Source organism: Thalassophryne amazonica, chromosome 10 (assembly GCF_902500255.1).
Source record: "Thalassophryne amazonica chromosome 10, fThaAma1.1, whole genome shotgun sequence".
Taxonomy (NCBI): Eukaryota; Metazoa; Chordata; class Actinopteri; order Batrachoidiformes; family Batrachoididae; genus Thalassophryne; species Thalassophryne amazonica.
In genome coordinates this window covers 117,375,370-117,600,322 of record NC_047112.1, presented here as the reverse complement: position 1 = coordinate 117,600,322, position 224,953 = coordinate 117,375,370, and the positions used below count along the sequence as shown (strand labels likewise).

At 43.7% G+C, this 224,953-nt stretch overlaps 1 protein-coding gene and 1 long non-coding RNA gene across 2 annotated transcripts; one reads left to right on the top strand and one right to left on the bottom strand.

Moving 5' to 3' along the window:
• Window positions 1-79,828: 79,828 nt before the first annotated feature.
• Window positions 79,829-201,558, bottom strand: si:ch211-129c21.1 (uncharacterized protein LOC563087 homolog). The gene is given in 12 exon segments (XM_034180754.1): window positions 79,829-80,664; window positions 80,777-80,996; window positions 97,172-97,287; window positions 136,019-136,241; window positions 136,312-136,468; window positions 159,356-159,528; window positions 160,273-160,424; window positions 160,670-160,780; window positions 187,472-187,571; window positions 194,077-194,175; window positions 194,343-194,405; window positions 199,904-201,558. Coding segments are annotated over 12 exon segments (2,268 nt in total). The 5' UTR covers window positions 200,063-201,558; the 3' UTR covers window positions 79,829-79,969.
• LOC117519404 lies at window positions 122,071-136,089 on the top strand. The gene is made up of 3 exons (XR_004563279.1): window positions 122,071-122,082; window positions 135,596-135,599; window positions 136,004-136,089. It is a non-coding gene; the product is annotated as an uncharacterized LOC117519404 (long non-coding RNA).
• Window positions 201,559-224,953: the final 23,395 nt, after the last annotated feature.

The window sequence follows — 224,953 nt, the reverse complement described above, 5'->3', positions numbered from 1 at the left end:
ACAAGGTGATAATCGGTGGATTGCAGCTGACGCTTAGAATGACGCATGCGAAGGCAGGGCGGACCAATTTTTAGGGGGACCGTTCGGTCGGCAATACCAGCGCCGCCCACCTGCAGCTAGAACCCTGCTCACACATTACAGTAACAAATCACAAATCGTGTAAGGTTTGAGGTATTTAGCCATTTATACTTGTTTCTGTAATTCTGGTTGCTTCACTGATCAGAGGAAGATTAATTTTTTCAATTTCAATTTCAATTTATTTTCTTTTATATAGCGCCAAATCACAACAGATTTGCCTCAAGGTGCTTCACACAAGTAAAGTCTAACCTTACCAACCCCAGAGCAACAGTGATAAGAAAAAACTCCCTCTGAGGAAAGAAAACCTCAAGCCGACCAGACTCAAAGGGGTGACCCTCTGCTTTGGCCATGCTACAAACATAAATTACAGAACAATTCACAAAACGAATATTCAGGAAATGCTGTTGGTGCACAGGACAGGAGGATCGCCAAAACAAATACCACACCCATCTCTGGATGGAGCTGCACCTTAAACAGAGAGAAAAACCAGAATCAAGCATCAGAAAGACAAGAAATACAGTATAATTTATCAGCATTAAATCAACAAGAAAACAGAAGAAATACTAAGGTGAACGCCGGCCGCTAACCCTAAGCTTCACTAAAGACCCAGAATTTAGGTAAAGTTGAGGGCCGCAGCCCGCTCCAATTACTAATAAAATGAATTAAAAGAGTAAAAAGCGTAAAACAAACTATACCAGTATGCTAGCTATACGAAAGGGGAAATAAGTGCGTCTTAAATCTGGACTTGAAAATCTCCACAGAATCTGCTGTTCTATTGATGCAGGGAGATCATTCCACAGAACAGGGGCACGATAAGAGAAAGCTCTGTGACCCGCAGACTTCTTATTCACCTTAGGGACACAAAGTAGTCCTGCACCCTGAGAACGCAAAGCCCAGGCCGGTACGTACTGGCCCGGGCTTTCCCTACCTAGCTGACCTAATTAATTAGGTCAGCTAGGTAAGGAGGTGCTGTCCGTGAACAATTTTACAGACTAGAAACAGAACATAAATCTGGGGACAGGAAGCCAGTGAAGAGATGCCAAAAGGGTGGTAATGTGGTCAAACTTCTGCTTCGTGTCCAAAACTCTGCCATTTGGATTGGATTGATTAAACCAGAAAATAGTACATTGCAGTAGTCCAATCTAGAAGAGATTGAAATCAGGGTCTCAGCTTCAGCCATAGACAGGATGGGACAAATCTTCGCAATATTTCACAGGTGGAAGAAAGCAGTCCTCGTAATTTTCTAATGTGGAGGCCAAAGGACAATGTAGGATCAAAAATTACCACAAGGTTCCTCACTTCGTCAGTGTGATGGTATGCACACACGAGCCTTGGCTGAGCGTTAACTGGTCAAATTGATGTTGATGTCTCACTGGACCAAGAACCTCATTTCAGTCTTATCAGAGTTTGAAAGTAGGAAGTTTCTAGAGATCCAACTTCTCACTGCTGCAAGGCAATCTTCTAAGGATTTTATGTGAACAAGATTACCAGCAGTTATTGGCATGTATAACTGAGTATCATCTGCATAGCAGTGAAAAGTAATCCCAAAAGCGCCACAATATGTGGCCAAGGGTGTTATATAAGGGGCCTAAGACAGACCCCTGTGGAACCCCAAATGTCATGTCACTAAGGATAGATGTAGTTATTGTACAAAACACAGTGAGAATGACAGGTCAGGTATGATGTCAACCATGCAAGGGCACTCCCAGTAATCCCCAAACGATTCTCCAGCCAATCAAGTAGAATATGATGATCCACGGTATAAAATGCAGCACTGAGATCTAACAGCACCAGAACCGTAGTGCTGCTTGCAGTGGCTCAAAAAGATTAACGGGGTTACTGCCTTTGCAGTTGCCTTCAAAACTAGAAGGATGTACAGAAAAGCGTACACATATGACCAGGGAACAAAGGTTAACCAACAGAGGTGTCATATCTCTGCGGGGAAGCCAAAATAATCTATTTAATAACAGCCAAGTGCCTCTGTGCGCGTGTGTGTTTGCGTGCGTGCAGCTTTGATCATGCAAAAACTGCTAAGAGTTGACATTTGTTGTTTGGTATGCTTATGTATTTTGGATCAAGGATGAACAAAGTTAGAGAAATATTTTTTTGAGCCTACTAGTCATGACCAATAGCACCAACATGTATTGTGGTGTTATGTGTTAGGGGAGGTGATGGTCTAGTGGTTAAGCGTTGGGCTTCACACTAGAGGATTCCTGGTTCAAATCCCAGCCTGAACGGAAAATCACTAAGGGCCCTTGGGCAAGGTCGTTAATCCCCTAGTTGCTCCCAGTGTGGTAGTGAGCACCTTGCATGGCAGCAGCCTCACATCGGGGTGAATGTGAGGCATTATTGTAAAGCGCTTTGATTGTCTGATGCAGATGGAAAAGTGCAATATAAATGCAGCCCATTTACCATTTTATTTTGTTTGAGCTCCACTCTGTTTTTTTTTGTCTAAAATCAGAAGCACCTGCATGCAGTAAAGACAAACACCTGTAGGGCTGCAACAAACGATTATTAGGAACATCAATGAATCTGATGGGGTTTCGACACGATTAATTGGATTAGCGGGGAATTTTTTTAAAATGTGCCAGGGAAACAATTTTTCTCTCCTTCCATCACTTTATTTAACAACAGAACAATATTTGAAAACTTAAAATACTTGAAAATCAACAAATCATCAAATGTCCCTTGGCTGTTGAAATATAAAATAATAAAGAATAAAACAGTTTACAAAAATAATTATTGCAAATGGCATTGCTTTATCAAAGTGCTGAGTTGGCATAAAACAACATTGAAACATATAAATGTTATAAAATATATGGTGAAAAAAGAGGTATTTTTGTTGCTGCAAATGAGCAATTAGCATAACCAGTTAACCATAAAACCTAAATCAAAAACTGTAGCCGACTCATTATATGTGCAACATTCTCTGTATAACTTGTAAACTATGTGGTCATTTCACAATGACACATGTGACTCATGTCTCTTTCTCTAAAATTGTATTGTAGCATTATTAGTTATTATTACTATTATTATTATATAAAAATATTATAATTTGTAATACATCTGACTCTTTTACGACAACAAATGCTGAGCCATTAATTATTACACAGAAAACAAATGCACAAACATGCTGAAATGGCAGCAGCTTAATGCTAACTCTAACACTGAAAATGCCATAGACATACTAATGTGTTAGCATCGGCGTTAGCATAAAATACATCTATCAACTGTTTCAGAAGACCATAACAGGTCAGTTTGACATAAAAAAAGGTAAATATTCCTCACAGACATATGCTCTTTAGGGTTTTAGTGGGGAAAAATTAAGATAAAGCGAAATAAAACAAATGAAACCAACGAAGGAGCAGCTCGAAGCACTCCTTCATTGGTTCAAGATTCAAAGCAAAGCTCGGTTGATTATATGGAAGAAACGAAACATTTGCAGTTAAAGTTATTTAGCAACTAATCGATTACTAAATTAGTTGACAACTATTTAATAATCGATTTTAATCGATTAACTTGATTAAGTTGTTTCAGCTCTAAACACCTGTGTATGTGTGTGTGTGTGTAACATCGATCAAGGACATGTTGGAGCGGACCTTTTACAGCAGTATCACACAACTGTAAACCCAAAACATCAACATGAAACCGTTTAACAATTTACCTCGGTCACACCCTGCGCGTCTGTTGATGAGAGAGGGAAAGATGATGGGAGTCAGTTCAGTTCTCAGATTGACCTTGCCTTTAATAGAGAGAGTAACAATAAGAGATTCTCTGGGTTCACGCTTAGTTTGCCCTAGCAATCAGGCTCTAAGTAGGAACCCTGTCTACCTCTTTCTGAACCCATATATACTATCTGAGTTTCTGTCTAAACATTGTGTCACTACGCTAAGATATTGTATTCTTTCTTGATTGGTCCACTTATTGTCCTGCACCAAGTACAGTCTTCTGTGCTTCCACACGGTGTCCTTCAGGATAATTACCTAAAAAGGAGTTGTTTTGTGCATTCAACCATGTCTCATTCTAGCCGGGGAATGTCTGACCCGATTATCAGTTCCCCACAGTCTGTCTACACAGTTTCAAACACACTCAGCAGGTGCACAGTAGTTACATAATAATAGCATTTACTGGCAGTTACAAAAGATTACTTTAGCTTATGCTAATATAATGCAAATGCAATGCAAACCAGATAATACACAACAAACAGTGGCTAATACAAGAAAACAGTACACCATATTAATAAAACGCATAAGTAGTCGACACATAAACTAGAAACATACAACCCCTGGCAAAAATGATGGAATCACCGGCCTCGGAGGATGTTCATTCAGTTGTTTAATTTTGTAGAAAAAAAAGCAGATCACAGACATGACACAAAACTAAAGTCATTTCAAATGGCAACTTTCTGGCTTTAAGAAACACTGTAAGAAATCAAGAAAAAAAAATTGTGGCAGTCAGTAACGGTTACTTTTTTAGACCAAGCAGAGGGAAAAAAATATGGAATCACTCAATTCTGAGGAATAAATTATGGAATCACCCTGTAAATTTTCATCCCCAAAACTAACACCTGCATCAAATCAGATCTGCTCGTTAGTCTGCATCTAAAAAGGAGTGATCACACCTTGGAGAGCTGTTACACCAAGTGGACTGACATGAATCATGGCTCCAACACGAGAGATGTCAATTGGACTCATACGCCTTTTAGTCCAGTAAATCTATTAAAAATAAGGGGTCAACCCACCACTAACTGCAACAGAATTTATTTCTTCACTAATGAGATTCCTCAAGAATAACATACTAAAAGTCCCCTAAAATGCAAGTAGTGTATTTCTTCACTAATGAGATTCCTCAAGAATAACATACTAAAAGTCCCCTAAAATGCAAGTAGTGGAACAATACCTCATTCACTGGAATCTGAACATATGTACAGGGACAAAACTGATGTATTTTGTGGGTGTATGCTCCATATATACGCCGTCCCTTCAGTACAGTTAAGCTCTTAATGTATGAATAACTGACAAAGAACTGATCTTGTCATGCACTTGGATAATTTAATCAATCAATCAATCAATCAATTTTTTTATATAGCGCCAAATCACAACAAACAGTTGCCCCAAGGCGCTTTTATTGTAAGGCAAGGCCATACAATAATTATGTAAAACCCCAACGGTCAAAACGACCCCCTGTGAGCAAGCACTTGGCTACAGTGGGAAGGAAATTTACCAATGGATAAAAGACAAAATTAAAATTTTATTCAGGTTTCATGACATTTTACTTTGGTATATTGATAAATGGGTACACAATGTATTTCCTTATATACTTTCTAAATACTTGCACTGATGTATAGGGGTCAAGTTCTGCAACATATATCAACACTTCTAGTGGCATGTTTGGCACTTCCTGGCATGGAATAGGGCTTTGTGTGACACTGGACATGAAGAATGAAGCCTCAATGTGTGGTATTTCTTAAATAGACCTATTTACAAAGTACCACATAGAGTATACCTGAATATGCTCACTTTTAATACCACAGAAACCATATTAACTATTCCCTTCCTTACTCCTGACAGACACCCTCTCTACTTTTAAGATTAGGCTTAAAACTTTCCTTTTTGCTAAAGCTTATAGTTAGGGCTGGATCAGGTGACCCTGAACCATCCCTTAGTTATGCTGCTATAGACTTAGACTGCTGGGGGGTTCCCATGATGCACTGTTTCTTTCTCTTTTTGCTCTGTATGCACCACTCTGCATTTAATCATTAGTGATTGATCTCTGCTCCCCCCCCCACAGCATGTCTTTTTCCTGGTTCTCTCCCTCAGCCCCAACCAGTCCCAGCAGAAGACTGCCCCTCCCTGAGCCTGGTTCTGCTGGAGGTTTCTTCCTGTTAAAAGGGAGTTTTTCCTTCCCACTGTCGCCAAGTGCTTGCTCACAGGGGTCGTTTTGACCTTTGGGGTTTTTCTGTAATTATTGTATGGCCTTGCCTTACAATATAAAGCGCCTTGGGGCAACTGTTTGTTGTGATTTGGCGCTATATAAATAAAATTGATTTGATTCGATTTGATTTACTTGTGAATATGTTGTCAAGTAAAGTCTGAAGAGACTTGGGAAGAAAAGAGGTTGTTTGATCCAAGGAATCCATTTCTTTGCATTCAGGGTAACTGTCAGTCTCTTGACTATATGTCATTCTTGATTAGTTAGGCTGGAGTTTTGAGGTCACATGTCCTGACAGGTGTGAGAATGAAATCCTTCTTATTGCCATCATAAATATCTCCTGTTCCATAAAAAAGACATTTTCCCTGTATGGCTTGTCCTCTCCTCAGATGCTTCATTTATTCTTTTGAGGTTATGAGCCTCAATGCTGGACTGCCTATAATGTTCTTTGCAACATTCAATATGCACATTCTTGCCTCACTGGCTTTCTGAATGGTTTCACATCCTTTTTTTTTTGTAGGTTTTGCACAAGCTTGACTTTCTGTCACAGGTTTATTGCAGATTGGTCACTGCAGCTCATTCAGCTTTATTCAATCTGAAACAAAAAAAGACCATTACACCTCCGCCACACGTGCAAAATACTATTATTTAACTGGAGTGGATTAGTTCAGCCAGAAAGAACTGCAATATTATAATGATTTCACAGCCATTTTAAAATGTGATAATTGAGGCCCTAGCTCAGACATTGAACTGTGTTGCTTGGCCCCAAAAATGTCACTTACACCGCAATTGTCCCTCTAGATGGCCCTGTTGCAGAGATATGGATAAAGTGATCATTTAGGCAGACATTTAAATAATATTATGTTAATTAGGGCCCCAATTTAGATGCTTGAAAATGGCTGTATTGTGTTTGTTAGTCTCCAAAATGTCATTTTAGACCCCAAGATTGTCCCTCTAGGTGTCCTTATTGTAGAATTATGAACGTTTTGATCATTTCAGTGACCATTTTTAAATATGTTAATTAGGGCCTTGTCAGAAAGATTTAAGAATGGTTCCATTGTATTCCTTGGCCTCAAAAATGTCAATTTAGACCCCAAGATTGTCATTCTAATTGTACTAGGGGCAAAGTTATATCATTTTATAGTTATGGCAGCCATTTTATATACAAGAAAATTTAGCACTGTTCCACTGCTTGGATTGTTGGGGACCTTTAGTATGTCATTAGTCGACCATTCTGCACTCATGGTGAAAAAGTTAATTCTGTTGTAATTAGTGGTGGGTCATTTCATATTTTTACGTGACTATTTCCAGCAGGGGGCAGTAAATCATCTTTATATTAAAAACGTGAGTGTAAGTGCATATAATTGCAAATACATTAAAATACATTAATGTACAACCCCAATTCCAATGAAGTTGGGACGTTGTGTAAAATGTAAATATACAATGAACAGAATACAATGATTTGCAAATCCTCTTCAACATACAACCCCTGGCAAAAATGATGGAATCACCGGCCTCGGAGGATGTTCATTCAGTTGTTTAATTTTGTAGAAAAAAAGCAGATCACAGACATGACACAAAACTAAAGTCATTTCAAATGGCAACTTTCTGGCTTTAAGAAACACTATAAGAAATCAGGAAAAAAAATTGTGGCAGTCAGTAACGGTTACTTTTTTAGACCAAGCAGAGGGAAAAAAATATGGAATCACTCAATTCTGAGGAATAAATTATGGAATCACCCTGTAAATTTTCATCCCCAAAACTAACACCTGCATCAAATCAGATCTGCTCGTTAGTCTGCATCTAAAAAGGAGTGATCACACCTTGGAGAGCTGTTACACCAAGTGGACTGACATGAATCATGGCTCTAACACATATTCAATTCAATACACCACAAAGACAAGATATTTAATGTTCAAACTAATAAACTTTTTTTTATCAGTTTATCAAACGTATTGCAGGCATCCATTTCAAAATGAGCAAATATTTGCATAAAAACAATAAAGTTTATCAGTTTGAACATTAAATATCTTGTCTCTGTGGTGTATTCAATTGAATATAAGTTGAAGAGGATTTGAAAATCACTGGATTCTGTTTTTATTTACATTTTACACAACGTCACAACTTCACTGGAATTGGGGTTGTACATTTTACATTATATCTCAAACAAACCTACCCCAATCACTCTGAAGTCAGGTGCAGACTGGCACTCACTATCACCTAACAAAGTTTGATCCGGTGTCACCAACCGAACGGTTCCCCATAAAAATCAGTCTGGCTATGGCATGAGATCAGTGCCAAAACCACACTCGCGTAAAAAATGCATTCGGGCCTATTATATTATTTCACATGCATAGATATTAACTGCGGGTGCGCAAATTATCTCTGCGTGCGAGGAAACGGCTCCTCGAGCGAGGGAAAAGGTAACTTATGGCACTATGGGGGTTGGGTTTTTGGCACCATGGGGGAGGAAACCAGGACGGCCACTGCTGTGAGTGGCTGTCTCTGGAGAGCGAGTTTTGATTGACAGCCCTCCTCTCTGACGCGGACGTCAGTCAGACATAATGGAATTAATCGATTATCGCCTCGTTTCTGCTTAAAACTTCACTCCAGTCATCATTTACCTCAGCGACAGACATATCTTTACAACAATCATTTCCACATAAATTCAGCATTATTTCATAATAAATTACAGAAAGTCCTAAAAATCACCTGAGATTAATGAAACCTGGCGCACCTGAGGCTGATTCTACAGCCAAACCAAAGGGAATAACGTGCTTATTATCCATCAGATGGCAAAGTAAAACCTCTTAAATCATGTGCAAACCATGACACCACCACCTCAGCATCTCTTTTTAAAAATAATTTATTTATTTATGAATCAAATCCAAACAAAACAAGTCCTGTACAAAATACTGAAATATCTGCATACATGAAAATAAAAATACAAGAATGTAAGGGGCTTATTGTATGTTATTTACAAATAAAAAAAGAAAAGAAAATATAGGGCAACCAAACATTTACAAATCAAATTTGAATAGAATAGAAACTTTCTTGTCATTTGCACATACACAGTGAGGAAATAAGTATTTGAACACCCTGCGGTTTTGCAAGTTCTCCCACTTAGAAATCATGGAGGGGTCTGACATTTCATCTTAGATGCATGTCCACTGTGAGAGACATAATCTAAAAAAAAATCTGGAAATCATAATGTATGATTTTCTAATAATTTATTTGTATGTTACTGCTGCAAATAAGTATTTGATCACCAACCAACCAGCAAGAATTCTGTCTCATACAGACCTGTAATTTTTCTTTAAGAAGCCCTCTTATTCTGAACTCTTTACCTGTATTAATTGCACCTGTTTGAACTTGTTACCTGTATAAAAGACACCTGTTCACACAATCACACTCCAACCTGTCCACCATAGCCAAGACCAAAGAGCTGTCTAAGGGACACCAGGGACAAAACTGTAGACCTGCACAAGGCTGGGATGGACTACAGGACACCAGACAAGCAGCTTGGTAGAAGACAACAACTGTTATGATTATTTATTAGAAAGTGGAAGAAACACAAGATGACTGTAAATCTCCCTCAGTCTGGGATTCCATGCAAGATCTCACTTTGTGGGGTAAGGATGATTCTGAGAAAGCTCAGAACTACACAGGAGGACCTGGTCAATGACCTGAAGAGACCTGGGACCACAGTCACAAAGATTACATTAGTAACACATGATGCTGTCATGTTTAAAATCCTGCAGGCAGCAAGGTCCCCCTGCTCAAGCCAGCACATGTCCAGGCCCGTTTGAAGTTCACCAGTGACCATCTGGATGATCCAGAGGAGGCATGGGAGAAGGTCATGTGGTCAGATGAGACCAGAATAGAGCTTTTTGGAATCAACTCCACTTACCATATTAGAGGATGAGAACCCCAAGAAAACCATCCCAACCGTGAAGCATGGGAGTGGAAACATCATACTCTGAGGGTGCTCTTCTGCAAAGGGGACAGGACGACTGCACCATATTGAAGGGAGGATGGATGGGGTCATGTATTGCGAGATTTTGGCAAACAACCTCCTTCCCTCAGTAAGAGCATTGAAGATGGGTCATGGCTGGGTCTTTCAGCATGACAATGACCCCAAACACACAGCCAGTGCAACTAAGGAGGGGCTCCGTAAGAAGCATTTCATGGTCCTGGAGTGGCCTGGCCAGTCTCCAGACCTGAACTCAATAGAAAATCTTTGGAGGGAGCTGAAATTCCAAACATGAAAGATCCAGAGAAGATCTGTATGGAGGAGTGGACCAAAATCCCTGCTGCAGTGTGTGAAAACCTGGTGAAAAACTACAGGAAACATTTGACCTCTGTAATTGCAAACAAAGGCTACTGTACCAAATATTAACACTGAATTTCATAGGTGTTCAAATACTTATTTGCAGCAGTAACATACAAATAAATTATTAAAAAAAAAATCATACATTGTGATTTCCAATGTTTATTTTTTTTAGATTATGTCTCTCACAGTGGACATGCACCTAAGATGAAAATTTCAGACCCCTCCATGATTTCTAAGTGGGAGAACTTGCAAAATCGCAGGGTGTTCAAATACTTATTTTCCTCACTGTATACATACAACAAAACTTGTCCTATGCATTTAACCTATCCTAATTCATTGCGCACGTGACATTTCAGAGCGTCAATAGCGATTCACCGATTATCGCCTGGTTTCTGTTTAAAATGGCCTAGTTTCTGCTTAAGACTGTTTTTTAATGATTTAAGAGGTTTTAATTTGTCATTTAGTCGTTAATAATCACATTATTCCCTTGATGCTTTGGGTGTAGAGAGTCAGACTCAGAGTCAGTCTAAGATACATGTGCAGTGAAGGCACAGTGAAGGCAGAGCGGACCAATTTTTAATGGGGACCATTTGGTCGGCGACACCGGACCTGATCTGGACTGCTGATTTTGTAGACATCTGAATTTATATTGAAAAGCCCATTTGGTATGCATTTTGCATTATATCTTAAGCAAAGTGCCTCAATCGCTCTCATTTTTCTCTTATGGATTTACATACACCACCAAAATCGGATGGAGGTTCCAATTTTATGCCTATCTTCAAGTTATCAGTCGGAACCAAGTGCCAACAAGCAATGACAAATTGTGTATAGCAGAGATAACCAATATTCTGTGAAAGTTATCTGATAAAGAATTAAGAAACAGAAAAGTAAAAAAAAAAAAAGAAATGAAAAAAAAAAACAAAACAAAAAACCTGACAACACCACAAAAAAAACTTAGATTCAAGTGCATGAACTAAACAGACATTCCTGACATTTGATCACAAATATTTTAGCTTATGAAAAACCACGTCTATGACCTTGATAGGGATGGGTACTTATAAGATTTTATCGATTCCGCTTATCGATCCGATTCCTTATCGATACCTCTTGTGAATTTTCTGTGTACTAAAAATAGGCTTTACAGGTTTTCCATGTCAACAACATTTTAAATTGGTCACTGGATCCTTGATCTCTGGACATAATGAAGCTGTGTATCGCTGCTTCATTGGTTCAAGGTTCAAAGCAAAGCCGCGCTGCAGAAAAGTTGATTACAGACCCGCTGCAGGGTCTGTAATCAATGTAGAGAAATGATCATTTTCCTGACAAACACTCTCAAAAACAACAGCCACTGTGAAGGATCGATAAGGGAATCATTAAGCAAAAAGGTCATTGATGTCAGTAGATTGAATCATTCCTTAACGACAGCCGAAAGGAAGCGATTCCCGATACCCAACCCTAGACCTTGAAAATTTTTTCCAAGGTAAAAGTTTGTGGAATTGGAAACTTGTGTAGGCAGAGTAGTCCATGGGCTGGGTGGGCTCACCTCGCCCCCCCCCCCCCCCCCCCCAAAAGTGATGAAAGTTGATGTAGGTTGTAGTATTAGATCTATATTTTCATATTTTCCATGTTGCCACTGAAAATATAGGGACTCAATGGCAGTCCTGGGGTATTATTTGTGGGCGTGGCTCCAAATTTTCCTTCAGTCAGTTTTGGGGTAAGGGAAATCTAAATTGACATAACCTTTGAATGGGTTGTCACAGGAAAGTGTATGACCCATCAAAATGTTTTTCTTGGGCCAGTCTAATGTTTGAAATCATCAATATGCAAATTATGTCCATATTTAGGTCAACAGAGGTCAAAGGTCAAGAAATTTAGGGAATGCCTAAAATCTGGAAGTTGGGCCTGTAAATGTTCCCTGAAGTTACCAAATAGGAAAGTATTCACCTAGGACCCCCATAAAACCTCTAACATCCCTTTACATGTTTGAACCCACCAATGTTTAATTATTTTCTAAAATAAAGACTCAGTGTTTTACACAAAAGGGACAATTTTAGAAAACTCAAAATTATCAGAGATTTCAACACAGTAAAGGTCTCACTGCTTATGAACCAAGTATGCCACAACAAATAACTCTCAGCATGAGATATGCTATAAACAAAAATACTGTATACAGATGCAAGCAAGGTGTATGTATAGGAGTACACACATGGGTTTGTATGAGCTCACCTTAATACCTGCAGATCTTTGTATTTACAATGTAGGCTATTGGGTTGTGTTGTTTTATAAAAGAATTAAACAGTATCAGTGTTGAACTTAAATAGTGTAGAAAAAAACAGGTCAATTCTCCAAGTGTATAATGAGTACATCCTTAGACGACCAAGTTTCACCAATTAATGGTGCCATTCTTGCTTATTTCAGGTAGCCTGACATCAGCAGAATTCCAAAAAGAAAGACCAGCACCCAGCAGCAATGACATCTGTATCATTCATAACAATAAGGCAAACACAACTGACTTTGTACGCTTCTCAAATCTACCAAATGCCCAGGAATGATTAGAAAAAATACTCAAGTCAGGGATAAGAGACTAGCTCAGCCGCCTGGGTCGGTACATTGGCATGATGCCATTTGTGGCCAAATTCCCGAGCAGCTTGGGAAAAATCACAGTTACCATTGTGAATGCCACTCGAGTTTCACCAATCATCTTAACTGCCTGAAGCCGACTAATGCTACTGATGAAGAACGGCCAACAAGACAGAGTCGTCGCAGTTCAACTGAAGGTTCATATTTAGCAGAACTGCATCTTCTGTAAAAACTCTGTGCGAAAGAAAGTCCTCGTCAATGGGTCTTGGACCACGGAAGGTTTGTCGCACTTTGCCCATGGTGGTGGGGACTCAATACTCCCTCTGGCAGAGCAAAGAGGCGATGAAGAACTCGCCACCCGTATTCAAGGTTATGATCTTTTTGCCGCAGAGGCACGCTATCATAACCATTGTCGCAAGAAATACGTTGATAGATCCACATGGCAGAGCACTGATGAAGGCGCCAAGCAGGAAGTCAAAGACCGTGAAAGGACTCATGAACTTTGTTTCTTGAAAATATGTGATGTGGTTGATCAGAGAATAATCATTGGCCATGAAGTAATGAAAATGACTGACCTTAGAGACACGTACATTGAACAGTTGTCAGAGACACCATTTGCCAATCCAAACTATCGAACAGAGACACTAAAAATGAGGTTGGAAAAGCGTGAAATATATTCAGAAATACTTAGTATTGTTTCCCTTGATAGAATGGGTGGGAGGCTGCAGTCTGCTTTGGTATTCAGCAATGATCTTGATCTTGCTACTGCTGTTTGGAATAGTTATTGCTTGCATAGGCCTAGCTCAGATCAAATTGATGATGTTGCTCTTCTACTACACCAAATAATCAAGGATGCATTTCTGAAAGCTGGTGACATGCCATGGCCACCCACTGCTGGGTATCTACAACCTTAGAAAGCCCAGTGCCTGAGAGTTTGCAGAAGTTCCTTTGCCGTCTGACTTGTGGTAAAAGCTTGTTGCCATTGTTGGAGAAGACAGAGGGGCTTGTAGCTTCCCTTGGTCAAGACATCTGCCGTGCATTGACAAGAGGAGAATGGAAGTTACAAAAACATGTTTTGGTGTGCATGACTCCGCAGTGCTCAACTCAATACTCTCATGAACAGACTTGGGCATGCAGAGAGTTATTCTTTCTCTCTTGAACTGGAGACCACTCTTGCCACTGCTCTAGAAGAGGCTTCTAGTGTCCTTACTCCCCACATAGTGCGCAAGTTCAACATTGATACTGTTTAATTCTAATATTTATAAAACAACACAACCCAATAGCCTACATTGTAAATACAAAGATCTGCAGGTATTAAGGTGAGCTCATACAAACCCATGTGTGTACTCCTATACATACACCTTGTTTGCATCTGTATACAGTATTTTTGTTTATAGCATATCTCATGCTGAGAGTTATTTGTTGTGGCATACTTTGTTCATAAGCAGTGAGACCTTTACTGTGTTGAAATCTCTGATAATTTTGAGTTTTCTAAAATTGTCCCCTTTTGTGTAAAACACTGAGTCTTTATTTTAGAAAATAATTAAACATTGGTGGGTTAAAACATGTAAAGGGATGTTAGAGGTTTTATGGGGTCCTAGGTGAATACTTTCCTATTTGGTAACTTCAGGGAACATTTACAGGCCCAACTTCCAGATTTTAGGCATTCCCTAAATTTCTTGACCTTTTGACCTCTGTTGACCTAAATATGGACATAATTTGCATATTGATGATTTCAAACATTAGACTGGCCCAAGAAAAACATTATGATGGGTCATACACTTTCCTGTGACAACCCATTCAAAGGTTATGTCAATTTAGATTTCCCTTACCCCAAAACTGACTGAAGGAAAATTTAGAGCCACGCCCACAAATAATACCCCAGGACTGCCATTGAGTCCCTATATTTTCGGTGGCAACATGGAAAATATGAAAATACAGATCTAATACTACAACCTACATCAACTTTCATCACTTTGGGGGGGGTTGCAAGGTGAGCCCACCCAGCCCATGGACTAGAGGTTTGTGCTCCACAGGTGTAGTGCTCTAGTTACTAAGGAAGAAGACATATACAATAGCTGAAACTGGTATTTTCCTGCAGTAAAAAAAGGTGTCCAAATTTAAACGAACAAACTCACAACTTTCCTGAAATGCGTTACTATACCATACCAACTTTATTTCTGAAGCACCTTAAAACAGCCAGCGCTGACACAAGGTGCTATAAACTACAAACATAATACAAATTAAAACACAATATCATAAAAAGAACCACAAAATAAAACTAAAATGCAATTTAAAAATTACCAAATTTAAGCCCCAGTCACACAGCACTAATGAAGGACACCGAAGCCAAAACGAAACAAGAAATCTGGACTTACATTGACTTTCGGAGACATCGTTTAACCGTCATCCAGCTTGTTCCTGTTGCTGATGTTTTGTCAGAATTTTCAAACTGTGAATGAATCCTGACGACAACCTCAATTCATCCATATTCTGTTTTACTTGCCGTATAGTTGGCATTCCATTGGATTGTCATCCAACTTTGTCCAACCCAGGGCTGTGAAATGAAAATTGTGAAATCCGAGGAAAATTTACAGGGGGTCAAATCAGGGTCTAGGGCCTATGGGGCCCCAGAAACCAAATTAATTTTGTATCTAATGATACATTTTCAGCATCCCCTGAGAGAAAAAAAAAAATCTCAAAAGAAGTGCATATTAAAATGATCCTAGACTCAATCTTTCACTTAAACTGTCAATGTTAATGATGAAATAACAGAATATGACATGAAAGAAGGACCTGGAATGATTTTCCTTTTAACTGTAAACCAAATTATGCATTAACTCAGAACAATTAAACTACATGAAATTCATGAAGACTGAAAAGACTGTTACAGCATTTCAAAAACCACAGCTAAAGCTTGGAGAATATTTTAAAAATCAGGCTAAAATATCAATAACATACATTATAGTATAAAGTCATACGTGTAAATTCCTGTAAATCCACAGTCTTTTTCCCATGAAAAAGGTCTACATTAATAAAACTAATTTACATTCTTGTGTAAATTCATGTAAATCCACTCAAAGCCACAATGTCTATTCTCAAATAAAAGAAAGTCTTGATTAATAATAAAAAAGTCACATCATCTTGTCTAAAATCGAGTTTGAACAGCACAATGCTTATTTTCCAGGGAGAGAAAAATTCTCACCGTGTTTCCTGATATCACAGTTCACTTTTCCCATTTATCTTTCAGGTGTGTTGATGAAGCCAGCGACAATTCCATGGATTCTCGTCCTTGTCAAACTGTTTCAAACTGTCTTTCTCACCATCTTCTCTCTGTGTGACGTCGGTCCGTGACACACACATGCTGCACAATTCTTCTTTTAAAAACTTGAGAGCTCTAAACGTTTGCGATGTTCACATGCTACATTTTGCTTAAGCGTCTTACACGAGCCACACAGCGTCGCCACAGCAACCAACCAGTCCCATTTTACGACAACTGTCATAACAGCTACGCTTTGAGTGGCATTTTTCCTCCGTGAAGTTCTGCGGATCCGAGGACACTGATTTGTATCTGTAACACACAGATCAGTGTCTGCGGACTTATAAAACCTGCACGATGTCACAAAAAAAGAAACATGTTGCGACATTTCAAATTGTTTTTGGAAATCATGGACGTCGTGTCCTCTGGACAAAAGAGGAAAAAGTCCATCCAGATTGTTAGACATGTCCACGTCAGGTATAAACTCCAGACCTCTCCACTTCACTATATATCCACCACGCGTCCTTCCATAGGGATTACATGGCAACCTGTCGCCTTCGCTGCATTATATTCGGATCCAAAAGCTGGAAATCCGGCTCAGGCTGGAAGAATACCAGGCCTGGAAAAAAACCCCAGACTTTTTTAGTCTCGCACTTACAATGCAACTTCCCACCCCTGCCAATGTATGGATGTAGACACACCCAATTAATGATTTGTACAGTGACCAAGAGAGCTCATCGTGCTGCAACTTCAGAACACAAAACATCAGTTTGACAACACATATTCTGCAAATTCTCACAACCAAATAAAAACACACTACATGTTTCCAGGGCACACAAAAAAGTGACGTATCCACAGCTCCATGGCTTTTGAATTTTTTTTTTTTTTTTTTTGGGGGGGGGGGGACGGCATCCAATTTCATGTGGACAAGTTTAGTTTGTAACATTAGATAAGACTAGTGCAGTGCCTGTAGGAATTTTGTATTCCTTTAGAAAATTGGGAGCTTAAGTAGATTTCTCATGGATGGTCGTATGAGGCTGTGTTTGAAGGTAGGATGCACAAAGAGGTATACTTATATTATTATTTGAATATAGTAATTAATATTGTTTTTTAAAAAAAAGTTTTATTATTAATTATATGAAATAAAAGGATTCCTATTAAGCAGGTTATTGGAAGAGAGTCAGACAAAATTAAACAGAACATTTAGAATATTTGAAACAGCAAATCTTCAGCAAACCCGCTCTTGAACACAGTTTATTTAAACTTAAACTCACAGCAAATACAAGATTTTAATCAGCTTATGTACTTACTGAAACGCTGTACAAATTGTGGGGAAATTTAAGATTTTAATCAGCTTATGTACTTACTGAAACGCTGTAGAAATTGTAGGAAAATATAAGATTTTAATCAGCTTATGTACTTACTGAAACGCTGTAGAAATTGTGGGAAAATATAAGATTTTAATCAGCTTATGTACTTACTGAAACGTTGTGCAAATTGTGGGAAAATATAAGATTTTAATCAGCTTATGTACTTACTGAAACGTTGTACAAATTGTGGGAAAACATAAGATTTTAATCAGCTTATGTACTTACTGAAACGTTGTACAAATTGTGGGAAAATATAAGATTTTAATCAGCTTATGTACTTACTGAAACGTTGTACAAATTGTGGGAAAACATAAGATTTTAATCAGCTTATGTACTTACTGAAACGTTGTACAAATTGTGGGAAAATATAAGATTTTAATCAGCTTATGTACTTACTGAAATGTGCAAATTGTGGGAAAATATAAGATTTTAATCAGCTTATGTACTTACTGAAACGTTGTACAAATTGTGGGAAAATATAAGATTTTAATCAGCTTATGTACTTACTGAAACGTTGTGCAAATTGTGGGAAAATATAAGATTTTAATCATCTTATGTACTTACTGAAACGTGGTGCAAATTGTGGGAAAATATAAGATTTTAATCAGCTTATGTACTTACTGAAACGTTGTGCAAATTGTGGGAAAATATAAGATTTTAATCAGCTTATGTACTTACTGAAACGTTGTACAAATTGTGGGAAAATATAAGATTTTAATCAGCTTATGTACTTACTGAAACTCTGTACAAATTGTGGGAAAATATAAGATTTTAATCAGCTTATGTACTTACTGAAACTCTGTACAAATTGTGGGAAAATATAAGATTTTAATCAGCTTATGTACTTACTGAAACTCTGTACAAATTGTGGGAAAATATAAGATTTTAATCAGCTTATGTACTTACTGAAACTCTGTACAAATTGTGGGAAAATATAAGATTTTAATCAGCTTATGTACTTACTGAAACGTACAACTTGTGGGAAAATATAAGATTTTAATCAGCTTATGTACTTACTGAAACGTGGTACAAATTGTGGGAAATTTGTTGGTGTTAGCATAAAACAGATTTTAGCTAACGTCTTCTCAGTGCTGTCAAGTAAAACTTAGTCGCAAGGAACACTGACAGCATGGGATGCTGGCATTAAAGGTTTCATTGTGAAAAGCAGCGAGGAACATGAACTATCTGATGTTTTTTTAACAATGCTACCAGTAACATCAGCAAGCCACGCCATCTTCGAAGTACAAATGTTACAATGTTAATCAAAATAAAGGTTTTGAAAATTAATTCCCAAAATTTTCATAATAAAGGATGCACACCATTGTGCGATGCCCAAGCCATTTCCGAAAGCTGAGGCCGATCTGACAAATAGAGATATACGTGAGCTACATACTCGCACTCACACAGACGCTTACTGCTTTATAGATAGATGTGAAGCTAAAGTTGCAGGAAATGGGTTCCAGTAGTATAAAAAAGGCAAAATGCTGGAGCTTCTCTGACTGATCCAGACCCACCGCACCTGACCTCTAACACCATCCTGCTCTAATGTTCTGAGGAGAACCCTGAAATGGCTGACATTTTGTCCACATGCATTTATTCATGATGCAGCGTGTGCACGTCTCAAAGGCTGCAGAAAAGTGACCGCAATGCCAACCTTGGTCACAACAACTGTGCAGCAACAATTACCTGCAACAGGTAACGTCTGGCTGTTAATGGTAAATTCATCCCAAATGTGTGTGTGAGACTGGGTGCTTTGTTTTTTGTTTCTATCTCACCATATTTTTCATTTCTACTTCACTGCACCAGGATAGAAATGTGAGTGAGGCTCAAACATTCTTTCTCTGTAAATAGCAGGAAACGTGCATGTTTTTGTGCATGCGGCCTCTGGACAATGAGAAGACAAGCTTACATCCTCTCCAGTAAAGTGAATGGACTTCATTTAGTCACAAAAAAGACTTTACTCACAGAAGAACCATCACAGAAAACTGAATTAATGTCACAACTTGACATACACCTTGGATAAAAGTGTTCTAACCAAGGTTTCCTAACTGCAGACATTTTATGCTAACAAATGTGTTTGATTATAATGTCAACTTTTTTTTCATAGAAAGTTAATTAAAAATAAATTTTATTTCAGGTTTTACTCATGGATATGTTTTTCATAGCTCGCGAACATGACGGCATCTGTACACTGTATGGACGACTCCATCAGGCTTCTGAAACTGATGTAATTACCTTTAATAGCTTCTAACTGGGACAGACTGGCGTCCTGTCCTGGGTGTAACCCACCGTGCGCTCTATGACTGCTGGGATAGGCTCCAGCCCCCCGCGACCCATTATTGGACTAAGCAGTTGAAGGTGAGTGTGTGTGTGTGTGCTTCTAACTGGCTAATCACAATAATTAGCTACCTGTGCCTGTAACCGGGGACAGGCACTTATCATTTCACTTATCAGGTCACATAAACTCTACATTGGTGGTCACTGTAGATTTTTGGTGGCCCAAATGTCAACTGATTTAAACACATTTCAGAAAAGGCTGTTCCACAGTTTCTTTCTTTGCTTAACTTGATACTTCAATTATTCTAACTAAATGTCACAGTTCTTGTTGTTGGAATAAATGTCTGTTCATAACAACATGACTGAAATTATTTTTCATTTAATACTGTTCTGGGAAAATTAGCTAAACACTGTGAGTCTGAGCAAAAAAACAGAAGCAAGAGTGGACTTCTGCTGTTTATCAGTGTAGCCGGGGACGGAGCTGTGACTCACCCGGTGTGAGTGTTGCGCTGAGAGCCCGAGCAGAGAAAGACAGCAGCCGCCGGCCGCCGGGTAAATAGTCACTCCCTGTGTAGAGCGGACTGTGTGTTTTTAAAAATAGACAAACACACTGCTTCACTTTAAATGCACAGTCAGTCTATTTCAGATGATCAATGTGGACCGTCTTTCTCTTAAAAGGCTTTATTTTACTCTGTGTGTCGCATTGGAACGCAGTAGCTATTGTTGCTAATTTGGTTAGCTGTTATGCTCTAGTCTTCTGGTTTTTTTTTCTGGGGACGTTGCAGCGCCACACACAGGTCTGGCATATGTACTACAATGTTAAACAAAGCTTTGAGGCACAGAATTTGCCTCAAACATTTTTTGTAATCAAATTATTCGAGTTACTCGACTAATCGTTTCAGTCCTACTTGAGGCCCTGTCACACCTTGAAGATTTAGTCTGTGTATGCCGACCGTATTAAAAACACCACACGTCTAATTAAAATAATGCAGCTGTCACACCTTGATGATACACCGACAGCCCCGTTTCCATCCAGTGGTTCGGGTCGGTACTGCACGGTGTGGTGTGTGTCAGAAACAAAGTAATTTAACATTATTTTATTTTTTATCTAGGTGGACCATTTTCATTGTGTACAGAATGCTGATGAGTGGACTGGCCGTGGTTAAACACTGCCGTGAATGAATGGAGTGTTGTCTCTTTAACCCTCGGGGGTCGACGAGGGTTTTCGTATGTATCTTTTGAGCCGTAGAAGCTACCAACTTGCTTTTTTTTTTTTTTGCAAAATGTAAAGTTGAGATTTAAAGCTTTCAGTGCATGTCTCCGGTTTCCAGTTTGGCCCTCCCCAACCTGTGTTTCTAAAGCTCTGAAAATGCCTGTCCAACAGCAGCGTGCACCTTACGCATGTGACGCGTGGTTCTCCAATCAGAGCGCAAATAGTCATGACAAAGGTTGTTTGTGAACAAGAGAATGATCTGAGTCACTCGGCTGACATTCTTTACAGCTATAAATGCGATCAAATCATGAAAACAACGAGCCTATATAAAAGTATATCATGTGCAATTACGCACTAGGGTGGAGCTTAAATGGCCAAAAAAATTAAAATTGGGATTTTCTGAAGTCTCACCCTCTAAATGTTTTTCTCCTTATCTAAAAACATTGGGAAAAAGTTTCAGCCTCTTACTGTTATATTTAGAGGTAGCTCAATGGCCTAAAAAAAACGCAAGATATTTTTATAATACAGCAAAAATTTAAGGTTAACAGCCAGTTACCTTGTATGGCAATTATAATATTTAAACTCAAATATTTTTTTAATTATAAGTAAACACTAAACAGTATAGTTCACATCTACAATAGTAACATTAAGAGTCTTTTTGCAGAATCCACACTGTAAAAATCTACACAGATGGACTTGGCAGTCTTGTCAGTGTCTCTTTCTTGCTGTCAGGATAAGCCCGCCTGTGCTGCTCAACCATTTGCAATAAAAACTGAAGCTGTGACTCATCTTTGGTTATAAGACCACTGAGTTCTTGAATGAGAGCCACCCCATGCTCTGCACAGTCATTCACCACACTCAAGGCACGAACTATCTCTGCTGCTTGCTGGTAGTCCTCCTGTGACTCCCACAAGTCTGGGTCCACAGTCAGAAATGCATGTGGTATTTCCATCTGTTCAAACAAGGTCATGGACTTTGCCGAGAAGAAATCTTCAAAATTCTTTTCCATGAATGTTTGCAGGTCCACAGTTACACGTTGGTATGATCCTGCTGAACCGCCTCACATTTTATGGCATTTACCATCTATCTCTTGGTTGCTGAAGTTACCCTGCTGTCAAAAAAGGCTAATCCAACTAGCTGAGGTAACAGGTACATAAGTGATTGGATAACTTGAGCGACGCAGCCTTTGATATCGCTGGATTGATTTCAGCATAAGCAAGAAGTGATTTCAGCAGTAGAAAGTCACTATAAGGTGCACTTGCTGCTAGAGGAGCCATAGTCCACGCCTTCAGGTATACACGTGCCGCAAACACGCACACATCTTGTAGACCCTTCTCCTTTTTCTTTGTGAGATGAAACTGGGCTCAAAACATCCAGATCTTCAGGCTGTCAATTACCTTTGAGAGCCAGTGAGCATGATGCATGGCTCCAGGTACCATGAATCGGACTCCTCTCGCTGGTACAGATCCTAGAAAGATAACAACCAGCTCCAGGAACTCCCTGTAGTCATCCCTTGGTTGACTTTCTGCCAGATATCTGTTTGCAAACTCAATGGTGCTATCCCTGATGTCTTGCACTGACCAGGATACAGTATCATCCACCATTCCTGTTTCATATTTCTCCTGATCAACAAATTCCAAGAATTGCTGGAATCTTCTGAAGAGAGGAACTTCTGGGGATGATTTAACTCCAAGACAAACTTGAAACGTGGCACCGATGATCAGTTCCATTATATGATGTCTGCATGCTAGCGACAGTACCTCCTTGCCGAGTTTTTGCTCCAAGAGAACGCAAGCCCCAGCATACTGCCCAGTGTTTGAGCTGGTTGTATCAAAGCTCATTGCCCGAACACTGCTTGTTGTACCCCATTCCTCCAGTGCTGTGTGGACAGCTGTTGCTTGAGCCTCACCACTTCCACTTGCTAGTTTTGCAACTGTCAGCAGCTGGGAAACTCCTTTGCCAGAAACAATCACCGGGAGCCGATCAACTTGTTCTTTGGTTGTTCGATCAGCAATGAGCTTCCCATCCCAGTGAACTACCAGTGGCACAGGCACAGTGCATTGAAGCGCAGCCTTTAATGTTGCTGATTGCTGAGACCTGTGTTTCATTCTCTCTCTGCGAACTGAGTCACGATTCACTGCAAGGTCTTGGATGTTATGACCTAGGCTTTTTGCAGTTTCTGTAATGACAAACATCACTTTCCGATCTGAAGTCTTTGTTCTGTCCAAAGCAGCTGCAAGCTGTGATGATATAACACTCTTTGTACCCCTTTTTCTTTTTGCAGGGGTGCAACTTCCAACACTTTCATCATCCTTAGCATCTCTGTCCAGACTGTAACTTGTTTCTTCTGTTTCTTCCTCACTGCTGCTAGTACTAAGTGCTAATACTGCTGCTTCACTTTGCCTCTTTTGCAAGGCTTCTGCTCTTTGTTGCCTAGCAAGCATTTGTTCCCGTCTAGCTGCTGACCGCTTTTCCTTTGCAGCTAATTTTGCATCAGTACCAGCCATTGATCCCCTTCTTCCCTTTTCACGCTGAGCCAGTAGAAACTCCTTATCTTCAGCAATTGTTATCATACTAAGAGCGTTAGCATGAGCAATGTCAAAGAGATCATCTAGTCTGGAAACAAATTCAGCTTCCTTTGACTGTTGCGTCACCGACTTCCTGCCTTTATTCTTTTTAAGCAAACGCCATTCTTCAAATAATCGTTCTAATTTAGTTTTACACTTCTGTACATCACTTATTGGTATTCTTGCTTTGTGCCAAAATTTTGCTATCTCTTCTACTGTAGCAGCTGATGACTGTCTGATAGTTTCACACATTTCCACATGATGATGTAAAAAGAAACCAACAGCCATGCGCAGAGACAGCAGTTTGCTGCCAGTTAATTCAGTCACAGTACTGCCAAGAAGATAGACTTGTGTTTGAGATCTAGTTGTTGCTGCCATGTCTCACTATATGTACTGAACATTAAAAACCACAACAAAACTAATTACCGTGAACAAGAGTTAATAGTACATGTATTGTTTTGCTACTGCAGTCAGTCAACTGTTTGCACTGTTTAGTGGTCACAACACAAATTGTAGAATTCATATCAGGACGCAAATGATGTCAGTACAGTCTGATAATGCCTGGCCTTGCTTAGAAATTAAAGATATCAGCAGGAAGCAGACTCATTGCCCAGAATGGTTCAACATCACACTTTTAGGCAAGACAAGCATGCACAGAAGAATGTACTTGACACAGCTGATGATGTCAGTAGAAATTATATAGTATATAAACAACAAGCTTGTTAAACATGTTAAAACAAACATACAATATACATGTCTCAGAATCTCAGTGTTGCATCATTTCTGATGTCAGCAACTTTTTGCCTTTGATATGTGATGAAGTTATGGGTCACACTGTTCAGCAGTTTACAGAATACTACAGTGTAAATATTACATTGGTACATTATCAATTCTGTATGAAAAGCTTGTATAAGCTGATTTCTGGAAAACTTCAATGCAGTTGAGCTATCAGTAAATGTTCACCAAAGAAGCTGATATTTTGACTGATTTTTTTTTCATATATAGGAACAAAACTAGGGGGTAAGAAAGTGATATTTACAAACTTTAAAAATAAGCTCCACCCTATTACGCACGTGCACTGCACAAACAAGAGCTATACTACAGAACGGCACAAACACAGTACAGTGACGGAAATGATGCCACGAACCAGAAACGGCTCTGGACTCGGTTGCTATGATAAAATAAGGAAGCGTCTCCATGAGCCCCGGTGCCTTTATACGCAGAGCTGCGCGCAACCATCTGATATACTTTTTCTGGGAAGAAGCAAGAATGGCAAAGAAAACTTTCACCGTCCAGGAAACTTTGCAGCAGATTTTTGACAACAGCGATGTCGAGTCAGGTTCATCAGGTGAGGAGAGTTTTTACCCTGAAGAGGAGCTGGACTATCTCGTGCCTTTGGATTCAGGTGAGGAGTGAGAATCCAAATTATTGTAGGTAATAAGAAGTGCAGTAAAACTATTATATCTGTAGTAAATTGTGATAAACAGCAGTGCATGGTGTTCTTTTGAGTGTATGTTTTTTTCTGTTGGAGAATATGCAGTTTTCTTCTCAGCAATATAAACAATATGAACATGTGCATCTATGCACTTGTTATGTGAACAGACTCTGTGAAACTCACATTTGAGTGATTCTACACTAGTATGCACACATATACTGTAATCTAGGTGTACTAAGTGTAAAATCTCAGATTGTAGTTTTACTTTCGGAGTTTGTTCCTTCCTTGTTCCAGCTCCTTTGTTCCTGTCTGTCCCACTTTTTCACACCTTTGGCCTGGGGGGGGGTTACCTAGGTGTGGCCCCTGGGAGATGAAGTCCATAAATTTTGCTGACTTGTCTTTGTGAGATTACAGTGTAAATGCTACATTGTTATAATAATAGTATAATGAGAGGTATTACAAGATACATAAAGTAACTTATTTCTCTTCTGTTTTAGTGATGAGCCTCTAGAATCTCCACCTACATCTCCTGTCCAGCCTGAAGAAACCCCCACCCCTCCTCCTCCTTCTGTCAGGACGAGTGACTTTTTTTTTAATTTATTGAAAAATATATATTTTTACTTATTCCAGAAATTCAAAATTTTGCACATTGGTCAAGACCTCCAAGATCATACGAGGTCTGTTAGAAAACTAGCCGACCTTTTTATTTTTTTTAAAAACTATATGGATTTGAATCATGTGCGCTTGCATCAGCCAAGCTTGATCCTTCGTGCGCATGCGTGAGTTTTTTCACGCCTGTCGGTTGCATCATTTGCCTGTGGGCAGGCTTTGAGTAAGCACTGGCCCACCCCCCGCGTCGGATTTTCATCGTCAGGAAAATGGCTGAGCAATTGAAGCAGTGCTGAATCAAATTTTTCCAGAAACTGTGAGAGACAGCCAGCTGGAAACCATTCGGAAGATTCAGACGGCTTTCGGTGAAGATACTCTAGGCGTCACACAGATTAAGGATCATTAGAGCTGGACATCAGCACTTTTGCAGCACATTCCACTGTTACAGGAGATTTTGTAATGAAAGACGTGTGGAGGAATTCACGTGTCGGGACGGAGCCGCTCATGGTGCATAACAAAAAGCACGTCCGTGATGGAAACCATTCAGAAGATTCAGACGGCTTTCGGTGGCTTTTCAGTCGAGTGAGTATCCGAGAAATTGTGTAACAGCTGGGCATGTCACAACTTGTCCTGTGAGACTTCCAACACGGACGTGCTTTTTGTTGTGCGCCATGAGCGGCTCCGTCCCGACGCGCGAATTCCTCCGCACGTCTTTCATTACAAAATCTCCTGTAACAGTGGAATGTGCCGCAAAAGTGCTGATGTCCACCTCTTCCACAATTTCTCTGGTAGTCAGACGACATCCCGGATCAACACAGCCTTCACTTTGGAAATGATCTGGTCGTTTCAGCCTGTCGATGGCCGCTCGGAGCGCCCTGCGCCGCTGTGGGCCGTCTTTAATCCGGTTGTAATGATCCTTAATCTGTGTGACGCCCAGAATATCTTCACCGAAAGCCGTCTGAATCTTCCGAATGGTTTCCACCTGGCTGTCTCTCACAGTTTCTGGAAAAATTTGATTCAGCACTGCTCCAATCGCTCAGCCATTTTCCTGACAATGAAAATCCGACGCGGGGGGTGGACCAGTGCTCACTCAAAGCCTGCCCACAGGCTAATGACGCAACCGACAGGCGTGAAAAACTCACGCATGCGCACGAAGGTTCAAGCTTGGCTGATGCAATCGCACATGATTCAAATCTATACAGTTTTAAAAAAAATAAAAAGGTCGGATTGTTGCCTTGGGGCAATGAACAGGGCGGCGGCATAGAGAAACAACTCCCCGACTAAAAGTTCCAAAACCCCTGAAGATCTTACTTCTCCGAATTTTTGAAAAAGGCCAGTGTTAAACTTTACTAAGGGGATCAATATTATGACTAGGGGAAAAGCAAAGAAAATTGAAGGCAACGCAAGAACCGATGTTGACCAAGCTGAAACACGACCGGAGCTAACGGCTAACATGCAGCTAGCAGCGGGTGAACCAGCGGATAAAGAGCTTGGGGAAGAAAATATGACCGAGCTACAAACAGTGCTACGTGAGATAAAGGACTTTAGGAGAGAACACGCATTCAAAGAGCTGAAAGAGGATATTGTAATGACGAACGTGCGTGTTGAAGAAGCCAAGCAGCGCATAATGGAGTCTGAGGAGCGCATTCAAAACATGGAAGACGCCACTCTGAAGCTGCTGGAGATGCAAAAGCAGTTCATGGAGAGGCTGACGGACCAAGAGGGGAGGTTGAGACGTGAGAATATTAGGATCCATAATGTGAAAGAGGAGGCTGAAAACAGAGCTACATCAATAACCGCATTTGTCGAGCGTCTCCTCAAAGAGAATTTGGAGCTGGAACCTTCACTGGAACTACAGATAGAAAGGGCTCACCGCACTGTGGCTGCCAAGCCACCAGAAAATGCTCCTCCGAGATCAACAGTGGTGAAGCTGCTAAGTTACATGTGCAAGGAGGCGATTATCAAGGCGGCATGGCAGAAGAAAGGGTTCATGTATGAGGGAAGGAAGATAATCATCGATCACGATTATGCTCCGGAGGTTCTGAGGCAGCGCAAAGAATATGCGGAGGCAAAAAGGGTGCTCAAGGAAAGAAAAACACGCTTTCAAATGCCATTTCCTGCAAAACTCTGGGTATTTTACGATGGAGGAACGGGGATTTATAATACAGCGGAGGAGGCGACCAAGGATATGGCAGCGAGGAGGTATGAGGTGACAGTAGTGACACCAGCAGAAAATGGGTTTGAAAGAATGAAGCGTCAAACCTAGAGGGCGGGCCGAACACCGAGTGGAAAACGTCAGGAGGAGGCAAGACCAGAATTTCTGAAGAAACTGGATGCTTTCAGGAGATCCCCTCAGAGACAGGATGAGTGACTTGTGTATTCTGGTTAAAAGTATAAAGGTGGGGAGTAATGTTTATTATAAATCTCAGGGAGAGTAAGAAATAGTCGGGACTGTGCTCTCTCGAGCTGCCGGGAGAGGCATGTTTGGGTTCTACGACAAGGGGGCCCTCTGGTGGTGTAAATCCAGAGGCTATCCCTCTGAGCCTTTTCAGGGCTCAAATAGAGTCAATGAAGAGACCCCATTTCTGGAAGTTACTTTAACTTCATTTTTCATTTTAAAGGTGAACTTTGTTCAAGTTAAGGTTATTATGTTCTTTGTTCAGTGTTGTCGTTACTGTAGCAGGGGGAATAACTATAAACTTAGAAGTATTAAAGATGGCTTTGCAAAATAACTTTATTAAAATCTTCATACAATGTAAATGGGCTACTTAACCCAATTAAAAGAGGTAAAATTCTAAGTAAATTGAAAAAAGAGGGAGCGGGAGTGGCATTTTTGCAAGACTAGAGGGGATATTAATCAGCTTTTTAAACGTATATGCTGCTCCCGGATCTGACTGGATATTTTATAGAAAACTATTTGATTTAATGACATCTGAGGGAGAGGGAATATTAGTTGCAGGGGGAGATTTAAACCAGAGGTTGGAACCACAGTGGGATACCTCCACGGGAGGCCCTCCAAAAAGTGGGACAGCTAAAAAGATGACAGACTTAATGGGAGAGGTAGGTATCATAGACGTCTGGAGAGAATTACACCCCACAACCAAAGATTACACATTTTATTCCTCTCCGCACAATAACTACTCTAGAAATGATTATTTTATGATGTATAGCAAGGCTAGATATAGAATAGACAACTGTGAAATCGGAGTGAGGGATTTATCGGATCATTGCCCAGTTTATGTGAATCTGCTTTTGACACCTGAGAAAAAGAGAACTCTTTGGAGGCTTAATGCCAACGTATTGAAAGGAGGAATAAAAGAAGAACTAAAACTAGAAATTCAAAGATACTTGAAGGAAAATGATAATGGAGAGGTGTTCCCGCCTGTCCTCTGGGATGCTTGCAAGGCTGTGTTAAGAGGGAAGATAATTGCCAAAACAGCTTTTTTGAAAAGGCAAAAACAAAGGAAACTCGAAATATTGCAATCAGAATTTAAAAAAAAATGGAACATGATCCCAAACAAATTTCTACCAGTGAATTATATCAAGAATTGCAGAAGAAAAAGGCTCAAATAAATGAGATTTATTCTGAAGAAATACAAAAAAAATGTTATTTACAAAACAAAGATATTATGAAATTGGCGGAAAATCAACTAAATTATTGGCTTACAAATTAAAAAAGAGGAGGCAAAAAGAAGCATCTACAAAATTACGAATCCTCAAACTAAAGAAGTAAAATTTAAAACCAAGGACATTCAAAAGTGTTTTGAAGCATATTATACAAATTTATACTCAAACTCAACAACTGATAATATAATAGAAATAGACAAGTTTTTAGATAAACTACAGAGGAGCAAAATCGGGGCCTTGTATCAGAAATCACAGAACGAGAGATTGATGCAGCAATTTCAAAATTAAACAAATCCCCGGGGGCAGACAGGTACACCTCAGAATGGTACAAGGCTTTTAGAGAATTATTGATTCCAGTTTTACAAAAAACATTTAACTGGGTGCTACAAAAGGGAGAAATACCATGCTCATGGCGAGAGGCAATTATATCAGTGATCCTAAAAGAAGGCAAGGATGAGCTGGAATGTTCAAATTATAGACCGATTAGTGTTCTCAATCAAGATTACAGAATATTTACAGCAATTTTGGCCCGTTGCTTGGAAAAGATTCTGCCCGATATCATACAGTTGGACCAAAAGGGGTTTTATTAAAGAAAGGCAAACTCTAGATCAGGGGTAGGCAACCTGTTCCAGAAAGAGCCATGAGGGTGCAGGTTTTCTTTGCAGCCACTGACTCCACCAGGTGATTTCACTGATTAACTGATTCCATCTGCTCAAAGTGATATTAATCAGTAAAATCACCTGGTGGAGTCAGTGGCTGCAAAGAAAACCTGCACCCTCATGGCTCTTTCTGGAACAGGTTGCCTACCCCTGTTCTAGATAATATTAGACGGACGTTACATGTGATGCAGCATATAAATGATGGGGACTTTGAGGCAATTAGCATGGGGATGGATGCAGAGAAAGCATTTGACTTGGTTAGGTGGGAATTTTTATACAGGGTGTTGCAAAAATTCAACTTCCATGAAACATTAATTAGGACAATAAAAGATTTGTATTCTACACCAACAGCTAAAATCAAAGTGAATGGGGGGGGGTAACTAATGATATTAAACTACAAAGAGGTTGTAGGCAGGGCTGTTCGGCGAGCCCTTTATTATTTGCAATATTTCACGGCCGATTCACTGATGAAGCGAGACAAAGGAACACCTCCGTTTCGGAGTGTTAGAGGACAAGTTTGGACATGCCTAGCTCGGCTTTCAGTGCTTACCAGTCCAGTGAGTATAAGAGAACTTGTGGAGAGCTAAACATGTCAACAGGAGAACTGATTCATGTCCTCAGAACTGGTCCATGTTAACAGTCTGATGAGAACAGTTCTCCAACCCTCCTATTTCCTGTTGATGTCACAGTGACAGCCACTAAGCCCACTCAGTCACATGATTACTACACCAAAACCACTTGTCACTGCTTTGAAAATGTTTACATTTCTTTGTAACTGATCAGATGGATTGTTTTCGTCCTCAAAGGGGCGTGGTCCTCGACCTCACGTGCTCCTGTAAGATGACGTGCTATTATAATCTATTATAATTATAAAATCTATAAAACTATAAAATTATATAATCTATTAAAATTATACCTACTGAATAAAATCAGCCAAATGCCTTATATCTCCTTTTTCGGCCCGTCCTTCAGGGACATACCGAAGGACACACGCTGGACTTGTAATTTGTTCTCTATTTTCACATGTTCCACATTCCGCCCGGCAGATGGCTCGATGTTTTCGCACGACGCTTCAATAAAACGAAGCTTGAACGAGAAACACTCCGCCAGTGTTTCGCGTCTCATCACCGTCACCGCGTCAGTTCTGTCAGTGAGCGGCGACGTAACGAACAGAAAAAAACAAAACAGTAAATTATCTGAAAGAGTTATCAGCATTACCGGATAACGTTTATCTGCCCGCTTTCAGCGTCCGCTTCTTTTCTTCTTCTACTACATTAAACGGCGGTGTCACTCAACAAGACGTCTTTATAAGCGCGCCCCCTTTTGGTCTGGAATAATAACTTAAAAGTCTTGCAAACAGTGAAATTTCAATTTCTATTTCTTTATTTCTTTATTTGTTAAAAGTCAGCCCTGTTACTACTTCTTTGGATTACAGCTGCAACACGCACACTGAGGTTTGTGATGGCATTGCCACACGTCTCAAGAGGGATTCTCCGACTTTGTTATTTTGGAAATTGTACAAATTTTTAAAAAGTGGTAACATTTTATTGTCCCACCCTGTATACAACAAAAATTATACAGTATAGTAAAATAATAAATATAAGGCTTACCCATGGATAACAAAGGTCTTCAAAAGTCTTGTAAAAAGAAAAATATGCCATACAGAGAATTCATTAAAAGTAATTAAAGAGAGGCAGAGATTAAATATAAGGACTATAAAAATACAACCCCAATTCCAATGAAGTTGGGACATTGTGTAAAATGTAAATAAAAACAGAATACAATATATTTGTTAGTTCTACAGCAGCGGGTCTTTCACCACTCGTACCAGAGGCACCCGAGCTCTCTGGTGATCCTGTGAATGTTGTGAAAGTGTAGTGACACGGACCCACAACAGGGGGCGCAAATGAACGGTCAATAGATGAGCCAAAAAGTAACAATTTAATGTTGTGAAACGTGCACAACGAATATACAGACAATCTCAGAATATGATTACAGTCAAATTACAAAGGTGACGTGTGGGCAGGCTCGAGGATAGAAGACGTCTGTCCTGAGAAGAGCCGGAACCACACGATTTCTGCCACCACCGAACCTGGTGAATACTGGAGCCGCCAAGTCCCGAATTCCCAGGTGATCACCGTCTCCGACTGTCGGATCTGGTACTGCTGGCGAGAACAAAGACAGTCAAGTGTGGGTGTGTGTACACCCAGTAACAACAACGGTGGGAATGCCACCTCCACCTCTCACTCAATATGTGATGAGTACCGCAGTGATTCCGCAGGGGAAAAGAGTGCCGTCCTGCACTCACTCAGCTCCCGCAGACAGAGGAACCGGTACTCCTGCAAACACTCACAATATACAGATATATTGTAACACAAAACGGCTGAGGATATTACCTTCAATGAAGTACGATATCTCGGCGATGAGGTGGAGATGACGTCTGGGTTTTATGGAGTGAGGTGATGAAGAATGAGTGACAGCTGTCAGGAAGTAATGAGTAACAGCTGTCACTCCCGGCTGTGTCCGTGGCGGCAGCGCCCTCTCGTGCCTGAAGCCCGCACTTCAGGCAGGGCGCCCTCTGGTGGTGGGCCAGCAGTACATCCTCTTCTGGCGGCCCACACAACAGTGAAGACATTTTATCTGTACGAAACTCAGTCAGTACACAACACCGGAGGCATTTTATCTTTACGTAGGCTGCCATGAAGCTCCGCTCTGGCCCGTAATACAGCTCAGAGTGTGGGAGGGCTCCGTCTCTTTTTATTAATTCACACCAGTGCTGTAACCTTGCACATAACTAAATAGTGCCAAGTAACAGGTGGTAGACATCGCACTCAACACCCCCACTCGATGGTGCCACTCACTTTTGTCATAGTGCAAGTTTCCAAACATAAAAGAACAAAACTTTTCAATCTTGGCTCTTGTGGCAGATTTTGTGAACACATCTGCAACCACATTCTCTGTCGGACAATACACACAATTTTACCCTGCAATACATTGGACCTTATGAAGTGATACTTAATACTCCTCAAATATAGTTGTCACTCTCTCAAAACTTCCATGTCTTTTAATAGTTGAGTTAGATAGAGCGCTTCTTGAATAGTAGTGGCCAAAGCTACATATTCCGCTTCACATGTTGACGGTGCAACCGTCTGTTGCTTCTTTTTTTTCCATGCAACAATAGCACCATCCTGACATAGACTAAAGCAACAGCCCGTAGTGCTCCTTCTGTCCTCAGCATCATTTGCCCAGTCTGTGTCAGAGTGTCCCATCAGCTCTAGTTTAGTGTGACACTTGATATAACACAACTCATAGTTCTTAGTCCCTTGTAAATATCTGTACACGTGCTTTAAAGCAGTCATGTGTTTCTCTCTGGGATTGGACAAATACTGAGACAATCTACTGACAATCCAACTGATATCAGGCCGAGTACAGGTCATGATGTAGATGAGGCTGCCCAACATGTACCTCTGTACTTTCTTTGATCAGTTTGGTCCCCTTCTGGAGTTTGATTACATTTGTTTTCATGAGGAGTGGCTCTGGCCTTACACTCAGCCATGCCAAACCGTTCCAGTATTTTCTTGTTGTATCTGGACTGATTTGTTTTGATCGTACCCTCTTGTTGTGTGAAATCAATCCCAATAAAATGAGTGATGTGTCCAAGATTTTTCACTTTGAACGTACTTTTTAGTTCCCCTTTGGCACCACTTAAACACAATTCATTGCTTGCAGCCACAACTAAATCATCGACCCACACTAACAATATCACTTTTTTTGTGGTATTGTATCACTTCCTGTTCCGGAGCACAGCGGTGTTTTTCTGTATCTGTTAGCTGTTTAATCTGCGCAGTTAGATTGATCTAGTTATCTAGATTACGATTTGTTTCCCAGTGTAATCTTTACGTGCCTTAACTAAAGCACTCCTTCTGCTGAATCACCTCTAAATTATTTACACATTATTCACTTTGCATGTTTTTAGGAATCCGCTAGCTTAGCGTAGCTACTAGCTCTTAGCCGATTTAGCATGGCGGCTTCTCCTGTCTCTCCCGTACTTTTCTGCTCTGGGTGTGAAATGTTTAGTTATTCCTCGGCCTCCTTTAGCAGTAACGGTACTTGTAATAAGTGTAGCTTATTCGTAGCTTTGGAGGCCAGGCTGGGCGAATTGGAGACTCGGCTCCGCACCGTGGAAAATTCTACAGCTAGCCAGGCCCCTGTAGTCGGTGTGGACCAAGGTAGCTTAGCCGCCGTTAGTTACCCCCTGGCAGATCCCGAGCAGCCGGGAAAGCAGGCCGACTGGGTGACTGTGAGGAGGAAGCGTAGCCCTAAACAGAAGCCCCGTGTACACCGCCAACCCGTTCACATCTCTAACCGTTTTTCCCCACTCGACAACACACCCGCCGAGGATCAAACTCTGGTTATTGGCGACTCTGTTTTGCGAAATGTGAAGTTAGCGACACCAGCAACCATAGTCAATTGTCTTCCGGGGGCCAGAGCAGGCGACATTGAAGGAAATTTGAAACTGCTGGCTAAGGCTAAGCGTAAATTTGGTAAGATTGTAATTCACGTCGGCAGTAATGACACCCGGTTACGCCAATCGGAGGTCACTAAAATTAACATTAAATCGGTGTGTAACTTTGCAAAAACAATGTCGGACTCTGTAGTTTTCTCTGGGCCCCTCCCCAATCGGACCGGGAGTGACATGTTTAGCCGCATGTTCTCCTTGAATTGCTGGCTGTCTGAGTGGTGTCCAAAAAATGAGGTGGGCTTCATAGATAATTGGCAAAGCTTCTGGGGAAAACCTGGTCTTGTTAGGAGAGACGGCATCCATCCCACTTTGGATGGAGCAGCTCTCATTTCTAGAAATCTGGCCAATTTTCTTAAATCCTCCAAACCGTGACTATCCAGGGTTGGGACCAGGAAGCAGAGTTGTAGTCTTACACACCTCTCTGCAGCTTCTCTCCCCCTGCCATCCCCTCATTACCCCATCCCCGTAGAGACGGTGCCTGCTCCCAGACCACCAATAACCAGCAAAAATCTATTTAAGCATAAAAATTCAAAAAGAAAAAATAATATAGCACCTTCAACTGCACCACAGACTAAAACAGTTAAATGTGGTCTATTAAACATTAGGTCTCTCTCTTCTAAGTCCCTGTTGGTAAATGATATAATAATTGATCAACATATTGATTTATTCTGCCTAACAGAAACCTGGTTACAGCAGGATGAATATGTTAGTTTAAATGAGTCAACACCCCCGAGTCACACTAACTGTCAGAATGCTCGTAGCACGGGCCGGGGCGGAGGATTAGCAGCAATCTTCCATTCCAGCTTATTAATTAATCAAAAACCCAGACAGAGCTTTAATTCATTTGAAAGCTTGTCTCTTAGTCTTGTCCATCCAAATTGGAAGTCCCAAAAACCAGTTTTATTTGTTATTATCTATCGTCCACCTGGTCATTACTGTGAGTTTCTCTGTGAATTTTCAGACCTTTTGTCTGACTTAGTGCTTAGCTCAGATAAGATAATTATAGTGGGCGATTTTAACATCCACACAGATGCTGAGAATGACAGCCTCAACACTGCATTTAATCTATTATTAGACTCTATTGGCTTTGCTCAAAAAGTAAATGAGTCCACCCACCACTTTAATCATATCTTAGATCTTGTTCTGACTTATGGTATGGAAATAGAAGACTTAACAGTATTCCCTGAAAACTCCCTTCTGTCTGATCATTTCTTAATAACATTTACATTTACTCTGATGGACTACCCAGCAGTGGGGAATAAGTTTCATTACACTAGAAGTCTTTCAGAAAGCGCTGTAACTAGGTTTAAGGATATGATTCCTTCTTTATGTTCTCTAATGCCATATACCAACACAGTGCAGAGTAGCTACCTAAACTCTGTAAGGGAGATAGAGTATCTCGTCAATAGTTTTACATCCTCATTGAAGACAACTTTGGATGCTGTAGCTCCTCTGAAAAAGAGAGCTTTAAATCAGAAGTGTCTGACTCCGTGGTATAACTCACAAACTCGTAGCTTAAAGCAGATAACCCGTAAGTTGGAGAGGAAATGGCGTCTCACTAATTTAGAAGATCTTCACTTAGCCTGGAAAAAGAGTCTGTTGCTCTATAAAAAAGCCCTCCGTAAAGCTAGGACATCTTTCTACTCATCACTAATTGAAGAAAATAAGAACAACCCCAGGTTTCTTTTCAGCACTGTAGCCAGGCTGACAAAGAGTCAGAGCTCTATTGAGCTGAGTATTCCATTAATTTTAACTAGTAATGACTTCATGACTTTCTTTGCTAGCAAAATTTTAACTATTAGAGAAAAAATTACTCATAACCATCCCAAAGACGTATCGTTATTTTTGGCTGCTTTCAGTGATGCCGGTATTTGGTTAGACTCTTTCTCTCCGATTGTTCTGTCTGAGTTATTTTCATTAGTTACTTCATCCAAACCATCAACATGTTTATTAGACCCCATTCCTACCAGGCTGCTCAAGGAAGCCCTACCATTATTTAATGCTTCGATCTTAAATATGATCAATCTATCTTTGTTAGTTGGCTATGTACCACAGGCTTTTAAGGTGGCAGTAATTAAACCATTACTTAAAAAGCCATCACTTGACCCAGCTATCTTAGCTAATTATAGGCCAATCTCCAACCTTCCTTTTCTCTCAAAAATTCTTGAAAGGGTAGTTGTAAAACAGCTAACTGATCATCTGCAGAGGAATGGTCTATTTGAAGAGTTTCAGTCAGGTTTTAGAATTCATCATAGTACAGAAACAGCATTAGTGAAGGTTACAAATGATCTTCTTATGGCCTCGGACAGTGGACTCATCTCTGTGCTTGTTCTGTTAGACCTCAGTGCTGCTTTTGATACTGTTGACCATAAAATTTTATTACAGAGATTAGAGCATGCCATAGGTATTAAAGGCACTGCGCTGCGGTGGTTTGAATCATATTTGTCTAATAGATTACAATTTGTTCATGTAAATGGGGAATCTTCTTCACAGACTAAAGTTAATTATGGAGTTCCACAAGGTTCTGTGCTAGGACCAATTTTATTCACTTTATACATGCTTCCCTTAGGCAGTATTATTAGACGGTATTGCTTAAATTTTCATTGTTACGCAGATGATACCCAGCTTTATCTATCCATGAAGCCAGAGGACACACACCAATTAGCTAAACTGCAGGATTGTCTTACAGACATAAAGACATGGATGACCTCTAATTTCCTGCTTTTAAACTCAGATAAAACTGAAGTTATTGTACTTGGCCCCACAAATCTTAGAAACATGGTGTCTAACCAGATCCTTACTCTGGATGGCATTACCCTGACCTCTAGTAATACTGTGAGAAATCTTGGAGTCATTTTTGATCAGGATATGTCATTCAAAGCGCATATTAAACAAATATGTAGGACTGCTTTTTTGCATTTACGCAATATCTCTAAAATCAGAAAGGTCTTGTCTCAGAGTGATGCTGAAAAACTAATTCATGCATTTATTTCCTCTAGGCTGGACTATTGTAATTCATTATTATCAGGTTGTCCTAAAAGTTCCCTAAAAAGCCTTCAGTTAATTCAAAATGCTGCAGCTAGAGTACTGATGGGGACTAGAAGGAGAGAGCATATCTCACCCATATTGGCCTCTCTTCATTGGCTTCCTGTTAATTCTAGAACAGAATTTAAAATTCTTCTTCTTACTTATAAGGTTTTGAATAATCAGGTCCCATCTTATCTTAGGGACCTCGTAGTACCATATCACCCCAATAGAGCGCTTCGCTCTCAGACTGCAGGCTTACTTGTAGTTCCTAGGGTTTGTAAGAGTAGAATGGGAGGCAGAGCCTTCAGCTTTCAGGCTCCTCTCCTGTGGAACCAGCTCCCAATTCAGATCAGGGAGACAGACACCCTCTCTACTTTTAAGATTAGGCTTAAAACTTTCCTTTTTGCTAAAGCTTATAGTTAAGGCTGGATCAGGTGACCCTGAACCATCCCTTAGTTATGCTGCTATAGACGTAGACTGCTGGGGGGTTCCCATGATGCACTGTTTCTTTCTCTTTTTGCTCTGTATGCACCACTCTGCATTTAATCATTAGTGATCGATCTCTGCTCCCCTCCACAGCATGTCTTTTTCCTGGTTCTCTCCCTCAGCCCCAACCAGTCCCAGCAGAAGACTGCCCCTCCCTGAGCCTGGTTCTGCTGGAGGTTTCTTCCTGTTAAAAGGGAGTTTTTCCTTCCCACTGTAGCCAAGTGCTTGCTCACAGGGGGTTGTTTTGACCGTTGGGGTTTTACATAATTATTGTATGGCCTTGCCTTACAATATAAAGCACCTTGGGGCAACTGTTTGTTGTGATTTGGCGCTATATAAAAAAATTGATTGATTGATTGACTTTTCCGTTGTCAGACAGTTTAGTGTAGATACAATGGTCAACTTGGCTCTGCACAAACTCCTTTTCAACCAAAAATTTATGGAGCTTTATATTCCAATTCCTGCCAGACTGTTTAAGTCCATAAATGGATTTATTTAGCTTGCACACAAGTTGCGCATCTTTCTCAAGGATTCAAGGATGCAAGGATTCAAAGAAATTTTATTGTCATATGCACAGAAGAACATGTTCCCTGCACAATGAAATGTGTCTACTGCATTTAACCCATCCTAATTGCCAGTAGGAGCAGAAGTCGCCATTAGGCGCCCGGGGACCAGCTCCAGATGTACATCCCTGCCTTGGTCAACAGCAGGGCTGAGCAAACCAACACCGACCCATAACAAACAACACACACACAACACACAACACATAGGCTGGCCCGGTACATAAACATATACACTCAACAAAAATATAAACGCCACACTTTTGGTTTTGCTCCCATTTTGTATGAGATGAACTCAAAGATCTAAAACTTTTTCCACATACACAATATCACCATTTCCCTCAAATATTGTTCACAAACCAGTCTAAATCTGTGATAGTGAGCACTTCTCCTTTGCTGAGATAATCCATCCCACCTCACAGGTGTGCCATACCAAGATGCTGATTAGACACCATGATTAGTGTCCTTAGACTGTCCACAGTAAAAGGCCACTCTGAAAGGTGCAGTTTTATCACACAGCACAATGCCACAGATGTCGTAAGATTTGAGGGAGCGTGCAATTGGCATGCTGACAGCAGGAATGTCAACCAGAGCTGTTGCTCGTGTATTGAATGTTCATTTCTCTACCATAAGCCGTCTCCAAAGGCGTTTCAGAGAATTTGGCAGTATATCCAACCAGCCTCACAACCGCAGACCACGTGTAACCACACCAGCCCAGGACCTCCACATCCAGCATGTTCACCTCCAAGATCGTCTGAGACCAGCCACTCAGACAGCTGCTGAAACAATCGGTTTGCATAACCAAAGAATTTCTGCACAAACTGTCAGAAACCGTCTCAGGGAAGCTCATCTGCATGCTCGTCGTCCTCATCGGGGTCTCGACCTGACTCCAGTTTGTCGTCGTAACCGACTTGAGTGGGCAAAAAGCTCACATTCGCTGGTGTTTGGCACGTTGGAGAGGTGTTCTCTTCACGGATGAATCCCAGTTCACACTGTTCAGGGCAGATGGCGGACAGCGTGTGTGGCGTCGTGTGGGTGAGCGGTTTTCTGATGTCAATGTTGTGGATCGAGTGGCCCATGGTGGCGGTGGGGTTATGGTATGGGCAGGCATCTGTTATCAATCAATCAATCAACTTTTTTCTTGTATAGCGCCAAATCACAACAAACAGTTGCCCCAAGGCGCTCAAATGGACGAAGAACACAGGTGCATTTTATTGATGGCATTTTGAATGCACAGAGATACCGTGACGAGATCCTGAGGCCCATTGTTGTGCCATACATCCAAGAACATCACCTCATGTTGCAGCAGGATAATGCACGGCCCCATGTTGCAAGGATCTGTACACAATTCTTGGAAGCTGAAAATGTTCCAGTTCTTGCATGGCCGGCATACTCACCGGACATGTCACCCATTGAGCATGTTTGGGATGCTCTGGACCGGCGTATACGACAGCGTGTACCAGTTCCTGGCAATATCCAGCAACTTCGCACAGCCATTGAAGAGGAGTGGACCAACATTCCACAGGCCACAATTGACAACCTGATCAACTCTATGCGAAGGAGATGTGTTGCACCTTTCAGAGTGGCCTTTTATTGTGGGCAGTCTAAGGCACACCTGTGCACTAATCATGGTGTCTAATCAGCATCTTGATATGGCACACCTGTGAGGTGGGATGGATTATCTCAGCAAAGGAGAAGTGCTCACTATCACAGATTTAGACTGGTTTGTGAACAATATTATTTGAGGGAAATGGTGATATTGTGTATGTGGAAAAAGTTTTAGATCTTTGAGTTCATCTCATACAAAATGGGAGCAAAACCAAAAGTGTTGCGTTTATATTTTTGTTGAGTGTATATGAAAAGCAAAACACGAGGGAAAAGGAGAAGAAAAAAAAACCTTCATAGCCGCTGCATTACACAGCGGCAATGAGGAAAAAAATCCACATCCGCACAGAAAAACAATAAGCACACAGACAAAAACAAGGACACAGGATGACAACCGAGATTTGAAAAGGTCCAGTTTATCAGAACACTCCAGAGGCAGCCTGTTTGGCGCCGTCAACGGCCTTGTCCGACAATCCTGGAGGGGGAGGGGGCAGCCCTGCGTAGTCCTGAGCAGTCCACAGTCAACGTCAGAGCTGGAGAAGCTGAGGGGAGGGGGGAAGACCAGGGAGCGAGGCTTAAGTGTTGATCTTCCGAGGAGGTTTTATCACAGCGACCTTGAAGTGCAGCTGTATTTGGGGAAGCCAAATGAATAGCCAGATTAGCAGACGCCTGAAAGATTCCACAGTTCTGAGAACAGAGTGGCTCTCAATGCATCTGAATGTAGAATGTGGTCTTCACAGACGATCAGAGCGGGTTTCCAGGGCTGCAATTCTGCTCAAGATGTTTTCCAACGCGCGGTTAACCCCCTCCGACTGCGCAGCCACTGCCTTCTCAATCGAATCAATCATGTAGGGCAGCCTGGAAGGACCAATCAAAGCTGCTTCCACTTTCTTGATTTTACGGTAAACCAGTGCAGTACCCGCTCCACACAGCAGAAAGCCGGTCACCACCAAGCCGAATATGTACACATCATCGACGTCCTCCACAGAAAGCATGTAAAGGCACATGACCTGCCATCCCCTCCACGAGTCCATCACATAACCCATCACATGCGTCCCAGCAGGACAGGTCGGGTCCTCCGCCCCCGAATATCTTGTAGAAAAAATAGTGTCAATTGCGTTCAGAGACCACTTTAACAGATCCATTTTTGTCATTTTCCAGAAGAGGAAAGCTGCAGCCTCACAGACAACACGCCACAGAAGCAGGAAAGCTAAGGAGGGAGGGAGAAGAGAAAGTGCGTCCGTCTCAGCCGAGTGCAAGCTGGCCGAGACGGTTTAACCTGGAAACCTTGGAGTTGATCCATGAATATTTCGCAGTCAATAGGTGCATGCAAGTATGCTGCCTTAACATCCATCTGGTTTAGTGTGAGGTCATGCTGTGCAGCCAGCTGCATCAGCACACGTAGTGACGTAAGGTTTGCAGTCAGAGAGAACATCTCTGAATAGTCAAGTCCCTCGACCTGACTGTATCCCTTTGCAATGTACCTGGCTTTGTACGTCTCATTCCCTTTATCATCCTCTTGAGAGCATACACCCACCTTCCCCCCACTGTCTGTCTACCCTCTGGTAATGGTACAGAAGTGGTGAAAAGGTGTTGTTCTCTTTAAAAGATACTATTTCATCTTTCATTGCTCTTTGTGACTTTTCTGATTTTGGCAATGCCATAGCCTCCTAATAGGTCTGTGGGAGCCCAGCTGTAGCTCTGAAACAGTAGTCAGTAGTTAACTCATTACTCTGCACAGCACATTCATAGTCCTTCAGGTATTTTGGTTTCTTTCTAACTCTTCCTGTGCTACGTGGAGTCTGTGTGTCAGTTGCCAGACATGTGTCACTGTCTCTGTCTGAGTCTCGCTCAGTGTTTGCATCTCTCTGTTCTGTTCTGTTTGTTTAATCCCTGGCTGCTAGCTTGACTAGGTGTAGTTACCGACTCTACGTAGTGGTCCTCTGGCTGGTCCGCATCAGTCTGTGGATGGCTCTCAGTCACACTCTTTGAAATGAAGTGAACCAGACTGTCTTTTTGAACCTTGTTTGTCTCTGGAAAATAAACCATGAGAGCAGGTGAACAACAATCAAAACCAACCAAAATTCCCTTTTTGCCATTTGGTTTTGCTCATACACCATATACACCATATACTCTGAACCAATTTTTCCAATGTACCATTTCCTGGTTCTCTCCCCTCAGCCCCAACCAGTCCCAGCAGAAGACTGCCCCTCCCTGAGCCTGGTTCTGCTGGAGGTTTCTTCCTGTTAAAAGGGAAGTTTTTCCTTCCCACTGTCGCCAAGTGCTTGCTCATAGGGGGTCGTTTTGACCGTTGGGGTTTTTCTATAATTATTGTATGGCTTTTGCATTGCAATATAAAGCTCCTTGGGGCAACTGTTGTTGTGATTTGGCGCTATATAAATAAAATTGATTTGATTTGATTTGATAGTGCTATTGCTCCTTGATTGTCACCATAAATTGTTGTGCAATTGTACACATTTGAATCCAAGTCATTCATTAGCTGCATTAGGTATAAGCTTTCCTGAGTTGTGTTTGCAAAACCAATATATTCAGCTTCACAGGTCGACAGTGCCACTGTCGGTTGTTTCTTGGACTTCCAAGAAATAGCAGGACCTTGTTTTGTCAGACTGAAACAGTAACCTGTGATACTACGTCTGTCCTCTACTGAGGATGCCCAATCAGAATCACTGAATGCTGATAGACTTAAGGTTTCATCTGTTTTCCTGAAACACAGCTCATAGTGGGAAGTGCCTTTCAAGTATCTTAAAACATGTTTGGCTGCCACTAAGTTTTGTACTCTAGGTCTCACTAAGAAATGTGACAGTTTGCTGACAATCCAGCTGATGTCAGGCCTGGTGCAAGTCCTTGCATAAATCAAGCTGCCAACGATTTCTCTGTAATCTTTGGGATTTTCTAGCTCTGTGTTGTTTTCTTCCACATTTTTGTTACATTCCATTTTCAACTCATTTGGTGTAGCTCTAGGCTTACAGTCAGACATCCCAAACCTTTCCAGCATTTTGACAATGTGCTTTTCCTGGCTCATTTTTATTTCTCCTTCGTTCTGTTCAAACTGGATACCCAGAAAGCTTGATATTTGTCCTAGATCTTTCATATTAAATTGGGACTTCATTGTTTCCTTAAACCTGTTCAGCTGATCTGCACTGCTTGCTGCAATGATCAAGTCATCTACCCAAATGATTACTATGATTGTGTCACTTCCAATCTGCTTCCTATACACACAGTGATCGACCTGATTTCTCTCAAAATTATTCTGTTCCAAATGATTGTTTAAGAGTTTGTATTAATTCCTCCCAGAGTGTTTGAGGCCATAAAGGGACTTTTTCAACTTACACACTAATTTCCCGCCTGTTTCTGATAGCTCTTCGAAACCCTCTGGTTGATCTAAGTATACGAGGTCTGTTAGAAAAGTATTGGACCTTTTTATTTTTTGCAAAAACCATATGGATTTGAATCACGTGTGATTGCATCAGCCAAACTTGAACCTTCGTGCACATGCGTGAGTTTTTTCACGCCTGTCGGTTGCGTCATTCGCCTGTGAGCAGGCTTTGTGTGAGCAGTGGTCCACCCCTCTCATCGGATTTTTATTGCAAATAAATGTCTGAACGATTTGGAGCTTTGCTGCAACAAATCTTTACAGAAACTGTGAGAGACCTTCAGGTGGACACCATTCGGAAAATTCAGATGGCTTTCAGGGACGATTTTATGGGGATTACACAGATTAAGGAGTGCTCCAGCCGGTTTAAAGACCGCCCACAGTGTCTGAGAGCGCGGCACACTCTGAGCACCGATCGACAGGCTGACACCCCGCTGAAACAACCAGATCATTTCCAACATGAAGGCTTTGTTGATCCGGGACGTTGTCTGACTTTCACAAAAAAGGCAGTAGATGTGGACATCAGCACTTTTTTTTGGCACATTCTTACTGTTAAAGGAGTTTTTTTCATGGAAAGAGAAGTGGAGGATTGCACCACCGTGCCACTCATGGCGCGGGACAAAACCACCTCCGTGTTGGTCTCACAGGACGGCTTTCAGGTGGCTTTCAGACGGCTTCCGGTTGCTTTTCGGTCGTGTGAGTATCCGAGAAATTGTGCATGAGCTGGACATGCCCCAACATGTCCTGTGAGGCTTCATCACGGCGTTGCTTTGCGCCATGCGGAATTCCTCTGCACGTCTGTCTCAATGTGCCGAAAAAGTGCTGATGTCCACGTCTTCCGCAATTCCTGTGCTAGTCAGACGACATACCGGATCAAGACAGCGTCCAGTTTAGAAATGAATGGCACATTCCACTGTTACAGGAGTTTTTGTCATGGAAAGAGGAGCGGAGGAACTCCGCGCGTCGCGGCGGGGCCCTCAGCCCCAACCAGTCCCAGCAGAAGACTGCCCCTCCCTGAGCCTGGTTCTGCTGGAGGTTTCTTCCTGTTAAAAGGGAGTTTTTCCTTCCCACTGTAGCCAAGTGCTTGCTCACAGGGGGTCGTTTTGACCGTTGGGGTTTTACATAATTATTGTATGGCCTTGCCTTACAATATAAAGCGCCTTGGGGCAACTGTTTGTTGTGATTTGGCGCTATATAAAAAAATTGATTGATTGATTGATTGATGTCCAGCTCATGGAGCACTCCTTAATCTGTGTAATCCCCATAAAATCGTCGCTGAAAGCCATCTAAATTTTCCAAATGGTGTCCAGCTGGAGGTCTCTCACAGTTTCTGGAAAAATTTGATGCAGCAAAGCTCCAAATCGTTCAGACATTTATTCGCAATAAAAAGCCGACGAGGGGGGTGGACCACTGCTCACACAAAGCCTGCTCACAGGCGAATGACGCAACCGACAGGCGTGAAAAAAACTCACGCATGCGCACGAAGGTTCAAGCTTGGCTGATGCAATCACATGTGATTCAAATCCATATGGAAAGGTCCGATACTTTTCTAACAGACCTCATATCTCTTCTTCAATGGGAGCATGTAAATATGCCGTTTTCACATCCATCAGGAAAGGAAAGTCATTCTGTGCAGCTATCTGTATTAGTGCGCGCACTACTAGGAGCAAAAGTTTCATGGTAGTCTATTCCTTCTGTTTGTTTGTACCCTTTTGCAACATACCTAGCTTTGAAAATTTTTCCTGTATCTGCATTTTCTTTCAAGGCGTAGACCCATCTTCCCCCCACTGTGTTTCTATCCTTTGGCAAAGTCACCAGTTTGAATGTGTTGTTTTCTTTAAGTGAAGACATCTTTTCCTTCATAGTCTGTTCCCACCTAGAAGCTTCAGGTGACATGATGGCTTCTCTATATGTTTGGGGAATTCCAAACACTGCCCTGTAACAAAAATCAACATTTGCATTGGTCATTTTATCTTTGGAGCTATATGTAATCTTCTAAGTATTTTGGGGTTCTCCTTTCCCTTTCTGAATGGTGTCGTTCTTGGTGTATTTCTGTTGATGTCCCTGCAGTATTTTCATCATTCTCATCCATTTCTGTCTCTGTGTGGTCATCCTCTTTTGATTCGTCTTTGTCACCTGCGTTTGTGACCTCACTATTTGCATCTATGACCTGGCTCTCACTTTGTGATTTCTCATTTTTGTTCTCACTATCACATATTCTCTCTCTGTATTTTGGGAGCTCGTAGTCACCATCATCAGTTTGGGTCTGTTGTTCCACACTGCTCTTTGTGATGAATTTCACCAATCTGTGTTTTGAAACCTTTCTGGTTTGAGGGTTGTAAACCAGATAAGCAGGACTGTTCCTGCTGTAGCCTAAAAATATTCCCTTGTCACCTCTCGAATCCAATTTGCTGTGGTCATGTGTGTACACATAGCAGTCAGACCCAAAAATCCACATTTTTGAGAGGTCTGGCTTCTTTCCTGTTAACATGAAGTATGGGGTATTTTGTGTCCTGTCGCTAAAGCACTGGTTTTGAATGTGTGCTGCAGTTTGGACGGTGTAAGGCCAGACAGTTTTTGGTAACCCCTTCTCTAGTAATAGGCACCTTCCCATTTCAAAAATGGTTTGCCATTGTCTCTCGGCTGTACCATTCTGACGCAGGGAGTAAGGCGATGATGTCTCATGCCTTATTCCTCTCTCTCGCAGTAGTGACTGGAATTCATTGCCTGTGTATTTTGTACCGTTAACTGATCTGATGCATTTAACTGTGCCATAGGGTGCTGTGTCTGCAAGGAATTTTTCTGTAGCTAAAACTTTCCTTTTTGCTAAAGCTTATAGTTAGGGCTGGATCAGGTGACCCTGAATCATCCCTTAGTTATGCTGCTATAGACGTAGACTGCTGGGGGGTTCCCATGATGCACCGTTTCTTTCTCTTTTTGCTCTGTATGCACCACTCTGCATTTAATCATTAGTGATCGATCTCTGCTCCCCTCCACAGCATGTCTTTTTCCTGGTTCTCTCCCTCAGCCCCAACCAGTCCCAGCAGAAGACTGCCCCTCCCTGAGCCTGGTTCTGCTGGAGGTTTCTTCCTGTTAAAAGGGAGTTTTTCCTTCCCACTGTAGCCAAGTGCTTGCTCACAGGGGGTCGTTTTGACCGTTGGGGTTTTACATAATTATTGTATGGCCTTGCCTTACAATATAAAGCGCCTTGGGGCAACTGTTTGTTGTGATTTGGCGCTATATAAAAAAATTGATTGATTGATTGATTCTTAAGGAAGTAAACAGACACAGCACCAGAAAAATCATCTGTGAATGACACTGCATATTTGTACCCCTCATGAGATGTTGGTTCAATGGGGCTGGCTAAATCTGTGTGCACAAGCTCTAGAATTTTAGTAGCTTTTGAATCAGGTTTCCTGTTTCTGGTGTTTGTGAATTTTCCCTCAGTGCATCGTACATTGCAGTCTAGCTTAGCATTACCAGTGATTTTCATACCCTCTACCACTTCAGGCAATTTTAACACATCATCAACATTACAGTGCCCCATTATCTCATGCCATGTTTTAACATCACAAGCCAGATTGACCTTGTCTGGGGACATCATATCATTAACAGAGGCACTGACATTGTGTTTGAGGTGGTTTACTGTTTTTAGGTAGTACAGCTGCTCATGCACTCTTCCATCTCTGTTTATCAATTCATTCTGTCCCTCTTTTCACCTTGGCCCCGTCATTGGTAGCTGCTTGTACAGAGATGATGCTCTGGGGGTATGTGGGTATGAACAGGGCCTTCTTCAGAGTGACTGTGACGCCTCTCCCTCGCACGTCCTGCAGCAGCACCTCTGTGTCTCCTCTTCTCAATGAGACATGGTTCATTCTCATTCCATCAGCCAGTTCCATGTACTGGGAGCTTGGGTTGAAGTCCTCTTCAAATCTAGTGAAACAGTTTATGTCTTTTAGGATGTGGGAAGTTGCTCCACAGTCCACCATCAGTCCATGTTTCTTGATGTTCTCGGGGAAGGTTGTGTGACTGACCATAAACACAAAAGTTTGTTTTTCTTTGTTAGGTTTTTGTCTTTCAGCTGTTTGTTTTGCGTCATCTTTCTGCTGGTCTCTACTTTAGCATGTCTCGTCATTGTGTGTAGAACTTTTATGGTAACTGCACCAGTTGCCATGGTCCTGTCTTTCTGCTGTTTGTTTCACCTCATCTTTGAACTTCTCTCTTCTTCTGCATGTCTTGTCACTGTGTGTTGAACTTGTGGTAGTTGCACCACTTTGACACCCCCTTTTGTCGGCAGTCGCGAGCTACGTGACCTCGGTTTCCACATCCATAGCAGGTCACTGCTGAGATGTCCACTTTCATCACGTTGTGAGCTTTGGTTTTACAGTCAAACTTTTGTGTTTCTTCATCGCTTCACAGTTTGCTTTTGAACTGCGTGAACGTAATTTGTTCACTACTCTGTGCTATATGGATGGCGAAAGGTTTGTAGGATTCTGGCAAGCCCTTATCAGGAATGGTTGACAGAAATGTCTGGACACAATTGCAGGACTCAACAACGTAGCTTTGGTTCGTAAAGACGTTTACTGAAGGATTCAGTGGGGTCCGGTACACGGCAAGGCAGTCCAAAACAAGCAAACAGATCAAAAACATCAGGCTTAAGGCGTGGTCAATACAAACAGGCAGGTGGTCGAAACACAACGTGGTAGCAGGACTTGGAGACATGGAATACAAGGCTGGAAGTGAAGGCACAAGGCGCAACGATCTGGCGAAGGAGTAGTGCCACCAGTGGGACATAAATACACCCAGGTGATGAGATGCAGATTAGAAACAGATGTATGGAAAGATCCAGAACTGGGTGTGGCCAAAACCGAGTGCAGCACCCACCACCAAGCACCAAGAGACACAGACAAGAGAGATAGGGACAGAAAAAGAGCAGGCAGGAAAAACCCAGCACAGAGAAAACCATAAAAACCTAAAGCACAGGTACAAAGCATGACAGGACCCCCCCTCTAAGGTCCGACCCCTGACGGCCCAGGGGAACCAGGGTGCTGAGCGTGAAAGTTCGCGATAAGGTCTGGGTCCAGAATGAAGCGGGAGGGGATCCAGGACCATTCCTCAGGCCCATACCCCTCCTAGTCCACCAGGTATTGCACCCCCCTCCCACGCCGCTGAGATCCCAGGAGGCGCCAAACAGAGAAGACCGGCCCCCCACCCACAAACTGGGCGGAGGCGGGGGAACAGCCGGAGGGCACAAAGGGATTGTGTGGACAGGCTTCACATGGCTGATGTGGAAGGTGGGGTGCATCTTCATGGACCTGGGCAAAAGTAGATGGACTGTAACAGGGTTAATCACTTTAGAGATGGGGAAAGGACCAACGAACCTGGGAGTGAGCTTCCTGGGGAGGCCACGGATGGGCAGGTGGCGAGTGGAGAGCCAGACCTTCCGACCTGGGGTGTAGGCTGGTGCCGAAGACCTCTTCCTATTGGCTGCAGCTTTATAGGCCATTGACGAATGTTGCAGAGCCCGACGAGCCCACTCCCAGGTTCGGCGGCAGCAAAGGATGAGGGACAAGGCAGAGGGCACCCGGGAGTTCAAGTCTGTGGGAGGAAACAAAGATGGCTGAAATCCATGTGACACATGAAATGGGGAATAGCCTGTGGATGCAGATGGTAAGCAGTTATATGCTAGCTCAATCCACACTAACTGCGAGGCCCAGGTGGCCGGATGCTGAGAAGCCAGGATACGCAGGCCCTTTTCCAACTCTTGATTAACCCTTTCAGTTTGGCCGTTGGCTTGTGGGTGGTGTCCTGAGGTTAGGCTGGAGGTGACCCCCAGCAGGTGACAGAACTCTTTCCAGAAACGAGAGACGAATTGAGGCCCTCGATCAGAGACTATGTCCTGTGGGATACCATGCAGTCTAAAAATGTTAGTCAACAAAACTTCAGTAGTCTCTTTGGCGGTAGGTAGTCCTGGCATGGGTACGAAATGGGCCATTTTACAGAGACGATCCACATCCGTTAATATTACTGTGTACCCCTTAGAAGGCGGGAGGCCTGTGACAAAGTCAATGGAAATGTGAGACCAAGGTCTCATTGGAATGGACAAAGGCAGTAATTTACCAGATGGTGAGTGTGTGGAGGATTTATGCATAGCACAGGTCTGGCAGGCCTTGACGTAATCGGTGATATCGGAAAGCAGGCAAGGCCACCAAAACCTCTCCAGAACTATGCGCAAAGTATTCTTGATACCTGGGTGGCAGGCAAACTGGCTATCGTGTCCCAAGCGTATAACTTCCCCTCTTAGAGATGCAGGTACAAATAGTTTCTCCTTAGGGCACCCTGGAGGAACGGGTACGTCACGTACAGCAGAACGAACCTTAGACTCAATATCCCAGGTGATGGCAGAAACAAAACAAGACTCTGGAAGGACTGTACTAGGTTCTGACGGAGCAATAGAAGGATCCCCTTGTCAGGAGAGTGCATCTGGTTTGCCGTTTTTGGATCCAGGGCGGTATGACAGTACAAAATTAAAACGGCTAAAGAAAATAGCCCAAAGAGCCTGCCTGGAATTTAACCATTTTGCTGAGTGCAAATACTCTAAATTTTTGTGATCAGTCCATACCAAGAATGGCACTTGTGCCCCCTCAAGCCAATGGCGCCACTCCTCCAGGGCCACTTTAACCGCCAGCAGTTCTCGGTCACCTATGCTACAATTACGTTCTGCAGGAGATCATTTTTTAGACAAATAAGCGCATTGGTGTAATTTCTTGTCAGATGGGTCATATTGAGACAGGATCGCTCCAACACCTATGTCAGAAGCATCAACCTCAACCACAAACTGTCGGGCGGGGTCAGGAAGGAGTAGAATGGGGGCTGCTGTAAAACGATTCTTTAGGACCTGAAAGGCTTCATCACATTCAGGAGTTCAGTTAAAGGCCCTGAGGGATGAGGTGACGTTGTGCAGTGGTGCGGCTATGGAACTGAAATTACGGATAAATTTACGGTAAAAATTAGCGAATCCAAGAAATCTCTGTACCTCCTTTTGGTTCTTAGGGGTAGCCCAATCGTGAATTGCTGCCACCTTCCCTGGATCCATCCGAATCTCCCCCTTTGAAATCACGAACCCTAAAAACGACACCGTGGATCTATGAAATTCACACTTTTCAGCTTTTACAAATAGGTGATTGTGTAACAGGGTCTCCAGAACTGAGCAAAAATGCTGCATGTGAGTTTCTTCATCTGGAGAAAAAAATCAGAATATCGTCCAGATAAACAAATACAAACTTATTCAGGTACTCGCGCAAGACATCATTAACCAAATTCTGAAATATTGCAGGTGCATTAGTTAACCCGAAGGGCATGACAAGGTACTCATAGTGGCCTGTGGGGGTACTGAATGCCGTTTTCCATTCATCCCCTTGCTTAATGCGCACTAAATGGTATGCATTACGTAAGTAAAGCTTGGTAAAGATTGTGGCGCTCTCTAGTAGTTCAAACGCAGTGGTGATGAGAGGCAGGGGATAACGGTTCTTGACAGTAACATCATTAAGGCCGCGATAGTCTATGCATGGACGGAGTGACTTGTCTTTCTTTTCCACGAAGAAGAACCCTGCCCCTGTGGGGCAAAATACGTGAAAACCTATCATCTCAGAGTGATTTTCTGCAATAATCAGCCGGACTGACTCAGTGCAATGAGTGATATGACCGAGCTCACGGCCGTCCACAGCATGCATCACCAGAGGATGTGGGAGATGGTTTAAGATGTAGGGACCTGGCGAAAGAAGATTGCATCAAATTAGCGTCTGAGCCAGAGTCAATAAACACCGGCACCATACAGGATGAATGCTCTGAGAAAAACCTGGCTGTGATTACGTTTTGAGGAGTTACTGAAGAAATGGAATTGTGACTCACCTGCAGTACCGGTTCTGACCGCGCAAGGGCACCCCTGGATTGACACTCAGTGACCACATGTCCAGCCCGCCCACAGTAAAAAAAAAAGGCTCAGGTCTTTACGTCGCTGCCATGCCTTAGCAGTTAGCCGGGCGCAACCCGACTGCATGGGCTCTTCCAAGGAAGGATGTGGAGGACTGCAGCCAGGAGGAGGAGACCCAGTGTGGCGAGCTGGAGTCGTCTCGATGCGCTGAGCCGGGAGGCGTGCGTCGCGTTGAGACTGGTCCGCCAGCCGGCGGTCGGTGCAGATGGTGAGTGTGATGCGTTCGTCCAAAGTTTCCGGAAGATTAATGGCAACAAGTTTGTTCTGGATCTGGTCAGAGAGCCCCTGGAAAAACACATCCTGGAGCGCCGCCGGGTTCCATTCACTCTTTACGGCCAGGATGCGGAAGACGATGGCGTAGTCTGCTTCCCTGCCGGAGCTGCATGAGGGAACGGGCCGCCTCACATCAGTGGCGATGTGTGCTGAAAAACTTGGAGAAAAGCAGTCTTGAACGCCTGGAGGGAGTCGCACGCCGGTGAGTGCCTGCTCCACTCTGCCGAGGCCCATGCTGCCGCCCGGCCAGTCAGGTGAGTAATGATGAATGCTATCTTCGTCCGATCGGACGGAAACATTACTGACATTAAGTCAAAGTGAAGTTCACATTGGGTGAGAAAAGGTGTAGCGTCTCCGGATTCTCCGGAGAAACGCTCAGGTCGAGACAGCTGATTACAAAAAATTGGAGCAGCTGTAGGTATTGGCGGGGCAGCACTTGCTCCCGGAAGTGGTTGGTTGTTAATGGTGGGGAACGAGTCAGAAGAGGCCTGATGTGTCACAGCAGCTACAAGCTGATCGATCTGTGAGCTTACAGAGGTCATGAAAGCATCTTGCCATTTAGCGAGGTTGCTGATGCCGGAACTCAGGTCTCTGAGGGGATCTTCCTGTTCTGCTAGCTGGCGGCTATGATAACGAACCACTAGCTGGAATGTGTTTGAGTCCGCTGTGTCCATTGTTGGCCAGATCGTTCTATCAGGAATGGTGGACACAAATGTCTGGACACAATTGCAGGACTCAACAACATAGTTTTGGTTCATAAAGGCGTTTACTGAAGGATTCAGTGGGACCCGGTACACGGCAAGGCAGTCCAAAACAAGCAAACAGATAAAAAACATCAGGGTTAAGGCGTGGTCAATACAAATAGGCAGGTGGTCGAAACACAGCGTGGTAGCAGGACTTGGAGACATGGAATACAAGGCTGGAAGTGAAGGCACAAGGCGCAACGATCTGGCGAAGGAGTAGTGCCACCAGTGGGACATAAATACACCCAGGTGATGATGAGATGCAGATTAGAAACAGGTGTATGGAAAGATCCAGAACTGGTTGTGGCCAAAACCGAGTGCAACGCCCACCACCAAGCACCAAGAGACACAGACAAGCGAGATAGGGACAGAAAAAGAGCAGGCAGGAAAAACCCAGCACCGAGAAAACCATAAAAACCTAAAGCACAGGTACAAAGCATGACACCCTTGCTATAATTAGTCCATCACTGATAACTTCTTTCGTGTTTCTCAGGGAAGTCACTGCTTTCTCAGCTCTGATAATGTAGTCTGTCATCGTCTCGTTGTTAGCTTTCTTTAACGAGGTTAATTCCGTGTACAGGGCTATGATTCTGGGCTTACCCTGGCTGGTGTAATGACCCTGTAGTATCTGTAGAGCCTTTCTGCCGTCATCTGTGGCATTGTGCATGACGAGAGATAAACTCATATTGTCAAGAAACTAAATCAATTCAGCGTAGCATTCTTCATTCTTTTCTTTGTCAATGTTTTCTTCTTCGGACAGTATGGTGTCTTTCAAACCTAGCATTCTTAAATGTCCAAGGAATTTTACTTCCCACAGTTCGTATTTGTTTCCCATTTTCCTCCTGTTGATTTGACGCGCCTGGGCCCATAACCTGTAGGGTTTTCTTCTCTTTCCATTTCGATTAGGTACATATTTTCTTCATCCATCAATCAGTAAACACAGTAGTAAACATCACTCTGGTTTCTTTTGAGTTGAAGTGCCATTTATTTTCCTCATTTTTATTACATGGCAGCGGCAGGTGAAGTGAACAGTGCCGCATTCACTACACAACTGAAAACAGGCACACACACACACACACACACACACACACACACACACACACACACACACACACACACACACACACACACACACACACACACACACACACACACACACACACACACACACACACAAAAACCCTATTTCCTGTAGAGTCCGTATGGGTCAAAATAAGAGTGCTTGATATGACATGAACATATTACATAAAAGTAAAGACATTACATGGTCACATATGGGCTGAAAAGAACAACAATAATAAAATAACCAACAATAACATTCATATGAGAACACAACCTAACAAGTCTCTTATTAACGTGACGAAAAGCATAAAAAAATTACATTTTTGTAGTATAATATTCATTTATAATTGTCATCATGTGGATTCTCTATGTTGTTTTGACGGCAGCGACTCTCTGGTGCGCAAGGGATTATGAGATACATGAAAACCCTGAATTAACAACTATTATGCGGAACTGTAAAAAATCATACTTTGAAAAAATACTAAACGATAATAAAAACAACATACAGAAAACATGGAAAATACTGAATAGTATTATAGCAAATGAACCCAGATCAAATAACTACCTGACATACTTTACTTATAACACCAAAGACGAATATAACATGAGCCAAGTAGTGAATAGTTTCAATAAATTTTTTGCTAATGTTGGGCCAGATCTGGCAGCTGAAATTCCACACAGTCCATGGGAAAATCATCAATTAATTGACATGAAATCCACACACAGTGTTTCTTGGCACAGTAGATGAAAGGGAAATTATTAATGTAGTTAGTACATGTAAAAGTAAATAATTACTGAAATCTCAAAACCATTACCATATATTTTTATTAAATAATTTCAAACTGGAATTGTTCCAAAGTGGCAAAAGTGATACCTTTATTTAAATCTGGTAGCAAACATCTTTTTACTAATTACAGGCATGTGTCTCTGTTTTCACAATTTTCAAATACAATAGCAGACTGGATATATTTATAAAACAACACAACTTGCTTGATGAAAGTCAATGTAGTTTTACAGCAAAAAGGTCCACATTGGGCACTGGAACACATCATTCAACTTGGCTTTTCCTCGTTGAATGGTGTGTTCCAGCTTTCACCTCATGAAATAGTAATAGGTTTATTTACTGACCTAAGAAAGGCTTTTGACACAATTGATCACAACATATAATTTCAAAAGATGGAACTGTATGGGATCAGAGGGGTGTCTCTGAACTGGATTAAAAGTTACTTACAAAACCGGAAACAGTTTGTTAAACTTGGGAACTACTGTTCTTCATATCTGGACATCATTTGTGGGCTTCCTCAGGGTTCTGTGTTGGGACCAAAATTATTTATTTTATACATCAATGAGTTATGTAAAGTTTCAGATCTGTTTAAAGCAGTTCTCTTTGCAGATGACACAAACCTGTTTTGTTCAGGAATAAATCTGCAACAATTATTGTTGTATTTAGGAACTGAAATGATAAAGTTAAAGAGATAGTTTGATATTAACAAATTATCACTAAACTTGTCTAAAACTAAAATAATATTTGGAAATGATAAAAAAAAAAATTCTGTTAAATATTCAAGGGGTAAACACAGAATGTGTCAAAGACAATAAGTTTTTATGTGTCATTATTGATGAAAGAATTAATTGGAAAGCTCATATTCAACATGTTCAAAAGAAAGTATTAAAACATATTGCAGTGTTAAATAAAGTAAAGCATGTTCTTGAAAGCAAAGCACTTCATACTCTATATTGTTCATTGGTTTCATCCTACCTGACTTACTGTGCAGATGTTTGGCAACAATTATAAAACTACATTGCAACCATTATTCATTCTTCAAAAAAGAGCATTAAGAACAATTCATAATGCAGGTTATTGAGACCACACCAACCCATTGTTCATTAAATCTAAAATATTAAAACTCCACAATATGATTGCATTTAGAACTGTTCAATTAATGTATAAAGTGGAAATCAAGCAACTGCCCTTTAGAATTCAAGAATTTTTCATGGAGAGAGAGGGAAAATATAATCTAAGGGCTTGTATTATTTTAAAATTGCTGACGTTCAGATGACCAGGGAAGGTTTCTGTATCTCCATTTGTGGTCCTAAAATATGGAATAATCTGATGAAGGAACTCAAGCGATGTCCAAGTATTGATCAGTTTAAATATCAATATAAAGAAATGATGTTCTCTAGATACGAGGTCTGTCAATAAAGTATAGGTCCTTTTTATTTTTTTCAAAAACTATATGGATTTCATTCATATGTTTTTACGTCAGACATAGTTGAACCCTCGTGCGCATGCGTGAGTTTTTCCACGCCTGTCGGTGACGTCATTCGCCTGTGAGCACTCCTTGTGGGAGGAGTCGTCCAGCCCCTCGTCGGAATTCCTTTGTCTGAGAAGTTGCTGAGAGACTGGCGCTTTGTTTCATCAAAATCTCTCATCAGCCGTTAAAATTTTCACCGAAAACCAGCTTAATTTTTCGAACCGTGTCCACTTCGTGTCCAAATTTTGATCAAACAAAGCGCCAGTCTCTCAGCAACTTCTCAGACAAAGGAATTCCGACGAGGGGCTGGACGACTCCTCCCACAAGGAGTGCTCACAGGCGAATGACGTCACCGACAGGCGTGGAAAAACTCACGCATGCGCACGAGGGTTCAACTATGTCTGACGTAAAAACATATGAATGAAATCCATATAGTTTTTGAAAAAAATAAAAAGGACCTATACTTTATTGACAGACCTCGTATGTGTCTGATGAAGTAAGAGTTTGTGCTGCTGTGTTGTTATGTAAATTCTTTGGTTTTATTATTGCTGTTATTATTATATTATTGTGGTTAATATTATCGTTACTATTATTATTAGTTGCAAATTTGTTTGACGGAGTATTTTGGAATCAACTGATGATATATATGTGTATATAACAAATGGTATAAGGGGTGTGTGTTTATAAGCTTCAGCCTGCAGCCCTTCAGTCGCACAAAACTGGAAAACTGGAAAACGGCCATGACTTTTGTTTTGTTTTGTTTCATGACAGATATCTTTTGTCTTTGTTGTTGTTAAGTGTGTGTGTGTGCGTGCCGCTGAATAAATAAATTCATTCATTCATTCATTCATTTTGTGACATGAAAGATTTCTCATAACCAGGCAGCTGTGTGGAAGTGCCCCTGAAAATAATGTCAATGTTTGATTTCAAACATGTTTGATTTGTGATGAGAGGTTAGAATACAGAATAAATATTAAGCAGCCACCAGCACCCCATCACCTGCTCATCCCTCAGACCCGGTTCCTCTGAGTTCTACTCGTCAGAGCCGAGCAGTCAAAACCCTCACTGACCGTCCGGTTCCAGGACCACAGGACCTCATTGCTGCATAGACAATGTGACCACCTCCAAGACCATCACCATCAGGCCAAACCAGAAACCCTGGATGACAGGAAAGGTGCGCTACCTGCTGAAAATTCATGATTCATGATGCTGCATTCAAAGACAGCGATGCAACAGCACTCAGAGCAGCCAGAAGGAACCTGTCAGCGGAAATAAAAAGAGCTAAGTCCACAAGGTTCAAGGCCACTTCCAATCTAATGACCCACGGAGCATGTGGAGGGGCATCAAATGCATCACGGACTACAAAAACAATGTAGCACAGTGCTCTGCAGACCCAGCACTCCCGGACACTCTGAACTTCTTTTATGTGCGTTTTGAGGTGTCCAACACCACCACCCCCTCCCGAGTCCCTCCCTCCCCCAAAGACCCCCAGTCAGCAACATCACTAGAGCTGAGCTGAGGAACGTGCTGCAGAGGATCAACCCCCAAAAGGCCCCGGGCCCTGACGGGACTACCAGGGAGGGTCCTAAAAGACTGTGCACACCAGCTGTCTGAGGTTCTGGTGGATATATTCAACACCTCTCTGTCCCAAGCCAGAGTTCCGCCGTGCCTCAAGACATCAAGGATAATCCCTGTGCCAAAGACCTCTGCACCATCCTGCCTCAATGACTACAGGCCAGTTGCACTCACCCCCATCACACAAAGTGCTTTGAGAGGCTGGTGATGAGGCACCTGAAGCAGACCATCGATGTGACTGTAGATGAGCACCAGAACGCGTTAGACCCCATTCCTACCAGGCTGCTCAAGGAAGCCCTACCATTATTTAATGCTTCGATCTTAAATATGATCAATCTATCTTTGTTAGTTGGCTATGTACCACAGGCTTTTAAGGTGGCAGTAATTAAACCATTACTTAAAAAGCCATCACTTGACCCAGCTATCTTAGCTAATTATAGGCCAATCTCCAACCTTCCTTTTCTCTCAAAAATTCTTGAAAGGGTAGTTGTAAAACAGCTAACTGATCATCTGCAGAGGAATGGTCTATTTGAAGAGTTTCAGTCAGGTTTTAGAATTCATCATAGTACAGAAACAGCATTAGTGAAGGTTACAAATGATCTTCTTATGGCCTCGGACAGTGGACTCATCTCTGTGCTTGTTCTGTTAGACCTCAGTGCTGCCTTTGATACTGTTGACCATAAAATTTTATTACAGAGATTAGAGCATGCCATAGGTATTAAAGGCACTGCGCTGCGGTGGTTTGAATCATATTTGTCTAATAGATTACAATTTGTTCATGTAAATGGGGAATCTTCTTCACAGACTAAAGTTAATTATGGAGTTCCACAAGGTTCTGTGCTAGGACCAATTTTATTCACTTTATACATGCTTCCCTTAGGCAGTATTATTAGACGGTATTGCTTAAATTTTCATTGTTACGCAGATGATACCCAGCTTTATCTATCCATGAAGCCAGAGGACACACACCAATTAGCTAAACTGCAGGATTGTCTTACAGACATAAAGACATGGATGACCTCTAATTTCCTGCTTTTAAACTCAGATAAAACTGAAGTTATTGTACTTGGCCCCACAAATCTTAGAAACATGGTGTCTAACCAGATCCTTACTCTGGATGGCATTACCCTGACCTCTAGTAATACTGTGAGAAATCTTGGAGTCATTTTTGATCAGGATATGTCATTCAAAGCGCATATTAAACAAATATGTAGGACTGCCTTTTTGCATTTACGCAATATCTCTAAAATCAGAAAGGTCTTGTCTCAGAGTGATGCTGAAAAACTAATTCATGCATTTATTTCCTCTAGGCTGGACTATTGTAATTCATTATTATCAGGTTGTCCTAAAAGTTCCCTAAAAAGCCTTCAGTTAATTCAAAATGCTGCAGCTAGAGTACTGACGGGGACTAGAAGGAGAGAGCATATCTCACCCATATTGGCCTCTCTTCATTGGCTTCCTGTTAATTCTAGAATAGAATTTAAAATTCTTCTTCTTACTTATAAGGTTTTGAATAATCAGGTCCCATCTTATCTTAGGGACCTCGTAGTACCATATCACCCCAATAGAGCGCTTCGCTCTCAGACTGCAGGCTTACTTGTAGTTCCTAGGGTTTGTAAGAGTAGAATGGGAGGCAGAGCCTTCAGCTTTCAGGCTCCTCTCCTGTGGAACCAGCTCCCAATTCAGATCAGGGAGACAGACACCCTCTCTACTTTTAAGATTAGGCTTAAAACTTTCCTTTTTGCTAAAGCTTATAGTTAGGGCTGGATCAGGTGACCCTGAACCATCCCTTAGTTATGCTGCTATAGACGTAGACTGCTGGGGGGTTCCCATGATGCACTGTTTCTTTCTCTTTTTGCTCTGTATGCACCACTCTGCATTTAATCATTAGTGATCGATCTCTGCTCCCCTCCACAGCATGTCTTTTTCCTGGTTCTCTCCCTCAGCCCCAACCAGTCCCAGCAGAAGACTGCCCCTCCCTGAGCCTGGTTCTGCTGGAGGTTTCTTCCTGTTAAAAGGGAGTTTTTCCTTCCCACTGTAGCCAAGTGCTTGCTCACAGGGGGTCGTTTTGACCGTTGGGGTTTTACATAATTATTGTATGGCCTTGCCTTACAATATAAAGCGCCTTGGGGCAACTGTTTGTTGTGATTTGGCGCTATATAAAAAAATTGATTGATTGATTGATTGAGGTAAAACCGGTCCACAGCTGATGCCATCTCCACCGTGGTGCATCAGGCCCTCTCCCACACAGAGAACATGGACTCCTATGCAAGGCTGCTGTTCCTGGACTTCACTTCTGCATTCAACACCATCATCCCGCAGAAACTGGTGTCCAAGCTGGCTGAACGAGGAGCCCCCTCAGCACTGTGCAACTGGATCCTGGACTTCCTGACTGGGAGGCCACAGAGTGTCAGGATCAACACCACCTCACCCTGAACACTGGTTTACCCCAGGGTTGTGTGCTCAGTCCACTGCTGTACATATTGATGACCTTCGACTGCAGAGCCCAGCACAAGAATAATCTTGTTGTTAAGTTTGCAGATGATACAGCAGTGATCGGAATCATCAGCCAAGGGGACGAGACAGCGTACAGGCGAGAAGTGGAGAACTTGACACGGTGGTGCAGAGACAACAACCTCATCCTCAACACCCAGAAGACCAAGGAGATAGTCGTTGACTTCCACAGGTCAGCCCCCACCACCTCCTCCTCCCTCTACATCAACGGAGCAGCGGTGGAGATCGTCTCCTCCATCAGGTATCTTGGAGTCCACCTCTCCAACACTCTCACCTGGCACACCAACACCACGGCTGTCATCAAGAAAGCCCACCAATGTCTCTATTTTTTGAGGAAATTGGGAAGGGCCGGACTGAACCCCGAGGTCCTCAGGGCCTTCTACAGCTGTGCAGTGGAGAGTGTCCTGTCCTGCTGCCTCCCTGTGTGGTATGGTGGCTGCACGGTGGCGGAGAAGAAAGCGCTGCAGTGGGTGGTGAAATCTGCACAGAGGACCATCGGATGCAGCTTACTACCCATTGAGGACATCAACATCTCCAGATGTAGAGACAAAGCCACCTGCATCCTCCGAGACTCCACCCACCCTGCACACAGTCTGTTCACACCCCTTCCCTCTGGAAGGAGGCTGTGCAGCATCCGGGCAAAAACGTCCAATCTGAAAAACAGCTTCTACCCGAATGCTGTCACACTGTTGAACAGTTCAACATCCACCACCAAACTGTGAACATTGCACTACATGCACATTGTCACCTTTTTAATACTCTAACGATGCTGCTGCTAACCCTGTGCCTTGTATATATATTCTATGGCCACAGGGGTGCGCATGTTGCACATTGCAAAAGGTTATATTGCAAAATTTTATACAATATGTTAGGTTAAAAAAAATTGTCCCAGTTAACTACACCAAGACCTGGAGAAACTGCATTTCATTCTGTCTGTAAGGGTCGAGTGACAATAAAAGTGAGTCTGACTCTGAGTCATTTGTGTCAGAAAAAGCAGGAAGTGGTATAGACAGTTCAGATCCAAGAACAGCTGAGATAAGATGAGTGGATCCTTGTCATTTGATTGGTGCTTTGTATGTTACACGACATGGATTAATTTGTCCCATTTGTGTTGCATTGCATTTAGAGTGCAGTTTGGTTCCATTTAGAGTGCAAATTTGGTTCCATACATTTACCTGTGCCAATTCAACATGCAGATCCACCTTGGATTTGCTGTAGCGACCCTGAGTGCAAACAAGGGAGCAGCCGATGCACGCACATGCATGCGCGCCCAAACAGGCTTGTGCATGCACACACACAATGTGCGCGCATGCACACGCAAAACAAATCCACTGTGCTGTCTGGAGGCTGTTAGCAGGAAGAAAGAAAGAAAAGCTGGACTCATTTCCGGCGTGATTTTTTTTTTTCTGCTGCACTGAGGACGTACACAGTCTTTTTTGGTAGTACACATGCGCACAAGTGCCGACCTGGTTGTGTTTGTGTGCGTGCACAGGGGACACTGAGCTAACTGATACTGCTAATTCTTGTAACACACACACACACACACACACACACACACACACACACACACACACACACACACACACACACACACACACACACACACACACACACACACACACACACACACACACACACAAAATCCACTCTGCTGTAAGCCATCTGGATGCATGAAAACTTCCCTCACCGTTGATGAAACGCTGGCGTGATTCTTGGTTGGACTGAGGAACTACACAAAGTCTTTTTTATGGAAGTCTGAAGTCAGTGCACAGCATCAGTGGACTACATGTCACAATTTGGACTTTAGCAGCAGTGGAACACCAAACTGTAAGTCCCTTTTCTGTTGTTTAGAAATGAATAAAATATCAAATGACAAGGATCTATTTTAGTCATTATATAAAACAAATAATGAATGTTTTTACATTCTTTGAATGGTACAAATATTTCATGAGGTGAAAGCTTTCACCTCATAAAATATTCGTACCACTGAACTCTTAAACATACATCATTTGTATATTATGGCTCTTTGTTCACATTTTGTGAACCTGGTTTTTGAAGCTGCTTTTGTGCATGATTAGTGACGTCAAACCCATGATTGAACAAGCAACCTTTGCATATTCCATCAATAATGAATATGCAGATTGCAAAAAAACATGATGTGATAGAGGAAATCTGAGCTCAGATTTGGATTCAGCACCCCAAAAATGACCCAAAATCAGTTCTCAAAGTCCATGCAAGAAAAAAAAAATTGACCAGTGTTACACAAAATTTCTATAATGATTTTAACTGAAAGTGCAGGAAATTAAAATGAGAAAGTTTTGTGAATAATTGTATTTATTGTTGGGCACATTTAGTTGATGTCATGTTTAACATGTTTTCAAAATTAGAAACACTCAGCACAAATTCAGACACACCCCAGATACAAGGTCTTGGCCTCGGCTAACGCTGCAATATTCTCATTACATATGTGCCATATCTTAAAGTGCAACATTAGAGGTTTGTATCATTCGGCACCAACATTCAGATCACTTTAGGTCATTCTTTTTTTACTTTGCTTTGCCCTGTAGATTTTAGGATGGTAACAGAAGATCAGACACACACCAGTCATTCTGTGTTGAAGAGCGAGTCCTTCACTTGAGCTCTGTCATGCAGGTCCACAGCAGCCTCCATGTCAGTTTCCTGGACCTCATCTGTGATAGCTACTGTACTCTTGACGTGGAATAGTTGGAATAGTTTGCACCATCTGTCATGCTTAGTTATCATGTTATGGTGTAACATCTGTCATAGAATCCAGTGGGCATTGACCTTGTTTGACCTTGACTTTGGACACCAAGCATTCAACACAGTCAAAACTATTCCAATTATTAATCCGATTAGCTCAACCAATAATTTGCATCACTTTTTACCAAAATTGAAGGAACTTTAACTTTTGACTCCTGTACAAACTGAAACTGACCTTTCTCAGTGTTTTTGCTGTTTGTACCCCATAACTCCAAAACATTCAGTCATAGATAGTCCAAACTATACCTTTATGGAATCGTATTGATCAGACAAGGGTGGCAATTGGACCACACTTGTACGGCATTCTACATAGACTTACTGCATTGTAACGACATTCTAGGTATTCCTACCATGTTCTAACTACATTTGGACTGCATTCAGAGGCTTACACACGGAATGGTAAATGGACTGCATTTATAAAGCGCTTTTCCATCTGCATCAGAAACTCACAGCGCTTTACAATTATGCCTCACATTCACACCAATGTCAGGCTGCTAACATACAAGGCGCTCAATACACACTGGGAGCAATAGGGGATTAAAGACCTTGCCCAAGGCCCCTTAGTGATTTTCCAGTCAGGCAGGGGATTTGAACTGAGGATCTTCTGGTCTCAAGCCCAGCACCTTAACTACTAGACCATCACCTGTGCAAGAATCGTTCAAGCCAGGTTCCACCCACATTCGACCGGCATTATTACACAGCTATCAGAATATCTGTCCCTCCCAAATTTGTCTCAAATTTTAACCATTTCCCCCCCCTCATTCTGGCTGATTCTGCTTGATTCCTTTTCATTCCTATGAAGTGTGATGAGGCCTAAAGCAGGATTTAGAAAGACTAAATTCTCTGCATAAAGACTTTTATAGGGCAGATAAATCTACTCCTGACTTCAGTACCAGGATAGTTCGTGGTAGAATACCTGCCGGTGTTGCCATATTACGGCATTAAAAATATGATCAGGTGGTTTATGTGGTTAGACTGGATGTTGATTGGGCCATAGGAAATAAGTTTAATTGTGGTGATAAAAACGTCATTGTTCTAAACATATATACACTCTCCCAGCTAACACATAATGTTTTGGTAACGTTATTGTTATAAAAGTTAATGTTGTTAATGCTCTGTCAAATATATTTACCACTGTAATTGTAGAGAAGCTTGAATCTTCGACTGGACTGGGTTGCTTGACGCAAGGACGTTTTGCTTCAAATCGCAGAAGCTTCCTCAGCTAAAATTCTTGCTCTGGAAGTCTGACTGAACAGAGGTTTGTTGGCTTCTGTTCATTCGTCTCTACAAGAGTCAGACAGAAGTCAGACTACCAGAGCAAGAATTTTAGCTGAGGAAGCTTCTGCGATTTGAAGCGAAACATCCTCACGTCAAGCAACCCAGTCCAGTTGTCAGATCCCGTTATTATTTTTTAGATACACGTGGCACACGCTCACCCTCCGATGAGTGCATTTGTGTACTAAAAACCAGCTCTCCGTCTCTGGGGTCCGACCTTCGTGTCTCCACGGGTATTACCCGGCAGGGCTACACAAAGGCTGTTCAAGCTGGTGATGAGGAGATTCGTCTAGCCGCTCACTGCCTCCATCCGGGCGTCCACCCCGCTGACGCTGATCTCGCACCCCGGTCGAATAGCCTTCTCTGGAACCAGGATACAAGCCGGCCACGCCCGTTAAAGGCAGCTCTCCTCTTATGGATCAGGGCTCTTGGAATGTTGCTAGATTTTGAATTTAGTGACTCGTACAGCAAGTCCCCATGATGCGTTAATTTCATTAAAAACCAGACTAACCTTTTAGAGCACTTTTTGATGTTATACACCCAATAAACTTTAACTTTTACACCTTAAGAAGCATCAATAAATCCAATGTCCGAGCCTTAACACTTTAACTGCATGCTTGGAAATTTATTGCAGGTTTTGCAAGTGCCAACAACATAATCAAAATAGGTTATATGATAATAATTTCACAACAGAAATTCAAATATAATTGAAATAATGATTGGCAGAGATTTTGTTTTTGATTCAATAATGCTGTCTGATCTCACTTTGACTGGACTGGATTAACTTCTTAACAATTTCTCTAGGAGTGAGGGAAAGAGGTTTTTGATGTTAAAGTCCCCAGCTCGATGAACTTGATTTCCTCTTCATCAGCTATTAGTTGTTAGCTGACCACGATCCTTGTGTGATGTTGTAATCCTTCAGGAAATTAATCCACATAAGAGTTTATTCCTTCTTCAATCAACCAAAAGTTGATCTAATCAATTCTGGTATGATGTGATGTTCCTTGAGAGAGAAAACATTGAAACTTCCTCACTCAGACTTAAGGCCAGTGATTATTCTCCAGTGCTCTGCTACTCCGTGACTGGACGGCCTGAGTGGGAGTTGAAAACTCTCTCAAATGATCTCTTATGGCTCCAATCCTCTCACTCCACGATTCCAATTGCTGCTCACAAGATGGTCAAGTCTTGTGATCTCCTCGTAGCAGGGGAGAAGTGACAACAGCACCTCTCCCTGGAAGAATAACCCCGTTTCCTGGTGTTTTACAGTTTATATATGAGCTTGATTCTTTGTTGTTCAGATGATCTTGGTTACCATGGGAACGATGGTGACTCAAAACCTCCTCCCTTCTCCTTCCCTTACTGGAAGCCATCTGCGGCCCTTTGCCAGTAACTTATTTCTCAAGTTCCTCTTTTCTGTTAACACTTCAGCTTTTCTAAGAATTCATTCTTTTTAAATCATGTCTTTAGAATCACATCAATCATATTCAATCATTTCATTACAACTCTCTTCCTTTTCTCTCAAAGATTCTTGAGAGGGTAGTTGTAAAACAGCTAACTTGTTATGTGTCGGACGCAGCTCGGAGAACCGACCAGCGTTTGAAGGACCCAGTATGAAATAAGCAGAGCACGGTACAAAGGCTAACTGAATTTAATACATAACAGTGATAATACAAAAAGATGCGGCCTGGCGTGGTGCGCTCCCAGCAGCGCTAACGGTCCGGAGCCAGAAGCTGTTTCGGACCCAAGGACCCCGCCGACACCCCCCAGGTGGCCGCAACAACCGAGTCTGTGAAAGAAGGAACCATTATGTGAGTCCACACTCTACACACAGAACACTTAAAGGTGTACAAACAGCAAACACTTCCTGGCTTGATTACTGATCAGCTTCCAACCTGCAGGCATGGAACATCCCGTTCACAAAACTCCACCGCAGTGGAAGCTGATACATGACTAACAAACAGCTCAATACAATAAGGTGTGAGGGACACCACATTTACTGACTGTATAAATGTTAGTCACAAAATCCAACGTACCTCAGGAAGTGTGCTGACGAGCGTGAGACCTCACCCCCTCCTCTTTCACAGACTGTGCATCAAACCTGGACGTTTCTCAGCATCCGCTGCTGATGAGATGGCTCCCAAGACGACGATGTCACCCGTCTGGTCACAAGGTCGTGTCTCTGGCAAATACACACTGTGCACTCCAGTCTTAAATGCCAACATGCTCCAATCCAGCCAGATGCACCTCAGCTGTGAGTCCTGACGAGTCGCAGGTGATCAGGGTGAGGTCCTGACAGCCTCAGCAACACAGCCACTCAGTCCCAAATGCACGCCACCTGGGAGGAAAACAAAAAGACAAACAAACCGGCAGCCAGGCCCCCCCAGCCATATAACAGTACCCCACCCTCACGGGAAGCCTCCCGGCGACCACACACACCTGGCCCAGGAGAAACACCCCCCTCCAGGGACCATGGCTGGAAACCGCGTCTGCGTTCGTCCTCCAACAGACTGGTTGAACTGGCTGCATCTTTGCCCTTGTTTGACAGTCTCAGCACAGGTGTGGCCAGGAGTTCCTACACCTGTGCGGTCAGCCTTTAACCAAACATGTGTGATTAGTCATAACACAAAACAACCAAAACACCCCCCCCGCCCCAGGGGACCGTCCCATCAAACCCCAGGGAAGGGGAAAAAGGAAAAACAACCCAAACCCAAGCCTACAAACAAAAATACTAAAACACCCCCCCCCCCCCCCCCCAGAGGACCGTTCCATCAAACCCCAGGGAAGGGGAGAAAAGAAAAACAACCCACATGTAAGCTCACAAACAAAAATGCCAAAATACCCCCCCTCCTCCCTCCCAAACGACACGCAGGGACCAACACCCCCCAGAGGGCCACCCGCCAGCTCCAGGAGTAATAACCACGGCCGAGGTCCCTCTGGGATCCACCGTCACCCACGGGGACTACCAGCGCCCCCCAGAGGACCACTCGTCAACCCCAGGAGACGCCTCCCCTCACGACCAATGGACCCAGCCCCGGTCGTCCACGGCTAGATGGACCCAACGCCTTTTCCCCCCCAGAGGACACCACAGTCAAACCCTGAGGGCGGAAACTGGGGGAGGGAAAACAAAAAAAAAAACCCAAACCCCCCCCCCTCCCCTCCCGGGTGCAGAGGCCACCTGGGAAACGCCCAGCACAACCTAACTGCACCCCTCCAGCAATGCCGACACTACGGCACACCCGGCTGGAGTCAGAGGAGAAGAGAGGGCACAACAAAAAACAAAGAGAAAAAACAACCCAAATACCACCCCATCACCCCCCAGGGGACCGCTCCATCTAACCCTGGGGATGTGAAACAAAAAGAAACAAAAGAAAAAAAAAAAAACAGACCAACACACAGTTGTTTGGGTCCCCGTTTTTCTTTTTTTTTTGTTTTTGTTTTTGGTTAGCAAAGGCTACAGGGTCACACCCCCAGACAAATAGTGGACAACAAAAAAGAAAAGCCCACACAAAAACCAACTCAAAAACACCCACACAAAATGAACTAACACAAAACAAATCAGTGAGTTATACCGTCAAGCTCAACCAAATGGAACACACCTGTTCCTACTCCAGAGCTTGACGGTACCGTGATTCAGTCACCACAAGGGGGAACCAGAGTGCTAAAAATGAAAAAACCCCTTGGGCGACAGAAAAAAACAAACGAGCTGCTTTTGTGTGCGCAGCTGAGTGCAACACACAACCAAAATGTGCTCAACTAAATAACGCCGGAGCTGATACAACAGACGCAGTAGTTACCTTTATCCGGGGAAACGGGGCTACGACTGTAACACCGGAAGCCCAGCGACCCGTGCTAACAGAGCTCCGCCGTGCGCGTGAACCCATTACAAACGCACTCTTGCAGCTCCCGTTGACACCTCCCATCCGGTCGGAGCGCGACGCGAAGCCGTCGCCAGTCACACTCCACCACGATCCACGGATGAGGCACAACACAGGAACACGGCTGCAAGAGAGCACAAATTAGTATCCAGTAATGGGTCTCAAACACGCACCTTCCGGGCGGAGAGCCCCGCAACTGATCCGGATAACCACTGAACGTCTGCTGCCGCCTTCCCGGCGCGTTACCGTCTCTGCTAACGCTGGGTCCGTGATGTTTGGCCAGAGACTACTGTTATGTGTCGGACGCAGCTCGGAGAACCGACCAGCGTTTGAAGGACCCAGTATGAAATAAGCAGAGCACGGTACAAAGGCTAACTGAATTTAATACATAACAGTGATAATACAAGGCCCCCCCAGCCATATAACATAACTGATCACCTGCAGAGGAATGGTCTATTTGAAGAGTTTCAGTCAGGTTTTAGAATTCATCATAGTACAGAAACAGCATTAGTGAAGGTTACAAATGATCTTCTTATGGCTTCGGACAGTGGACTTATCTCTGTGCTTGTTCTGTTGGACCTCAGTGCTGCTTTTGATACTGTTGACCATAAAATTTTATTACAGAGATTAGAGCATGTCATAGGTATTAAAGGCATTGCGCTGCGGTGGTTTGAATCATATTTGTCTAATAGATTACAGTTTGTTCATGTAAATGGGGAATCTTCTTCACAGACTAAAGTTAATTATGGAGTTCCACAAGGTTCTGTGCTAGGACCAATTTTATTCACTTTATACATGCTTCCCTTGGGCAGTATTATTAGACGGTATTGCTTAAATTTTCATTGTTACGCAGATGATACCCAGCTTTATCTATCCATGAAGCCAGAGGATACGCACCAATTAGCTAAACTGCAGGATTGTCTTACAGACATAAAGACATGGATGACCTCTAATTTCCTGCTTTTAAACTCAGATAAAACTGAAGTTATTGTACTTGGCCCCACAAATCTTAGAAGCATGGTGTCTAACCAGATCGTTACTCTGGATGGCATTTCCCTGATCTCTAGTAATACTGTGAGAAATCTTGGAGTTATTTTTGATCAGGATATGTCATTCAAAGCGCATATTAAACAAATATGTAGGACTGCCTTTTTGCATTTACGCAATATCTCTAAAATCAGAAAGGTCTTGTCTCAGAGTGATGCTGAAAAACTAATTCATGCATTTGTTTCCTCTAGGCTGGACTATTGTAATTCATTATTATCAGGTTGTCCTAAAAGTTCCCTAAAAAGCCTTCAGTTGGTTCAGAATGCTGCAGCTAGAGTACTGACGGGGACTAGCAGGAGAGAGCATATCTCACCCGTGTTGGCCTCCCTTCATTGGCTTCCTGTTAATGCTAGAATAGAATTTAAAATTCTTCTTCTTACTTATAAGGTTTTGAATAATCAGGTCCCATCTTATCTTAGGGACCTCATAGTACCATATTACCCCATTAGAGCGCTTCGCTCTCAGACTGCAGGCTTACTTGTAGTTCCTAGGGTTTGTAAGAGTAGAATGGGAGGCAGAGCCTTCAGCTTTCAGGCTCCTCTCCTGTGGAACCAGCTCCCAATTCAGATCAGGGAGACAGATACCCTCTCTACTTTTAAGATTAGGCTTAAAACTTTCCTTTTCGCTAAGGCTTATAGTTAGGGCTGGATCGGGTGACCCTGAACCATCCCTTGGTTATGTTGCTTTAGACGTAGACTGTGTTTCATAATTATTGTATGGCCTTGCCTTGCAATGTGGAGCGCCTTGGGGCAACTGTTTGTTGTGATTTGGCGCTATACAAGAAAAAAGTTGATTGATTGATTGATAAAAACAATTCACATGATCATATACAACATTTTCATTCCTTATTCATTTCATATTTTCACATCTTAATCATTTGATCAGTTGTTTATCATCAGCTTCTCTTGCTCTGCTTGCAACATCACTAACTTCCTCTTTTCTCTAACTCTGCACTCTTTATGAAACCAACTTCTTCACTTCCTCTTCTGACTCTGCACTTTTTATGAAAAACAACTCATATAATCATTCATTTCACTTATTGGTAACATACTTTTCCTAATCAACTCTTACTTTTATTACATTAATAGTTCATTTAATCATACTTGTTATGTTAGAATCATTCTTAGATATTACTTTTAACACATTAATACTTCATTTGATCATACTTTGTCATTTTAGAATCATCTTAGACATATTCCATCGTCTTCACCACTGAGTTCATTCCATGGGCCTCCCCATCTGCAATGGAAAAGTCCGGTATGACCTCACTTACTCCGGGAAAGTACCGAACACTGTCCAGTTTAATCCAACAGCATGTATATTAATCCAATGGCATGTACTATATTCCAAGATGAAAACAAGCTAAAAGCAAGCTTAAAGTCATCTTTCTTGACACAGTCGAAGATTCAAGCTTCTCTACTATGGAAACCACCTGGACAACTGAGAGCCTACACAGAAACACTGTAATTGTCTTGTGACTAATAGATTGTCATTTTTACCACAAAATTTGTTGTGATAGCACTTAACACTCAGTGTATTGAATAGTGACCAACTATCACATGGTCACTATTCGTTGCACTGAATCACACTTAACAAACACAATTTTAATTTTTTTCAAATGTCTGTTTTTTACAAATGAAAAATGACATATTTACAAATACACATTTATTTGTAAAAACTAACACACATTACAGTAACTTGTGTGTAGGTTTTTACAAATAAATAAACCAGCTAACCAGTGATGAGAGGAGGCTCATTTTCCCATAATACTGTTTGGCATTTGTGTGTTAATGCTCAAACCTTCAGAATTAGCACATTACTTTAAAAAATATGTGCAATATTTTCAGTCTGTAAAAATGACACAGTGTTAAATGTTAATGTTGATAAACTGTACAGAATTAGGCATGTTTATAAATCAAACTGTAAGAAAAAACTCCCTGCCTTTTGATGCCTTCTGCCACATGTCTGGGGCACTGTATGTTAAATGTAAGTGAATGATCTTTTTTTGTAGCAGCCTGGCAGCCTGGGGCAGGTTTGAGCTCAGCTCCTCACAGCACCCTGACTGCTGCAAAACACATAACAGACAGGAACATGTATCATTTTAGGGTTTACAAACGTTTTTGACTGTTCGGTTTTACTAACTATGCCAGCAAAAACAAAAATGTTAGTGGACTGAAAGTTAGTGGAACTAAATTTAGCAGAAGCAATTTGGTCCACTGATGTTTTTTTGAAGTTAGCTTAAAAGATAATCTGCTAACAAAAACTTAGCTTTGCTAATTAGTGGTTAGAAGATTAGCGGAACTGTGCCCACCACTGCTATTCTTCCTATTATTATTGTAAATATTATAATTATTATTATCCCTTCACATGCAGCCGGTCTGCTCTGTGTCAGTCTGATCCCGTCAGATCTCAGAAGCTAAGCAGAGCAGGACCTGGTTAGTAGTTGGATGGAAGACCTCTTTGGAACACCAGCGGCTGTGTATATTTCTCCAGGTGATACTGGAGTTGCGTCAGGAAGGGCATCCAGTGTAAAACTTGTGCCAAATACCAATGCGGATCTGATTGTATCCGCTGTGGCGACCCCGAACAAAAAAACCGGGAGCAGCGAAATGAATAACGACATTATTCATTCATGAGGGACCGTAATCAAATCAAATCAATTTTATTTATATAGCGCCAAATCACAACAAACAGTCGCCCCAAGGCGCTTTATATTGTAAGGCAAAAGCCATACAATAATTACAGAAAAACCCCAACGGTCAAAACGACCCCCTGTGAGCAAGCACTTGGCGACAGTGGGAAGGAAAAACTCCCTTTTAACAGGAAGAAACCTCCAGCAGAACCAGGCTCAGGGAGGGGCAGTCTTCTGCTGGGACTGGTTGGGGCTGAGGGAGAGAACCAGGAAAAAGACATGCTGTGGAGGGGAGCAGAGATCGATCACTAATGATTAAATGCAGAGTGGTGCATACAGAGCAAAAAGAGAAAGAAACACTCAGTGCATCATGGGAACCCCCCAGCAGTCTACGTCTATAGCAGCATAACTAAGGGATGGTTCAGAGTCACCTGATCCAGCCCTAACTATAAGCTTTAGCAAAAAGGAAAGTTTTAAGCCTAATCTTAAAAGTAGAGAGGGTGTCTGTCTCCCTGATCTGAATTGGGAGCTGGTTCCACAGGAGAGGAGTCTGAAAGCTGAAGGCTCTGCCTCCCATTCTACTCTTACAAACACTAGGAAAAGTGGGAGATATTAATGGTCCAGTCCAGAGAACAGTCATAGACTGCCCAACAAAAAAGTACGTTAATGAGGAACAAATAAACACTGTCCAGTGTGAAACAGTGGATGATTCTTTTTTCTTGCACACAACAGTTTAATCAGCAGAAAGGTGAGTCATGATTGATATATTTAAACAGTGGTGGACACAGATAACCAAAAATTTAACTTTAATAACAGATAATCAGATAACTGAAAAGTTATCTTTGATAAAGATAAAACGATAAACCACCCAAAAATGTATCAGAAGTTACAGATAATTGATAAATTCCAGTATTGTCTCTGGTACATTTGCAATTACTAAGAAGCTGATATTGACTTTTAACACGATCACTTTTGAAAGCATCAAGAGTGACAAAAAACCCAAAGAATGAGGCAGTATTTCCATGTTTGACCATGCTGCCCCCTGTAGGAAGCTGCACAGAAGAATCCTGAGAGCACCCACAAAATCAGCTCTCTACTAATCATAATGCTCCAGTCAGGCAGAGGTGTTGTGTGTTGGGGGGTTTGGCTGGATGTTTTTGTGTTTTCTTTTCTTTGCTCTCCAGGTGGTATGCAAACTGGTTTTTGTCTGTGGAGAAGGTGCTGGCAGAAGAGTCCTTCACCCTCATCAGTATGATTTGCAGCACCTGTGGATGATGCTCACGTGCAAACTTAAAGACTTTCAGCTGAAGCAGATAATGAGATGGCGTTCTGCATTTAAGCCATGAGTGATTCAAGCAGAATTGCCGGGAACTCGACCTTGTGACGTTCGTTTGTGAGACGCTGAGGACCACGCCTGGGTTTGACACATCATGCCTGTGAAGGAGGACGGGTGAGGGACACATGCTGTCAGCACAGATCAGAGGTGATTGATTGTCTGAATAAGTGTTAACAGTAATTTGGTATTTTGTTACGCAGTATATGTGACTATTGATGAGAATTGTGCAGCTCGCTTCTCACGGCCGTGGTGTGTGGACTGATGATCCTCCACCTGTTGTGAGAAGCTGCTCATTTACATAAAGCTTAAATTTAGACCTGAATGTGTTGCTGATAGTGTGTGCCTTTGAAGGATATTAGTTGTAGCTGCTGACTTACCTCACCTCTTCTATCCTTCACAGAGTCAGTTTGTCGTGTCCACCTGGGGGGTGTTTGGCGGTGAACGTGAGTCCAGAAGCGCCGGGCTTTGATCCCTTTGGGCGCTGGAGAGCGCGCCGTCCTTCACTCCGCCAGACAAACGCACTTTATGTTGTACACCGAGTTTTGCACAAGAGGGGGATAATAAAATTGTTTTGTTTTTTGGAACCGCTTTCTGGTTATTTAGCGCTGGGTTCAGTTGGACGCAGGTCCGCTCCTCAACCCGCGTCGGCACATAACAAGAGGTCTTCAAAAATAAAGTCATACTAACTTATGGTTTTGTGAAAATACTGATAGAATAACTCCATTAATGTCAATTCTGTCATTTGTACAAAGTTAAAATATAACATATCTTTTAATGTTGAATAATGCACTAATTCTGAGGTTTTGTAACAAACACAGACCGCAAAGTATTCTGGGTAAAAGTGCCACTGCTAAACACTGATTGGTTCAGTCATTCATTATGTAAACCAACACGTTAATGTGATGTGTGTCGTGTGTTGGTTTAAAGATAAATGTGCTTTTGTAAAATATTCTATTTTTATTTGTAAAAACAGGCATTTCTACGGAGCCCTGGAAGTGTCATCGCAAAATGTTTTGCATGTGGAGAGAATGTGCGCATGTTTTATGATGTTGTAAAACGTGCAGTCAATATTAAGGCCCTGTTCCACTGGCGTTTAGGAGGATTTGCGCATGAAATGAGGAGACAAAAGCTGAGCATCCGCAACAAAGTTGGGCAGAAATTACAAATGTCCTGGGGTGGATCAGCGAATACATGAGGAAGAAAAGCGGATATAACAGGGAACAGAAGCGAAGGCGACCGCGGAGGCGCCCCCATGAGGGGCACAGCAGCCGTGATGCACCCGCTTCATCCGTGCCTACTCTGTCTGCATGTGCGACATACCATTTGTGACCGTGATGTGGCCGTGCTGGGCACGCGTCATATCTGTTTTGCCTGCTGTCCCGGTCCGCTGCCAAGCCGTGCCAAGCCGCACCAAGCCGTTGGTTGCGGATATCAGAGGATGACAGAGGATATGCGGCACGTTGGTCTTGTACGTCCTGCGTATGTCTTCAGTATGTGTTCAGGCAGTGATGTGGATCTCATCCTCAGCAGGATTTTTGAGCCGCTCAAAAATCCTGGCTGCGGACATGCATGCCTCTGCGGATGATCACGGATGTGTTCGGATGGCTGCCGACTCATACAGGAATGTTACACGGTTATTGCGGTTGTTTGGCGGATGTGGGCCACTTTTGTGCGCATTCCATCCGCAAATCCTCCTAAACGCCAGTGGGACAGGGCCCTTAGTAAGTAAGTAAGTAAATTTATTTATATAGTGCCTTTCACAGACATAAGTCACAAAGCAGGTTAAAACAGGTTAAAACAAAGGACAAGGTTAACAATTGGTCAGTTCTGAAAAGCCTTATCTTGACACATAAATGTTGGCTTTACACTGTGCGTGTTTTGGCCATTTTTCAGATGATTTTTTCATTCGTGCGAGAATTTTTTGGACCAAGTTTCAGGTTAATCGCGCGTCCTGCATCATGTAGTGGAGTAACAGGCTTTTTAAGTAATGGTTTAATTACTGCCACCTTAAAAGCCTGTGGTACATAGCCAACTAATAAAGATCGATTGATCATATTTAAGATCGAAGCATTAATTAATGGTAGGGCTTCCTTGAGCAGCCTGGTAGGAATGGGGTCTAATAGACATGTTGATGGTTTGGAGGAAGTGACTAATGAAAATAACTCAGACAGAACAATCGGAGAGAAAGAGTCTAACCAAATACCGGCATCACTGAAAGCAGCCAAAGATAACGATATGTCTTTGGGATGGTTATGAGTAACTTTTTTTTCTAATAGTTAGAATTTTATTAGCAAAGAAAGTCATGAAGTCATTACTAGTTAAAGTTAATGGAATACTCGGCTCAATAGAGCTCTGACTCTTTGTCAGCCTGGCTACAATGCTGAAAAGAAACCTGGGGTTGTTCTTATTTTCTTCAATTAGTGATGAGTAGTAAGATGTCCTAGCTTTACGGAGGGCTTTTTTATAGAGCAACAGACTCTTTTTCCAGGCTAAGTGAAGATCTTCTAAATTAGTGAGACGCCATTTCCTCTCCAACTTACGGGTTATCTGCTTTAAGCTGCGAGTTTGTGAGTTATACCACGGAGTCAGGCACTTCTGATTTAAGGCTCTCTTTTTCAGAGGAGCTACAGCATCCAAAGTTGTCTTCAATGAGGATGTAAAACTATTGACGAGATACTCTATCTCACTCACAGAGTTTAGGTAGCTACTCTGCACTGTGTTGGTATATGGCATTAGAGAACATAAAGAAGGAATCATATCCTTAAACCTAGTTACAGCGCTTTCTGAAAGACTTCTAGTGTAATGAAACTTATTCCCCACTGCTGGGTAGTCCATCAGAGTAAATGTAAATGTTATTAAGAAATGATCAGACAGAAGGGAGTTTTCAGGGAATACTGTTAAGTCTTCAATTTCCATACCATAAGTCAGAACAAGATCTAAGATATGATTAAAGTGGTGGGTGGACTCATTTACATTTTGAGCAAAGCCAATTGAGTCTAATAATAGATTAAATGCAGTGCTGAGGCTGTCATTCTCAGCATCTATGTGGATGTTAAAATCGCCCACTATAATTATCTTATCTGAGCTAAGCACTAAGTCAGACAAAAGGTCTGAAAATTCACAGAGAAACTCACAGTAACGACCAGGTGGATGATAGATAATAACAAATAAAACTGGTTTTTGGGACTTCCAATTTGGATGGACAAGACTAAGAGTCAAGCTTTCAAATGAATTAAAGCTCTGTCTGGGTTTTTGATTAATTAATAAGCTGGAATGGAAGATTGCTGCTAATCCTCCGCCCCGGCCCGTGCTACGAGCATCCTGACAGTTAGTGTGACTCGGGGGTGTTGACTCATTTAAACTAACATATTCATCCTGCTGTAACCAGGTTTCTGTAAGGCAGAATAAATCAATATGTTGATCAATTATTATATCATTTACCAACAGGGACTTAGAAGAGAGAGACCTAATGTTTAATAGACCACATTTAACTGTTTTGGTCTGTGGTGCAGTTGAAGGTGCTATATTATTTTTTCTTTTTGAATTTTTATGCTTAAATAGATTTTTGCTGGTTATTGGTGGTCTGGGAGCAGGCACCATCTCTACGGGGATGGGGTAATGAGGGGAGAGCTGCTCCATCCAAAGTGGGATGGATGCCGTCTCTCCTAACAAGACCAGGTTTTCCCCAGAAGCTTTGCCAATTATCTATGAAGCCCACCTCATTTTTTGGACACCACTCAGACAGCCAGCAATTCAGGGAGAACATGCGGCTAAACATGTCACTCCCGGTCCGATTGGGGAGGGGCCCAGAGAAAACTACAGAGTCCGACATTGTTTTTGCAAAGTTACACACCGATTCAATGTTAATTTTAGTGACCTCCGATTGGCGTAACGGGGTGTCATTACTGCTGACGTGAATTACAATCTTACCAAATTTACGCTTAGCCTTAGCCAGCAGTTTCAAATTTCCTTCAATGTCGCCTGCTCTGGCCCCCGGAAGACAATTGACTATGGTTGCTGGTGTCGCTAACTTCACATTTCTCAAAACAGAGTCGCCAATAACCAGAGTTTGATCCTCGGCGGGTGTGTCGCCGAGTGGGGAAAAACGGTTAGAAATGTGAACGGGTTGGTGGTGTACACGGGGCTTCTGTTTAGGGCTACGCTTCCTCCTCACAGTCACCCAGTCGGCCTGCTTTCCCGGCTGCTCGAACAGCTGATGTAAAATTGCAGGTGTTCTTTGAATAAAAGCAAAGCACTTGGTGGTCAGTCGCGACAACACTGCATTTCAAATTTGTTGTTTGGGTACAGAAACATGCCACATGTGACAACTGTGAAAACACCAGATGAGTGGTTTTTGAAACAACGGATTCGTATGAGGTTGACATTGGTAAAACCAAAGTTCCCTGAAACAGTCCAAGGTCGAATGGCACAGAAAGAATCCAAGAGTAAGGGGAGACTTCGCTGTAGGACTAGCTGTACTTGTTAAAAATTACAGGGGAGGAAGACAGAAATGGGTGAATGGAGAGATTCCCCATGATGGAGCATGTATGAAGAGCCATATAACCAACTGTTGGAAATCAAACAGAAGGAAAACTGTGATGTAAATGATGATGATGCTTCTGTTTCTGATTTTGTTTTTGACTTGAATGTTGGACTGCAAGAGAAAAATGAATCTCATGTTGATAGGGAATCTGACAATTCTGAGGCTGCAAAGACACAAACAGTACCTTTGCAGGTCGTGGAGACTGTTCCAGCAGCAGAGACTGGCATAAAGACCTAAAAGGACAATAAAACCTCCGGATAGCCTGAACTTCTTCTTTCTCCAAATTTCTTTTTCATCCCTCTTGAGATGTGTGGCAGTGTCATCACAAACTTCAGTGTGTGTGTTGCAGCTGTAATCCAAAGAAGAGGGGCGTGGATTGAACAACTTGAACAGCTCGTCCACAATTTCTTGGATAGTCACATGACTGAAAAGCCACCGACTGTTGTGATTTGGCGCTATATAAATAAAATTGATTTTATTTGATATATATATATATATATATATATATATATATATATATATATATATATATATATATATATATATATATATATATATATATATACAGGAATTGTAAATTTTTACTCCCCAATATTGGGATTGTATCACCCCCCCCAAATTCATATCAGTTGTGCTGTAGTTGCAACCCCCCCACCACCATCACCACCACCACCACAGCTACCACTGACATTGTTATCATAAGTATTTATGGAAATAACAATGGTTTTGAGGTAAATAAATAATTCTACCTCATAACAACAACAAAAAAAGACAAACAAACCAGGAACCATGGCCGTACAGATAGTGATACACAAACTGTTCACAATTTACAAGTGTACAAAAATATGTTGATAAAAATGAATTTTCAGTGAATTTCTTGGACAAAAACCCAACAAGAATTCCTTAAAAAACATTCAGAGTTCATGAGCTGCACAGTTTCGGTGAGGCAAGCAAAGGGAACACCAGCCTGAAGGACTAGTGTCTGGATATTACAGAGATTAGAGCATGTCATAGGTATTAAAGGCACTGCGCTGCGGTGGTTTGAATCATATTTGTCTAATAGATTACAGTTTGTTCATGTAAATGGGGAATCTTCTTCACAGACTAAAGTTAATTATGGAGTTCCACAAGGTTCTGTGCTAGGACCAATTTTATTCACTTTATACATGCTTCCCTTAGGCAGTATTATTAGACGGTATTGCTTAAATTTTCATTGTTACGCAGATGATACCCAGCTTTATCTATCCATGAAGCCAGAGGATACACACCAATTAGCTAAACTGCAGGATTGTCTTACAGACATAAAGACATGGATGACCTCTAATTTCCTGCTTTTAAACTCAGATAAAACTGAAGTTATTGTACTTGGCCCCACAAATCTTAGAAGCATGGTGTCTAACCAGATCGTTACTCTGGATGGCATTTCCCTGATCTCTAGTAATACTGTGAGAAATCTTGGAGTCATTTTTGATCAGGATATGTCATTCAAAGCGCATATTAAACAAATATGTAGGACTGCCTTTTTGCATTTACGCAATATCTCTAAAATCAGAAAGGTCTTGTCTCAGAGTGATGCTGAAAAACTAATTCATGCATTTATTTCCTCTAGGCTGGACTATTGTAATTCATTATTATCAGGTTGTCCTAAAAGTTCCCTAAAAAGCCTTCAGTTGGTTCAGAATGCTGCAGCTAGAGTACTGACGGGGACTAGCAGGAGAGAGCATATCTCACCCGTGTTGGCCTCTCTTCATTGGCTTCCTGTTAATTCTAGAATAGAATTTAAAATTCTTCTTCTTACTTATAAGGTTTTGAATAATCAGGTCCCATCTTATCTTAGGGACCTCGTAGTACCATATTACCCCATTAGAGCGCTTCGCTCTCAGACTGCGGGCTTACTTGTAGTTCCTAGGGTTTGTAAGAGTAGAATGGGAGGCAGAGCCTTCAGCTTTCAGGCTCCTCTCCTGTGGAACCAGCTCCCAATTCAGATCAGGGAGACAGATACCCTCTCTACTTTTAAGATTAGGCTTAAAACTTTCCTTTTCGCTAAGGCTTATAGTTAGGGCTGGATCGGGTGACCCTGGACCATCCCTTGGTTATGCTGCTTTAGACGTAGATTGTGTGTGGGGGGGGGGTTCCCATGATGCACTGTTTCTTTCTCTTTTTGCTCCGTATGCATCACTCTGCATTTAATCATTAGTGATCGATCTCTGCCCCCCTTCACGGCATGTCTTTTTCCTGTTTTTTTCCCTCAGCCCCAACCAGTCTCAGCAGAAGACTGCCCCTCCCTGAGCCTGGTTCTGCTGGAGGTTTCTTCCTGTTAAAAGGGAGTTTTTCCTTCCCACTGTGGCCAAGTGCTTGCTCATAGGGGGTCGTTTTGACCGTTGGGGTTTTTCATAATTATTGTATGGCCTTGCCTTACAATATGGAGCGTCTTGGGGCAACTGTTTGTTGTGATTTGGCGCTATATAAGAAAAAAGTTGATTGATTGATTGATTGGATACGTGGGTTGTGAGATATTTGGAGAGAGTCAGAATCAAATCTCTGACTCGTCCTTGATGAACCCCTCCAGATGTGAAATGCTGGTCGTGGAGGTTAAGTGTTGGTGGCCACTGCCAGCACAGTGGTTGCTGTTGGGACTGCTCAGTCCCACAGACTCAGAACCTGCAGGGTTCCTCTCCGACAGTCTGCTCTTGACCTGCATGTAATTAGCTGAGTTAACCTCAGTGTCACCGGTGTGCTGCACAAACTTTAAATATTCCGAGCGTCTTTGAGTCCAGATCCACAGGGCACCACTTGTCAGGCAGAGACACAGCACTGCGAGCAGAGCCACGGCCGTCTGCAGACTGCTGATCCTTCCCATGTCACTGAGGTTCTCGGGGGCTTCCCCGTTCTCCTGCTCAAGTGCAGGTGTGGTCATGAGGTCGGGGTCAGCAGTGGTGCTGCCCCCCTCTGTTGGGTCTGGGCCGGGCTATAAGTGATAAACCATCATGGTCTGGTTGTACATTCTGCCACTGATCCACTCCACGGAGTCACAGGCGTACAGGCCCGCGTCTGACTCAGACACGTTCAGGATGAGGAGGCCTTCGCTGTAAATGTAGTATTTGCTGTTGGGGTTAAGTACTTGACCAGAGAATCTCCAGAAGACCTGCGCCAGGTTGGAGTGGCTCCGACACGGTAGGTGAATGTTGTTCTCTGGAACCAGAGTAAAGTCTGCCACTGGGACCGGATCTAAAAACACACACAGAACACACACAGAACTCTCTAAGTACTCAGAGATACTGTGACAGGGAGGTCGTCCTGTGTACAAGACCCCCCTGGTACCACATGCATGTGAACGTACCTGGTTGAGGACACAGAGAAACGTCTCCGTCCTGCAGACTCTGGACCACAGCATTTGAGGAGGAAGCTAAGCTGCTAACTGAGGAGCAGCACTGAGAGGACAGGTCCCAGGCACAGTAAGGATCCCGGGCCAGGACGCAGTCCACACAAATCCGGTAAGAGCTGCAGTTACAAACCGGGACCTGAACAACACCGAGGTTAGAACCTGCATACAGCTGGCCCTGTGTGTGCACACACACAAAGCACAATGGTGACCTGACTCGGTCCACAAGAAAGGCTTCAGGGTTTGACACCAGTCCTGCTGACAGAAAGACTCAATAAAGAATAAATAATCTCCTCCACTGTAAACTCTCAGCTCAGTGGACGACAATGACCAGTGTTATGAATGAAACACAAACAATAATCTATGAGTTTGTGCTATAATGCAAGACATTAATAATGGATTTTCAGTAATATTACACATTTCACTAACACATATTACAATCTACGTTTAACCTGAAAGCAGCCCTGTGGAGTTCCACATTGATAAATCTGCTGTACATCAAGACTGACTGAATTTGATAAGAATCAGCCCAATAAAGGAGTTTTTTGATTTGTCAGTTAAACTTGATTCACTTTTGTCTGCAAGTTGCTGTGACCAGTCAGTGTTTGCTGGAGAGATCAACACACAGTGCTGCAAAGATGCAGAGATGGTTGTCCTTCTGGAAGGTTCTCTTTTCTCCACAGACAAATGTTGGAGCTCTGACAGAGTTGACTTCATGCTTGGTTTGTGCTCTGACTGTCAACTGTGGGACCTTATGGTGTGCGTCTTTCCAAATCATGTCCAATCAACGGAATTGACCCCAGGGGGACTCCAATTAATCTGTAGAAACATCTCAAGGATGATCAGTGAAAACAGGAGGCACCTGAGCTCAATTTTGAGTATCATGGAAAAGGCTGTGAAGACTTACGGACATGTTTCTTTTAAACTTATGTACATGTGATTTCTTAGGTGTTTTTTTATATAAATTTACAAAAATGTTAAAACAAAAACTTTTTTCACATTATTATGGGGTGTTGTGTGTAGAATTTTGAAGGAAAAAAAAGAATTTCATCCATTTTGGAATAAGACTGTAACATACCAAAAAGTGACTTTCCAGATGTATATATACTGTGTGGTCGATAAGCCTAGTAAGGTTTTTTTTTTTATTAGGTAGGGTTTTATTTCTTAGCAGTTGCAGGATATTTTTACACCATATGTTCATTTTTGTGAAGTTGGACTGAGGTGTACCCCTTAAGACTGAGGGCTAATCCTCCAGATGCACTTTATAAGACTTGATGAAGCATAAATGACATTTTGTCCTCATCTGTTTGTCCATCATGCCAGTTTTGTGCTGTGAATGTCTTGAATTGAAAGGGAGCTTACCTCATCGTGAATCAAGTGCTATTGTGTTTAATATGAATGTGCCTAGACTTTAATGATTATATTGTATTGCTTGAAATAACGAAAGTCAATCTTGACTCCCATCCCATGGGAATCCCACGGGAATCCTGTGACCCGTGGGATTCCCATGGGATGGGAGTCAAGATTGCTATTCATCATGTGATTGGGACGGTACGGGATTAAAAGTTCACGGGAGCGAGAACAACACGTTATAAGAAACTAAACTGTCTCTGCCTTTATTCGTCTCTGGACTGTTCTGATGGTTCGTCCTGTTCACTCCGTGTGCACGTGTCAGTGACAGTTAGACTGAAATTATGAGATGAAATAAATTGTCAAAATTCCTTAAAATGAGAATATATGAATGAACAGAATAAAAATCACACACACGTGTGTTTAAAAAAACCTGATGTGGAGAAACTCTGCAGTGATGTTCAGAAGCAGAAATCACATAAAGCAGCTGAGAACTCTGAACTTTAACAGGCTGTTATTTTACAAAGATATTTATTTTAGATGGTTTAATGGAGTTGTTTAATGTTCAAGCACAAAACGTGACTGAGGAGGAGAAAAAAGAGGAAATGAACTCTATAGTCAGAATAAAAATACAAGCTGCTGATTTTGTTATTTTTCAAAGTTATCAGGCCACAGTTCTGAGTTAAAGTAAGTTACCTCTTATTATTTTCAAAAATCACGAGTCAAATCAGTCTGCATTGTTCAGTTTTTCCTGCACGTTTGTGTATTTTTTTTCCTTCTTTATAAGAGTTTGGTTTTTGTGTTTGTTCTACTACAAAGTTTTAAAAAACAGTAAAATGTTAACACTTTTCTTTATAGCAGTTCTTTAATTTCAGAAATGGAACAGAAACAACCACAAATAAAAAAGTAGGATCTGTATAATAAAAATGATGTTATATTCCCAGTTTCTCCACTCACAGCCACAGAGGCCAAACATTCTTCCAAAGTTGTGTCTTGGTGGCTTCCCTCACTTGTCTCCTTCCAGCATGGACATTTAGTTTTTGAGAGCTGCCTACCTGACACAGATGTACCATAAAGTACCACACTGTTTGTATTTCTGAATGATTGATATAAATGAAGTCTAAGAAATATTCAGTGAGTTGAAAATGTTCATGTTTTCATCCTCTGACATTTCTCAAGAAAACTGGCTGTAAATATTATTAACTAATTCTTAAATTTAGAATAAACTGCCCTGTCCCAACCTTTTTTCTTGGAAAATGCTGCAGGCCTCAAATGTAGGAATGAATATATAGTGAGGAAAATAAGTATTTGAACACCCTGCATTTTGCAAGTTCTCCCTCTTAGAAATCATGGAGGGGTCTGAAATTTTAATCTTAGATGCATGTCCACTGTGAGAGACATAATCTAAAACAAACAAACAAAAATCCAGAAATCACAATGTATGATTTTTTTAAAATAATTTATTTGTATGTTACTGCTGCAAATAAGTATTTGATCACCAACCAACCAGCAAGAATTCTGTCTCACACAGACCTGTTAATTTTTCTTTAAGAAGCCCTCTTATTCTGCACTCTTTACCTGTATTAACTGCACCTGTTTGAACTTGTTACCTGTATAAAAGACACCTGTTCACACAATCAATCACACTCCAACCTGTCCACCATAGCCAAGACCAAAGAGCTGTCTAAGGACACCAGGGACAAAACTGTAGACCTGCACAAGGCTGGGATGGACTACAGGACAACAGGCAAGCAGCTTGGTAGAAGACAGCAACTGTTATGATTATTTATTAGAAAGTGGAAGAAACACAAGATGACTGTCAATCTCCCTCGGTCTGGGATTCCATGCAAGATCTCACTTTGTGGAGTAAGGATGATTCTGAGAAAGCTCAGAACTACACAGGAGGACCTGGTCAGTGACCTGAAGAGAGCTGGGACCACAGTCACAAAGATTACATTAGTAACACATGATGCTGTCATGGTTTAAAATCCTGCAGGGCAGCAAGGTCCCCCTGCTCAAGCCAGCACATGTCCAGGCCCGTTTGAAGTTCACCAGTGACCATCTGGATGATCCAGAGGAGGCATGGGAGAAGGTCATGTGGTCAGATGAGACCAGAATAGAGCTTTTTGGAATCAACTCCACTTACCATGTTTAGAGGATGAGAACAACCCCAAGAAAACCATCCCAACCGTGAAGCATGGGGGTGGAAACATCATACTCTGGGGGTGCTGGTGCTCTTCTGCAAAGGGGACAGGACGACTGCACCGTATTGAAGGGAGGATGGATGGGGTCATGTATTGTGAGATTTTGTCAAACAACCTCCTTCCCTCAGTAAGAGCATTGAAGATGGGTCACGGCTGGGTCTTCCAGCATGACAATGACCCCAAACACACAGCCAGGGCAACTAAGGAGGGGCTCCGTAAGAAGCATTTCAAGGTCCTGGAGTGGCCTGGCCAGTCTCCAGACCTGAACTCAATAGAAAATCTTTGGAGGGAGCTGAAACTCCAAACATGAAAGATCTAGAGAAGATCTGTATGGAGGAGTGGACCAAAATCCCTGCTGCAGTGTGTGAAAACCTGGTGAAAAACTACAGGAAACGTTTGACCTCTGTAATTGCAAACAAAGGCTACTGTACCAAATATTAACATTGATTTTCACAGGTGTTCAAATACTTATTTGCAGCAGTAACATACAAATAAATTATTTTAAAAAAATCATACTTTGTGATTTCCGGATCTTTTTTTTTTTTTTTAATTATGTCTTTCACAGTGGACATGCACCTAAGATGAAAATTTCAGACCCCTCCATGATTTCTAAGTGGGAGAACTTGCAAAATCACAGGGTGTTCAAATACTTATTTTCCTCACTGTAGATTAACAAAAAATAAATAAAAATAAAGCTGATCTCACAAAACATGAAATATGTTGGTTTCATACAGTCTGCAGTTACAGAAATAGAAGACAAAGTAAATGTCAGGATCATTACTTGTCCATCACCACCACATTTTGAAAAAGTATAAGACCACAGGCCATGCATTATTTATGTTTTGTGTCTTTTAGTGATGTTTTTATTTTAAATATTGTTTTAGACAATAAGTGCCTCCCTGTATTACCACAGATTAACTGTTCCTGTTGCCACATCTTCTGAAATAAAATCTGCAGAACACTAAAGCCCACAAACTAAAAGAATGTAAAAAATGGGAGCGGTACAGCAGCGGGAGTCAGTCTGAATGGGAGCGGGATGGGAGTGAGAGTCATTTTACCAGGAGTGGGACAGGACAGGATTTTTTTTTTTTTTTTTGCTCTGGCTCAGGATTGGGATGGGACAGGAGTGAAAATCTACTCCCATGTAACCCTGTACTGTAGAGGACTGTATCTCTTCCCAGTACAGCGTACCACTGCTTTCACCTCTGCAAACAAGTATTACCCAATCAAATTTCTTTTACTTTTATACTGTAGTAATGAGTAACAAAGATGGTTAAGGGAAATGTATCATAATAAAAGTATACATTTTATTGAGGAAATGTAGTGGAGTAAAAGTGAAAGTTTCCAGAAATGTAAATAATGAAGTAAAATACAGATATGTCAAAATTCTACTTAAGTACAGTAACAAAGTATTTCTACTTTACAACACTGGAGACAGTAATGTGTGTGGGAAAAGCAAAAACAGGGACTTATTATGTACAAGGTCTATTAGAAAAGTATCCAAACTTATTATTTAAAAAAAAACAAAAACATATGGATTTGAATCACGTGTGATTGCGTCAGACAAGCTTGAACCCTCGTGTGCATGTGTGAGTTTTTTCACGCCTGTCGGTTGCGTCATTCGCCTGTGAGCAGGCTTTGTGTGAGCAGTGGTCCACCCCTCTCGTCTATTTTTTATTGCGAATAAATGTCTGAATGATTTGGAGCTTTGCTGCATCAATTTTTGTCCAGAAACTGTGAGAGACCTCCAGGTGGACACTGTTCGGAAAATTAATATGGCTTTTAGGGACGATTTTATGGGGATTAAACAGATTATGGGGTGTTACTGCCACTTTAAGGACGGCCCACAACTCCTGAGAACGCGGCGCGCTCCCAGCCCCCATCGACAGGCTGACACCCCGCTGGAACAACCAGATCATTTCCAACATGAAGGCTTTGTTGATCTGCGACCTCGTCTGACTTTCACAAAAAGGCAGAAGATGTGGACATCAGCACTTTTTTGGCACATTCCACTGTTACAGGAGTTTTTTTTCATGGAAAAAGAAGCGGAGGGACGCGCCACGGAGCCGTTCATTACGCGGCACAAAACCACCTCGGTGTTGGTCTCACAGGACGGCTTTCAGGTGGATTTCAGACGGATTCCGGTTGCTTTCCAGTCGTGTGAATATCCGATTATGATTGTGCATGAGCTGGACATGGCAGAACATGTCCTGTGAGGCTTCATCACCGCGTTTCTTTGCGCCGAGCGGCTGCACTGCGACGCGCGGAACTCCTCCGCACATCTGTCTTAATGTGCAGAAAAAGTGCTGATGTCCACATCTTCTGCCTTTTTGTGAAAGTCAGACGAGGTCCTGGATCAACAAAGCCTCATGTTGCAAATGATCTGGTTGTTCCAGCGGGGTGTCAGTCTGTCGATGGGGGCTGGGAGCGCGCCGCGCTCTCAGGAGTTGTGGGCCGTCCTTAAAGTGGCAGTAACACTCTGTAATCTGTTTAACCCCCATAAAATCGTTAATTTTCCGAACGGTGTCCACCTGGAGGTCTCTCACAGTTTCTGGAAAAAAATTGATGCAGCAAAGCTCCAAATCGTTCAGACATTTATTCGTAATAAAAAATAGATGAGAGGGGTGGACCACACCTCACTCAAAGCCTGCTCACAGGCGAATGACGCAACCGACAGGCATGAAAAAACTCACGCATGCGCACGAAGGTTCAAGCTTGTCTGACACAATCACACGTGATTCAAATCCATATGGTTTTTTAAAAAAATAATAAGGTCGAATACTTTTCTAATAGACCTCGTACATTAACAACCTTGTGCCATGAGTCTTCACTGCACCAATTATATACTGCCCAAAAGATTTAAAGGAACCCTAACCCTAACCCCAACCCTTAATTATTTATAGTTAGTATATTAATTATATTGTTGTTGGTACCTTTAAGGGCTTACAGTCATTATGCTACCCCACATGGATGGACAATGAGCTTCAGTACACTACATTTTAGCATGTTGGAAAGCTAAGTCCTACTTCTGCAGTTATTTTGGTGAATATAACTCAAAGTAAAGTTTATAGCACATTATATTTCAGAGACAACAATATTGTAATGTAACTAATTACTCTGAAATAACAGTAACTAGTAATCTATCATTGCCCAACACTGATGATAAGTCTGCTCATTTATTGATTTGACTGATGTATTTTCATCATGCTGATATTTGTTTTGTTTATTGTTGAATGTTTTGCTTTTGTGTTTAAATATATTTATTTATTTGACTGCAGTGTTTTCGTCATGCTTTTAATACATTTATTTATTTGACTAATGTGTTTTTTCATGTTTTTAAAAATCTATTTATTTGACTGATGTATTTTTCCCATTAATATTTCTGTCTTTTATTTATTGTTGAATGTTTAGCTTTTGTGTTTAAAATATATTGATTTATTTGACTGGTTGTGTTTTTTCATATTTTTAAAAATATATATATTTATTTGACTGATGTATTTTTCCCATTAATATTTCTGTTTTATTTATTGTTGAATGTTTAGCTTTTGTGTTTTAAATATATTTATTCGACTAATGTATTTTTCATGTTGATATTTGTGTTTTATTTATTGTAGATTTTTTATTTAGTTTTTTAATATAGCTATTTATTTGACTGATGTGTTTTTCACGTCGATAATTCTGTTTTATTTATTGTAGAATTTTTTGATGTAGTTTTTTTAATATATGTATTTATTTAACCAATGTGTTTTTTCATGTTATTTCTGTGTTTTATTTAATGTAGGGTTTTTTATGTAGTGTTTTTAATTATCAGGACTGGTTCCACAGAAAAGCTGGACACAAATGCAGGACTCGATGACAGAGCTCTGTGAGTAGAAACAGTTTACTGGAGCAGTAAACAGGGTCCGGTACACAAAAAGGCAGTCCAACAAGAGCAGAAATACTTGGAACATCAGGCTTAGACGTGGTTGATAATACAGGCAGGTGGTCATTACACACGAGAGGCAAGCAGGTCAGGAATACACAAAAACAGAGCTCGAGAGTAGGCACAAGGCACAACAATCTGGCGAAGGAATAAGGCAACTGGACTTAACGGGCTTAACCTGGCTGACATGGAAAGTGGGATGAATACGCATGGAACCAGGTAATTGAAGACGGACAGAGACAGGATTGATGACCTTAGACACAGGAAATGGACCGACAAACCTAGGAGCGAATTTGCGCGGCACCCCTCGGAGTGGCAAATGCCGGGTCGATAACCAAACCTTTTGGCCAGCCGAGTAGGCAGGGGCAGAAGACCGCTTACGGTCTGCAGCCCGCTTATAAAGGGTGGAAGATCGGCAAAGGGCACGACGAGCCCGCTCCCAGATTCGCCGGCACTGAGTGATCAAGCTGAGGGCAGATGGAACTGGGGACCGAAGAGTTGTGGATGAGAACAAAGATGGCTGATGACCAAAGACGACATGAAATGGAGAATAACCGGATGAGGCAGAAGGCAAACTATTGTGTGCTAATTCGATCCAAGCTAACTGTGATGACCAAGTAGATGGGTGCTGCGAACACAAAACCCTAAGCCCCTTTTCCAACTCCTGATTAAAATGTTCGGTCTGCCCGTTAGCTTGTGGATGATACCCAGAAGTTAGACTGGAGGTAGCCCCGAGGAGACGGCAGAATTCCCTCCAAAATCCAGCGATGAACTGAGGACCCCGGTCGGAGACAATATCCTGCGGGAAACCATGAAGATGGAATACGTGAGTAAGCATAACCTCAGCTAGTTCTTTGGCAGTAGGTAACTTAAGTAAAGGCACGAAATGACACATCTTGGATAAACGATCCACTACACTCAAAATGAAAGTGTGTCCCTTTGATGGTGGAAGTCCAGTGACAAAGTCTATGGATATTTGAGTCCAAGGTTGTCTTGGTATAGGGAGAGGCAATAATGTACCGGCTGGTGGACGTGAGGAGGATTTATGCACAGCGCAAACCTGACAGGCATTCACAAACTCTGTAACATTAGTGACCATACGTGGCCAGCAGAAACGTTGTTGTAACACATATGTAGTTTTCTTTATTCCTGGATGACAAGCAAAATGACTACTGTGTCCCCAGTTAATCACCTCCCCCCTGAGTGAAGCTGGAACAAACAACTTGCCCAGCGGGTATGCATTCTGTCTCTAGAGCAGCTTTCACCTGGGATTCTATTTCCCAGGTTATGGCAGAGACAAAACAAGAAGGTGGAAGAATGTTGCCAGAATCGGATATGGCTTCAGGACCATCATATTGTCTCAGAGCGCATCAGGTTTTCCGTTCTTAATAAGCGATGACGAAGTCAAAACGACTGAAAAATATAGCCCACCGGGCCTGACGCGCATTAAGCCGTTTCGCTGTTCTTAAATACGCTAAATTCTTATGGTCAGTATAAACCATAAAAGGCACTTGTGCCCCCTCCAGCCAGTGACACCACTCCTCCAAGGCCACTTTGATCGCTAGCAGTTCGCGATCGCCAATGCAGTAATTACGCTCGGCGGAAGACAACTTGTGGGACAGAAAAGCACAAGGATGAAGCCTTTTGTTGGAGGGATTCATCTGAGACAAGATTGCCCCCACACAGACATCAGAAGCATCGACTTCGACCACGAACTGCCGTGCGGGGTCAGGAAGGAGTAGCACAGGGGCTGACGTAAAGTGTTGTTTTAGGACCCTGAAGACCTCTTCACATTCCGGGGTCCACTTGAACGGCCGTAAGAACGAGGTCACATTATGCAGTGGAGCAGCGACCGTACTGAAATTTTGGATGAACTTACGGTAAAAGTTCGCAAAGCCCAGAAACCTCTGGACCTCCTTACAGTTCGTCGGAACTGCCCACTCATGCACTGCCGCCACTTTAACTGGGTCAATCTGAATCCTCCCTTCTGAGATTACAAACCCTAAAAAAGATACAGTTGGTCTATGGAATTCACATTTTTCTGCCTTGACATACAGATCATTGTGCAGCAGGGTTTGCAAGACTGTGCGCACATGCTGGGTGTGGGTCTTGAGATCAGGGGAAAAGATCAGGATGTCATCTAAATAAACAAACATGAAGTTATTCAAAAAGTCACGTAAAACATCATTAACCAGGTTTTGGAAAATGGCCGGTGCGTTGGTGAACCCAAAAGGCATCACTAGATATTCGTAATGACCGGTGGGAATGTTAAATGCCGTTTTCCATTCATCTCCTTGCTTGATTCAGACTAAAAGGTAAGCATTGCGTAGGTCTAATTTAGTGAAAATCCTGGCGCCTTCTAATAACTCAAAGGCAGTTAAGATCAAAGGCAGAGGATAGCGGTTTTTCACAGTGATTTAATTTAATCCTCGATAATCAATACATGGCCAAAATGACTTATCCTTTTTCTCTACAAAGAAGAAACCCGCCCCTGCAGGCGATGAAGAGGAATGAATTAAACCCACATCGAGCGATTCTTAGATGTATTTTTGCATGGCGATGCGTTCAGGACCTGACAGCGAAAACAGTTTTCCCCGCGGTGGGCTCGCCCCTGGCAACAACTCGATCGCACAGTCATAAATGTGATGAGGAGGCAGTGATTTTGCCTTCGCTTTGCTAAACACCGGTGCTAAATCATGGTAACAGGAAGGTACTCCCTCCAGATCAGGAGTACCATTTGATGGAGGTGTAGGAATTTTTATCAAACAATTTTTTGAACGAGAAGGCCCCCATGAAATTATCGTCCCGTTGACCCAGTCGAAAACAGGACTGTGTTGTTGCAGCCAGGGATGCCCCAGAATAACAGGATGAGTCATCTTATCTAAGACAAAGAAGCTGATTGACTCCACATGGTTCTCATTGACAGTTAAGCAGACTGACTGAGTGCAGTAAGAAATTTGTCCCATATCATGGCCATCCACAGCCTTCATCACCAGAGGTCGTGAGAGATGGTAGAATTTGAGGTGCAGAGATCTGGCGATAGATGATAATATAAGATTAGCGTCAGACCCAGAATCCACAAAAGCGGGCACAGAAACGGAGGACTGATCAGATTCTAATTTGGCAGAAATAGTATTCTGAGAGGCCGAGGAAAAAATTGAATTGTGACTCACCCGCACCGCTGGCTGAGAATTACCGGAGGCACCCTTGGCTGAACAACCAGAAACCACGACTCGACTGACCACAATAAAAACAGAGTCCATCCTCCCGTCTGCGGCATCGTTCCTCCCCCGACAGCCGTGCATGGCCCCGCAGCCACGATCTGTCAGTGCTGCAGAGTGCGGAGTCGGCCTCTGAGCGACGTGACGAGGGGCTCGGATGAGTGGGCGTGGTGGTTGGAGACGAGCCTCCCGGCGGGGCCGTTCAGCCAAGCGCCGGTCAATCCAGATAACCAGAGCAATTAGTTCATCGAGGTCATCTGGAAGATCCGTAGGGATTAATCGATCCTGGATGTCCGTAGAAAGCCTGCGGAAAAACACATCAAGGAGTGCGGCCGGGTTCCATTCACTCTTGGTGGCAAGGATGCGGAAGTCGACAGCGTAGACCGCCACCCGACGAATGCCCTGCTTAAGCCTCAGGAGGGAGCGCGCCACCTCGCGTCCCGGGGATGTGTGTTGGAAAACCTGCCAGAGCACAACGGTGAATGCCTGAAGGGAGGAGCAAGATGGCGACCGACGGCTCCATTCAGCGGTTGCCCATGCCGCAGCCCAGCCGGACAGGTGAGATATCATATATGCTATCATCGCCCTTTCAGATGGGAACATAGATGACATTAGTTCAAAGTGCAACTCACACTGTGTAATAAAGGGCAACACGTCGCCAGTTTCTCTGGAGAATCGTTCCAGAGGGGAAAGCTGAGTGCAGATGGCAGCCTCCGGTGTAGGAGCCGGAATGGCGGCCGGCGGGCTTGACAGAGAATGACTGGTGTTACCTTTTACCGGGTCCGGGCTGGCCTGAGGAACGAATCTTGACAGGAGTTGTTCTATCTGGGAGCTCACCAAGGACATGAAAGCATCTTGGCGTTGTGCTAGCTCGCTAAAGCCAGAGCTGAGAGCAGCGAGCTGGTCCTCTTGTTGGGCTAGCTGTCTGCTATGATGTCGAATGGCTAGCTGAAAGGGACTTGAGTCTGCTGCGTCCATCGTTGGCCAGATTGTTCTATCAGGACTGGTTCCACAGAAAAGCTGAACACAAATGCAGGACTCAATGACAGAGCTCTGTGAGTAGAAAGAGTTTACTGGAGCAGTAAACAGGGTCCGGTACACAAAAAGGCAGTCCAACAAGAGCAGAAATACTTGGAACATCAGGCTTAGACGTGGTTGATAATACAGGCAGGTGGTCATTACACACGAGAGGCAAGCAGGTCAGGAATACACAAAAACAGAGCTCGAGAGTAGGCACAAGGCACAACAATCTGGCGAAGGAATAAGGCAAACAGAGGAGTTTAAATACACCCAGGTGATGAGGTGCTGATAGGAAGCAGGTGTGCGTGGAATGCACTAGAAAGGGGGTGTGGCCAGACAAAGGGAAACACCCACCACCAAGAGCCAGCAGAGACAGACAAGAGAGAAAGGGACAGAGAGACCCAAATGGGGAAAACCCCCACAAGAAAAGCAGGCGAACAATAAAAAATCAAATAAAATCAATTTTTGTTTATATAGCGCCAAATCACAACAAACAGTTGCCCCAAGGCGCTTTATATTGTAAGGCAAGGCCATACAATAATTACAGAAAAACCCCAATGGTCAAAACGACCCCCTGTGTGCAAGCACTTGGCGACAGTGGGAAGGAAAAACTCCCTTTTAACAGGAAGAAACCTCCAGCAGAACCAGGCTCAGGGAGGGGCAGTCTTCTGCTGGGACTGGTTGGGGCTGAGGGAGAGAACCAGGAAAAAGACATGCTGTGGAGGGGAGCAGAGATCAATCACTAATGATTAAATGCAGAGTGGTGCATACAGAGCAAAAAGAGAAAGAAACAGTGCATCATGGGAACCCCCCAGCAGTCTACGTCTATAGCAGCATAACTAAGGGATGGTTCAGGGTCACCTGATCCAGCCCTAACTATAAGCTTTAGCAAAAAGGAAAGTTTTAAGCCTAATCTTAAAAGTAGAGAGGGTGTCTGTCTCCCTGATCTGAATTGGGAGCTGGTTCCACAGGAGAGGAGCCTGAAAGCTGAAGGCTCTGCCTCCCATTCTACTCTTACAAACCCTAGGAACTACAAGTAAGCCTGCAGTCTGAGAGCGAAGCGCTCTGTTGGGGTGATATGGTACTACGAGGTCCCTAAGATAAGATGGGACCTGATTATTCAAAACCTTATAAGTAAGAAGAAGAATTTTAAATTCTATTCTAGAATTAACAGGAAGCCAATGAAGAGAGGCCAATATGGGTGAGATATGCTCTCTCCTTCTAGTCCCGGTCAGCACTCTAGCTGCAGAATTTTGAATTAACTGAAGGCTTTTTAGGGAACTTTTAGGACAACCTGATAATAATGAATTACAATAGTCCAGCCTAGAGGAAATAAATGCATGAATTAGTTTTTCAGCATCACTCTGAGACAAGACCTTTCTGATTTTAGAGATATTGCGTAAATGCAAAAAAGCAGTCCTACATATTTGTTTAATATGCGCTTTGAATGACATATCCTGATCAAAAATGACTCCAAGATTTCTCACAGTATTACTAGAGGTTAGGGTAATGCCATCCAGAGTAAGGATCTGGTTAGACACCATGTTTCTAAGATTTGTGGGGCCAAGTACAATAACTTCAGTTTTATCTGAGTTTAAAAGCAGGAAATTAGAGGTCATCCATGTCTTTATGTCTGTAAGACAATCCTGCAGTTTAGCTAATTGGTGTGTGTCCTCTGGCTTCATGGATAGATAAAGCTGGGTATCATCTGCGTAACAATGAAAATTTAAGCAATACCGTCTAATAATACTGCCTAAGGGAAGCATGTATAAAGTGAATAAAATTGGTCCTAGCACAGAACCTTGTGGAACTCCATAATTAACTTTAGTCTGTGAAGAAGATTCCCCATTTACATGAACAAATTGTAATCTATTAGACAAATATGATTCAAACCACCGCAGCACAGTGCCTTTAATACCTATGACATGCTCTAATCTCTGTAATAAAATTTTATGGTCAACAGTATCAAAAGCAGCACTGAGGTCTAACAGAACAAGCACAGAGATGAGTCCACTGTCTGAGGCCATAAGAAGATCATTTGTAACCTTCACTAATGCTGTTTCTGTACTATGATGAATTCTAAAACCTGACTGAAACTCTTCAAATAGACCATTCCTCTGCAGATGATCAGTTAGCTGTTTTACAACTACCCTTTCAAGAATTTTTGAGAGAAAAGGAAGGTTGGAGATTGGCCTATAATTAGCTAAGATAGCTGGGTCAAGTGATGGCTTTTTAAGTAATGGTTTAATTACTGCCACATTAAAAGCCTGTGGTACATAGCCAACTAACAAAGATAGATTGATCATATTTAAGATCGAAGCATTAAATAATGGTAGGGCTTCCTTGAGCAGCCTGGTAGGAATGGGGTCTAATAAACATGTTGATGGTTTGGATGAAATAACTAATGAAAATAACTCAGACAGAACAATCTGAGAGAAAGAGTCTAACCAAATACCGGCATCACTGAAAGCAGCCAAAGATAACGATACGTCTTTGGGATGGTTATGAGTAATTTTTTCTCTAATAGTTAAAATTTTATTAGCAAAGAAAGTCATGAAGTCATTACTAGTTAAAGTTAATGGAATACTCAGCTCAATAGAGCTCTGACTCTTTGTCAGCCTGGCTACAGTGCTGAAAAGAAACCTGGGGTTGTTCTTATTTTCTTCAATTAGTGATGAGTAGAAAGATGTCCTAGCTTTACGGAGGGCTTTTTTTATAGAGCAACAGACTCTTTTTCCAGGCTAAGTGAAGATCTTCTAAATTAGTGAGATGCCATTTCCTCTCCAACTTACGGGTTATCTGCTTTAACCTACGAGTTTGTGAGTTATACCACGGAGTCAGGCACTTCTGATTTAAAGCTCTCTTTTTTAGAGGAGCTACAGCATCCAAAGTTGTCTTCAATGAGGATGTAAAACTATTGACGAGATACTCTATCTCACTTACAGAGTTTAGGTAGCTACTCTGCACTGTGTTGGTATATGGCATTAGAGAACATAAAGAAGGAATCATATCCTTAAACCTAGTTACAGCGCTTTCTGAAAGACTTCTAGTGTAATGAAACTTATTCCCCACTGCTGGGTAGTCCATCAGGGTAAATGTAAATGTTATTAAGAAATGATCAGACAGAAGGGAGTTTTCAGGGAATACTGTTAAGTCTTCTATTTCCATACCATAAGTCAGAACAAGATCTAAGATATGATTAAAGTGGTGGGTGGACTCATTTACATTTTGAGCAAAGCCAATTGAGTCTAATAATAGATTAAATGCAGTGCTGAGGCTGTCATTCTCAGCATCTATGTGGATGTTAAAATCGCCCACTATAATTATCTTATCTGAGCTAAGCACTAAGTCAGACAAAAGGTCTGAAAATTCACAGAGAAACTCACAGTAACGACCAGGTGGATGATAGATAATAACAAATAAAACTGGTTTTTGGGACTTCCAATTTGGATGGACAAGACTAAGAGTCAAGCTTTCAAATGAATTAAAGCTCTGTCTGGGTTTTTGATTAATTAATAAGCTGGAATGGAAGATTGCTGCTAATCCTCCGCCTCGGCCCGTGCTACGAGCATTCTGACAGTTAGTGTGACTCGGGGGTGTTGACTCATTTAAACTAACATATTCATCCTGCTGTAACCAGGTTTCTGTAAGGCAGAATAAATCAATATGTATATCATTTACCAACAGGGACTTAGAAGAGAGAGACCTAATGTTTAATAGACCACATTTAACTGTTTTAGTCTGTGGTGCAGTTGAAGGTGCTATATTATTTTTTCTTTTTGAATTTTTATGCTTAAATAGATTTTTGCTGGTTATTGGTGGTCTGGGAGCAGGCACCGTCTCTACGGGGATGGGGTAATGAGGGAATGGCAGGGGGAGAGAAGCTGCAGAGAGGTGTGTAAGACTACAACTCTGCTTCCTGGTCCCAACCCTGGATAGTCACGGTTTGGAGGATTTAAGAAAATTGGCCAGATTTCTAGAAATGAGAGCTGCTCCATCCAAAGTGGGATGGATGCCGTCTCTCCTAACAAGACCAGGTTTTCCCCTGCCTTAGCCAGCAGTTTCAAATTTCCTTCAATGTCGCCTGCTCTGGCCCCCGGAAGACAATTGACTATGGTTGCTGGTGTCGCTAACTTCACATTTCTCAAAACAGAGTCGCCAATAACCAGAGTTTGATCCTCGGCGGGTGTGTCGCCGAGTGGGGAAAAACGGTTAGAGATGTGAACGGGTTGGCGGTGTACACGGGGCGTCTGTTTAGGGCTACGCTTCCTCCTCACAGTCACCCAGTCGGCCTGCTTTCCCAGCTGCTCGGGATCTGCTGGAAGGGAACTAACGGCGGCTAAGCTACCTTGGTCCGCACCGACTACAGGGGCCTGGCTAGCTGTAGAATTTTCCACGGTGTGTAAGCAACCAAAAAACAACAAAAAAAAAAACAACCAAACACCACAACAGTTCACATCCTGACATTAATATATGTATTTATTTAACCAATGTGTTTTTTCATGTTATTTCTGTGTTTTATTTAATGTAGGGTTTTTTTATTTAGTGTTTTTAATATATGTTTTTATTGTTTTCGCACGTTTTACAGGTGAGATGTGATACCGCTCCCTGTCATGTTTTGACCACAGGTGCTCACCTTGCTGGAGGAGAGACGGAGGATGCTGATGGGCTCTGACAGGTGGAACAACTGAATCTCTTCAATGATGAACATCTCTCCGTCATAGTTAACGGCCTTCTGAATGTAACCATTTTCTGTCGGGTGGAAAAATGTTCCTTCAGGTTAAATCATCATGCAGAGTTCACCACAGGTGGAACAAAGCTACTGTCGGGCTCTTGGTCTGGGCCAGCTGACCTGGAACCTGCAGTGACTTTGTCCCCTCTGTGTTCACAATGTGCACAAACTGATGATCCTGTAGAACTGAAGCCAACAGACTAAAGCTTTACGGCTCAATGCACACTGACTGTATGTGATGCTCACAGCTCATGAAAATCAGGTCCATATTTGGACAAAGTTTTTACCAAAGTCTTCTTGTGCTCTCCTCTGTCATGAAACTGGAGAAGCAACACACAAAAGCTGTCAGCTGTGCCGTCTCTACAACCACAGCCACTGAAGCTTGTAACTCTATAGGAGTTATGATGCTGTCTTGGTGGCTTCCCGCACCCATCTCCGCTGTGCATCAGTTTTTGGGAATGGCCTGGTGTCGAGTCCCTTGACTGAGGAGACTAACATCAACTCAGAACACGGCGCCATGTTGACTCCAACTGCACTGAACTAACCTTTAATGTTTTCAACATTTTTAAAATCATTTAACCACATACAGAAACACATCCAGATACAGGTGCTATCAGAATAAATATAAAAATAGTTAATCAAATTTACAATTTATGAGTCTGATTTATGCAGCTGGTGCTCTGTAACTCCGTGTCATACGACGACGTGTGTGACAGTTTTAAAGTTCTCCATCTCTGGATTATGATTTATTCTGGACTAATTTGACCCTCAACAAATTTTTCTTTATACAATCATCACCTCCAAATCAAAGGTAAACTGGACAATTTCCTCTTTTACCGACTTCGTGCCATAAATGTGCAGACTTTTCTGATCCATTTATCACCGTGTGCACTGAAAAAACGATTATAATATGATGGCAGATAAAGGACTGAAAGCAGAAAAGTGTCAAATCACAGCCTTTTGTGTCTGATTTAACAGGTGCACGTCAGGCTGCGGGTCCAAGTCTGAACATGGTGTGAAAAAATAAACAGTCTGACTTTTAATCACAGAAATGACTCCGGTCCCACTTTCCTCAAATCAGTGAGTGTCAATCAACTTCAATCAATCAACTTTTTTCTTGTATAGCGCCAAATCACAACAAACAGTTGCCCCAAGGCGCTCCACATTGCAAGGCAAGGCCATACAATAATTATGAAACACAGTCTACGTCTAAAGCAACATAACCAAGGGATGGTCCAGGGTCACCCGATCCAGCCCTAACTATAAGCCTTAGCGAAAAGGAAAGTTTTAAGCCTAATCTTAAAAGTAGAGAGGGTATCTGTCTCCCTGATCTGAATTGGGAGCTGGTTCCACAGGAGAGGAGCCTGAAAGCTGAAGGCTCTGCCTCCCATTCTACTCTTACAAACCCTAGGAACTACAAGTAAGCCCGCAGTCTGAGAGCGAAGCGCTCTAATGGGGTAATATGGTACTATGAGGTCCCTAAGATAAGATGGGACCTGATTATTCAAAACCTTATAAGTAAGAAGAAGAATTTTAAATTCTATTCTAGCATTAACAGGAAGCCAATGAAGGGAGGCCAACACGGGTGAGATATGCTCTCTCCTGCTAGTCCCCGTCAGTACTCTAGCTGCAGCATTCTGAACCAACTGAAGGCTTTTAGGGAACTTTTAGGACAACCTGATAATAATGAATTACAATAGTCCAGCCTAGAGGAAACAAATGCATGAATTAGTTTTTCAGCATCACTCTGAGACAAGACCTTTCTGATTTTAGAGATATTGCGTAAATGCAAAAAGGCAGTCCTACATATTTGTTTAATATGCGCTTTGAATGACATATCCTGATCAAAAATAACTCCAAGATTTCTCACAGTATTACTAGAGATCAGGGAAATGCCATCCAGAGTAACGATCTGGTTAGACACCATGCTTCTAAGATTTGTGGGGCCAAGTACAATAACTTCAGTTTTATCTGAGTTTAAAAGCAGGAAATTAGAGGTCATCCATGTCTTTATGTCTGTAAGACAATCCTGCAGTTTAGCTAATTGGTGCGTATCCTCTGGCTTCATGGATAGATAAAGCTGGGTATCATCTGCGTAACAATGAAAATTTAAGCAATACCGTCTAATAATACTGCCCAAGGGAAGCATGTATAAAGTGAATAAAATTGGTCCTAGCACAGAACCTTGTGGAACTCCATAATTAACTTTAGTCTGTGAAGAAGATTCCCCATTTACATGAACAAACTGTAATCTATTAGACAAATATGATTCAAACCACCGCAGCGCAATGCCTTTAATACCTATGACATGCTCTAATCTCTGTAATAAAATTTTATGGTCAACAGTATCAAAAGCAGCACTGAGGTCCAACAGAACAAGCACAGAGATAAGTCCACTGTCCGAAGCCATAAGAAGATCATTTGTAACCTTCACTAATGCTGTTTCTGTACTATGATGAATTCTAAAACCTGACTGAAACTCTTCAAATAGACCATTCCTCTGCAGGTGATCAGTTAGCTGTTTTACAACTACCCTCTCAAGAATCTTTGAGAGAAAAGGAAGGTTGGAGATTGGCCTATAATTAGCTAAGATAGCTGGGTCAAGTGATGGCTTTTTAAGTAATGGTTTAATTACTGCCACCTTAAAGGCCTGTGGTACATAACCAACTAACAAAGATAGATTGATCATATTTAAGATTGAAGCATTAAATAATGGTAGGACTTCCTTGAGCAGCCTGGCAGGAATGGGGTCTAATAAGCATGTTGATGGTTTGGATGAAGTAACTAATGAAAATAACTCAGACAGAACAATCGGAGAGAAAGAGTCTAACCAAATACCGGCATCACTGAAAGCAGCCAAAGATAACGATACATCTTTGGGATGGTTATGAGTATTTTTTTCTCTAATAGTCAAAATTTTGTTAGCAAAGAAAGTCATGAAGTCATTACTAGTTAAAGTTAATGGAATACTCAGCTCAATAGAGCTCTGACTCTTTGTCAGCCTGGCTACAGTGCTGAAAAGAAACCTGGGGTTGTTCTTATTTTCTTCAATTAGTGATGAGTAGAAAGATGTCCTAGCTTCACGAAGGGCTTTCTTATAGAGCAACAAACTCTTTTTCCAGGCTAAGTGAAGATCTTCTAAATTAGTGAGACGCCATTTCCTCTCCAACTTACGGGTTATCTGCTTTAAGCTACGAGTTTGTGAGTTATACCACGGAGTCAGACACTTCTGATTTAAAGCTCTCTTTTTCAGAGGAGCTACAGCATCCAAAGTTGTCTTCAATGAGGATGTAAAACTATTGACAAGATACTCTAACTCCCTTACAGAGTTTAGGTAGCTACTCTGCTCTGTGTTGGTATATGACATTAGAGAACATAAAGAAGGAATCATATCCTTAAACCTAGTTACAGCGCTTTCTGAAAGACTTCTAGTGTAATGAAACTTATTCCCCACTGCAGGGTAGTCCATCAGGGTAAATGTAAATGTTATTAAAAAATGATCAGACAAAAGGGAGTTTTCAGGGAATACTGTTAAGTCTTCTATTTCCATACCATAAGTCAGAACAAGATCTAAAATATGATTAAAGTGGTGGGTGGACTCATTTACTTTTGAGCAAAGCCGATAGAGTCTAATAATAGATTAAATGAAGTGTTGAGGCTGTCATTCTCAGCATCTGTGTGGATGTTAAAATCGCCCACTATAATTATCTTATCTGAGCTAAGCACTAAGTCAGACAAAAGGTCTGAAAATTCACAGAGAAACTCACAGTAACGACCAGGTGGACGATAGATAATAACAAATAAAACTGGTTTTTGGGACTTCCAATTTGGATGGACAAGACTAAGATACAAGCTTTCAAATGAATTAAAGCTCTGTCTAGGTTTTTGATTAATTAATAAGCTGGAATGGAAGATTGCTGCTAATCCTCCGCCCCGGCCCGTGCTACGAGCATTCTGACAGTTAGTGTGACTCGGGGGTGTTGAATCATTTAAACTAACATATTCATCCTGCTGTAACCAAGTTTCTGTTAGGCAGAATAAATCAATACGTTGATCAATTATTATATCATTTACCAACAGGGACTTAGAAGAAAGAGACCTAATGTTTAATAGACCACATTTAACTGTTTTAGTCTGTGGTGCAATTGAAGGTGCTATATTATTTTTTCTTTTTGAATTTTATGCTTAAATAGATTTTTGCTGGTTATTGGTGGTCTGGGAGCAGGCACCGTCTCTACGGGGATGGGGTAATGAGGGGATGGCAGGGGGAGAGAAGCTGCAGAGAGGTGTATAAGACCACAGCTCTGCCTCCTGGTCCCAACGCTAGACAGTCACAGTTTGGAGGATCCAAAAAATTGGCCAGATTTCTAGAAATGAGAGCTGCTCCCTCTAAAGTGGGATGGATGCCGTCTCTCCTAACAAGACCAGGTTTTCCCCAGAAGCTTTGCCAATTATCAATGAAGCCCACCTCATTTTTTGGACACCACTCAGACAGCCAGCAATTCAAGGAGAACATGCGGCTAAACATGTCACTCCCGGTCTGATTGGGGAGGGGCCCAGAGAAAACAACAGAGTCCGACATTGTTTTTGCAAAGTTACACACCGATTCAATGTTAATTTTAGTGACCTCCGATTGGCGTAACCGAGTGTCATTACTGCCGACGTGAATTACAATCTTACCAAATTTACGCTTAGCCTTAGCCAGCAATTTCAAATGTCCTTCGATGTCGCCTGCTCTGGCCCCCGGAAGACAATTGACAATGGTTGCTGGTGTCGCTAACTTCACATTTCTCAAAACAGAGTCGCCAATAACCAGAGTTTGATCCTCGGCGAGTGTATCGTCGAGTGGGGAAAAAACGGTTAGAGATGTGAACGGGTTGACGGTGTACACGGGGCTTCTGTTTAGGGCTACGCTTCCTCCTCACAGTCACCCAGTCAGCCTGCCTTCCCGACTGCACGGGGTCTGCCAGGGGGGAACTAACGGCGGCTAAGCTACCTTGGTCCGCACCGACTACAGGGGCCTGGCTAGCTGTAGAATTTTCCACGGTGCGGAGCCGAGTCAGAGCTGAACTTTAATTTGTACCTCTGTTACTGTGCACATCCAGACTGAACACGTTTTTAATGGAAATACATTGTGATTGGACGGGACATTTTATCTTATATGAGCGAAAAATCTGTTTTTACAAAATCCGTTATACAGTATATGATGTTTATTACATGGAAAACGATACAAAAATGTTGGGACTTTTTTTGTCCAGTGACTGTGAATATCTGGTTTATATGATGACGGTTTAGGTGAGTTTTACTGTACATGGGACTGAACAATAAATTGACCTCTCAAAGCTTTGATGATGAAGTTGCTTCCATCCCACATGACCGACTTTATTTTCCCAAATGTTTCTTCTATTTGTGCCTCCAAACGCACAACAATCCAGCATTTTCAGTGAATAATTAAATAAAATCACTGGATTTACATGCAGACACATTAACAGCCAACACTATTTTGGAACCAAGATGGCACCACGAGTCACGTGGCTGATTTTTGTTTTCGACTTGTGATGTCGTTACCAGTGTTTCCACAGTTACTTTGAAAAAGTAATCCAATTACTGATTACTGATTCCTCCTTGACAAAGTAACTTAGTTACTTTACTGATTACTCAATTGTAAAGGTAACTAAGTTAGATTACTAGTTACTTTTTAGTTACTTTCCCCAGCTGCTGACAACAACCCTCTGCCACCTCAACATGACAATGATGACTTTATAGTCACCCTTTCTTGACTTCAATGAAAATAAATACTTGTTTTATACAAAGTAAAATAAAGACCTCTTTCTTGACCTGATATTTAACTAACAGTAAAATTTGTAATTTCTAACCTATTACAACCTTGTGGGGGAAGGGGGGGTACATCCTTGCCCCACGCCCTCATTCTATCTGGATTCGACTACTTTTAAACTCTTTTAATTCACCATTCACCTGATCTGGATCTCTACAGCCCCTCTCACCCAGAAGGTGTGTTTGTGGCAACCACTGGTGCTACTGACTGTGTGTGTGTGTGTGTGTGTGTGCACAGCTTGTGCTGTTGCATGTACTGTGGGCATCACATGGCACTTCCTGGTCATTGTTTTATCAACTTTGTCTCTGTTTTTTTCCGCTGTTATCATGGATTTGGAGTTTCTGACTAACCTGGTGCTTTCAGATGGTGTGTTAGAGGTGTGAGAGGGGCGACGGCGTGCAGAGTGAAGTTTAGTATTGAGTCATTCGAACATCACTAAATACTTGCCACACCCTGGCAAGTGCCGGCAGCCGTGTGGCATTGTGTGATGTGTTTATGGTGAGTAGTGGTGTGTTGTGGGGCGTACGTCTCGCGGCTCTAACACGGGGCTTAACTCTCACACTGACGGTCTGCACTGGGAGCCCATATTCATTTTTTGTCATCATCAACCATCAAATCGACAAACTTTGCCCTGTCCATATATATTTGGACCTCAGTGTTCCACAATTGACTTATTTGTCCTCTTTGCTGTTTTAATGCAGCTAATGTATTTTCACTGGCCCCGTGTGCAAAGTAAAGATGGCCTTAACATACAGAAATCAGAAGCGTAACGCCCCCGCTTAGCCAGGGCCAAGCTAAAGGCTAGGCTAGCAGATGACCGGAGGTGCTACAAACCACTGATTTCCTCCATGATCATCAGCATGTGAACTCGTTGCTGAACAAGATCAATGAACTGTCCACACTGAAAAACCAGCAGCTTTATCATGAGAGCAGCATGTTCATCGTAGCGGATGCTAATGTGGACCTGCTGTGAGAGCTGACAGAGACACGCAGTCAAAGTAAAGACTTCTTTAAAAATATTACTTGAGTAAAAGTCTTAAAGTATCAGACATTTAGTGTACTTAAGTATCAACAGTAAATTTTTCATATAAAATGTACTTTAAGTAAAAGTAAAATCCAAAACAAGTGGAGAGTGAAACGGTGACACGAAAAGTAAGTCAATGTGTCTGGAGAAACCGGGAGGGGGCCTCAGTCCCTTTAAAAGGCTGGATCCACCTCTGGCAGAGCAGTTTGTGTTGGTGACAGGATGAGTGAGTGACAGGTGGACGTATGTAGCTGTAAATAATGTTGTCATTCTTTTTCCTGGAAGGCTCACGCACACTTTTCTGTTAAACACAACAGCCAGGCTCTTGTGAAACAGAACAGTCATTTATAGCTGAATACTTGTGCCAAATTTAAACTTTTAAAAAGCAACTTTGCAAGCATCACTACCACCAGCCACTGCAAAGCAACCAAACACAGCGCTCTTTGTGCTTAAAAACTAAATGTGGCTCCGCTTTTACACAAAAACGTCAAATAAAATAAATAAACCTGAACAGTCACGCTGGCCAGTTTTGTTGGTACCGAAGTTTTCCCCTTAAGTGTGTGTTAACTCTGTTCTGTGTGTCTGTTTGGAGTCCAGAGCACAGACCCTCTTTTCACTCTCCACAGTCTCCTCTTTCTCAGCACACATTCTAATTTTTTTTTTGCCTTTGAAAGTTGTTTTATTTCAAACGCGGCACTTGATGCTGTGGGGGGGGGGGGGTGTTGCTGTTCCAAGGCGTAGCCGTGTTCCGCCTGCAGAGGACCGTGTGTCTTCCCGGTATGGCATACCGCTGCTTTCACCTCTGCAAACAAGTATTGCCCAACCAAATTTCTTTTACTTTTATACTGTACTAACGAGTAACAAAGATGGTTAAGGGAAATGTATTGAGTAAAGTTGAAGTTGGCAGAAATGTAAATGATGACGTAAAGTCCAGATATGTGAAAAAAGTCTACTGAAGTACAGTAATGAAGTTACATTACAACAATGGAGACACTAAAGCATGTGGGAGGACTCATCATGTACGCGAACAACCGCTGGTGTAAGCCGGGACACGTGTCTCAGTGAAGACGCTCTCGTGTTGCCGGGACCTGGAGCTGCTAGCTGTCAGCCTCTGGTCACACTATCTACTGAGGGAGCTGAGTCACGTGATCACAATCTGTGGTGACACAACCCACAGCATGTGAGAAGATTCACTCCATCACAGCAAGGCTGCAGACACAGCACCCTGAGACCCTTCTGGGGATTTTAACCATGCAACTTTGGACTCTACTTTGGCTGCATTTCACCAGATTGTGGAGTTGTAGAATCTGACATATTTACACTTTATGTGTTCATTAATATGTGTTGTCCCTTTTAAATAAATAAATGAAAAAATGAAAATAAAATTGACCTGTTGCACGCAAACACCATCAATGCATATTCAGCTTCCCTCCTACCTCCACTAGGCAAATCTGACCACAACCTGGTCCACTTACAACTCACTTACACTCCTCTGGTTAAAGGCAAACAGTGATAACCAGGTCTGTTCGAAAATGGTCACCTGAAGTAGAGGATGCTCTCAGGGACTGTTTTGCCACCACAGACTGGAGTGGTTTGGTTGACGCTCATGGAGAGGACCTCGAGGGGGTGGTGGGCTGTCTGTCAGATTATCTGAACTTTTGTATGGAACAGGTGGTACCAGTCAGAACTGTCAAATGTTTTGACAATAACAAGCCGTGGATCACAGCTGAAGTGAAGGGGCTCCTGAACAGGAAGAAGCGCGTGTTTAGGAGCAGGGATTGGGAGGGGGTGAGCTCAAACTTTGTTTAAAGCAGGCTAAAGAGGAGTATGGTAAAAAGCTGGAGAAGACGCTGTCTAATAAAAACATGCGGGAGGTCTGGAGAGGAATGAAAACTATCACTGGCTGTGGCAGTAAGGGCAATCTGGGTTGCATGGACATCCAGAGAGCTGAGGAGCTGAACACCTTTTTTAATCGGTTCAGCTCACCCCCGACCAACCCCCCACAGCCTACTGTCAGCTCCCCAGACCACCCCCGTCCTGCCTCTCCCCTATGTGCCTCTATCTCTCCCTCACTAGTCCCCACCTCACCCACCTCAACTCACCCCTCCTTTACCGCAAACCAGGTGACTACAGCACTGCGACGTCTCCACCCTAGCAAGGCTGCGGGACCTGACTTGGTTTGTCCGAGGCTCTTGAAGGCCTGTGCTGTGGAGCTGGGAGAACTGCTGCAACGGGTCTTCAACCTGAGTCTGCGGCTGGAGAAGGTTCCCTTACTATGGAAAACATCCTGTATTGTGCCAGTTCCCAAGATCAGTGGCCCTAGGGAGCTCAATGACTACAGGCCAGTTGCTCTCACGTCACACGTGATGAAAACATTGGAGTGACTGGTTCTGCAGTTCATGCAGCCCCAGATGCAGGCAGTGAGGGATCCTCTCCAGTTTGCCTACCAGGAGAGGGTGGGTGTTGAGGATGCGATCCTCTATCTCCTACACCGTGTTCTTAAGTACCTGGATGGGGGGGATGCACTGTGAGAATGCTATTTTTTGACTTCTCCAGTGCTTTTAATACCATCTACCCCAGCCTTCTACAGGATAAACTCAACATCATGGCTGTGGACCCCCATTTAGTGAGCTGGATCTCAGACTACCTTACCAATAGGCCGCAGTTTGTCCGGGTGGGGGACTGCAGGTCTTCAACTCTGACTTGCAGTACTGGAACACCTCAGGGCACAGTGCTCTCTCCTCTCCTCTTCGCCCTCTACACCACAGACTTTCGTTACAACTCCAATACATGTCACATGCAGAAGTTCTCAGATGACACTGCAACTGTGGCATGTATTCGGGAGGGGGACGAGAGGGAGTACAGAGGCCTGGTGATGGACTTTGTGCAGTGGTGCCGGCTGAATAAGCTCCAGCTGAATCAATCAATCAATCAATTTTTTTATATAGCGCCAAATCACAACAAACAGTTGCCCCAAGGCGCTTTATATTGTAAGGCAAGGCCATACAATAATTATGTAAAACCCCAACGGTCAAAACGACCCCCTGTGAGCAAGCACTTGGCTACAGTGGAAGGAAAAACTCCCTTTTAACAGGAAGAAACCTCCAGCAGAACCAGGCTCAGGGAGGGGCAAGTCTTCTGCTGGGACCTGGTTGGGGCTGAGGGAGAGACCCAAGAAAAAGACATGCTGTGGAGGGGAGCAGAGATCGATCACTAATGATTAAATGCAGAGTGGTGCATACAGAGCAAAAAGAGAAAGAAACAGTGCATCATGGGAACCCCCCAGCAGTCTACGTCTATAGCAGCATAACTAAGGGATGGTTCAGGGTCACCTGATCCAGCCCTAACTATAAGCTTTAGCAAAAGGAAAGTTTTAAGCCTAATCTTAAAAGTAGAGAGGGTGTCTGTCTCCCTGATCTGAATTGGGAGCTGGTTCCACAGGAGAGGAGCCTGAAAGCTGAAGGCTCTGCCTCCCATTCTACTCTTACAAACCCTAGGAACTACAAGTAAGCCTGCAGTCTGAGAGCGAAGCGCTCTATTGGGGTGATATGGTACTACGAGGTCCCTAAGATAAGATGGGACCTGATTATCAAAACCTTATAAGTAAGAAGAAGAATTTTAAATTCTATTCTAGAATTAACAGGAAGCCAATGAAGAGAGGCCAATATGGGTGAGATATGCTCTCTCCTTCTAGTCCCCGTCAGTACTCTAGCTGCAGCATTTTGAATTAACTGAAGGCTTTTAGGGAACTTTTAGGACAACCTGATAATAATGAATTACAATAGTCCAGCCTAGAGGAAATAAATGCATGAATAGTTTTCAGCATCACTCTGAGACAAGACCTTTCTGATTTTAGAGATATTGCGTAAATGCAAAAAAGCAGTCCTACATATTTGTTTAATATGCGCTTTGAATGACATATCCTAATCAAAAATGACTCCAAGATTTCTCACAGTATTACTAGAGGTCAGGGTAATGCCATCCAGAGTAAGGATCTGGTTAGACACCATGTTTCTAAGATTTGTGGGGCCAAGTACAATAACTTCAGTTTTATCTGAGTTTAAAAGCAGGAAATTAGAGGTCATCCATGTCTTTATGTCTGTAAGACAATCCTGCAGTTTAGCTAATTGGTGTGTGTCCTCTGGCTTCATGGATAGATAAAGCTGGGTATCATCTGCGTAACAATGAAAATTTAAGCAATACCGTCTAATAATACTGCCTAAGGGAAGCATGTATAAAGTAAATAAAATTGGTCCTAGCACAGAACCTTGTGGAACTCCATAATTAACTTTAGTCTGTGAAGAAGATTCCCCATTTACATAAACAAATTGTAATCTATTAGACAAATATGATTCAAACCACCGCAGTGCAGTGCCTTTAATACCTATGGCATGCTCTAATCTCTGTAATAAAATTTTATAGTCAACAGTATCAAAAGCAGCACTGAGGTCTAACAGAACAAGCACAGAGATGAGTCCACTGTCCGAGGCCATAAGAAGATCATTTGTAACCTTCACTAATGCTGTTTCTGTACTATGATGAATTCTAAAACCTGACTGAAACTCTTCAATAGACCATTCCTCTGCAGATGATCAGTTAGCTGTTTTACAACTACCCTTTCAAGAATTTTTGAGAGAAAAGGAAGGTTGGAGATTGGCCTATAATTAGCTAAGATAGCTGGGTCAAGTGATGGCTTTTTAAGTAATGGTTAATTACTGCCACCTTAAAAGCCTGTGGTACATAGCCAACTAACAAAGATAGATTGATCATATTTAAGATCGAAGCATTAAATAATGGTAGGGCTTCCTTGAGCAGCATGTAGGAATGGGGTCTAATAAACATGTTGATGGTTTGGATGAAGTAACTAATGAGAATAACTCAGACAGAACAATCGGAGAGAAAGAGTCTAACCAAATACCGGCATCACTGAAAGCAGCCAAAGATAACGATACGTCTTTGGGATGGTTATGAGTAATTTTTTCTCTAATAGTTAAAATTTTGTTAGCAAAGAAAGTCATGAAGTCATTACTAGTTAAAGTTAATGGAATACTCAGCTCAATAGAGCTCTGACTCTTTGTCAGCCTGGCTACAGTGCTGAAAAGAAACCTGGGGTTGTTCTTATTTTCTTCAATTAGTGATGAGTAGAAAGATGTCCTAGCTTTACGGAGGGCTTTTTATAGAGCAACAGACTCTTTTTCCAGGCTAAGTGAAGATCTTCTAAATTAGTGAGACGCCATTTCCTCTCCAACTTACGGGTTATCTGCTTTAAGCTACGAGTTTGTGAGTTATACCACAGAGTCAGACACTTCTGATTTAAAGCTCTCTTTTTCAGAGGAGCTACAGCATCCAAAGTTGTCTTCAATGAGGATGTAAAACTATTGACGAGATACTCTGAACACCACTAAAACAAAGGTGATGGTGTTGGACCTTCGCCGGGCGCCACCCTCTCTGCAGCCCATTAACATAGGTGGAGGTGGAGGTGGTCTCCATGTATAAGTACCTGGGACTACATCTGGATAATAAGCTGAACTGGGCAGCCAACATGTACGCTGTTTATAAGAAGGGCCAGAGCAGAATGTATTTTCTCAGAAGGCTGGCCTCATTCAGAGTCTGCCCTAAGTTAGTGCACCTGTTTTATCTGGCTATTGTGTCCAGTGTTCTTTTTAATGCCGCTTTATGTTGGGGGGGCAGTGCTTTTCAGAAGGACATTCATCGACTGAACCAGCTCATTAAGAGGGCTGGTTCTGTAGTGGGTCTGGGCTTGGACTCTGTGGAGACAGTGGTGGACCAGAGAACACTCACAAAGACCCATGCCATCCTGTCTAATGAGAGTCACCCTCTGAGCTCTGTCTTCTCCATCCAGAGAAGCTCAGTAAGCTCGAGATTTCGGTCATTGAGATGTTCTACAGAGAGACTGACTAACTCATTTGTTCCGCGTGCCATCAGGCTGTTTAACGAGGCCTCTGCTGGGAGGAGCAGGAGGGAGAATGTGCTTTAGCAGCTAGTTTTTAGTTATTATTTATTTATTTTTGTGGTGGGCTTTGTTCCTTCCATTTTATTGTATCTTTTAATTCTATCTATCCTTGGAGCACAGATAATGCACAATTTCCCTTGGGATCAATAAAGTATTTATCTATCTATCTATCTATGCTGTTCTGTTAAGTGTTCTGCAGTTGTTATCATGACGGTAAAGCCGGTGTCGGTGTATGTATTATTCGTGGAGTCGGATAACTCCGTATGTGTGTGTGTGTGTGTGTGTGTGTGTGTGCGTGTGCGTGCCTGAGTAGGGATGAAGGTGTACGTGGTTGATTCAGTGTTCTGTTGTGCTTATGTAAGAATGTGTGTCTGTGATGACGTATTTCTTACTTGTTCTGCTGCATACAGGGACCAGGGTTTCCTTTCATTTGCGCGGCTTCTGGGGGTTGCCCCGGTTGTTTTGATCCAGTAGGTTCCGCCCACGGTTTTGTTTTTTAGTTATATTTCTCCCTTAGTTCATGTTTGTCCACGTTTCCTCGGGTTCTGGGTCAGCCAGCCCTCCGTTTTGGTTTTTAGTTATATTTCCCCCTTAGTTCATGTTTGTCCACGTTTCCTCGGGTTCTGGGTCAGCCCGCCCTCCGTTTTGGTTTTTAGTTATATTTCCCCCTTAGTTCATGTTTGTCCACGTTTCCTCGGGTTCTGGGTCAGCCCGCCCTCCGTTTTGGTTTTTAGTTATATTCTCCCTTAGTTCATGTTTGTCCACGTTTCCTCGGGTTCTGGGTCAGCCCGCCCTCCGTTTTGGTTTTTAGTTATATTTCCCCCTTAGTTCATGTTTGTCCACGTTTCCTCGGGTTCTGGGTCAGCCCGCCCTCCGTTTGGTTTTTAGTTATATTTCCCCCTTAGTTCATGTTTGTCCACGTTTCCTCGGGTTCTGGGTCAGCCCGCCCTCCGTTTTGGTTTTTAGTTATATTTCTCCCTTAGTTCATGTTTGTCCACGTTTCCTCGGGTTCTGGGTCAGCCCGCCCTCCGTTTTGGTTTTTAGTTATATTTCTCCTTTAGTTCATGTTTGTCCACGTTTGCTCGGGTTCTGGGTCAGCCCGCCCTCCGTTTTGGTTTTTAGTTATATTTCTCCCTTAGTTCATGTTTGTCCACGTTTCCTCGGGTTCTGGGTCAGCCCGCCCTCCGTTTTGGTTTTTAGTTATATTTCCCCCTTAGTTCATGTTTGTCCACGTTTCCTCGGGTTCTGGGTCAGCCCGCCTTCCGTTTTGGTTTTTAGTTATATTTCCCCCTTAGTTCATGTTTGTCCACGTTTCCTCGGGTTCTGGGTCAGCTCGCCTTCCGTTTTGGTTTTTAGTTATATTTCTCCCTTAGTTCATGTTTGTCCACGTTTGCTCGGGTTCTGAGTCAGCCCGCCTTCCGTTTTGGTTTTTAGTTATATTTCTCCCTTAGTTCATGTTTGTCCACGTTTCCTCGGGTTCTGGGTCAGCCCGCCCTCCGTTTTGGTTTTTAGTTATATTTCTCCTTTAGTTCATGTTTGTCCACGTTTGCTCGGGTTCTGGGTCAGCCCGCCCTCCGTTTTGGTTTTAGTTATATTTCTCCCTTAGTTCATGTTTGTCCACGTTTGCTCGGGTTCTGGGTCAGCCCGCCTTCCGTTTTGGTTTTTAGTTGTATTTCCCCCTTAGTTCATGTTTGTCCACGTTTCCTCGGGTTCTGGGTCAGCCCGCCTTCCGTTTTGGTTTTTTAGTTATATTTCTCCCTTAGTTCATGTTTGTCCACGTTTGCTCGGGTTCTGGGTCAGCCCGCCCTCCGTTTTGGTTTTTAGTTATATTTCTCCTTTAGTTCATGTTTGTCCACGTTTTCTCGGGTTCTGGGTCAGCCCGCCCTCCGTTTTGGTTTTTAGTTATATTTCTCCCTTAGTTCATGTTTGTCCACGTTTCCTCGGGTTCTGGGTCAGCCCGCCCTCCGTTTTGGTTTTTAGTTATATTTCTCCCTTAGTTCATGTTTGTCCACGTTTGCTCGGGTTCTGGGTCAGCCCGCCTTCCGTTTTGGTTTTTAGTTATATTTCCCCCTTAGTTCATGTTTGTCCACGTTTGCTCGGGTTCTGGTCAGCCCGCCTTCCGTTTTGGTTTTTAGTTATATTTCTCCCTTAGTTCATGTTTGTCCACGTTTGCTCGGGTTCTGGGTCAGCCCGCCCTCCGTTTTGGTTTTTAGTTTATATTCTCCCTTAGTTTCATGTTTGTCCACGTTTGCTCGGGTTCTGGGTCAGCCCGCCCTCCGTTTTGGTTTTTAGTTATATTTCTCCTTTAGTTCATGTTTGTCCACGTTTGCTCGGGTTCTGGGTCAGCCCGCCTTCCGTTTTGTTTTTTAGTTATATTTCTCCCTTAGTTCATGTTTGTCCACGTTTCCTCGGGTTCTGGGTCAGCCCGCCCTCCGTTTTGGTTTTTAGTTATATTTCTCCCTTAGTTCATGTTTGTCCACGTTTGCTCGGGTTCTGGGTCAGCCCGCCCTCCGTTTTGGTTTTTAGTTATATTTCTCCCTTAGTTCATGTTTGTCCACGTTTGCTCGGGTTCTGGGTCAGCCCGCCCTCCGTTTTGGTTTTTAGTTATATTTCTCCCTTAGTTCATGTTTGTCCACGTTTGCTCGGGTTCTGGGTCAGCCCGCCCTCCGTTTTGGTTTTTAGTTATATTTCTCCCTTAGTTCATGTTTGTCCACGTTTGCTCGGGTTCTGGGTCAGCCCGCCCTCCGTTTTGGTTTTTAGTTATATTTCTCCTTTAGTTCATGTTTGTCCACGTTTGCTCGGGTTCTGGTTCAGCCCGCCCTCCGTTTTGGTTTTTAGTTATATTTCTCCCTTAGTTCATGTTTGTCCACGTTTCCTCGGGTTCTGGGTCAGCCCGCCCTCCGTTTTGGTTTTAGTTATATTTCTCCCTTAGTTCATGTTTGTCCACGTTTGCTCGGGTTCTGGGTCAGCCCGCCTTCCGTTTTGGTTTTTAGTTATATTTCCCCCTTAGTTCATGTTTGTCCACGTTTGCTCGGGTTCTGGGTCAGCCCGCCTTCCGTTTTGGTTTTTAGTTATATTTCTCCCTTAGTTCATGTTTGTCCACGTTTCCTCGGGTTCTGGGTCAGCCCGCCCTCCGTTTTGGTTTTTAGTTATATTTCTCCCTTAGTTCATGTTTGTCCACGTTGCTCGGGTTCTGGGTCAGCCCGCCCTCCGTTTTGGTTTTTAGTTATATTTCTCCCTTAGTTCATGTTTGTCCACGTTTGCTCGGGTTCTGGGTCAGCCCGCCCTCCGTTTTGGTTTTTAGTTATATTTCTCCCTTAGTTCATGTTTGTCCACGTTTGCTCGGGTTCTGGGTCAGCCCGCCTTCCGTTTTGGTTTTTAGTTATATTTCCCCCTTAGTTCATGTTTGTCCACGTTTGCTCGGGTTCTGGGTCAGCCCGCCTTCCGTTTGGTTTTTAGTTATATTTCCCCCTTAGTTCATGTTTGTCCACGTTTCCTCGGGTTCTGGGTCAGCCCGCCCTCCGTTTTGGTTTTTAGTTATATTTCTCCCTTAGTTCATGTTTGTCCACGTTTGCTCGGGTTCTGGGTCAGCCCACCTTCCGTTTTGGTTTTTAGTTATATTTCTCCCTTAGTTCATGTTTGTCCACGTTTCCTCGGGTTCTGGGTCAGCCCGCCCTCCGTTTTGGTTTTTAGTTATATTTCTCCTTTAGTTCATGTTTGTCCACGTTTGCTCGGGTTCTGGGTCAGCCCGCCCTCCGTTTTGGTTTTTAGTTATATTTCTCCCTTAGTTCATGTTTGTCCACGTTTCCTCGGGTTCTGGGTCAGCCCGCCCTCCGTTTTGGTTTTTAGTTATATTTCCCCCTTAGTTCATGTTTGTCCACGTTTCCTCGGGTTCTGGGTCAGCCCGCCTTCCGTTTTGGTTTTTAGTTATATTTCCCCCTTAGTTCATGTTTGTCCACGTTTCCTCGGGTTCTGGGTCAGCCCGCCCTTCCGTTTTGGTTTTTAGTTATATTTCTCCCTTAGTTCATGTTTGTCCACGTTTGCTCAGGTTCTGGGTCAGCCCGCCTTCCGTTTTGGTTTTTAGTTATATTTCTCCCTTAGTTCATGTTTGTCCACGTTTCCTCGGGTTCTGGGTCAGCCCGCCCTCCGTTTTGGTTTTAGTTATATTTCTCCCTTAGTTCATGTTTGTCCACGTTTGCTCGGGTTCTGGGTCAGCCCGCCCTCCGTTTTGGTTTTTAGTTATATTTCTCCCTTAGTTCATGTTTGTCCACGTTTTCTCGGGTTCTGGGTCAGCCCGCCTTCCGTTTTGGTTTTTAGTTATATTTCCCCCTTAGTTCATGTTTGTCCACGTTTCCTCGGGTTCTGGGTCAGCCCGCCTTCCGTTTTGGTTTTTAGTTATATTTCTCCCTTAGTTCATGTTTGTCCACGTTTGCTCGGGTTCTGGGTCAGCCCGCCTCCGTTTTGGTTTTTAGTTATATTTCTCCCTTAGTTCATGTTTGTCCACGTTTCCTCGGGTTCTGGGTCAGCCCGCCCTCCGTTTTGGTTTTTAGTTATATTTCTCCTTTAGTTCATGTTTGTCCACGTTTGCTCGGGTTCTGGGTCAGCCCGCCCTCCGTTTTGGTTTTTAGTTATATTTCTCCTTAGTTCATGTGTGTCCACGTTTGCTCGGGTTCTGGGTCAGCCCGCCCTCCGTTTTGGTTTTAGGTATATTTCTCCCTTAGTTCATGTTTGTCCACGTTTGCTCGGGTTCTGGGTCAGCCCGCCTTCCGTTTTGGTTTTTAGTTATATTTCCCCCTTAGTTCATGTTTGTCCACGTTTGCTCGGGTTCTGGGTCAGCCCGCCTTCCGTTTTGGTTTTTAGTTATATTTCCCCCTTAGTTCATGTTTGTCCACGTTTCCTCGGGTTCTGGGTCAGCCCGCCCTCCGTTTTGGTTTTTAGTTATATTTCTCCCTTAGTTCATGTTTGTCCACGTTTGCTCGGGTTCTGGGTCAGCCCGCCTTCCGTTTTGGTTTTTAGTTATATTTCCCCCTTAGTTCATGTTTGTCCACGTTTGCTCGGGTTCTGGGTCAGCCCGCCCTCCGTTTTGGTTTTTAGTTATATTTCCCCCTTAGTTCATGTTTGTCCACGTTTGCTCGGGTTCTGGGTCAGCCCGCCTTCCGTTTTGGTTTTTAGTTATATTTCCCCCTTAGTTCATGTTTGTCCACGTTTCCTCGGGTTCTGGGTCAGCCCGCCCTCCGTTTTGGTTTTTAGTTATATTTCTCCCTTAGTTCATGTTTGTCCACGTTTGCTCGGGTTCTGGGTCAGCCCGACTTCCGTTTTGGTTTTTAGTTATATTTCCCCCTTAGTTCATGTTTGTCCACGTTTGCTCGGGTTCTGGGTCAGCCCGCCTTCCGTTTTGGTTTTTAGTTATATTTCCCCCTTAGTTCATGTTTGTCCACGTTTCCTCGGGTTCTGGGTCAGCCCGCCCTCCGTTTTGGTTTTTAGTTATATTTCTCCTTTAGTTCATGTTTGTCCACGTTTGCTCGGGTTCTGGGTCAGCCCGCCCTCCGTTTTGGTTTTTAGTTATATTTCCCCCTTAGTTCATGTTTGTCCACGTTTCCTCGGGTTCTGGGTCAGCCCGCCCTCCGTTTTGGTTTTTAGTTATATTTCCCCCTTAGTTCATGTTTGTCCACGTTTGCTCGGGTTCTGGGTCAGCCCGCCTTCCGTTTTGGTTTTTAGTTATATTTCCCCCTTAGTTCATGTTTGTCCACGTTTCCCTCGGGTTCTGGGTCAGCCCGCCCTCCGTTTTGGTTTTTAGTTATATTTCTCCTTTAGTTCATGTTTGTCCACGTTTGCTCGGGTTCTGGGTCAGCCCGCCCTCCGTTTTGGTTTTTAGTTATATTTTCTCCCTTAGTTCATGTTTGTCCACGTTTCCTCGGGTTCTGGGTCAGCCCGCCCTCCGTTTGGTTTTTAGTTATATTTCCCCCTTAGTTCATGTTTGTCCACGTTTCCTCGGGTTCTGGGTCAGCCCGCCTTCCGTTTTGGTTTTTAGTTATATTTCTCCCTTAGTTCATGTTTGTCCACGTTTGCTGGGGTTCTGGGTCAGCCCGCCTTCCGTTTTGGTTTTTAGTTATATTTCTCCCTTAGTTCATGTTTGTCCATGTTTGCTCGGGTTCTGGGTCAGCCCGCCCTCCGTTTTGGTTTTTAGTTATATTTCTCCCTTAGTTCATGTTTGTCCACATTTGCTCGGGTTCTGGGTCAGCCCGCCCTCCGTTTTGGTTTTTAGTTATATTTCTCCTTTAGTTCATGTTTGTCCACGTTTGCTCGGGTTCTGGGTCAGCCCGCCCTCCGTTTTGGTTTTTAGTTATATTTCTCCCTTAGTTCATGTTTGTCCACGTTTCCTCGGGTTCTGGGTCAGCCCGCCCTCCGTTTTGGTTTTTAGTTATATTTCTCCCTTAGTTCATGTTTGTCCACGTTTGCTCGGGTTCTGGGTCAGCCCGCCTTCCGTTTTGGTTTTTAGTTATATTTCCCCCTTAGTTCATGTTTGTCCACGTTTGCTCGGGTTCTGGGTCAGCCCGCCTTCCGTTTTGGTTTTTAGTTATATTTCTCCCTTAGTTCATGTTTGTCCACGTTTCCTCGGGTTCTGGGTCAGCCCGCCCTCCGTTTTGGTTTTTAGTTATATTTCTCCCTTAGTTCATGTTTGTCCACGTTTGCTCGGGTTCTGGGTCAGCCCGCCCTCCGTTTTGGTTTTTAGTTATATTTCTCCCTTAGTTCATGTTTGTCCACGTTTGCTCGGGTTCTGGGTCAGCCCGCCTTCCGTTTTGGTTTTTAGTTATATTTCTCCCTTAGTTCATGTTTGTCAACGTTTCCTCGGGTTCTGGGTCAGCCCGCCCTCCGTTTTGGTTTTTAGTTATATTTCTCCTTTAGTTCATGTTTGTCCACGTTTCCTCGGGTTCTGGGTCAGCCCGCCCTCCGTTTTGGTTTTTAGTTATATTTCTCCCTTAGTTCATGTTTGTCCACGTTTGCTCGGGTTCTGGGTCAGCCCGCCTTCCGTTTTGGTTTTTAGTTATATTTCCCCCTTAGTTCATGTTTGTCCACGTTTGCTCGGGTTCTGGGTCAGCCCGCCTTCCGTTTTGGTTTTTAGTTATATTTCTCCCTTAGTTCATGTTTGTCCACGTTTCCTCGGGTTCTGGGTCAGCCCGCCCTCCGTTTTGGTTTTTAGTTATATTTCTCCCTTAGTTCATGTTTGTCCACGTTTGCTCGGGTTCTGGGTCAGCCCGCCCTCCGTTTTGGTTTTTAGTTATATTTCTCCCTTAGTTCATGTTTGTCCACGTTTGCTCGGGTTCTGGGTCAGCCCGCCTTCCGTTTTGGTTTTTAGTTATATTTCTCCCTTAGTTCATGTTTGTCAACGTTTCCTCGGGTTCTGGGTCAGCCCGCCCTCCGTTTTGGTTTTTAGTTATATTTCTCCTTTAGTTCATGTTTGTCCACGTTTGCTCGGGTTCTGGGTCAGCCCGCCCTCCGTTTTGGTTTTTAGTTATATTTCTCCCTTAGTTCATGTTTGTCCACGTTTCCTCGGGTTCTGGGTCAGCCCGCCCTCCGTTTTGGTTTTTAGTTATATTTCTCCCTTAGTTCATGTTTGTCCACGTTTGCTCGGGTTCTGGGTCAGCCCGCCTTCCGTTTTGGTTTTTAGTTATATTTCTCCCTTAGTTCATGTTTGTCAACGTTTCCTCGGGTTCTGGGTCAGCCCGCCCTCCGTTTTGGTTTTTAGTTATATTTCTCCTTTAGTTCATGTTTGTCCACGTTTGCTCGGGTTCTGGGTCAGCCCGCCCTCCGTTTTGGTTTTTAGTTATATTTCTCCCTTAGTTCATGTTTGTCCACGTTTGCTCGGGTTCTGGGTCAGCCCGCCCTCCGTTTGTTTTGACAGCTGTCTTTATGAAGCTTCCGCCTTCTCATGCTGTCAGCTGAGGGCGGGGGTTTGTGACAGCTGTCATGCGAGAGCTCCGCCCCTCGCACATTTAGTCTTTATTTCCTCCTGTAAAACATCTTGAAGTTTCCTTATTGATTGTTTGAGTCATCATGATATTGTTATACTTTTCTTGGTTTTGTGCTCAGTTTATTTTTCCACCCAATCAAAAATATTTTGTTATCTTTCAATACTAATTGATTTGTTTTTTCTCACGTGCCTCCTGTGTTTCCATTTGTACGTGTTGGTCATAGTTGTCATTAATTCTGTTTGTTATTTAAGTGTCACTTGGATCAGGGCTGGTGCTGGTCGATTGTTTTTTGCCACACGTCTTGCCACAGAAGAAGCTCCTTTTGCCACACAGCTGATCATTTGCTATTCCGCAGGTTCCAGCTTCACTGAAGGTCTGTTTTATAAATGTACCTTCCTCGCTGTCACGTTTTGACAGTTGTTTTTTGTTATCACGTTTTTTTTAGTCGCTGTCTTTTGGAAAGCTTTTTGAGTTTTTGATTCTTCTGTGTTTTTTCACTTCACCTCTGTTAGTCAGAGAAGTATTTTGGATTTTTTGGGACACTTAAATATTCCTAGTTTTTTCACTTGTCTTCTGTAAATAAACACCTTGATTTGCACCGTACTCATCCTTGTTTTTGGCATCTGCATTCTGGGGTCCAGTTCCTCGTGTTCCAGGGTTCAAAACCATAACAGAATTTGAATTATTGAAAAAAGAACTCGTGACCAGCACTGCTCGACAGTCTCATCTCATGTCCTGTGGAAGGGATATTTTTCTGTTTATTGAAGCAGCCGAAGGCCATATCTGTAAGTTACGTGATATTTGTTTGTTCTGACATTACTAGAGACTGATGTTTCTGGATATCTACAGAAAAACTAAATAAGACATATGTTTTGTGTTGCAGCTCGCTTGAATAATTAGTCTGGGAAATGTACAGGATTCTGTTGTTTCATGTATACTTAGTACTTTAAGGGCAAATTTATTCATGTGTATTGTACAAGGATGATTGTGCACTTACCTTAGCATTTGTGATAAGAATTTGGTTAAATTCCATTGAAGGGGATACATTCACTGTATTCTGTATTGTTTGTATTACAGTTTAACAGTCAAGTCCCTCACTAAACTCAAAGACAACAGAACTTCTTCGCTCTGAGAGTCTGATTGTTTAACTTGATAGATAAGCTTTTTCAAGCACAAAGAGTGAGGCCAGTATAAATAATAATAATAATAATAATAATAATAATAATAATAATAATAATAATAATAATAATAATAATAACTAGAAGCACTCAGAGTGCAAACCTCCGCCAAGGCCATAAGGTCATTGACCCTATAGAGATTCCCTCCTTGACGCAGTGATCTATTCAACAATTCAGTGTTACAACCAAAACTATGATACATACACTTTTCTTTCCTTTATATTTGACATCCCTGACCATGAAAACATACCACTAGAACTTGGAATCACTTTTATGTCTTTATTAGTTCAAAAGTTATTGTATAAAAACGATTTTTCAGTAATGGCAGTTTTCTTCTGGATCTAGCTCCATGACATTTGAAGCTACATCAAATCTGATGACACCTTACTGAATCAGTACAGATTCAGCTACAATTTGGTGTTAGTTGTGCATCTCTAGCTTCATTTGTCACCTCACACTGACACATTTTCTATTTTCCCTATATTTCTGAATATTCTGGATCACCAGATCCGGAATCCGGATCCGATCATCACCAAACTTTGTTTGATAGAACATTTGACTATATTACACCCTAATTTTTTTCAAGCCTTTCTGCCTTGTTTTTGTGGAGTTAGAAACTAGAATGTCAAAATTCCCCCATGCCGCAATGGTGAAGAATCATTAAAAAATTCCTGGATCTGGATCGTGATCCGGATCACCACTAAAATTTAATCACTTGTTCCTCTTGTCATTTCCAACCACTCCACAAAATTTCATCAAAATCCGTTCAAAACTTTTGAGTTATCCTGCTGATGATCAGACAGACAGACAAACAAACAAACGCGACCGAAAACATAACCTCCTTGGCGGAGGTAATAATCATATATCATGAATGATATTCACATTTTGCGATAATGTATGTATGTATTGGAATTGTATGCAAAATGTGTAGACTTGTACCTGTCTCCAGTGCCTCATACACCAGCAGCTGAAAGACAGAGTGTGCGCTGTGCGAGTCCATCAAACCCTCTCACGGCAGGTGTCGGCCAAATTCCAGGTGACACACATGAACATCTAACACTGCTTGCACTTAGAAAATGTGTGGCCAGTTGCACTCTTGGCACAACAACAGACTGCAGACAATCGTACTTGCAGTGAAATTTGTCTAAGTTCCCCACGAGTGTGATTTTGCAAACACACACACTGACATGTGGGTGTGTGCGCTTCAATGACAGGAGGTGTGGCTTCCAACAGAAGCAGCTGTGGAGATCTGTCAGTCTGGACATCCCAGCTGGACAACACCAACTGTGTTTGGACAGACAAGGACTAACAACTGTCCACTGTGAGGCACGTGTGTCAGATTGCTGTACTTATGTGGACATAAATAAAAACATATCGCCGTGGCAACAAGCTGCAGCGAGTGCGTGCACGGAGTGGACATTGACAGCCTGCCAGGTTGAAACAAACCATCAGATCAGAACATGCAGTGGGTGATCTGACCGTCACGTCACCCACATGAGCTGTGTTCCACATGACGTGGTGTCTGTGCTATGGCACGCCGTCCACAAGACATGCATGTTGGGTAGAACACGCGCACAGGATGACTGGATGCACCAGACCAGTAGATGTGGACATGATCAGAGCACACTGTTTCTCCTTCATGTCATTTCATGACTGTATGTCTGTGACGATGAGTCATCTACAGAGGAACAGACAGATCATATTTGTATTGCTCACTTGATAAATGCAGTGTTTTTATATGGTGAGGGATTTTAATTTTTTTTGTAATACATCCATGTCCTTCCTAATATGAGGCAGGTTCCCACAGCTTTCAAAGGACAGCTGCGTAGCTCAGTGGTAAAGTTTCTGACTGACAATCAGAGCTTTTGTAAGGCATGGGTTTGCATCCCATGGGTGGTATGTTTTATTATTTTTAATTCCACATAAGTGGTGCGATGTGGTGTACCAAACTTCGCTCTATGTGTGAAGGGGCCCTAAGGTTAGCAGCACAGTGAGGATTCTCTTCCTGGACTTCTCAAGCACCTTCAACACCATCCAGCCCCTTGTGATTCAGCACCTTACTGAACAGGATGTGAGTGAACCCCTGCCTGGTCACTTGGATCTCCAGCTACTTGACTGACAGGCCGCAGTATGTCAGGCTGAGGGACACCACAGGGCACGGTGCTGGTTCCTCTTCTCTTCATCCTGTACACCTCGGACGTTTTCTAGAACTGAGTTGTGTCACATTCAAAAGTTTGCAGATGACACAATCATTGATGGATGCATCAGGGATGACAGAGAGGAGGAGTACAAGAGTCTAGTAAAGGACTTTGATGTCTGGTTGCACACAAACCATCTACAGCTGAACACCTCCAAGACAAAGGAGCTGAGCTCTGACTTTGGGAATTCCAAGACCAAGACCGCAACCAGTTCAGATCAAGGGAGTTGAGGTGGAGACTGTGGATTCCTACAAGTACCTCGGGCTGTGGCTGGACAGCAAACTGGACTGGACAACCCACACCAACCATCTGTACAGGAAGGGACAAAGCAGGCTGGACTTTCTGAGGAGGCTGCAGTCGTTGAAAACACCTTGGCGATTTAGCCTGCTTATGATGACCGTATTAAACACGCTGGCATACGGTGGCGTACGTCTATTAATGCAACTGTCACACCTTGACAATTAACCAGCATATGCTGACAGCCCCGTTATCACCAAGTGGTTCAGGTCGGTACTGCACGGTGTGGTGCGGGTTAAAAACAGAGTAATTTAACATTATCTTATTTTATTATTTTATTTTTTCCTTGGTGGACCATTGTCACTGTGCACAGAATGCTGATGAGTTAACTGGCTGTGGTAAATGCTGCCGTGAATAAATGGAGTGCTGGGACTCTAAACTTTTAAAGCGCCATCGCTGTCGTCTATCACAGACCTGAATAATGAAACGCTGTGATTTCTACTTTTGAAGCACCAGTCGACCACGGTCAGGTGTGATCAGACCTGAATGAAGTGATCTGGTGATCTGTTGGTGTGATCACTGACAGCTCACAACGTCAGCAACGGCGCTTTAAATGTTTAAAGAGACACAGCCCTTCATTCGGCTCTGATCACACTGATAGATCAGGTCACTGATGATCACACCTGATTGCGGTCAACTGTTTTAGAGTGCCTCATATTGTAAAACCAACAGGATACTGCATGAAGGTGAAGCAGAAACAAAAGACTCGCTGTTTTTTTTTTTACTATGATGGATATTGTGCACACAGGGCCACACACAGAGGGCCGTACACACATCACCGCACACACAGAGCCGTACACACATCACAGCACACACAGGGCTGTACATTAATCACAGCACACACAGGACCACACACAGAGCCGTACACACATCACAGCACACACAGGGCTGTACATTAATCACAGCACACACAGGACCACACACAGAGCCGTACACACATCACAGCACACACAGGGCTGTACATTAATCACAGCACACACAGGACCACACACAGAGCCGTACACACATCACAGCACACACAGGGCTGTACATTCATCACAAAACACACAGGACCACACACAAGCTGTACACATCACAGCACACACAGAGCTGTACACACATCACAGCACACACAGGGCTGTACATTAATCACAGCATACACAGGGCTGTACATTAATCACAGCATACACAGGGCCACACACAGAGGGCCGTACACACATCACAGCACACACAGGGCTGTACATTCATCACAAAACACACAGGACCACACACAGAGCCGTACACACATCATAGCACACACAGGGCTGTACATTAATCACAGCACACACAAGACCACACACAGAGCCGTACACACATCACAGCACACACAGGGCTGTACATTCATCACAAAACACACAGGACCACACACAGAGCCGTACATACATCACAGCACGCACAGAGCCGTACACACATCACAGCACACACAGGACCACACACAGAGCCGTACACACATCACAGCACACACAGAGCCGTACACACATCACAGCACACACAGAGCCATACACACATCACAGCACACACAGGACCACACACAGAGCCGTACACACATCACAGCACACACAGGGCTGTACATTCATCACAAAACACACAGGACCACACACAGAGCCGTACACACATCACAGCACACAGAGGGCTGTACACACATCACAGCACACACAGGGCTGTACATTAATCACAGCATACACAGGGCTGTACATTAATCACAGCATACACAGGGCCACACACAGAGGGCCGTACACACATCACAGCACACACAGGGCTGTACATTCATCACAAAACACACAGGACCACACACAGAGCCGTACACACATCACAGCACACACAGGGCTGTACATTAATCACAGCACACACAAGACCACACACAGAGCCGTACACACATCACAGCACACACAGGGCTGTACATTCATCACAAAACACACAGGACCACACACAGAGCCGTACACACATCACAGCACGCACAGAGCCGTACACACATCACAGCACACACAGGACCACACACAGAGCCGTACACACATCACAGCACACACAGAGCCGTACACACATCACAGCACACACAGAGCCATACACACATCACAGCACACACAGGACCACACACAGAGCCGTACACACATCACAGCACACACAGGGCTGTACATTAATCACAGCACACCCAGGACCACACACAGAGCTGTACACACATCACAGCACACACAGGGCTGTACATTAATCACAGCACACACAGGACCACACACAGAGCCGTACACACATCACAGCACACACAGAGCTGTACATTAATCACAGCACACACAGGACCACACACAGAGCCGTACACACATCACAGCACACACAGGGCTGTACATTCATCACAAAACACACAGGACCACACACAGAGCCGTACACACATCACAGCACACACAGAGCTGTACACACATCACAGCACACACAGGGCTGTACATTAATCACAGCATACACAGGGCCACACACAGAGGGCCGTACACACATCACAGCACACACAGGGCCACACACAGAGGGCTGTACACACATCACAGCACACACAGAGCCACACACAGAGGGCTGTACACACATCACAGCACACACAGGGCCACACCTAGAGGGCCGTACACACATCACAGCATGCAGACGAGCGTACACACAGCATAGCACACACAGGGCCACACACAGAGGGCTGTACACACATCACAGCACACACAGGGCCACACACAGAGGGCCGTACACACATCACAGCACGCAGACGAGCGTACACGCAACACAGCACACACAGGGCCACACACAGAGGGCTGTACACACATCACAGCACACACAGGGCCACACACAGAGGGCCGTACACACAACATAGCACACACAGGGCCACACCTAGAGGGCCGTACACACATCACAGCACGCAGACGAGCGTACACACAGCATAGCACACACAGGGTCACACACAGAGGGCTGTACACACATAACAGCACACACAGGGCCACACACAGAGGGCTGTACACACATCACAGCACACAAAGGGCCACACACAGAGGGCTGTACACACATCACAGCACACATAGGGCCACACCTAGAGGGCCGTACACACATCACAGCACGCAGACGAGCGTACACACAGCATAGCACACACAGGGCCACACACAGAGGGCTGTACACACATCACATCACACACAGGGCCACACACAGAGCCGTACACACATCATAGCACACACAGGGCTGTACATTAATCACAGCACACACAGGACCACACACAGAGCCGTACACACATCACAGCACACACAGGGCTGTACATTCATCACAAAACACACAGGACCACACACAGAGCCGTACACACATCACAGCACACACAGAGCTGTACACACATCACAGCACACACAGGGCTGTACATTAATCACAGCATACACAGGGCCACACACAGAGGGCCGTACACACATCACAGCACACACAGGGCCACACACAGAGGGCTGTACACACATCACAGCACACACAGAGCCACACACAGAGGGCTGTACACACATCACAGCACACACAGGGCCACACCTAGAGGGCCGTACACACATCACAGCATGCAGACGAGCGTACACACAGCATAGCACACACAGGGCCACACACAGAGGGCTGTACACACATCACAGCACACACAGGGCCACACACAGAGGGCCGTACACACATCACAGCACGCAGACGAGCGTACACGCAACACAGCACACACAGGGCCACACACAGAGGGCTGTACACACATCACAGCACACACAGGGCCACACACAGAGGGCCGTACACACAACATAGCACACACAGGGCCACACCTAGAGGGCCGTACACACATCACAGCACGCAGACGAGCGTACACACAGCATAGCACACACAGGGTCACACACAGAGGGCTGTACACACATAACAGCACACACAGGGCCACACACAGAGGGCTGTACACACATCACAGCACACACAGGGCCACACACAGAGGGCTGTACACACATCACAGCACACATAGGGCCACACCTAGAGGGCCGTACACACATCACAGCACGCAGACGAGCGTACACACAGCATAGCACACACAGGGCCACACACAGAGGGCTGTACACACATCACATCACACACAGGGCCACACACAGAGCCGTACACACATCATAGCACACACAGGGCTGTACATTAATCACAGCACACACAAGACCACACACAGAGCCGTACACACATCACAGCACACACAGGGCTGTACATTCATCACAAAACACACAGGACCACACACAGAGCCGTACACACATCACAGCACGCACAGAGCCGTACACACATCACAGCACGCACAGAGCCGTACACACATCACAGCACACACAGGGCTGTACATTAATCACAGCACACACAGGACCACACACAAAGCCGTACACACATCACAGCACACATACAGCCGTACACACAGGACCACACACAGAGCCGTACACACATCACAGCACACACAGGGCTGTACATTAATCACAGCACACACAGGACCACACACAGAGCCGTACACACATCACAGCACACACAGGACCACACACAGAGCCGTACACTCATCACAGCACACACAGGGCTGTACATTAATCACAGCACACACAGGACCACACACAGAGCCATACACATATCACAGTACACACAGGGCTGTACATTCATCACAGAACAGACAGGACCACACACAGAGGGCCATACACACATCAATCAATTAATCAATTTTATTTATATAGCGCCAAATCACAACAAACAGTTGCCAAAAAGGCACTTTATATTATAAGGCAAGGTCATACAATAATTACGTAAAAACCCCAATGGTCAAAACGACCCCCTGTGAGCAAGCACTTGGTGACAGTGGGAAGGAAAAACTCCCTTTTAACAGGAAGAAGCCTCCAGCAGAACCAGGCTCAGCACACACAGAGCCGTACACACATCACAGCACACACAGGACCACACAGAGCCATACACACATCACAGCACACACAGGGCTGTACATTCATCACAGAACACACATGACCACACACAGAGGGCCGTACACACATCACAGCACACACAGGGCTGTACATTAATCACAGCACACACAGGACCACACACAGAGCCGTACACACATCACAGCACACACAGGGCTGTACATTAATCACAGCACACACAGGACCACACACGGAGCCGTACACACATCACAGCACACACAGGGCTGTACATTCATCACAAAACACACAGGACCACACACAGAGCCGTACACACATCACAGCACACACAGAGCTGTACACACATCACAGCACACACAGGGCTGTACATTAATCACAGCATACACAGGGCCACACACAGAGGGCCGTACACACATCACAGCACACACAGGGCTGTACATTCATCACAAAACACACAGGACCACACACAGAGCCGTACACACATCATAGCACACACAGGGCTGTACATTAATCACAGCACACACAAGACCACACACAGAGCCGTACACACATCACAGCACACACAGGGCTGTACATTCATCACAAAACACACAGGACCACACACAGAGCCGTACACACATCACAGCACGCACAGAGCCGTACACACATCACAGCACACACAGGGCTGTACATTAATCACAGCACACACAGGACCACACACAGAGCCGTACACACATCACAGCACACACAGAGCCGTACACACATCACAGCACACACAGGGCTGTACATTAATCACAGCACACACAGGACCACACACAGAGCCGTACACACATCACAGCACACACAGGGCTGTACATTAATCACAGCACACCCAGGACCACACACAGAGCCGTACACACATCACAGCACACACAGGGCTGTACATTAATCACAGCACACACAGGACCACACACAGAGCCGTACACACATCACAGCACACACAGGGCTGTACATTAATCACAGCATACACAGGGCCACACACAGAGGGCCGTACACACATCACAGCACACACAGGGCCACACACAGAGGGCTGTACACACATCACAGCACACACAGGGCCACACCTAGAGGGCCGTACACACATCACAGCACGCAGACGAGCGTACACACAGCATAGCACACACAGGGCCACACACAGAGGGCTGTACACACATCACAGCACACACAGGGCCACACACAGAGGGCCGTACACACAACATAGCACACACAGGGCCACACCTAGAGGGCCGTACACACATCACAGCACGCAGACGAGCGTACACGCAACACAGCACACACAGGGCCACACACAGAGGGCTGTACACACATCACAGCACACACAGGGCCACACACAGAGGGCCGTACACACAACATAGCACACACAGGGCCACACCTAGAGGGCCGTACACACATCACAGCACGCAGACGAGCGTACACACAGCATAGCACACACAGGGTCACACACAGAGGGCTGTACACACATAACAGCACACACAAGGCCACACACAGGGGGCTGTACACACATCACAGCACACACAGGGCCACACACAGAGGGCTGTACACACACCACAGCACACATAGGGCCACACCTAGAGGGCCGTACACACATCACAGCACGCAGACGAGCGTACACACAGCATAGCACACACAGGGCCACACACAGAGGGCTGTACACACATCACATCACACACAGGGCCACACACAGAGCCGTACACACATCATAGCACACACAGGGCTGTACATTAATCACAGCACACACAAGACCACACACAGAGCCGTACACACATCACAGCAGACACAGGGCTGTACATTCATCACAAAACACACAGGACCACACACAGAGCCGTACACACATCACAGCACGCACAGAGCCGTACACACATCACAGCACACACAGGGCTGTACATTAATCACAGCACACACAGGGCCACACACAGCAGGCCGTACACACATCACAGCACACACAGGGCTCTACATTCATCACAAAACACACAGGACCACACACAGAGCCGTACACACATCACAGCACACACAGAGCCGTACACACATCACAGCACACACAGGGCTGTACATTAATCACAGCACACACAGGACCACACACAAAGCCGTACACATATCACAGCACACATACAGCCGTACACACAGGACCACACACAGAGCCGTACACACATCACAGCACACACAGGGCTGTACATTAATCACAGCACACACAGGACCACACACAGAGCCGTACACACATCACAGCACACACAGGACCACACACAGAGCCGTACACTCATCACAGCACACACAGGGCTGTACATTAATCACAGCACACACAGGACCACACACAGAGCCATACACATATCACAGCACACACAGGGCTGTACATTCATCACAGAACAGACAGGACCACACACAGAGGGCCATACACACATCAATCAATTAATCAATTTTATTTATATAGCGCCAAATCACAACAAACAGTTGCCCCAAGGCACTTTATATTGTAAGGCAAGGCCATACAATAATTACGTAAAAACCCCAATGGTCAAAACGACCCCCTGTGAGCAAGCACTTGGCGACAGTGGGAAGGAAAAACTCCCTTTTAACAGGAAGAAGCCTCCAGCAGAACCAGGCTCAGCACACACAGAGCCGTACACACATCACAGCACACACAGGACCACACAGAGCCATACACACATCACAGCACACACAGAGGGTCGTACACACATCACAGAACACACAGGACCACACACAGAGGGCCGTACACACATCACAGCACACACAGAGGGTCGTACACACATCACAGAACACACAGAGGGTCGTACACACATCACAGAACACACAGAGGGCCGTACACACATCACAGCACACACAGAGGGCCGTACACACATCACAGCACACACAGAGGGTCGTACACACATCACAGAACACACAGAGGGCCGTACACACATCACAGCACACACAGGGCCACACGCACAGGACAGTACCCACATCACAGCATGCAGAGGATCATACACACATCACAGCACACAGGGCTGTACACACATCACAGCACGCACAGATAAAGTTTTCATTATTGGATTATCTTTTCAGATAACTTTGAAAACCATTATCGGACTAATTATCTTCTGATAAATTTTTGTCCGATAATTTTTAGACCGTTAACATGGTAAACAAAGGTGAACAGATGTGTAGTTCTACCCTCTGCAAACAGAGAAGAACTGCTTCTAAAAGAAACTGCTCTAGCCTCAGCAGGCAAATGAGAAGCAAAACGGAACCAGAAGCTTTTTTTTCAAACTTAACTTACAAAAATTCTTGATGGGAGACATGAAAGTAAAAAATAAAAAACAAAAAAAAAAATTACAAGACAGGTCTGCGGTGTTTTCACAGGTTATTCTATCAGTATTCATTTTATTTATACTTTCCAAGACCTCGGCCTGACGGCAGCATTGTGATTGAGTAGAGAGTTGAGCTTTGTGGCTTCTCTCAGTTGCGTCTGTGCTGGAAGCCATGTAGTAAACAGGAGCTTCCAGCAGGGGGCAGGATGTTGAAAGACAAAAGGGCTGATTCATTGTTTGGGTCTGTGGTCGCTTTTGATGCTTCCAAAAGTGATTGTGGTGTTGAAACTCAAATTCAGCTTGTTAGTAGTTGCAAGTGTACTGGAAACAATACTGGAATTTATCGGTTATCTGTAACTTCTGATAAGTGGTGGGCACAGTTCTGATAATCCGATAACAGATAATATCGAAGATAATGTTTTCATTAAAAAGCCATCACTTGACCCAGCTATCTTAGCTAATTATAGGCCAATCTCCAACCTTCCTTTTCTCTCAAAAATTCTTGAAAGGGTAGTTGTAAAACAGCTAACTGATCATCTGCAGAGGAATGGTCTATTTGAAGAGTTTCAGTCAGGTTTTAGAATTCATCATAGTACAGAAACAGCATTAGTGAAGGTTACAAATGATCTTCTTATGGCCTTGGACAGTGGACTCATCTCTGTGCTTGTTCTGTTAGACCTCAGTGCTGCTTTTGATACTGTTGACCATAAAATTTTATTACAGAGATTAGAGCATGCCATAGGTATTAAAGGCACTGCGCTGCGGTGGTTTGAATCATATTTGTCTAATAGATTACAATTTGTTCATGTAAATGGGGAATCTTCTTCACAGACTAAAGTTAATTATGGAGTTCCACAAGGTTCTGTGCTAGGACCAATTTTATTCACTTTATATATGCTTCCCTTAGGCAGTATTATTAGACGGTATTGCTTAAATTTTCATTGTTACGCAGATGATACCCAGCTTTATCTATCCATGAAGCCAGAGGACACACACCAATTAGCTAAACTGCAGGATTGTCTTACAGACATAAAGACATGGATGACCTCTAATTTCCTGCTTTTAAACTCAGATAAAACTGAAGTTATTGTACTTGGCCCCACAAATCTTAGAAACATGGTGTCTAACCAGATCGTTACTCTGGATGGCATTTCCCTGACCTCTAGTAATACTGTGAGAAATCTTGGAGTCATTTTTGATCAGGATATGTCATTCAAAGCGCATATTAAACAAATATGTAGGACTGCTTTTTTGCATTTATGCAATATCTCTAAAATCAGAAAGGTCTTGTCTCAGAGTGATGCTGAAAAACTAATTCATGCATTTATTTCCTCTAGGCTGGACTATTGTAATTCATTATTATCAGGTTGTCCTAAAAGTTCCCTAAAAAGCCTTCAGTTAATTCAAAATGCTGCAGCTAGACTACTGACGGGGACTAGAAGGAGAGAGCATATCTCACCCATATTGGCCTCTCTTCATTGGCTTCCTGTTAATTCTAGAATAGAATTTAAAATTCTTCTTCTTACTTATAAGGTTTTGAATAATCAGGTCCCATCTTATCTTAGGGACCTCGTAGTACCATATCACCCCAATAGAGCGCTTCGCTCTCAGACTGCAGGCTTACTTGTAGTTCCTAGGGTTTGTAAGAGCAGAATGGGAGGCAGAGCCTTCAGCTTTCAGGCTCCTCTCCTGTGGAACCAGCTCCCAATTCAGATCAGGGAGACAGACACCCTCTCTACTTTTAAGATTAGGCTTAAAACTTTCCTTTTTGCTAAAGCTTATAGTTAGGGCTGGATCAGGTGACCCTGAACCATCCCTTAGTTATGCTGCTATAGACTTAGACTGCTGGGGGGTTCCCATGATGCACTGAGTGTTTCTTTCTCTTTTTGCTCTGTATGCACCACTCTGCATTTAATCATTAGTGATTGATCTCTGCTCCCCTCCACAGCATGTCTTTTTCCTGGTTCTCTCCCTCAGCCCCAACCAGTCCCAGCAGAAGACTGCCCCTCCCTGAGCCTGGTTCTGCTGGAGGTTTCTTCCTGTTAAAAGGGAGTTTTTCCTTCCCACTGTCGCCAAGTGCTTGCTCACAGGGGCTCGTTTTGACAGTTGGGGTTTTTCTGTGATTATTGTATGGCTTTGCCTTACAATATAAAGTGCCTTGGGGCAACTGTTTGTTGTGATTTGGCGCTATATAAATAAAATTGATTTTGATTTGATTTGATGCCTCTTACATCAGTGGTGTCTGATCACTCAGTTATTAAGTTTACAGTTTCGCTGCTGTGTTTAGTGGAACAACAACCTTATATATCAACCGGCGATGCATCAACTCCTCATCTAGAAGCTAGACTGCCTGATGTCTTAGCTTCACATTTGACAAATACCCAGTCAGTAGACAGACTTGTGGATAGTTGAAGCTCAGTGCTCAAAACTACAGTCGACATCATTGCACCACCTGTGTTAAAACCGCGCTCCCCCAAATCACAGTCACCTTGGTTCAATGATTATCTGCATGATCTCAAGCATAAAGCAAGAGGTCTAGAATGGAAATGGCGACGTTCAAAATTAGAAGTGTTCCACCTTGCGTGGCGTGATGCTATCTTAGAATATAAGCATGCATTATTGGCTACAAAGCGGACTTACTACTCTGATTTGATCAACAAAAACAAGCATAACTCAAAGTTCTTGTTCGACATGGTGGCAACACTTATTCATGGACAACCACCTGTAGTTCGCTCTCCTTTTACAGCACAAGATTTCCTGGATTACTTTGAGAAGAAAATAGAAGACATCAGGTTAAACATATCCCAGCATGCCTTAATCCAGCCACTACACCCTGCTATTGAGGTGGGCACCACTACTGAGGTATTTCCTAGATTTACAGAATTTGATAGTATCTCACTAGGCATGCTGACGAAACTCGTAACGTCAACAAAAAGCACAACCTGTTTATTTGATCTGATACCAACAAAACTGTTTAAGGACCTGTGGTCCACTCTTGGGCCGACTGTGTTGGAAATTATTAATCTTTCTTTAACTTCTGGATCTGTTCCTAAATGTTTCAAATCTGCAGTGATTAAACCATTACTTAAGAAACCTAATCTTCACCCTAGTGTATTGAAAAACTATCGGCCGATATCAAATCTATCATTTTGCTCTAAAATTCTGGAAAAAGTGGTGTCACGGCAGCTCATAGACTATCTTACTGAGAATAATCTCTTTGAGCCACTGCAGTCTGTTTTTAGAAAATATCATTCCATGAATGATCTTCTACGTACAATGGATTCGGACACCACTACAGTTCTGTTGCTGGTAGATCTCAGTGTTGCATTTGATACAGTGGATCATCATATTCTACTTGATAGGCTGGAAAATCATTATGGGATTACTGGGAGTGCCTTTGCATGGCTGACGTCATACTTGAACAGTTGTTCTCACTGTGTTTTGTACAGTAACACTACCTCTAACCTTAGTGACATGAAATTTGGGGTTCCACAGGGGTCTGTCTTAGGCCCCCTGCTTTTCTCCCTTTATATAGCACCCCTTGGGCACATATTGCGGCGTTTTGGAATTACCTTTCACTGCTATGCAGATGATACTCAGTTATACATGCTGATAACTGCTGGTAATCTCGTTCACATAAAATCCTTAGAAGATTGCCTTGCAGCAGTGAGAAGTTGGATGTTTAGAAACTTCCTACTTTTAAACTCTGATAAGACTGAAATTATGATTCTTGGTCCAGTGAGACATCGGCATCAATTTGACCAGTTAACACTCAGCCTAGGCTTGTGTGTCATACATCACACTGACAAAGTGAGGAACCTTGGGGTAATTTTTGATCCTTCATTGTCCTTTGACCTCCACATTAGAAATATTACTCGGACTGCTTTCTTCCACCTGTGAAATATAGCGAAGATTTGTCCCATCCTGTCTATGGCTGATGCCGAGTCAGTCTAGCATTCGGGGTCTCCAATTGGTTCAAAATGCTGCAGCCAGACTTTTGACACGAAGCAGAAAGTTCGACCACATTACACCCATTTTGGCATCCCTTCACTGGCTTCCTGTCCCAGTGAGATCAGAGTTTAAGGTTCTGCTACTAGTCTATAAAATTATTCATGGACTGGCACCTCCCTACCTAGCTGACCTAATTAAACCTTACGTACCGGCCCGGGCTTTGCATTCTCAGGGTGCAGGACTACTTTGTGTCCCTAAGGTGAATAAGAAGTCTGCAGGTCACAGAGCTTTCTCTTATCGTGCCCCTGTTCTGTGGAATGATCTCCCTGTGTCAATAAAACAGTCAGATTGTGTGGAGACTTTCAAGTCCAGACTTAAGACGCACTTATTTCCCCGTTCGTATGGCTAGCATACTGGTACAGTTTTGTTTTATGCTTTTTACTCTTTTAATTTGTTGTGTGTTGGGGGGGCGTGGCTGGCTGTGTTGGTGTTCTTTTCTTTTCTTTGCTCTCCAGGTGGCATGAGGGCTGATTTGTCTGTGGAGAAAGTGCTCGCTGAAGAGTCCTCACCTTTATTAGCATCATGTGGAACACCTGTGGCAGGGGCTCACGTGCGGCCTTGAAGACTTGCAGCTGAAGCAGATAATTGGATGGCGTTCTGCATATAAGTCGTGTGATTTGAGCAGAACTGCTGGGAACTCGACCTTGTGACGTTCGTTTGTGAGATGCTGAGGACCGCGCCTGGGTTTGACATATCGAGCCCGTGAAGCAGGGAAGGGTGAGGACACATGCTGTCAGCACACGCTAAAGGTAATTAAGTGATTAAGTAATTGTTGATAGTATCTTGGTGTTTTGTTACACAGTAAACTGAGATTGTGAAGAGAATTGTGCAGCTTGCTTTTCACTGCGGTGGCGTGCAGGATAAGTGATCCTCCACTTGTTGTGAGAGGCTGCTCATTTGCATAAAGTTAAAAAGAAACATTGACCTGAGTGTGTTGCTGATAGCGTGTGTTATGCGAAAGATAGAGTTGTATCTGCTGACTCACCTCACCTTCTCTTTGCTTCACAGAGAATCGGTTCGTCGTGTCCACCTGGGGGGTGTTTGGCGGTGGTAGTGAGTCCAGGAGCGCCGGGCTTTAATCCTTGCGGGCGCTGGAGAACGTGCCACTTATCACTCCACCAGAGGGACGCTTTTTATGTTTTACATTTATAAGCACAGGTGAAAAATAAATTGTTTCTGTTGGGAGCCGCCTTCTGGTTATTTTTACCGCTGGGTTCTGTCAGACGCAGGTCCGCTCCTCAACCCGTGTCGACACATAACATAATTCATGTTATTAGTAATTGGAGCGGGCTGCGGCCTCAACTTTACCTAAATTCTGGGTGTTTTAGTGAAGTTTAGGGCTAGTAACCGGCGATCACCTTAGTATTTCTCTGTTTTTCTTGCTGTTTAATGCTGGCAAATTATACAGTATTTTTTGTCTTTCTGATGCCCGATTCTGTTTTTTCTCTCTGTTTAAGGTGCAGCTCCATCCAGAGATGGGAGTTGTATTCGTGTTGGCGATCCTCCTGTCATGTGCACCAATAGCATTTCTTGTATATTCGTCCGTGAATTGTTCTGTAATTTATGTCTGTATCATGGCCCAAGCAGAGGGTCACCCCTTTGAGTCTGGTCTGCTTGAGGTTTCTTCCTCAGAGGGAGTTTTTCCTTACCACTGTTGCTCTGGGGGTTGGTAAGGTTAGACCTTACTGTGTGAAGCGCTTTGAGGCAACTCTGTTGTGATTTGGCGCTATATAAATGAAAATAAATTGAAAATTGAAAAAACACATCACACACAGGGCCACACACAGAGGGCTGCACACACATCACAGCAAACACTGCACCATACGCACAGGACCGTACACACATCACAGCATGCAGACGGTCGTACACACAACACACACAGGGCCACACACAGAGTCGTATACATGACACCGTACACACAGGGCTGCATGCAAAGGGCTACACACTCAGGGTCGTACACACAGGGCTGTATCATGAGCACATGCTCTTAAAAGTGCAAACACTTCTATCAGAAGCCCATAATTTACCCGTGCCAATGAACATGACAGGATGTCTGTGTCTGTCCAGTGCCAGCACGCTTTCCACCACAATCCGGGTCAGCAGCGCCCCCTTTCTGAGCAGCAGGGGTCCTCCCATCAGCGGGCGGACTGCCTCGTCCATGAGGGGCCGGTCCCTGATGAATTGGAGGGTTTTGTCAGGAAGTTCCAGGGAGTGCTTCACGCCCATTTTGCGGGAGGCATCGTTGATGCACTGAAAAACAAATGGCCTTTAGGACCGGCATGTGTTTCTGAACACGTGTGCAGTCTGTGGTTTCACTCACAGCTCCTGGTCGGGGCACAGGCACCTCCCCAGTGTACATCACCCACTTGATATGGGACATCTCCACAGCAACAGATGTCTTAAATCTGCCCTCACTGAAAATGTCTCTGATGGCAGACATGCTGTAGGCGCACACTGTGGATATTTGGGACAAAGTCCTGAAAAAAGCAAATTAAACAAACTGACACACCTGCTTTATTGTGACTTCGTAGACTTGTTCAGATGTAATTTTTTGAATATCCTCATCTTATTCTGGTCCCAGATACCTTTTGCTCAGCAAGCATAAAACCAACATTGTCACTTGAGTGCTTACGACTGTGGAGTGAAAACTGCATAAAAGATGTTCTCCCTCCAGTCTTCATGCTTCAGCAGGAACACATCTTGGACAATACTGGGCAGGCTGGCGTCTGGGAGTGAGCAATCCAGACGGGCCTTCAAAAATGATGTCCATTTCTTCTGCAGTGTCCGCTGTCCTCCCACATCACCCTGAAGACAGGACAATGTTAATATCAAAGAAGCTGCTGGGAATCCAGCGATGTAGGATTGTAAACCACAAGGCGATGTTCAGCTAACAACACCGTACGTGTGGCTAATGTTTCAGCATTACAATTTGTAACATTTGCCTTATGTTATCCTGAGTACATGATTATAATTCAGTCCACCATGGATGATGTGACTGTCACATTTCAGAGCAAACAGCTTAAATGTGAATCCACTTGTGTGTGTGTGTGTGTGTGTGTTGATGTGAGCTATCATTGTAAAGTAGATCGAGCACCTGCATAGGATGGAAAAACACAATAAAAATATTTGATTCATTATTGAACAGTTGTGTGTTGGTTTCACAGCACCTGCTCTGTTCCTTGGGTTATGTTGACTATTGGAGTAAATAAACTTACGTTATGATACGTTATGTTCATCATTGATATACACAAAATATGCGTGTACATCAATGATGAACATGTGTTCATCATGTTCACAATTCACATGTGAATTGTGAACATGATGACTCTTCCTTCACTTTTCTGAGATAAAATAAATATTTTAATTATAGTCACAACACAAATAAATGTACAAAACAGTGGCGAGCCTGTTTGGGTAACAGGAACACAGAGACATGGTCCATCTGGTCTCCGATAACAAACAAATGTTTCTCCATCATCTTAATAACATTTTAGAATTAATGTTCCTTTCTGAGATATTTCAAATTCATTTAATGTGATCTTGGTAAAAATACCTTGCAGACACGGGCCACTCGAGACACCACCACCTTCCTGTAGAACTCGTATTCGATGGCGTTCTCACTGAAGAACAAACAGACCTTATCGTCATCGCCGTCAGCACTGTCCATGCTCTCAGTCACAACATCCATGTAGACAAAGCTTGGCTCTAAAATGACAAAACATCAGTTCTTGGGAACACGTTTGGAAAAACTGCTGAAGGACATCTGTAATCCAGGGACTCCACCCTGACCCTGGACAGCACCTGCTGACTTGCTCCACCCTCTCTTGGTTGATTAAATCTGGTGTTTTCCAGCTCTTGGTTGGCTGAAGCACCTGAAGTGATGTCCAGGGACAGTTTGGAGACCCCTGCTGCTAACTGGAGTGAGGTAGACTTCATTGCAATGACTCACCGTTCAGCCAGGAGCTCTTAAACTCAGTACGGACTGTCACGGCAGAGCTGCGCAGGACCACTGGCTCAGAGCCCAGGAAGTTGATGGAAGTAGCTGAGTACAAGTCATTTCCTGTTCAACAACAACATGAGGAGTTAAAGCTGCTGGAAGTCACAGTTTTTTTTACATTATAATGCACCATCACAGAAACATCAATCAATCAATCAATTTTTTTATATAGCGCCAAATCACAACAAACAGTTGCCCCAAGGCGCTTTATATTGTAAGGCAAGGCCATACAATAATTATGTAAAACCCCAACGGTCAAAACGACCCCCTGTGAGCAAGCACTTGGCTACAGTGGGAAGGAAAAACTCCCTTTTAACAGGAAGAAACCTCCAGCAGAACCAGGCTCAGGGAGGGGCAGTCTTCTGCTGGGACTGGTTGGGGCTGAGGGAGAGAACCAGGAAAAAGACATGCTGTGGAGGGGAGCAGAGATCGATCACTAATGATTAAATGCAGAGTGGTGCATACAGAGCAAAAAGAGAAAGAAACAGTGCATCATGGGAACCCCCCAGCAGTCTACGTCTATAGCAGCATAACTAAGGGATGGTTCAGGGTCACCTGATCCAGCCCTAACTATAAGCTTTAGCAAAAAGGAAAGTTTTAAGCCTAATCTTAAAAGTAGAGAGGGTGTCTGTCTCCCTGATCTGAATTGGGAGCTGGTTCCACAGGAGAGGAGCCTGAAAGCTGAAGGCTCTGCCTCCCATTCTACTCTTACAAACCCTAGGAACTACAAGTAAGCCTGCAGTCTGAGAGCGAAGCGCTCTATTGGGGTGATATGGTACTACGAGGTCCCTAAGATAAGATGGGACCTGATTATTCAAAACCTTATAAGTAAGAAGAAGAATTTTAAATTCTATTCTAGAATTAACAGGAAGCCAATGAAGAGAGGCCAATATAGGGTGAGATATGCTCTCTCCTTCTAGTCCCCGTCAGTACTCTAGCTGCAGCATTTTGAATTAACTGAAGGCTTTTTAGGGAACTTTTAGGACAACCTGATAATAATGAATTACAATAGTCCAGCCTAGAGGAAATAAATGCATGAATTAGTTTTTCAGCATCACTCTGAGACAAGACCTTTCTGATTTTAGAGATATTGCGTAAATGCAAAAAAGCAGTCCTACATATTTGTTTAATATGCACTTTGAATGACATATCCTGATCAAAAATGACTCCAAGATTTCTCACAGTATTACTAGAGGTCAGGGTAATGCCATCCAGAGTAAGGATCTGGTTAGACACCATGTTTCTAAGATTTGTGGGGCCAAGTACAATAACTTCAGTTTTATCTGAGTTTAAAAGCAGGAAATTAGAGGTCATCCATGTCTTTATGTCTGTAAGACAATCCTGCAGTTTAGCTAATTGGTGTGTGTCCTCTGGCTTCATGGATAGATAAAGCTGGGTATCATCTGCGTAACAATGAAAATTTAAGCAATACCGTCTAATAATACTGCCTAAGGGAAGCATATATAAAGTGAATAAAATTGGTCCTAGCACAGAACCTTGTGGAACTCCATAATTAACTTTAGTCTGTGAAGAAGATTCCCCATTTACATGAACAAATTGTAATCTATTAGACAAATATGATTCAAACCACTGCAGCGCAGTGCCTTTAATACCTATGGCATGCTCTAATCTCTGTAATAAAATTTTATGGTCAACAGTATCAAAAGCAGCACTGAGGTCTAACAGAACAAGCACAGAGATGAGTCCACTGTCCGAGGCCATAAGAAGATCATTTGTAACCTTCACTAATGCTGTTTCTGTACTATGATGAATTCTAAAACCTGACTGAAACTCTTCAAATAGACCATTCCTCTGCAGATGATCAGTTAGCTGTTTTACAACTACCCTTTCAAGAATTTTTGAGAGAAAAGGAAGGTTGGAGATTGGCCTATAATTAGCTAAGATAGCTGGGTCAAGTGATGGCTTTTTAAGTAATGGTTTAATTACTGCCACCTTAAAAGCCTGTGGTACATAGCCAACTAACAAAGATAGATTGATCATATTTAAGATCGAAGCATTAAATAATGGTAGGGCTTCCTTGAGCAGCCTGGTAGGAATGGGGTCTAATAAACATGTTGATGGTTTGGATGAAGTAACTAATGAAAATAACTCAGACAGAACAATCGGAGAGAAAGAGTCTAACCAAATACCGGCATCACTGAAAGCAGCCAAAGATAACGATACGTCTTTGGGATGGTTATGAGTAATTTTTTCTCTAATAGTTAAAATTTTGTTAGCAAAGAAAGTCATGAAGTCATTACTAGTTAAAGTTAATGGAATACTCAGCTCAATAGAGCTCTGACTCTTTGTCAGCCTGGCTACAGTGCTGAAAAGAAACCTGGGGTTGTTCTTATTTTCTTCAATTAGTGATGAGTAGAAAGATGTCCTAGCTTTACGGAGGGCTTTTTTATAGAGCAACAGACTCTTTTTCCAGGCTAAGTGAAGATCTTCTAAATTAGTGAGACGCCATTTCCTCTCCAACTTACGGGTTATCTGCTTTAAGCTACGAGTTTGTGAGTTATACCACGGAGTCAGACACTTCTGATTTAAAGCTCTCTTTTTCAGAGGAGCTACAGCATCCAAAGTTGTCTTCAATGAGGATGTAAAACTATTGACGAGATACTCTATCTCCCTTACAGAGTTTAGGTAGCTACTCTGCACTGTGTTGTTATATGGCATTAGAGAACATAAAGAAGGAATCATATCCTTAAACCTAGTTACAGCGCTTTCTGAAAGACTTCTAGTGTAATGAAACTTATTCCCTACTGCTGGGTAGTCCATCAGAGTAAATGTAAATGTTATTAAGAAATGATCAGACAGAAGGGAGTTTTCAGGGAATACTGTTAAGTCTTCTATTTCCATACCATAAGTCAGAACAAGATCTAAGATATGATTAAAGTGGTGGGTGGACTCATTTACTTTTTGAGCAAAGCCAATAGAGTCTAATAATAGATTAAATGCAGTGTTGAGGCTGTCATTCTCAGCATCTGTGTGGATGTTAAAATCGCCCACTATAATTATCTTATCTGAGCTAAGCACTAAGTCAGACAAAAGGTCTGAAAATTCACAGAGAAACTCACAGTAACGACCAGGTGGACGATAGATAATAACAAATAAAACTGGTTTTTGGGACTTCCAATTTGGATGGACAAGACTAAGAGACAAGCTTTCAAATGAATTAAAGCTCTGTCTGGGTTTTTGATTAATTAATAAGCTGGAATGGAAGATTGCTGCTAATCCTCCGCCCCGGCCCGTGCTACGAGCATTCTGACAGTTAGTGTGACTCGGGGGTGTTGACTCATTTAAACTAACATATTCATCCTGCTGTAACCAGGTTTCTGTTAGGCAGAATAAATCAATATGTTGATCAATTATTATATCATTTACCAACAGGGACTTAGAAGAGAGAGACCTAATGTTTAATAGACCACATTTAACTGTTTTAGTCTGTGGTGCAGTTGAAGGTGCTATATTATTTTTTCTTTTTGAATTTTTATGATTAAATAGATTTTTGCTGGTTATTGGTAGTCTGGGAGCAGGCACCGTCTCTACGGGGATGGGGTAATGAGGGGATGGCAGGGGGAGAGAAGCTGCAGAGAGGTGTGTAAGACTACAACTCTGCTTCCTGGTCCCAACCCTGGATAGTCACGGTTTGGAGGATTTAAGAAAATTGGCCAGATTTCTAGAAATGAGAGCTGCTCCATCCAAAGTGGGATGGATGCCGTCTCTCCTAACAAGACCAGGTTTTCCCCAGAAGCTTTGCCAATTATCTATGAAGCCCACCTCATTTTTTGGACACCACTCAGACAGCCAGCAATTCAAGGAGAACATGCGGCTAAACATGTCACTCCCGGTCCGATTGGGGAGGGGCCCAGAGAAAACTACAGAGTCCGACATTGTTTTTGCAAAGTTACACACCGATTTAATGTTAATTTTAGTGACCTCCGATTGGCGTAACCGGGTGTCATTACTGCCGACGTGAATTACAATCTTACCAAATTTACGCTTAGCCTTAGCCAGCAGTTTCAAATTTCCTTCAATGTCGCCTGCTCTGGCCCCCGGAAGACAATTGACTATGGTTGCTGGTGTCGCTAACTTCACATTTCTCAAAACAGAGTCGCCAATAACCAGAGTTTGATCCTCGGCGGGTGTGTCGTCGAGTGGGGAAAAACGGTTAGAGATGTGAACGGGTTGACGGTGTACACGGGGCTTCTGTTTAGGGCTACGCTTCCTCCTCACAGTCACCCAGTCAGCCTGCTTTCCCGGCTGCTCGGGATCTGCCAGGGGGGAACTAACGGCGGCTAAGCTACCTTGGTCTGCACCGACTACAGGGGCCTGGCTAGCTGTAGAATTTTCCACTGTGCGGAGCCGAGTCTCCAATTCGCCCAGCCTGGCCTCCAAAGCTACGAATAAGCTACACTTATTACAAGTACCGTTACTGCTAAAGGAGGCCGAGGAATAACTAAACATTTCACACCCAGAGCAGAAAAGTGCGGGAGAGACAGGAGAAGCCGCCATGCTAAATCGGCTAAGAGCTAGTAGCTACGCTAAGCTAGCGGATTCCTAAAAACACGCAAAGTGAATAATGTGTAAATAATTTATAGGTGATTCAGCAGAAGGAGTGCTTTAGTTAAGGCACGTAAAGATTACACTGGGAAACAAATCGTAATCTAGATAACTAGATCAATCTAACTGCGCAGAGTAAACAGCTAACAGATACAGAAAAACACCGCTGTGCTCCGGAACAGGAAGTGATACAATACCGCAGTGAGAGCCAACCACCAGTAGAGGCCTAAACAGTATAACCTAACATCACACTATAATTTGAGCAATGTTTGGCTGTCTGATTGCTCCCTGACTCCTGCAATGTTCTTTCATCAGTTTTATCTGAAATATCGGTATGAGGATGAAGGTCAAGCCTCGAATTGCCCTGAAAGAGTTCATTTAGGGGTGATTCTTTAACTACGGGCACTATTGTCCTTGTAAATGTAATTTCCACTACACCATTGCCTTTCAATATAAAGCGCCTTGGGGCAACTGTTTGTTGTGATTTGGCGCTATATACATGTGCTCTGATGTCACTGTTTATCTCCATAGAAACTACCCAAACAATCTTTCATACAACTGTTTAAAGGGACATTGCAGTGTTGTGGTGGAAATTACAGCAATAGTGTGGGACAACTACATTTGTTTAAAAAAAATCACAAACAGTTGTATGACATTGAATACCCCAATTATGTTTTGATTATTTTACTGATATTTTATTCACAGATATTTTAAAACATTAGAAAAAATGTTTCTTTACCATTCATTTTTATCATTGAAGATCAAAAGTCTGGGTGTGGGACAAGCACAAAACGACAACATTTGCATATAATGATGGTGAAAAAAGGTGAAAAAGTCATCATAGACTACTAGGACAAATTTCTTAAAACACTTTCATTGTAAAGATAACTATAAAAGTGTGAAATTTCCCCTTTTTCTGTTTTTCATACAATATGATCAAAGGACATAATAAGTGCCCGTAGTCTAAGAATCACCCTTAGACAAATGTCATGGTCACTGGGGTCAAAGTCAATTTCCCTGTCAAGGACAGCCAAGGATCAATCATTAAGGTGAAGGGTGAGGTCATGTGGGTTAAAGGTCAGGTTTCCACCCAGTCAAAATGTATTTAAGAATGTCTGCCAACACGTCACAAGGGCAGACACGAAAAGAAAAGCATCAACCTATCACAGGACCTTTCTTAGGGCCCCCTCACACATAACACGATTGAAGCCCACTAGTGCACGAAGGAGGAAGTGCATGCCACTCGTGAAAAATCAGAGCTGCCTCTAACGCCTCGTACACCTGTCACTACAACTGCTTGGGCACAACAGCGTCCAAAAGACAGAGTGGTGCCCTGTGAGAGACCATTCGATCCCTCTCGCGGCAGGCGGCAGCCAAATTCCAGGTGACACACACGAACATCCAACACCGCTCGCTGGACACTTAGAAAATGTGGGGCCATTCACGCTGTTAGCGCGAAAATAGTGAGCAGACGATCACTTTCGAGGGTCATCTACAGAGGAACAGACAGTTCATATTTGTATTGTCTGCTTGATAAGAGGGATTCAATAAATGCAGTGTTTTTTTGTGGTGTGTGGTTTTTTATTTTTTTTCTCCACAGCAGAGGCATGATGTGGTCCAACACATTCCAGCTGCTTGCACTGTTTCATGCACGCTTGTGCGCTTGCATGAAACCATCACCAGTGTATCATGCACGTCTGTGCGACCATGCGTCCCTCACGACAGCAGGTGGGTGTTTCATGGTTCCCCATTTCGTGTTTGGTTCGTGGATTTTCTTCTGGTTTCTGCATCTTTTGTGTTCTGTGTGAAGGGGTCGTTACTGACAACAATATGTAGATAAAAGTTCAGTAGAAGAGCAGCATCAAGAATGTAGTATATGTTCTTTCAGCTGTTGCAGTTAGGGGGGGCACCAAAGCAGGTCAACCATTTTCAACTAACCCTGTCCTCTGTATCTTCCTCTGTCACACCATCCACCTGCATGTCCTCCCTCAGCACATCCATGAACCTCCTCTTTGTTCTCCCTCTTCTCCTCCTGCCTGGTGGCTCCATCCTCAGCATCCTTCTCCCTATATACCCTGGGTCCCTCCTCTGCACATGTGCAAACCATGTCAGATCACTTCTCAGACTTTGTCCCCAAACTGTCCTAGCTGTACTGTCCCTCTGATATATTCATTTCCTAATCCTGTCCATCCTCGTCACTCCCAAAGACAATACCAACATCTTCAGCTCTACCAGCTCTGCCTCTTGTCTTTTTGTTAGTGCTGCTGTCTCCAGGATGTACGTAATGGGTCTCACTACTATCTTGTAGACTTTCCCCTTCACTCTTGTAAATTTCCTTCTATCATGAATCACTCCTGCCACCTTTCTCCATCCCACTCCACACTGCTTGCACGCTCTTCTTTAACTTTCTACCATATAGTTGCCCCAAGTACTTAAACTCATCCCCTTTCACCACCTCTACTGCTTGTAATCGCACTATTCCACTGGGCTCCCTCTCATTCATACACATGTACTCTGACTTGTTCCAACTGACTTTCATTCCCCTGCTCTCCAGATGTGTATCTCCACGTCTCCAGGTTCATCTCAACCTGCTCTCCATTTCACTCCGATCAAAGTGTCATCGGCAAACATCATAGTCCATGGAGACTCCTGTCTTATCTCATCTGTCAACCTGTCCATGAACACTGCAAGCAAGAAAGGACTCAGAGCTGATCCTTGGTGTAATCCCACCTCCACCTTGCATCTGTCCATTCCACTGCACATCTCACCACTGTCACACTGTCCTTGTACGTGTCCTACATCAACCTCACCTACTGGTATTTCTCTGCCACTCCAGACTCCCTCACTTAATAAATGGATTGTATTCTTAAAGCGTTTTTCCATCTACCGTAGATACTTAACGCATTCAACAATGATGTCTCACATTCACCCATTCACACACTGATGTCTGCATGTCCCCATGCACACCACAACTCTTCTCTTGGCACCCTATCAAAAGCTTTCTGGAAATCTAGAAACACAATGTAACTTCTGACCTTCTCTATACTTCTCCATGAAAGCTAACACTAGCTTATCAGCTAAGCAACTTCATTGCTAGCTACATGGCTCAATGAGACTGTTAATATCACCTTGCAAAAAACGGTAATCTGATTGTAGGTTCATTATCTTATAATTATATTGTATAAGGATAGTTTGGGATTTGGGATTGAAGGAAGATTGTATGAGGTGCTTAGTCAGTGTATCGCACACTGTAGAGCAGCAAAACTTGAGCAAACCTAATCAAGGTCATTTTAAATGTAGCCTACTTTATATTGTGAATGTGTGTACCATTTTAGCTTGTGGCCAGACATTTTTTTCGCATAGAAAAACTAAGTATAGCTTACTCTAGCACACCAGATTCCATTGACAAATGTGGCTATTTTACTCTGTAGCACATGGGAGTTGTTGTCACGGCAGGCGGCTGCCCGACAACTGCAGCAGCTGGACCTGCAATGCAGACTGCCAATCAAGCATTTGGTGTATCAGAAATCGTTGTCTTTATTCCAGGTTTAGGTTCGAAGCACAGGCAATCAAGCAGGGGAGCGGAGGTACAAACGGGATCAGGCAAAAATGCAGTCATAGTTCAGCCAGGGTCAGAGCACGAGCTAACACAGTAGTCAGGGATGAGACAAAAGACATGGTCAAGGAATACAAAGCAGAAGACGGTAAACAGAACTGTGATCAAAAGGCTGGAATGTGTGCTAAGAGCAACGACAAACTGGCAAAGGTGTGGCGGCTGGGAGGAGATTAAATAAGCAAGTGTTAACAAGGCGCATGTGAGGAGACGGATCTAGAAATGGGACGTGGCTGGTGAACAAAGAGTATGGATGGGGCAAGATAGTGAGGAAGGGAGTGCACAAAGTGGAGTGATGTAATAGACAAAGATGTGATCTGGTGCAAGAGCGGGTGTAAATGAAAACATAAAGCAGACTGGATCAATGTGTGGGAGGAGGGTACAGAGCTGTTGAAGGGACGTGACAATTTAAACACAGATGCAAGAGGGATGAAGACATAATGGCAGGTGCAGGGCGTGGAGTGAAAACAAACTCAGAGGGGCGTGAGGGAAACTGAGAACTATGAACAAAACTAAAATAAAAACTGAGGGCAGAATAACATAAGAACTGGGCATGAACATGAGAAAATGGAAAATAAATACTTAAGCAACACTAAACTAAGAAAACAAGCTATAAGAAAAACAAACTACAAGAAAACAGAAGGCAAAACCCGACATAAAGAACAACTGATAACACAAATGAAAAAAGCAAAATAAACAAGTGATAAGCAATGATTAATAATGCAAACACACAATGTGGCAGAACAAAACGAGAACAACACTGGACAAAGGCTCAAGTATGAAAAGTGACAAAACAAAGTAACACAGCAAAACTAGAACAGAGAATAACCACGATGAAAAAATAACTAATACATCAAAGCTGGGCAGGAGGATTAAGGTCGAGACCCGGGATGGGCATGACACAGTCTACTGCTGCCTCATCGAGGTCATTTATGTAATATCAGTAAATCACAACTCAGCTGAACTATCACAGAGGACATAAAATAGCACACGTAAACTAGACAGAGATGCTGGCTCATTGATCCAGCAGCTGGTCAACATCGTCTGTGTGATGCAGGTAAAACTGTTGTTTTTTTGTTTTTTTTTGTCAATGGAATCTGGAGAGAGTGAATTAACAAGAATTTAACTTCAGCTTCCTGGCAGAAATATCTCTTTGATGGCAAAGTAAAGCAGTAACAATATTATCAATACAGTGTAAACTGAAAATGAAATAGATTTTATTACTGTAATGTTTAAATACACACACATTATACAACAGTACAATTCATATTAACACAAAAATATTAACGCAATGTTCAGACTGATATATGAGTAAAGAGTAGTTTCAGATGTAATTTGGTGTCACTCTGAGGTATTTCCTGTTACAGATCTGAAGAATACCAGATGAACAAAAGTGTCATAAATGAGCCACAACAGCCTCTAGTCTCTCAGTTCTTGGACAGTCGTGTGTCATCCACAGCAGAGCGCCGTCACCAACACAGAACTGTCCGACCTGATTACTGATTGTGGAAAACAGGAGCTTTTTCTGACAGTACGTAAGTCCAGCTCAGTGTGTCACACAACACTGACATTAAAAACACACAGCCTCGAATCAGGAGAGACGCCCAAAATTAAAAACTCCACTGAGCCACACTGACCATGTCTATGTGACTGTGGACATTTGGTCAGACTGAAAGACGAGGGGATTCCTTGGTGTCACTGTCCACTAGATACTAGGACACAGCTGAAGACTAACCTCCTGCAATCGCTTCAAAGGCTCACACACCGCCGAGCGAATCTGTGGCCAGTTTGAGTCCATACGTGATGAATACAACATCAAAGGCACACTGGACTACATCATTAGTGACAACGCTGGGAACACGGGAAAGACTTTCACTGTGTGCTTTCCCAGTGAACAAGAAGATGATGATGATTAAGATCGTGTTGATGACCCTGACCTCTGGTGTGACTTAACCCTGGAAGATCAGCAAACAGTAGATAACGTCGCCTGCGGCGTTCTGCTCCTTAGTCTTCAGCTGGTGGTGGGAGATGGTTTGAAAGAAACACAAAGTGGTGTGTCCTTCTCTTTCCAAGTTATCAACATTCAAAGATGTGTTTGATTTGGGGAAGAGAGACGCGTCCCTGCTGCAGTCAACACAAGATGGAACTCGACACTGAGGCCAGTGAAGGAAGTTCTCCAGTGTGGCCATCTAAAGCTCTGTGCTGTTCCAGAAAAGGCTGGACCTGAGAAGCTGTCATTCACACCGCGAGAGTGGAATCTGCTGAAGGAGTTGGTGGACATCTTGAAGCCGTTTGGAGAAGCAACTGATTTGACACAGGCAGAGAAGGTTGTCACACTCAGTGTTGTTGTTCCATCCATCTTGACCCTCAATCACCACCTTGAGAAGCTGACGCCCCAAGTTCGATTCCTGAGTGGCCTGGCCAGAAGCCTCCAGGCATCCCTGAACAAAAGATTTCTTGGGATCTTCATTAACGTGAAAATGGCCAGGACTCAAGATAGCATCACTGCCCCCTTTTCAGACCCAGTCCACCTCAAAGCAGCCGCCCTGGATCCAGCCTTTTCTCTGCTGTGGGTGGAGCCCCGTGTGATGATCAGTCATGACATCAAGGCAGAGGAGTTACAGGAGTTGAAGGTAAATTAATGACTTTAATGAAACTGTTTTTCTGTGACTTATGTTTTGTTGGTAGTACCCAGAGGTGCTGTTCTGAAACTAAAGTTCTTCAGTCTTCATCCAACACTCAGCAGACCATTTTCATCTAAGAACAGTTTCAAGTCTTTGATTTTAGAGTCTCTCTTCACATTTTGCTTTAACCTTAGCTGGGATATTTCAGAGTTCAGAAATGGGCTGGGAGACGCCCCGAAACAACTCTGTTCATTCTGAGGACTCGTACCTCATTTTTACAGTCCTTGACTGGACATCCATGCACCCACAGGAACCTAACAGTGTCTTTGTCCCTTTCTGCAAGGGGAATCTGAAGGAAAGCCTTCATTATATTGGCAGTTAAAGACTACCTCATGCAGTCTGAACTTAATGAGAACATCCAGTTTTGGTTTTAGGTTCGGCCCAGTGTTGAAACAGTCACTGAGGGATGGACTGTCTTCATCATGTGAGGATGCATCAAATACCACTCTGAGTTTAGTTGTGGCCTTGTCCTCTCTTAGAACAGCGTGATGTGCCATGTAATATGAGGTCTGTTAGAAACTATCCGACCTTTTTATTTTTTGCAAAAACTATATGGATTTGAATCATGTGCACTTGCATCAGCCAAGCTTGAACCTTCGTGTGCATGCGTGAGTTTTTTCACGCCTGTCGGTTGCGTCATTCGCATGTGAGCAGGCTTTGTGTGAGCAGCGGTCCACCTCTCTCGTCGGATTTTCATTGTGAGGAAAATGTCTGAACGATTTGGAACTTTGCTGCATCAAATTTTTCCAGAAACTGTGAGAGACCTCCAGGTGGAAACCATTCGGAAGATTCAGACGGCTTTCATGGACGATTCTATGGGGATCACACAGATTAAGGAGTGTTACAGCCGGTTTAAAGACGGCGCACAATGGCGGAGGGCACGCTGCGCTCCGAGCGGCGATCGACAGGCTGAAACGACCAGATCATTTCCAAACTGAACGTCGTCTGACTACTACAGAAATGGCAGAAGAGGTGGACATAGCACTTTTTCGGCACATTCCACTGTTACAGGAGTTTTTTGTCATGGAAAGAGGAGCGGAGGAATTCGCCACGGAGCCGCTAATGGTGCGGGACAAAAGCACCTCTGTGTTTGTCTCACAGGACATGTTGTAACATGCCCAGCTCTTGCACCATTCAGAAGATTCAGACGGCTTTCAGTGGCTTTTCAGTCGTGTGACTATCCGAGAAATTGTGGACAAGCTGGACATGCCACAACATGTCCTGTGAGGCTTCATCACGGCGTTGCTTTTTGTCCCGCGCCATTAGTGGTTCCGTCCCGACATGCAAATTCCTCCACACGTCTTTTCATGACAAAAACTCCTGTAACAGTGGAATGTGCCGAAAACGTGGTTAATCTGTGTGATCGCCATAGAATCGTCCCTGAAAGCCGTCTGAATCTTCCGAATGGTTTCCACCTGGCTGTCTCTCACAGTTTCTGGAAAAATTTGATGCAGCAAAGCTCCAAATCATTCAGACATTTTCCTCACAATGAAAATCCAACGAGGAGGTTGGACCTGTGCTCACTCAAAGTGTGCTCACATGCGAATGACGCAACCAACAGGTGTGAAAAAACACACATGCGCACGAAGGTTCAAGCTTGGCTTTCAACTGCCACCAATGAATTGGTGACCTTTTGTGACTTTCCCAGTGACTGCCTGCCAGTAGTAGTCTGCTCCTACTAACACCTGCAACTCTTGGTCATTAGCACCCTCTAGTGGAAAGCCTACAAGTTGTAGTCCTCTTGTCTTTATCTCTGCTTGAATGGAGTCGCTTGGGACTTTTCTCACAGCAGTAACACCTGAGGAGCCTCTACAGCTTCTGTCTCAAGTCTCTGTTCAGTGTTCCACACGTTCTCAAGATCAACTCTCACATCATTGTGTTTCTCTGCTACAGGAGTGGTGGAACCAAAAACATGGAGGTTCAGCGTCTTGTGCCTTACAACTGGCTGTCCTAATGCTCTAACAAGGCTTCTGTGAATGAAACTACGCTGGCTGCCTCCATCTAACAGGCAGCAAGTTATCTTTCTGTCCTTTGGCCCATGTCTATGTCTTCAGTCTGCAGCAGGACCGTGTTCTATTTGTCTTAACCTTTACGGGGCTTGACACTGAAGACAACACAGCATCTGTATTTTCACTATTATCGCTCGTGTCAATATCTAGCTTAGCTTCAGATTGTTCACAAACTGACAAAGGGGTTTACGGTCACATAAGCTGCACAAACCCTTCACTCTGCAGTATTTTGTATGTGTTTTGAGCCTAAGCAGATGAAACCCGTCCAGGTTTCCTCAGTTTATCCTTGTGTGTGCTCACTGTGTGTTCAGGACAGTTCTCTGGTTTGTGGTCACTCCTGTCATGATACACACAGGTCCGGGGTACACCACTGGCTGTGTGCAAAGTGCCGCTGATGTGACGCTCCACTTTCTGGGTTTCTCGCAGGCGTAGGACGGCTTGTCCACATTCTTTGGGTCCTTCGATGGGTGGCCTGGTCTGGTAAGCTGAAGCTCTGTTGTCTGCTTTGCACCTCATTCTGCAGAAACTGAATCAACTCTGGCACCTTCCACTTGTTGGTTGGTTGGTGAGTGTAGGCAAGTGTGATGTCCTCTGGACTGAGCTGTAGTAGCACTGTACACAGCAGGCAGCCGTACGTGTCACTCTGCACTCCAAGGGACTCCAAATACGTGTCTGGATCTCACATTCATCATAGAAGTGCCTCAAAGCTGTAACATCAGATGATCTTTTAACAGGTGTCAAGTTCAGTAGTTTGAACATATGGACACTGATCACAATGTCCCTCTCCCAAAGTGGCTCTGGAGTAACTCTGTTCCAGTGTCGTAGTTGTCATCTGTCATTGTGAGCCCACAATAGTTCTTTCAGCTGCTCCAGTCAGGTAGGATCTGAGGTAAGTAAACTTGTCTGTCTTTCATAGTGCATCGTTTCTGTGAACAGCTGTTTCACACTGTGACCTGAATTCCTGCCACTGTCTTATTTCACCATCATACTTTGTTATCATTAACTTGGGAAGTTTAACAGTTTGTCTGGACTGGGATGTAAATGAACTGCTGCTTACATCACTCACACACGCTCTCACAGTGTTTCTGGCGGTCTCCTGTGACCTGATGAAGGTGGTGACGCGAACCTTCCACGTGAGAACCTGGTCCAAATAATCCTGTTTGTTATCTCAGTGTCCAGGTCATCCATGGGCATTTGATCTTCGATGCCCTTATCCAAGTCCAATAAACCTTCATGCTTTAATGATAAAACTGCCAGGAACTCGTGCATTTTATTAATATCTGGTCTGTCCTTGTCCACCTCCTCCTCTAGGCGGGTTAACAGCTTGGTCATAGTGGCACGAATAGTCACCGCGCTTCTTCTTCATCCGCTCCAATCCCTCTGTCATGACGGCTGCTAATCTTAATTCAAGTCCTTACTTCCCGGGTTTCGGGACCAAAATGTTCACAGTGAAAGCTTCTGCAATCATGACGGAGGCTCAGAAGTCTTTGTTGACCATGTAGTAGTGATGTTAAGCTCGAGTCAGTCTGCTCGACACAGTATCGAGCTTTTTGAGCCAGAAGTGTCAGTGAGCAGTGTTTCAAGCACGCCCCATCACATGACCACTGCGAGTGAGGCCTCGTTATGTCACACCACGTCTCGAGCTTCGCCGGAAATTCGAATAATCTGGGCGTGTCAATACGACCCACCAAGTATTTAAATGAGATCTGAATCGCAGCTCAAACCGTGGGTTTGTGAGAGGAGGAGATTGCTAGTGACACTTATTGCGAATTAGCACGTGAATCTGAGCAAGGAAAGCATTAGTTATATTTAGGTCTAGTTTAGAGTTCATTTAGTATAGTTAGCTGGAGAGGTGTGAGGCAGAAGAGGAGCCAATTAAAGTCCAGCACTGTTCAAATTATTCTTTTTTCTAATAAAAATTGTTGAAAGTTGCACAATCACCGTCTCCTGTCCCCTCTATTGTAATTTACAAATTACAGCAACATAAGCACCAGTTGCAGAAGCACATGTCTTCATCACTTTTCCCATCACATTTTATCCAAATATAGTTTGAGGAATAACACAAATCTACATATGGTCTACAATGAAGGCTTTCAGAACCATTATGTGTAAGTCAATCAATCAATCAATCAATTTTGTTATATAGCGCCAAATCACAACAAGCAGTTGCCCCAAGGCGCTTTATTGTAAGGCAAGGCCATACAATAATTATGTAAAACCCCAACGGTCAAAACGACCCCCTGTGAGCAAGCACTTGGCTACAGTGGGAAGGAAAAACTCCCTTTTAACAGGAAGAAACCTCCAGCAGAACCAGGCTCAGGGAGGGGCAGTCTTGCTGGGACTGGTTGGGGCTGAGGGAGAGAACCAGGAAAAAGACATGCTGTGGAGGGGAGCAGAGATCGATCACTAATGATTAAATGCAGAGTGGTGCATACAGAGCAAAAAGAGAAAGAAACAGTGCATCATGGGAACCCCCCAGCAGTCTACGTCTATAGCAGCATAACTAAGGGATGGTTCAGGGTCACCTGATCTAGCCCTAACTATAAGCTTTAGCAAAAAGGAAAGTTTTAAGCCTAATCTTAAAAGTAGAGAGGGTGTCTGTCTTCCTGATCTGAATTGGGAGCTGGTTCCACAGGAGAGGAGCCTGAAGCTGAAGGCTCTGCCTTCCATTCTACTCTTACAAACCCTAGGAACTACAAGTAAGCCTGCAGTCTGAGAGCGAAGCGCTCTATTGGGGTGATATGGTACGACTAGGTCCCTAAGATAAGATGGACCTGATTATTCAAACCTTATAAGTAAGAAGAAGAATTTTAAATTCTATTCTAGAATTAACAGGAAGCCAATGAAGAGAGGCCAATATGGGTGAGATATGCTCTCTCCTTCTAGTCCCGTCAGTACTCTAGCTGCAGCATTTTGAATTAACTGAAGGCTTTTTAGGGAACTTTTAGGACAACCTGATAATAATGAATTACAATAGTCCAGCCTAGAGGAAATAAATGCATGAATTAGTTTTTCAGCATCACTCTGAGACAAGACCTTTCTGATTTTAGAGATATTGCGTAAATGCAAAAAGCAGTCCTACATATTTGTTTAATATGTGCTTTGAATGACATATCCTGATCAAAAATGACTCCAAGATTTCTCACAGTATTACTAGAGGTCGGGTAATGCCATCCAGAGTAAGGATCTGGTTAGACACCATGTTCTAAGATTTGTGGGGCCAAGTACAATAACTTCAGTTTACTAAAAGTTCCCTAAAAAGCCTTCAGTTAATTCAAAATGCTGCAGCTAGACTACTGACGGGGACTAGAAGGAGAGAGCATATCTCACCCATATTGGCCTCTCTCATTGGCTTCGTTAATTCTAGAATAGAATTTAAAATTCTTCTTCTTACTTATAAGGTTTTGAATAATCAGGTCCCATCTATCTTAGGGACTCGTAGTACCATATCACCCCAATAGAGCGCTTCGCTCTCAGACTGCAGGCTTACTTGTAGTTCCTAGGGTTTGTAAGAGCAGAATGGGAGGCAGAGCCTTCAGCTTTCAGGCTCCTCTCCTGTGGAACCAGCTCCCAATTCAGATCAGGGAGACAGACCCCTCTACTTTTAAGATTAGGCTTAAAACTTTCCTTTTTGCTAAAGCTTATAGTTAGGGCTGGATCAGGTGACCCTGAACCATCCCTTAGTTATGCTGCTATAGACTTAGACTGCTGGGGGGTTCCCATGATGCACTGAGTGTTTCTTTCTCTTTTTGCTCGTATGCACCACTCTGCATTTAATCATTAGTGATGATCTCTGCTCCCTCCACAGCATGTCTTTTTCCTGGTTCTCTCCCTCAGCCCCAACCAGTCCCAGCAGAAGACTGCCCCTCCCTGAGCCTGGTTCTGCTGGAGGTTTCTTCCTGTTAAAAGGGAGTTTTTCCTTCCCACTGTCGCCAAGTGCTTGCTCACAGGGGCTCGTTTTGACAGTTGGGTTTTTCTGTGATTATTGTATGGCTTTGCCTTACAATATAAAGTGCCTTGGGGCAACTGTTTGTTGTGATTTGGCGCTATATAAATAAAATTGATTTTGATTTGATTTGATGCCTCTTACATCAGTGGTGTCTGATCACTCAGTTATTAAGTTTACAGTTTCGCTGCTGTGTTTAGTGGAACAACAACCTTATATCAACCGGCGATGCATCAACTCCTCATCTAGAAGCTAGACTGCCTGATGTCTTAGCTTCACATTTGACAAATACCCAGTCAGTAGACAGACTTGTGGATAGTTGAAGCTCATGCTCAAAACTACAGTCGACATCATTGCACCACCTGTGTTAAAACCGGCGCTCCCCCAAATCACAGTCACCTTGGTTCAATGATTATCTGCATGATTCTCAAGCATAAAGCAAGAGGTCTAGAATGGAAATGGCGACGTTCAAAATTAGAAGTGTCCACCTTGCGTGGCGTGATGCTATCTTAGAATATAAGGCATGCATTATTGGCTACAAAGCGGACTTACTACTCTGATTTGATCAACAAAAACAAGCATAACTCAAAGTTCTTGTTCGACACATGGTGGCAACACTTATTCATGGACAACCACCTGTAGTTCGCTCTCCTTTTACAGCACAAGATTTCCTGGATTACTTTGAGAAGAAAATAGAAGACATCAGGTTAAACATATCCCAGCATGCCTTAATCCAGCCACTACAACCCTGCTATTGAGGTGGGCACCACTACTGAGGTATTTCCTAGATTTACAGAATTTGATAGTATCTCACTAGGCATGCTGACGAAACTCGTAACGTCAACAAAAAGCACAACCTGTTTATTTGATCTGATACCAACAAAACTGTTTAAGGACCTGTGGTCCACTCTTGGGCCGACTGTGTTGGAAATTATTAATCTTTCTTTAACTTCTGGATCTGTTCCTAAATGTTTCAAATCTGCAGTGATTAAAACCATTACTTAAGAAACCTAATCTTCACCCTAGTGTATTGAAAAACTATCGGCCGATATCAAATCTATCATTTTGCTCTAAAATTCTGGAAAAAGTGGTGTCACGGCAGCTCATAGACTATCTTACTGAGAATAATCTCTTTGAGCCACTGCAGTCTGTTTTTAGAAATATCATTCCATGAATGATCTTCTACGTACAATGGATTCGGACACCACTACAGTTCTGTTGCTGGTAGATCTCAGTGTGCATTTGATACAGTGGATCATCATATTCTACTTGATAGGCTGGAAAATCATTATGGGATTACTGGAGTGCCTTTGCATGGCTGACGTCATACTTGAACAGTTGTTCTCACTGTGTTTTGTACAGTAACACTACCTCTAACCTTAGTGACATGAAATTTGGGGTTCCACAGGGGTCTGTCTTAGGCCCCCTGCTTTTCTCCCTTTATATAGCACCCCTTGGGCACATATTGCGGCGTTTTGGAATTACCTTTCACTGCTAGCAGATGATACTCAGTTATACATGCTGATAACTGCTGGTAATCTCGTTCACATAAAATCCTTAGAAGATTGCCTTGCAGCAGTGAGAAGTTGGATGTTTAGAAACTTCCTACTTTTAAACTCTGATAAGACTGAAATTATGATTCTTGGTCCAGTGAGACATCGGCATCAATTTGACCAGTTAACACTCAGCCTAGGCTTGTGTGTCATACATCACACTGACAAAGTGAGGAACCTTGGGGTAATTTTTGATCCTTCATTGTCCTTTGACCTCCACATTAGAAATATTACTCGACTGCTTTCTTCCACCTGTGAAATATAGCGAAGATTTGTCCCATCCTGTCTATGGCTGATGCCGAGTCAGTCTAGCATTCGGGGTCTCCAATTGGTTCAAAATGCTGCAGCCAGACTTTTGACACGAAGCAGAAAGTTCGACCACATTACACCCATTTGGCATCCCTTCACTGGCTTCCTGTCCCAGTGAGATCAGAGTTTAAGGTTCTGCTACTAGTCTATAAAATTATTCATGGACTGGTACCTCCCTACCTAGCTGACCTAATTAAACCTTACGTACCGGCCCGGGCTTTGCATTCTCAGGGTGCAGGACTACTTTGTGTCCCTAAGGTGAATAAGCAGTCTGCGGGTCACAGAGCTTTCTCTTATCGTGCCCCTGTACTGTGGAATGATCTCCCTGCATCAGTAAAACAGTCAGATTGTGTGAGACTTTCAAGTCCAGACTTAAGACGCACTTATTTCCCCGTTCGTATGGCTAGCATACTGGTACAGTTTGTTTTATGCTTTTTACCTCTTTTAATTTGTTGTGTGTTGGGGGGGCGTGGCTGGCTGTGTTGGTGTTCTTTTCTTTTCTTGCTCTCCAGGTGGCATGAGGGCTGATTTGTCTGTGGAGAAAGTGCTCGCTGAAGAGTCCTCCCCTTTATTAGCATCATGTGGGACACCTGTGGCAAGGGGCTCACGTGCGGCCTTGAAGACTTGCAGCTGAAGCAGATAATTGGATGGCGTTCTGCATATAGTCGTTTTGATTGAGCAGAACTGCTGGGAACTCGACCTTGTGGACGTTCGTTTGTGAGATGCTGAGGACCGCGCCTGGGTTTGACATATCGAGCGCCGTGAAGCAGGGAAGGGTGAGGACACATGCTGTCAGCACACGCTAAAGGTAATTAAGTGATTAAGTAATTGTTGATAGTATCTTGGTGTTTTGTTACACAGTAAACTGAGATTGTGAAGAGAATTGTTGCAGCTTGCTTTTCACTGCGGTGGCGTGCAGGATAAGTGATCCTCCACTTGTGTGTAGAGGCTGCTCATTTGCATAAGTTAAAAGAAACATTGACCTGAGTGTGTTGCTGATAGCGTGTGGTTAGCGAAAAGATAGAGTTGTATCTGCTGACTCACCTCACCTTCTCTTTGCTTCACAGAGAATCGGTTCGTCGTGTCCACCTGGGGGTGTTTGGCGGTGGTAGTGAGTCCAGGAGCGCCGGGCTTTAATCCTTGCGGGCGCTGGAGAACGTGCCACTTATCACTCCACCAGAGGGACGCTTTTTATTTTTACATTTATAAGCACAGGTGAAAAATAAATTGTTTCTGTTGGGAGCCGCCTTCTGGTTATTTTACCGCTGGGTTCTGTCAGACGCAGGTCCGCTCCTCAACCCGTGTCGAACATAACATAATTCATGTTATTAGTAATTGGAGCGGGCTGCTGGCCTCAACTTTACCTAAATTCTGGGTGTTTTAGTGAAGTTTAGGGCTAGTAACCGGCGATCACCTTAGTATTTCTCTGTTTTTCTTGCTGTTTAATGCTGGCAAATTATACAGTATTTTTTGTCTTTCTGATGCCCGTTCTGTTTTTTCTCTCTGTTTAAGGGCAGCTCCATCCCAGAGATGGGAGTTGTATTCGTGTTGGCGATCCTCCTGTCATGTGCACCAATAGCATTTCTTGTATATTCGTCCGTGAATTGTTCTGTAATTTATGTCTGTATCATGGCCCAAGCAGAGGGTCACCCCTTTGAGTCTGGTCTGCTTGAGGTTTCTTCCTCAGAGGGAGTTTTTTTCCTTACCACTGTTGCTCTTGGGGTTGTAAGGTTAGACCTTACTGTGTGAAGCGCGTTGAGGCAACTCTGTTGTGATTTGGCGCTATATAAATGAAAATAAATTGAAAATTGAAAAAACACATCACACCCAGGCCACACACAGAGGGCTGCACACACATCACAGCAAACACTGCACCATACGCACAGGACCGTACCACCTCACAGCAGTGCAGACTGTCGTACACCAACCACACACAGGTCCACACACAGAGTCGTATACATGACACCGTACACACAGGGCTGCATGCAAAGGGCTACACACTCAGGGTCGTACACACAGGGCTGTATCATGAGCACATTCTCTTAAAAGTGCAAACACTTCTATCAGAAGCCCATAATTTACCCGTGCCAATGAACATGACAGGATGTCTGTGTCTGTCCGTGCCAGCACGCTTTCCACCACAAGCCGGGTCAGCAGCGCCCCCTTTCTGAGCAAGCAGGGTCCTCCCATCAGCGGGCGGACTGCCCTCGTCCATGAGGGGCCGGTCCCTGAGGAATTGGAGGGTTTTTGTCAGGAAAGTTCCAGGGAGTGCTTCACGCCCATTTTGCGGGAGGCATCGTGTGATGCCTGAAAAACAAATGGCCTTTAGGACCGGCATGTGTTTCTGAACACGGGTGCAGTCTGTGGTTTCACTCACAGCTCCTGGTCGGGGCACAGGCACCTCCCCAGTGTACATCACCCACTTGATATGGGACATCTCCACAGCAACCGATGTCTTAAATCTGCCTCACTGAAAATGTCTCTGATGGCAGACATGCTGTAGGCGCACACTGTGGATATTGGGACAAAGTCCTGAAAAAAGCAAATTAAAACAAACTGACACACCTGCTTTATTGTGACTTCGTAGACTTGTTCAGATGTAATTTTTGAATATCCTCATCTTATTCTGGTCCCAGATACCTTTTGCTCAGCAAGCATAAAACCAACATTGTCACTTGAGTGCTTACGACTGTGGAGTGAAAACTGCATAAAAGATGTTCTCCCTCCAGTCTTCATGCTTCAGCAGGAACACATCTTGGACAATACTGGGCAGGCTGGCGTCTGGGAGTGAGCAATCCAGACGGGCCTTCAAAAATGATGTCCATTTCTTCTGCAGTGTCCGCTGTCCTCCCACATCACCCTGAAGACAGGACAATGTTAATATCAAAGAAGCTGCTGGGAATCCAGCGATGTAGGATTGTAAACCACAAAGGCGATGTTCAGCTAACAACACCGTACGTGTGGCTAATGTTCAGCATTACAATTTGTAACATTTGCCTTATGTTATCCTGAGTACATGATTATAATTCAGTCCACCATGGATGATGTGACTGTCACATTTCAGAGCAAACAGCTTAAATGTGAATCCACTTGTGTGTGTGTGTGTGTGTGTGTTGATGTGAGCTATCATTGTAAAGTAGATCGAGCACCTGCATAGGATGGAAAAACACAATAAAAAATATTTGATTCATTATTGAACAGTTGTGTGTTGGTTTCACAGCACCTGCTCTGTTCCTTGGGTTATGTTGACTATTGGAGTAAATAAACTTACGTTATGATACGTTATGTTCATCATTGATATACACAAAATATGCGTGTCATCAATGATGAACATGTGTTCATCTGTTCACAATTCACATGTGAATGTGAACATGATGACTCTTCCTTCACTTTTCTGAGATAAAATAAATATTTTAATTATAGTCACAACACAAATAAATGTACAAAACCGTGGCGAGCCTGTTTGGGTAACAGGAACACAGAGACATGTCCATCTGGTCTCCGTAACAAACAAATGTTTCTCCATCATCTTAATAACATTTTAGAATTAATGTTCCTTTCTGAGATATTTCAAATTCATTTAATGTGATCTTGGTAAAAATACCTTGCAGACACGGGCCACTCGAGACACCACCACCTTCCTGTAGAACTCGTATTCGATGGCGTTCTCACTGAAGAACAAACAGACCTTATCGTCATCGCCGTCAGCACTGTCCATGCTCTCAGTCACAACATCCATGTAGACAAAGCTTGGCTCTAAAATGACAAAACATCAGTTCTTGGGAACACGTTTGGAAAAACTGCTGAAGGACATCTGTAATCCAGGGACTCCACCCTGACCCTGGACAGCACCTGCTGACTTGCTCCACCCTCTCTTGGTTGATTAAATCTGGTGTTTTCCAGCTCTTGGTTGGCTGAAGCACCTGAAGTGATGTCCAGGGACAGTTTTGGAGACCCCTGCTGCTAACTGGAGTGAGGTAGACTTCATTGCAATGACTCACCGTTCAGCCAGGAGCTCTTAAACTCAGTACGGACTGTCACGGCAGAGCTGCGCAGGACCACTGGCTCAGAGCCCAGGAAGTTGATGGAAGTAGCTGAGTACAAGTCATTTCCTGTTCAACAACAACATGAGGAGTTAAAGCTGCTGGAAGTCACAGTTTTTTTTACATTATAATGCACCATCACAGAAACATCAATCAATCAATCAATTTTTTTTATATAGCGCCAAATCACAACAAACAGTTGCCCCAAGGCGCTTTATATTGTAAGGCAAGGCCATACAATAATTATGTAAAACCCCAACGGTCAAAACGACCCCCTGTGAGCAAGCACTTGGCTACAGTGGGAAGGAAAAACTCCCTTTTAACAGGAAGAAACCTCCAGCAGAACCAGGCTCAGGGAGGGGCAGTCTTCTGCTGGGACTGGTTGGGGCTGAGGGAGAGAACCAGGAAAAAGACATGCTGTGGAGGGGAGCAGAGATCGATCACTAATGATTAAAGGCAGAGTGGTGCATACAGAGCAAAAAGAGAAAGAAACAGTGCATCATGGGAACCCCCCAGCAGTCTACGTCTATAGCAGCATAACTAAGGGATGGTTCAGGGTCACCTGATCCAGCCCTAACTATAAGCTTTAGCAAAAAGGAAAGTTTTAAGCCTAATCTTAAAAGTAGAGAGGGTGTCTGTCTCCCTGATCTGAATTGGGAGCTGGTTCCACAGGAGAGGAGCCTGAAAGCTGAAGGCTCTGCCTCCCATTCTACTCTTACAAACCCTAGGAACTACAAGTAAGCCTGCAGTCTGAGAGCGAAGCGCTCTATTGGGGTGATATGGTACTACGAGGTCCCTAAGATAAGATGGGACCTGATTATTCAAAACCTTATAAGTAAGAAGAAGAATTTTAAATTCTATTCTAGAATTAACAGGAAGCCAATGAAGAGAGGCCAATATGGGTGAGATATGCTCTCTCCTTCTAGTCCCCGTCAGTACTCTAGCTGCAGCATTTTGAATTAACTGAAGGCTTTTAGGGAACTTTTAGGACAACCTGATAATAATGAATTACAATAGTCCAGCCTAGAGGAAATAAATGCATGAATTAGTTTTCAGCATCACTCTGAGACAAGACCTTTCTGATTTTAGAGATATTGCGTAAATGCAAAAAAGCAGTCCTACATATTTGTTTAATATGCGCTTTGAATGACATATCCTGATCAAAAATGACTCCAAGATTTCTCACAGTATTACTAGAGGTCAGGGTAATGCCATCCAGAGTAAGGATCTGGTTAGACACCATGTTTCTAAGATTTGTGGGGCCAAGTACAATAACTTCAGTTTTATCTGAGTTTAAAAGCAGGAAATTAGAGGTCATCCATGTCTTTATGTCTGTAAGACAATCCTGCAGTTTAGCTAATTGGTGTGTGTCCTCTGGCTTCATGGATAGATAAAGCTGGGTATCATCTGCGTAACAATGAAAATTTAAGCAATACCGTCTAATAATACTGCCTAAGGGAAGCATATATAAAGTGAATAAAATTGGTCCTAGCACAGAACCTTGTGGAACTCCATAATTAACTTTAGTCTGTGAAGAAGATTCCCCATTTACATGAACAAATTGTAATCTATTAGACAAATATGATTCAAACCACCGCAGCGCAGTGCCTTTAATACCTATGGCATGCTCTAATCTCTGTAATAAAATTTTATGGTCAACAGTATCAAAAGCAGCACTGAGGTCTAACAGAACAAGCACAGAGATGAGTCCACTGTCCGAGGCCATAAGAAGATCATTTGTAACCTTCACTAATGCTGTTTCTGTACTATGATGAATTCTAAAACCTGACTGAAACTCTTCAAATAGACCATTCCTCTGCAGATGATCAGTTAGCTGTTTTACAACTACCCTTTCAAGAATTTTTGAGAGAAAAGGAAGGTTGGAGATTGGCCTATAATTAGCTAAGATAGCTGGGTCAAGTGATGGCTTTTTAAGTAATGGTTTAATTACTGCCACCTTAAAAGCCTGTGGTACATAGCCAACTAACAAAGATAGATTGATCATATTTAAGATCGAAGCATTAAATAATGGTAGGGCTTCCTTGAGCAGCCTGGTAGGAATGGGGTCTAATAAACATGTTGATGGTTTGGATGAAGTAACTAATGAAAATAACTCAGACAGAACAATCGGAGAGAAAGAGTCTAACCAAATACCGGCATCACTGAAAGCAGCCAAAGATAACGATACGTCTTTGGGATGGTTATGAGTAATTTTTTCTCTAATAGTTAAAATTTTGTTAGCAAAGAAAGTCATGAAGTCATTACTAGTTAAAGTTAATGGAATACTCAGCTCAATAGAGCTCTGACTCTTTGTCAGCCTGGCTACAGTGCTGAAAAGAAACCTGGGGTTGTTCTTATTTTCTTCAATTAGTGATGAGTAGAAAGATGTCCTAGCTTTACGGAGGGCTTTTTTATAGAGCAACAGACTCTTTTTCCAGGCTAAGTGAAGATCTTCTAAATTAGTGAGACGCCATTTCCTCTCCAACTTACGGGTTATCTGCTTTAAGCTACGAGTTTGTGAGTTATACCACGGAGTCAGACACTTCTGATTTAAAGCTCTCTTTTTCAGAGGAGCTACAGCATCCAAAGTTGTCTTCAATGAGGATGTAAAACTATTGACGAGATACTCTATCTCCCTTACAGAGTTTAGGTAGCTACTCTGCACTGTGTTGTTATATGGCATTAGAGAACATAAAGAAGGAATCATATCCTTAAACCTAGTTACAGCGCTTTCTGAAAGACTTCTAGTGTAATGAAACTTATTCCCTACTGCTGGGTAGTCCATCAGAGTAAATGTAAATGTTATTAAGAAATGATCAGACAGAAGGGAGTTTTCAGGGAATACTGTTAAGTCTTCTATTTCCATACCATAAGTCAGAACAAGATCTAAGATATGATTAAAGTGGTGGGTGGACTCATTTACTTTTTGAGCAAAGCCAATAGAGTCTAATAATAGATTAAATGCAGTGTTGAGGCTGTCATTCTCAGCATCTGTGTGGATGTTAAAATCGCCCACTATAATTATCTTATCTGAGCTAAGCACTAAGTCAGACAAAAGGTCTGAAAATTCACAGAGAAACTCACAGTAACGACCAGGTGGACGATAGATAATAACAAATAAAACTGGTTTTTGGGACTTCCAATTTGGATGGACAAGACTAAGAGACAAGCTTTCAAATGAATTAAAGCTCTGTCTGGGTTTTGATTAATTAATAAGCTGGAATGGAAGATTGCTGCTAATCCTCCGCCCCGGCCCGTGCTACGAGCATTCTGACAGTTAGTGTGACTCGGGGGTGTTGACTCATTTAAACTAACATATTCATCCTGCTGTAACCAGGTTTCTGTTAGGCAGAATAAATCAATATGTTGATCAATTATTATATCATTTACCAACAGGGACTTAGAAGAGAGAGACCTAATGTTTAATAGACCACATTTAACTGTTTTAGTCTGTGGTGCAGTTGAAGGTGCTATATTATTTTTTCTTTTTGAATTTTTATGCTTAAATAGATTTTGCTGGTTATTGGTAGTCTGGGAGCAGGCACCGTCTCTACGGGGATGGGGTAATGAGGGGATGGCAGGGGGAGAGAAGCTGCAGAGAGGTGTGTAAGACTACAACTCTGCTGCCTGGTCCCAACCCTGGATAGTCACGGTTTGGAGGATTTAAGAAAATTGGCCAGATTTCTAGAAATGAGAGCTGCTCCATCCAAAGTGGGATGGATGCCGTCTCTCCTAACAAGACCAGGTTTTCCCCAGAAGCTTTGCCAATTATCTATGAAGCCCACCTCATTTTTTGGACACCACTCAGACAGCCAGCAATTCAAGGAGAACATGCGGCTAAACATGTCACTCCCGGTCCGATTGGGGAGGGGCCCAGAGAAAACTACAGAGTCCGACATTGTTTTTGCAAAGTTACACACCGATTTAATGTTAATTTTAGTGACCTCCGATTGGCGTAACCGGGTGTCATTACTGCCGACGTGAATTACAATCTTACCAAATTTACGCTTAGCCTTAGCCAGCAGTTTCAAATTTCCTTCAATGTCGCCTGCTCTGGCCCCCGGAAGACAATTGACTATGGTTGCTGGTGTCGCTAACTTCACATTTCTCAAAACAGAGTCGCCAATAACCAGAGTTTGATCCTCGGCGGGTGTGTCGTCGAGTGGGGAAAAACGGTTAGAGATGTGAACGGGTTGGCGGTGTACACGGGGCTTCTGTTTAGGGCTACGCTTCCTCCTCACAGTCACCCAGTCAGCCTGCTTTCCCGGCTGCTCGGGATCTGCCAGGGGGGAACTAACGGCGGCTAAGCTACCTTGGTCCGCACCGACTACAGGGGCCTGGCTAGCTGTAGAATTTTCCACGGTGCGGAGCCGAGTCTCCAATTCGCCCAGCCTGGCCTCCAAAGCTACGAATAAGCTACACTTATTACAAGTACCAGTTACTGCTAAAGGAGGCCGAGGAATAACTAAACATTTCACACCCAGAGCAGAAAAGTGCGGGAGAGACAGGAGAAGCCGCCATGCTAAATCGGCTAAGAGCTAGTAGCTACGCTAAGCTAGCGGATTCCTAAAAACACGCAAAGTGAATAATGTGTAAATAATTTATAGGTGATCAGCAGAAGGAGTGCTTTAGTTAAGGCACGTAAAGATTACACTGGGAAACAAATCGTAATCTAGATAACTAGATCAATCTAACTGCGCAGAGTAAACAGCTAACAGATACAGAAAACACCGCTGTGCTCCGGAACAGGAAGTGATACAATACCGCAGTGAGAGCCAACCACCAGTAGAGGCCTAAAACAGTATAACCTAAACATCACACTATAATTTGAGCAATGTTTGGCTGTCTGATTGCTCCCTGACTCTGCAATGTCTTTTCATCAGTTTTATCTGAAATATCGGTATGAGGATGAAGGTCAAGCCTCGAATGCCCTGAAAGAGTTCATTTAGGGGTGATTCTTAACTACGGGCACTATTGTCCTTGTAAATGAATTTCCACTACACCATTGCCTTCAATATAAAGCGCCTTGGGGCAACTGTTTGTTGTGATTTGGCGCTATATACATGTGCTCTGATGTCACTGTTTATCTCCATAGAAACTACCAAACAATCTTTCATACAAACTGTTTAAAGGGACATTGCAGTGTTGTGGTGGAAATTACAGCAATAGTGTTGGGACACCTATATTTTGTTTAAAAAAATCACAACAGTTGTAGTGACATTGAATACCCCAATTATGTTTGATTATTTTACTGATATTTTATTCACAGATATTTTAAAACATAGAAAAAATGTTTCTTTACCATTCAATTTTATCATTGAAGATCAACAGTCTGGGTGTGGGGACAGCACAAAACGACAACATTTGCATATAATGATGGTGAAAAAAGGTGAAAAGTCATCATACGACTACTAGGACAAATTTCTTAAAACACTTTCATTGTAAAGATAACTATAAAAGTGTGAAATTTCCCCTTTTTCTGTTTTTCATACAATATGATCAAAGGACATAATAAGTGCCCGTGAGTCTAAGAATCACCCTTAGACAAATGTCATGGTCACTGGGGTCAAAGTCAATTTCCCTGTCAAGGACAGCCAAGGATCAATCATTAAGGTGAAGGGTGAGGTCATGTGGGTTAAAGGTCAGGTTTCCACCCAGTCAAAATGTATTTAAGAATGTCTGCAACACGTGCACAAGGGCAGACACGAAAAGAAAAGCATCAACCTATCACAGGACCTTTCTTAGGGCCCCCTCACACATAACACGATTGAAGCCCACTAGTGCACGAAGGAGGAAGTGCATGCCACTCGTGAAAATCAGAGCTGCCTCTACCGCCTCGTACACCTGTCCACTACAACTGCTTGGGCACAACAGCGTCCAAAAGACAGAGTGTGCCCTGTGAGAGACCATTCGATCCTCCGCGGCAGGCGGCAGCCAAATTCCAGGTGACACACACGAACATCCAACACCGCTCGCTGGACACTTAGAAAATGTGGGGCCATTCACGCTGTTAGCGCGAAAATAGTGAGCAGACGATCACTTTCGAGGGTCATCTACAGAGGAACAGACAGTTCATATTTGTATTGTCTGCTTGATAAGAGGGATTCAATAAAATGCAGTGTTTTTTGTGGTGTGTGGTTTTTATTTTTTTCTCCACAGCAGAGGCATGATGTGGTCCAACACATTCCAGCTGCTTGCACTGTTTCATGCACGCTTGTGCGCTTGCATGAAACCATCACCAGTGTATCATGCACGTCTGTGCGACCATGCGTCCCTCACGACAGCAGGTGGGTGTTTCATGGTTCCCCATTTCGTGTTTGGTTCGTGGATTTTCTTCTGGTTTCTGCATCTTTTGTGTTCTGTGTGAAGGGGTCGTTACTGACAACATATGTAGATAAAAGTTCAGTAGAAGAGCAGCATCAAGAATGTAGTATATGTTCTTTCAGCTGTTGCAGTAGGGGGCACCAAAGCAGGTCAACCATTTTCAACTAACCCTGTCCTCTGTATCTTCCTCTGCACACCATCCACCTGCATGTCCTCCCTCAGCACATCCATGAACCCTCCTCTTTGTTCTCCCTCTTCTCCTCCTGCCTGGTGGCTCCATCCTCAGCATCCTTCTCCCTATATACCCTGGGTCCCTCCTCTGCACATGTGCAAACCATGTCAGTATCACTTCTCAGACTTTGTCCCCAAACTGTCCTAGCTGTACTGTCCCTCTGATATATTCATTCCTAATCCTGTCCATCCTCGTCACTCCCAAAGACAATACCAACATCTTCAGCTCTACCAGCTCTGCCTCTTGTCTTTTTGTTAGTGCTGCTGTCTCCAGGATGTACGTAATGGGTCTCACTACTATCTTGTAGACTTTCCCCTTCACTCTTGTAAATTTCCTTCTATCATGAATCACTCCTGCCACCTTTCTCCATCCACTCCACACTGCTTGCACGCTCTTCTTTAACTTTCTACCATATAGTTGCCCCCAAGTACTTAAACTCATCCCCTTTCACCACCTCTACTGCTTGTAATCGCACTATTCCACTGGGCTCCCTCTCATTCATACACATGTACTCTGACTTGTTCCAACTGACTTTCATTCCCCTGCTCTCCAGAGTGTATCTCCACGTCTCCAGGTTCATCTCAACCTGCTCTCCATTCTCACTTCCGATCAAAGTGTCATCGGCAAACATCATAGTCCATGGAGACTCCTGTCTTATCTCATCTGTCAACCTGTCCATGAACACTGCAAGCAGAAAGGACTCAGAGCTGATCCTTGGTGTAATCCCACCTCCACCTTGCATCTGTCATTCCAACTGCACATCTCACCACTGTCACACTGTCCTTGTACGTGTCCCTACTCAACCTCACCTACTGGTATTTCTCTGCCACTCCAGACTCCCTCACTTAATAAATGGATTGTATTCTTAAAGCGTTTTTCCATCTACCGTAGATACTTAACGCATTCAACAATGATGTCTCACATTCACCCATTCACACACTGATGTCTGCATGTCCCCATGCACACCACAACTCTTCTCTTGGCACCCTATCAAAAGCTTTCTGGAAATCTAGAAACACAATGTAACTTCTGACCTTCTCTATACTTCTCCATGAAAGCTAACACTAGCTTATCACTAAGCAACTTCCTTGCTAGTACATGGCTCAATGAGACTGTTAATATCACCTTGCAAAAAACGGTAATCTGATTGTAGGTTCATTATCTTATAATTATATTGTATAAGGATAGTTTGGGATTTGGGATTGAAGGAAGATTGTATGAGGTGCTTAGTCAGTGTATCGCACACTGTAGAGCAGCAAAACTTGAGCAAACCTAATCAAGGTCATTTTAAATGTAGCCTACTTTATATTGTGATGTGTGTACCATTTTAGCTTGTGGCCAGACATTTTTTTCGCATAGAAAAACTAAGTATAGCTTACTCAGCACACCAGATTCCATTGACAAATGTGGCTATTTTACTCTGTAGCACATGGGAGTTGTTGTCACGGCAGCGGCGGCCTGCCCGAAACTGCAGCAGCTGGACCTGCAATGCAGACTGCCAATCAAGCATTTGGTGTATCAGAAATCGTTGTCTTTATTCCAGGTTTAGGTTCGAAGCACAGGCAATCAAGCAGGGGAGCGGAGGTACAAACGGGATCAGGGCAAAAATGCAGTCATAGTTCAGCCAGGGTCAGAGCACGAGCTAACACAGTAGTCAGGGATGAGACAAAAAGACATGGTCAACGGAATACAAAGCAGAAGACGGTAACAGAACTGTGATCAAAAGGCTGGAATGTGTGCTAAGAGCAACGACAAACTGGCAAAGGTGTGGCGGCTGGGAGGAGATTAAATAAGCAAGTGTTAACAAGGCGCATGTGAGGAGACGGATCTAGAAATGGGACGTTGCTGTGAACAAAGAGTATGGATGGGGCAAGATAGTGAGGAAGGGAGTGCACAAGTGGAGTGATGTAATAGACAAAGATGTGATCTGGTGCAAGAGCGGGTGTAAATGAAAACATAAAGCAGACTGGATCAATGTGTGGGAGGAGGGTACAGAGCTGTTGAAGGGACGTGACAATTTAAACACAGATGCAAGAGGGATGAAGACATAATGGCAGGTGCAGGGCGTGGAGTGAAAACAAACTCAGAGGGGCGTGAGGGAAACTGAGAACTATGAACAAAACTAAAATAACAACTGAGGGCAGAATAACATAAGAACTGGGCATGAACATGAGAAAATGGAAAATAAATACTTAAGGCAACACTAAACTAGAAAACAAGCTATAAGAAAACAAACTACAAGAAAACAGAAGGCAAAACCCGACATAAAGAACAACTGATAACACAAATGAAAAAAGCAAAATAAACAAGTGATAAGGCAATGATTATAATGCAAACACACAATGTGGCAGAACAAACGAGAACAACACTGGACAAAGGCTCAAGTATGAAAAGTGACAAAACAAGTAACACAGCAAAACTAGAACAGAGAATAACCACGATGAAAAATAACTAATACATCAAAGCTGGGCAGGAGGATTAGAGGTCGAGACCCGGGATGGGCATGACACAGTCTACTGCTGCCTCATCGAGGTCATTTATGTAATATCAGTAATAATCACAACTCAGCTGAACTATCACAGAGGACATAAAAATAGCACACGTAAACTAGACAGAGATGCTGGCTCATTGATCCAGCAGCTGGTCAACATCGTCTGTGTGATGCAGGTAAAACTGTTGTTTTTTTTGTTTTTTTTTGTCAATGGAATCTGGAGAGAGTGAATTACAAGAATTTAACTTCAGCTTCCTGGCAGAAATATCTCTTTGATGGCAAAGTAAAGCAGTAACATATTATCAATACAGTGTAAACTGAAAATGAAATAGATTTTATTACTGTAATGTTTAAATACCACCACACATTATACAATACAGTACAATTCATATTAACACAAAATATTAACGCAATGTTCAGACTGATATATGAGTAAAGAGTAGTTTCAGATGTAATTTGGTGTCACTCTGAGGTATTTCCTGTTACAGATCTGAAGAATACCAGATGACAAAAGTGTCATAAATGAGCCACAACAGCCTCTAGTCTCTCAGTTCTTGGACAGTCGTGTGTCATCCACAGCAGAGCGCCGTCACCAACACAGAACTGTCCGACCTGATTACTGATTGTGGAAAACAGGAGCTTTTTCTGACAGTACGTAAGTCCAGCTCAGTGTGTCACACAACACTGACATTAAAAACACACAGCCTCGAATCAGGAGAGACGCCCAAAATTAAAAACTCCACTGAGCCACACTGACCATGTCTATGTGACTGTGGACATTTGGTCAGACTGAAAGACGAGGGGATTCCTTGGTGTCACTGTCCACTAGATACTAGGACACAGCTGAAGACTACCTCCTGCAATCGCTTCAAAGGCTCACACACCCGCCGAGCGAATCTGTGGCCAGTTTGAGTCCATACGTGATGAATACAACATCAAAGGCACACTGGACTACATCATTAGTGACAACGCTGGGAACACGGGAAAGACTTTCACTGTGTGCTTTCCCAGTGAACAAGAAGATGATGATGATTAAGATCGTGTTGATGACCCTGACCTCTGGTGTGACTTAACCCTGGAAGAATCAGCAAACAGTAGATAACGTCGCCTGCGGCGTTCTGCTCCTTAGTCTTCAGCTGGTGGTGGGAGATGGTTTGAAAGAAACACAAAGTGGTGTGTCCTTCTCTTTCCAAGTTATCAACATTCAAAGATGTGTTTGATTTGGGGAAGAGAGACGCGTCCCTGCTGCAGTCAACACAAGATGGAACTCGACACTGAGGCCAGTGAAGGAAGTTCTCCAGTGTGGCCATCTAAAGCTCTGTGCTGTTCCAGAAAAGGCTGGACCTGAGAAGCTGTCATTCACACCGCGAGAGTGGAATCTGCTGAAGGAGTGGTGGACATCTTGAAGCCGTTTGGAGAAGCAACTGATTTGACACAGGCAGAGAAGGTTGTCACACTCAGTGTTGTTGTTCCATCCATCTTGACCCTCAATCACCACCTTGAGAAGCTGACGCCCAAGTTCGATTCCTGAGTGGCCTGGCCAGAAGCCTCCAGGCATCCTGAACAAAAGATTTCTTGGGATCTTCATTAACGTGAAAATGGCCAGGACTCAAGATAGCATCACTGCCCCCTTTTCAGACCCAGTCCACCTCAAAGCAGCCGCCCTGGATCCAGCCTTTTCTCTGCTGTGGGTGGAGCCCCGTGTGATGATCAGTCATGACATCAAGGCAGAGGAGTTACAGGAGTTGAAGGTAAATATTAATGACTTTAATGAAACTGTTTTCTGTGACTTATGTTTTGTTGGTAGTACCCAGAGGTGCTGTTCTCTGAAACTAAAGTTCTTCAGTCTTCATCCAACACTCAGCAGACCATTTTCATCTAAGAACAGTTTCAAGTCTTTGATTTTAGAGTCTCTCTTCACATTTTGCTTTAACCTTAGCTGGGATATTTCAGAGTTCAGAAATGGGCTGGGAGACGCCCCGAAAACAACTCTGTTCATTCTGAGGACTCGTACCTCATTTTTACAGTCCTTGACTGGACATCCATGCACCCACAGGAACCTAACAGTGTCTTTGTCCCTTTCTGCAAGGGGAATCTGAAGGAAAGCCTTCATTATATTGGCAGTTAAAGACTACCTCATGCAGTCTGAACTTAATGAGAACATCCAGTTTTGGTTTTAGGTTCGGCCCAGTGTTGAAACAGTCACTGAGGGATGGACTGTCTTCATCATGTGAGGATGCATCAAATACCACTCTGAGTTTAGTTGTGGCCTTGTCCTCTCTTAGAACAGCGTGATGTGCCATGTAATATGAGGTCTGTTAGAAAACTATCCGACCTTTTTATTTTTTGCAAAAACTATATGGATTTGAATCATGTGCACTTGCATCAGCCAAGCTTGAACCTTCGTGCGCATGCGTGAGTTTTTTCACGCCTGTCGGTTGCGTCATTCGCATGTGAGCAGGCTTTGTGTGAGCAGCGGTCCACCTCTCTCGTCGGATTTTCATTGTGAGGAAAATGTCTGAACGATTTGGAACTTTGCTGCATCAAATTTTTCCAGAAACTGTGAGAGACCTCCAGGTGGAAACCATTCGGAAGATTCAGACGGCTTTCATGGACGATTCTATGGGGATCACACAGATTAAGGAGTGTTACAGCCGGTTTAAAGACGGCGCACAATGGCGGAGGGCACGCTGCGCTCCGAGCGGCGATCGACAGGCTGAAACGACCAGATCATTTCCAAACTGAACGCGTCTGACTACTACAGAAATGGCAGAAGAGGTGGACATAGCACTTTTTCGGCACATTCCACTGTTACAGGAGTTTTTTGTCATGGAAAGAGGAGCGGAGGAATTCGCCACGGAGCCGCTAATGGTGCGGGACAAAAGCACCTCTGTGTTTGTCTCACAGGACATGTTGTAACATGCCCAGCTCTTGCACCATTCAGAAGATTCAGACGGCTTTCAGTGGCTTTTCAGTCGTGTGACTATCCGAGAAATTGTGGACAAGCTGGACATGCCACAACATGTCCTGTGAGGCTTCATCACGGCGTTGCTTTTTGTCCCGCGCCATTAGTGGTTCCGTCCCGACATGCAAATTCCTCCACACGTCTTTTCATGACAAAAACTCCTGTAACAGTGGAATGTGCCGAAAACGTGGTTAATCTGTGTGATCGCCATAGAATCGTCCCTGAAAGCCGTCTGAATCTTCCGAATGGTTTCCACCTGGCTGTCTCTCACAGTTTCTGGAAAAATTTGATGCAGCAAAGCTCCAAATCATTCAGACATTTTCCTCACAATGAAAATCCAACGAGGAGGTTGGACCTGTGCTCACTCAAAGTGTGCTCACATGCGAATGACGCAACCAACAGGTGTGAAAAAACACACATGCGCACGAAGGTTCAAGCTTGGCTTTCAACTGCCACCAATGAATTGGTGACCTTTTGTGACTTTCCCAGTGACTGCCTGCCAGTAGTAGTCTGGCTCCTACTAACACCTGCAACTCTTGGTCATTAGCACCCTCTAGTGGAAAGCCTACAAGTGTAGTCCTCTTGTCTTTATCTCTGCTTGAATGGAGTCGCTTGGGACTTTTCTCACAGCAGTAACACCTGAGGAGCCTCTACAGCTTCTGTCTCAAGTCTCTGTTCAGTGTTCCACACGTTCTCAAGATCAACTCTCACATCATTGTGTTTCTCTGCTACAGGAGTGGTGGAACCAAAAACATGGAGGTTCAGCGTCTTGTGCCTTACAACTGGCTGTCCTAATGCTCTAACAAGGCTTCTGTGAATGAAACTACGCTGGCTGCCTCCATCTAACAGGCAGCAAGTTATCTTTCTGTCCTTTGGCCCATGTCTATGTCTTCAGTCTGCAGCAGGACCGTGTTCTATTTGTCTTAACCTTTACGGGGCTTGACACTGAAGACAACACAGCATCTGTATTTTCACTATTATCGCTCGTGTCAATATCTAGCTTAGCTTCAGATTGTTCACAAACTGACAAAGGGGTGTTTACGGTCACATAAGCTGCACAAACCCTTCACTCTGCAGTATTTTGTATGTGTTTTGAGCCTAAGCAGATGAAACACCGTCCAGGTTTCCTCAGTTTATCCTTGTGTGTGCTCACTGTGTGTTCAGGACAGTTCTCTGGTTTGTGGTCACTCCTGTCATGATACACACAGGTCCGGGGTACACCACTGGCTGTGTGCAAAGTGCCGCTGATGTGACGCTCCACTTTCTGGGTTTCTCGCAGGCGTAGGACGGCTTGTCCACATTCTTTGGGTCCTTCGATGGGTGGCCTGGTCTGGTAAGCTGAAGCTCTGTTGTCTGCTTTGCACCTCATTCTGCAGAAACTGAATCAACTCTGGCACCTTCCACTTGTTGGTTGAGTTTGGTTGGTGAGTGTAGGCAAGTGTGATGTCCTCTGGACTGAGCTGTAGTAGCACTGTACACAGCAGGCAGCCGTACGTGTCACTCTGCACTCCAAGGGACTCCAAACTACGTGTCTGGATCTCACATTCATCATAGAAGTGCCTCAAAGCTGTAACATCAGATGATCTTTTAACAGGTGTCAAGTTCAGTAGTTTGAACATATGGACACTGATCACAATGTCCTCTCTCCCAAAGTGGCTCTGGAGTAACTCTGTTCCAGTGTCGTAGTTGTCATCTGTCATTGTGAGCCCACAATAGTTCTTTCAGCTGCTCCAGTCAGGTAGGATCTGAGGTAAGTAAACTTGTCTGTCTTTCATAGTGCATCGTTTCTGTGAACAGCTGTTTCACACTGTGACCTGAATTCCTGCCACTGTCTTATTTCACCATCATACTTTGTTATCATTAACTTGGGAAGTTTAACAGTTTGTCTGGACTGGGATGTAAATGAACTGCTGCTTACATCACTCACACACGCTCTCACAGTGTTTCTGGCGGTCTCCTGTGACCTGATGAAGGTGGTGACGCGAACCTTCCACGTGAGAACCTGGTCCAAATAATCCTGTTTGTTATCTCAGTGTCCAGGTCATCCATGGGCATTTGATCTTCGATGCCCTTATCCAAGTCCAATAAACCTTCATGCTTTAATGATAAAACTGCCAGGAACTCGTGCATTTTATTAATATCTGGTCTGTCCTTGTCCACCTCCTCCTCTAGGCGGGTTAACAGCTTGGTCATAGTGGCACGAATAGTCACCCGCTTCTTCTTCATCCGCTCCAATCCCTCTGTCATGACGGCTGCTAATCTTAATTCAAGTCCTTACTTCCCGGGTTTCGGCACCAAAATGTTACACAGTGAAAGCTTCTGCAATCATGACGGAGGCTCAGAAGTCTTTGTTGACCATGTAGTAGTGATGTTAAGCTCGAGTCAGTCTGCTCGACACAGTATCGAGCTTTTTGAGCCAGAAGTGTCAGTGAGCAGTGTTTCAAGCACGCCCCATCACATGACCACTGCGAGTGAGGCCTCGTTATGTCACACCACGTCTCGAGCTTCGCCGGAAATTCGAATAATCTGGGCGTGTCAATACGACCCACCAAGTATTTAAATGAGATCTGAATCGCAGCTCAAACCGTGGGTTTGTGAGAGGAGGAGATTGCTAGTGACACTTATTGCGAATTAGCACGTGAATCTGAGCCAAGGAAAGCATTAGTTTATATTTAGGTCTAGTTTAGAGTTCATTTAGTATAGTTAGCTGGAGAGGTGGTGAGGCAGAAGAGGAGCCAATTAAAGTCCAGCACTGTTCAAATTATTCTTTTTTTTAATAAAAATTGTTGAAAGTTGCACAATCACCGTCTCCTGTCCCCTCTATTGTAATTTACAAATTACAGCAACATAAGCACCAGTTGCAGAAGCACATGTCTTCATCACTTTTCCCATCACATTTTATCCAAATATAGTTTGAGGAATAACACAAATCTACATATGGTCTACAATGAAGGCTTTCAGAACCATTATGTGTAAGTCAATCAATCAATCAATCAATTTTGTTATATAGCGCCAAATCACAACAAGCAGTTGCCCCAAGGCGCTTTATATTGTAAGGCAAGGCCATACAATAATTATGTAAAACCCCAACGGTCAAAACGACCCCCTGTGAGCAAGCACTTGGCTACAGTGGGAAGGAAAAACTCCCTTTTAACAGGAAGAAACCTCCAGCAGAACCAGGCTCAGGGAGGGGCAGTCTTCTGCTGGGACTGGTTGGGGCTGAGGGAGAGAACCAGGAAAAAGACATGCTGTGGAGGGGAGCAGAGATCGATCACTAATGATTAAATGCAGAGTGGTGCATACAGAGCAAAAAGAGAAAGAAACAGTGCATCATGGGAACCCCCCAGCAGTCTACGTCTATAGCAGCATAACTAAGGGATGGTTCAGGGTCACCTGATCTAGCCCTAACTATAAGCTTTAGCAAAAAGGAAAGTTTTAAGCCTAATCTTAAAAGTAGAGAGGGTGTCTGTCTTCCTGATCTGAATTGGGAGCTGGTTCCACAGGAGAGGAGCCTGAAAGCTGAAGGCTCTGCCTTCCATTCTACTCTTACAAACCCTAGGAACTACAAGTAAGCCTGCAGTCTGAGAGCGAAGCGCTCTATTGGGGTGATATGGTACTACGAGGTCCCTAAGATAAGATGGGACCTGATTATTCAAAACCTTATAAGTAAGAAGAAGAATTTTAAATTCTATTCTAGAATTAACAGGAAGCCAATGAAGAGAGGCCAATATGGGTGAGATATGCTCTCTCCTTCTAGTCCCCGTCAGTACTCTAGCTGCAGCATTTTGAATTAACTGAAGGCTTTTTAGGGAACTTTTAGGACAACCTGATAATAATGAATTACAATAGTCCAGCCTAGAGGAAATAAATGCATGAATTAGTTTTTCAGCATCACTCTGAGACAAGACCTTTCTGATTTTAGAGATATTGCGTAAATGCAAAAAAGCAGTCCTACATATTTGTTTAATATGTGCTTTGAATGACATATCCTGATCAAAATGACTCCAAGATTTCTCACAGTATTACTAGAGGTCAGGGTAATGCCATCCAGAGTAAGGATCTGGTTAGACACCATGTTTCTAAGATTTGTGGGGCCAAGTACAATAACTTCAGTTTTATCTGAGTTTAAAAGCAGGAAATTAGAGGTCATCCATGTCTTTATGTCTGTAAGACAATCCTGCAGTTTAGCTAATTGGTGTGTGTCCTCTGGCTTCATGGATAGATAAAGCTGGGTATCATCTGCGTAACAATGAAAATTTAAGCAATACCGTCTAATAATACTGCCTAAGGGAAGCATGTATAAAGTGAATAAAATTGGTCCTAGCACAGAACCTTGCATAAGTAACTTTAGTCTGTGAAGAAGATTCCCCATTTACATGAACAAATTGTAATCTATTAGACAAATATGATTCAAACCACCGCAGCGCAGTGCCTTTAATACCTATGGCATGCTCTAATCTCTGTAATAAAATTTTATGGTCAACAGTATCAAAAGCAGCACTGAGGTCTAACAGAACAAGCACAGAGATGAGTCCACTGTCCGAGGCCATAAGAAGATCATTTGTAACCTTCACTAATGCTGTTTCTGTACTATGATGAATTCTAAAACCTGACTGAAACGCTTCAAATAGACCATTCCTCTGCAGATGATCAGTTAGCGTTTTTACAACTACCCTTTCAAGAATTTTTGAGAGAAAGGAAGGTTGGAGATTGGCCTATAATTAGCTAAGATAGCTGGGTCAAGTGATGGCTTTTTAAGTAATGGTTTAATTACTGCCACCTTAAAAGCCTGTGGTACATAGCCAACTAACAAAGATAGATTGATCATATTTAAGATCGAAGCATTAAATAATGGTAGGGCTTCCTTGAGCAGCCTGGTAGGAATGGGGTCTAATAAACATGTTGATGGTTTGGATAAAGTAACTAATGAAAATAACTCAGACAGAACAATCGGAGAGAAAGAGTCTAACCAAATACCGGCATCACTGAAAGCAGCCAAAGATAACAATACGTCTTTGGGATGGTTATGAGTAATTTTTTCTCTAATAGTTAAAATTTTGTTAGCAAAGAAAGTCATGAAGTCATTACTAGTTAAAGTTAATGGAATACTCAGCTCAATAGAGCTCTGACTCTTTGTCAGCCTGGCTACAGTGCTGAAAAGAAACCTGGGGTTGTTCTTATTTTCTTCAATTAGTGATGAGTAGAAAGATGTCCTAGCTTTACGGAGGGCTTTTTTATAGAGCAACAGACTCTTTTTCCAGGCTAAGTGAAGATCTTCTAAATTAGTGAGACGCCATTTCCTCTCCAACTTACGGGTTATCTGCTTTAAGCTACGAGTTTGTGAGTTATACCACAGAGTCAGGCACTTCTGATTTAAAGCTCTCTTTTTTAGAGGAGCTACAGCATCCAAAGTTGTCTTCAATGAGGATGTAAAACTATTGACGAGATACTCTATCTCACTTACAGAGTTTAGGTAGCTACTCTGCACTGTGTTGGTATATGGCATTAGAGAACATAAAGAAGGAATCATATCCTTAAACCTAGTTACAGCGCTTTCTGAAAGACTTCTAGTGTAATGAAACTTATTCCCCACTACTGGGTAGTCCATCAGGGTAAATGTAAATGTTATTAAGAAATGATCAGACAGAAGGGAGTTTTCAGGGAATACTGTTAAGTCTTCTATTTCCATACCATAAGTCAGAACAAGATCTAAGATATGATTAAAGTGGTGGGTGGACTCATCTACTTTTTGAGCAAAGCCAATAGAGTCTAATAATAGATTAAATGTAAGTAAGTAAGGTTTATTTATATAGCACCTTTCAAGATAGAAATCACAAAGTGCTTCACATAAGAACAGAGAAATTAAAAACAGCAGAAACATAAAACCATAAAAACTAGGTAAAGCCAGCCTATACAAAAGAGTCTTTAGCTTCACTTTAAATGTTTCAACAGAGTCCATGGAGCGTAGATCCAAAGGCAATGCATTCCACATTTTAGGTGCCACCACCTCGAAAGCACAGTCTCCCCTGGTCTTCAGTCTTGTCCTAGGCACAACCAATAGGCCCAGGTCCGAAGACCTCAGAGACCTACTTGTCACATATGGATGTAATAGCTCGGTGATATAAGATGGCATTTGACCATGCAGAGCTCTAAAAGACTAGAATACTAGAATTTTAAACTGGAGTCTGAAATGGATGTGGAGCCAGTGCGGGGTTACATGTGACCTCTTTGATGACCTCGTCAGCAGCCTTGCAGCCGCATTCTGAACCGTTTGTAAGCAGTCCAAAGAGGACTTGCTAAGGCTAAAAAATAGAGAGTTACAGTAATCCAAACGTGATGACACAAATGCATGAATGATCATCTCCACCTCCGCCCGAGACACAATGCTGCGCAGACGGGCAATATTGCGCAAATGGAAAAAACAAGACTGTGCCAGGCAGGTAACATACGCGTCAAAATTGAGGGAGTGATCAAACGTAACACCCAAGTTCCTCACTGCTGAGCGAACAAAAGGGGCCAGAGAACCAAGATTCCCAACCACAGTGGGAACAAACTTCAGGGGCACAAACAAGGACCTCAGTCTTTGCTATATTTAAGGACAAATAGTTGGCCGCCATCCAGTCACCAATAACCTCAACACAGTTCTGAAGAGCAGATACCCTAGAGACCGTTTGAGTAGTGAATGAGATGTACAGCTGGATGTCATCCGCATAACAGTGGTAGGAGACATCTTTAAAACTACTCAAGACATGACCAAGTGGGAGCAAATACAGCACAAACAATATAGGTCCCAGAACAGAACCCTGAGGCACACCACAGGATAGCATGGCAGAGGAGGACATAAATTTACCAGCAGCAACAGCGAAAGTCCTGTGTGAAAGATAAGACAAAAACCAGTCCAGAGCAGACCCAGAAATGCCCACCCAAGTCCTTAGTCTCTCAACTAAGACTCCATGATCCACCGTGTCAAAAGCTGCAGAGAGATCCAAAAGGACAAGCACAGAATATTCACCTGCATCTCTGCGCATTAAAATATCATTTGAAACCTCTGAGATGTGTGCATCTGTAGGGACTATTTATTACATTAAAAAGACATAATAATACATATGACTTTTTTATTATTATTATTTTTCAAGAACAAACCACATCAGTCATGAATTAATGCAAACATTTGTCAGGGCACTCGCTCAAGGTCATTCTCAAAGCAATCCAGCAGATGTCACCCTTCAAACTGTATCAAACGTGTCGAAGCAGTGTGTCGATTTTCAGCCAGTTGTGTTGCAGTGGCTCATTGGTACATGAGGCTTCGAAATTGCCATCACTACCGTTTAGTTCAGCATTTATTAACAGGTGACGTGAACTTGCAGTTTCAAAGGAAAAAAGTAATGTCAAGATAACCACACAAACTTGTCTGGTTCTGGTTGAGCACCCTTCACAATAAAACATTTCTGGTTTTCCAAAATAAATCATTCAATGCTCAGAATACATTCCGCTGTACCTTATTGTAATTAATGTACAATCACATTAAATTCAGTTAATTGTCATGTAAACTGTATTCTTATATCATACAACTGTAAATAAGTCACAACACTCCGAAGAGATGACAAGAAAGGAACAGAAAGAGTTTGTGATCTCTGAGGTAGTCACAACAGAGGAGGAGCTCCATCAGATCAAAGCCCTTAGGCAATGCCAACCTGGGAGGGAATAATTCAAAGGACCATAGGATGGGCCGATATGTGGAAGAACCCCATGCTAGGCTGAGTTTCCTCATTTAGGTCCACCTATGACACCCTACCAAGCCCCAGCAATGTTTATCTGTGGTATGGCTCAGAGGAGAGCTGCCATCTCTGTAATGCCCCGAATCTGAGCCTGCAGCACATCCTGTCAAGCTGTAAAACATCATTAGGTGGCATCAGTACAGGTGGCATCATGACAGAGTCCTGCGGAAACTCAGAAAGTCCCTCAAAGATCTGGCTGGGGAAGCTGAGCAGGGAAGCTTCTGGCTTTGGCTAAGAAGGAAGGACCAGGTGTGGGGAAAGCAAAGCCCTGAGGGTCAGCTGCAGGGGACGGCAGGGAGACGTCCCACCACCCTGAAATGTTCTGGGATTAATGGAGCAAAACATCAATGAAGGGTGGCTTCCGGGTGATGATCCTGCAGCTACCCACAATGGCACTGTCGGAGGTGCGGCATGCAGAAATGCTCAGCAGGTAGCCACTTACCTGTGCTACCACCTGGTATGAGTCATCCAGCAGACCAACAGTTTGTGGTGAAATGTTCCATCTCATTAAACCCTCGTATAGCCAGAATTTCTTGATTATAACGGTGCTATCACTGAAGTGTCCGGTCCTGGGGTAACGGGTCACGTGGACAAGCTCACCCAGCACTCCAAGAAATGGTTGATTAAACACAGCTTCTGCCGCCTTACTTCACTGGTGCCATCAAGGATCAGTCGGATGTGTTGGTCACGCTGAGCCCAGTTCAGCTCTTGTCACAGCATCAGTCTCAAGCTCACAGGATGGACAGATTCTCCTGTTGGAACAGGCTCCTTTTTCTCTTGCCTAAACAATAATGAAGGTAGAAATGGGAAGTTATTAAATATATATACACAGTGGTGGGCACAGTTCCACTACCCCCTAACCACTAATTATCAAAGCTAATGTTTTCATTAGCAGATTAGCTTTTCAGATAACTTCGAAAACCATCAGTGGACCAATTAGCTTCTGATAACCTTTAGACCGCTAAAATATTTTTGCAGGCATAATGATTAAAACTTAACAGTTAAAAACATTTGTAAAGTCTAAAATCAAAGATTTTAGTGCCTGTCTGTTACATGTTTTGTAGCAGACAAACAGCCATGAATGGTAGAGCTCTATCCTCCGCAGAAGGGGGTGTGTGTGGATAATTTCTCTTCACACCATACAGACCTGATGGTCATTTCACTGGAGTCTTGCGCAGGCAGACAGTTTTGACTTATGGTTATAATTTTAAACAAACTAATTCCAGACAAGTAATTGAAATTACCATTTAAATGAAACTACTAGCAGTAGATGGTAGATGGTTCATGGAAGCATCCCACACATTCGCTAAAAGTGATGAAGTACTTAAACAGAATTTTCAGTTTTACATTGCCTTTTTTTTTACAAATGAAAAAAATGACATATGTACAAATACAGATTTATTTGTAAAACCAATCACACGTTTCAGTAACTGTGTGTTATACCAACCAGGCAGCCAACCACTGAAGTCAAGAAACTAATGTACCCATAATGCAATGTGGCATGTGTGTCTAAATGCTGAAACATTCATAATTAGTGCATTATTTTAAAATTTAAATATATAGCTGATATTTTCACTTTGTAAAATGACAGACGTGACGTTAATTTCAATAACTTGTCTGGAATTAGTTTGTTTAAAATTAAACCATAAGTCAAAACTGTCTGCCTGTGCAAGACTTCAGTAAAATGACCAGCAGGTCTGTACGGTGTGAAGAGAAATGAACTCCCCCTTTTCCTCTCTGATCACCAGATCTCTTTTGCTGACAGAAGGGCAGAAGTGCTGACTTGTTGTTGTGTCAGTGTAGCTGCTGTGTACTGGTCAATACTGAAAGTAATCGGTTTAGCTTTTATCTGTAACTTCTGCTAAATTTTTTGGAATTTATCAGTTTAGCTTTATAAAAACGTAACTTTTCAGTTAGCAGATAAATGGTTAACTTTTTGGTTAGCTGTATATATGAGGTCTGTTAGAAAAGTATCCGACCTTTTTATTTTTTGCAAAAACCTGATGGATTTGAATCACGTGTGCTTGCATGAGCCAACCTTGAACCTTCGTGCGCATGCGTGAATTTTTTCACACCTGTAGATTGCGTCATTTGCTGGCAAGCAGCCTTTGTGTGAGGTCGTGTGTTGTGCTCTCGGCAGATTTTCATTGCAAGGAAAATGACGGAATGACTGAAGAAGCGAGAATCTGGGTGACAGCCAGGTGGAAACCATTCGGAAGATTCGGACGGCTTTCGTGGCTTTTCAGTCGTGTGACTATCCGAGAAATTGTGGAAGAGGTGGGCATGTCACAGCATGTCCTGTGAGGCTTCAACACGAAGGCGCTTTTGTTCCGCCATCAGCTTTGTGTCGATGAATTTCGCTGCAACTCTTTTCATGGCCAAATCTTCTGTCACAGTGGAATGTGCAGAAAAAGTGCTGATGTCTACCTCTTCCGCAATTTCTCGGATAGTCACACGACGGTCTCACATCACCACAGCTTTCACTTTGGAATGATCTGGTCATTTCAGCATGTTGATGGCCGACCGGAGCGTGACTCGCTCTCCACCACTCGCTCTGCTTGGTCTAAAAAAGTAATTGTTACTGACTGCCACAATCTTTTTTCTTGATTTCTTATAGTGTTTCTTAAAGCCAGAAAGTTGCCATTTGAAATGACTTTAGTTTTGTGTCATGTCTGTGATCTGCTTTTTTTTCTACAAAATTAAACAACTGAATGAACATCCTCCGAGGCCGGTGATTCCATAATTATTGCCAGGGGTTGTATATATATATAAAACACACATGGACACAGGGTTACCCCCCCCCCCAAAAAAAAAACCTGATTACAACCCATATACATTGTAATAAATCCTACAAAAAACTCCAGTCTGTGCGTATGATCATTCCCCAAAGTTTCCATTACCTTGGTTGCTTTACATAAAAGTCGTGTTCTTTCAAAATTACGCTCCAACAAACCATTTGTAGCAAAATAGGATTTATTTTTGTAGCATTTATTACAATATTTATGGTTCTGGTGTCCAAAGTATTCCAGAGGGTGTTGAGAGGGTGCAGGTTTTCTTTAAAGAAAACCTGCACCCTCTCAACACCCTCTGGAATACTTTGGACACCACTGGTGTGTGTGTGTATATATATATATATATACACAGCACAGTTTTAATAGTTTAATTTGCTTTAAGTATTAAAAGCTAATAGAAATGTATTGCATGTTTCCTTTTGTATCTGTTGTTTTGGTTGTATTTTTACAGTGTTTTGCTGCTTGCTGGTCCTTGCTTAGTTGTGAGTTTATTTTGGTGGCAGTACAGCTAACTTTATTTCTTTTTTATTGTTTGTTGTTCATTTGTCAATGGTCACTGTCCCCTAAAACACACCTGTTGGCTGACTTAATTAAACCTATTCTCAGACATGGTGTGTTTGCAGTGTCTAAGTTATTGTTTTGTAAGTAAACTGCAGTGTTTTTGTTTGGGTTTCCAGGTTGTCCTGCCGTATACGGTGTTCTGTTAGCGTGTCAATGTATGTCAGCTTCAGTAATAGAATCATGGGACAAACCTCTATATATGTTGGAATAAATGATATGTTTGACTTTTTCTCTTATTGCCACCACAACATCTATATGTGGTATTTGAGAAATACATTTGGAGCTAAGAGCTACGTTAAGACGTTTATTCTTCGCTGTGTGGTGCTGGACGTTGAGGCGGATGTTGAAGCTGGTGACAGGGAAGTCTGGCCGACACCTCCTCGCTTACGGAAGTGCATTCTTCAGCAAAAACACACAACTTTATTATAAACACAACATGAAATGGTGACATGTAAAAAAAAAAAGAAAAAAAAAAGTCACAGCACTAAATTAGTCACATTCATTGCTGATGTGCTGACGTTGGGTGTTTTTTTGGCAGAAATGAATACTTTCAAGCAGAGCACGGAGTTAGCTAGGTCGCTAGTTAGCAATCAGCTAGCTCACTGTGTCTACCTACATGAGACAATGATGTTACTTTAACACAAGTTTAGACTCAAAATATCCTTGTTTGTTAAAGTGCGCTTCACAACAATGGCATAAGTAACGTTAGTAACGGGGATACGTGTGGTGCTTTCAGACTACAAAGTCAGAAAAAACACTTACCAACAAAGCTGTGGCTGTTGTTCACCGGTCCGTGTCCATAAATGGGTTCCTGTGGTTGAACCATTTCCAGCCCTTACGGTCCAGTTCACTCTGGCGGCCCTGTGGTTCCTGGTGGTGTTATAATGTCAAAAACTGGGAGATCTTTTCACTTCGGGACACTTCGTCCAGCTCTCTCTGTATTCTCTCTTCCGCCACCAAACACAGAAACGTCCGCAACTCATCCACGGGCCACGGTGTGGTTTAGTGTGAGTAAAAAACTCAGTAAAATACTCGGTGAGAGAAGGAAAAGCACAGTCAATGTAATGCTGCTGTGACTATTTAAAAATGGTGGATTTGATTCTCGTGTTGGACGGCGCGCTCATGACTCCTCCAGTGACGACACTCTGACCAATCAGTGGCCGGCGGCCTATTGACGTCACATTTTAGTATCGGCTCAGCTCGCTTGGAAACCGCTCCTGAGCTGATACCAAAAAAAGCACCAGGTGCTGTCTCTCATGGAAAGACAAAAAAAAAAAAAAGTAGGTCCGAGTAGGACTAGACCTGTGTAATGGAAAAGGTCCTTTGGTGATTGCTGTTAATTGAGGCTTCAACCAGGGTGGTATGGAAATTCAGATTGTCATCTGTATGTTTGCTTTAACAAACTTTTTGCCACATGCACTTCATGAAGCAACGCGACCCATTTATCCAGGCGTGAGATGAGCACACAGAAGGTGCTGGTCCCTCATGTGGCTGGGGTTTGGCAATTTACACCAGGCACCCTTCTTGATCTGACGGTGCTTATTTACCCAGACTTGGAACCGGGACTCAGAATGCACAGACCTGTACACTCCATGAAGCTGAGTTATCAATATTCAAACCTTAAACTGACAACTTCCAGAGAAACAAGACACTTTCACAGATAATGTTGTTTACCAGGAAATTCTTTCCTACATAAGGTGACCACATCCTCCTTACAAACCTCTACGCCACAGCCTTTAGCGTCTTCATGTCCAAGGATGTTAGTACCTGCACTGTTCTCTAAACACTGGAACTGGCTGTGTGTCTATATGTAGGTATGCATGCATGCATATATATATATCTGTGTGTGTGTGTGTATATATATATATATATATATATATATATATATACACACACACACACACACACAGATAGATATATATGCATGCATATATATCTATCTGTGTGTGTGTATATATACGAGGGCTGTCCGTAAAGTATAGGTCCTTTTTATTTTTTCAAAAACTATATGGATTTCATTCATATGTTTTTATGTCAGACATGCTTGAACATGCGCTTTGTTTGATCAAAGTGAGACACATCGAAGTGGACATGGTTCGAAAAATTAAGCTGGTCTTCAGTGAAAATTTTAACAGCTGATGACAGATTTTGAGGTGATTCTGTCGCTTTAAGGACTTTTCACGGTGCGAGACGTCGCACAGCGCTCTTAGGCGGCGTCGTCAGCCTGTTTCAAGCTTAAAACCTCCACATTTCAGGCTTTATTGATCCAGAACATCGTGAGAGAACAGAGAAGTTTCAGAAGAAGTCGGTTTCAGCATTTTATCCGGATATTCCACTGTTAAAGGAGATTTTTTTAATGAAAGACGTGCGAACGGGTCCGCGCGACGCTCCGCCACAGGAAAAACACCTCTGTTGGAAGCCTTGAGGACAAGTTGGAACATCTCCAGCTGATAAACAATTTCTCATATACTCACTCCACTGAAAGCCATCAAAAGCCGCCTGGATTTTACAAATGGTTATCAACACGGAGGTGTTTTTCCTGTGCCGCCGCACCGCGCCGTCCGCACGTCTTTCATTAAAAAAATCTCCTTTAACAGTGGAATATCCGGATAAAATGCTGAAACCGACTTCTTCTGAAACTTCTCTGTTCTCTCACGACGTCCTGGATCAATAGAGCCTGAAATGTGGAGGTTTTAAGCTTGAAACAGGCTGATGACGGCGCCTGAGAGCGCTGAGCGACGTCTTGCACTGTGAAAAGTCCTTAAAGCGACAGAATCACCTCAAAATCTCTCATCAGCTGTTAAAATTTTCACTGAAAACCAGCTTAATTTTTCGAACCATGTCCACTTCGATGTGTCTCACAGGTTTAGAAAAAATTTTGATCAAACAAAGCGCCAGTCTCTCAGCAACTTCTCAGACAAAGGAATTCCGACGAGGGGCTGGACGACTCCTCCCACAAGGAGTGCTCACAGGCGAATGACGTCACCGACAGGCGTGGAAAAAACTCACGCATGCGCACGAGGGTGCAAGCATGTCTGACGTAAAAACATATGAATGAAATCCATATAGTTTTTGAAAAAAATAAAAAGGACCTATACTTTACGGACAGCCCTCGTATATATATATATATATATATATATATATATATATATATATATATATATATATACACACACACACACAGATATATATATAGCATGCATGTATATGTGTATGTATACTTTGCTTCTGTCCTCACCCTTTCGGTCACACGGGTTCTTTGTAGAGTTGTTTTATTATGAGGTTTTTGTTGATTTGTGTGCCGAATAAATTCATTTATTCATTCATTCAACTCATTGACCATTAGAGGGAAAAGTAATGTGTTCATGGTTGTATGTGTGAAGGATCAGCTGTCTGTGCTCCACCTCTTATCCAGTCTTCTACATTCCAGGACAGGCTTCCGTGACCCCAGTGACTCTGACTAGGATCAGCCATACAAACATGAATGAATCCACCGTCTGAGTATTTCAGGATAATACCACAGAACTGTATGAACTTCATGAAGAGTCTGTGCTCAGCGGTGAGGTGTTGGGCTTTTGGTGCAGTATTTGAGTGGTGGTTTTCCTGGTGGCACTCACCAACCATTAGGGAGCAGTACCGCTGTGAGGGGTCAAAGGGACACTTGCCCTTTCCCTCTTCCTCTTTTCTCATTAGTCTCAGCTCTCCATTCTCATATGACTGTCAGGGGCAACACAGAGAAAAATAAAAACTCAACGTTTGAATCCTTCTTTAAAAGTATTATTTAAGTCATCATAATTCCTCTTCATAATTCTTCAGTATTCTGCCTCTTTGGAGTCCCTGGACGGAGTCCTGCATGGGGCTCCAGTGGGGGAATCCATTGTTCTGCTGGGGGACTTCCATGCACATGTGAGTAATAACAGAGACACCCAGAGAGGCGTGATTGGGAGGAACGGCCTCCCTGATCTTAACCTGAGCGATTGCTTGTTATTGGACTTGTCATGTTGATCATGTTTGACCATAAGGATGCTCCCAAGTGTACATGGTACTAGAGCACACTAGGCCAAACGTCAATGATAGATTTTGTGATCGTATCATCTGATCTGGGGCCACATATTCTGGACACTTGGGTGAAGACAGGGACAAAGCTGTCACCATCTGGTGATGAGTTGGATCAGAGGATGGCGGAGGACTTTGGACAGACCTGGTCTGGGAAGCCCAAATGGATAGTGCAGGTGAACCTGGAACATCTGGAGGAGCTCACTCTCCGAGAGATCTTTAACTCACACCTCCAGCAGAGCTTTTCTGGCATCCCTGTGGAGGTTGGGGCATTGAATCAGAATGGGCAATTCAATTTATTTATTAATTCAATTGAATTTATTACATTTATACAGCACCAAATCACAACAAAGCTGCCTCAAAGTGATTCACACAAGTCAGGTCTAACCTTACCAACCCCTAGAGCAGGGGTAGGCAACCTGTTCCAGAAAGAGCCATGAGGGTGCAGGTTTTCTTTGCAGCCACTGACTCCACCAGGTGATTTCACTGATTAACTGATTCCATCTGCTCAAAGTGATATTAATCAGTAAAATCACCTGGTGGAATCAGTGGCTGCAAAGAAAACCTGCACCCTCATGGCTCTTTCTGGAACAGGTTGCCTACCCCTGCCCTAGAGCAAGCAAACAGATGACATTGGTAAGGAAAAACTCCCTCTGATGATACTGAGGAAGAAACCTCAAGCAGACCAGAGTCAAAGGGGGACCCACTGCTTAGGCCATTCTAACAGTTAGAGGTTTTTACAAAGTTTTACAGAGCTGAAGAAACAGAAAACAGGAATTTAAAACATCCACTTCATCAGCTTCAGGCATGACATCTCACAGTCAGTCCTGCATCCTGTTGTCCAGAGATGCCACTCCATGCATTTCCCTCTGCACCTCAGACAGAGAGAAAAAGCAAAATCAGGTGGCCGGAAAAACCACATCTAAGGTATAATTCATCCACATTAAGGGGATCTCTGGCTTCACTAACAGACACAAAATTTAGATAAGGTTCAGGCTGAGATCTATTCCATTACTAATAAAATTAATTTAAAAGGATAGGAAGCATAGGTCCATACTATGCCAGTATGCTAGCCAAGTCTGAACTTGAAAGTCTCTACAGAATCAGACTGTTTTATCTCCATAAGGAGGTCATTCCACAAAACAGGGGCTCTATGGCCAGCAGACCTTTTATTCACTCTAGGGACATAAAGTAGTCCTGTGTGCTGAGAACGCAGAGCCTGGGCGTGTATGTAGGGTTTAATTAGGTTAGCTAAGTACCTGACTTATTTAAACCATACATTCAAAGCTTCAATGTTCAAAGCTTCTATTGCTAAAGTTGCAGCAGGGAGCTGTGGGCTGAAGGTCTTAGGTACCTTAAGGGGCAGTAACCTTCAAACTCCATGGTGGTCACCAGTAGACAGGGAAGCTATTCACCTGAAGGAGTCTTTCCAGGACATGTTATCTCAGAGGACTTTGGAGGCAGTTGCAAGGCACCGACAGGCCTGAAGGGTGGGAGCCTCTGCTGTGGGGGAGGCAAAGCAAAGGGTGTGGAAGGATTTCTGAGCAATCATGGAGAAGGACTTTCAGTCAACACCAAGGTGCATCTGGAGGACAGTGGGGCACATCAACAGAAGAAAACAGGGAACCATCCAAGCTGTATACAGTACAGATGGGACTCTTTTGACGTCACTGGAAGGAGCACTTTGAGGAACTCCTGCATCAGAATGGAGAGGCCTCTGTAGTTGGGGCAGATAAGTTGATGAAAGCTGATCGGGGATCATCATCAATTTCCCTGGTAGAAGTCACTGAAGTAGTCAAACAACTCCGCAGTGGCAAAGCCCCAGGGGTTGATGAGAGTCATCTAGAAATGCTGAAGGCTGTGAGTGTGGAGGGACTGTCTTGAATGAGGCGTCTCTTCAACACTGCATGGAGGTCTGGGACAGTGCCTAAGGAGTGGCAAACTGGGGTGGTGGGCCCCATATTTAAAAAGGGGAGAGTGTGTGCCAACTACAGGGGCATGACACTACTCAGCCTCCCTGGTAAAGTCTACTCCAGGGTGTTGGAAAAGAGGGTTCGGCCGATAGCTGAACCTCAGATTGAAGAGGAACAATAATAAGTAAGTAAGTAAACTTTATTTATATAGCGCTTTTCAGAGACAGAGGTCACAAAGTGCTTTACAAGATAAAATATCACAATTCAAAAATATAATGTCAGGGTGACAACCGTCTAAAAGCTTTGGAAAGCCTGTTTAAAAAAGAGAGTCTTGAGCTGCTTTTTGAAAGTCTCTACACAATCTAGACAGCGCAAGGACAAGGGCAATTCATTCTACAGATGAGGTACTGTGGCTTTAAAAGATCTGTCACCTCTGGTTTTGAAGCAGGTCTTGGGAACCATCAGCAGGTTCTGTCCTGAAGATCTCAAACTGCGGGCTGGATCAGGTCAGCAATATATTCAGGAGCCTGTCCACGAAGGGCTCTGAATGACAAAACTAGTATTTTAAAGCTTATTCTGAAGGCGACCAGACGTCAATGAAGAGAACTAGAATGGGAGTGATGTGGGCTCTCCTATTAGTGCGGGTTAGAAGTCTCGCAGAAGAATTTTGGACATATTGTAAGCGTTTCAGCTCCTTCTTAGTGAGACAGGTGAACAATGCGGGTTCCGTCCTGGTCGTGGAACAACCGACCAGCTCTTCACTCTCACAAGGATCCTGGAGGGGGCCTGGGAGTATGCCCACCCAGTCTACATGTGTTTTGTGGACTTGGAGAAGGTGTATAATCAGGTAACCTGGGAGATACTGTGGGAGGTGCTGTGGGAGTATGGAGTGAGGGGGTCCCTTCTCAGGACCATCCAATCTCTGTACTCACAAAGTGAGAGCTGTGGTCAGGTGCTCGGCAGTAAGTTGGACTCGTTTCCGCTGGGGGTTGGCCCCAGTCAGGGCTGCACCTTGTCACCAATCCTGTGTGTGATATTCAAGGACAGGATATCGAGGTGTAGTCGGGGGAGGAGGGTTTCCAGTTTGGTGGGCTCAGGGTCTCATCGCTGCTTTTTGCAGATGATGTGGTCCTGTTGGCTTCATCGGCCAGTGACCTCTAAGACTCACTGGGTCGGTTCGCAGAGTGTGGAGCAGCTGGGATGATGATCAGCACCTCTAAATCTGAGGTCATGGTTCTCAGGAGGAAACTGACGGATTGTCTACTCCGGGTAGTGAAGGAGTTCAAGTACCTCAGTATCTTGTTCACGAGTGAGGGGACAGTGGAGCGTGAGATTGCCCCGATAATTGGAGCAGATTCACTTTACCGTACTGTCGTGTTGTGAAGGACTGAGATCCTGCAGGTTTTCCTGGCTACCAGTCACCTCAGCAAGTGATTTCATTACTGATCAGGTGTTTATATTCAAGGGAGAAGCTCATAAACAACCCACCTGCTGAGGTGACTGGTTGCAAGGAAAATCTGCAGTGTGTCGGCCCTCGCTGCCCACCCCTGACCTACACTCTAAAAAAGGAACGGCTGTCTCAACTAGAAAAACTGATGTAACATTTTGCATAAATTTTAAGTTATTTCAACTTGGTTATTTCAACTTTCAACTGAATTAATGTCACAAGAGTTCTCGAGTTAAGTTAAAGTAACTTTAGTTAAGTTGGAATAACTTTAAAAAATCTATGCAAATTGTTACATCACTTTTTCTTGTTGAGACAACGGTTAATTTTTTTTTAGAGTGTACAATAAAAAATATACAGACCTCTACATTCTTTGTAGGTGGGAAAACTTGCAAAATCGACAGTGGATCATATACTTATGTTCCTCACTCTATGTGCATATTTACAGACAAAATGAATAAATCTAAGTAATAAATGGATATGTGAAACAACTGGTGACCATCAACGCCCTTCATCCTTCCTGTACCCTGTGAAAAGCATGTTTTTATCCTGCCGTTTGAACTGGGTCATGCTTGGACATTGCTTCAGCTCGGCACCCAAACCGTTCCACAGCTTCACTTCACATATTGATACACAAAACTTTTTTAATGTTGTACGAACCTGTAGATGTTTTAGTTTATACTCCCCCCTCAGATTATAATCCCCATCTTTGTTAAAAAAACAAAAAAACAAAAAAACAATTTTTGAGTATTTCCAGGAAGGAGATTATTTGCTGCATGATTTGTGCTATTTGAAAATGAGCCAGGTATTAAATTTTAATGTGTATGGCTTTGATCACGCAAAAACCAGGGAGAGCTGCCGTTTGCCGTTTGGCATGTTTATGTATCTTGGGTCAAGGATGAACCCTGCAAAAACAAAAAGTTGATAGGACTAATATTTTGGAGAAATTAGCAATTATAGCTCACCAATAAACAATGGATATTGTGCTCCAAAGCACCATGGGAGTTCGGGGTTTTAAATGTTGTTATTGGGGTTCATGTGCATTTAACAGTGTTGTTAGTGTTATTGATTTATTGTGTTTTTGTAGCTCAATTGGTTGAGTCAGTTAGGTAAGTGTTATGTTGCCGTTATCATGAGCGACTTAAGTCTCATGTTGCTATTACCAAGACTGAAATGTGTACTGTGTTTGATGTCTTCCTCCACCATCTTTGTGTCTAAAATTAGAAGCACCTGCATGCAGAAAAGAGAAACAACTGTGCGTGTGTGTGTGTGTGCTGTACTCTGACAAACAGAGCACAGCTGACATTTGCCGTTTGGCTCAAGGATGAACGATGCCAAAAGGGAACACTGATAGGACAAATATTTTTGGAGAAGCTACAGATATTAGTTAACGTTGCCAATTATATTTTGGACTCACACTCCATTCCAGCAGGGGGCAGTAAATCATCTTTATATTAAAAGTGTTAGCGCATATTGTATTTCGTAAGTTCAATGTAAGTGCATATAACTGTAAATATGTTAATAATACTTGTATATGAATGACACAAGAAAGTTAAAACACTTATTTCCACTGTAGTTCATTTAAAAATTAAATGACCAAATACAAGTAATAATAACAAAATAAAATAATAACAATGATAATAATAATAGTGTGCATATGATGACAACAACCTAAACAACAATATAAATCCATTAAGACAGTAAATTAACATAAAAAATGACATAATTACCAAGAAATAAAAGGGTTTGTTGGGAAGGTGTCGTAGCACGGACCCACAACAGGGGGCGCAAATGAACGGACAATGAGTAAGCCAAAAAGTAACAATTTAATGTTGTGATAATACACAACTAAATGTACAGAAATTTGCACAGTCAATAAACACCAGGTGACGTGTGGGCAGGCTCGAAGATAGAAGACCCCTGACGAGAGAGAAGCCGCGTCCCACACGGCTTCCACCACCAACGGTCTGAAGAACACCGGAGCCGCCAAGTCCCGAGTCCCCAGGTGGCCTCTGTCTTCAGCTGTCGACCCTGGTACTGCTGGCAGAAAGCAGAGATAAGATGTATGAGTGTGAGTCCGCACACTCAGTAATTCACAGTCCATACACAGTTAGGAGGGAGCACCTCCAATCACACACTCGTACAGCTCCTGGTTTAACCACTTATCTGGGTTGGGATGTGAGGCAAAGCCGTCGCTGTCACACCAAACGCCAATCCCTCAGACAAGGAAACACTCCAGGAAAACGGCTGTAACAGAAGTTCAGGTTAAACACACAAAGTGTCTGTCAGCAGAGAAATTACCTTTTTAATGGTAGTCGATTTCTCGGCGGGGAGGTGGAGTTGCAGTCCGGCTTAAGTAGTGGTGTAGATGAGTGACAGCTGGTGTGATGAGTGACAGCTGTCACTTCCTCTGGGTCTGGCACCCTCTCGTGCTTGGAGCCCGCACTCCAAGCAGGGCGCCCTCTGGTGGTACTGGGCCAGCAGTACCTCCTCTTCAGCGGCCCACATAACAGGGTTGAGTTCCGCTTCCAAAAATAGTTGAGGTCTAAGGGTCTGAAAACATTCTGGACTGATTCCATTCTAACTCATGGCTTAATTTATTACCACAGGTAACTATTTTATAAACACTAAACCAATGTGGAGTCTGTGGATCCTCACAGGCAACACACAAGTCATAAACTATTGATGGATTTTCATTGGCGAAGCAAAGGTTTGAGATGAATGACATGAAAAGCAGGAAACACTGCTGTTTGGCAGTGGACATTGGACACCCCTCCCTTTGATGACCGAGTCATGCTGGGCTTCCTACCAGATAATCACAGGTGGGGCTGAAAGCATTTGTACCACATATGTACATTGTGGAGTCATTGACTGGGTGCAGGGTTCGAATATAGTTTCGACATTCCACCTGCAACAAGACAACACAAAACACCAAAGTCAGTGCTGCAATAGGTCAAACATCTACTGTCAACACAATGCTGAGTTTGGATTTTCAGGATGAAAGTGCAGATCATCCTGTGCACGGTCATCCTGTAAAGCTGAGGAATGAACATGTTTAAGAAGAAAGTGACTCACCTCTGCGTGCTTTCCTTTGTGTGTGCACTCCCTCTGCTTCTTCATGGGAACACTCCAGTACACCTGCATCAACACACGTGTTTAATCAAATCATCAACAAAAATAATGACAACAGGTCACTACAGTGCTGCTCCACGCCACAGACTGTTTAACACTATGATCCCAGTCACACATAGCAAGAATGTGCAGGAAGCCCGAACCTCGAGGCCCAGTCAGGGGGGACAGACAGTCGGACAACCCTGTAGGACCACCAGATATGCACATGGAACGTGGGCAGATCCCACAACTGCAGCCCTCACATTGTTGGACAACAATACGGAGACACGGCCTGCTGTCAGACTGCACCACAAACACAACCAAAGCGCCAAGACTGGTGGAGGGATGTGCCCAAGTGCTGTCACTCACAAACTCATCCACTCATATACCGATTCGCTCATCCACTCGCACTCTTGCGCGCAGGACATAGCGGTGGCAGGATGGACATGCATCTGCCTCACATGACAAGCTGTCAGCATCATGGCCATGGACACAGCATGACAACAGCAATGTTGTAAGCAAATGGAGCACACGGGACAGCTGTGCTCCACTCGACCACGTGGGTCGCCAGCGCGTGGCACGCTGGAGGACAAAGCATGACATGGGATTTTTTTGTCATGATGGTTGGGGTATTTTTGAGCTGGTGTCATAAGCAAAAGCGCGCACGGGACAGCTGTGCTCTTCAACTGACAGACTGAATCGCCAATGCGCAGTGCACCGCAGGACAGCGCATGACATGGGATAATTTCATGCCGCGATGAATGGGGTATTTTGGAGCTGATGGAATGGGAGGACAGCTGTGCTCTGTGCTGACCGGATGAATTCCTGGCATGCGGTGCACCACAGAACAGCACATGACACAGGATAATTTATGCAGCGATGGACAGGGCACTTTTGAGCCAGTGTCGTCAGCACACGGTGCAGGCGGGACGAGAGTGGCTTCCCTGGCCATAGTCCGCTCTGCACTGTGAAACATATCTGAGGCTGTACTGGACGAGAGTTTATATGTTTATTTATGGTGTCATGAGTTGGCAAAACAGTGGTGCTTTTCAATTTGATTGAGCAAAGTTCAAGTCCACTGCAAATGATGGATGCGTGCCAAATACATGTTGCATATCAACATATCCTTTGTTCTCCCTGAACAGGACCCAGTGGAGGTGCATGTATGTGGCACATGCCCAATCCATGTCAGGTTTCCCTCGACCATGATCAGATTGTTCCGACTGCTCTTGTGACACCATGTGAATATGTAGATTGCAGTGGGATTGCACTCAGACTCCACATAGACTGCCGCTGGATGGGTGTCCCACCTGGACTGCATCACGAGTGTTTTGCACATGTGCAAAACATTTGAAGCAGCCACGCGAATGGGCCCGCCCATGTCGACTGCTCTGAAACTGCTGTCTGACATTTTCAGAGTGCACCTCAACACTTTTCGGCTGATTCGTCATTCTGATGCCATTTGGCCTCATTTGTGCTATGTGTGATGGGGGTCTAACATCCCCTCAGAAACATCGTCACACATCTCCACCAGAGTCACTTCCACCACAAGTTATCCCACACATCACTGCAAAAACAAACAGTACAGTACCACGCAAACATTCATGAGACATCAAATGTCCACATAACATACATGGAGTAATTTAGGGATTTAAGGCCTTGCTCAAAGACAACTTCGTATTGAAAGCAACCGTGAGACAGGTGTTCCCGTTGTCCTGACTGGGTCAGAGTGCCCAGAAGACACATGCCACTGTGTGTGTGAAATTGTTTTGGCTGCTCTGGTTGTGCTCAAAGTCACTATTGCAGATCCTACAATTTCCTACTGGATACCCTTCCTGCCACAGTGACATAAGGAGAATGCTCAAACCCCAGACCTAACTGTGAGGGGTAACCACTGATACACCCATGCTGCCCCCTTTTCATTATGTCCAGGGAAACCTAACATGACACACCCTGAAAAAGGTTTTGTAGAGGACTTTTAAAGAATCAAGTGCAGCGTAAAGTATGTTCAGGGTGAGTTTTTGCCTCTTGTCATGTGCACAGTGAGGGTTTGAGGACATGCACAGAGTGTAAATGGTCTAAAATATAAATAATACAACCCCAATTCCAATGAAGTTGGGACGTTGTGTGAAATGTAAATAAAAACAGAATACAATGATTTTCAAATTCTCTTCAACCTATATTCATTTGAATACACCACAAAGACAAGATATTTAATGTTCACACTGATAAACGTTATTGTTTTTGTGCAAATATTTACTCATTTTGAAATGGATGCCTGCAACATGTTTCAAAAAAGTTGGGATGGGGCAACAAAAGACTGGGAAAGTTGATGAATGCTCAAAGAACACGTTTGGAAACAAGTGAGTGTCATGACTGGGTATAAAAGGAGCATCCCCAAAAGTCTCAGCAGTTCACAAGCAAAGATGGGGTGAGGATCACCACTTTGTGAACAACTGTGTGAAAAAATAGTCCAACAGTTTAAGAGCAATGTTTCTCAATGTTCAATTGCAAGGAATTTAGGGATTCCATCATCTACAGTCCATAATATAATCAGAAGATTCAGAGAATCTGGAGAACTTTCTACACGTAAGCGGCAAGGCCGAAAACCAACATTGAATGCCCGTGACCTTTGATCCCTCAGGTGGCACTGCATTAAAAACCGACATCATTGTGTAAAGGATCTTACTGCGTGGGCTCAGGAACACTTCAGAAAACCATTGTCAGTTAACACAGTTCGTCACTACAACTACAAGTGCAAGTTAAAACTCTACCATGCAAAGTGAAAACCAAACATCAACAACATCCAGAACCACTGCCGCCTTCTCTGGGCCCGAGCTCATTTGAAATGGACAGACACAAAGTGGAAAAGTGTGCTGTGGTCTGATGAGTCCGCATTTCAAATTGTTTTTGGAAATCATGGACGTCGTGTCCTCTGGACAAAAGAGGAAAAAGACCATCCAGCGCAAAGTTCAAAAGCCAGCATCTATGATGGTATGGGGGTGTGTTAGTGCCCATGGCATAGACAACTTACACATCTGTGATGGCACCATCAATGCTGAAAGGTACATCCAGGATTTGGAGCAACAGATGCTGCCATCCAAGCAACGTCTTTTTCAGGGACGTCCCTGCTTACTTCATCAAGACAATGCCAAGCCACATTCTGCACGTGTTACAACAGCGTGGCTTCGTAGTAAAAGAGTGCGGGTACTAGACTTGCCTGACTGCAGTCCAGACCTGTCGCCCATTGAAAATGTGTGACGCATTATGAAACACAAAATACGACAACGGGGACCCCGGACTGTTGAACAACTGAAGTCGTACATCAAGCAAGAATGGGAAAGAATTCCACCTGCAAAGCTTCAACAATTAGTATCCTCAGTTCCCAAACGCTTATTGAGTGTTATCAGAAGGAAAGGTGATGTAACACAGTGGTAAACATATCACTGTCCCAGCTTTTTTTGAAACATGTTGCAGGCATCCATTTCAAAATGAGTAAATATTTGCACAAAAACAATAAAGTTTATCAGTTTGAACATGAAATATCTTGTCTTTGTGGTGTATTCAACTGAATATAGGTTGAAGAGGATTTGAAAATCAATGTATTCTGTTTTATTTACATTTTACACAATGTCCCAACTTCATTGGAATTGGGGTTGTACATTAATCTGACTTTAATTTGGATATAACATTAAAATGTATTCTAGTATTACTTACGAGGTCTATTAGAAAAGTATCCGACCTTATTATTTTTTTCAAAAACCATATGGATTTGAATCACGTGTGATTGCATCAAACAAGCTTGAACCTTCGTGCGCATGCGTGAGTTTGCATCATTTGCTTGTGAGCAGGCTTTGAGTGAGGAGTGGTCCAGCCCCCTCATCGTTGTTTCATTGCCAGGAAATGGCGGAATGATTTGGGCTTTTTTTCCATCAGAATTTTTTCAGAAACTGTTAGAGACTGGCAGCTGGAACCCATTAGAAAAATTTATTTGGCTTTCGGTGAAAATGTTACGGGCTTGGTAGAGAATAAGGAGTGTTACTGTCGCTTTAAGGACGGCCCCCAGCGGCTGTGGGGCGTGCCGCACTCCGAAGCTGCCATCGACAGGCTGAACGACCATTTCATTTCTAAACGGATGGCTGTCTGGATCCGTGACCATCGTGTGCCATTTTTCTGGTTATCACAACAGCTGGACATCAACCATTTTCCAGCAGATTTCACTTTTAACAAGAGATTTTGTCATGGAAAGCCGAGCGGAGGCTTTGCGCGTCACGATGGATTCGCTACTGGAGCGAGACAAAACCACCTCCGTTTTGGTCTCACAGGACGGCTTTCAGATGGCGTTCAGACAGCTGTCGGTGGTTTTTCCATCGAGTGATTATCCGAGAAATTGTGGATGTGCCTGGACATGCCAGAACATGTCCTGTGAGGCTTCATCACAGCGTTGCTTTGCACCATGTGCCGAAAAAGTGCTGATGTCCACGTCTTTTCACAATTCCTGTGCTAGTCAGATGACATCCCGGATAAAACACAGCATCCAGTTTGGAAATGAACGGCACATTCCACTGTTACAGGAGTTTTTGTCATGGAAAGAGGAGCAGAGGCGTGTCGCGGTGGTGCCGCATGGCACACAGCAACGCTGTGATGAAGCCTCACAGGACATGTTCTGGCATGTCCAGGCACATACACAATTTCTCGGATAATCACTCGATGGAAAAACCACTGACAGCTGTCTGGACGCCATCTCAAAGCCGTCCTGTGAGACCAAAATAAAGGTGGTTTTGTTCACTCCAGTAGCGAATCCATCGTGACGTGCGAAGCCTCTGCTCGGCTTTCCATGACAAAATCTCTTGTTAAAAGTGAAATCTGCCGGAAAATGGTTGATGTCCAGCTCTTGTGATAACCAGATAAATGGCACACGATGGTCACGGATCCAGACAGCCATCCGTTTAGAAATGAAATGGTCGTTCAGCCTGTCGATGGTGGCTTCGGAGTGCGGCACGCCCCACAGCCGCTGGGGGCCATCCTTAAAGCGACAGTAACACTCCTTATTCTCTACCAAGCCCATAACATTTTCACCGAAAGCCAGATAAATTTTTCTAATGGGTTCCAGCTGCCAGTCTCTAACAGTTTCTGAAAAAATTCTGATGGAAAAAAAGCCCAAATCATTCCGCCATTTCCTGGCAATGAAACAACGACGAGGGGGCTGGACCACTCCTCACTCAAGTCTGCTCACAGGCGAATGACGCAACCGACAGGCATGAAAATACTCACGCATGCGCACGAAGGTTCAAGCTTGTCTGATGTAATCACACGTGATTCAAATCCATATGGTTTTTGAAAAAAATAATAAGGTCGGATACTTTTCTAATAGACCTCGTATATTGTTATTACAAGGTCTATTAGAAAAGAAACCGACCTTTTTATTTTATTTGTTCCACATTTAAAATCAGATGTTCGCGACTGTGTGTTTCTCTCTGTGTCTTTGCTTTGTCAGAGGAGTTGGACCTGTGATGCGGTCTTACCGCAGCCTTTCTGACAGATATGTCATTGATGTCCACGACGTAGACGGCCTCTCTGGCCCCCAGCAGCAGCACACCCAGGTCCTCTCGCATCAGCATGGTGGAGTAGTTCCAGATCCCTTCTTCTTTGAAGGACTTCAGCTCATCTGACCACAACAACATCACAAGCACATCAACACAAGGCCTTTGACTGCTCAATAAAAGCTGTACAATGAAACCTGATCATTCATTCATTCATTCAGTCTATTTCTATACCCACTCATTCAAATTAAGGACTGTGGGGGTGGAGCCTATGGCGGAGGTCATTCAGAAAGAGGTGGGGTAAAGCCTGGAGAGCCTCCAGGCTCTCAGCGTGCTGTTCATTATTTCAGTGCTTGTTGAAGACAAAGTCCTACAAGCTGTCACTGCGTTGGTCCTGCCTTTCGGTGCGTCAGGGAGCATGTGCACTAGGGCTGTTCATGTTATACAGTAAAAAAAGAAAAGTTCTGAGAGACTTCAGGCCACATGTTGTTTATGTTCCACTCGGGGTTTTATACTTGTAGGTTCAGACCAAATCTGAACTCAATCAGATAAGATTTAGAGGTCCTCCAGAGTGACATATGTTCCTCTCCCTCTGCTGACAAGACAACGTCAACCTAACAGGAGAAGACTCTCACGCCATTATTTTTCTTTTACAGGAACATGTGACGGCTTCTAATCACAAAAAGTGGTGGTTGGTTGGTCACCCAGAGGAGAACATTACAGGAATTCCTGGATTACCACATTGCTTGGGGACCCCAAACCAATATCCCATTACAATAAGATCTGACACAGATCTTTTATTTTATTAGTGGAACAAGAACAACGTGTGGCCAAAAGACTTTGTAACATTTGACATTTTGAACAGGTCTAATGTGGACATATTACTACTACTGACCTGCACCTGGTCCTAATCATGAACCACCCAGGCAGACCACCTGCTCATCTGGACCTCTTGGAAGAATAGCCAGGTCCATAAGTATTTGGACAGTGACAGCAACTTTGTAATTCTTCTTGTGTACCAACCACAATGTAGTTGAAATGAAACTATATGTGTTGTATGAGACAGATGTTAATTTTTTATTAACTTAGTATTAAATAGCATGAAATTGCATTAAAAATGATCATTCCTAAATGGTCAGTGATATTTTTGTGAAACCCTTTAAATAACGGTGAAATCTGACACAATAAGAATGTCTCAGTTGTTTCATTTGAACTTCATTGTGTTGTTGTGTTCGGCAAACCCTTTCAAGATTTAAGGTCTGGTTATGGAAGAGCTCCCACAGTCCATTTAGGTCAGTAGTATACAAATAATGAATGTTTATGAGTTCAATGGTAAAAATATGTCATGAGGTGAATGATGGAATGTTCCATTCAATGAGGTGAAGTCCACAAAGTCAGTGCAGGACATCATGGACAACACCATCAGAATTATTTTCAAACTATCTAGTAGTTTTTCCAAGTTGACTGAGAACAATTCTGGATTCCTATTTAAAGTTTGTGTTAGACTGTTGACATTAAAGCACCAGTGATGAACACCAAATAAGTCCCTTTTCAGTTGTTTATAAGTTAATAACACATCAAATGACAAGGATCTATTTAGCCGTTATGTAAAACAAGTAATGAATGTTCTTACATTCATTCAATGGAACAAATATTTAATTCAGAGAAAGCTGGAATGTTCCATTGAACTCTGCTTCACCTCGTTGAATGGGACATTCCAGCTTTCACCTCATGAATTATTCGTACCACTGACCTTATAAACCTTATAAATTATTTGTATAATATGTTACAGTAAAATTGTGAAAGCAGGGTTTTCATGAAATCCTTAAAATTCTCAGTAAATTCATGAACCCACATCCTCTTGAAAGGCACCACACTTGGAATGGTCCAGAACTTCATGGACATAGATAACACCTTGTCAAACAAAGGAGGAGGTGGTGGACAAGGAGGTCAAAAGAAAGATCAGCTCTGCAGTCATAGTATAAGGCAACCTACAAAGTAAAGTGTGGAAGAGGCCAGGAACCGGCATGCAAACCAAGTGTACGGTGTACACAGCTGTGGTTCTCTCCTGTCTGCTTTACTCAGTAGTGACTTACATCCTCTACCGCCATCACATTAGATGACTCCAGCACACCCAGACACAGCAGCTGAGGCACCTCATGAAAATACACTGGAAGGACTACATCCCTGGTGTTGAAATCTGGAGACGTGAACACATACTGAGCATCGAAGACTTCCTTGCCCAGTGCCAACTGCGCTGGCCATGTGGTGCGCATGGCTGATCCCCGCCTTCTGAAGGCAGTCTTCTATGAAGAATACGAAGAAGGAAAGAGAGCAGTAGGCAGACACAAGCTGCGGTAGAAAGGCTGCCTGAAGTGCCACCTCAAGTCTGGAGACATCCAAGTCGACTGTCAGGAATTTCATGAAATGACTGTTTTGACATCTTAATTCATATGTAGATGAATTAGAGAGTTGTGTGGATGAACTATATTCCTAAAACATGACAGCATTTCAATTTTCATTAAACATTTCAATTTATTTAGTTTATATAACGCCAGATCACAACAAAGCTGCCTCAAGGTGCTTCACACGAGTAAGGTCTAACCTTACAACCCCTAAAGCAAGAACACAGGTAACAGTGGGATGGGAAAAAGTCCCTCTGATGATACTGAGGAAGAAACCTTAAGCAGACTAGACTCAGGCCTCGCTCTCACTGCCTCTGATGTGTTTACTGAGTCTGCAGGATCAGTAAGCGCCGCAGCAGGTCACTTACACCGCCCCCTGTCTGCTGCGCGGAGCTGCGGCTAACTCCGGCAACAGGTCCAGAGACTACGCTCGCTGTTTTGATGCGGTGTGCTCCGGCAGCCCGCAAGGACATACTTCTTGCAGAAAAATCCGCAGTGCCACAGCAAGGTCTCGGTAACCGCAGCCGCAGATCTCCGTGGCCACTGACAGAGGTTTGGATCTTTTTAATGTCTTGGATTCTCTGCGGGTCTCACATCCGTGCCCCGTGACGGTAACACTAGAGGCAGTGTGAGCGAGGGGTCAGAGGGGTGAGCCACTGCTTAGGCCAAACTAACAGTTACAAGGTTTTGTAAAGTTTTACAAAACAGAACACAATTCTGTTTTGTAAATTCCTCACATTGTCAGTGTGATGTATGATGCATGAGCCTAGGTTAAGTGTTAGCTGGTCAAATTGATGCTGATGTCTCGCTGGACCGTGAGCCATCATTTCAATCTTGTCCGAGTTTAAAATAAGAAATTGCTGGACATCCAGCTTTTCACTGATGCAAGGCAATCCTCCAAGGATTTTATGTAGATCAGATTAAGAAGTCTTGATTTTTATTCCACAGTATGATGAACCACAGTATGATGAACCACAATATGATGAACCACAATATGATGAACCACGGTATGATGAACCACAGTATGATGAACCACAATATGATGAACCACAGTATGATGAACCACAGTATGATGACCCACAATATGATGAACCACAATATGATGAACCACAGCATGATGAACCACAATATGATGAACCACAGCATGATGAACCACAGTATGATGAACCACAATATGATGAACCACAGCATGATGAACCCCAATATAATGAACCACAATATGATGAACCACAATATGATGAACCACAATATAATGAACCACAATATGATGAACCACAATATGATGAACCACAGCATGATGAACCCCAATATAATGAACCACAATATGATGAACCACAGTATGATGAACCACAATATGATGAACCACAACATGATGAACCACAGTATGATGAACCACAGTATGATGAACCACAATATGATGAACCACAGTATGATGAACCACAGTATGATGAACCACAATATGATGACCCACAGTATGATGAACCACAATATGATGAACCACAGCATGATGAACCACAGTATGATGAACCACAATATGATGAACCACAATATGATGAACCACAGTATGATGAACCACAATATGATGAACCACAGTGTGATGAACCACAGTATGATGACCCACAATATGATGAACCACAATATGATGAACCACAGCATGATGAACCACAATATGATGAGCCACAATATGATGAACCACAGCATGATGAACCCCAGTATGATGAACCACAATATGATGAACCACAGCATGATGAACCACAATATGATGAACCACAATATGATGAACTACAGCATGATGAACCCGAATATGATGAACCACAATATGATGAACCACAACATGATGAACCACAGTATGATGAACCACAATATGATGAACCACAATATGATGAACCACAGCATGATGAACCACAATATGATGAACCACAGTATGATGAACCACAGTATGATGACCCACAATATGATGAACCACAATATGATGAACCACAGCATGATGAACCACAGTATGATGACCCACAATATGATGAACCACAATATGATGAACCACAGCATGATGAACCACAATATGATGAACCACAATATGATGAACCACAGCATGATGAACCCCAGTATGATGAACCACAATATGATGAACCACAGCATGATGAACCACAATATGATGAACTACAGCATGATGAACCCCAATATGATGAACCACAATATGATGAACCACAACATGATGAACCACAGTATGATGAACCACAATATGATGAACCACAGTATGATGAACCACAGTATGATGAACCACAGTATGATGAACCACAACATGCTGAACCACAGTATGATGAACCACAATATGATGAACCACAGTATGATGAACCACAGCATGATGAACCCCAGTATGATGAACCACAGCATGATGAACCCCAATATAATGAACCACAATATGATGAACCACAATATGATGAACCACAATATAATGAACCACAATATGATGAACCACAATATGATGAACCACAGCATGATGAACCCCAATATAATGAACCACAATATGATGAACCACAGTATGATGAACCACAATATGATGAACCACAACATGATGAACCACAGTATGATGAACCACAGTATGATGAACCACAGTATGATGAACCACAACATGATGAACCACAGTATGATGAACCACAATATGATGAACCACAGTATGATGAACCACAGTATGATGAACCACAATATGATGACCCACAGTATGATGAACCACAATATGATGAACCACAGCATGATGAACCACAGTATGATGAACCACAATATGATGAACCACAATATGATGAACCACAGTATGATGAACCACAATATGATGAACCACAGTATGATGAACCACAGTATGATGACCCACAATATGATGAACCACAATATGATGAACCACAGCATGATGAACCACAATATGATGAACCACAATATGATGAACCACAGCATGATGAACCCCAGTATGATGAACCACAATATGATGAACCACAGCATGATGAACCACAATATGATGAACCACAATATGATGAACTACAGCATGATGAACCCGAATATGATGAACCACAATATGATGAACCACAACATGATGAACCACAGTATGATGAACCACAATATGATGAACCACAATATGATGAACCACAGCATGATGAACCACAATATGATGAACCACAGTATGATGAACCACAGTATGATGACCCACAATATGATGAACCACAATATGATGAACCACAGCATGATGAACCACAGTATGATGACCCACAATATGATGAACCACAATATGATGAACCACAGCATGATGAACCACAATATGATGAACCACAATATGATGAACCACAGCATGATGAACCCCAGTATGATGAACCACAATATGATGAACCACAGCATGATGAACCACAATATGATGAACTACAGCATGATGAACCCCAATATGATGAACCACAATATGATGAACCACAACATGATGAACCACAGTATGATGAACCACAATATGATGAACCACAGTATGATGAACCACAATATGATGAACCACAGTATGATGAACCACAACATGATGAACCACAGTATGATGAACCACAATATGATGAACCACAGTATGATGAACCACAGCATGATGAACCCCAGTATGATGAACCACAATATGATAAACCACAGCATGATGAACCACAATATGATGAACCACAATATGATGAACCACAGCATGATGAACCCCAATATAATGAACCACAATATGATGAACCACAGTATGATGAACCACAATATGATGAACCACAATATGATGAACCACAACATGATGAACCACAGTATGATGAACCACAATATGATGAACCACAATATGATGAACCACAATATGATGAACCACAGTATGATGAACCACAGTATGATGAACCACAACATGATGAACCACAGTATGATGAACCACAATATGATGAACCACAGTATGATGAACCACAGCATAATGAACCCCAGTATGATGAACCACAATATGATGAACCACAGCATGATGAACCACAATATGATGAACCACAATATGATGAACCACAGCATGATGAACCCCAATATAATGAACCACAATATGATGAACCACAGTATGATGAACCACAGTATGATGAACCACAATATGATGAACCACAATATGATGAACTACAATATGATGAACCACAATATGATGAACCACAGTATGATGAACCACAGTATGATGAACCACAATATGATGAACCACAGTATGATGAACCACAGTATGATGAACCACAATATGATGAACCAGAGTATGATGAACCACAGCATGATGAACCACAATATGATGAACCACAGTATGATGAACCACAGTATGATGAACGACAATATGATGAACCACAGTATGATGAACCATAGCATGATGAACCACAGTATGATGAACCAAAATATGATGAACCACAATACGAGGTGTGTCAATAAAGTATAGGTCCTTTTTATTTTTTTCAAAAACTATATGGATTTCATTCATATGTTTTTACATCAGACATGCTTGACCCCTCGTGCGCATGCGTGAGTTTTTCCACGCCTGTCGGTGACGTCATTCGCCTGTGAGCACTCCTTGTGGGAGGAGTCGTCCAGCCCCTCGTCGGAATTCCTTTGTCTGAGAAGTTGCTGAGAGACTGGCGCTTTGTTTTGATTTTTTCTAAACCTGTGAGACACATCGAAGTGGACATGGTTCGAAAAATTAAGCTGGTTTTCGGTGAAAATTTTAACGGCTGATGAGAGATTTTGAGGTGATACTGTCGCTTTAAGGACTTCCCACGCAGTGGGACGTCGCGCAGCGCTCCCAGGCGCCGTCGTCAGCCTGTTTCAAGCTGAAAACCTCCACATTTCAGGCTCTATTGATCCAGGACGTCGTGAGAGAACAGAGAAGTTTCAGAAGAAGTCGGTTTCAGCATTTTATCCGGATATTCCACTGTTAAAGGAGATTTTTTTAATGAAAGACGTGAGGACAGGTCTGCGCGTCGGGATGCAGCCGGCGCGGTGCGGCGGCACAGGAAAAACACCTCCGTGTTGATAACCATTTGTAAAATCCAGGCGGCTTTTGATGGCTTTCAGTGGAGTGAGTATCTGAGAAATTGTTTAACAGTTGGGCATGTTCCAACTTGTCCTTAAGGCTTCCAACAGAGGACAATAGGTTGAGGGAAAGACGGCGGGAGAGAAGCCGAAGAGGCGAGCGTGCATCTTCCTTTTGTTTCCTTCCAGGTGCGGACTCCATTCCTTCTTCTTAACGCCCCACTGGGAGCACACTCCCCGTGCCTGCAGCGTCCCCTGCTGAGGAGCCAATGCAGCTCGGCAGGGCTCGATTAACTGCAGAGGTGCGTGCTCGGCGGCTGTCGACTGGGGAGAGTTTATACTGCGGTACCCGGGGGCACATAATTCGTGAATGTCCGGTTCGGCCAAAAGACAACGCTCGCCAATAGACCCCAGGCTATTGGTGAGCCGTACTCAATTCACGGGTGAACGTTCCTCACACACTCAAGTCCCGGCCACTCTCTTTTCAGATATGTCCTTTCAACTCCAGGCTCTTCTTGATTCCAGCGCAGATGCTAATTTTTTTAGATCCTAGTATTATAGCCCAGACTCGCATTCCGGTGGTTGAACTTCACACTCCCATCCAGGTTTCCGCGCTAGATGGCACTCCTCTTCCTTCAATCACTCACCAAACAGTACCTGTCATGCTCTTAGTTTCGGGGAATCACTGGGAGACTCTTCAGTTTTTTGTTTACCGTTCCTCTCCTTCCATGGTGTTAGGGCATCCTTGGCTAAACCTTCACAACCTTCACAAATAGACTTGCCGACCAGAACGATCTCCCGGTGGGATGATGCTTGCTACCTCCGTTGTCTCCGTTCCTCCATTCCCCTCACCAGGGGGTCTAAGGACACCACTTCTGCTACGATAGATCTCTCCAACGTTCCTGAGCAGTATCATGATCTCAAAGACATATTCAGCAAACATCATGCACTTTCCCTACCACCTCATCGACCGTATGACTGCTCCATCAATTTGCTTCCGGGCGCTTCTTTTCCCTCCAGCCGGCTTTATAATCTGTCGCGCCTGGAGAGAGAATCAATGGAGCAGTATATTCAGGACTCCTTGGCAGCCGGTCTCATCCGTCTTTCCTCGTCTCCCTTAGGGGCAGGGGTTTTTTTCGTGGGGAAGAAGGATGGGTCTTAACGCCCCTGCATTGATTAGGGTTAGGGTTGAATGCCATTACCATCTGTAACAGGTATCCTCTTCCACTGCTTGATTTGGCATTTGATTCGCTGCAGGGGGCGTCCATTGTGGAGGTCGATGCCTCCGACATTGGGATCGGGGCCGTCCTCTCCCAGCGGGCTGAGGGCGATGGGCAGCTCCACCCTTGTGCCTTCTTTTCTCGGCGTCTTTCTCCCACCGAGCGCAATTGGGCATGGGTAACCGGGAACTCCTGGCAGTGAAGGAAGCACTGGAGGAGTGGAGACACTGGTTAGAAGGTACATGCATTCCCTTCATTGTATGGCCAGATCACAAGAACCTAGCTTACGTACAAACTGCCAAAAGGTTAAATTCCAGGCAGGCCAGGTGGTCTTTGTTTTTTGGTTTAATTTTTCTCTCACCTACAGACCCGGCTCTAAGAACACCAAACTAGATGCCCTCTCTCGGCAATACACCCCCATCAACAGCAAAACCACCTCAGACCACATTCTCCCTGACCAGGTGGTAGTTGGGGCTCTGACGTGGGACATAGAAAGGGTTGTCAGGGAGGCACAGGTTCTCCATCCGGATCCTGGGGGAGGTCCCCCTGGACGTCTTTTTGTTCCACCATCTGCATGTTCAGTTGTTCTCCACTTCATTCACACGGCCAAATTTGCTTGCCACCCGGGCATCCAGCGGACCCTCCATCTCCTTCGGCAGCACTACTGGTGGCCCTCCATCCAGGCGGATGTGCGAGCGTATGTGAACGCCTGTCCCACTTGTGCCAGAAGCAAGGCTCTGCATTTGCCCCCCTCAGGTCTCCTTCGTCCACTCCCAATCCCTGGACGTCCTTGGTCGCACATCTGCCTGGACTTTGTAACCGGCCTGCCAGCCTCCCACGGACACACTACCATCTTCACCATCCTTGACCGGTTTTCTAAGTCTGCTCATTTTGTGGCCCTGCCTAAGCTTCCATCTGTCCAGGAGACCGCTGACCTCCTAGTCCACCATGTCTTCCGGCTGCATGGTATCCCTCAAGACATCGTGTCGGACTGAGGTCCTCAGTTCACTTCACAGGTGTGGAAGACCTTTTGTTCAGCATTAGGGGCATCGGTCAGCCTCTCGTCCGGGTTCCATCCCCAGACCAATGGCCAAGCGGAATGGGCCAAACAGGAGCTCGAGGCCGCCCTCCGGTGCGTTACTTCCTCCCATCCATCCTCCTGGAGCACCCACCTACCCTGGATAGAATATACTTATAACTCCCAAGTGAGCTCCGCCACTGGACTGTCCCCTTTTGAGTGTTCTCTGGGCTACCGGCCCCATTGTTTCCAGACCAGAAGTTGGATCTCGCTGTGCCATCTGTTCAGGCCCACCTCCAGCGCTGCCGCTGGGTGTGGAGGACTGCCCGTTCGGCTCTGCTCCGGACGAGAGGCAGGACTGTACACCATGCGGATCGTCATCAAACCACGGCCACCCACTACCAATCTGGACAGAAGGTCTGGCTCTCAGCGAAGGACATGCCTCTCAGGGGTGAAGCCTGGAAGCTGGTGCCCTGGTTCCTGGGTCTTTTCACGGTGGAACAGATTATTAATCCTGTGGCTGTCAGACTCAAGTTGCCACAGTTCCTCCGGATCCATCCTGTGTTTCATGTGTCTTGGCTCAAGCCCGTGCAGGTCAGTGCCTTGTGCCCTCCGGCTGTTCCCCCTCCCCCTCCAGGTCTTCCGGCCTGGACTATCCATCGGATCCTGGATGTGCGGGGTCGGGGTTTCCACTATCCGGTGGGTGTTTTCATCATAACAGCGGCTGTCTTTGGTTTGTCACACTCAGGGATCTGTGTGAAACTTAAGCCCCTTTCACATTGGCGTATTTGTAGAGCTGCGTATTGCAGCGTTGTGTTTCATTTAAATATGCCAGAAATGCGCGCGTACTCAGCCTTTTTCTGTGTTCGTAGATCTGCTTGCAGCTGCGAGTGTTTGCTTTTTAATGTGTGCACACAGTCGCCGCTCTTTAAACCCAGTTTCCTCCTGTCGGCTGTGCAGAACTCATCACTGCACTTGTAAAACAGTGGACTGGATCATGAGGGTTTACAGTTTCATTACTGCCACGTATGTAGACAAAGCTGCTACTTGCTGCCTCTGTGGAAGTGCGCTCTGTTCTCTACTGCACAGTGTGGTGCATGTCACAAACAGTTATTTAACATTATTATTATTATTTGTCTTGGTGGATCATTTTCATCGTGTACAGATGCTGCTGAGTCTGGTTGTGGTAAAGGCTGCCCTGAAGGAAATGCTGTGACTCTTTGAACTTTTAAAGCTCTGGTTGCTCCGATCAGGTCCGCTGATTTGATCAGACCTGATTGATCAGGGCGTTTGAGCGCACCGACATGCAGCGAGTGCGCTTTTATTTTAAAGTCACAGGTTTGATCAGACGTACAGAGAGAGAGAGTGAGGGAGAGCGCATGAGAGAGCGCGACCGACCAACCTGCTGTTTCTGGATTTCTGAATTGAGGTTCGATTCCCTGTTCTGAACACACACAGAGACGCTGTGTGATCATGTTCCCAGCTGATTCCTCTGGATTCACGCACTCAGTTTTTGGTTGTGTACAGAAGCACCATGTTGCACAGACGTGCACGCAGTAACGCTGTGCTGCACGGTGCTGCTTTAAACTGTGTCCAGCGCTCTACGCTGAAGAAAATTAAACATGTTTAATTTCTTCCACCCTACGTGCGTAGCCCTCAACATACTACTGTTATGGAGCAAAAATATGACATACGAGGTCTGTCAATAAAGTATAGGTCCTTTTTATTTTTTTCAAAAACTATATGGATTTCATTCATATGTTTTTACGTCAGACATGCTTGAACCCTCGTGCGCATGCGTGAGTTTTTCCACGCCTGTCGGTGACGTCATTCGCCTGTGAGCACTCCTTGTGGGAGGAGTCGTCCAGCCCCTCGTCGGAATTCCTTTGTCTGAGAAGTTGCTGAGAGACTGGCGCTTTGTTTGATAAAAATTTTTTCTAAACCTGTGAGACACATCGAAGTGGACACGGTTCGAAAAATTAAGCTGGTTTTCAGTGAAAATTTTAACGGCTGATGAGAGATTTTGAGGTGATACTGTCGCTTTAAGGACTTCCCACGGAGCGAGACGTCGCTCAGCGCTCTCAGGTGCCATCGTCAGCCTGTTTCAAGCTGAAAACCTCCACATTTCAGGCTCTATTGATCCAGGACGTCGTGAGAGAACAGAGAAGTTTCAGAAGAAGTCGGTTTCAGCATTTAATCCGGATATTCCACTGTTAAAGGAGATTTTTTTAATGAAAGACGTGCGGACGGATTGCAGCGTCGGCTCGCAGCCGCCGCGACGCTCCGCCACAGGAAAAACACCTCTGTTGGAAGCCTTAAGGACAAGTTGGAACATGTCCAGCAGTTAAACAATTTCTCATATACTCACTCCACTGAAAACCATCAAAAGCCGCCTGGATTTTACAAATGGTTATCAACACGGAGGTGTTTTTCCTGTGCCGCCACACCGCGTCGGCTGCGTCCCGACGCGCGGACCCGTCCGCACGTCTTTCATTAAAAAAATCTCCTTTAACAGTGGAATATCCGGATAAAATGCTGAAACCGACTTCTTCTGAAACTTCTCTGTTCTCTCACGACGTCCTGGATCAACAGAGCCTGAAATGTGGAGGTTTTCAGCTTGAAACAGGCTGACGATGTCGCCTGGGACCGCTGCGCGACGTCTCGCACCGTGGGAAGTCCTTAAAGTGACAGTATCACCTCAAAATCTCTCATCAGCCGTTATAATTTTCACTGAAAACCAGCTTAATTTTTCGAACCGTGTCCACTTCGATGTGTCTCACAGGTTTAGAAAAAATATTGATCAAACAAAGCGCCAGTCTCTCAGCAACTTCTCAGACAAAGGAATTCCGACGAGGGGCTGGATGACTCCTCCCACAAGGAGTGCTCACAGGCGAATGACGTCACCGACAGGCATGGAAAAACTCACACATGCGCACGAGGGTTCAAGCATGTCTGACGTAAAAACATATGAATGAAATCCATATAGTTTTTGAAAAAATAAAAAGGACCTATACTTTATTGACAGCCCTCGTAGAGTTGCTAAAAGTGGGTGTAGGGCTGCTCAACTCGGCATAGACAATACACCACAATACGCAGCTCTACGAATACGCCAATGTGAAAGGGGCTTTAAGACCATCTTACACTGCAGGCGACAAGCAGCATTTTGTTAATAATGACCGTTTACATTTCCTGATTGTTACAACAGCCTTCTGTTCAGGTCAGATATTTGTGAAGTTTGCCTGGTTTGCTCAATTGAGGTCCATTTTTTTTTTTTTTTACGGTAATTAAAGACAGTGCTGTTAAATGCACTGCAAATGTGTCAAAAACACTTGCACGCACGTCGTCATGATGATCCCACCCGCTGTGTTCCCAGCTGGATGCCATGCTTTGTTCCACCTGCAGCCACGCGCTCTGTGCTGGACACTGTATATATAAAATAATGATTTCGTGGTAGATTAATAATTTTCTCTGCAAGTTGTCTGCTGAAAACGGCTCTAATCTTCCTGAATTACAGAGGAGTGCACCAGCCGGAGCCGTTCGCGAGCTGGAGAAAGCATTTGGAGCTGTCTAAACGGTCCTTATTTGTCATGTTTACATTGTCATGGCTTGGTAAAACAGTTGCATGTTCTTTCCTTCTTGTGTGCAGCTGTAAAATTATGTTTATGAGAGATTTAACATCTTGTTATAAGTTGTTTAGAGAAGTGTGACTTTGAGCCATCAAAGAGAGAGACAGTGTCTGTCTGTCTGTCTCTCTCTCTCTCTCTGTCTGTCTCATACGTGCACATTTCAGGTGTACAGACAGCGTATCTCTCTCTCTCTCCCCCTCTGTCTCGTATGCTTGCATTTCGGGTGTACAGACAGTGATTAGAGTTTTGGTATTTGAGAGATTGGAGAAATATTTGGCATGTTTGCAGTCTGTATAATTTTGGTGGCATATTTGGCATGTGTGGTGAGGTGGTGGTGTGTGTGGGTTTTTTTTTTTTGTAAAAATGAGGCGTCTTATGAATGTTGAACAAGTACTTCAGTTTTTAAAAAAAAATTGGAGCAAGACGGAGCACGCAGTGTGTCATCAGAGTCTCAACCAGACAGTGAGGATTCTGGCGATGAAGGAGATGATCCCTCTTTTGTTCTGGTCAAGGAACCAGAGCAGGTGGACCCACCGATGTGCACACAGATCTCCACATTGGGTCAAATCACGGCCTTCTGTTTGCAACTGAGTTCCATCCCAGCGCTGAGTCCTGGAATGCACAGATGCAGACACACTGCTCCAGCTGTACATCCAGGAGCATTTTGTTTAAAGCGTCGAAATCAAAGTTTGCTTAGGTTTCATTTCGTTCCTCTTTTGTCCCTTTTGTGCTCTTGATTCACAGGCTATTTGGTGATAAAGCTTGTTCGTCCACCTTTTCTCAATGAATTGTGATTTTTTATTTTATTTTTTTTTACTTTTTCCCTTCGAATTGTCGTATGCCCTGTGACTGGGCCATTAGAGCTCGTTGTTTCAAAAAGTCAAAAATACCAGTTTTTCACTCTGCAATGGAGCCTTTAAAACACGGTGGAAAAAAAACAGTTTAGATGCACAAAACACATGTAAAATACGCATTTCTGTGCACATCACAATGTGCATAAAAACAGTGTCTGTGTAGTATGATCATTCTCCATTCTTCCTTAGGGCCCTGTCCCACTAGGGAGAGGATTAATTGCGCATGAATTGAGTACACAAATCGCGGGCGTTTGATGTCGTCCACAACAAAAATGGCCAAAAATGACAAATGTCCCAGTATGAATTACGGATATATTAATAATATATAGCGAATATATGATGAACAATCATAGTTATATAACGCATGTAGTGAGAAAACTGATCTGACACATTGAGATTATCATGGCAGTATTATGGGTGTATTATGAATGCATCACGCACATGTTGCACGTGCACGGCATCTACATTGTGGTCATAAAATAAGCGCACTTGCTCCTTTCGGCATCACAATTCACACCAACAATACAGGCTCTGGAGCATTTGCTGGACTTTACAAGTTGATCACAGAGTTAATGTTCTTGTTGTCATGCGAGGGTTAACTGTTCATGAGTTTGGGGAGCAGGAGGGGAAAGTCGCTCAGGGTGTGAGACGGTGTTTTTTTTTTTTGAGAGTGTCACAGAAAACAGACTTCAGCGTGAGTTGTGGCTAAACAGCAGCTCTTCCTTTTGTTGGTGTTAAATAAAAGTCCTGGAGGAGACCCGTTTGCAGCAGCTACGTCTTTGTGGATCTACACAGCCGGAGCGGCACTGACTGGCAGGTATGTCGCTTTCTGCCACATATACTGTAGTACTTTGGGTTTACGTGATGTGTTTGTTATGCATTCACAGATTGTCCGCAAATAGGCTGCAAAGCAGATGTAATAAAAACACTTTATTCGTGGCCAATCTGTATGCATTTTGCTACAACATATTTTAGTTTGTGATGTGGACATGATGAGCACGATATATATCTGTTTTACACACTGTCCCAGTCCGCTGCCAAGCCACAAATCCCTGTCAGTTGCAGATATCAGCGGTTAACAGCGGATATACAGCACATAGAGTATGTATTGTGAATTAATTGAGTATATATGGAGTATGTAAGGTGGATGTTATCAGCATCCAGATTTTTGAACAGCTCAAAAATCCTGGCTGCAGACATGCGTGCCTCTGTGGATGATCCCGGGCGTGTTCAGATGACGGCCGACTCATACAGGCATGTTACACGGATATTGCGGATGTTAAGTGAATATGAGCCAATTTTGTTGTTGGGAAGGTGTCGTAGCACGGACCCACAACAGGGGGCGCAAATGAACGGACAATAAATAAGCCAAAAAGTAACAATTTAATGTTGTGATAATACACAACTAAATACACAGAAATTGTAAAGTCAATTGACACCAGGTGACGTGTGGGCAGGCTCGAAGATAGAAGACCCCCGACGAGAGAGAAGCCGCGTCCCACACGGCTTCCACCACCAACGGTCTGAAGAACACCGGAGCCGCCAAGTCCCGAGTCCCCAGGTGGCCTCTGTCTTCGGCTGTCGACCCTGGTACTGCTGGCAGAAAGCAGAGACAAGATGAATGAGTGTGAGTCCGCACACTCAGTAATCCACAGTCTGTACACAGTTAGGAGGGAGCACCTCCACCTCCAATCACACACTCGTGCAGCTCCTGGTTAACCACTTATCTGGTTTGGAGTGTGAGGCAAAGCCGTCGCTGTCACACCAAACGCCAATCCCACAGACAAGGAAAACCACCAGGAAAACGGCTGCAACAGAAGTTCAGATTATTATACAACGTATGTGTCAGCAGAGAAATTACCTCTTCAGTAGTCGATTTCTCGCGAGGAGGTGGAGCTGCAGTCCGGCCTTTATGGTGATGATGATGAACGAGTGACAGCTGGTGCAGAGGATGAATGACAGCTGTCACTTCTTCTGGGTCTGGCGCCCTCTCGTGCTTGGTGCCTGCACTCCAAGCAGGGCGCCCTCTGGTGGTGATGGGCCAGCAGTACCTCCTCTTCAGCGGCCCACATAACAGGACCCCCCCCTCAACGGGCGCCTCTTGGCGTCCGACCAGGCTTGTCCATTTACATTTACTCTGATGGACTACCCAGCAGTGGGGAATAAGTTTCATTACACTAGAAGTCTTTCAGAAAGCGCTGTAACTAGGTTTAAGGATATGATTCCTTCTTTATGTTCTCTAATGCCATATACCAACACAGTGCAGAGTGTTTGAATCATATTTGTCTAATAGATTACAATTTGTTCATGTAAATGGGGAATCTTCTTCACAGACTAAAGTTAATTATGGAGTTCCACAAGGTTCTGTGCTAGGACCAATTTTATTCACTTTATACATGCTTCCCTTAGGCAGTATTATTAGATGGTATTGCTTAAATTTTCATTGTTACGCAGATGATACCCAGCTTTATCTATCCATGAAGCCAGAGGACACACACCAATTAGCTAAACTGCAGGATTGTCTTACAGACATAAAGACATGGATGACCTCTATTTTCCTGCTTTTAAACTCAGATAAAACTGAAGTTATTGTACTTGGCCCCACAAATCTTAGAAACAAGGTGTCTAACCAGATCCTTACTCTGGATGGCATTACCCTGACCTCTAGTAATACTGTGAGAAATCTTGGAGTCATTTTTGATCAGGATATGTCATTCAAAGCGCATATTAAACAAATATGTAGGACTGCTTTTTTGCATTTACGCAATATCTCTAAAATCAGAAAGGTCTTGTCTCAGAGTGATGCTGAAAAACTAATTCATGCATTTATTTCCTCTAGGCTGGACTATTGTAATTCATTATTATCAGGTTGTCCTAAAAGTTCCCTAAAAAGCTTTCAGTTAATTCAAAATGCTGCAGCTAGAGTACTGACGGGGACTAGAAGGAGAGAGCATATCTCACCCATATTGGCCTCTCTTCATTGGCTTCCTGTTAATTCTAGAATAGAATTTAAAATTCTTCTTCTTACTCATAAGGTTTTGAATAATCAGGTCCCATCTTATCTTAGGGACCTCGTAGTACCATATCACCCCAATAGAGCGCTTCGCTGTCAGACTGCAGGCTTACTTGTAGTTCCTAGGGTTTGTAAGAGTAGAATGGGAGGCAGAGCCTTCAGTTTTCAGGCTCCTCTCCTGTGGAACCAGCTCCCAATTCAGATCAGGGAGACAGACACCCTCTCTACTTTTAAGATTAGGCTTAAAACTTTCCTTTTTGCTAAAGCTTATAGTTAGGGCTGGATCAGGTGACCCTGAACCATCCCTTAGTTATGCTGCTATAGACGTAGACTGCTGGGGGGTTCCCATGATGCACTGTTTCTTTCTCTTTTTGCTCTGTATGCACCACTCTGCATTTAATCATTAGTGATCGATCTCTGCTCCCCTCCACAGCATGTCTTTTTCCTGGTTCTCTCCCTCAGCCCCAACCAGTCCCAGCAGAAGACTGCCCCTCCCTGAGCCTGGTTCTGCTGGAGGTTTCTTCCTGTTAAAAGGGAGTTTTTCCTTCCCACTGTAGCCAAGTGCTTGCTCACAGGGGGTCGTTTTGACCGTTGGGGTTTTACATAATTATTGTATGGCCTTGCCTTACAATATAAAGCGCCTTGGGGCAACTGTTTGTTGTGATTTGGCGCTATATAAAAAAATTGATTGATTGATTGATTGTCCGGATGTCTCGTGTAGAAATCGGCCAGGAGGGCCGGGTCCAGGATGAAGCTCCTCTTCACCCAGGAGCGTTCTTCAGGTCCATACCCCTCCCAGTCCACCAGATATTGGAACCCCCGGCCCTTACGACGGACGTCCAGGAGCCTGCGGACTGTCCAGGCAGGCTCCCCGTCAATGAGCCGGGCAGGAGGTGGCGTAGGTCCCGGAGCACAGAGGGGTGAGGTGTGGTGTGGCTTCAGACGGGAAACATGAAAAACAGGGTGAATCCGCAGTGAAGCCGGGAGTTGGAGCTTCACTGCGGCCGGGTTGATGATCTTGAGGATACGGAACGGACCAATGAACCTGTCTTTCAGTTTCGGGGAGTCAACACAAAGAGGGATGTCCTTGGTCGAGAGCCACACCTCCTGCCCGGGCTGGTATGTGGGGGCCGGGGAACGCCGGCGGTCCGCATGGGTCTTGGCCCTCATCCGGGCCTTTAACAGGGCAGAGCGGGCGGTCCGCCACACCCGGCGGCACCTCCTGAGGTGGGCCTGGACCGAGGGCACACCGACCTCTCCCTCCACCAGCGGGAACAATGGGGGCTGGTACCCCAAACATGCCTCAAAAGGGGAGAGGCCGGTAGCAGACGAGACTTGGCTGTTATGGGCATACTCGATCCAGGCCAGATGGTGACTCCAGGCCGCCGCAGCGAAGGGCCTTTTCCAACTCCTGGTTAGCCCGCTCTGCCTGGCCGTTTGTCTGGGGGTGGTACCCGGACGAGAGACTCACGGTGGCCCCCAGCTCCTTACAGAAACTCTTCCACACCTGCGAAGAGAACTGGGGACCACGATCTGATACAATGCCCGATGGTATCCCATGCAGCCGCATGACGTGGTGGACCAGGAGGTCTGCCATCTCCTGGGCCGTCGGGAGCTTCGGGAGGGCCACAAAGTGGGCCGCCTTGGAGAATCGGTCCATTATCGTGAGAATAACGGTGTTGCCCTGGGACGGCGGGAGGCCCGTGATGAAGTCCAGGCCGATGTGAGACCAGGGGCGATGAGGCACCGGCAGGGGTTGTAGGAGTCCCGAGGTCCTCTGATGGTCTGCCTTGCCCCTGGCACAGATGGTACAGGCCTGGACGTAGTCCCGGACGTCGGTTTTCAGGGACGCCCACCAGAAGCGCTGCTGGACTACTGCCACGGTCCTACGCACTCCGGGATGACAGGACAGCTTGGACCCATGACAGAAGTCCAATACGGCAGCTCTTCCTTCTGGTGGGACGTACATTCTGTTCTTGGGGCCAGTCCCCAGGTCCGGGCTCCTTGCCAGGGCCTCCCGGACGGTCTTCTCCACGTCCCAGGTGAGGGAGGCCACGACAGTGGACTCGGGGATGATGGTCTCAGTGGGGTTCGACAGCCCCGCTTTGGCTTCTTCTTCGTGCACCTGGGACAATGCATCTGATTTTTGGTTTTTGGTCCCGGGGCGGTACGTGATCCGGACGTCAAAGCACCCGAAGAACAGAGACCAGCGGGCTTGCCTGGGGTTCAGCCGCTTGGCGGTCCGGATGTACTCCAGGTTCCGATGGTCCGTGAAAACCATGAAAGGCAACGATGCCCCCTCCAGCAGGTGTCTCCACTCTTCAAGAGCCTCCTTCACAGCGAGGAGCTCCCGATTGCCGACGTCATAGTTCCGTTCAGCTGGGGTCAACCTGCGGGAAAAATAGGCACAAGGATGGAGAACCTTATCAGCCTCCACGCTCTGGGACAGCACGGCTCCTATCCCTGAGTCAGAGGCGTCCACTTCCACTATGTACTGGCGATCAGGATCAGGCTGCACCAGAACAGGTGCAGTCGAGAACCGGCGTTTCAACTCCTGGAACGCGGCTTCGCACCGATCCGACCAGGTGAAGGGGACCTTGGTGGAGGTCAGGGCAGTCAGGGGGCTAACTACCTGACTGTAGCCTTTAATGAACCTCCTGTAGAAATTTGCAAAGCCGAGGAACTGCTGCAATTTCCTGCGGCTTGTTGGTTGGGGCCAATCTCTCACCGCCGCAACCTTGGCCGGATCAGGGGCGACGGAGTTGGAGGAGATGATGAACCCCAGGAAGGACAAAGAAGTGCGGTGGAACTCACACTTCTCGCCCTTCACAAACAGCCGGTTCTCCAACAACCGCTGTAGGACCTGACGTACATGCTGGACATGGGTCTCAGGGTCCGGGGAAAAGATGAGTATATCGTCCAGATATACGAAGACGAACCGATGCAGGAAGTCCCGCAAGACATCATTTACCAAAGCTTGGAATGTCGCGGGGGTGTTAGTGAGGCCGAACGGCATGACCAGGTACTCAAATCAATCAATCAATCAATCAATTTTTTTTATATAGCGCCAAATCACAACAAACAGTTGCCCCAAGGCGCTTTATATTGTAAGGCAAGGCCATACAATAATTATGTAAAACCCCAACGGTCAAAACGACCCCCTGTGAGCAAGCACTTGGCTACAGTGGGAAGGAAAAACTCCCTTTTAACAGGAAGAAACCTCCAGCAGAACCAGGCTCAGGGAGGGGCAGTCTTCTGCTGGGACTGGTTGGGGCTGAGGGAGAGAACCAGGAAAAAGACATGCTGTGGAGGGGAGCAGAGATCGATCACTAATGATTAAATGCAGAGTGGTGCATACAGAGCAAAAAGAGAAAGAAACAGTGCATCATGGGAACCCCCCAGCAGTCTACGTCTATAGCAGCATAACTAAGGGATGGTTCAGGGTCACCTGATCCAGCCCTAACTATAAGCTTTAGCAAAAAGGAAAGTTTTAAGCCTAATCTTAAAAGTAGAGAGGGTGTCTGTCTCCCTGATCTGAATTGGGAGCTGGTTCCACAGGAGAGGAGCCTGAAAGCTGAAGGCTCTGCCTCCCATTCTACTCTTACAAACCCTAGGAACTACAAGTAAGCCTGCAGTCTGAGAGCGAAGCGCTCTATTGGGGTGATATGGTACTACGAGGTCCCTAAGATAAGATGGGACCTGATTATTCAAAACCTTATAAGTAAGAAGAAGAATTTTAAATTCTATTCTAGAATTAACAGGAAGCCAATGAAGAGAGGCCAATATATGTGAGATATGCTCTCTCCTTCTAGTCCCCGTCAGTACTCTAGCTGCAGCATTTTGAATTAACTGAAGGCTTTTTAGGGAACTTTTAGGACAACCTGATAATAATGAATTACATCAAAGTGACCTAACGGGGTGTTGAATGCCGTCTTCCATTCGTCTCCCTTCCGGATCCGAACCAGGTGGTACGCGTTTCTAAAATCCAATTTATTGAAAATTTGGGCTCCATGCAGGGGCGTGAACACTGAATCCAACAGAGGTAACGGGTATCGGTTGCGAACCGTGATCTCGTTCAGCCCTCTGTAATCAATGCATGGACGGAGTCCGCCGTCCTTTTTGCCCACAAAGAAGAAACCAGCACCCATTGGGGAGGTGGAGTTCCGGATCAGCCCGGCAGCTAAAGAGTCCCGGATGTAGGTCTTCATTGATTCGCGTTCCGGACGTGAGAGGTTGTACAACCTACTGGAAGGGTACTCAACGCCCGGGACCAAATCGATGGCACAATCGTACGGTCGGTGCGGGGGAAGAGTGAGCGCCAGATCTTTGCTGAAAACGTCAGCAAGATCATGGTACTCCTTTGGCACCGCCGATAGATTGGAGGGGACTTTAACCTCCTCATTAGCCGTCGTGCCGGGAGGAACCGAGGATCCTAAACACTCCCGGTGGCAGGTTTCGCTCCGCTGCATCACAACCCCGGACGGCCAATCTATCCGGGGATTGTGCTGCACCATCCATGGAAATCCCAAAATCACTCGGGAGGTAGAAGGTGTTACATGGAACACGATCTCCTCCCTGTGATTTCCAGACACAACCAAGGTCACTGGCTGTGTCTGATGTGTGATTAATGGAAGCAGGGTGCCATCTAGTGCTCGCACCTGCAATGGTGCCGGCAGAGCCACCAGGGGGAGCCCTACTTCCTTTGCCCATCTGCTATCCAGCAGATTCCCTTCCGACCCCGTGTCTACCAGTGCTGGGGCGTGAAGGGTTAAATCCCCACAAAGGATCATTACTGGGATTTGTGCAGATTTGCGGAGTTTCCCCGCGTGCATGTTATGGCCCACCCTTAGCCCAGTTTCTAAGGACGGGCGTTGTAGTTTGACCGTTTTGGGGCAGTCCTTCTGCATATGCTCACAAGAGCCGCAGACAAAACACTCCCCGCAGGCCAGCCTCCTTTGTCTGAAGTTTGTTTTTATTTTGGCCCTGCTCGTGTCCCTACCCTCCTCAGCAGGGGGAGCTGTAGCCACACGGAGCTTTCTGGCAGTGAAGCGTGGGGACGACGTCACCCTTTCGGAACCGGAAGGGGGAGGGACGGCTCGTGCCCGGTCACGCCCCCCGGCCTGCTCCCGACGATGCTCAGTCAAACGGTTGTCTAAGCGGTTGTCTAAGCGTCAAAATCCCACGGTTCCTCCTTAGCCAGCAGGTGCTCCTTCAGGACCGGAGACAGTCCATTTACAAAGGCGGCGCGGAGCGCAACGTTATTCCAGCCGGACCTCGCTGCCGCGATGCGGAAGTCGACTGCATACTCTGCTGCGCTGCGACGCCCCTGTCTCATTGACAGCAGCACGCTCGAAGCGGTCTCGCCTCTGTTGGGATGGTCAAAAACTTGTTTGAACTCCCGTATAAACTCAGCATAAGATGTTAGGAGCCGTGAATTCTGCTCCCAAAGCGCCGTAGCCCAGGCGCGTGCCTCTCCTCGAAGCAGACTAATAACATAAGCCACCCGGCTGGCGTCTGACTCGTACATGACAGGACGCTGTGAAAAGACGAGCGAACACTGCATGAGGAAGTCTGCGCACGTCTCAACACAGCCTCCGTACGGTTCCGGAGGGCTTATGTATGCTTCAGGGGACGGTGGGGGGGGGTCGTTGAACGACCAGTGGAACGTCTGTTACAGGCCCAGGACCAGCAAGTGGAGTGGCTGCAGCAGCGCCCTGATCGCGCGCTTCCACCCTGGCGGTGAGAGCCTCCACCCTCCGGTTAAGGAGAACATTCTGCTCGGCCACTAAATCCAGCCGAGCCGTGAAGGCGGTTAAGATTTGCTGCAGCTCACTCAACACGCCTCCCGCTGACGCCTGCGCTCCTGGCTCTTCCATTGGCCGTTCAAGCTCGGGTTGATGCCCCTCGGAATCCATGATGATTGGCCGAGAAATCCTGTTGGGAAGGTGTCGTAGCACGGACCCACAACAGGGGGCGCAAATGAACGGACAATGAATAAGCCAAAAAGTAACAATTTAATGTTGTGATAATACACAACTAAATACACAGAAATTGTAAAGTCAATTGACACCAGGTGACGTGTGGGCAGGCTCGAAGATAGAAGACCTCCGACGAGAGAGAAGCCGCGTCCCACACGGCTTCCACCACCAACGGTCTGAAGAACACTGGAGCCGCCAAGTCCCGAGTCCCCAGGTGGCCTCTGTCTTCGACTGTCGACCCTGGTACTGCTGGCAGAAAGCAGAGACAAGATGAATGAGTGTGAGTCCGCACACTCAGTAATCCACAGTCTGTACAGAGTTAGGAGGGAGCACCTCCACCTCCAATCACACACTCGTGCAGCTCCTGGTTAACCACTTATCTGGTTTGGAGTGTGAGGCGAAGCCGTCGCTGTCACACCAAACGCCAATCCCACAGACAAGGAAAACCACCAGGAAAACGGCTGCAACAGAAGTTCAGATTATTATACAACGTATGTGTCAGCAGAGAAATTACCTCTTCAGTAGTCGATTTTTCGGCGAGGAGGTGGAGCTGCAGTCCGGCCTTTATGGTGATGATGATGAACGAGTGACAGCTGGTGCAGAGGATGAATGACAGCTGTCACTTCTTCTGGGTCTGGCGCCCTCTCGTGCTTGGAGCCCGCACTCCACGCAGGGCGCCCTCTGGTGGTGGTGGGCCAGCAGTACCTCCTCTTCAGCGGCCCACATAACATTTGTGTGCAATCCATACGCAAATCCTCCTCAACGCCAGTGGGACAGGGCCCTTAGGCACTGAATTTTAAGTCTCTGCACCATGGTATGGTGACTGGGAAGTCCCAGTCAATCCAAACAGACAGCATGTGTGCTTTTTTAGGTGAGTTCTCATTATAAAAGAAGGTGTTGGGAAGGTGTCGTAGCACGGACCCACAACAGGGGGCGCAAATGAACGGACAATGAGTAAGCCAAAAGGTAACAATTTAATGTTGTGATAATACACAACGAAATGTGTCGTAATTTTCACAGTCAATAAACACCAGGTGACGTGTGGGCAGGCTCGAAGACAGAAGACACCCGACGAGAGAGAAGCCGCGTCCCACACGGCCTCCACCACCAACGGTCTGAAGAACACCGGAGCCGCCAAGTCCCGAGTCCCCAGGTGGCCTCTGTCTTCGGCTGTCGACCCTGGTACTGCTGGCAGAAAGCAGAAATATGATGTGTGAGTGTGAGTCTGCACACTCAGTAATTCACAGTCCAGACACCGTTAGGAGGGAGCACCTCCACCTCCAAATCACACACACTCGTGCAGCTCCTGGTCAACCACTTATCTGGGATGGGGTGTGAGGTGAAGCCGTCACTGTCACACCAAACGCCAATCCTCCAGACAAGGCAACACTTCAGGAAAACGGCTGCAACAGAAGTTCAGATTGTTACACAATGTGTCAGTCAGCAGAGAAATTACCTTGGTACTGGTAGTCGATTTCTCGGCGGGGAGGTGGAGTTGCAGTCCGGCTTATATAGTGGTGTAGATGAGTGACAGCTGGAGTGATGAGTGACAGCTGTCACTTCCTCTGGGTCTGGCGCCCTCTCGTGCTTGGAGCCCGCACTCCAAGCAGGGCGCCCTCTGGTGGTAGTGGGCCAGCAGTACCTCCTCTTCAGCGGCCCACACAACAGAAGGCAGTCCAAAAAAACACAGCAGCAGTACAAAAATCATCAGGCTTTAGCGAGGTCGGAAAAACGGGCAGGAGGTCGAGAAAAAGACTAGTAGCACCCAGTGAGCTTATATACCCCCAGGTGATGAGCTGCAAATTAGGAACAGGTGTGTGTGGAAAGCACCAGAACAGGGGAGTGAGAGCGAGAGAGAGAGAGAAAACACCCACCACCAAGAGCCCAGGG